Source organism: Cuculus canorus, chromosome 23, assembly GCF_017976375.1.
Source record: "Cuculus canorus isolate bCucCan1 chromosome 23, bCucCan1.pri, whole genome shotgun sequence".
Taxonomy (NCBI): Eukaryota; Metazoa; Chordata; class Aves; order Cuculiformes; family Cuculidae; genus Cuculus; species Cuculus canorus.
Window position 1 is genome coordinate 3,579,090 of NC_071423.1, and position 283,844 is coordinate 3,862,933.

At 47.0% G+C, this 283,844-nt stretch overlaps 7 protein-coding genes and 3 long non-coding RNA genes across 27 annotated transcripts; 5 read left to right on the forward strand and 5 right to left on the reverse strand.

The window, feature by feature from the left end:
* Positions 1-647: 647 nt before the first annotated feature.
* LOC128854381 (uncharacterized) lies at positions 648-26,654 on the reverse strand. 4 transcript variants are annotated; one of them, XR_008453437.1, is made up of 4 exons: positions 17,767-22,373; positions 11,641-14,090; positions 2,592-2,690; positions 648-773 (listed from the first exon to the last, which is right to left on the reverse strand). It is a non-coding gene; the product is annotated as an uncharacterized LOC128854381 (long non-coding RNA). The 4 variants fall into 4 exon arrangements; XR_008453439.1 differs by lacking the exon at positions 648-773 and adding an exon at positions 24,844-26,654 and having other exon boundaries at positions 1,626-2,690; positions 17,767-21,260; XR_008453440.1 differs by lacking the exon at positions 648-773 and having other exon boundaries at positions 1,626-2,690; positions 11,641-13,644; positions 13,919-14,090.
* On the forward strand, positions 8,997-44,106 carry JAM3 (junctional adhesion molecule 3). The gene is made up of 9 exons (XM_054087149.1): positions 8,997-9,088; positions 36,292-36,357; positions 37,216-37,329; positions 38,177-38,329; positions 38,554-38,756; positions 39,086-39,185; positions 39,541-39,670; positions 40,892-40,946; positions 41,586-44,106. The coding sequence occupies exons 1-9, from the start codon at positions 9,040-9,042 to the stop codon at positions 41,619-41,621; spliced, it is 906 nt and encodes a 301-aa protein (XP_053943124.1). The 5' UTR covers positions 8,997-9,039; the 3' UTR covers positions 41,622-44,106.
* A 1,042-nt stretch (positions 44,107-45,148) lies between these two features.
* On the reverse strand, positions 45,149-77,268 carry NCAPD3 (non-SMC condensin II complex subunit D3). Of its 5 annotated transcripts, none has more exons than XM_054087146.1 (35): positions 77,222-77,239; positions 76,994-77,148; positions 75,093-75,255; positions 74,109-74,287; positions 73,067-73,243; positions 72,628-72,689; positions 72,275-72,362; positions 70,813-70,946; positions 70,022-70,094; positions 69,305-69,430; positions 68,575-68,827; positions 67,988-68,050; positions 67,733-67,816; positions 64,178-64,251; positions 63,109-63,243; positions 61,806-62,026; positions 60,208-60,363; positions 59,767-59,864; positions 59,526-59,641; positions 58,050-58,157; positions 56,700-56,814; positions 56,499-56,606; positions 55,246-55,484; positions 54,422-54,501; positions 52,989-53,126; positions 52,517-52,650; positions 52,154-52,353; positions 51,448-51,558; positions 50,850-51,026; positions 49,916-50,085; positions 49,536-49,675; positions 49,335-49,412; positions 46,082-46,156; positions 45,935-45,995; positions 45,149-45,842 (listed from the first exon to the last, which is right to left on the reverse strand). In XM_054087146.1, exons 4-35 carry the CDS (start codon positions 74,253-74,255, stop codon positions 45,731-45,733), a joined length of 4,053 nt encoding a protein of 1,350 aa, XP_053943121.1. In that variant the 5' UTR covers positions 74,256-74,287; positions 75,093-75,255; positions 76,994-77,148; positions 77,222-77,239; the 3' UTR covers positions 45,149-45,730. The 5 variants fall into 5 exon arrangements, with proteins under 5 accessions (XP_053943121.1, XP_053943122.1, XP_053943120.1 ...); XM_054087147.1 differs by having other exon boundaries at positions 50,892-51,026; positions 60,208-60,399; XM_054087145.1 differs by having other exon boundaries at positions 45,150-45,842; positions 50,871-51,026; positions 60,208-60,399.
* Positions 77,269-78,312: 1,044 nt separating this feature from the next.
* VPS26B (VPS26 retromer complex component B) lies at positions 78,313-88,165 on the forward strand. The gene is made up of 6 exons (XM_009568626.2): positions 78,313-78,711; positions 84,007-84,163; positions 85,034-85,198; positions 85,978-86,153; positions 86,804-86,946; positions 87,579-88,165. Exons 1-6 carry the CDS (start codon positions 78,489-78,491, stop codon positions 87,723-87,725), a joined length of 1,011 nt encoding a protein of 336 aa, XP_009566921.1. The 5' UTR covers positions 78,313-78,488; the 3' UTR covers positions 87,726-88,165.
* A 3,651-nt stretch (positions 88,166-91,816) lies between these two features.
* Positions 91,817-97,339, reverse strand: THYN1 (thymocyte nuclear protein 1). Of its 2 annotated transcripts, none has more exons than XM_009568628.2 (8): positions 97,200-97,339; positions 96,517-96,602; positions 95,309-95,538; positions 94,785-94,853; positions 94,077-94,169; positions 93,336-93,431; positions 92,261-92,411; positions 91,817-92,152 (listed from the first exon to the last, which is right to left on the reverse strand). In XM_009568628.2, the coding sequence occupies exons 2-8, from the start codon at positions 96,557-96,559 to the stop codon at positions 92,106-92,108; spliced, it is 729 nt and encodes a 242-aa protein (XP_009566923.1). In that variant the 5' UTR covers positions 96,560-96,602; positions 97,200-97,339; the 3' UTR covers positions 91,817-92,105. The 2 variants fall into 2 exon arrangements, with proteins under 2 accessions (XP_009566923.1, XP_053943147.1); XM_054087172.1 differs by having other exon boundaries at positions 96,517-96,599; positions 97,200-97,338.
* A 37-nt stretch (positions 97,340-97,376) lies between these two features.
* Positions 97,377-105,144, forward strand: ACAD8 (acyl-CoA dehydrogenase family member 8). The gene is made up of 11 exons (XM_054087171.1): positions 97,377-97,509; positions 99,151-99,251; positions 99,654-99,823; positions 100,575-100,684; positions 100,965-101,041; positions 101,322-101,459; positions 101,904-102,039; positions 102,139-102,236; positions 102,438-102,590; positions 103,460-103,562; positions 104,339-105,144. Exons 1-11 carry the CDS (start codon positions 97,419-97,421, stop codon positions 104,389-104,391), a joined length of 1,230 nt encoding a protein of 409 aa, XP_053943146.1. The 5' UTR covers positions 97,377-97,418; the 3' UTR covers positions 104,392-105,144.
* A 1,132-nt stretch (positions 105,145-106,276) lies between these two features.
* On the forward strand, positions 106,277-135,431 carry LOC104066072 (beta-galactosidase-1-like protein 2). Of its 2 annotated transcripts, XM_009568630.2 has the most exons (20): positions 106,280-106,406; positions 111,224-111,283; positions 112,485-112,682; positions 113,450-113,518; positions 114,067-114,162; positions 115,666-115,774; positions 116,077-116,169; positions 119,509-119,590; positions 121,676-121,740; positions 124,119-124,203; positions 125,594-125,731; positions 126,383-126,463; positions 126,678-126,784; positions 127,194-127,340; positions 128,136-128,207; positions 129,111-129,189; positions 130,656-130,743; positions 133,654-133,768; positions 134,697-134,813; positions 135,293-135,431. In XM_009568630.2, exons 1-20 carry the CDS (start codon positions 106,324-106,326, stop codon positions 135,377-135,379), a joined length of 1,971 nt encoding a protein of 656 aa, XP_009566925.2. In that variant the 5' UTR covers positions 106,280-106,323; the 3' UTR covers positions 135,380-135,431. The 2 variants fall into 2 exon arrangements, with proteins under 2 accessions (XP_053942815.1, XP_009566925.2); XM_054086840.1 differs by lacking the exon at positions 111,224-111,283 and having other exon boundaries at positions 106,277-106,406.
* A 3,266-nt stretch (positions 135,432-138,697) lies between these two features.
* Positions 138,698-177,749, reverse strand: B3GAT1 (beta-1,3-glucuronyltransferase 1). 9 transcript variants are annotated; one of them, XM_054086845.1, is made up of 7 exons: positions 177,274-177,749; positions 154,578-154,696; positions 154,276-154,422; positions 150,914-151,386; positions 148,036-148,332; positions 140,443-140,560; positions 138,698-138,835 (listed from the first exon to the last, which is right to left on the reverse strand). In XM_054086845.1, exons 2-6 carry the CDS (start codon positions 154,579-154,581, stop codon positions 140,474-140,476), a joined length of 1,008 nt encoding a protein of 335 aa, XP_053942820.1. In that variant the 5' UTR covers positions 154,582-154,696; positions 177,274-177,749; the 3' UTR covers positions 138,698-138,835; positions 140,443-140,473. The 9 variants fall into 9 exon arrangements, with proteins under 9 accessions (XP_053942820.1, XP_053942817.1, XP_009566927.1 ...); XM_054086842.1 differs by having other exon boundaries at positions 150,914-151,422; XM_009568632.2 differs by having other exon boundaries at positions 150,914-151,422; positions 154,561-154,696.
* A 32,743-nt stretch (positions 177,750-210,492) lies between these two features.
* Positions 210,493-263,251, reverse strand: LOC128854353 (uncharacterized). The gene is made up of 3 exons (XR_008453390.1): positions 262,791-263,251; positions 215,308-215,449; positions 210,493-211,462 (listed from the first exon to the last, which is right to left on the reverse strand). It is a non-coding gene; the product is annotated as an uncharacterized LOC128854353 (long non-coding RNA).
* On the forward strand, positions 236,869-265,482 carry LOC128854352 (uncharacterized). Its single transcript, XR_008453389.1, has 5 exons — positions 236,869-237,083; positions 254,517-254,796; positions 258,189-258,385; positions 263,243-263,417; positions 264,007-265,482. It is a non-coding gene; the product is annotated as an uncharacterized LOC128854352 (long non-coding RNA).
* The last annotated feature ends 18,362 nt before the right edge of the window (positions 265,483-283,844 follow it).

Genomic DNA, 283,844 nt, shown 5'->3' on the forward strand with positions numbered 1-283,844 from the left:
CAGCCCTCTGATCATCTTTGTAGCCTCCTCTGGATGTGGTCCAACAGTTCCATATCCTTCTTATGTTGAGGATTCCAGAACTGGACACAATAATCCAGCATCCCCCATCGCTCCAAACTCAGCCTGTTCCACAGGAGCCGTAGCCCCATGGATGCAGGACCCAACCCAGTCCTTGGTTCATGGGACTCATGTCTCTGCCCTTCTTACCCCAGGTGGTGGGATCTGAGGGATGAGGGTCAGGCAGGACACACGAGTCTCGCCGGGGATGCGGGGGAGCTCTCAGACACAGGAAGGAGCGTAGCAGGGCGAGGATTCTGAGGCATCTGATAGCACACAAGAAAAAGCCACATATTCTGCGTGGGTGGATCAGTCAAGCAGGGACAGCTGGGACACTCGGATCATCATGGTGAAGGAAAGCCAACAGGATTTCCAGGAAAATGTGGCTGGCCTGGCTCCGGTTGCCATCCTGTAGCACTCACACAGTGAGCAGGCTTTGCATCCCGGCAGGAATTGCAGCACTCCAGAGGGAGCCCTGGGGTCCTGTGGCAGCGATAAGAGCCACTGGAGCTGAGCACCTATCTCCGGTCCTGCCATTCAGCTTTATATCCCCAACAGCTCTTGGAAGAGAGGTCAGCCTTTGCACCCATCACCCATGGACGTGCATCTTTCACCTCCTGGAAGGCTCCAACCCCGCTGCAGAAAAGCTCGGTGTTCAGGTTGGCCACACGGCTCTTCAAACAACGTGGTGGTTCCAGGCTAAGTCCTCTGTGATGCTGTAAGCACAAAAACACATGGGAGACAGGACACCAAGCACACCTGGAAGGTACCCGAGCAATGCTTCATCACCAAGGGGAGCTAACAGGTAAAAGAGGGGACAACAACTACAATAGGGTTGGAAAGTTGTCTGTCCAAAGCCCTGGGATGATAAGATTTCCCTGGATGCTTTCTGGAGAAGAAAAAACACTCCTTGGAAGGCAAACTAGCACTAATGTACTGGGAGAAGGGTGGAGGATGCTGGGGAATTTGTCTGCCCCGCAAAGCCAGAGAAGCCAGGAGCAGGAGAGAGGGAGAGAGAGGCAAAGCAGAGAAAGGGGAAGAAAGATGCCAGGGGAGGATAGGGAGGAGAGGCATGGACCAGCAGGATTAGCAATGCTAAACTCAAAGCTAAACTGGGTTTATGTCAGCATGTATTACCCGAGAGTGACAGGAATGATGGGCTCGCTCATCTGTCATTTCTAAGTGGCAAATTCTCCCTCCATCCTGTTTAGGATGAATTAGCTGGCATATGTCTAATCGTCTTTGCAAGCGTAACTCAACTGGCAGAGATTAAGGCCCTGCTCCTCCTCCAGACCAAGCCCTGCACTTCCCTGCAAGGCAGGACAGTGCTTGTACCTGGCTGCTCAAGGGCAGCGGGCAGGGACGGTACGGAGGATGGCATTCAGCTACACAAAGCAAGTCACCCCTGTCCTCACAGCCTTCCAGAAACCCAAAGCCCTAATGCAGCAGACCAAGAAATCCACGTTCCTATTAGCAGCCAAGGGAGCCTGGGCAGCTCACATCAGGAGATGAGCTCTCTGACTGCTTCTCTGACCTCAAGGAGTGGGATGCCCATTATCCGGTCAACTCCTCAGGTAGGTGGAGGTAAGGAAATAGCACCATTTTCTACCTGAGAGATCAAGAAGAACCAAATTCCCGACTCCTTTTCAAACAACCTACTGTGTTTGAGCACAATTGCCAATCCAGAGCCCGACACGGAACTGATTTCCATGGGAGTCATCAAGAGCTATTAAAACCAGCTTTAGCTGGGGAGCCTAGCACTGTCTGCTGGAGACATGCAGAGAGCTGGGATGGCGAAACCCAAAGCACTTATTAAACAATAAAGCAGTGCAATAGGTGTGTGCATGCATGTGGGGGTGTTTGCATGGCTAACTGCTCGCCCCAGGGCATGTGTTGTTTGGCCAGCAAGGTGCTGCTTGGGTGGTGGGAGACCCTTGGCTGACACAGCAACTGCTAGTCAAGCATGTCAAAACAATCTTGGAGAGTCTGGAAAATTCAGCTCGCTGACAAGACTGCTCCACCACATCAGCATGAGCCCTCAGAGCCAGAATAAACAGCGATTCAGGAAGGGAACGAGGTGATTGCAGGGGGATAAGTCTGCTGGGAGGCAGCAAGAGGCACTGCAATAGCAGGTTGTTCTTATCTGCATAGCAAGGATTTGAAGACCTGGCTGATCTCTTGCTGTGATGCTGAGGAACCAGAGCAGCTCCTTCTGGCCCAGAGTGTCAGCAGCCTGAGCGTACGACCAGGACCGTGGGAGTCCAAAGCTTTGCAGGACATCCTCATTCTCCTTAAGCAAATATTTTCCCTCTCTATCCCTTGGCTTCTTTCAAAAACAGAGAAAAATTCAATAGAGCGTCAGCTCTAACAGTTATCAACATGTTTGTGAACCAACGCCTAGGTAGGATCAGGAAGGAGAGGGAGCATCCCCTTCCCGATGACCATCAAATCTTGCTTCCACACCCCTGGCAGAGGAAAAGGGAGTAGTGTCCGTCTCCTCCACACAGCCCTGGCCTTGGGAAAGCCGTACTCACTGTTGTCAGCGTGTCCGGTAGCATTAAGACCTGAGCTGGGTCACCAGGCTGAGCGTCCAACCTGCCGCTCTGTGAGTTGGTGCCATCTCCCGGGTTCGCCTTGGCAAGAGGAGAGAGAGCAGTGTAACGTGATAATGACCAGCTGGCCTTATAATCTGCAGCTCCAGTTTGCAGGGGGATGGGGCAGGAGAGCGAGGACTTGGCTGTGAACAGAGCTAAAGGAAAGCTGCAGCAGGATGCGGCAGCCAGAGGGGTGCTCGCTGCCTCCTGGGTCAGCCAGATGCTGTTTGTCCATTGAGGGGAGAAAAGGGCTGCACGCACCAAGAGCACCGGAGGCTGCTGGGGGGATGGCAGCATCCTTGCTGGCTGTGGCTTAGGAGGATGCTGAGAGCCACGCAGACAGAGAGGTTTGGGCAGCGCGGTGCTGGGAAGCCAGGGAACCCAGGCTGGGAGATCTGGTTCAAGGCCGTGTGTAATTAGTATCGCTCTCTTCTCCATCCCTGGACCAGCACAGGGTAAATGAGCTCAGCTCAGGGATCCCCAGGGATGCAGGCTCCTCCAGGCCATGAGTGCTCACTGCTCAGCTTGGAGACAGCTGCAGGGAGCTCCGAGCAGCAGGGGCCGCAGGAGGAGAAGGCAGCTGTGGCCATCTCTCGGAGGGCTTAGCTGGCTCCTCTACAGAGCTGTTATCTCACTACCCTGCTGCAGACAAACCCCTGAGGAATGCAAGCCTTCCCCGCTATCCCAATATCTCTGGAAAGGGGCTGCTGGGAGGTGAGCGTATTTATTTAGCAGGGAGGTTTCTATGCACAGCCAGTCCCCAGCACTTACTGCCTGCCCTGCCGACCACAGACGTGAGAGCCCTTGTGCGGAAAATATCCGGAGAAAACTACCTCTAATTAGAGGGTGGCATTAAAAATATCCATAGTCTATAAACAGAGGGAGGCAGACAGGGAAAAGGCACATGCCAGTGTGAGTGACGCCTCGGGAGGGAAACGAGATTAGGAGAGACTCAGCCTCACACATACAAATGATTCAAAATAGACGAGCATATGCCTGAGCGATGAACTAGGGAGAAATGATGGAACTGGTGTAGGAGTGGGGTCATGGTCCGAGACACCACGGAATCAACAACTTGTCTAGATTCCAGCAGACAAAAAAAAAAAGAGATGCTGTCTTAAGCTAGGAGTGAGAGGCACTGCAGCTCAAGCGCATCCATGGAATGCTGCCCAAGCAGCAGAAGCAGCGCCAAAGAGATACGAACGCAAGCCAGATACCTGTGTCTATTCCCAGCGTTGCTGAGAATGATCTTGAGTAAATGGTACATCTACAAAGAGCTTTGGGATCCTCAGATCAAAAGTAATGTGTATAAATACGAATGTCTTTTAACCTGCAGAGCCTACAGTCACTCTAGAAACTCTCCCAGATGAGCACAACTTTGCTTCCAAACGCCCTGCCCGGTCAGACAGGGAGGTCCTGCCCAGCCCCTACTCAGGGGCTGGAGCTGAGACACAGCTCCACAAGTGCCGCAGCCTCCAGCTCACCCAAGTGCTGCTTCTGGAGAGACTTTCCATCCCTGATGGCCGATTCTGTCACCTATTACCAACATCATCTGTGACCTGTCCCCTGTCACACACAGAAGATGGCTCTGGAGATGCTTCAGATGGCCTCACAAGCTCCTCTCTGTTTGCACACACAGAGGCCCACAGCTCTCCTTGTACGTGTAGAGGGGTCTTCCTTTAACCTGACCGAAGCAGGTGACCTGCAGAGCTGCTGTCCTCCCACCAGGGCAGCACAATCAGCTCCTGCCTCCAAGAGCAGCCAAACTCTTGCGCTGTCAAGACCTGGCAAGGTCTGCCAGGACCTCCTTCTTCACAGGACGGCAGACTGGCCTGCCGCAATCCCAGCTTCCAAGTTAATGAGGTCTGGAGTGAACCTAATGGTGAGGACAGGTCCAGATGGACAGCCTCAAGGACTCAGGCTGCTCCTCTGCACCAAGGTGTGTCACAGCTCATTGGCAGAGTCCTCGGAGCCCCAGGGCCCCGGATAATAACATTCCTGCCTGCCATGTGCATGTATGGCTGTTGGAGACTCATCGTGACAGGCACAGCCTGTTCCTGCAGGTTTGAGCAGCTTCTTCCCAGCAGGGCTTGAACCTTGGTTTGGGCCTTCAGGCATTGCAATCATCAAAAGGACATACATTTCCTCCGAGCTGCCTTCAGCCGCTTTCACATCCCAAGCACCTCATGTACAACATGCTCCACGCAACCTTTAGAAACCCCTAAGGAGGATTTTTTTCCAGTGTAGTCCTTGGTCACTGTCCCTCTGTTCTGACGAGTGCCGGGAGCGAGGTCCCACCGCCCTGCCCTGCGCCTCTCCACTGCCTGGGGCTGGGTCGTGCAGCTTTTTCTTCTCCATCACTCCTCTCCACAGGCCTGTGCTGGAGCACCGAAGGGCTCTTTGACACATGCTCCCTCCCTCTCATCCTGAGGATTCCTTTTCTTGTTTTGGGCATGGATAGGAAGCTCTTCAGAGCACAAAGAAATCATAGAATCATAGAACACTTCAGGTTGGAAGGGACCTTCACAGGTCATCCAGTCCAACCCTCCTGCAGGAGCAGGGACATTTTTAACCAGATCAGGTTGCTCAGAGCCCCTTCCAACCTGACCTTGAATGTTCCCAGGGATGGAGCCTCCATTACTTCCCTGAGCAATCCGTGCCCGGGCTTCACCACCCTCATTGTAAAATATATCTTCCTTATATCCAGTCTAAATCTTCCCTCTCTTAGTTTAAAACCATTGCTCCTTGACCTGTCACAACAGGTCTGGCTAAAAGTCACAGGAGGAGGCAGGCTTAGAGGCTCCTCATCACGCATGACTACATCCCCACTCTATACAGGGCTGCTCTCAGCGCGGATTTTTTTTCTAGTTGCTTGTTTCAACATTAAATAATGAAATGGGAGCTCCGTTTGTGTGTGAAAATCAATGTTTTACACTGCAGCGCTGTGCTGTCCTGGTTTGACGGGCGCTACGGTTCTTGCATCATATTTACTGTGACTCCTTTTGCTTGTTGAGCTTCACGTTTCAAATGGGTCCTCAGTGGCAAGGTCAGATTAAAAAGCAGAACCTTGCTGCAATAAAACCATGAAGGCAGCATAAAGAGAAGAGCCTAGAGTTGTATCTGCTTGAGATAGGCAGTCGGCACCTGTGTCACAGAATCAGAGACTGTCCTGAGTTGGAAGGGACCCATAAGGATCACCAAGTCCATCCAGCTCCTGTCCCTGCACAGGACAACCCCAACGCTCACACTATGGGGCTGAGTGCGTTGGCCAAAGGCATCTGGAATAGTGTCACGCTTGGTGCCGTGACTGCTTCCCTGAGAGCTGTTCCAGTGCTCCACCACCCTCTGGGTGAAGAAACTTCTCCCAATGTCCAACCTGACCCTCCCCTGGCACATCTTCCTGCCATCCCCTCAGGCCCAGATAGACGAGATCAGTGCCTGCTCCTCTTCCTCCCCTTGTGAGGAAGCTGCAGAGCGCGATGAGGTCTCCCCTGATTCTCCTCTTCTCCAGGCTGAACAGACTAAGTGGCTTCAGCTGCTCCTCACGTGGCTTCCCCTCTAAATCTTTCACCAACTTTGTGGCCTCCTGTCCTGTGCAAGGGTCTGTGTACACAATGATGTTCACGGTTTCGTGTCCAAGTGTTATCCACTAAGGTCATTTCTGCTTTGCCAGGTGCCTTCAACCCCAGCCTCTGCCTACATGGATTACGCCCAGTGTGGACAGGTCAAGCCTGGGTTCCAGCAGGCTCCCTGGCCAGCAGCAGAGGAAAAGCCCACGGCGCATGGGTCCACCAGACCATGTGCAGGTCCGCTTTTCACCTGGCTGTGTAAACACAACCTAAAAGGCCAGAAGAAGGGCATAAGAAACCCTCCTGTCCTTTCTTGTTTCCTCTTTCCCAGCTGCACTCCTTCCTGATCAAACTGCTGCTGGAAGTTAGTGAGGAACTTGACACCTCGGTGATTACATTTTATCGCTGATTATACTCTATGTCATCATATTTTACATCTCCTGACATTTCAGTCCAAAAGAACGGTGTTAAAATGACTCCTTATTCAACAGGGACCCAACTCAAAGCCTGGTGGAGTCAGGCTTTAAGCCATAAAGTCTTATTAGGCGATTCCTTCCCCTTCATCCCCAGTGAAACATCACATCTGGCCATTAGAACTGACAAGAATCTCCGTATTAATTTCACCAGGCTCAGATCAGCCCTTTAAATCTACTCATTAGCATCTTGAGTTAGATCTCCTACGTTATTAAGTTAAATACATTTTTACATCCCTTAATTTCCACCAGCTCTGCCGAGCTGGTTTACAGAACAGAGAGGAGCTCGGCTTTCATTCCAGCTGCTTGATCCTCAACAGCATCTTAATTACATCCTCATTACACGCTACTGACAGTTAGTGACGCATGAACCCGCATTAACCCGGGCTGACTCACTGCATTCGGGGCCAGTGGCCAGCGCTGATGAGTTGCGTTTCGTAGAGCTATAGAATCGTTAAGGTTGGAAAAGACCTCTAAGATCATCCAGTCCAATCAAGGTTCTTTCTGTTCATCAGAGAAAAAGGTTCTGGGACACCTTGAGGACCATGCAGCAGCTCAGGATGCTCTCAGTGCCGAGGCACTTCCCAGGGCAGAATTGCTAAGGAAAACCCGTGGCAGTGTCAGAAGGAATTCAGCACAGTGCAATGACTTGAGGAAGCTCCTCCAGAGAAGCTCTTTGTCCTCAACTGGTTGTTAGTGTTTCTCGCTTCCTTTAGTTGGTCAAAAGTTCATCGTGAACCGTCAAAAGTTTATTGTGAACCATCAAAAGCTTATCATGAACCTCACAGTGCAACGTGAGAAAGTATTTTTGGGGAAAATACAGAGAAATCCCTTTTTTTTTTTTTTAGCAGCTCCTATTAAATAGAACTGCCAAACCGGGATGGGTCTGATCACCCAAACGTTGCGTTCAGGCTGACTTCCAGCTTTTGCTGGCTCAAAAGCATCTTTAAAACCTTCCTAGCACAGTTTTCCTGGTGCCTTTCCCTCTTGGGCACTTGACCAGGAAAAGATCATCAAGTCCAACTAAGGTTCTTTCTGTTCATCAAAGAAAAAGGTTCGGGAACACCTTGAGGACCACTCAGCAGCTTGGGATGCTCTCAGTGCCAAGGGAGAATCGCTAAGGGAAACCAGTGGCAGTGTCAGAGAGATACAGCACAGCACAAGGACTCGGGGAAGCTCCTCCAGAGAAGCTCTTTGTCCTCAGGTGGCTGTTGGCGCTTCTCGCTTCCTTTAGTTGGTCAAAAGTTTATTGTGAACCGTCCAAAGTTTATTGCGAACTGTCAAAATCTTATTGTGCATAAGTGCAACGTGAGAAAGTATTTTGGGAGGAAATCAATCGCAAACCCACTTTTTAGGGGTTCCTATTAAATAGAACTGCCAAACCGGGATGGGTTTGATCACTCAAACGTTGGGTTCAGGCTGATTTCCAGCTTTTGCTGCCTCAAAAGCATCTTTAAAGCCTTCCTGGTGCGGTATTCCCGATGCTTAGGGAGAAGAGGAGCCGCCGGGACCCTTTGGGATGCTGCGGGGGATGCGGGTGTGACCCCCATTCCCTCGGGATGCTGCGGGGGGGATGCAGGTGTGACTCCCATTCCCTCGGGATGCTGCGGGGGATGCGGGTGTGACCCCCCATTCCCTCGGGATGCTGCGAGGGGATGCGGGTGTGAGTCCCATTCCCTCGGGATGCTGCGGGGGATGCGGGTGTGACCCCCATTTCCTCGGGATGCTGCGGGGGATGCGGGTGTGACCCCCATTCCCTCGGGATGCTGCGGGGGATGCGGGTGTGACCCCCATTCCCTCGGGATGCTGCGGGGGGATGCGGGTGTGACCCCCATTCCCTCGGGATGCTGCGGGGGATGCGGGTGTGACCCCCATTCCCTCGGGATGCTGCGGGGGATGCGGGTGTGAGTCCCATTCCCTCGGGATGCTGCGGGGGGATGCGGGTGTGAGTCCCATTCCCTCGGGATGCTGCGGGGGGATGCGGGTGTGACCCCCATTCCCTCGGGATGCTGCGGGGGATGCGGGTGTGACCCCCATTCCCTCGGGATGCTGCGGGGGGATGCGGCTGTGACCCCCATTCCCTCGGGATGCTGCGGGGGATGCGGGTGTGAGTCCCATTCCCTCGGGATGCTGCGGGGGGATGCGGGTGTGACCCCCATTCCCTCGGGATGCTGCGGGGGGATGCGGTGGGACCCCGTTTCTCGGCTCCCCGCGGTGCCAGGCGCCGGGATGCGGTTCCCCCCCGCCCCTTCCCGGTCTCCGCGGAGACGGCAGCGCTGCTCCCCCCCCCCCCCGCCCCCGGCCGGGCAGTGCGCAGGCTCGGAGCGGGGATTCGCACACCCCATCATGGCGCTGCGGCGGGGCCAGCTCGGGATCCTGCTCCTCGCCCTGCTCGGTGAGTCCCGAACGCCGGGAAGAGGCCCCGGGAACGGGGGAGGAGGAGCCCAGGACCGAGGGATGCGCTGCGCCGGGAGGGAGCGGAGGATGCGCTGTCCCGGTTGGGATTCGGGGAGAACGGGGGAGATGCGCTGTCCCGATGGGGATTCCAGGAGTGGATGGGGATTCAGGGAAAAGGGGATGCGCTGTCCCGGCTGGAATTGGGGCAAAGGGGAGAATTTCCTGCCCCGATGGGGATTTGGGGAAAAGGGGGATGCTCTGTCCCGGCTGGGATTCGGGGATGCGCTGCCCCGATGGGGATCCAGGGAGTGGATCAGGATTCAGAGAAAGAGGGATGCACTGTCCCGGCTGGGAATGGGGGAAAGAGGGATGTGCTGTCCCGATCGGAATTCAGGGAAAGGGAGGGTGTGATGTCCCGGCTGGGGATGGGGGAAAGGGGGATGCGCTGCCTTGATGGGGATTGGGGGGGTGGATCGAGATTCAGGGAAAGGGGGATGCGCTGCTCCGATGGGGATTCGGGGAAAGGGGGGAAGTGCTGTCCCAATCGGGATTCAGGGAGTGGGTCGAGATTCTGGGAAAGGGGGATGCACTCTCCCGGCTGGGATTGGAGGAAAGAGGGATGGATGCACTGCCCCGATCGAGATTCAGGGATTGGATCAGAATTCAGGGAAAGGAGGATGCGCTGTCCTGGTTGGGATATGGGAAAGAGGGATGCGCTGTTCCGGCTGGGATTGGGGGAAAGGGGGGGATGCACTGTCCCGATTGGGATTTCATGAGTGGATCGGGATTCAGGGAAAGGGGGATGCGCTGTCCTGACTGGGATCGGGGGAAAGGAGGAATGTGCTGTCCCAGTTGGGATTCAGGGAGTGGATAAGGCTTCAGGGAAAGGGGCATGCACTGTCCTAATCGGGATTGGGGGGAAAGGGGGGATGTGCTGTCCTGATCGGGATTCAGGGAGTGGATTGGGATTTGGGAAATGGGAGTTGTGCTACTCTGGCCAGGATTCAGGAAGTGAGGGTGGTTACACTATACCGATCAGGATTCAGGGAAAGGGGGCTGCACTGTCCCAGTCAGGACTGAGGGAAAGAGGGGATGCGCTGCCCCAGTTGGGATTCAGGGAGTAGAGAGATGTGCTACCCTGACTGGGATTCAGGGAGTGAGGGGAGATGTGCTGTCCGGATCAGGATTTGGAGAATGGGGGAAGATGTTCTATCCCAATCAGGATTCAGGGAGTGAGAGAAATTCTATTCTGATCAGGATTCGGAGAATGGGGGAAGGTGTGCTACCCTGGCCAAGATTTTCAGAGGGATGTACTATCCTGATTGGGATTCGGGGAACGGATCGGGATTTGGAGAGTAGGGGAAGATATGCTACCCTGGTTGGGATTCAGGGAGTGGGAGGAGATGCAGTATCCCGAAGGGGATTCAGGGAGTGGGGGGAGATGTGCTACCCTGGCCAGGATTTGGGGAGTGGGAGATGCACTATCCCAATCAAGATTTGGGGAGTGGATTGGGATTCAGGGAATGGGGGAGATGCGCTGTCTCAGTCGGGACTTGGGGAGTGGATCAGGATTCGGGAAGTGTGGGAATTACGTCCTATCCCGACCAGGATTTGAGGAGTAGGGGTGCGCGCTATCCTGATGGTGATTCAGGGAGCAGGGGGAGATGCACTATCCTGGCCAGGGTTTGGGGATTGAGGGGAGATACACTATCCCGATCAGGATTTAGGGGATGCGGTGCCCTGAGCCTTGTCCCCAGGAGCAGAGGGTTGCCCTGCCCCAGCCCTTGTCCCGGGAGGATGCAGGACTGCACTGCCCCGATCCCTGGTGGGATGTGGGGACAAGCTTCATGCCACTGTGCCAGAGGATGGGACAGGATGAGACGGTACGGAACAGGACAGGATGGAGTCAGCCCTGATGCCCACAGCAAGGACCTGCTGGTTCCCTTGGTGGGACTGTGATACTGCAGGGAGGGGGGGAACCAACCCCAAAAACCCAGCTCAGCAAGGAGTGGGTCCAGGGATAAGGGTGCCAGGAATGTGCAGGCTCTGCAGGCAGGCTGGGTGGACACTAGTGCCTATTCAAGACCAGGCACAGGCGCCTATTGTTCTGGGGGGCCCGCATGAATGTTTGCAGTTTTAATTGCAAAAACATTTGCTAATTCCGCTCAGGAATGAATTTGGGCTCATTTGGTGTCTGGCTATTAATAGCTGGGGGGATGAGGAGGGGGACAGCAGCCGGTGGGTTTGCGTTGCCCTCCCCCAGTCTGCCCAGATGGCAGAAGGAGTAAATGGGATGGAGTGGGGTTAGGGTGACAACCAGCAGCTGATCACTAAAATACACCCATGCACATGTGTACAGACACATAACTGTTTTGGGTCAAGACCGAAGTGTATCAAAATACTTCAAACTGTTTATCTTGGGACAAAACAATTCTCCAATGACTCCAAATAACTTGCTGAGCCTCTTGGGCTTGAAATAAAGTGAGATTTGGGCACTGTTTACCGAAAAGAAAATGAGCGGAGGGGTGAGAAGATGACTCTGACACCCACCTGCGAGGAGATGGTTGTCACGCGCTCCTGGGTCTGTTGTTCACTTGCTTTGCTATGGTTTGTAGCAGGAACAGTTTCAGCAGGAGAAACTGGGAGCACCTAATCTTAGAGCATCGTGTAGTCTTCCAGATGCAAACTTTGGATTCAAGTGCTCCCTTTGAATGAGAAAAATAGCAGAATTAACACAACTTCTCCTTACGGTTGGGCTGCAGGGTAGAAAAGTGCCCCATTGCCTTTCTCTGCTGTGTGAGCAGTGCCTCAGCATCTTGCCAAGAGACAGCAGGGCTGGAAATGAACTACAACTATTCCTGCGTTTCTTTAGATAGACAAAAGTTGCTAAAACCAACCGAACACCACTGGTTTCACACCTCTGCCTGAAAACATTTATCTGGTGAGTAAACCAAGTGGCCACAGGATTTGCTCTCTGTTTCAATACAGCGGGTTCTGGCCAAATCAAAGTGCCTCAGCCTGCAACGATTTCCAGCTGGTTTAAAACTTGGGGTCATAAACCCAAAGGAATGGGCAGAAGTGAGGCTGAGGATAAAGTTTGTTCTGTAACACTTGAGTTTAAACACAGGGGGGATCTCACTACGTGAAGGTTATGCTGTCAGCAGTGTGTAAAATTAAACCTGTGCTGCGGTCTGCAGGGTTGGAGCTGGGCAGCGAGATAGGAGTGAGACCGTAAGGACGTGTTTGATGCCAACTGACTACTTGGAAAAAAACAGGCACAAAAGGAAGCTGACAAAGCTAACAAGATGCTGAGATCCCACACTGCAAAACTGACTCGCGTGCTTTAGGCTGTAAGATGCTTAGAGTGTAAGTGCTGTGGAGCAGGGGTTGCTTCCTTCTGCGATGTTATTGCCAGAACGGACCCTGCTCTTGATCACGGCCTTAAAACGTCGTCATGAAACAGGAGCCAGTGAAGCATGTAGTCAGTGCATACCCCGCTTTAGGCACTAAAAGCATCTAAATATTCCGCGCATCAGGGAAATGCCATGGTCATAATTATACCAGCAGCAGTTATTGGTGTCAGGAGAAAGTGGGGCTTACAACTGGCATCAGTGTTATCTCCTACCTGGAGGTCTCTGTCGCAAGCTTCCCCGTGGAAACAAACATTTGGGTTTTGAAGATTCCACATGCTGGACTGAGGGCAGAGCTGTAGACCCCTTCCCAAAACTCGCCCTTGTTGAAAATAAAACATGTTGATACCTTAGAGTCCTTGCTGGGGAGATCAAGCGAGTCCCTGGCACGTTTCAGCTTTAAAGCTCAAGGTGATCAAATCTCCCTTTGATTTAATTCTGAGGTTTTGGTAGCAGGCTGGATTTTGCAAAGGGCTTTTCAAAATCTACAGAGTAGTTCTCATTTCCCTTTTCGTTCTTTTTTTAATATGAAGTCCATCTGTCCCAGCCACCAACAACTGTTCCGAGTCAGCTGTCAGTGCCAAAAGCCACTCAGTGGAAATGTCGTTAGCTCTGTTACCATCATGATAAGTTGCTTGTTGGTATTTTCTGATGGGAAGTATTTGCAGTATTGCTTTCTTTTCAACAGGCAGTAAAAAACCGGGACAAACAGCTTTGAGGGCTGTGCCAAAAGCAGACAATAACATCTTCAAAAAAATTCTTAGGCAGGGCTTGGTGTTCCTATTTGGGTGAGCAATATCTGGCATCACCACCAAAGAGCTGTTGGATGCACATCTACCTTACAGCTGTTGACAAAGAACGTGACACCAGCACATTCCCTCTTGCTCCGAATACTTCTGAGAATTACTCTGTGACTGCAGCGCAAGTAAATTCAAAGAGTAAAATGTGTTTTCTTAGTGTGGAGAAAGGGCTGCGGATCGAGATGTTGCTCTGATTGTGAACTTGGGTTCCTTCACTGACCTGTTTATTTTCCTTGTACAAGTTGAATGCTGGGTCTCTTGGCTCGCTGCAAATGTTTTTCAGTCATCTGTCCACACCCTGAAGATTTGCACCAGGAACACGCGTTGAGTTGCCAAAAAATCACCTAAACAAGTAAATAAAGCGGAATGAGCTTCTGCATTAACTTCACAAATCAGGGCAGAAGCTGCTCTACAGAACAGTGGGGGGTGGGTTTTGAGCCGCCTGCCAGTTTGCCCCTGACTTTAACCACCTCCAAAGGGTAAAACATTGTTTAGCCCTGATTTTCTCCTGCTTTCCCTACAGCTCATTTGAATTATTATTTATGTTTCTCTTGCAAATTGCGTTTGCTGCTTTATCGTCCTTTGCGATGAGTGTTTGTGTGCTGAAGCAGAACTGACCTCCCAGTTGTATATTTAGCGCTAATGCTTCGCAGTTGATGGCATCAAGCCCTGATGATCCGGAGAAGGTTCGTGAACTCCTTAAAGAGCAGGCTTGAAGTGGTGGGAGGGAGTTAGCGAGGGGAAAGATTTCCGCAGCCCAACAGGATTCCGAGTCCTCAAGAGTCCTCTTCTGCAAAACAACAGCAAACGTTGCTAACGAGCCCCTCAACAAGATAAAACAACTGCTCTATGCGCAAGAGCTGGTGGCCTGCTTTGAAACTGCTGTTTATATTAAAAAAAGAGATGAATTCAAGAGATAAAATTAATTAGGATAATTACATTCTCAATCTAGCTTCTCTATCAACTAGAAAATGAACTGCACCGTCTATTTGCAATTGATAAGGGCTGTCTGTCTTCCCTCTGAACCCCGAGGGAGTATCATGTTTTTATGAGACCCAGGCTCAAACCCAAATTCAACCACTAAACATCGGTTCCATGTAGTGGAGGAGTAAGGGTGTGTGTGGTGCAACAAAACCTGTTCCTTCGCTGAGTCAGGACATGGCCTGAGTCAGTTAATGGCTTTAATTGCTCTAATGAATGTTCTGGACACAGTCTTTATTTTCACCCAAAGGGGCTGGATTGCTGTTTGGGTAGAGTTCTGTCAATAGCTGTGCTTGGGGCAGAGGAAATACCTGCTGGGATGAGTTCTCAAACTCCCATGCTGCAAATGAGAGTTTTCAGTTTCAGTAAATTAAACAATAACATAGAAAATGGACTTTTTTTTGGCTGGAAGGCTCAGGTCTCTGTATGCTTCTGACCCTTCAGAGTGCTAACACCCTCAGTATTAAGTTGAGATTAGAGGTATTGTTTGAAGCATTTAGTTCTTTTCCTAGAGACTCACCAACCAAAGAGTCCATCCCTGGAGAACAGGAGAGCTCCATGGACTTCACCAGAACGTTGGTCTCGAGGATAACCAACCCCTCACAAACTTCTGTTTTGGGAATAGACCTTTAGGGAGGTGTACATTAAAGGGGTTTCCTAAACAAGAATAGCAGGCTGAGGCTCTCTTATCATTTCATCCTCAGCAGTCACTCACTTTGATTGCCGTGCTGCATTTCTTAGTGTAAGAAAGCTTTGTGTGACTCCTGTGCAGCAGTTCAGCTGTCTAAGACACTGCTTGGAAGTGTAAAACCAAGACAGCTGCATAACTGATGGTGCCCAGTTCTTATCAGAACAGCATCCTAAGCCAAGGCTTCAAATTTCTTTGATAAAACACTAACATGCACAAAGAGAAGGTGTCCCTCTGTGTTTTTTAAGTGTATCGCCAAAGCTCCTTCTCGGCTGCTCTGGGTATTGAAGGAGATTGGAAACTGTTGGAACGGGTCCAGAGGAGGCCACGAAGATGATCCAAGGGTTGGAGCACCTCTGCTATGAGGACAGGCTGAGAGAGTTGGGGTTGTTCAGCCTGGAGAAGACTCTGGGGAGACCTTAGAGCAGCTTCCAGTACTGGAAGGAGCTCCAGGAATGCTGGGGAGGGACTTTTTACAAGGGCCTGAAGTGATGGGATGAGTGGGAATGGCTTTAAATTGGAAGGGGAAGATCTTGATTAGATGTTAGGAGGAAATTCTTCTTGATGAGGGTGGAGAGGCCCTGGCCTAGGTTGCCCCGTCCCTGGAGGTGTTCAAGGCCAGGTTGGATGGGGCTTGGAGCCCCTGATCCAGTGGGAGGTGACCCTGCCCATGGCAGAGGGGTGGAACTGGATGGGCTTTGACATCCCTTCCAACCCAAACCATTCCATGATTCTATGAAATTGCTTTTGGTGCGTGTTCCAAACCGCACAACTGGCAGAGAAAAGAGCAGAAGCAAAATGTATAAATGGGATTTTGGGAGGGAGAATCATCTCTGCAAACCCCCTGCTCCCAAGGGAAACAGCGAGTGGGAGTCCAGTCCCACTGGGCTGGCGTTCACTGATTAAAAAAGAACCCCAGCCCTGTGTATGCTGTAACCTGACAGCCCACAGGTACTTGAGATAAGCTCAGAAAATTAATGGGAATTGTTCTGCCATGCAAGAATCACCTGTCAGTATAAATAACAGAATGTATTGGGTTATGTAGTGCCCCTGGTCGGATGGAGCGCGGGGCTTAGCAGAGTCAGTTACAAGGGGAAATGAAGGTTTTGGCTCAGCCGTAGATGAAGTAGAGGAAATTAAATTGTGTTCAGATAATGCTCAAGGTTTTCTTTTTTTTTCCCTAAAGTCATAAATCCCAGGGATTTCAGAGATGAAGCCAGAACACGCTCTAACGTACTCCCATCAATGTACCTGATTAATACAACACAAATGTAAGATCAGCAGGTTTTTAAGAGTTCTCTTAATTCATTTGGGCATGGCCGGCTCATTTGAGCTTTAAAGCTGCCAGGGACTTACTATATCTTTGGCCTGTGGCTGGAAGGCAGCAGTGGACGCTGTTCAGCAGTATTTCAAGATTTTTAATCGTGCTATTAAATATCTATTCTGGTGGCCTAGGTAAGATTTTCTGCTGAGCTGGAGAAATCCACCGAAATCTAAGGGGATTTGTACCCATTACTAGGCTGTGTTCCTAATGCCCGTGGCCTCTTTGGAAAATCTTTGTCTTAATAAACTTTGGGGCAATTCCTTATGTAAGTGGCCAGCATTTTAGAGGTAAGATGTTAACTGGAAGACTTTGTTTTAGACTCTTAGAGAGCGGAAGTATAATACTTCTAAAAATCATAGAATAGTTTGGGTTGGAAGGGATGTTAAAGATCATCCAGTTCCAACCCCGCTGCCATGGGCAGGGACACCTCCCACTGGCTCAGGCTGCCTAAGGTCCATCCAACCTGGCCTTGAACACCTCTATGGATGGGGCAGCCACAACTTCCCTGGGCAACCTGGGCCAGTGTCTCACCACTCTCAAGCTGAAGAAATTTCTCCTTATGTCCAGTCTAAATCTGCCCCTCTCCAGTTTACACTCATTTCTGCTCATCCTATCACTACAAGCCTTTGCGAACAGTCCCTCCTCAGGACCAAAATTCGGGTCCATTGAAAGCATCCACCTTCCCTGCTTGCTCCCCACCGGTGACACCCGATTCACCTGCCATTTCTCCCAGCCTTGGCCAGTCTGTCTCCAGATGTAAACCACAAAGTCCTTCATGGTTGCCGAAGGAGCCCATGATAGTCTACGTACCCAAAGTAAGCCAGGACTTTTGTTTCATTAGCCATAAGGAACAAGACGGGCAAACATTGTCCTGAAAGAGAGCTGTTTTGAGAAACCCAGCCTACCTTTTGATGGTTGGACTCGGATGAACTTAAAGGTCTTTTCCAAATGAAACCATTCTCTGATTTTGTGATTTTAACTAATGCTCTGCACAGCAGTCCTGCTTTTTATTCCCAGTAGAAAGGTTCCTGCCACTTTACATCTCTCCGGGGTGGCTGTGTGCTCTCAGACCTGCTCGAGTCGAGTCAGTTGCACAGCGGAGGACTTAATGATTTTGTCTGCACCTAAAAGTACAAGGCTCTGCTTGATCTTTTAGGTCACAATCAGCCAAGGAGGCAATATTTTTGTTTTGTTGGGATGCTGTCGTAGAAAGGTTTGGCTTGGAAGGGACCGTAAAGCCCATCCAGTCCCACCCCCTGCCACGGGCAGGGATACCTCCCACTGGATCACTTTGCTCCAAACCCCATCCAACCTGGCCTTGAACAACCCCAGGGATGGGGCAGCCACTGCTTCTCTGGGGAACCTGGGTCTAGGTCTTTAAGATCCTTTCCAACCCAAACCATTCTATGATGCTACGACCTAGTCCAACCCCCCCTGGAAAACAAAGGCCTTGATAGATGTCACTGCTTCTACCTGCGTTACAGTAGCACGCACGGTTCTGCTCACAGCTCGGTGTCAGCCTCTGCTAGGTGCTGTCAAAAAAAAGAAAAGGAAAAACTCACTGTACCGAGTTGTGTCCTCACTCAATGAAAGCCACCCAAAAGACTAATTCATCACACTAGCAGGCTGCCGTGAAGATGAGGAGCGTTCCTTAGAGTACTGGATGATAATGGCTACACGAGCAGCTCTTGAATCACAGCAGTGGAAAGGAGCGAGTGTCCAGCTCCTACCACATACCCAGAGGATCCATTAAGGAGATTGCTGCCTGCTAATGGACTTCCTCCCGGGGCGCTCTGGCTGCTAACACTCTCTTCAATGATTTCCGGGAGCTTACACAGTTAACGGCAGGGAAGGTGTTGCAAAGTTCTTGCTGCTTCTGTAAAACAGCTTTTATCCCCTCAAAGGATCTTATCAACAGCTATTTTTAATACACACTTAAATCTTTGCTTTAATCTTTTTCTTCTGCATTGATCTCTGTAAAAGCCCAAAGATAAATATTTCTTTCTACCCACCATGTTGTTTGGAATTAGTTATTTTTAGAGCCTGGAAAACATCCGCTCTATAGTAGCAAGGTCCTGCGCATCAGTAACAAACCTCAGAAAGGGAAGCCCCAGCTGCGAGTTCAACGGAGACTCGTACCTCTGAACCAGCCCTGCCTTCCCTTCCTCGTCTTTGGAAGTTTGGGGTTGCTTTTGTTGAGGTGTTTGGGTACCAACAGTCAATGTGGAAGAAGTAAAACACAACGTGAATGATCTGTGCTGTGCTGACAGGTCTGGATGCACGTGCCAGGAATCATGGAATGGTTTGGAATGAACCTTAGAACCCATCCCTGGAGATGAAAAGCAGAGTGCATTGTAATTGCCTCCCAAGCCTCATGTGTTGTGTCTCAAGCAGAGCTGGCTGTTTGAGTTGGGAAGCATCCTTATGTATCTGATGTTTTACCTTCCAATTTGGCCAGCTTTCCACATCCCATAAATAACAGGGCAGCGCAGAGGTCTGCCTGCCAAAGCTGCCTTGCATGTGTGGGAGGGGAGGTTACACAGGTACTAACTTCTTTCTTCTTCCATCAGAAATCCTCTGGTGGGCCTGGCCTACACACAGCTGTCCTCACCCACGGGCTCTGCATGTTCTGCCACACCACAGGGCAAGAAAAGCCCTTTGAAGTCTGCGTTCGGGCTGGCAGCAGCTTCTAAGACACCCAATGCCCCCCTCTCCCAGCTGCCAACTGCGCCTCGAGTTCTCCAATTCAACAGCTGAGCTACGATCACGGGTGATAAGTCTGCAGTGCTGGATCGTGGGGGCTTTGCCAGGGGTCAGACGGGACTCGGTGTGGAGAAAAGGAGGCTCAGGGGAGACCTTATCACTGTCTACAACTACCTGAAGGCAGGTTGTAGCGAGGTGGGGGTTGGTCTCTTCTCCCTGGTAGCCAGCAACAGGACAAGGCGAAATGCCTTCAAGATGTGCTGGGGAGATTTAGATTGGGCATTAGGAGAAATTTCCTTACGGAAAGGGTTCTCAAGATTGGAGGAGGCTGTCCAAGGAGGTGGTTGAGTCCCTATCCTTGGAGGTGTTTAATAGACAAGTAGATGTCACACTTGGGGACATGGTCTTGTGGCAGATTTAGCAGGGCTGGATAGATGGTTGGACTTGATGATCTTAAAGATCTTTTGCCAACTGAAACCATTCTATGATTCTGTGAGTCTGGATTCCGGTTCATTCCTGGTGCTTGGGGGCTTTTTCCCTGACATCGCACTGAGGCTCACTCATCGCCCGCCAGCTGCCCGCTGTTGGTCAACAATAGCAATTGTTCTCCTGCCCAGGGAGGCTCCTGGTGTTCCGCTGCCAGCTCCTTCATCCTCCTCTTTCTGCAAATATTTGGAACAGATCTCATTTGGCTGTTTTGACAGTTTGACTCAGCTATTAAATGACAAAGGCAAGCTAGACCCAGGTTCACTGTGATGCCAAGAGGGGAGATGAGGGTCATGTTCCAAGATGAGGCAGCAGGCAGGTTCCGCGGTAGAACCACAGCGGATGCGTGGTGGCCTGGCCTCAACTGATAGAGCTGGAGCTGTGTTGCGTGCAGCAGTTCTGCCTGCAGCACGTAAGGGGATCCCTAACCTTCTTGGCTGTAACAAGGAGAGCGTGTTTGTGGAGCTTCTCGTGCTCTAGTGACAAACATGTCATAATACTGGCTGCTTAAATGTTTCCCAGGAGCTTTTCAATTCCTGGCTCATCCTTGGCCACTTCTGAGGCACACATGCCATACGGCTCACATCTGTCACTCGGCTTCATGTTCTGGACGTGAGGCAAAGTCTTTCTTTGCCACAAAGGCTTCCCTCTTTGCCTCCCTCCTTGGTTTCTTTTTCCTGTCCGCGTCCCTCATTGAGAAGCAGCAGCTCCTTCAGAGAAAAGCGAGGGAGCCCATTTGCAGAATTTACAGCTGCTTCCCCAGGCTTGAGTGTCCTCCTCTTTAAGAGCAAGCTGTTTAGCAGTTTTCTTAAGTGGGAAGATAAGTGGTGTTACGATCCTTTCATCTTCTGGCTCTGAGCAGCCTGGAGATAACTGATAAGGGGATGACAGTAAGGAAGATGCATAGGCACCTTTGGATTTAATTCCTACTTTGGAAGGCAGGCTTGTGGTGGGAACACAGGCTGGTAAAATAAAGCTGGTCCTTCCTTTCTCGGCATATGTCTTTTCCTCATGTCTCCGAGGCAGATCTTCTGTCTGTGCCAGCAGAGCTGGTGCAGAATGAGCTACGCTCTCCATTTCGAAGCCTTCCTTCTGGTGCTGCCATTCGAGAGACTTGGCTTGAGTTGTCTCTAGACATTGTTTCGGCTGGTGATTTCCTTTCCACGTTTCTTTTTTTACAGCGCTCCTTTGCAGATTTGAGCTGTACTTTAAACTGGGAGTAGCAGTCTTGCACACGACGAGCAGGGACACATTCCTCTGCCCTGAGGCTGTAAGAGGGCACCCATCGGCGACAGCTTCATGTGGGTGGGAGTCTTCAGTCCCCACTTTAACAGACTCTCCATTCAGCTCCAGAATTCCTGGTTTAGTCCCACGTCTGCTGGCTGAAACAGGTGGCAAGCACATGCCTGTGAGGGTCTTTATTGGGGGTGGTCATCAAGGTCAGCTGTACCCACCCCACATTCCAGCTGAGTCTTTGTACCTCATCCAACCCAGAGGTTCCTAACACACTCCTTGTCAGAAACAAACCACTTGAGAGTAGCATGTCTGTGGCCATGAGACTGTGCCAGCTTGCTGAGTTGTCCTCCAAGGAAATGGGAGAAGTGGTTTGGACAGAAAGTGTCAAAAACTCAATGATGCCTCCAGGGCACTCACTGCCTGGTGTGCGAAAGCTGCTCCTCCATCCACTCAGGCAAGAAGAGGCTGCGTCCGTGGGAGAACCTACCACGGTCTGTGTTGGTTGTGCAGATGGAGTCTGTGAGCTTCTGGGCACACCGGGCCTGGGAACATAGGTAAAAGTTGAGGTATTTGAATCAGAGTTAAAGCCTTTGGTGGGGTTTTAGCAAGCAGGCATGATTCAGAGGAGATAAAGCCTTCTGCACTGAGATCATCCAGGTGTTGCTGCTGAGGGGGGCTTCAGAGGAGCCCTAGTGAGAGCCAGGCTGTTTCCAAGCATCTCCTCCTCTCTCTGCTGTTGTGTTAAATAAACAGAGACTTCTGCTCCTAGCACTCTGCACACCCTGCATGGTGGAAAGTCTTTTACAGATGAGGCTACAGACCTTCCCATCACAAACTCCTGTTTATCTGCCTGGCAAGCCTCCCCCTGCTTTATCTGGAGCTGCTGCATAGTTGAGAGGTGCTGCTTTTTCCACCCTCGAGCTCTTACATCACAGCCCAAAGCGTGAACAGGGGCTGCAGCCTCCCTCTCAAATCAGCCCCCAGAGCCTCTGCACCTCGGTGTTACTCAGCACTTTTCACTGACAGGGAATTAAGTAGGATTTCTAGGTCATTGTGGGCCTGTCAGGAGGAATTGTCTCCTGTAGACCTCATTATCAAGGCTCTTTCTGCAATGCCAGACTTCAGAACAATTGCAGCCTGGTTCCCTAAACACTGACTAATGAGACAGAGCTGTTAACAGCAGTTTGCTAAATAAAGGCTGTTTCTGCCTGAGACGGAATAAAGCCAGACTGGATTTTCTTTGCTCCCTCTCTCTTGCACAGAAGGTATTTCAAAGGACCCTTATTAAAATAATGAGCTAGATGTTACTCTTGCGGTGGCTGCATGGGGTCGGTGCTCGATGCTGGTCCCTCCGCAAAGCACTGAGTTCGAGTCAGTTGTGTTCAAGTAACCTAAAAACCTCTCCAGCTCCCTTAGTTTTGAGCTATACTGAGCGTTTACCTGAGCTCTGGTGACTGTCCTGCTCTGATAGTCACTTGTTGCCTCGTGGTGGACAAGCTGCTTGTAGCTCTGTGACCTCCCTTTTCGGTTGATGCCATAGGGAGATATTCTTTGATCTCTGGGTAGTAGCAAAGCTTGTTCGGCATTCACATGCATGGATTTGGAAAGGTAGGAGATCAAGGATCTGAGCAGGTGGGACATTCGGCATTCACATGCATGGATTTGGAAAGGTAGGAGATCCAGGGTCATGGCTTTGGAAAGGTAGGAGATCCAGGATCTGAGCAGGTGGGATGTTCAGCATTCACATGTGTGGACTTGGAAAGGTAGGAGATCCAGGATCTGAGCAGGTGGGATGTTCAGCATTCACATGTGTGGACTGGAAAGGTAGGAGATCCAGGATCTGAGCAGGTGGGATGTTTGGCATTCACATGTGTGGACTTGGAAAGGTAGGAGATCCAGGATCATGGCTTTGGAAAGGTAGGAGATCCAGGATCTGAGCAGGTGGGACAAGCGGAACTGCAGAGAGGGATTGCCTTGTGTGGTCACTTTGGAAAGGAGCTGGATGTTTGCAGATCACCAAGAGGAAGTGGGTGAGATTTCTGCTGGTACCTGGATGCTGAGCAGAAAGGACGCAGCCCCTACTTGAATGGTCCGAGGCCAGGCAGCTTGTGTTGGTATTCCTGTAAGGGGATTTTTCATCCTACCTCTCTTCCTGTTGTCAGAAGGGCCTGGATAAAAGATGGGCACTGAAGCATGCCGGGATGGGTCTGGCTGCCTCTGGCTGGAGCAGGCACAGGAGAGCTGGCCATTATTGCTTGGTCATTTTGCAGGTTTAGCTTGAAACGGTGCTTTGATGAGGCGATGGGAATCCACGGAAGGTAAACGGTGTCTAAACGGTGTCTAGACGGGTTTTTCTCACTCTCTGTTGTTGTTTCTGAAGCAGCAGAACCGATGCCAAGCAGGCTGAGTGGCTCCAGGATGCGAGAAGCAGAGCTATTTCGAGAAAGAATGGTTCTTCAGGAGAATCCAAGCCGGCTTTTGCTGAACCTTTGTCAAACCTCCTGCAGGTGGAACTGCTCCTCAGTTAGTTACAGCTAGAAGCTCGTGAGGGTGAGCAAGGGGAAGTCCAAGGGGTGACCGATGTGTTTCCAGGTGAGCTGGCACAGCAGAGAGGTACAGGAGAGGTCCATTAACCAGTGCTCTGGCTGGTGGGTTGGGAATCCAGGAGGTCTGTTGGTTTTGGCAGCATTCCGAGAGGGATCAGGCTGGCTGTAGTATGCTGAGATAAGCCTTCCTCAGTTCGGCTAGCAGGATGCTGCCAGGACTGGCCCAGCAGAGCTGGCCTGCATGCCCAGTAACAACTGCAGCCAGTGGTTCAGCTACACTGGGAGGGACAGAAAAGGCGAGCTGCGGTCTAGAGAGACTTGTCGCTAGCTGGCAAGCTGTGCTTTACTGTCTTGGCTCTGATATGCCCTCTCCCCCGGGCTGTTTGGGAGGGGAAGCAGAGAATGCATTCAAATGCCTATTGTCTGTCCTTCAGCTGGGAGCAGAGCCAGGAGAGAGAGAGAGGCTCTGGCAGCATCCCATGCAGGGGGCAGATGTTAGGGGAAGCATACTCATCCGTAAAACGCTGTCGCTGGGATTTTCAAAGGAGCCTCAAAGGTTAAGTGCCCATGTCTTGGAATGTGCACATGAAGGTCAAGAGAGAAATCCTTGGGATTTCTGCTGGGCTTTTTGAAGGTAGCTTTTGCCTTTGGGACAAGTCTTTGTGCAGCATCTGTGGGTTGTCCCGGTGACTGCTGTTCTGGGCACTGTTTAAGCATAGCTGGGGAGAAGGGCAAAGCCTCACACTGCCAGATTTTCTCTCTCTTGGGGCCTTCAGAGGTGCACAGTTGAGTTCAATCTGGCTCCCCTCTCCCGTAGCCAGATGCCAACTGCTGCACGCACGAGCGGAGAGCAGAGTGTTTCCTGACTCTGCCCGTCCTCTCCCTTCACCTCTGCCAGAGTAGGGCTCGGCCACAGCTTTCAAATAGAGCTGGAAACTTGGCATTGAGGCAAGGAGCAGAAAAGAGCCCAGCTTGCTCTTCTGTGTCTGCGTTGGCTTCTATGCTGCTGTGGGGAGTACAAATATGTTCCCAATCTGCTTCACTGACGTGACTCCAAGACATACAGGCAACAGATACGCTGACCAAGAAGGGGCCATTGTTAGAGGGACCTTCTAGACTGTGGCTTTGCTGTAACCAACCGATGGTGGCTGCTCTCCAGCGCTGGACTGCAGCCTTACCCCCGCTTCACTCACCAGATCCAAAGCGCTTGATTCTCCTGGGTCCCCCAGCTTTAAGTGCATATTAGCACCGACAAGCCAGAGGTTCACTCCTGTTCTACTCAATTTGTTCGTCCGCGTGCCCTGATGCAGCCTTTTGATTTACATGCCCATCTCTGGCAGGCAGGTATTAAATCAAGCTGTGGATAAAAGAAGTTACGAGCTTTGCTTCCCTGTGAACTGCCCTAAACAGTCCCTGACCCACTGCTAATTGCACATAAGCAGACAGCGAGCTTGCTCCGTGCTGGAGGCTGAGCAGCGAGGAGCCAGGGAAAGGCAGCGATGGACTGATGGACAGGTTGGTGTTTTGGCTAAGGAGGAAGAAAGGCCCTAAGAGAAGCAGAGAAGAGGAAGGGAGTTACCTCATTTGTTTCAAGCAGCCAAAGCAGAGTTCTCCACCGAGAGGTATTTTCTTAAGCCTTATCCAGTCCAATTTTAGTTGCAACTTTTATGAACAATAAAGGCTTCCATGGTTTCCCTTGGAGGAACTGGAAGGAATCCAAATTGATTTTAGTGCTGAGAAGCAGATCCTGTTATTAATGTCAGCCTAATCATTTCTTTGTATCTCCTTTCCACTTTTTTTTTTTTTTCCCATTCATACTCCTAAAAAGCCTGCAGGCAGTTATCAAATCCAGCCAAACGCTCTTCCTTAGCTGCTTGGGAAACTGCAGACCGGATTGTAGCCTCCTCTGGCTTTTGGGGAGCATTTAATGTGCCTGCAGCAGGCGGGTGGGGGGATTGTCCCCTGTGCTTCAGGAGAGACCCGGCGTGTGACGTGTAAAGCCCAAAGCTGGCAGGACAATGCGACAGAGCTAAGCTGAACTGGGGACCAGCACACAGCCAGGAAGGATCTTCCAGGCAGAGCTGCAACCCTCCTGCTGCCCGGCCTGCGTCTCTCTGGGAAAAGGGCCTCTGACCGGGACTCAACTGGGAGCATTCGACTGAGAAATTTCTCTGCTAAAAATAGCAGCAGAAGACATTTAAGGAGAAAAACAAGTCAGGGCCTGGGAGAAGTTAGTTCCCAGATATGTGGCTAATTCAATTCCCTCAGGATAAGTAATCTTTTAACCCCTCCATGCCAAGGCTCATTTCTGCTCTATTACAAACCTTTCTTGGTCAGGAATCCAGGTTGCGATAATCAAGAATGGCATTCATCCTCAATTTTCGCTCTGATATGACATTACTTTCCTTCTCTTCCTCTGCTCGTTTATGCCAGCATCTTCCTAAGAGTGCTTTATGTCAAGCTTTGCATCTTTATCTGTCTGTGACTTCATGTGGGCTCCCTTTAATTCCCCGTGTACTCCCTAAGAAAATAATCTCTGTTGAACCCTGCAGCGCATCTCGCTCTGCAGGTTTGCAGCCTGTGCTCAGGCTGATGTTAACAAGGTAAGTCTTTTCAGATGTGTTCACCTGAGTCAGGGCAGCCCCTAGAACAACATTCCCCCCAGCTCACGCATCTTCAGGCCCGCGCGTGGCTCACACAGCTTTCTACCAAATGCCTTGTTCCTCTGTAGTTCTGCACCCTTTGTTCTGACAGATGCACTGCAGAGCTTCAAAGCTGCCTCACAGACGACGGCACCACCTCTCCAGCGTGGAATGACAGCAGTAGTTTCACAGGCTCTTGGGCGCACACTCATAGGCAGACGTGAATGTTCCCTCGGTGCCTGCAGTCAGTCTCTTGCAACGTTCGTTTGTAGATGTTTTGTGCAGCGCATTAGCTAGCCAATTGCGTTTTATACCCGAGGCTAGAATTATACACAGAAAAAAAGACAAAAATGATACTGTAAAATTGGAAAAAATGTTCTTAAAAAGAAAGCTGCTTTCAGTCTTGTCATAAGTGATTTCTGTGTGTGCTTGCTCACGCCCTCTCCTGTTCCCTTCTCAAGCCTGCTCTCAGCTCTTGGCTCTGATGACTACTACTCTCTTCCCAACTCCCATTTTCCACAGGAAGATGATGACATGGTTGGTCTCTGATAAGCAGAACTTCAGATCTGTGTTTTGTTGGTCAAGCTATAGGCTGGAGGAGAATGGAGGATCAAGAGATTAGAGTCACAGACAGGGGAATAGAGGATTATAGGCTAAAACCCTGCGAGTCTCTGTATTGATGGTTGGGACGCAGCCAGACACTAAAGAGCGTTGCAAAGCCCGGTGCTGATAGCATATCCGCTTATTTCCTCTCTTTGCATTTCAGGCAGCCTTTGATATATGTGTCCTCGTCAATGTGTGCCAGGGTCAGGCAGGTACCGAACATCCCAGCTCCTGTCGAAGTCAAATACCTGCTGAGATCAAGTCTGTGCGTTGGCTGGCTCTCAGCCTGGAAAATGTCACTTTGGCTTATGAGATTCTCAGCAATCCTTGAGTCAAATTCCCACACAAGACAAAAATAAAGGAACTTGCCCCTTTTCCCGTTACAGTTCATTCTGCCGCCCTGATCCTGGCCATAGATCCCTGCAATGTCTCAGTGTCCTGGCTCTGCCCTGGAGACTTCCCTTAGCATCTGTCTGGTGCAAACGAAGGCCTACAGGAGGAAGGGAGAGGACAGGAGATAGACCATTGCCCCTGGCTCTTATCGCAGTTATCTGCTGGTTCCCTCCCACTTTGCACTAATTTGGTATCAGCATCTGCTACTTTGGGGAGGAAGGGGACTTGTCGAAGTGAGAAATAACGTAGGATGTGCTTGCATGGCAATTCTTGGGGCTGGGTAGGGAAACAATGGGAGACAAGTGGGAATAGGCAGGAAGGGTTGGTTTCCAATCTGCTTTGTGTGAATATTCCCACTTGTCTTCAGCGCTCACCATTTTTGTTCCTGGCCTTTGCTTTAGCTATTGTAAGGCACTCTCATCCAGTAAGCAGATCACGGAGTGGTGTATCCACTGCCAGCTGAGATAGTGCGTCCCTTACTCGTCCTGTGCCTTCCCAATACTCAGTTCTTTCCTCCAGTGAACTGGAACCATACGTCCTTACTGAATTGTAGGGGACACTGAATTTGAAGGGACTGAAGCTGATGAACATGCAGATTCACTTCAACAGATGAAAATGGTCACGGGGATACACCGAGAGCCTCAGCAGATATCCAGGGCCCCAGCCAGTTCTATTCCTTGGGCTTCCATGCTCTCAAGCTGAAGTGGAGCTGAGCTGACCCTCCTGAGATCCCCTCATGTCCCATTTTCAGCGAATGTACCGATTTTCACGGTCCGTGTTGGCTGTGAGCTGGACAGTTTGAAGATGTAATTGTGCTGCCCATTTGTTAATGAAGATGGCAAGAGCAGCGCTCAGTACAATGGGACTGTTTTGATACATTCCTAGCCAGTTCATCTGCAATTGTTTCCTTGTTGCCTTATTCCTTTTCTGGTTTTTGCCAAAGACTCAGTGTGGACACAATTAGAAGCTCTCTTGCCTAATGGCACAGTGAGGACACCTGCCCCTGTTTTTCCCCTCTCGGAGAGAGCCAACATAACACCACAAGCCCAAAGCCTTTGCATAAGGGGCTTGACCCCAGAGGCCAGTAGCAAGACAAAATAAATGATCTGGGTAGGATTTAATCCCCTGGTTAGCGATATCTCATGCAACACAGAAGCTCCATGCCCTATTCCCTGTTGCTTACCCAAGGAAAATGAGACTTTCAGTTCAGCCTCACGTTTCTTTCTTGGCAAGGGAGAAGCAGTTCAGGAATCCAAGGGCTGGTAATAACAACATCTTCTATCCACAGCTTTCCCATTCCCATTTCCTTTCTCTCCTCTCTCCATTACCCTTTCTCCCAGATTTTGAGAGGCAAATTCTAACGCTTTCCATCTTTTCTCTGAGCTGAAGATGGCCCGAAATTATACTACAGAGAGTGATGCAATCGGACATGCTGGAAGCTGTCTAGCCCTTGCTGCTTGCGTTGTAATCTCTGTTCAGTATGAGGTATTAGTCATCCACCCAAGTATTGCTTCCTCCCCATCCTGCACGTACATTCAGCCCTTGCCAGGAGACGAGCCAGAAACCAGGGTACGAGTTTGGGAAAACAGGAGAGCTCGGACCAGATCATGCACAGATTAAGATGTTGGGCAATGCACGTACAGCCACATCTGCAAAGCATTAAATGCCCATCTTCCCCTTGATGTCAACAGTATTTAGATAGCTTTGCAGGGCTGGCCCTTGGTCTCTTGAGCCACATCTGTTCTGTCGGGTGAAAAGCTATTTCAATAAAATAAGCTAAGGTGTGCTAGGCCCTTCAACCTGGGAGCTTTCTGCCCAGGTCGCCAGCCGTCAGCTCAGCTCTGTCTCTCTCCTAAACACTCTGTGCTCCTTTAAGGAGAGCAGAGCATGAAAGCCTGCTTGCGGACTAGGTCCAAGCTCAACACGTCCAGCCAAGGGCTCGGAATTATGCTAAGACCATGAGTAAGCTTGAACTCTTCCTGTTCAGACAGCTCCGGAGCATGGCTCATGCTGCCTCCTCCTAGCACGGTCCTACGGGTTTGCAAAGTGGGTGGTGTGCAAATCTGATCTTGAGAACAGGCTGTCTCATTTCTGTGGAGGTGCAGATATGCAGGGCCTGAATCTCTCATCTCTGAGCACACTGCAATGCCATCAGCAAAACGGCGGCTGAAGATTGTGAAATTCTTACCTCCAGAAGCCCTTGTCAGAGGGATATTGGAGGTAGCGTGTCCGCAGCTGCATCCCAACGTGATGAAACCAAACTTTGGGGAAGCAGCAGAAAGCACTGTGTGGTCTTCACCGGGCAACACCTACACTTCCATCCCTGCATGAAAGAGAGGAGGAATGTTTGTCTGCAGAAGGAAGCTGCTTTGCAGAGGGCTTTTTGTCTTAAGAGGGCTCCATATCTCCTTGATAGCAACCTGCTTCATTGCTGAGTGCGACTGTGTAGGCTGCGCATATACCACTGGTTTTGCTGTCCGATTAGGAGCTAGAACAGTAAATCCTCCTGTCCAGAAGGGGTAAAAAAGAAATAGGAGGAAAAAAAAGACTGTGTGCGTGGCCTGGATGCTAATGGGCCTTCTCTGCAGCAAATACAAGTCAGGTCTTTAAGGTCTCAGTTTAAACCAGGAGATTTAAAACCAGGAGATTTAAAGAGGTTAAGATTCCATTCCAGAATTGTATGTACTCTGTTTGCAGACAGGCATCTCCGTGCCTTCTCTAGTGGTGAATAGGAAGAGAGCGAAGCAAGAGCAAAATCTGAAATTCTTACATCTTTGGTTGAACACAAATACTCCGATCTTCCACACAGCTTTGTCCTGCAGGGTCCCGGTCCTGCTGACACCACCAGAGACTCCTTTATTATCAGCATTTTGGAGTGCCATCAGCGAGCTACCTAAGAGAGGAGAAACGCAAAAGCCAGAACCACGCAGAACACCAACCACTGCTCTGTAATGTTGCATTTGCTGTCTGTAGGCTAATTATGCTTCATGTTCCCTGCCCAGGCAGGCACATCTCCTCTGGTTGTAGGTGTCTATCAGAGAGTTGGCACCCTTTTAACTGAGCGGTACAAGCAAAGCATCTAAAATAAGTCGTGCTGGTTTGTGATAGCTGGTAAAAATAAAGCCTTCCCAGCACAAGCAGCTATAACAGCACAGAGGATTTACGACTGAGTGGGTTTTTTCCAGGGTGGGCTGGCCACAGTCTGGTGATGGCCTTTTTATAACCGTTATCAGCTCCCACACAGACCAGGTCCATCTGTTACTTAATTTGAACGGAGACACTCCTAAGCCTTTGTTTGCTAATCTCTCGCTGCACATCTACATTGTTCTCTAGCAGGGCAGCCCACCAGTGAGTCAGGCTTGGCTTGCGGATCTCCGGGAGGCGCCATGGAAAAGCACATAGCTCACTCTGGTCTCTTGACCAACATGGTCCACCCACCTGCTCCCTCTTATCAGCCTGAAGGAGCCTTTAACCTGAACTTTGGATGGGAGAGCAAACATACAGCCAGCTCCTTGGGGTGGAGGCAAGGGCTGAAAGTTAAAGACTGAGTACCACAAAGCAAAACCCTATGGAATGCTTCTACTGGCACAGGCTGGGTTTTTCAAACAGACGGATGTGAACTGTCGCTTAGGAAGGTAATGAGACACCTAAAACTGTAAATGAGGATCGATAGGGTGCCTAATTCACGCTGAAATTCGTTAAGAATGAGGATATCATTCATTGCTTGCCCACACATTTAAGCACCTCTTAGAAATCCAGTCTTTATATATCACAAGTGCATTTAAGTCCCTTAAGCTATTCTGAAAACCCCAGGGGAGGGAAAGTTGGACAAGAAAACCCCACCCGACACTTACTAGAGCCAGAGCGGGTTAGGCATTTGTTGGTACCTCACTCCTATGCCATGCTGTGTTGCCTATCCTATACCTGCTTGTTTGCAGTGGCACGAGTCGCATCGTGAAATTGCAGTGAGATGCACTAGAGATCACAAGGAGGGAGGATTAAGAGCCTGAAGCGCTGAGACAAAACGGCAGATACTTCAAGATGGTCAGGTGTCTCTGAAAGTTTGTGCTTAGGATGGTTTCCTCAAAATAAGCTGAGGGCAGAAACCTAGCCTCCCTTTTCCTTGTCTTACCCAGTCCAGCACTGACTGGCTTGCTCTGCCCTTCCTCCGGAGGTTTCTCATATTTAACAGTTCTCTTCCTCCCTGCCGTGGGCTCAGAACACTTCTAAGGCAGAGACAATCCTGAGGTCAGCTCTGCTGCCCTTGACAACAACGCTTGTCTCCTGCCTGCTGCTCCGATCGTCTCTGCTGTAGTGTCCTTGTCACCGTTTCTTTCACTCCAGCTCACAGCATCGAGGACGGATGCTCTAGGGAGCATCTCCAAACTGGCAGTCATAAATGTGCTGACGCGCAGAGGGTTCGGCTAACATGTTTCTCACACCTAACGATATATCACTCGCTCTCACTTGGTAGCAGGCCTGCTGCACCGAGTAACCATCCAGAAAGCGAAGATGCCTGTGGTTTATAGCAGCATTCCCACATGGCTTTTGAATTGCAAATCAAGCAGCAGCTTAGTTATGATGGACACCTCGAGCGAGGCATATTTTTGTTGCTTTAGTGGGCAGGTGTTTAAATACAGCTGCGTGTTTTTGTACTGCTTGTGCCTGACAGCGCATTAACTAAAATTACCGTATCAGATAACTGCAATATAGGCAAAGAAGCATCAAACGATACTGCAGCATGGACTGCTGGCAGCAACGGAGTGGAACTGTTTCCTGGTCATGCTTTTTACTTTGCCTATAATACTTTAGGAAGACTTCACCTCCTCATCAGATAAGATATCGGGATGGAAGGAGATGGAAAGTCAGGCTTTACTTTAAACTGGGTACAGAGACAGGAGATCTAACACAGTCTCTTTGTCTATAAAGCTGCGAGGTTTGTCTCTGTAGCTTTACTGTAGCATTTTAAAATGATTCAGATAACATGAGTCACAGTAACAAGCATGGGCTGGATCTCTTTAGCTGAAAGAAGTGCCATAAGAATATGCTGTAGACTTTGCTGCCTTGTCCTGGATTCTATTTTGGAGAACTGATGGCATTTGCGATTGAACCATGTGTCTGGCTAAGTCTGTAGCACATACAGAGCTGGTCGGTATTCGGGGATGCAGCACATACAGAGCTGGTAGGTGCGTCTGCCGAGGCACGCATGCTGCTCTGGGAAGGAATGCACGTCTGCGCCCGGCTGTTCACCGCATCCTGGGTGCTGAGGTCTTTGAAGTGAGATTTACATAACACACCACCTTTGCTGCTTATTTGCACGAGGCTGAAAGAGGCCTGAAGGAACATCTTGGAGATACTCTTGTTCAAAGGTAGCAGTTGCCGCTAATGATGATATAACACACAAAGAAAGCAACCCATGAGCGCGGTCACCAAAGAGACAAGGCTTGCCAGCAGCTGGGAAATGTGACACAGCACAGATGCTCCTTGGATGGAGAGTGCTAACAGCTGGGAAGCACTGCCTTGGTGCAGATTCCTCCAGCCTCAGTGAACAAGGGATACCCCAAAGTAACGCTTAGAAGAGCTGTTGATGGTGTTCCGCGCCTGCTTTGCAATCTGCGCACTCCCTTGGGGTTTTGGTGTGTTCCCTGCATAGCTGTAGCTTTCTTGTTATTTAGAATATGCTCCTCACGGTGTTCTCGTGCCGCAGAGAGAACAACAAATCTGTCTTAGCTGTGATTAAGCAGCCACATTGATCTCTGCCCACAGTCAATCCATGTAATAATGTCAGCACCTCTCGCCCAGTCTCCAAGGACTCAGCTTGTACTGAAAATTTGTTGTCATCCTGCGTCGTGCCGCAGGGAGAGACCCAAGTGTCTTGTGTTTAGTGGGTGGGAAAAAGCCTGGTGTGAACCATTGCCAAGAAATGAGATAAGGCTGGAATTTGATGGAGTCCCACTGGCTTGGAGTAACTACTTCTAGAGTCATAACTCCTTTCAAAACACCACAATATTATGATCTCCATCTTCAACTGAACTTGCATTGTGGCTGCCAGAGATGGGTTCCAGTAGCACTATCCCTGTTCTGTCTACTGCAAAGGACACAATTTTCCTGAATAAAGATCCCATGTGAACAGGGGTGCGTACCAAAAGCAAAACAGGGCATCAAACTTCCTTTAAGGAACCTCTGCAACACGCCTTTCCCTCCCTGTCTTTCTCTAGCATTTCCAAAGGAAGATTTATGGGATGGTACAGACCAGATAGATGCCGTGCAAGCTGTCTTCTTCAGCTCTTCAGGCACAGTGGAGCTCTCCGTAGTCATCTGCTATTTCAGGTCTTGGAAGGAAGCTATCATTATTGAAGAGTTTATAACACAGTTCTCCAAGAAAGGAGGGTGCTGCCCCTAAAAAAGGGAGGGCCTATGGCTCACCCCTTTTTGAAAGCTGAGCCAAACACATTATCAGAGCCACCTGTTCCAAGGAGGAAGCCAACCAGGATCTCCAATTAAGCTAATTGCTCAGACCTGGGCTCTCAAGAGAAGCTTTCTTGGTTCCAGCAGTAGCTTTGTGCTATGCCTTGTTTCTATGAAGCGCCTTACGCTGTTGTTGAAGACTCGTCCAAAGAGTCTAAAAGGATTCTCTTAAGGTTCTTTCTTGTCTTCTGGTGACTAGGTTGGATGAGGCTTTTATCACCCTGCTCTAGTGGGAGATGTCCCTGTGCATGGTGGGGGGTGTGGAACTGGTTGGGCTTTAAGGTCCCTTCCAACCAAAACCATTCCATGATTCTGTGACTTCTACTCCTCTGGGGTTTTGCTGGGATCAGTGAAATCCTCATGGGGGGAGGAAAGCAGGGATTGCAGCCCCAGACAGAACACTCAAGAGGATCAAAGGATGAACAAAAGGAAAGGAATGATGATCATAAAGGTCTTTTCCAACCTAAATGGTTCTGTATCAGCGTCTTGTGGCATAATTGCCTTCTTTCAAAAGGCAGGTCTGGAAGATGAGGGACTTTGCTCATAGCAGACTTGATCAACTATTTGTGGTTGCTCAGACCACCTCCTGAGTGAAAGAAGCCGAGACGGCAGCACCTGCTGCAACCTGCTGAGAACCAGCTCTGAAACGGCATTCTCCAAAGTAAAGCACGAGCGGACTGAAGGCACCGTGCTCCCCACGCTGCCCTATTACTCACTTAGTTCCGATACGCAGGACTTCTCCCAAACAGCCACGTTATAGTCTGGAGCACTGTTCTCTTAGTTCAGTATTGTTGGTGCGTGAATGCCTCAAGTGCAGAAGGGTGGTGAGGTCCCGCTAAGAGCAGTTTTGGCTACGCCAACTGTTAGTTTGCATCAGCCGGTGGCTTTTTGTGTGAGTAACAATTATTTTGTACAAAAAAGGAGCGTCTAAATCTTGCCAAACTCCAGCTCTCCTCAGTGGCACTGGGGTTTAGGCACCGAGAGCCAAGGCATTGAGGAAAGTGTCAGCATTTAACAGGCAGTGAGGGATAAGGATTGGCAGGGAACATTTCAAAAGTGCTGAAAAGATTCTAGGTGTTCCAGGTCCTTGAGGTTTCAGTGGGAGGGTCTTTGCAGCTCTTGGGTGTTTTCAGCCTCTTGCCTGGCTTTGTTACGCTGTCCGATCCATTCCACCAGAGGAATTTTGCCCTTGTGTTGTCAGATTCTCTGTCTAAAAGCTTTCCACCCTGAAAGCCAGCACATAGGAGTTTCCACCTGTCTGTCGTGATGGTGTCAGACCTCATAGCAGCCTTCCAGTAGTGAAAGGGGCTCCAGGAAAGCTGGGGAAGGGCTCTGGATCAGGGAGTGCAGGGATAGGACAAGGGGGAATGGTTTTCAGCTGAAAGAGGGAAGACTGAGATGAGATCTTAGGGAGAAATGTTCTCCTGTGAGGGTGGGCCCTGGCCCAGGTTGCCCAGAGAAGCGGTGGTTGCCCCATCCCTGGAGGGGTTCCAGGCCAGGTTGGATGGGGTTTGGAGCCCCTGATCCAGTGGGAGGTGTTCCTGCCCATGGCAGGGGTGGAACTGCATGGGCTTTGAGTTCCCTTCCCATGCAAACCATTCTGTGATTCTATGCTGAGATCCTTTCTTTCTCTACATCTCCTTTTAGCTGCCTTTTCAGCTTTCTATTCATGTTTGTTATAACTTTTTTTACTCCAAGTAAGATAGCCGTACCCTTTAGATAGATCTTTTCTCATGTCGCTGAGGCCTGAGTTTCCATCACTTTTAAATTGCTGTTTGATCGAATGTCCAGTGAAGTCAGTGGGTGTCCACCCCTGGATTTCAACAAACTTCTGATTAGGTTTGTAACACCAACGTTGCATGCAGGGCCATGGCTTACCCTTGTAGCTGTTTATTTGGCACTGATTAAATACGTATCCTCCTGTAAGACTGAACTTTGGAGCAGCCTGTGTTTTGTGAATACCATAGTCCGAGAGATGGGCCTTGCAACAACCAGAACATCTGGTTCCAAAACATCCTTTGTGATGAAAGCATGGCTTGTGTCTACTGTTTGGTTCGCTTTCTTCCTTCCGCACCGTGCTGGAAAGTGCTCGTTTTCTTCTCGCTCAGGAGAGTCGTTGGTGAGTGTGGGTGTCCAGCAGCACATGAACGTTGTTGGTACCTGCTCCGGTGAAGTGCACAGCAGAAAATACATGGAAGGCAAGTTTTTCGAAGGGAAATAATATGCGAAAGAGGGAAAAGTGCTGCATTAATTGGAAACATTTTGGTGCTTAGAACAAGAAGTACAGTAAAGGGAAATAGCGTGTGGAATAAGGATGCCTTGCAGCGTTGCATGACTGAGCTTTTGTCCCAGCGTCGGTCGGTCTGGGACTTTTCCCACTAAACTGAACTCCTCTACTTTCTCCCAAACCGCAGTCCTTTCATGGTTTACTACTTCATGTTCCATTGCCACGCTGAGCCTCATAATACTTGAAGATATAATCAGTGAATGTGAGAGGCCTGACGCTTTCCATCTTCTGGGAACTGATGGAGCTCTTGAGGTCACTCTCCTTCCTGTCTGTTCCTGACCGTCACATGAATTTGCAAAATAGTACATTTGTTACTGCATTGCCGAAGTAAGAGTTTCTTTACCATCTAAATAAGCATAAGGCGTAAGGAAATGGCTTTTGCTGGCATTGGTTTTGCGCCGTCATGTTAATCGTCTTTAATTGCTACTTCTAACAATTACATTTTCCTGTGTTTACACCACAACTCCTAAATAAACTCAGGCCTGCTGGACTGGTTTTAGTAGCCAGGAATTGGTTTTATCGGGGAATTTGGTCCTGGCAGCTGGGTGAGAAGATTTCTCAGCAGGCACCGTGTTTCTAGCTGGGTGACTTATGAGCTGTGCTATTTCTTAGTACCTTCTGTTTGTTTTTCCAGGCTGCAGACTTTTGGCTGTAGAACTGACATCCAGCAACACCAAACCCGTGGTGCAGGAATTCCAGAGTGAGTGCTACGGGGCCCGCTGGCTGCCTGAGACGATAGCTGCCCAAACAATTGAGAAAGATCTTGCTTATTGCTCATGGTATCTGATTTCTTGGGGGAGGCAGGTCTGCCGAGAGCCCGAGATTCAGAAAAGTGCTTAAGAATATGCCTGTGTTTCTCCCTGGTTAGCAAAGCGCTGGATTGAAATGGTTTATGGAAGTCCCCTGCAAGCCATTGGCATCGCAAAGCGTCTGCCTTAAGTGCTTTTTTGAACTGGATCCCAAAAGGAGAGAAGGCGGTCGCCTTGCAATTAATATAGTGAAAAGGGGGTCAGGAAATGTATATTTTATCTTGGCTCTACTACTGATGTGCAGTGTAATTCTGGGTAAGCCACCTCTTAACCCAGCTGCGATTCCGCCTTCTGTAGAGGAGATGGACATGTCCGTGCCTGCTTCAAAGGGGAAAGGGTTTGCTTGATTTATCCCCAGGTATCGTGGTCCTCATCCCATTCCCAGCCAGTGCCCAGGGAGGTTCTGCATCCCTGGCTCACGCTGGAGGCTCTGATCAGCAGCAGGGCAGTGCTATGGACTCACCCTGTCATAAGGTCTTGTTTGCCATAACTTGGAGCCTGTGGAGAACAGCGTGTTCATTTCTCTCCATAGCTGATATCTGTTCGGCTATTATTTTTGCTGGCCAAAATCCATCTTCCCCAACAGCTCCTGGAACCCAGCAGTGTTTCTGTTTGTGAGGCAGATGAAAGAGAAGGCTTTGGTTTTGTGGGCAGCATCTCCTACTAAAACACTGTGCAAGACTTCTCAAAGCAGAGCAAAAGCACAGCTGCTTCCTATTAATCTGTATTTCCTTTATTTCTCCTGCTAGGTGTTGAGCTGTCCTGTATCATCAAGTCCACCGTAACACCGGTTCCCAGAATCGAATGGAAGAAAATCCGAAACGGCGAAACCTCTTACGTATTTTTTGACAATAAAATGCAGGGTATGAAGGTTCATTGTTTTTAGACTACCAAAACAGCCTTGGAAACAATACAACTGAGAACAAACAAGTCTGTAAAAGGCAGGGCCTCTGGCTGTCTTGCTGCATTCTTCTAGAACGAGAGCTCAGCAGTTGAAGTACGAGAAGGAGAGAGAGCAGAATGTTCTTTATTCTCTGCCCTCATTATTGACATTTCCCAGTAGGAAGCCACATGGAGCTGGAGTGAGAGCCTATGTAGGAGCCACTTCTTGGGTAGGAAAACAAATGCAACAGCTTCCTTTCTGCAGCTCCTGTGGGTCCTTGAGTGGTCACCGGGTGTCTGAGCCCTCAGGACCGGACGCTGACCCCTCCTGTCTTTCCATAGGACACCTGAGGGCTCCGCCTGCACTTCAGAAGGAACCTCAGTCTTGAGCTGTCAGCGCTTACTGCTTAGGCAGTGATTTGCAGCGCGTGATTAGAAACAGACTCTGCCTTGACCATGAATCTCAAACACAGGATTGCTAGTAGGGCTTGACTCCATCTGGAATTACACCAACACTCTAGATGGGATCAAAGGCCACGTCCAAATTAATCTTCCAATGAGACAAGACCCAGAAGTGTCTTGGAAGTCCAATTTTGCCACAGTTTTTGAGATATGGGGTAGTGCTTTCTAGTTCATCCTCTTACATGGTTAGCAGTGTTGGTTTCCTTTGTGGTCACTGGTGAGAGGAAGGCACTGTAAAGCACTGAGTTCCTTTCAGGTGGTTCTCTTGACTCCACAATGAGTCCAAGATCAAGCGCTTAATTCAGGAACCTAAAGTTAGTCTGCGTGACTACCCTGAAATTTCCCTCTCTCTTTCCTTTGCATCAGGAGACTTTGCGACTCGTGCGGAAATACTGAGCAGGACATCACTGATGATTAAAAACACCACTCGGATGGACACTGCCACGTACCGCTGCGAAGTGGCAGCACCGTCTGACACTAAAACCATAGACGAGATCAATATCCAGCTCACAGTCCAAGGTATGCTTTAAACCCAGCGACTTCTGCAAGATCTGCTAATTAACAGAGGAGGCTGTGGGGGTCTCCAGAGTCGAAACAGTGGCGCTCTGGAAGTTGTTTAAAACCACCTGGAAATAAGGGAAAGTTTTGATACCTTTGTAGCACAACCATCTTAGAGAGTATGTCAGAAATTATTTAGATCTACACAGCGGTGCCGTTCACGTGGTTTTGTGTCTTCCCCACAGTGAAGCCGATGATTCCTCGATGCACTGTGCCTAAAGCTGTACCTGTTGGCAAGTCAGCCTCTCTTCACTGCCACGAGAATGAAGGTTTCCCAAAGTCCACTTACAGCTGGTACCGCAACAGCGAACCTTTATCACCAGACACGAAATCAAATGCCAAATCCCATAATTCTTCCTACACCTTGAACCCCGCCACAGGCACTCTGGTAATGCCCTTACAGACATCATCGAGACTTGTTTCACTGGATGGGTTATTTTTAAGGTTGCTTGTAAAAGAAAAAAGTCATTGCATGGCTTTCAAGGAAGGTATCATTTGAAGGTTAGGTGTTCTAGGATCTGGGTGATTTGGGAAGGGGAAGATTAATGAGGGAAGATACTACCTTAGCTGTTTGATTTCGATCACTGCTGATACTGCTTGTCTCTTCAGAAGATGTCTCATAGCCCACCATGAAGCCTGTGCCGTAGAGAGTTGCTTAAACCCTCAACAGTATCTTTTGTTTCTCATGTCCTTCTCCTTATCTTTTCTCCTCACCAGTTTTTCCATGCTGTGCACAAAGGCGACACAGGCCGTTACTCCTGCATAGCAACAAATGATGCCGGCTTTGCCAAGTGTGAGGAGCAGGAGATGGAAGTCTGTGAGTAGCTCTACATACTTTTTGTCAATGCTGATTAATATATCACCATAAATCAATTATGCGTAGGGAAGGAAGGGGCGCATCGTAGAGCACAAAGTCTTTCCTGCTTTCTCCTATGAGAGAAAGCAAACCCAAACCCAGGAAGAAAACCACAACACCTAAAAATTCAGGGAAACAATAAAACCCTATTCAGATTCCTGAACAGTTTTAGTCTTGGAATCACAGAGTTGCCAGTTCCCTATGGATTATTGGGGTTTGCTTAAAATATTTAAGAGATGTCCTTTTAGCGTACGTGAAGCTAGAATATAGCTACTGCCTTAAAGAAATACTGGATGATGGCTCCTCTCTTTGACAGATGACCTCAACATTGGTGGGATAATTGGCGGAGTCCTGGTGGTCATAGCAGTTCTGGTGCTCATCTCTCTTGGTATCTGCTGCGCCTACAGGAGGGGTTACTTTGCAAACAGCAAAGAGAGTGGGGAAAGGTAAGCTGGGATCCAAAGTGTTCTTATACAAGTCCCTGTGCCCACAGCTAGCATGAAGTAGCCTAAAGAGCTCCAAAAATTGGTGGCTAAAATGGATTTCAGTGCCTGAATTGGACATATTTCTTCTTAGTTTCCCAGCGGTGACTATGGGCCAACACAGATTTTGAAGTATCCGATTCCCTGCTGTAAATCCTGCACCATGGCAAAGGTTTCTTTGCCTGAGGGAGAGTTTTAGCCTGGCTCCTCTTGTGCTTGCTGCCAAGACGAGACAGAAGCGTGCAGGCTCTGCTCTGATATCCTCATTCTTTGCATGGGAAGGGGGGACCAGCGCTATTAAATGCCTACAGGTGTTTGTCCAACAGGTTGTGTGCTGATGGCATAATAACATCTACCATTTAACGAACAGAGCGTGCTGCACAATTAGTTCAGAGCATCAGGACATGCATAGAAAATGTACGCAGAGGAGGAGGCTCTGCAGGAAATCTCACTGGTTGTGAGAACCTAAATTTGCGATTAAAACCAGTCACTTTAGAACGCACATTACGTTAAAAACAACAGCATTAGCATCAGAAACAAGCCTTGCTATCCTTACAGAATCTGTTGAAGAGATAATATATGTAAACTCAAGATTCTCACTAGAGAGATTTGTTCCATATTAAACACTGCTTTTCCGCAAAAGCCCTGTCTTTTTTTTGTTTTGGTTTGGTTTTCAGCAAAAGCTCCAAATACCCAATTTAAATGCAGCTGAGGGTTGGTGTACACTGGACTTGACAGTCCTATATAAATTCTGGATTCCTGTGGGATTGCAAACAAGCAGCGCTTCCTATAGCTAAGGGAATGCTAAAGGCATCTGGCAGCAAAGGTCTAAGATGAACTTTGTAATTGCCACAGGAACCAATGCAGGAGGCACCCAGAAAGGTAGTGCAGAGGGAGCAGAGCAGGAGGGCCCAGAAAAGCATCAGTTAATCTCTTTGCAGAATTAGTCTGGTGGAAACACACAGCAATCTTTTACCCTGTGCTGAAGGGGAATTTAGAAGAAAAATCCCAGTCACGAGGAATGAAGGAATAAGCACAAATCAATCTTTTGAGCAATGAGCTGGGTTTCTCTCTGCTTTCTTTTCATTCGGCTGCTTTTCCTCATTTTCATCTTTCTCAGCAGCATTTCCTCCAAAATCCTGCAGTCTCCCTGCCCTAGAAATGAGATCTTTTCCTTTATTTCAGCTACAAGACTCCAGGAAAACCTGATGGCGTTAACTATATCCGGACAGATGATGAGGTAACAAGTGATTTGCACGTAACATCTCTCTGTTAGGGAGAGGAAGAGGGTGGGCAGAGGACTACTAGATTTTTTATCAGACTTTCTTAGAGTGGGCACCGCTCAGAAGCAAGGATGTAGAACAGAGAGAAAACAGAAGGGTGAAGGCTGAGTCATTTCCTTAGAAATGATGATGAGTTTAAGTTGCCTTAAGTGACTGATGCCAAGAGCTATCAAACGCATATTGGCTCTGTCCCAGCTATCTTATTGCTTGACCCCCTTAGGATGAGTTTCATTGGATTAAGCGGGCAGGCCGGGATGCTTTTACAAGAGAATTTGCATTTTGGGATTTGAATAGATCACTAAGCTTAAGATCAGAAAAAGCCTCTCGCTATTAGCAGGGACACTAAAGAGGGAATGAGAAAGTCCCCTGTCATCATGCCTGGGTGTGTGAAGAGGACAGTAGGAGAAGGAGCACTGGGCCAGTGTGACTCGAGTTTCCCTCTCCTTACTAGTTGGGAGGAGATGCTATGTAGACTGGGTGATAGAAGTTACACAGATCGGATCTTTGACAGGCACAGTGCAGTTGGGGCAGCAGGAGCAAGGAGTTACTTGGAAAGCTGCTAGATCCTTCATCCATCCAGAACTGTTCTGTTGCAGGGTGACTTCAGACACAAGTCTTCATTTGTCATATAAGACGCCAAAAGAATACTGCAAACCAGCAAAAGCAAGTGTGAAAATACCTCCTCCAGGAACTCAAAGCAAGAGCAGAAGATGAATTAAGTGCGCTTGAAAGAGTTTGGAACACACAAGAACTTGATAGCTAGCTATCTGTATATCTTTGTTTTCTTTGCCAAAGTTTAAAGTAACTCCTCACTGCCCAACTTGCGTCTCCCCTGCCTCTGGAGATACCAACAGGATCACCTAAACCTGTCCTTGGACTAAGGAAGCATTTTAATACTTCCCAAGAGACTGACGGAGCTGTGGAAGTTTGTGGAATTGCCTTCTATTTGTGCTGCAGGGACACAGCCACAATGTACAAACCAACCAGGGGAACAGCGTTAGGTAAATGTGTAGTAGACATTACTAGTACAGATTACTAGTAGACAAAAATGGTGCTGATACAGCAATAGATGGACTTCAAAGAATAAGATTTACCCATGCAAGGGGGAATCTTCCTTTCGGGAGCTTCTTGTCCAGGCCTGGCTGGTGACTTCTACGCATTTGTGATTGTCTTGTGTTTTTGACTCTGATGGTTCAGGTGCAGAATGGGGTATCTGAACAGCCCATAGTGACAGATACCCCTGCGGTAAATGCAACTAACGTTCTCAGCCCTTCTGTGAACTTACCGACTCCTCGTTACTCCATTTAACGTGAAGCATGGGCAGCATCAGGCCAGGACTGCTTCTGTTCCCTGCTTTATAGAAAACTCATTGCGCGCAGGCAACCCCTCATTCTAATCCGCACAAGGCAGGCTCGCCTCTTGCGCCTTTTGGCATCTTGAAGAGGCTTCTAGTGGAGGCAGAGAACCTAGTGCTAAGGCATCCCTTTCAGGAAAATGAAAGCCAAATACTTTCATGGGCTACGATGGCCATAAAAGGTACGGAGATACCCTCAAGCTTTTTTACCTTCTCCATTTATTTTGTAAAAATCCCACATTCTAAATTTTTTGCAAAGATATATTTTGATTACTTCAGAAAAGGTAACATTTCTATTTAAAGTGTAAATACGCGATGCCAGCAGTCTGTAAGTAACGTAGCTATTTTTTTACTCTTTAAGCTACAGGGAGGAGCTCAGCTGTTGCTATAGGATGGCACTGCCAGAGCATATCAGTATTACTGCAAAGTGTAGTAAAAACTGCAGGTGGGACAGCATCTCTTTCGTCTTAAGCCAGCTTCAGCGATTTCCTTGTCACAAGAGGTCTTACAGACACAGAACAGAGTCACTCAGGGATAGTTTTTGTAAATTTATGGCAGGAGCTATCAACTTTTTTATATCTAAAACTTCCTTTTCTTGCCAGTGACCAACACTTTTGTTTTTGTTGTTGCAAGAAATATCCAAGGATGGCTTTTGGGTTCAGTTCCAACACGGTGACAGAGTGACTTCAATGTTTGCTACCCCTCTGCAAGTTCCCTAAAGCACTAACAGAGCACAACAGCTACAGCAACGTTACAGGTTTAAACTGCATGGCCAAGGCAACTGGTTCTGCAGTTGGGCAAGCAAAAGCTTCATACAAAAGCACTTTTGTAGTGTCAGTTGCAACTTTTCTCTAGATGGTAAAAGGAAAAAAAGAATAAAAAAAAAAGAAAAGAAATCTGTTTCTCTTGACTTTAGAGACAATTGGAAACACGTGTTTCGCAGAGTTGGTGTTGAGCAGCGTTGGGTAATATAAAACTGCAAGATGTGGATGCAACACTAGAACTGTGCTGTGGTTTAAGGATTTTTAATGTAGCATAATTTAGTGTTCTTGTATTTCTGATATGAATTGAGTTGTCTTAACTTTTCCTGTATACAGTATTTTGGATACTTGACGATTTGGACTGTCAGTGTTATTTTTTAGTGTTCTGCGTTAACCTGCTGTGTTTCCTAGGGGCCTCGCTGGACATGCCATTGCTGCATTTGTTTTGCCTAAACAAAGTGTTGTCACTTCTTCTTTTGGTAATTAAAGTAAAAATAAGGATGGGGCAGCAATAACCACATGTTCTCTGTTAAACTCGGACAGTACCAGTGCTACCTTGCAGCTACTTTATGGTTACCTTCTCCTGACCTGCTCTTTACTGGCTGCACGCTGCCTCTAATCATTACAACAGCAGTGAGGGTAACATTCCTTTGCACCTTCTGTATATCCACTACTCCTTTTCTATGCTGCTTTTAGGATACCTATAATAAAGGAGAGAAAAGGTTGGAATCAATGTAGGTCTGGGGACTATGGGAGCACAATCTACAGTCTCAGCATGAGCCAAAGGCAGCCTCCACGTGAAAAGCCAGCAAGCTAAGGATCCACTTATCTATCAGTTCTGAAATGTGACAGTGGCATCTCTAACGAGAGAAGGGGAGATGATCCCCCCCTGATACAGCTCACGAGATCTGATTGATGGAATTCATTGTATTATTGTGAATAATATTCAGGTTTGTACTAATGTATTACGTTTAACTTTGCCAAGAATGTTTTACATAAATACCAAGCTATAAAGCATTCTTGTAGGGTTTGTTTGGGTTTCATTCTGTTTTGTAAACAGCTGTACTATCGGAGGCTTCTGTTTCCAGTTCAATGAAATAAGGGCATGTCTCTTCCATCAGAGCACCCATTTACTTGTATGGGGCTGAAGGTTACAGAAAGTCCAAGGCACTGGACAGATGTCCTTTTCTTGGACATTTGTCTGTCCCAGGTTGTTCTAAGAAGACAGATTAATCTCAACACTGCTCAAGGACAGAACAAGAATTAGGAAAGCACAGATTAGGAAATCAACTGTTCGAATTTACCATTCAGACTGGTTAAATAATATTTAAAAAAAATAAATGGATGTGGCTATAATCGACCATCACTTAAGCCACATCCATTCTGTTCGTCCAACCTCATTCCATTTGTCCCGTTTCCAGGTTTTTGACTTTCAGGATAAATTTTAACCTCACTTGACGGCTTGTGGTCTTCAAAGCAGAAGAGGAAAAATGAAGGCAAATTGTGGGATGCTAGCGCAGGAGGTAGGTGCCTCTGGAAGGGCTGTGACAAAAGCTCACTGAGCTGCTATGTTTCCACTCGTGCAGAAAAGCCTACTTTACTTCTGTTGCTCATGCCCGAATAAGATAACCAGCATGAATAAACCAGATTCCCTTCTCAAGTTTGAATCAAACCTAGGGCAAGAGCTCTGTAATAGAAGTTAACAAAGGAAAAAAGCTTCAGTTTGGTTAACATGGCATCAGAGACACTCAGGAATGGTCGAATTCCGGCATTTACAATAAACAAGTTATCTACACAGAGCTCAAAGCTATGCTTTATGACTTACCAACCTTAATTTTAGTGAGTTACTCATATCCTGCTTGCAGTCAAATAAGAGTCTATATTTAAAAGCTGCTGGGTCCAACATTAATTGAACTGAGCGCCTAAGATACCAGCGACGTAGTAGAAGAGACTTTGAGGCTTTAGAAAGCTATAGAAGAAAATAATTCCTCCGTCAGATCAAGAAGAGGGGAGAAGCTGGGGGTGGAATTAATTCTGTAACCATTTATTTTCATAAAATGTTAATAGTTGGAAATAACATAGCTCAGGAATGGAAATATTCCATATAAAAGAACATTAAGACTGTTCATACACACAGGAGTTTGCACACCAAATAAGAGGTGATGTAGCGTGCAATTACCAGATTTAGGGGTGTGGCAGTGACAAGCTGTTCTACTTTTGTTCGAATTAAAGCAACTCTAGTATATAACCACGAGGGACAATGAGGGATCGAGTGAATAAGCTGAGCCACTCACTTCCCTGCAAGCTGTGATAAATACATTTATTACTAAGCTTGTGGCAACATTACGCTCTTACTTTTTCAAATGGACAAATTATACAAAGAGCAAGCCTTTCTTTACACTGCCACTTGCTAGCAGTCCAGTAAGTTGTCAAAAAGCAGCAACTTACAATATATACATGTTTGACTACAGGCTTTGTATGCCTGTATCCTAGACAGTTTCACCTTAAAAGCAAGTAGGAATAGATAAGGAAGGACATGTGCCCGCAACGATTTATAATTACAGAGGAAAAGAACAGGTAGGTATCAGGCAACATGATGATTCTGTAGAGAAGTTCAATGAAAGGATCAGTTGTCTGGTTTCAGTGGTGTTCTCCGCTGGGATCGCCTCAGAGGGACATTTTGGCTGGTTTTTTTCCTTGCTGGGGATTCTACTTTCCACTCCTGTGGCAGGGATGGGCTAGAAGAAGGAAGCAGAATGGCCATTTATTTTAAAGCACTTTACCAGTCTTTCTCACTGTGACTGTGGTTTCAGATATGCATTGAACTTACGGCTTCTCTGGCGATGTTAAACAGATAATATCTCTTGGCTTGTCCTCAGACTCTTCCTTTTCTGTAAATAATGCATATATTCCCATATTTAAAAAAATGCCACAGATTTGATCATTTTGGATTACCCCCCAAAGTTAGATAACTTGCCTGTAGCTGAACCAGGTGTGTGTGTCAAGCTGATGTAACTGACCCCAGCACCAAAAGTCACTTCATTAATGGTCTCTGAAAGCAAAAAAAAGTCACATCTCAGCAGTCAGCTCTTGACACAGCCAGAGGGCAAGGCATGCTGTAATAGAACACTCCAGTGTCACTGAGTAGGTATTTCCATTAATTGCAAGCACAAATTCATCTCTCTTTTCCAGCCCAGCAGATTGCAGCGTCTCCCATCCAGCCTCAAAACTATGCGCTGAATCTGATGGGCCATCTGTGCACATCAGCTTCCCACTCCAGACTTGCAGCCTTCATCATATGTGGAGGGAATCAACTTAAATACAGGACCTCAGTCATGCGCCTCCTTGTCCTACCATAGGTGGGAGAGTCACACCTTCCATTGAGACTCTGCCATCTTTCACAACACCACATTAGATTCAGACCAGTTGCTTTGCCTCATCAAGGCAGAATATGGGGCTGTTGAAGGCTGACAAATGCAGAAATGGTTTGGGTTGGAAGGAACCTTAAAGCGCATCTAGTTCCACACCCCCTGCCATGGGCAGGGACACATCCCACTGGATCAGGGGCTCCAAGCCCCATCCAACCTGGCCTTGAACACTTTCAAGGAGGGGCAGCCACCACTGCTCTGGGCAACCTGGGCCAGGGCTTCGCCCTCATTGTGAGGAATTTCTTCCTAATGTCTAATCTAACTCTTTCCCCTTCCAATGTAAAGCCCTTCCCCCTCGTCCTATCACTCCATGCCCTCATAAAAAAACCCTCCCCAGATTTCCTGTAGCCTCTCTTGGTACTGGGAGGCTGCTCTAAGTTCTCCCCAGAGCCTTGTCTTCTCTAGGCTGAATAATCCCAACTCTCCCAGCCTGTCCTTATAGCAGAGGTGCTCCAGCCCCTGGATCATCTTTGGGGCCTCCACTGGATGTTCAAAGGACCTGAACAGCCCTTCTGTGAGGAACTAGCTGTATCCAGACAAGAAGAATCACTTGACAAGGAAGCTAGGTAGAATTTAGCTTGACTGAACAGGCCATAGTTGTCAGCTGTCTCTTTCCTGTCATTCGTCTCGGGAGAGATGTCACAATATTCAGATTTTACTTTACTGAATGCTCTGTTTTATACTCATGTTTCCCAGAATCTTTCACAAGGAATTAAGGTAGAAAGTGCTTTATAGGACAGGAGTTGGAAATTCTGCTAAAAGGACTTCTTTCTGCAGACTATCTGCTTCCCTCTCCTGGAAGGGAATCTCTGAAGCTTATAACAGAAATCCGACTTGATCCATCTGCGGTAGCTGGCCTCTGCACCTCTCAAGACTGACCTGCAAGCGTTCTGACTTTGTGCAGTGTCTGCCTTAACTTGGTTAACGAGAAGATTACATGAAATGAAGGGAATAGTGAAGAATTGTCATCAAGCAGGGCTTCCTATACAATCAAAGGTGGTAACCGCACAACACGTGAAGCGATCCACACTTGCCCAGGCCCACTTAGCCATTCCCAAAGTAAGAAGCAGGAGTTGAGGACAACCAAAGACAACAGGAAGGAACAGCCAGAACAGTCGGATAAGATAAAGAGAGGAGGCAGCTGTTCTTAACTTCACAAGTACAAAATAGTTTACAAAGAACTGCATCTCCAATAGCTTGCGAGTGATGCACCAGAGAAATAGAAATGTTTTATTTTGATTGCCTGTCAGCCTGCGAGACCCAGCGTCACCACGCAGATGGCTCAACACACGCAAACCGAAGTGATGATACTGCTCTGTACAGTTTGTCTCCTCACTGAAGGACACATGCTGCCTCCAAGCAAAGAAGGAATTCAGCCTTAGTACCACTGCAGACTAACGTTCTTCCTCCTTTTTCACCATATGGTGCTTAAGAGAAACAGCCGTGCAGGCTTCCAGACAGAGATGTGGCGCTTAAAGATTTCTGCTCTCTAAAAACATGCCCCCAGTTTTTTTGCACAAAGATCATTGCTTGTTGCTCAGGCAGCAGAGAGAAACACAAGGCAGACAAATCTAGCCAAACAGCAGAGCACACAGGGAAGTGAAGGGTCAGATTTTCCAGTGGATGCGCATCACTGACGCTGGTTTGCTGCTGCCTGCTCGCGGATGTCAGGTATTTGCAGACTGCTGCACCACTGACTGCCTTATCGGCTATGTGCCATTTGCTCTCCTGTGTGCGTGCAGGTCAGGGTTTGCAGAGATCCAGGCAGAGCACAGTCAGATACCTGTGCTTCTGGAACATCTCTGCAACAATCCACAGCTGCCTAATGCAAGATGACCAGTCAGATGCTCACCTATACTCCCAACCTGAGGAGGGTGTTCATCACAATTCGCGGAGATGCTCTAATGGAGCTCTGCAGCGAATTGACAGAAAGGAAGGGAATCTACTGCTAGAACTCAGCTCCATTTGTGTTTTACTATAACTGCCTCGTGCGCTTGCAGAAAGCAGCGCTGCAGAATGCTGTGAGGCTGTCAGAAAGCATTCCAATAAAGCCTAACTTTTGAAGGTCAGATTTTGTGAGATGGCAGTTCAGCTGCAATGGACAAAAGCACAGCAAACTCTCACAATCTGTGTATTAAAGATTTCTCTCTGTGTATTTTTTACTTTAATTTCCACAGCAGAGTGAAAAAAAAAGAATAATTCCTTCAATGCTCGGTTCAGTTCTTTCTTAGGGTAGAACACACATATGCATGCTCAGAAATGACTGTGGAGGTTATTAATCCCACTTGAGCACATCTCTGTGTTCCCTCTTGCAGTTGGCACAGCTCATTCCCTTCTCTAGAAGGAGACTGTGGTTCACCGGAGATCCTTTGTTGGGACAACAGGAACCTCCTATCTTAGGGCTCAAAAAGACTAGACCTTGAGTATTTCTTGTACGCCTTGAGCAATGCAGGCTATCATGGAACCATGACAACATGCCTGCTCAGCACCCCCGAGGCGATGAAAGAAGAAGGGCAGCAGCAGCCCCGTTACTTCAGCAGCCCAAAATAAATGCTCTCCTGCACTGACTCAATACTACAACACCCTGTGACATGTAAGCTGCCCTTTCCTATGGACACCATTCATCTGAGGCCTTCAATTTCAAAACAGTTCTTATTTACTACAACCATGTAGATAAATATATAATCTCTAGCTATCAATGACTAATCTTCTGTGCTCATTAGGGCAGCCACGCATTGCTACTTCTCTCAGACAATGAGAGCTCAGCCCAATTTGGAAAGGGTTCCTTTGTGTTTTACTTACGTTCTGGTGTGCTGATTGCCCGGCCCATCACAAGACCATTTTCTCCAGTTGACGGTTGATTCAGGCTTTGAAAGGATACTAGAAATAACAAGGAAGTAATTAAGGATAGAGATGTATTCACTCAGAGACCTCAAGGGCTAACAATCAGGCTCTGTCAATAGATTAGTCCAATGCCAGATCAGTTAGCAGCAAATGCCCTACCTTGCTTGCTGCTGGTTGTGCTTGATGGAAGTGATTGAGCAGATAAAATTCCTCCGACGCTCTGGCTGCGTTTCTTGCTTCTGGCTTCTATCGCTTTCTTGGCAGAGTTCAGGATGGCAAGCGTGCTCAAGGATGCTGGCCTACAGGGTAGAAACCACACTAGAAACAGTGATAGAAACAGTGAAGTGATTTCCTTCTGCAAGCTTGGGTGAGATGCGTGTAATGAGGCGAGAGACCTGTGCCCTCCCAATCCCTTATGAGCCTAAACACCAAATGCAATGGAGATCATGCTGCACCAGTTTCAGACCACCAAGAAGTGGATAAGTAATGCAGGAACCCTACAGAATATGATAACTGGTAACATAAACAGAAACCCATACCTTTGACCGAGTAATGGCTGCCTCGGAACATTGGCACTAGGTGTAGCAAACTCAGGAGGCACAGATGAAGGACTTGATCCAGGTGGCAAGGACTTTCTCCCACTTACAGGAGACCGAGCATTATTATTCCAGCCACCAGAAGGTACAGCTGTCTCCAAAGATGGAGTTGGCTACAGAAAAGAGGAGAAAAGATCATATGTCTAACAATGGATGCAAACGGAGAAAACTCTGCATACAACAAGTTTAGACGTAAATGCTGTGCGACTAAGAACGGCCCTTTGTGTGACAGACATAAAGTGGTCCCAAGAAGAAAGAAGTTATTGGCCAAAATTTTGACAAGAAGCGAATGGGAAGTTTTGATGGGATACGCATGTCCTAGTTTAGATGTCTATATATAGGTACTCTTCTAAAGTCGGCAGAGAAAGGCACTTCCAGGGCAGAAGTCATCTCCTCTTAAGGTAGGTATCTAAAATAGTTCAGGACAATTGGCCCAAGCACCTACGTAGTTCTTTACTTTGGCTTTAAAAGAGGATCTGCATGACTAGGACAGATTTAAGTTTCCACTCTGTGTACACCTAAAGTCAGACAAAACGAATCCTTCTCTTTTTGACCCGTTTATCATCATTTTTATCCCTCCGGAAACAGAGAGCAAGACAACGCACAAGCACAGCCAGTGGCAGATTAGACTTAGTTTTCCCTTTCAATTGAATACATTTTCACATTAACTGTTGGCTGCTCCTCTTTACACACGTATTGTTTGTTGTCATGCTAAGCATATTAAATGATTCTGAAACCAAAGCTTCCGTCAGCAAATACAGAGATATGAGAATTTTACATAACCATTCTGTTAGAAGTGCTGTAACAAGGTCCACGGACACACAGAGTCTGGGTGTTACGTGTACACAAACTTTAGCAGAGAAGACAGTACACGTACAGAGCCAAAGGCACCAACAACCTCTGCCTGCATCACCGAGACCTGCTCTTCATCCGACTCCTTCTCCCTGGCCAGCTGCTCTTCGTATTTCTTCATATCGTATTCCAGCTCGGCCGCCAGCTGCTTGTCCACAGCAAAGAAGTCTTTGATTTCAGTTCGGTAGTCTTGCATCATTTCCTGGAGCAATATAAGGAACGTTTAAACGCTTTCAGAACTCTCTCCTGACTACTGATTCACGTCTCCATTCAGATCACAGCTGCTTAAGTGCAAAAGGAAATACCAGTTGGTACAGCAGAGGTGTTTTTAACAGACTAAGAGTTTCGATTCCAATTTGTACTTCAGAACATGAAAAAGCTTTCCAGCGTTGAAGATTTCTGCCCACATCCCACTGAAGGGGCTCACACGTAACACACTGTGAGATCCTTATCTAAAATCCCTCCACCTCCTACATTATTTAACACAGTGGCAATGTCACAACATCATATGTCTTCTAAATCTCCTTCTAAGAAGACTGTTTGTTCCATTACTGGTTGCACATCTAACACATTACCTCAAGAGAGGAAAAAAAATCCATCCAGTAAGAAAACAGTTCCCTTACCCGCAGATAGTTCATAAGGTCCCTAAGAGCTGGGATCCTCTTCTGCTCCATCAAAGCCTTCAGTGACGTGATTATTGGGATGACATTTTCTACAAAGTTCTTCTTTTGAACCTTTGTTTGAAGAAGGCATGAACAGTTACATGATGCAGTCAAGGAGAAGCCACTCTGTAGTTAGATGAATGGCCCAAGCAAGAGGAGTTATTGCTCCATAGCAAGGGAATTACCGCAATTAAGCCTGCTCTTATGCCACACAGTCTTTTAACCTAAGTGGAGTCTTTCAAGATACATCACTAAGTCAGTCAGTTCCCACACTGAAGGCAAATTGCCAAAAGATGCACCAAAACACATTGTTACACTCAAACATTTTACCAATAAGAGATCTGTGGCACAAATGTAGCCTAGCTCAGCTTCACTGACTTCAGGGGAAACACATTTCCCATCACTCCAACTGACTGGTCAAGTACAAACATCCTTCACAAACCTAGCCGTAATGTTTTGCCTTCACAACACACAGAGCTTCCACAAGTGCTCTCAGATCAGAGTGGACGTACAGGCAGAGCATGAATAACAGCCTAAAAGTGCAGTTCGTGACTAGCATCGCTGTCACTTGGATAATTTTTGCACAAGTTTCTCTGTCACAGAACAGCAAAATTCTTCCCAGTACGCTGGCCAGCCCTCTTCCCACGCCAGGTCAAGTGCCGTTCACCTGTGAGATGAGCTTCTTTTGTGCTGCCTGCATGACAGCATTGGCCATTGCCATTTCATCTTCCTCAGGCTGAATGTCTTCACTGGGTTTTGATCTCATCGTTGAAAGCTTGATTTCTTTGCAGCTAAGGACTGCAAACGTATCTGAGAGCAGCTCACTGGCTTCCATGTCCAGTGGAAGGGCATTGTCCACAAAGCATGCTGGAACACAGAGGGAAGAAAGAAGAGGTATTTCTTATATATATATATATATATATATGCAGTTCTGGTAAAGACAGGAAGATAACACGGCTGCATTGAGATCCTAAGGTTTAATACAGACAACAGTTCTTTGTATGCCAGATTTTTAAGGACAGACCCATACCTAGGATGCTGTGGCTGATCTTTGTTGTAATGTTGAATCGCTGCTCATCTGTAAAGTGCTCTAGCAGGAACGTGTAGATACGCATCCTTTTTTCTTTGTTATCTTTTCCCTTCAGGGAGAAGAGATTCTTTGACCTGTGGTAGAGGAAGACATTTTACAAGGGCCAAGTCACATTCTGCAAACTCACACCAATAACAAGACTTTAAATCAGCAAGGAATATTTGAATGTCACTTTCAAGACCCAAAAAAACCTGCTAGGATACTACACACTGCCAGAAGTCACATGCAGGCCTCCCAGAAGTGTCACAGGGAAGGCAGGACACTCTTAATTTAACACTGTTTCCTCTAGCTGCTTCCCCTCTACTGTATAGATAATTACAAAGCACCATGAGCTCTTCATTGCAATCAAAAAGCTGCGTGGCCAGACAGCCCATTGTTTAGCAATAAGGAGATAGAAACGCGCTCCACTGACCGCACGCTCTGGGGGAATCTGTTGTACTTCTCATGTTTCTCGTAGCTATTGAAATGGAAGATGCACTCAATGAAATGTTGGGAGAACATCACTGGATTCCTCTTCAGCAAGAGATGCACCAAGCAGAACTCTCCAAACCTGGAAGAGAGAGAAAAGGAAGAACTAATCATCCAGCAGCTTCTAAAAGCCACACCTGAAACAGCATAGGGTTCATAAGGCATAGCAGAGAATTATCCTCCCACTCTAAGTTTCCCTCAATAATACATTGAATTCTTGCCCAGCTCCATCTGGGCTTGAACAAGGATATTAGTTTATTGACTTGAAGCTTTTTTCATCCAGAAATAGAAAGAAGTTTTCAGCATCCAAATTATTACTTAACTTTTCTGCCATTAAAGTAAACAGAGGCAGTAATAAATTTGGACTTGAATTCAGGCACAACACTTTCATTATTTAAATAACTTAAGTTCTATTGTGGCTGAGATGCTTTGCGAAGAAAGCATCTCCTGCAAGAGCTGCAAGGCAATCCCAGACTTGAAGAATGTATTTTTTAACTGCATGGAGTCACTGAATGCAGACGCAAAGAAAAAGGCTCCCAAAGATATAGCATCAAAAGCTTTAAGAACGTTATGTTGCAATGTCACCATCTACTGGAAAGACATTTTTACATATTAAAACCTCACTGAAGAGAAATGAAAGCGTGAATATGCACTAGTAAGCAATGGTGGGTTGATGGCCCTGGAAACACCAGTCTTTAGATGGACTCTTTCAGGTAGAAGCAAGTAGGAAGCTGCCCAGGCCTCCTCTGTATCCAGCATCCCCAAATGATCGACCATCCCTAGAGGAACCTGTCCCGCTCTCATCTCTCACATAACAGAGCAGCTGGAGACTTTGAAGCCTACAAAAACTTCATAAACATGCACTCAAAGCCAGAGTGCATAATTCCTCTTACATTTCCAAGCATAACAAAATGTAGTATAAGGCTTAAAAAGACAAGACGCGCCATCTAAGAAAAAAACAGAATATTCAATCCTATTCCTAGAACAAAACCAGCACTCAAGACACAGCCTGTTAGAAAATCATGAGGAAGATTCCACAAAGGCTTGTTTCAAAAACTCCTTTTATCTGGATAAATGGGAGTTAAAAAATAGAGCAGAGCTGCATGTTTTGAAGACAACCAAGAACAAGTTTTGCTATCCTGGGACTTCCAAATGACTCTGAAAGAGTCTGTGTTCACCACTGACTTTGCTACCATTGCAGACACTAAAGCGTGAACAACTGTGTGAGTGAAAAGGTTAACGGGAGAGGTTAACGGGAGAATCATCTGCTCTCTCGCTGCAATTTTTCCTCCATATGCTGGTGGTGCAAGACTGAGACTTGCCTGACTACATCTCTGATCCTCAACTCCTTCATTGTTTTACGGATGATTATTTTACCTGGCAATATCTGGATTTGGGTCCACCAAGACACTAACGAAACGGAAGAAGAGACAGTCTTTCCATTTCACAAACTCCTCCTATAAGAAATCAGCAGACAACAAATTATTAACCTGAATCAGGAAAAACTTAGTATGAACCTTCAGACTTATAAGCAGAACAATACCTGATGGAGCCCAGCAGGATGTACCTCAGGCAAATGCACAAGCTATACAGCTTCAGCTGGACATACCCAACATGAACATCAAGATGACAGCATTTTGGAGGATGCTGTAAGCAGCATGTGCATCACAGCAGCAAGCATCGAATTTTACAACAGGTATCAATAAAGCAGAAACATGAAAAATCTGTTCTCCCATCTCAGCATGCTCTTCAACACTGTTCCCAGAGCCAAATGTGCTCCAGATCTGCTTTGGCTGGCTTCACTTGAACGCTGGGAGGGGAAACATCTTGAGATTCTCAACATTTACATCTTTAGAACAATAAGCAGAGACAGTAAGTGAAAAAAGTGCTGTGATGCTTGTTACATTCATTTATATAGGAGTGAAACAAGGGAATTAAAAGAAACAAAGAGAAGACAAGAAGAGAGGCAACTGTTGACTGAAAATAATCTCATTATCCAAGGGTGTCAAATGTCCTCAACATGATTTCTGCCTAGCTAGAAAAAAACCCAAAAAGTAGCAACAAAATAAATAGTTTAGAATCTTCTTGATTAGTGTAGATTGATCCAGGTATAAGCAATTACCCCGGACAGGCTGTCAGCCATCAGCCCAACAGAGGTACCTGAAGTGGGCTGCCAGATAATGCCAAGGACCTCTAGTTACCTGCAGAAGGTTGGTAAGCAGGATAAGCGTCTGCTTACGGATGAATGGATTCGGGTCCTTCAGACACAACGAAATGTTGGGAACGTATCTGTCCACCATGGATGTGTAGCGGATACACAGATCACACATAACAATGATAACATTATTGCGAACAGCCACGTCTTGTGACACCTCCAGTTCTCGAGCTAGAGCTGCAATGCATTTCTTTGCCAGATCTTCATGCTGTAAACACAATTTACCTGCGAAACAGGGATGAGACAGTCAGTACCATGAATATATTTTTCCCAACCACCACAGCCCAGCTTACTGCCCCTTCGAGCCCAATATGAGCCAAGAAATGAATCAGGAAGTAAACAGAGGAATAAACACGAAAAACATGCTGGAACTTGATGAGCAATCTGCACGATCTCTCAGAGAGATGATACTTCAAGTTCTTCCAAACTCCTCTTAGACCTATAGTGTGGGTCTCTATGCCAAATTCCCTCCTTCACAGAGAACTATTTCTGTGTGCAGGGTATTAATCAAAGCAGCTAAAAAGAACAGCCCCAGCTGTCACAGGCGTAGCAGGGAGACACCCACCACGAAAAGCATCACTAAACCAACTTAAAATAAAACAGCCTGCATTCTAATGACTTCTCCCTAACTTTTTCTAAGCTCCATACAAAAGTATTAGGCCTCCCAAAGCAGTTAAGGAAAGAATCGTACCATCTATCTGCGAGAGAAGAGACTTGTTCCCAGCTGCAGTGTTACTACAAGTCCAGAACGTTCCCTTGGTACTCTCCAGAATGCTGGAGATACAGGTTTGATCAGGCTTCTATCAAAGCAGTTCCTCATTTACACCGAGGACAGGTAACCACGCGCAGTCATTCTGCTTGAAAGCGCACCAAAAGCACCAAGATTTCTTCATCTCCTGTTGAGCTCCTTACTATTTTACAGGTAAAACGATCCTTCAGCCACACAGCACCCCGTTCCAGAATTGTGCTGTCCTTGTAGTTGAAGGACATTGCTAATTATTAATTACTATTAATGCATTCACCACCTCGTGAAGCAGTTGCGTAGATGGCAGTATTTATGTATTGGTGCAACTTGTTACCATGGATATTTGCATTGCTAAAAGCTATGAGCTGAGGCAATGCACATGTTGGGCCTGTGGCTTATCTGTACAACTGAAAGAGCTTTTGAGCAGAACTTGAACCAGAAAGGGCAGGAATTGGATACACAACAGCCCAATTCGGCAACAGGATGGCACTCACCTAGAGTAATGAACGCATGAGCTCTGACCACTGGAGGCATGGCTGATCCTCTGAACTGGGAGAGTGGCTGAGAAGCTGGAGTTTCCTCACTATCAGGAGAACTGGACACTAGGAAAAAACAGGTCAGGAATGAAAATATGCTTTTCTGGTAAACAGTGTTGCCTGTGAATGCAAAACTAAAGCGAGTAAATAGAGTCTCACATTGGTCCTTGTTGACAGAAGAAGCCAGAATGGACTGAATCAAAAGAAAGATGCGTTTCTCCACTTTGGCAGGACACAGCTGTGCAGCCTCACCCAAGATAAAGAGGTGCCTCACCTACAGAGAAAATGCAACACTGCAGTCCAAAGGCGATGGCTGAGCTGAAAATGGAGTCAGCAGGAGCTAGCATGGTACTGCTTGAAAAACAACTTAAAACTCCCTCAGCCCTTTCAAGAAGAGAGTAGCTAGAGAACAAGTGACGCTTTGAAACAAAAATGGGGTGTGTTTTTAATATCCTATAGCCCCCCGCATCTACTAACAACATTGAAATATCCCTCAAAATCTTCTATGCTTTTTACAAACTTATTTCCCAAACAGCTCATCTATGAAATAGGAGTGGAAAAGCAAAGAAAAAACATGTCATTTTGTCAGAAAAACAATGGATATTGTGTCCTTCTGCTGCTGTACAAAACTGTTGCACGCTCCCAGGCCCATAAATATCACATTGTATAGAAACATAAAATCACAGAATCACAGACTGGTTTAGGTTGGGAAGGCCCTCAAAGCCCATCCAGTTCCACCCCCCTGCCATGGGCAGGGACACCTCCCACTGGATCAGGGGCTCCAAGCCCCATTCAACCTGGCCTTGAACCCCTCCAGGGATGGGGCAGCCACCACTGCTCTGGGCACCCTGGGCCAGGGCCTCCCCACCCTCACAGCAAAACATTTCTGCCTAAGATCCCATCTCAATCTCCCCTCTTGCAGCTGAAAACCATTCCCCCTTGTCCTGTCCCTGCCCTACCTGATCAAGAGCCTCTCCCCAGCTTTCCTGGTGCCCCTTTTGGTACTGGAAATTGCTCTAAGGTCCCCCCAGAGCATTCTCCTCTCCAGGCTGAACAACCTCAACTCTCTGAGCCTGTCCTCATGTAGGAGGTGCTCCAGCCCTTGGATCATCTCTGTAGCCTCCTCTGGACTTGCTCCAACAGATCCATGTCCTTCCTGTGCTGAGGACTCCAGAAGTGGATGCCGGACTCCAGGTGGGATCTCCCAAGAGCGGAGCAGAGGGGTAGAATCCCCTCCCTTGCCCTGCTGCTCCCACTGCTTTGGATGCTGCCCAGGGTACGGTTTCATTACCAGCTCACAGACAAGGTGTGAGCATCAGCATTTTCCCACGTAACACAGTTGCTGGCATGACCATTGAGGAACACTGATTTTGAGTACATCTTATCCAGTTGAAGATGTCCCTGCTCACTGCAGGGGGCTGGACTGGATGACCTTCACTGTCCCTTCCAATCCAAACCATTCTATGATTCTACATCCTTTGATGAATCTGCGAGGGGAGCCAAACTTACCAAGAGATCTTCTTGCAGCTGCTCTACTCCATCTTCTTTGAGGATTACAGCTGAAATATAGCTTTCACAGGTGGATACTAAATCTCCACACACCTGGTTGAGCAGCTCCTGTTCCATAATTAAACAGAATTAATTTGGCAATTTATTAATTAAACAAAATGTAGCTGTTCTATCTGTCCACACATGAATTGCTAATCTGAAAGTCTTCATATGCTTTTAATAATCTAGGTCCTGTTGAAATCAATCAGACAGTGCCTTAGAGCTTTAAAATTCTTCCTGCACATCAAACTACGTGTGCAAGTGTCGAAACACTTTGGAGAACCTGGCTTTTAATTATCCACAGGCCTAAGTTTATTTCATCATAGAAACCACACAGCTTTAAACCAAAAGGATTTAAGCATCTGTTCTGTGGATATCCAACGCATTTGAGGTTGTTTGTATGAATTTTTAACCGTTGTTCAGAAAATGCAGTTCCATTCAAATGAAAAGACGATGCAAATTCCAAAGGGTGGAGAGGAAATAAAAAAAAAAAAAAAAGCATTAATTGACTGCCAGATTGCGATGAAAATAAAACATCGTTTCTATTTTTCTACCATCTAAATCTGGTAACATAGGAATCCGAATACACTTATATACGACAGCTAAACTGTTAGAAGCACTACAGAACACCTGCGTTTCGTTGTCGGATACTGTGATCAGTACACATACAAGGGAGGATTTTCTGACTGTCAGTTCAAAAAGAACAGAAACCATCAATCCATCTTGGATTGCAGTTTTGGATACTATTTACCAAACTTTATCAGGATACTATAAAATAGTTGGCACCAATATTGAAAGAGAAATAACACACACACAAAAAGAAGTCATTAGCAAGAGAGATGTGCATCAGTTTTAGCTTCTTTGTGACTGCACTCAGGCCAAGACCTTTATTTTACTAGCAAAAGATAGGCCACTTTCTCACTACAGAACTAGAACAAAGCTATGGCATAAGACAAATGGGAGCAACAGAGACAAATGTGCAATGACGTGTTATTAACTCCCTGTTCGGTCCCATGAAAGAGGTCTAGAAAATATGTGTATCTGCAGCAGCTCTGATATAAAATAATCAGAGCTTGTAGAATAAACTTATAGCTTCAAACCGTACCAAACCTGCAGAACAGCTGATACCATAAAGGCACAGCAGGTCTCCTTCAGGAATTTGACAGAAGGCAAATGCAAGGTGTGTGTATGGGGAAAGTCCTTCCTAGGAAAGAAGATTCTTTACAAGCCCACCCTTAGCTACAGGAGGTTCTCCGGCACAACTGCAGTAAAGCAAGTGAAAGAGCTGAGCAGAATAGACCAAAGTTGCTCTTGGAATCAGATCCTCTTTGTTCCGGGTGCTAATCAACCAACAGCCTGGAGACTGATGCTGCCTTCAAGAGACAGCCCTCCTAAGTGCGAAACAAGCTATTTTAAAAGATGTATTTTAAGTCACACCTGTGCCTCCTCCGGCACATCTGCATACGCGTGGCAGAGCTTCTGCAGAGTTTCTACAGCTGGGCTAATCACCTCCAGGGGACACTGAGACTCCCTCAGCCAGCACTTGATGTTATCTGAAAAGATCACACACATAAAATGAGCATTTTCTAAGCTTAGCAACTGCTTATGGGGAAGAAATAACTGTTAAGACAGAAGGTATGAACCTGCTTCCCTTCTGCAGTTTCTCAGGGCTACTCACCAATCAGCCTCTCACAGGCGCTTTTAGGAAGGTGCTTTGCAACATGACCAATGACACACAGTATATGTCCCACAGTGTCACTGCTTGTGTTCTGCTGCCTGAAAAACAGTAGAGCAGACAAACTAACATTAATGCTAAGGAACAACACGAAATCACTGTGGAAAAATCCCTTCATCTGGGATACGCATTATGAAGGCACACCTGTCAAACCAAATGAAAACTCAAAAAGCTTAAGGTAGGAGTTGGTTGCTGCAGAAATCTGTGGGCCATTGTTTGCCTCTAGGCTGCAGAGCCGATGGCCTGAATAAAGAACTGTGATCTAAGCAGTGAAGAGGAATCCGCCTGTGGAAAGATAGAAAGTGCTCACTTGTTTTCTTCATTCTCTTCACCCCCTGTCTCTTTCCTGCGGAATGGAGGATGGAGTTCAAAGCAAACATATACCTGCTGACACTGTCCCAGGAGTTAATGATCTTGGAATAATCCAGCTTGGGTGAGGAACCTGCCACCTTAGCAAGCAACATCCAGGCCGGTACAGTGTGCTCTGTTTCCACATGAGACACGACGTTACTGACGAAAGTGGAGGTGAACTTATTTTGCCTGGACCACATATGAAAAGCTTTGTTCAAGTAACGGCTACAGGGAAGAAAGAATAGAAAATGAAATTGAAGGAGGAGTAAATAAAACACTTGGTCTTAGACATTGCCAGCATTCCTGTCCAGGGTACACTGGGCATCACAACAAAGCTGCTATAACTTGGCATTCACACTACTCAGAATATGTAGGGATTTCTACTACGTGCTTTGTTAGCAATGCTTTCAGTCTTTCAGTTCAGAATCCTGATGCTCTACAGACCTGGCACACAAGCACAGATGTAGAGCTCTGTGTCAGGGAGACGGAAAGTCCAACTGTAACAAGCCAAGAAAATAGAATTCCAGCAACATGCACCAAAGGCTTTCTAGTAGTCATCATTTAATACCCATCATGGGACAGGATACAGTAACATTAGGCACCAAAACTTGCTCATTTTCCTATTTAACCTTAGGTATCTACTTCACCTTGAAAGAGTTCTGAGATTCACCAACTGCGAGCTACTCTAAGGTCATGAAAAAGAAGGTGTCATGAATCTGCAAACTGTTACAAAATGGCCCAAATTAGAACATTGACAGTATCACAGATTGGCAAGGCAGCACAACTCATTTTCTCCTTCTGAGCTATTATGCCCTGTTGACTAATAAACATACAGCTGTCTTTAATCAATGTTGTGTCCTTGTCATACTGTGTGTCATCCCATTTCTCCTGCTTCTTCCCACAGCATTCTGCAAAAGGCAGAATAATTCTATTTGTCATAAGACAAGTAACATATTGTACATCAGAATTATTAAAAGGCGATGCTCTCCTTGCTTTATATATCCCCTCTTCGCTCTGTCATCAGAACACATCCAACCTGACTTAAATATTCATGCTGCTATCACCTCATCGAGAACAGCATGTAAGACTCCCATATATGAACACTCAAGTTCAGGGAGAGAGCACAGGTAACGATACTTGACACAAAGGACAACTGCCCTCTTCTCACCAGCTGCCAGCTTGTCTATGCTCTGCAGCTCCTCCGTCCCTGGAACTGGCAGAGCAACACAAGCCCCTCAACATCTCTAGCAGTAACACACACTTATACCAACTATTTCAAGCAGGGTATTCAAATAGATTAAAAAAACCCAACCCAATAAATTTAGCTTCTAGCCCTTGCACAACAGACCGCACGTGCATTTAAAGCAATATGTAAACTGAAATCCAATGGTCTGTGGCCACACAGTGAATGAGGGTGCTGAGAGTAGAAACTCATTCTCTTATCCTAGCTCTTCAGTCAATAGGTCATTTCCTTCTGTAAAGGAAAAGGTATTCTGACGGGATTAAAAGTAAAAGAAATTTGGATTTTGTCCCTAAATGCTAACATAGCAAATGTAATAAAAACATTGGATGCATCGGATAAAGCACTGTTATGGAAAAGCCAGAGTCCACAAAGAGAAAAATGTACTTACTTCAGATCTTGGCTTTCTGAAGCCAAGAGCGTAAGGAGATCCCACGCTAGAGCTTGCTTTCCATCGTCACTCCTGAACTTACTATAATGTTTTATATGTTGCAACAGGAGTTGATCAAGGCAATCCAAGGCCTTTTCTTGGACAGAACTTTCTGTGTCCATCACAACAGGCACCACTCCATTTAACCAGGCCTTCTGCACTAGGACGTTATTGTGCTGAGACTGAATGGAACACAGGTTGTATTAGAAACATTTTAATCATTATAGGATCCTATAAGTACAGGTAAGGTCAGCAAAGACCCAGAAACCTCTGGATTCAACTACGAACTCTGAAAAGAAAATTAAATTAAGCCCAGCCTACTGCTCAACCAGCACAGCAATGTGGCAGCATTTCATAGAATCAAGACTGGTTTGGGTTGGAAAGGACCTTAAAGCCCATCCAGTTCCACCCCCTGCCATGGGCAGGGACACCTCCCACTGGCTCAGGGGCTCCAAGCCCCATCCAACCTGGCCTGGAACCCCTCCAGGGATGGGGCAGCCACCACTGCTCTGGGCACCCTGGGCCAGGGCCTCCCCACCCTCACAGCAAAACATTTCTTCCTAAGATCTCATCTCAATCTCCCACCTCTAAGCTTCAAACCATTCCCCCTTTTCCTATCCCTGCCCTCCCTGATCAAGAGCCCCTCCCCTCGTTACATGTCCCATATGGGAGCATGTATCTTCCTGGCACCAGGAGGTATTTGATCATATCTGTCATCAAGCTACCCAGTGCTTCTGCTAAAGTACAGTAATACTTTGTTCTGAAGCCCTATAAATAATTATAACAGTATCCCAATAAAGCTGTACAGCAGATGATTTAACACTTACGAAAAAGAAAGAGCTTTGCTTAATATAAACCCTGTGCTCCGAGGCTCAGTTACCAAGACTTTGTGAATAAACAGAAAAGAAGGAAAAATATTGCAGTGCTATCATCTACACATTACATCTGAGTAAAGTGATTCAGATTTTTTTTTAAACTTGAGAAGGCCAGCAACATAAACATTTTCTCCCTGACACATAACTCAACAGCCAGGAAAATAAATGTTTCTAACCGTTGGAAGCATCCTACATAAATCACAAGCGTGTATAGGAATGACTCATGGCTTACGAGTCAAAAGGTAATAAAAAAAAATTAAAGCGCAGTCATAAAATGAAATGTACTGAGTGAGCAAGTGACATGCACCAGATCTGTCTGTTTTCCCCTCGTTTTAACCCACAGTTCACTCCTCTCAGGCCTCCATAAGATTTTATGATATATTCCTCACCACAAGGAGCTCTGTTATGGACTGCAGGGCCTGCTTCCGCACAGAGACAGCGGGATCCCGGCAACGATCCTGGAGAGCGGACAGATCTTCTGCAGTACAAGGGATCACTCTGTGCTTCAGGATGTTCATAAAAACCTGGAAGTCAAAGACCAGGCACAACTTTGTTAGGAATAGAAGCCATGCACGTTGGGTAGCAAATCAAAAATACAATCTACCCCCTACCAACTTTAACGAGAGATTAATTTGCCTCACCGAGAGTGAACCATCACATTAAAAATTTATGAGCGCAGGGCGCAACCAGAGATGTAGAATGAAACAGAAAGCATCTTCACAGTCATTCCAATTTTATAATAGTGTTTGGATAGAGTCAATGTCACATTTTCCCCTTGAAAATAACGTGTCTCGTATATTAGCCATGTCTTTTACCTCATAATAAGGAAAAAGGGATTATTTTTTTCTTTTTAATCAAAAAGCATCACACCAAAATAATTGTAAAGCCTTAACTCGAGAAGCTCCAATCAGTGTGTGAACAGAGAGGGAAGAGTTGGGGTGAGGAGGGCGAACAGAAGGCAGTCAATAGCAGACGAGTACTTTTTAAAAAGACCAAATTTTCATTGAAGCAGCTCCAAAAGCTAATGACTGCTTTAAAAAATATCGAGCAACAAGCAAAGCAACACCTCCCTTAAAAAAAAAGGCTGCACATAACTCAGCCTCTTTGTTAACAAGGTCAAACCAAACTAAGCAGCTAATATGCTTCAGTTTATAAGGAAGTCACTTAATTGAAATGCCTATTGACATTTGAGAAGAGCCTCTCTTCCTAAATGACGGAACAAGAGAATGCCAGCAAGGGTACTAGAAAAATTTTCCATCATCATGCCTGCATTATTTACTTATCAGTAACTAGTAAATAAGGCCTCTTTAAGTCCTGCAGGCGCTCTGCAGGAACAGTAAGAAGCTACAGGTGGGCAAAGTTACATCCAGCTCATCGCAATACTATGGCCTATTTATTTATATTAACAGCATTCTGGGTAATTGCTGAGAACAAGGAAGCGTGCAGACCCCACCGTACCTGGAGAGCAGATTTCCTCACGTTGCTTTTCTCATCTCCAGCTCTCAGTCTCAGCATGGCCATGACTCCTTTTCCTATTCAAAACGGTGATAAAAAGAAATGACCCACACCACCGTTTAGCAGCAGCAAGGAGGAACACAGCTCTGAACTCAACCAAGCAACAATTTGTTAGCTCAGACTTTCAGAGAGAATGAACAAAGCCCCCAAAATAATTCAAAATGAGGTACATGCCTGAAGCAGAAAAAGAACCCAACCAATTTTCCAAGTTCTTTCATTTGAAAATACATCTTAGGACAGATCACAATAGAAACTGATCCACCAAATTATTTGATATGGGCAGTAAAAAGAAAAACAGCCCTGTAATTTCTGACCTATTTATTTTTCTGCACGGAAGTTGTTAGGCTGCCTTCTCAGTTTGAAAGCTCACCAGATGAATCGCGCACAGTTCTAACAAAAACCTGCAGCACAGGTAACCCTGCCGCCTGCGGGAAAAGCACATTGAGGGCAAACCAGAGACAAATGGATCCAGCATAGACCCAAGGCAGGATAACAGATTTGGAAGCAGAGAGCCCAGAATGTCTGCCACCTTCTGTGAGTATTTCCTCAGAGTAAAGCATCAATACATAAACTGCTGTGTTTAACAGAGGAGAAATTACTCCATTCATGAACTGACTGAATTCCTTGAGGCTGTGGAATGGCAGCTGCAAAGAAGAACCCACGAGGCTACAAGGAAACCAGAACACATCTCCCCTCCCTCAATGACAAGTTAGGCCCCAAGCTTTACTTTCTGTAGCCATTCATACTTACTTCTGTATGTTCTCGGGGAAATACGCATAATCAAAGTGATAGTTTATTAAATGACACACAACTAAATACCCAGAGCCGCAACAAATTATTCTTCACCTTTTGAATCATTCAAACGGACCACTGACAAGCTGGCAATACTGACTTCAAGCATTTTACCACTGCTTTTAAGGTTTGCGTTTATTGCTGTTGGATCGATTTCTTACAGCATCAATCAAGATTTACGAAATTCAGAGATGTGTTACTTAGAGAGACTCATGTGGAGATCCTCTCTGTTGCCATTAAGAGTAGGATTAGTCAGAGGGAACTAATCAAAAGGAGTTTGAAAATAAATTTTTACTAAAGGAAGCAGAAGGACTTTGATCTGTGCTCTCTTAATGGGTAGCTAACTGCAATCACATCTCACACCTGAGAACAGCTTGACAGAAAAAGCACAGACCCTTTTATTGCAAGATTTTGCCATTATAGTCCAGCTCCTGTGAAGTTGATCAGATCTGCTAAAATAATCACACTTTGCCAGATGACATTGATTTTACTCACAGTGACATAGAAAAGAGGAAAAAAAACCCAACCAAGCTACCAGCCAAACAGAGATCTACCAAGGGAACATAATCATACAATCATAGAATGATTTGGGTTAGAAGGGACCTTAAAGATCATCCAGTTCCAACCCCCCTGCCATGGGCAGGGACACCTCCCACGTCATTCATGGGGAAGAACTGCAGTCCCTGATCCCCACCATGAATGGGGTTCAGTGGGTTACCTACACCTGCTGGCAGAGGTTGGGCACAAGCTGAGCCAGACAGTCTGGTATGTGTGTGCCCCTGGACATTTAAGGGCATCACTGACCCGTTATAGAATTACAGAATGGTTTTAGTTGGAAGGGACCATTAAGATCTTCAAGTCTAACCATCGATCCAGCCCTGCTAAGTCTGCCACTAGACCGCGTCCCCAAGTATGACATCTACTTGTCTTTTAAACACGTCCAGGGATGGTGACTCAAGCAACTCCCTGGGCAGCCAGTTGACAACCTTTTCAGTAAAGAAATTACTCCTAATATCCAACCTTAATCTCCCCTGGTGCATCTTGAAGGCATTTTCCCTTGTCATGTCACTGGCTTCCAGGGAGAAGTGACCAATCTCCACCTCGCTACAACCCTTTTTAGGTTGTTGTAGAGAGCAATGAGGTCTCCCCTCAGCCTCCTTTTCTCAAATCATTATTGAGTTATTACTCAGTCTTGGGTGAGTGAATGCCACTTGTCCCTGTGAGAAGCTGGACATTGATCACTTGACTACTTAACATGCCAGAGTCTTCATTCGTTATCGGAATTAGCCAGACAAATTGCTCCACCAACTAAGAACAGCCACGCGCCACCACCCACAGAACCCAGAAAGAGCTCTCAATCTGTCAGTCCCGTTCATGGGAAACCTGGGTGAGGTCTCCCATATTGTTTATATACCGTTGGGCAGTGGTAATTCCACAGTGCACACTTCACCTTGCACATTATCCCTGCCCCCCTTTGCTTTGCCCTCACACGTTTCACATGTTCTGCCTATCCTTAGCTAAGATTTATTTAACTTCAAGAATTTGAGCTGTTAGGGCTTCACAGAAGTGCAAAATTAGCACAGGCGTAAGCCAAACACAAGCGTGCGCCAGACAGCTTTGCTAATGCCCCTTGACTGACTCAGAGAGCCCTGTATTTCAGCTATTCCTCTTGAGCTCCAGACAGTCCTTTTTAATCCAATCCTTTCCTTAATTTCCTTTGCCAAGTGCCAAGTATATGCTCAGCTGGGTATCAGATACAAAACCAGGCATCCTCGGCCACAAGGAGTCTGAATCTAAAGAGGGAATGTACAATACCTTAAGTGGCCTGGAGGACGTTTCTGTCTGAGAGAGCAGATTAACGAAATCTATCAGCGAAAGGTTTTAAAAGGAAGCTTTCAATGGAGAAGATTGGAGCCTGGCTCACGGAGATAGGGAGAGAGATCCCATGTGAAGAGCAGCATGAGGCACGTAACAAAGACACAAACGCAGGATGCAAACCAAGCGGCGAACTGAATTGTCAGCAGTTCAACAGAGGTGAACAGCAAGAACTGAGAGCAAAGATACTGGCAGAGGCCTAAAAGTTAGGAAGAAAAGCTTTTACACGGAAGGGGAACAGAAAGGAGGAGATTCAAAGTAGGAACATCATGGCCACAAAAGCCAACTTCCACAGTGGTTTCATGCTATCAACAAATTAGAAATAGCTGCTTGCCGTTCTGCAACAATTTAATCTCATGCTTTGCTTTCAACTCCAGATGCTGCACAGAAGTGAGTTCTTCCCTACCTGACAGAGCCAGTCAAAGGTACTGTGCTTTATGTAGCAAAAAATATATTAGTTCTTCATGCATCGGAGCAAGAGATTTAATTACACTTAAATTTATGGAGTTACAAGTATGATATCCCACATCAATTACCGTCCTTTTTGGAAAGAATAAATTACCTGCTTCTCAACAAGTGCTGCCACCACACTCATGTTAAAGAGCATCACTATTTCAAGATTAAATGTATTTTTCAGACCTGAGCAGAAGTAGTATTTCTGTATGGCTGGCACTTGCGCCTCCTTCATCATTTGTAATTGTTTTTTAACAGCTCTACAGAAAGCTCCCTCTGCTTTCTTTGAAAAATGGACAATGAATACACTTCAGAAAATCTCATTTCAATCAAGGTTTTGAAAAGTTATCAGAAAGAGCTAGGACAATTTTGACGTACCGTCAGACACTGCAGTATCGCTGCTGTCTGTCAGCTCAATAGTTTTGAAAGTTGGGAAGGTCTTCTGTGGATGGTTGGACAAAGCTGAAAGAAAAGTCAAGAGTTTAAGAATAAAAAAGGCCTATGTTCCTCCAGCAAGATGGTTCGGTGCTAAGCGAGAGCCTCAGACATGCCCTAGGCCTTACAGAAATACATATTTTTAGAGAATTGCATGCCAAGAAAAGCCTGAGACTTACTATAAGAGAATGACTCTACCTTCTGCACTGACTGTCAAACTCGCAGTGTTTGTGTTTGCTTCCAAGATCGTACGGTCAGAGGCTGCCAAGAAGAAAGAAAAAAAAAAGGAATTAAATGAAGTATTTTAAGACCAGAAATTCTGTCATCCCTAATTTTTTTCAGGCAAGTAATCTAACCGTAGGATGCTATGTGAATACTGCTGAATTCTGCCATCTGGCCTTTACCACACCTGAGGGAGTTCAGAATGCCAATCACGATCAAGGCAACTTCGCAGAAGCAAAAGACAACTCAAGATTTAATCAACTGTCAGGCAAGAATCAATTTTTTTTTCCTCCAATGAGCAATTTCAGTCATCTGTAAATATCCTTCAAAAGGTATCTCATGGAGGAATCTGTTCAGAGCCAATGTACGAGAATAAATCCTTTCCAAATATAAGGCTCTATGAGTAACAGGACTTATCCTTTACTTCTCGTTATGACACAACACACAAGGACCCTGTGTACCGGTTTTTAAGCTCCTGACAACTGGTTCTCTTATCTGCCAGTAATCATGGCCCAGAAAGTTCAAGAACTATGTTCACCATCTAATTTATCCACAGTACTTACAGCTTTGTAGTAAGTTCTGTACACTCTCCATGGTAGCCCCAGTTTTCATTTCAAGGCAGTGGGCAAAGCTGCTTAAAGCTTTGCTACGGACCATGGGTGCTTTGTCTGAACACCGGCCAAACACCATGACCTGCACTAAAAACTTGTGCTTTAGAAACTTCTGATGATCCAGGGACAAGGAGCCATCCAAGTTCCTCTCTGGCACATCCAACAAAGCCACCGCTACATCAAGAGCAAACACTCTGTAGGCGATCTGTTCGGAATAAAAAGCACACAAGGTGCTGTGTTAATGCAAGCAAAGGCAGAGGCATTGCCTACTCAATTTACCCACTTTTAGACATCAGCAATAACAGCAACGTTGTTCAGTACTGCTATCGAACCCTTCATCTTTGTCAGGGAGTGCAGGGATAGGATGAGGGGGAAGGAGTTTAAGCTGAAAGAGGGGAGACTGAGATGAGATCTTAGGAAGAAGTGTTTGCCTGTGAGGGTGGGGAGACCCTGGGCCAGGTTGCCCAGAGCAGAGGTGGCTGCCCCGTCCCTGGAGGGGTTCCAGGCCAGGTTGGATGGGGCTCGGAGCCCCTGATCCAGTGGGAGGTGTCCCTGCCTGTGGCAGGAGGGGTTGGAACTGGAGGGGTTTTAAGGTCCTTTCCAACCCAACTCATTCCGTAACTCTATGATCTCCAATTGACTGCCTTATCTGAACCCCGTAACATCAAGGAGATGTACTTACTCTGGTGTTGCACGAGTATTTATAAAGCCAAGCGATGAAGTCAGCGAACTCTGTACAAGGGAGTTTAGTCAGCAAATTCACCAAGGCCTGTGCAGCATATGTGCGATAATCAGCCTTATCTGGGACCTAAAAAATAAGGGCAATTGCATAGTATGATATTTTGAAGCTCTGTTCCAGCATTTCAGGGCTTAAGAGAAGTATTTTTTTATTTAATGAGGCAACGCGGTCACATTCAGCAAGGACTGGGAGTACAATCATAGGTTCCTTGGTCACTCCTTCAGCACATACCCACAGCCATGCAGCAAATTCCCTAAGGAAAAAGTGGAGCTTATATTAAATCCAGAGTCAGTATTTCTACATGGCAGGCAGTTAGCAAGGCAAAGAACTCTCACAAATCTCATTTTCCTCTACCTAAACAGTGGTAAAAGCAACTGCAAGTTTTGGAAAGGGCACAAGCAGGGTACAATCAGTTGTGACTGATGGAATAAGTGTTCACCCTCACTATTCTTCTGGGGTGCGACACTACTTTTAAGACATCTGAAAACTCTAATAAAGACCAAAAAAAACCACAACCAGGACGTTAACAAATTTGCAAACAATGAAAACCTTTTCATTTCTTAGAAAACCTTGAGAAAATGGTTTTCCAAATGATTACAGCTGCTGCAACCCGTCCACACGTATGTCCTTCAGCTCAAGATGCAACACAGCTTAGCGTACCTTGGTGCAGATATGTTGCAGTAATATCCGAAGAACAGGAAAGACAACTTCCTTCAGTTCATCTACTACAGAGCTGCAAAGGAAAGCAAGCAGGTTTTAATAAGGCTGGTTTTATAACAGAGGAAAAAAAAAATCAAGTCAAGGATGTTCCTTCAGGAATACACTTCAAAAGTTGGGACAAGAGTGCATTCTGTAATCACAAGAGCAATAGGATATGGTCACAGAGCAGACCTACTCATTTTCTATGTTAATTGGGCTTTACAGGCAGAAAACATTTCTTCCAGTACCTTTCTATAAGTAGAAGGGCAATATGAAAAACTCATTCTTCATCTGTTTAGTATGTGCTGTCTGGGGGCTCTGCACAGACCACACTTTCCAACAACAGGGATGGACCCCCACAGGGAGGGAATAATAAACACAGGTAAAACACAGGTTTAAGCAGGAAAAAGTCAATAACGAAGGAGAAGCAAAGTCCATATTAATCTTTTATCTTCTCTACAACACTTTGTAGTGAACGACAAACCTTGAAAAACTGACACAAAGCAAAATACAGAAGGTGGGATCCTTTCGCTTACTGCTGCTTCTCTGTCAAACAGCACCTCCTTTCCCTCTGCCAGCAAGTTCAGTAAATTCCCACTACAGACACTTTAATTAAAGTCATTTGCACAAACGACTTCAAAGTCAGTGCCAGTTTGTCTCAGCCCTTTATCAGCGAAACAGTAAAGTGAAAGCCTGCCAGAAGGAAGAGCAGACATACCCAGGAAGGGTAGTGCCAGAACTCTGTACTTCACCTGATGAATTTTATGGCCTGATTCCTGGCACTGACCACAGCCGATGTGATCGGAAGGACTGTGCATCTGGAACCCGTGCCACTTTCCAGCATAAGAATGACATTGAGGATTCGCTGGAAGATCCAACGAAGAATCTGGGGAAAACGAACAAACAAATTGTTATTTTCAGGTTGATTTCAGTAGCCACAGGAGCCCACAGATAAGTGTTCTGACCAGGTTTATGAGGTAATTCTGAACCAAACAAACCCAGGCCCAAACAACAGCACCTGTCAAATGATAACTGCTAGCAGAATGATTCAAAGAGGACTGTTAATACACTAAACATCTTTCCTAGCTGTGACGTCCTCGTACAAGTCCAGTAAGGCTCTAGAAAGGATTCCTGACAATATCAAGAGATCCCCTCCAAAGCAGTGCACTTCAACTCGCCAGAAACGTGTGGAATATAAGAAAGTTAATTGTTTTTTTTCACAGAAGACATCTTAAACTAAATGCATGTCTCTACTCACTTGAACTTTTGGAGCCTCTTCCCTGCCACACTTTTGGGTCCAAGGGTGCCTCATTACCTTGACACCAAGTAGTCACAAACAGGAGAGGCAAGGGACCTGAGATGGGTCTGCATCTTGCTGATGCCACAAATGCCAACGATTCTGAAAAGCCTGTGATGCGCTGAGAAACCAAGGAGCTGCAAACACACAGGTCTAAGGCTCCCAAAGCTGGGCAGACACTCAGTTGCATATCTGGTGAGTATGCACTAAGCTCTCGGCTTTCCTGACCAGACAGCTGCTAATACCCTGGCTTGCTAGCTCAGAACTAGTTCGGATGGGTTTACTCACAATCACAGCAGCACAGTCACACCCAAGGTTCAAAAGCCCTGTCTCTGGGGGTAGCACACAGGTAAGCAGGAGATGACTCAGCCTGCCTGATAATTTAATAAAACAAACATGTAAAGCTGCAGATGCGTTTCTGGTAGAACTGGATGTTCCATGATGACAGAATGTTCTCTGAACAAGCATCACCCCTGCTCACCATCCTCTGCGCATAGCGCTTCCCCATCATGCTCCATTGTCGCACATCCCAATACCACAGCAGCTGCCAAGCAGTGCTGGAGCTCCACCTAGCAGGAAATGAGACCACTCCAGGCAAAGGCAGTAACTTGGGATTCTCTGTTTTAAGATAGAGGGATCTAATGCCACTGTAGCTATCCTCTGTTTCTGATTCATTTGCCACAAGAGTCACTGGAGCACAGAATTCAATGCACACAAGATGCATCATCGTACAAATAAAAGGAAATAAGGAATGGGGTGGAAAAAAATCACCTTGCCTCTGACCCGGCAAACACACGCACAGAAAGTACAACTGATGTTAAAAATGTGCAAGCAAAAGCAATGCTCAGAGAAGGAAGAAACTACTACTCCTTTTCAATACTGCAGTGAGGATTGTAAAGATTTTGTCCTACTTTTACCTTATCCTCTGTACCATGTAGAGGGGTACACAGTAATCGCAGTCCATAATATGCCAGCTCAGGAATGTACTTGGCTTTGTTAATATTCCTAAGCAAGAGGAGGTAAAGACAGGTCTTAATCTCTCATCAGAGAAACATCACTACAACTATTACAACTAAATGTGCTCATTGACTGAAAAACGTTCAATATTCACTAAATGATGTTTACTGTAGCTAGGTGGAACACATTCTAATTATCTTCAGCAAAAGAAATCACTGCTTTCATTTTGGTATAAACAAGATAATAACAAGAAAAGCATTGAACGCTTTGCTTATTCAAAGCGCCATATAGACATTAAGAATTATTCGCTCACATTGCTGCTGAGAACTCGAACTCATGTACTGCTGGCTCAAAGCTTGTCATCTCCACAAAGATCTGTAAGGAAAGAAAGCCAAGCTTAGCCAATCCACATGAGAGCAGGTCTACTTGGATGCTGGGGAGTGCGCCCACAGGGAACATGAGTCTACTTTCAAACCAGCGTTACCTCCCTGGAAGCAGAATACAAGCAGACCCCAAAGCCCAGAGGCTCAATACCACGTTTTCCTTCTCAGTATGATAAGGCTTAAGCACTTCAGGACAGAACACGAACTACCTGGCTATAAGCACAAGAGACAGACAATGGACCATATATTCCACTCCAAGATTTGCAGCCCAATCAGGACCCCAGTTTTTCCCGGTGGCTATGAAACGCTCTGCATCCACTGAAAGTTTGTGTTAAGGGACATAAGTTTTCTTGAGTTGAATTCCATTACCTGCAGGCAGTTCTGCACACAGTGAGGTTTCTCTTTCAGAGGAAACTTAGGTAGAAGTCTTAAGAAGTTTTTCAGAAGAAGGAAGATTGAGTCGCGAACTTGAAGAAGATCGTCTGTTGAAAAGTAAACATTTTCACAATCCTCTTCCTCCTCGTCCCCTTCCAGTATGTCTTCCACCTATATTGGTAGAAAAGAGAAACAGCACCACCTTGTTCCACAGCACAGGCTCATTGTTTCTGCACATTTTGGTGCTGCAAAGAACTCTCAGGCTAGATCCTACATGATTTCACATCAAAAATCCTAAACCTTTGCATTTCAGATTAGTTAACACGGTGAGGGGAAAAATCAAACACAAACCAGACAGACAGAAAGATGAAAGCTGGATGTGATAAAAGAAAGCTTGAACACAGGCTACTCGCATTTTGAAGGAGAAAGTCCATCAGAACTAAAGACAATTATGTGAGTTCTAATCTGGATGGAGATCCATCTTAAGTAATTCCCATTGTGCCTATGACCTTCTCTCCCTGCTTGCTACAACCCTGCAGCACCGACGTTCTCTCCGGATTTCCGATGTGTAATCCTTGGTTCCATTAAAAAAACCAAATCATACAAATGTTAGAAGGTGCAGCTGAGTACGGCAAACCAGAGCATTTCGCCCCTCCCATCAATGAGCTGGCAAGGGAACTCAATGCCATTTGCAAACTGTTCACATACTTGAAGGTCTCTTGAAGAAACTGATATTAATTGGTTTCTCCCTCTGCTAGCAGGCTTTCTAACAACATGCCACAGGTGAATAAGCTGTGTTTTTTCTACTAGTCAATAGCCAGGAAACTGCAGCCAATATTTAATCATCAGACCACTGAAATTCCTAATAAAGAGGTAGAGAATCGAGAACACAGCTGAACTCTGAATAAAAGCTTAAGAACTACAAAAGGGGTGAAAAAGAGGAAGAGTATCACACCGACCTAGAAATGAAATAGTTTTCCAACAGTTTCCTTATTAATAGAGATTTATACCTGAAGAAATTACGCAAACAACTTACATTGCCATTCCTGCAGGGTTTTCCTTTCTTTCTGCTTCTTCTTCCATTGGTCTGAGAGCTCTGAGCATGCATCTTCTTTCTTTTCCTCATCAGATCTGGTTCTTGAGGCCAAGTTTTTGTCAGGGTGTGAAGACATTTATCAAACATCACTTGATGGAACAGCTGGTTAGCCACGCTGCCTGTCCAAAAAAGACAACATCAGCCACCCTCCAAGCAAAACACAGAGAGAGCATCAAACAATCTGGCCACCTTCCCATTTGCTTTGGCAACCAAATAGATGGCCAGGACAAAGGTGTTCTCCCTAGGAGCCAAAGACAGTCCAAGAGAAGTAAATAGAACTGTTTGAACAAAGCCAAACTGCATCAGGACAACAGCATCAGTGATGACATTCTCTGGTAGGATTGCCAGCTGAGCCTTCTAGCTGTTAATGTGCCACACAGCAGAGTTCAGCAAAGCTTTAGAGCACGCATTAGCCTTGAATACTAAAGGATACTGTTCTGAATCAATCCCCTAGAAAACTCTGCTGTAGTTATTTCAAATGCACACTTTTGTTTTCACAAACTACCCTGTGCAAAAGCATTGTAGAGTGATATCCTCTCTAGTTACAGGGCAGTAAGAGGAATAAGCTTCTGCCTTCACTGTGCATTATTGTCAAACCAGAAAGATCTGTGTGATTCCAGCTCTGTGCACCGTGCAGCCTCTGCTATCGACCTTGTCACAGAACAACCAGGAAGATGCATGGCAGTGCAGCACCAGACTGAGACCATCCGGCTGCTCTGTGACAGGAAATCAGGCTTCTATCAGACCATAACAGCTGCTCAGCACTCAACACCACGACTGAGCTCAATCCCCACAGGTCTCAAGGACATCAAGTGAACAGTTCAAAAGCCATCACTTGTTCCACCTGGAATTGTTATAAATGAAAGCTGATTTTGCCTGAATGATGTTTTATCCCACACTAAAGAGGCACATCCCTTCGCTCACCTGGGATTTCCAGCAGCAGGAAGTACAACCCAGCCGCGTGAAGAGCGTAAACCCTTTCCTGCGCATTTGCTCTTTTATGGTGGCCTGCGTCAACAAAGTGATGCAAGACAGCCACAAGCGTGTTAGGAGAGAAGTTGTTTTCAGCAAACAAGGTCCAGATATTCTGAGGGAAGAGTGAGAAAACCCATAACAACACAGCTCTTGACAAGTTTTAACAGCTGCCACACAACCAGCCACCTATATATAGCGTATATATTTTAAAATATGCTTTAATAGTTACATTATGGCGCTAGATGTTAAAATATACAGTAGTGTCTGCTACACTAACGCACTATTTCAGGGAATCATACAATAATTTGGTTGGAAAATACCTTTGAGATCATCGAGCCCAACTGTACCTGTCCACTGCAATACCGCCCCTGAGCATGTCATCTACCCATCTTCTAAATCCCTCCAGGGATAAGGACTTACCCATTGCCCTGGGCAGCCTCTGCCAGTGCCCAAGAACCCTTTCAGTGAAGAAATTTTTCCTGAAATCCAAACTAAACCTCCCCTAGCACAATTTTAGGCCATTTTCTCTCGTTCTATCACCTCACAGAACAGCTTGGATTAGAAGAGACCGTGAAGCCAGAGCACCTCTGCTATGAGGACAGGCAGAGAGAGTTGAGAATGTTCAGTCTGGAGAAGAGAAGACTCCAGGGAGACCTTAGAGCAGCTTTTGGTACTGAAAGGGGCTCCAGAAAAGCTGGGGGTGGGGGCTCTTGATCAAGATAGGATGAGGTAGAAAGGTTTTAAGCTGAAAGAAGAGAGGTTGAGATGTGATTGTAGGAAAAAATGTTCTCCTGTGAGGGTGGGGAGGCCCTGAGCCAGGCTGGCCAGAGCAGTGGTGGCTGCCCCATCCCTGGAGGGGTTCAAAGCCAGGATGAAAGGGGTTTGGAGCCTCTGATCCAGTGTGGAACTGGATTGGTCCCTTCCAACTGAAACCATTCTATGATTCTATGATACTTAATACAAGACATTATTAACGCCAAAGAATGAACAGCATCTGGAAAAACACAATTTGACAAAAAAAAAAATCTTTCTATCAATAGGGCATTCTGCGTAACTTCAAAAAAACAGTTACTGACATGAAACTTAACTCTACTTTATCTTAACCCAAACAAGATTCCACTTTTTGCAATAGTGACAAGGAGATAGGGAGGGGATGGGGAGTGACAGAGGGGAGAGGGAGGGAATGGGGGAAGGGGATGGGGGAGAATGGAGGAAAAAGGAGGTGACAAGGAGGTTGGGAGGGGAGAGGGGGTGACATGGGGGGGTGACATGAGGAGGGTGACATAGGAGAGAGGTAGGGAATAGGGGGGACAAGAGGCGACAAGGAGGTTGGGAGGGGACGGGATGACATAAGGGGTGACATAGGGGACAGGGAGGGAATAGGAGGAAGGGGACAGGGGGACAATGGGTGACACGGGGGATGACCTGGGGGGTGACAATGGGGGACAGGGAGAACAAAGGGGAACAGGACATGACAAGGAGGTTGGGAGGGGACAGAGGTGACACAAGTAGGAATGATACAAATGGACAGGGTGGGAATGGGTCAGAAAGGGCAAAAGGGGTACAGAAGGGAACAGGGGAGACAGGAAGGGATAGGGGATGACGTTGAGGGTGACATGGGTGGGTGACACGAAGGGGGAATGGGCACAAGGTGGGGGGAATGGGACAGGAGGGAGCAGGGAGTGACATTGGGGGTGACGCGGGTGGGTGACATCGGAAGGGGAAGGGGCATAAGAGGGGGATACAAGGGAGGCACAGGAGGGGGCAGGGGGTGACATGGGTGGGGGAGACAGAGTGGGAATAGGGACACGGGGGGAGAACGGGAGGACACGTCTCCACCCCAGCCTTGCCTCTCGGCTCTCGGGCCTCTCCTCGGCGAAGGGGCGCAGCGCCTGGTGGAGGCGCGCGAAGGCCCCGGTCCCATCCTCCACGATGGCCTCGCTGATGGCGGCGTCCAGCGGCTCCGCTTCAGTGAAATCCAGCTCCCAGACAGCGCTCGCCCACCCTGTGGAGAAAAAGAACCCGTAAGCCCCGCGCCGGGAACCCAAACCCAGCCCCAAACCCAGCAGGGAACGAACCTCCCCTCACGTCCCGCAGCCGCCACCCCACCAGGGTGCGGCACAGCTCGGCCGCCATCGCGCCGCCGAACTTCGAACCGCCCGCGCGCCCGCCAGAGCCAATCAGCATCCAGCCCCGCCCCAGACAGCCAATCAGCGCCAGGCCCCGCCCCAGACAGCCAATCAGCGCCCCGCCCCGCCCGCACCAGCCAATCATTGCAAGTCAGAGCCCGCCCCCGACCGCCAGCTTCAGCCAATCAGGGCCCGCTCCAGCCAATTTCCCGCCCTGTCGTCTCAGCCAATCACTGCTGGCTTCGTCAATTTCCCCCCCCCCCCGTCCCTCTCCCTTCCGCACCAGCCAATCCACGCCCACCTCAGCCAATCCCCTCCCACCTTCCTTCAGCTTCGGCCAATCACCACTCGCTTCAGCCAATCCCCGCCCTCCCTTCGCCCGTCCCAGCCAATCACCGCTAGTTCTGTCCAATCCTCCCCCCGCCCACCCGCAGCAGCCAATCAGAGCCATCCTCAGCCAATCCTCGCTCATCTCCCCTCCCTCTCCAGCCAATGCCCGCCCGCCCCACTCAATCCCCGCCCACCTCCGCCTTGTCTAGCCAATCACAGGCCTCCTTCCGCTCGTCCCAGCCAATCCCCGCCCTGCCCAGCCAATCCCCGCCTCCCAGCCTTCTCCAGCCAATCACAGGCCTCCTTCCGCTCGTCCCATCCAATCCCCGCCCCTCAGCCCTCTCCAGCCAATCACAAGCCTCCTTCCGCTCGTCCCAGCCAATCACCGCCCACCCCTGCCAATCCCCGCCCACTCCGGCCAATCGCCGCCCTCCTCCCTCCCTCCTCAGCCAATCACCGCCCTCCTCATCCAGTTCCCCGCCCACTTCACTCCCTCCCCAGCCAATCACCACGTACCTCATCCAATTCCCCTCCCACTTCACTCCTGCCCCAGCCAATCACCGCCCTCCTCAGCCAACCCCCGCCCTCCCGCAGCCCTCCTCAGCCAATCCCCGCCCGCTCTGCCCAATCCCCGCCCCCTTCCCTCCCGCCTCAGCCAATCCCCGTCCACTTCAGCCAGTTCCGCGCCCCCTCCTCCCTCCCGCCCCGCGCCTGCGCCCCATTGCCGGTTCCGCGGGGGCCGGCGCAGGCGCGGGGCGGCGGGGGCCGCGCTGGGGCTCCGCAGGGTCCCGTTCCGCCCTCCCTTCGCCCCCCTCCCCTGCCGCATTGCGGGACCCTCGCCCCGATCAGCCCCGGGCTCCGCGTCCCGGGCGCCGCTCCCGGTGCCATGAGCTTCTTCGGGTTCGGCGCCGCCCCGGAGCTGGAGCTGGTGCTGAGCGACGGCGAGAGCCGGCGGCGAGTGGAGCACAAGACGGAGGAGGGCAAGAAGGAGAAGTATTTCCTCTTCTACGACGGAGAGACCGTGTCCGGGCGGGTGGTGCTGACGCTCAAGCAGCCCAACCGGCGCCTGGAGCACCAGGGCATCAAGGTGGAGTTCATCGGGCAGATCGGTGAGCGAGCCCGGCCCTGCCCAGCGGCCCCCGGGCGGACCGCGCCTGCGAGCGCTCCCGGGGCTTCGGTTCATAGAGCGTTCCCGAGGCTTCCCTGCTCCGAGCGTTCCCGTTGCTTCGGTTCATGGAGCGTTCCCGAGGGTTCCCTGCTCCGAGCATTCCCATTGCTTCGGTTCATAGAGCATTCCCGGGGCTTCTCTGCTCCGAGCATTCCCATTGCTTCAGTTCATGGAGTGTTCCGAGGGGTTCCCTGCTCCGAGCATCCCCCTTGCTTCGGTTTATGGAGCGTTCCCGTTGCTTCGGTTCATGGAGCGTTCCCGAGGATTCCCTGCTCTGAGCATTCCCATTGCTTCGGTTCATAGAGCATTCCCGAGGGTTCCCTGCTCCGAGCATTCCCATTGCTTCAGTTCATGGAGCATTCCTGGGGCTTCCCTGCTCTGAGCATTCCCATTGCTTCGGTTCATAGAGCATTCCCAAGGGTTCCCTGCTCCGAGCATTCCCATTGCTTCAGTTCATGGAGCGTTCCCAGGGGTTCCCTGCTCCAAGCATTCTGGTTGCTTCAGTTCATAGAGCATTCCCAGTGCTTCAATTCATGGAGCATTCCCGGGGCTTCCCTGCTCCGAGCATTCCCGTTGCTTCAGTTCATGGAGCGTTCCCATTGCCTCAGTTCATGGAGCATTCCTGTGGCTTCCCTGCTTGGAGCGTTCCCCTTGCTTCCCTGCACACTGACTGGAGCATTCCCATGGCTTCCCACACAGAGTATTCCTATTGCTTCCCTGCATGGAGCATTCCCCTTGCTTCCCATACGGAGCATTCCCATTGCTTTACTGCATGGAGTGTTCCCATTGCTTCCCTGCACATTGACAGGAGCATTCCCATGGCTTCCCACATGGAGTATTCCTATTGCTTCAGTTCATGGAGCATTTCCATTGCTTGAGTTCATGGAGTGTTCCCATTGCTTCCCTGCTCAGAGCATTCCCATTGCTTCCCGCATGGACCGTTCACATTGCTTCAGTTCATGGAGCATTCCTGTTGCTTCTCTGCTCAGAGCATTCCCTCTGCTTCACATCATGGAGCGTTCCCATTGCTTTACTGCATGGAGCATTCCCATTGCTTCCCTGCACATTGAATGAAGCATTCCCATTGCTTCCCTGCTCAGAGCATTCCCATTGCCTCAGTTCATAGAGCATTCCCATGGCTTTCCTGCTCAAAGCAATCCCATTGCTTCAGATCATGGAGCATTCCCATTGCTTCCCTGCTCAAAGCATTCCCACTGCTTCCCTGCATGGAGCATTCCCTATTACTTTCCAGCACATTGAATGGAGAATTCCAGTGGCTTCCCTACTTGGAGTGTTCCCATTGCTTCCCGTATGGAGCATTCCCAATGCTTCCCTGCTCATAGTGTTCCCATTGCTTCAGTTCATGGAGCATTCCCATTGCTTCCCTGCACGGAGCGTTCCTATCGCTTCCCTACACATTGCATGGAGAATTCCCTTTGCTTCACTCCATGGAGCGTTCCAGTGGCTTCGCCTCACAGAGAATTCCTGTAGCTTCGTTGAATGGAGCATTCCCACTCCTTTGCTGTAGGGATCGTTCCCGTGGCTTCCCCACATGGATCGTTCCCATTGCTTTGCTTCGCGGAGCATGCCCGTGGCGTCACTGCACAGAGAATTCCCTCATTCCACCTGCCGTGCGAGCTGGGCCACCCGCTCTGTGCTCGGGAAAGGAGAGAATTCCAGTCCTTTTCCAGGTCATTGTTCCCTCGTCCTATTTTCTCGCTCTGCTCGCTCACTGGTTTGGGTTCGGGGCTGGTGGAAGATTGGATTTCCATCCTGCAGACGTCTGGCCAAGCGCGGACACTCCAATAACACTGGCTCTCCGTCGGGATTCTCCGAGCTGTCGCTTTACATTTCTCCTGTGCCCATCGATTCGCATTCCCGGGATACAACGGAAAACGATGCCTCTCCCGAGGACAGTGAATCGGGAGAGTTTTTCCCATAGGTCCCCAATCCCTACCTGCACCTTCTTATCCCGCACCGCCTTTTCCCTGAGTAGATCAGCTTTCCCAGGGCCTTCAGGCTGATTCCATCTCTTATTCCGGGAGTGAGTGACCACACATTCCTGCATGGCACGTTGGGAATGGCTTCGGCGTGCTCAGAACTTGTGGGTTTCTGTGCGTGTCGCTAATTTCGATTTACCTATTTCTTGCTTTCTTAGAGGAAGGGCAGCTGCCACACCCGCTCTTCAGTTGGAGCGGAGCTATCCGTGTTCCATGGATGTGCTCGAGAGCTACAGCCAACATGAGTTCAGGCTATTCCCAGGGATGCGACTGTGCCTTCTGTACCCGCGTTTAACCCCCCAAATCCCTGTGATGTTTGCATTGCAAATCAGGCGGTGCGGCCAAGTGAACCCGAGGTTTTCCCACCCAGCCCCAACACTGCTGTGGAAGCGTTTTGCTGCCTTGTTTGTGCATGGCACAACCCTTTGGAAAGAAAGGGAAGAGAGGCAGGGAGAGCCTGTAAACGATGGAGCGTTAGTGAACCCGTTCATCAGCAGCTGCCTCATGACCTATTTGATTATCACTGGAAATTAAGCATGAAATTCACTTGCAGCTCCGCTGTCTTCTCTCTGCTGCTTCGCCTGCTTCTGATCCCCCGGTTTGGGAAGACTTTTGAGCCATATATATTTTGAATAACTGCTTTGAATTCACAGTATTGCCCAAGCAGGGTGTGTTTGGAGCTGCTGGAGCTGCACAGTGTTCTTCTCCCTTTGCCCATCACACCATAAAGCACTGAGGTTTCTACCGCTGATGGACCTTCCCTAATGCTTTCCATCTTGGAACAGCTTCTCGCTTCTTGAGGGCAGTAGCTGTGAGAGACCATTTAACACGTAGGGAGGTTGGGGTGTCACGGAGTGGTGTCTCAGAGGGGAGACACCCTCAGAGGGGAGGTGGCTGTTCCAGCCTGGATACCAGAGTCACAGAATCACAGAATCACCAGGTTGGAAAGGACCCACTGGATCATCGAGTCCAACCATTCCTAACACTCCCTTAAACCATGTCCCTCAGCACTTCATCCACCCGTTCCTTAAACACCTCCAGGGAAGGCGACTCGACCCCCTCCCTGGGCAGCTGTTCCAGTGCCCGATGACTCCTTCTGTGAAGAATTTTTTTCTGATATCCAACCTGAACTTCCCCTGGCAGAGCTTCAGGCCATTCCCTCTTGTCCTGTCCCCTGTCACTTGGGAGAAGAACCCAGCTCCCTCCTCTCCACAACCTCCTTTCAGGCAGTTGTAGAGAGTAATAAGGTCTCCCCTCAGCCTCCTCTTCTCCAGGCTAAACACCCCCAGCTCTCTCAGCCGCTCCTCATAAGACTTGTTCTCCAGCCCCTCACCAGCTTCGTTGCTCTTCTCTGGATGTCGATGAAGTGTCGGATGCATCAACCCTTCCTGTTCCTCTGAGCACCAGTCTGTGCTCTTCCGAGGCAGCAGAGAGCTTGGTACACTGACATTTACCTCCCCTTGCTTCAAATTCGATCGTTGCCTTCTGCATCCCGTGAGCAGATGATGTATTCCTCTTTTGATGTGGCACGTGGCTTCTCCCCGTCACATCGACAAGCACTTTCCTCTCTATGAATGTGTATTCAGGGCAGAGTGATTTGGTTTATTGATGTCACCTGCCTGCCCGGCTCGATGGCACTCGCTGTTCCGCGTAAGTGAGGGGGGTTCTAGTGCCAATACTTCCATTATAGAGATAAGGTGAGCAAAAGGGTGTCAGAAACAGACGTCACTTAAAAGCTGAGATCTCATTGTGCATCCCAAGAAGCAGAGAACTGGAGAAGAAGCCTTACGAGAGGCATCTGAGAGATCTGAGGTTGTTTAGCCTGGAGAAGAGGAGGCTGAGGGGAGACCTCATGGCTGTCTACGACTCCCTGAAAGGAGGTTGTAGCGAGGTGGGTGTTGGTCTCTTATCACAAATAAGTGATAGGACAAAAGGAAATGGCCTCAAGTTTCACTGGGGCAGGTTCAGATTAGACATCAGGGAAAATTTCTTCACTGGAAGGATTCTCGGACACTGGCAGAGGCTGCCCAGGGAGGTGGTGGAGTCCCCATCCCTGGAAGGATTGAAAAGGCAGGTGGATGAGGTGCTCAGGGATCTGGTTTAATAGTGGACAGGTGCGGTTGGACTTGATCTCGAAGCTCTTTTCCAACCAAATGGTTCTAAGACTCTCCCTGCTGTTCCTATACTCTGCTGATGCCTCTCCAAAACCTCCTCTGCACAGTTTAGTGCTGACGGTGAACTTGTGTGTGTGGCATTGTCTGATGACTTAGGATTCCTCATCTGAACATATCAGATTGGCTGAGGCTTTACCTTTTAGGACTGTGTGGGCGTCACGTAGTCACCCAGTTCGGGCGCAGGGCTGGGAAGGGCAGATTGCATTGATAGTTACGTGTAACACAGAGCTGCGAATGCAAATCACAGAGTTTTAAGTTTGACTTAAGTGAGGAAGCTCTGTAGAAGCATGGAGAGGATAGCTTTAATTAAACGAGGCAACCTGTAGTTGTTTCCTGCTGACACAAGAAGGTGGTGGGGAAAACCGAAGCAATGTGACCATGCTGGTTTACTCGAACTGGTTTGAGCAGTGCTTCTGAAGGTCCTGCTCTTCCCTTGTTGGTGTTCGTGTTAATTTGTTATCCAGGGGCTGTTGGAACAGTTGGCTCAACTGCATCCCCTCACTCTTGGCAGTCACCTGCAGAGCGCTGGCTTCATTGCTTATTCCCGGTGCGGATTGAGACCACTCAAACTCTGTTGCCAAAGGACAATCAAGAACAGTCGGAAGCCTCTTTGTCCTTTGTTTTTGCTCTGTCACTGTCTGCTGTTCCAGAGAGGCAGTGGTGTTTTTTCCTCTCTTTACAGTGGCGATGTCTTTCGCCTGGAATGTTGTGTAGAATGTTATCAGAAAGGGTTGTGTGAGTCGCTTCTCTTCTCAAACAGTCTGGACATAATTAATATAGATAATAGGGGATCCCTGTCACTCTAAGGCAAGCTGAGTTCCTGAGTCCTTGTAGTAGGTGAGGCTGTGCAGAACTTTTCCTTCCTGTTTCGGGGAGGAAAGTTTTGGTCTGTGTCTGGCTGTGATGGAGAGCAGTGAACCAGTGCAGGACGTTGTGGCCATGGGCTGTCCTGGTAGGCTCTCTGGGCAAGAGAGTGCTCACAGCTGTGAAATATCCTGCTTTTCCTTACTGTGTCATGTGGGGTTAAGCATCACTGCTTGACCTGGACTTATGTCTTCGCAGAACTCTACTATGACCGAGGAAACCACCACGAGTTTGTGTCTCTGGTGAAAGACCTGGCCCGTCCTGGTGAATTCACTCAATCACAGACATTTGATTTTGAATTCACACATGTGGAAAAACCATACGAGTCCTACACGGGGCAGAACGTGAAGCTACGGTGAGTCTCCTCCCTCTGCTGACACCAGTTCTTGTCCCCTCCCTTTGCTGACCCCAGTTTTTGGCTCTGTGCAGCGTGTAGGTGCTGGTATTTACCCTGCTGATACTGGAGGGCAGCGTCCCTTTCCAGCCATCCCTGTAAGCTCATAGGGTCACTCTACATGAATTTTGGAGGGCTGAATCGTAAAAGGTTGTCTTTGAGAGCTTTACTTTCATAAGTGTGCATCAGGCTTTATGGAACTCATTTGCCTCATTTAAGTGTCAAGAGAAATCAGCCCTTCTGAATCAATTAAGTACTTTCTAATTTATTTGGTAAATCAAAAACCAGAAGAAATGGTTTGCTTTAGTCTCTGTTGGGGCCATTTTTGCTGTCTTGTAATCAGCCTTGTCAACTTTAATTGTGCTCTAATGCAAACAGATGCCTAGCTCGTATCCTCTTCATATGTCACAAACCATATTTCACATCTAGGCACTCCTGTTGAGTTGAAAATCAGTCACTGGCTTTGAGGGGAGGCTGGAAAATTCTGAGATCTGCAGTAAGAGGTGTGCCTGCGGAGACTGGTGTGATCTAATCTCTTGCAAAAGGGCAGTGGTTTTAACATGTGCAAGCTCTTACTCGGATCCTCAAACTGGTGCTTGGGTAACTCAGACTCGCAAATGCATGAAAGCTTGGAAAAGCCCTAGAAGAGCTTGCTTTTCCACTTGAAAATTCCTTTCTGTCTTTTCCCACATGGAATGTTGGCTGCTCTAGAAGCCAGGGTACCAGTAAGACTGCTTACATCGCCCAGTGCGGTGCTTTCAGCCCCAGTCCCTCCCTGCTTTGTCTCTGTTGCTGCCTGTGCAACTGTAATGCGGAGACCTCTCCTTGCAGGTATTTCCTCCGGGCGACTGTCAGCCGCAGACTGAACGATGTGGTGAAGGAGATGGACATAGTCGTGCACACCTTGAGCACGTATCCGGAGCTCAATTCCTCCATTAAGATGGAGGTGGGGATTGAGGATTGCCTGCACATTGAGTTCGAGTATAACAAGTCCAAGTAAGTGTCTCGGGAGCAGCCAGTGGTGGTGGGGAACCATCTGCTGCAGGATACAGCTTGGTTTGGAAGCCTAAGCATGTGTCTGGCGTGTGATCCTCAAAGGGATTCTTTGTTCATGTGCTCCACGGGGCTGGCACACCATCCAGATCCTTACTGAGGATCTGTGGGTTCCTCTCCTTGCCCATTTATGTGGTGTTTGGGCCAAGGAGTGGGAAGCGATGCCTGTGGCATTCTGAGCTTGCAGCACAGCGTGAGGCTGTAGCAGGAACGTTGCATTCCCTGTATCCTCAGCAAGATCAGTAAATCCAGGAGCAAGACCAGTATTTCCAAATGTCTTCAAAGTACAACGTCTGCTCTTTACCGGACAATACAGCTGGAGCAGGACCTTTACTCAGGCACAGAATTTTGAAGCAACTCTATAAAGTACTTTTAGTGCATCTTTCCCAGCTGATGCAAGCAAATCCCCCTGCAGTGTGATGTTCGTGTTACTCTTATTTGACCTAAAAAGTTGGTTTTGGAGGCTTTGCTGTCACAGGGGTTTCTTGCAGATCATCAGCCTGGAATTCTGTCTTGGGTTTATCTGATCATGCTAAATGTTCTTATTGATTTCCAAAAACCTGGAGGAGGAAAGATAACAGCAGCCTGGTGTGTGTGTGGGTTGATTGGGATCTGAAGTTTACAGCTGGGGCCACGGATAAGAGTGAAGCAAGTTCTGCTCTTCAGTCAGGGTCCTGGTCTGCCTCACACTGTTGACGGTGATTTCATCTTTTGTGTGCTAGGTATCATTTAAAGGACGTGATTGTTGGAAAGATCTACTTCCTGCTGGTGCGAATCAAGATCAAACACATGGAGATCGATATCATCAAGAGAGAAACCACGGGGACTGGACCCAACGTCTATCATGAGAATGACACAATAGCTAAATACGAGATCATGGATGGGGCACCTGTGAGAGGTAAGAAGGAAGATGAACCCTTCAGAATTCCTCTTCTGAAGTCTCTTGGGGTGGGGCTACAAGTCCTGCAGTATCTTCAGCCAAGTTTGTGTGCTCTGCGTCCTGTTTCACTGGTGGACTCTCAGCGGTGGTTAAATACGGTCCCCTTCCTTCTCTGATGTGATGAGGGGCAATTGAGGCATAATGAGTTGCGATGATGTAATTCTTCTCATGAAGCAGTGGCAGAACTAGGAATAGATGTAAATTCACTGCTGGCATGGGCCACCAGCTGGCATTGCCGCAGCTTGGAGCAGAGAGAGGTGGTGTTCTAACTCTGTGCCAATCTCCTGTGCCACTCGTTTTCCAGTTCCATTGCCCGGCAGAGTCATCTGCGAGAGAAAATGTCACCTGACTCATTTTTTCCTGCAGTTTTGTCTTGATGCGGGTCACAAATGAGTCCTGTGCTATTGAACTGGAGGTGGAACAGCTGGCAGCAGGGGCAGGATCTGGCTACAAACTGTGCATCCTGATTTTTGAAGGGAGTTGAGGTCTTCTAGCTCGTCTTACTCCACTTGTGGACATGGTCACAAAGCGAGATGCTGTTTTGCTGCTGCTCTCCTACTTGAAATTTTTGCGTTCTGTCTGTGCTGATGATTCTGTGCTCTTTGTAGGGGAGTCCATTCCCATCAGGCTGTTTCTTGCTGGCTACGAGCTGACTCCAACAATGAGGGACATCAATAAGAAGTTCTCGGTGCGTTATTACCTCAATCTGGTGCTGATCGATGAGGAAGAGAGACGCTACTTTAAACAGCAGGTGAGAAACAGAGCTGTTTTTTCTTCTTTGGGCCTGTAGAGTGTCACTTGGGATACTACGTTATAAGGACCTTCTGGGAATTTGGGATTCCCACGAGGGGAAATTGTGTTCTTGACTGAATATCTGTAAGGACACGATTAATTAGAGTGCAGAGAGGAGCAGTCCATGCAGGTCAGACTTGTTTTCCACTCTGTTGCCCTGTGGTGGAGGTTTTGAGCTTCACCTTATGAATTCCAACGTGGTAGCAAACGGCGTTAGGACAGGGCTGCCCTGGATCTGGTGAGGGACTTTTTGTAAGGGTCTGGAGTGATGGGATGAGTGGGAATGGCTATAAATTGGAAGGGGAAGATATAGATTAGACGTTAGGAGGAAATTCTTCTTGATGAGGGTGGGGAGGCCCTGGCCCAGGTTGCCCAGAGCAGTGGTGGCTGCCCCATCCCTGGAGGGGTTCAAGGCCAGGTTGGATGGAGCTTGGAGCAACCTGATCTTGTGGATGGAAGAAGCCAGCATGTGCTGGGATCTCCATGGATGCAAGCTGGTCTCGAGGGAGCTCGGTTCAGCCATTTGGTCTGGGTGGGGCTGGGAGAAGGTCTCACGAGCCCTGACAAGCCTTGCCGGCTGTCTCACTACAGGAGGTGGTGCTTTGGCGGAAAGGAGACATAGTGAGGAAGAGCATGTCCCACCAAGCAGCCATCGCATCCCAGCGGTTTGAGGGGACATCTTCGCACGCTGAGGCCAAGACTCCCAACCAGCCTGCAGAAAACAACGGCCGGCAGTGAGAGGCCACGCGGAGGAAGGCTGCTGTGGAGCCAGTGGGGACAGCAGCGAGGAGGAAGAAAAAAACCACTTCAGAGACTTCATGGAAATAAATATCCGTTTTTGACTTAATTCCTTTCTTCAAAGGACTTGTAAGGTGGGAAGGGGACAGGAGGGTAAGGCGAGCTGGAGCACTGGTGGTGCGGAGTTGAAGGTACCTCAGTGCTTCCCAATCAACTACATTCCTCGGGTTGGCTGCTTTGAGGCGCGTGTCCAGAGCCTGCGGAGCTCCCTGATTTCCTCTCCCTTTCAAGTGTGGCAGCAGGAAGGGAGAGAGCAAGTGAAGGCCAAATCTGCTGCTTCTTGCCAGCGCTGTGGAGGTTGCTTTGGGGCTGTGTAGGATGGATATTTTCTTGCCTTTCTGAAATCTTCAAAAAGGGACAATGACACAGCAATGAGGGAGTCAGAGACTGAGGTTCGGATGACTTGAAATGGCTTAGAGCTGTCTCCTTGCTGCCTCCGCTTCCTCTTCATGCTGGCGTTGGATTCCTTTATGGCATTGACTCGGTCAACGCGGGCGGCACGTGTTGGGCTCTGTCCTTGCTGTGGTCACGTTGAGTCGGAGAGAGCTGTATCTGGTAGGAAGGAGTGAGGCACGCGGATGCAGTAGGAGGTGGCAGAGCACTGATGGTCCCAGGCTGCTGGATGGGCAGGAAGGCTTCTGGCCGAGGGCACTGCCTTCCTTGTCTTGTCCTGGACTTGTAGCTGCGTGAGTGCCCCTGAGATACAGCTTCTCTGGTTGCTGCACTCATACAGGTGCTGTTGCTGCTGCAGAGCAGCCGTGAGAGGTCTATAGAATGAGTTTGGAACATCAGAAATAAATGGGGGCACTCTGGGGAGCGAGCTTACGCTGCGCACGCTGCCCTGCTCGCGTCTGTGTCCTCGTGACAGAGCAGGCTTTGTAGCAGGGACAGACGGCAGTGTAGAAACACGTGTGTATGGCTTTGTTTGCTCCCTCGTGCCTCCAGGATGTGGATTGGTAAGGACTGAAAGTGGATGCAGTTGTTTTAAGAAGCTCTTGGCCTGTATGTGCTGCTGGATGAAGCCAAGCAGGAACTGGAAGGATGGTAGAGCTCTCTTGATTCCAGAGCCGCATTCCCGAGGCCTGAGCTGGAGTCACCAGTGAGGTCTGAGGGTATGCCATGAACTGAGAACCTGGATGCGGATTTTTTCTTTTCTAAAATAAGCTTCTTTTAGTCTTCAGCTAAGTAGAATCACGAGAACCTTCGCAGAAGGGAGTTCCTCCTCCCTTAAAAATCAGATGTGGCTTTGTAAACTCCATTGACTGAGTCTGGAGAGAATATCCATCCTGTTCAGATGCCCTTTGGGGAAGCAGGTAGTTCAACCTCCTGCTGGACGGGGAGACAAGCTGCATAAAGGGTTGGGATATGAGCTCTAGCAAGTGGGATTTGTCTGGATTTCTCTGAGTTTGTGGCTCACTGGGGTTTTCTCCAGCGTCTTTTTGACTCTGGAATAAATCTCTGCCTCTGTCCTGCAGCCGAGTGTGGAACAGTTGTCTTGCAGCTGGGAAATGGAAGTGTCTTCTGCTTTGTGTAGTGGAACAGTGCTGGTGGAGGAAATGGGGCCTGGGAGGGAAGGGGACCTTTCTCTTTAATAAGACAGCTGCTGTATTTCAGTGGTTAATGTATGTTTCTGCTTGCCGAAGTAAGTTGTCTTTTACTCACCCCGTGTAAGGTTGTGGTTGTCAGTAGAGCTGGACAGTTTCGCTCCGTTGTAGAGGACACTAATGATCTCATCTCTGCTGAGTGCTCATGTCACACCATGTTCCTGTGCTGTGATAGTGAAGACGTGGCTTGCTTTTCTTCCCGTGAGAGGTCTGTGCCACGGGCTGGAGCCGTGTCTTCCTCAGGCTGAAGCCAACACCAACTTTAGCCGTCTGCCGTCTTATGCCAGGGCACGGGCTGGGAACCGGCCACACGTCTCGTGTGGCAGAGGGACCTGAATGTTGCTTCTGAGATCACTCTACCCCTTCTTTGTGGGGGAGCCACCCGTGCTGTGGCAACACACAACCTTTCCGAGACAAGCGGAGCTCCCGCGGGTGCCCCCGGGGGTAGCGGGCTGTCTTTCCACGTGGAGCTGAGCACAGCAGCACCTCCAGCTTTCCTTCATATCCCTGCCTAGTATTTTTTTTCCTTGCCTATTCCTCTCGATGGTAGCCATGTGGTGTTAAAGAAACCCCATGGATGGATATGTCTCTGCATTCCAGGAGTGTTTTCTTCACTGGCTGGACACTATGGGATGTAAGACAATTGTCTGACAAGACAAAGAGCTGTAAGATTTCTGTCCATCACTTCAGAGGGATGACTTGGAAAAGGTGCATGAGCGTATACATTGGGTTGGGTTTCTTCTCATACTTTGTGCCCCCTCTCCCCTGTGTCCTTACTTGTGGAACAAGAATTTAGCAACAATCCCTGTTTTTACTTAATCTAAACGGACCATTCACCCTGTTACCCACCAGGCCCTCTGGCTGGAGCAGACGTGCTGAGCATCTTTAGAGCGAAGTTGAAGCGTGAGGTCACTCCGGGACAAGGTACTTTAGAAAAGCATCTCATTCGCATGGTGAGGGGTAAACGCTGCTCCAGCAGCCGCGTCCCCCTGAGCTGGGGGGTTCTGTTCACTACTTGGGTCATTCCCCATCTCCCAGGCAGGCAGGGGAGACTCTGCAAGTACTCAACCGAGCAGTGCAAACCTGTAATTAAGCCTCTGCTGTGTTTACATGTTTCTTAATTCGTCGTCTTTTCAATGGCTGTATTTTAAATCTTGGTTTTTTTGTCTCTCCAATTAAAAAGAGCCAGCCCTGGCTGTCAAATGCTGTGCACAAGTGTGTCTGCTATGGTTTATATGGCCTGGGTTGGGGTTTTTAATGGTATTAAGACATTTTTCTTCAGTACTGTACTGTGTAGCCTTCCAAATGGGCACGAGGAGTCTGCCCTTTGTTATCTTTCTAAATTCTTGGTCTGTCTTCAAGCTGTGTGAAGCTATGAGGGATGTGGACAAGCTGGAGAGGTGGGGCTGTCGGAACCTCGTGAGGTTCAACAAGACCAAGTGCAAGGTCCTGCACCGGGCTCGGGGCGATCCATGGTTTCATTACAGGTTGGGGGACAATGTGATTGCGAGCAGCCCTGCAGAGAAGGACTTGGGGGTGGTCATCGATGAGAAGCTCAACGTGAGCAGGCAACGTGCACTCACAGCCCAGAAACCAATCGTGTCCTGGGCTGCCTCGAAAGGAGTGTAACCAGCAGGGTGAGCGAAGGGATTCTGCCCCTCTGCTCTGGTGAGACCCCATCTTGAGTCCTGTTCTGGAGTCTCCAACATAAGAAGGACGTGGATCTGTTGGAACAGGTCCAGAGGAGGCCATGAAGATGATCTGAGGGCTGGAGTACCTCCCATATGAGGACAGGCTGGGAGAGTTGGGGTTGTTCAGCTTGAAGGAGGCTCTGGGGAGATCTTAGAGCAGCCTCCCAGTACTGAAAGGGGCTCCAGGAAAGCTGAAGAGTGACTTTTTACAAGGGCACTGGGTGATAGGATGAGTGGGAAAGGCTTTAAATTGAAAGGGGGAAGATTTAGATTAGGATTCCCACACATTAGGAAGGAATGTTTTGCTGTGAGGGTGGGGAGGCCCTGGCCCAGGTTGCCCAGAGCAGTGGTGGCTGCCCCATCCCTGGAAGGGTTCAAGGCCAGGTTGGATGGGGCTTGGAGCCCCTGATCCAGTGGGAGGTGCCCCTGCTCACAGCACGGGGTTGGAACTGGATGAACTTTAGGGTCCCTTCTAACCCAAATCATTCTGTGATTCTATTCACTGCGTACAAGCTGTGCTGGTGGAGGACACAAGTAGCTTAAAGAATTTTTAAGCAAGTTTTATTTTCTTCTCCACTGTCAGTACAAAAATAACATGGGAAGTTTTATCCCTGCAGGAAGTTAAAGCTGTGATCTGCTTTGCAGCAATCGAGCTTGATGTGTATTTACATCTCAGTTATCTTGTTCTAGAGAGAAGCTGGGTGATACCTTTCTGCAGAAGAAGTTGCAGTACCTGGAACTGCGCTTGATCCCACAGCAAACTCCTTGAGAAGGGTGTGCCTGTTCCATCCTGCAAGGCACGACTGGAGGTTTTTCCACTATTAACAACTGAGAAGATGCAGTTGATTCTAAAAGGTTTTATTCAAAAATAAGCAAAAAATAACAGTGTGTGAGGGTAAGGGACGTGTAGCTGTGAATCGTGTGGGCACGTTCTTGTTGCTGTGATTGAGCAAGTACATTGGAGAGTTACGCTGGTTTAGGAGGCGGCATCAGCAGGCTGGGCAGAAGCTGTGCTGCTGTCATTCTTAACGTGGTTTTTCCTCTTCCAGGCTCAAGATAAAATCAAATTCCTCTGCATTGAAAAGGTAAGGAAGGAAAAGCCATCAGGGGAACTTCCAAGTCCTCTGGAAGGGCTGCCTCTCAGAGGGAATGGCACTAGGAGTTCAGAGGAGGTCCTTACCTTGTGTCAGTGGTTGGATGGAAAGGCGTTGCCTGGTGAAGAGCATCATGTTCTTCAGGGGGCCTCCATCCCCTTTATGTGCCAGGTGGTGAGCCTTGATCTCGGACAGCGGGATGAAACGCTTTGTCATCCGCACAAACTGGACATCCACCTGGGAAGGGATAGGCAGCAAAGGGATGTGGCTGAAGAAAGATATATCCAGAGGTCATGTAAGATCTTTGGGGGGATAAGAAAGCTGGAGAGGGACTTTTTACAACAGCATGCATTGATAAGACGGGAGATTAAATGGCTTTAAATTGGAAGGGGGAAGATTTATATTACATATTAAGAAGAAATTCATCATGATGAGGGTGAGGAGGCCCTGGCCCAGGTTGCCCAGAGCAGTGGTGGCGGCCCCATCCCTGGAGGGGTTCAAGGCCAGGTTGGATGGGGCTCGGAGGCCCTGATCCAGTGGGAGGTGTCCCTGCCCACAGCACGGGGTTGGAAGTGGATATGCTTTAAGGTCTCTTTCAACCCAAACCGTTCTATGATAAAGATTTTATAGAGAATCAAATGACTGTCTTATGATGGTACAGAAGTTTTTCCTTGCTGAAGGCTAAAATAACTTCCAGACACTTCATGCAGGTTCTCCTTTTACAGGAATCTTAGCACTGTGCACTAGCAACATGCATTAACGTTGTCACAGACAGTACAAAATCCTGGTGTGGGATGTAGCCAGCCTGCGGACAATCACTTCCCTGCACTTCAGTGTGCCTCAGATCTACAGCTTTGTTGTGGGCTGAGAGCAGCACATAAAGATGTTTGTTCTCTCCTAACTCAGAATTCTGCCATGCGCAGAGATCAGCTCTGCATCCAAGTAAGATTAGAAAGTATAAGGGGATATATTTTGGCAGCCTTCTGGAAGAGATGGGGAAAAAGGTAGGGAAAACAATCACGATTGGGTTTTCTGAGAGAAAAAGGTAACCAAGCCAGGACAGAAGCTTAAGAACATCTGCAATATGATGATAAGAGGCTTCTCGCTTTGCTCAGCTTGCACACAGAGCTTGAAACAGCTCTATTTAATTCACTAGTTTACCATAGACCATTTAGGGTTCTCCTTTCTGCTGGTTGAATCATAATGAGGATCCTTCTGATCGAACTGCGTGTGATCAGGGTAGGCCTCCTTTACAATCTGGAGAGAACAGGAGAAGAATGTGAGACAAGTTCCCACCCATCGTCAGCAAAGCGCACAGAATGCACTTGGAGAAAGCTGGGACTAGACATAAGGAATAATCCTGGTGCAAAAATCAGCCTTGTTTTCCCCTGGACCCCATTCTAACAGTGGGATCTGTTTCCCTCCTTTACATTCCTTGGGTTGAAGAACAGCAAGTCTGTCAAGGAAGCATCGTTCCCTCCTTGGAGAGTGGTGTGGAAACACACAACAGGGTAGACGGTGATAGTCTCTGTGATGAGTTCTCCTCTTAATATCTTTTCTGTGTCTCAGGTTTTCCACTGCTGCCTTGCAGGCTCAGCTGACTAGAATTTAGTGACTCAGATTTTAATCAGAGTGTGGAGCACCACTTGGCTGGAGGAGCTCCGAAATGTCAGCAGGAAACCAGCAGCGTGGTTCTGTTTCTCTGCGGAAGGATGCGCGAGTCAGCCTTGTCGTGGTACGTACCGGTGAGCATGGATGCTCCAAGCTCATTCCCTGCTCTGATTACATGGCTTTTGCCCTCCTTTGGTGCCGAGATAGAAGTAGGACTAATGAGCTGCTTGATAACCCACCGATTATGACCTTCCCCTCTCCCCAAAACAACAGAACAAGGAAGAGGCCCACCTTGACAATGCCAACAATGCCAGGCTCTTTACAGTTGCTGTGGTAGAAGAAGGCCTGCTGCCCAAGTTTCATGGATCTCAGGAAATTCCTTGCCTGTCGGGTGTAAATGAGAGACTTCGAGCTCTTTGATTCATGATCTCAGGGTTTCATTATAAGCAGCCAGGAACAAATAACAGGAGTGGGGTGTGTGCTTCAGAGCTACTCAGGTAAGGTTTCCTACAGTGGTTTATGCTGCTGTCCTACAGACATTTTATACTGCAATGCAATGAAGCAAAACCACATGGGAACTCAACAGCTCAGCCCACCCTTGTTCAGAGACAGCAGGAGGCTTAGGTTTGCTGTCAGCAAACAAGCAGCAGAGCAGATCCTATCTAGAGGGGAAGCACACGTGGCTTTCCTTTTTGGAGAGGCCTGGAACAAACCTGTATCTTGACAAGACACAGTATCTGAGTAAGTACAGACTTGCTAAAAGGTGTCCAGGGAAATAAAGGCTGGTCCGAGCTAAAGAAAAACCCATTGATTTGACAAATATTACCCAGCTGAATCTACCTTTGACCTAGAGGAGCACTAACTCCTGACAAAATGCTGCTGGAGAAGCATGCAGACTGCATCAGAAGGAAACGCTTGAGGCAAAGGGAACGAGTCACCTGTGCGCACAGCCACCTTTTCTCTAGTGGTGTTTCAGTGTCTTTGACACAGGCTCCTTACCTGGTAGTTTCTTACTCCATCCCAACAGGTCGTCTGATTGGGCTGAGCTTTCAAGTCATCAATGCTGAACTGCCAAATGGAATGAAAATACAGGTTCAGCTCAGGAGGGCAGTGTGATCTTTATCATCTCCTCATCTACTTTGTGCCTAAACATTTGTTCCTAGTGTTGCCTTCAATTACAAACTTGGCACAATCGTTTGGGTTTCCATAGGGGCTCTAGAAAAGCCTTCATAAAGGTGAAACACCGCAGCAGCGTAAGGGCTGAGTCGGAAATGGATGCTGCTAAGCATCCTAAGGACCCGATTGCCTCTTTTATCACAAGTATCAAACCCCAGAGCTGTCACCCTGGAAGAGAACAATGTTATGTCTTTCCAGGATGACAGATGGATTTTGAGCCTCAGTAGTGCTAATACTGCAAACAATCTGAATGGTTCGATCCTGTAATTTGGCATCCAGGCACTAAAGCTCTGGAAAGCAGTGAAATTGGTCCTGTATGCTGAGGAAGGATGGGTGTCAGTGCTTACTTTCACATCCACTCCCTTCTCGAGCCTGCTCTCTGGCTCTGATTTCAGAAGCCAGTGGCAATATGTTATCTTGCTTTCCTCGCCACCGGAGTCGGATTCTTTTGTCTTCTTCCAGTTCTTCCATCCTGACTTGGAACTCCCAGCTGGAGGTTTTGTGGACTTCTCCTCTTCTTCCTTATCTGAAGTCTCCTCCTCGGTTTTGGCAATTTTAGCATCAGGCTCCTTTTTATCTTAAAAGAAACAATAAACCATTCAGATAAAATGCATTTTATTTCTGATAAGGGCTTGTGCTGACACACTTCGAGTGGTCTCAGCTGGTTTCACAGACTGGTGTTTGACTGCCGCAGAAGTTTGACTGCCCCAGATGCTATGGGTAAGGTAGCAGCGTGAGGCATCAGTGTTTCTGAGTATTTCTACCTTGCATCTGGAATAAGGATGTATTTTCTGTGTGGGCTGTGCTCAAACATACCTTAATGGTCATAGTTAATCATAAAAAAAGCCAGGATGGACCGTGTTGCTCACAAGAAGTGTAGTTGAATTTTGTTTTAATTAATCGCTGAGACATCAACTGCAGGCATCAAAGTTGATTTAGGTGAATTCAGTGAATAACAGGAAAAATCAGCAGCAAAGCAAGCTATTTCAATTACTACATAGCTGGAAAACTTAGATTAACCCTCCCCTGTGCTACCAGGGTCTATATCCCTGTTTGCCCAGGACCCAGACAGCAAAAAGAAGTGAATAAAGAGTAAGAAGGTGGTTAGTCACTGGAGTCGATTAAGCAGATGAGTGGCACGGATGAGCCAACTGCACAAATTTTTCATCTCACACCTGAAACGCCACATAACATTGCCTCAAGTACAAGGTTTTTGCTTTTTTTTTTTTTGCAGATGGTAGCACATCACCTTCCTGCCACTACCCTGGGTATAAATTTGACCACTTAAAATGCATAGGGCTTGAAAGCTCTTCGTAAACAGGTATGATTTACATTTCTTAACCGCCTTGTGCTGCGCATACATCACTGTCTCTACTGTGTGTCTCCCAGACTTGCCTCAGTCACACATGGATGCTCAGCCCGTTTTACAGAGGAAATGCTGTCTGCAAGATAGACGGCTTTGAAAGACAGAAGGTTAAGATGACTGTCTGTAGTTTCACTATAGCTTAGAACCCCAAGTGAGAGATGCGACGTCAGTTAGGATGCCAGCACAGACCTGCTACTGCTCCTTTGTCCCTCTTTCTGCTCGGCCAAGGCATCTCCGCTCTCTTTGGATTGTCTGCTGTTCACGAGAAGCACCTGCTGGATGAGAGGAGAAGGATGATGAGAGGAGGAAGAGGTGATTCGAGGAAGAAGGATGAGAGAAGGAGGCAAGATGAAAAAGTAGAGAGATCCCAGATGGAGAACAGCAAGTAGGGAGTGAATAGCCGCCCTTCCTCATGCTCAGTGTTTCCTTGACCAGCTCAGCGCTGGCACGGGCTGCGGACCACACCCCGGGCAGGCAGGCAGCCCGCCACGGCCCCACTCCGATGGACAGCAGTGGTTTCCATAGCTGTTGGAGGAGGGTTTGGAGAGTGCTTGGATGAAGCAGAGCCCTGCTCTGCTGCTGGAAGAGGGGGCTCTGCTGCTGAAAGAGGGGAATAGTTTGCCTCCAGAGCTCCATCCAGCCTTGTAGCAGGCTGCTCCCAGCCTTCACACTCAGCTGGGTTGCTCCCACAGTTTATTCGTGCAGAATCCCTTCGGGGAAAGGGCACAAAGCCGGCGGGTCCAACCCCTGCCCCTCCTGCCCACTGGTACTTATTTGGCTCCGCGCTGTCCCGGAGCGAGTGGCATCAACTTTTCCACCTTCCATGCCAACAATTACCCGTTCTCTCCCTCCCAGTCCCCGCTCCCCCTCACCGCTCGGCCCGCAGATCCCCCTCGCTCGGCACCGGGAGAGGAAGAAGGATGCTCGGGGCTGAAGGATGCTCGGGGGTGGTGGAGGGAGCCCGGCAGCGCTCGGAAGCGGACTGACCGTTATGCAAAAGCTCAAGCACGGCCTCTCCTCTTCCTCCTCCTCCTCTCCGAGGGCAGGACTACAGGTCCCAGGCTGCCCCGGGGGCTGCCGCCCGCCCCGCCATGGCTGCGCGCTGCCTCCCGGCCGGGCTGCGGCGACTGCTGGTGCTGCGGGGGGCGGCGGGGCGGCGGGGCATCGCCTCCTGCATCGACCGTAAGGCTCACGGCGGTGGGGACAGGGACACCGGGGGCAGGGGACAACCCCCTCCTCCGCCATGGGGCTGCGGTGCCGCCGGGAAGGGGGCCCGAAGGGTGGGATGGTGGCTACAGGCATTCAGGTCTCTCCTCTTCTTCTGTCTCTGCTAAAGCTTCCCAAGGTGTCCAGCTTGGATGGGAGACACACGGGGTTGGCCATAGGCAGCTGGAAATGGGGGCTGCTCCGTGGTTGAAAGCAGTCTTCTGGTGGCTGGAGATGGTCTCTGGGTGCCAGAATGGGAGCTTTGTCTGAGCCGGGCTCCTATGGGATTCCTGAGTGCTTCCAGGATGGGTGGGGAAAGAATGGGAGCACCTCTGAGAAGGACTTGGAGTGCTCAACATGAGCCAGTAATGTGTGCTCACAGTCCAGAAACCAGCTGTGTCCTGGGCTGCATCCAAAGCAGTGGGACCAGCAGGGCAAGCAGGGGATCCAGCCCAGCTGCTCTGCTGTCCTGAGACTTCACCTGGAGTCTAGTTCTGGAGTCCTCAGCACAGGAAGGACATGGAGCTGTTGGGGCAAGTCTAGAGGAGGCCACGGAGATGATCCGAGCACTGGAGCACCTCCCGTACGAGGTCAGGCTGAGAGAGTTGGGGTTGTTCAGTCTGGAGAAGAGAAGGCTCCAGGGAGACCTTAGAGCAGCTTCCAGTACCAAAAGGTGCTCCATAAAAGCTGAGGAGGGGCTCTTTAACAGGGAGGGCAGGAAAAGGACAAAGGGAAGGGTTTTCATCTGAAAGAGGGGAGACTGAGATGAGATCTTAGGCAGAAATGTTTTGCTGTGAGGGTGAGGAGGCCCTGGCCCAGGTTGCCCAGAGCAGTAGTGGCTGCCCCACCCCTGGAGGGGTTCCAGGCCAGGTTGGATGGGGTTTGGAGCCCCTGATCCAGTGGGAGGTGTCCCTGCCTATGGCAGAGGGTGGGACTCGATGGGCTTTGAGGTCCCTTCCAACCCAAACCAGTCTGTGATTCTGTGATTCCCAGATGAATCGCACAATTGTTTAGGTTGGAAAAGACCTTTAAGACCATCAAATCTGTTTTGATGCATCCAAATGCAACCATGTTTAGGACGGAAATAACAGCATCCCTATTAATTTTAGGAGAGAAGCTAACAAAGCAATGTTGAATCCAAGTGCAAATGAAGCGGGAGTTTTCATTTGTGGGATATAACCAAAACTTCAGACCCTGTTTCCAAAAGGCTGCTTTATTCATCGCTCACTTTCTAGTGTCACTTCTTCGAAGGCCCAGGGCTGTTCCCTTGCATTCCTGCAGACCTGGTGAGATGGAATGACAGCTGTCTTGGAGTCCAGGCAGTCCTGGGAACCGTTCCAGGCCTGTTCTCTGTCCTAGTCTTGTAATGCAGTTAGTGTTGAGTAGGCAGGGGTAGCTGGGACTTCAGGTTTGTTTTGTCCTGAGAAAGCTCCATACCGAAGCCTGCTGCACAGTTTGTGACGGCCCTGAGGAACAGAGAAGTGGTCTCTCTAGCAGAGACCCTGAACTGTTTCTGTGAGTCAAGGGATGCTTTGGAATTGTTTGGGGCGTAGCAGAGCTGGTAGTGCTGGCCGTCCAGCAACAGACACATGTTCTGATCTCTTCCTGCTTTTCTAGCATCTGCTGGCCTGACTGAGGAGCAGAAGGAATTCCAGAAAGTTGCCCTTGATTTTGCTGCCAAGGAGATGGCTCCTCACATGGCTGAGTGGGATGAAAAGGTACGACACCCTCAAGAGGGTTGTACTGCTCACTTTTTCCTCCCTTAGGCTGTTAGGATCCTTGGGTCTTATCAGTGGGGTTCCTGCCATAGCTCCTCAGTGCTTTAATCCCATCTGTAGAGGTTTCCTTAGAAGCCGCTGCTGTATCTGGAGTGGCAAGCCATCAGAAATTCCTTGAAGCTTTCTTAGCCAGGCTGTCCAGTTATCTGAAAACCTGGATTTCCTCCTGAAGGTGGAATGTATCTGCCTGTATAGCCACCTCTTCTTGAACCCACCCCATTAACTTAAACTTAGCAGGCGTTTGGGACTGGACTTGGTAGCCCAGGTGTACCAGAAGGATTGAATATTGAGATTGAATTAAACATGAGTATTCATTTGCGATGTCTCTACCTGTCCCAATAGGAAATATTCCCTGTGGAAACAATGCGGAAGGCAGCCCAGCTAGGATTCGGTGGGATCTACGTGAAACCAGATGTCGGTGGCTCTGGATTGTCACGACTTGACACCTCCATAATCTTTGAAGCTTTATCAACTGGATGCACCAGCACCACTGCTTACATGAGCATCCACAAGTGAGTGTGTCAGCTAGGCTGAAAAACCCAGCGGTTGTGTGGGCTCTAAATCCAGCTGGAGACGGCTCTGGTGGTGCTCAGTTAGGACCCCAAGCAGACGCATCCCTGTGAGCAGCTCTTGACAGCAGTAAACAAACAGGCTACAAAAACTGAGATGCCACCAAGAAGTAATTTTAGCTTTGTGGCATGCAAGATGGGATTAAGTTCTGGATTTTGTTCCCTGCTCTTGCACTTTAAGCTGTCTATAGATAGTAACCTGCCTGGAAAAAAGCCTTTGTGCTTTGGTCACACCATGACAGAGGCGCCAGCTGATACTGAAGCCCTCTCCTGCTTGTACAGACATGTCCAGTGGTGATCTCGCTTTCCACAATGATGGAGCGATGATGCCTCCTTTTCCAGGTCTAGTTTTCCAAAGAGACAAAGGGTTTAGTGCTGAGGGGAATGGTGAGGCTGTTAAATGAGAACCTGATGTTCCACAAGGCAGCAGGTCAGTGGGGAATGGAAAGCATAGCCTTCTTCCCTGTGGCACCCAGTTTTGTTCCCTCTTGGTGTGCGTGGGGGCAAGTGGAAAGAGGGCTGCTGCCATGGCTACCTCAGATTAACTGCAGCAAGGGTGGAACAATGCGCTTCCAAGCCTTGGTGCTTCTGGCTGAACCCCATGGAGCTTTGTTCTTCTGTTCAGCCAGGGATGTTCTTGTACAAGTTGCTTGTGTTCACATACTGTAACACTACCCCTTCTCTCCTGCTCCAGCATGTGCGTTTGGATGATCGACACCTTTGGCAATGAGGAACAGAGGCGCAAGTTCTGCCCATCGCTCTGTAGCATGGAAAAATTTGCTTCTTACTGCTTGACTGAGCCAGGTGAGCATCCTCAGCCAAGAAATCTTCTCCCTTCCTTCGCTACTAATGTGGTTTAAGTGGACATGAACATTGCACGGACTTGGAGATGAAGAGTTTCTTTTCATGTTCATTTGGGCAATCACTGGAAAGTTTGGAAGGGGCAGGTGGTGGTTGCTGAGATGCTTGTGGTACAAACCCAAGTGTTGTTGGGTATGATCCCTGGGAGAATTCCGAGGCTCTGGTGGAGTTCCCAGGCTCTGGACCTGCTGCTTCACTGGCTGCTTCCTTCCCTTTCCTGCAGGAAGTGGAAGTGATGCAGCTTCCCTGCTGACTTCAGCTCAGAGGAGAGGGGACACCTACGTCCTCAATGGCTCCAAGGTACCTCCTTTGCTCCTCCTAAAGCTGCTGGATGGCACTGCATGCACAAGGGGGTTAGGTCTTACCTTACCTTACCATTCCCTGCTATCTCCTCATCTCTGCGTATTCCCCCATGGTAGGACCTGCTCTGCAGAGCATTCAGCAGAGCTTAGGACAGTTGGATCCCTAAACACCTCCTAGTCATGGGGTCTTTGTCCCTCTGTCATTGCACCCCAGCTGCTGCTGCAGGCTCAGAGTTAGCCTATGGAATCAAATCCTTCCTTCTTGTGCCCTTCCGCAGGCCTTCATCAGTGGAGGAGGTGACACTGATGTCTACGTGGTCATGTGTCGCACGGGAGGCCCAGGTCCCAAGGGCATCTCCTGTCTGGTGCTTGAGAAGGGGACACCAGGGCTCAGCTTTGGGAAGAAAGAGAAGAAGGTAAGAGGCTTGAGTTTTACTTCCTGTGTGCTTGAGGGAAGTGCAGGACAGACCGTTGCATCTGTGCAAAGCCTTAGGGATGTATTCTTGGATGTGAACCAGAATCCCAGCCTGCTGGGTTTTTTCCGAGCCAAGTTCAGCTTTGGTGAGGTTTGCACAATGTCCGTTTGCTAAACAAAGGATTTAGGGAAGGGATGCCATCCAGAGGGACCTTGACAGGCTGGAGAGGTCCTACACCTGCATCAGGGCATTTCCAAGCACAAATACAGGCTTGGAGGAGAATGGATGAGGAGCAGGCCTGAGGAGAAGGCCTTGGGCTGCTGGGGGATGAGAAGCTCCACGTGAACCGGCAACGTGCACTTGCAGCTCAGAAAGCCAACTGCATCCTTGGCTGCATCCAAAGCACTGGGACCAACAGGTCAAGGGTGCCCTGTTTTTTCCCAGGTGGGCTGGAATTCCCAGCCAACTCGGGCTGTGATCTTCGAGGACTGCATTGTTCCTGTTGGCAATCGGCTGGGAGCTGAAGGGCAGGGCTTCAACATCGCCATGAAGGGACTAAATGGAGGCAGGATAAATATTGGTAAGACAGGCAGCTGGGGGCAAAGGGAAGAGGGCAGGATCTTGTTGCCCTTCTGCTTTATCTTCATATTCATGCTGTGTCATTGGCTTCTCCCACCAGCTTCTTGTTCATTAGGAGCTGCTCATGCCTCTGTTCTTCTGGCTCAGGAACATCTCACTGTCCGCAAACAGTTTGGAGAACCTCTAGCAAACAATCAGGTAACCTATGATCTTGGGTTCGTTCTCATCTTGGTCTCCCCACTCACTTCACAGGGTCTTCCCTGGAGAAGTCAGGAACATGCTTTTTCCTTGCTAAAGAAACGTGTCAGGCCTGAGAGCTGCCTAAAAGCAGTGAGATGTGGTCCAGGATCCAGGCCTCTCCAGAGATGCTGACCCAGTTTTTCCTCTCCTGCCCGGCAGTACCTGCAGTTCAGGCTGGCAGAGATGGCGACACGCCTGGTGGCAGCGCGGCTCATGGTTCGCAATGCAGCGCGGGCACTGCAGGAGGGACGGGAGGATGCGGCCGTGCTCTGCTCCATGGCCAAGCTCTTTGCTACTGATGAATGCTTTGCGGTAGGTTACTCAAACCTCTGTCGGCATCGTAACTGGAAGCTTGGAGACCTCTCCTGGTGCCCAGAATGTCAGAAAGAAGTTGGACACTGTAGTTACCCAGACCCAAGCACATTTATTGAGCCAGAAGACCCATTTTTCATCATGTGGAGGATGCAGCATTAGCTTCTCCACAGTTCAGGCCTCCAGTGCTTTCTAGGGAATCACAGAAGGCTACAGGACAGGGAGGAGAATAATTTTATTTTCAAGTGATAATACGCATGTTACATGCTGATCACTCCTAGGTAACAAGTGATCTTTCCTAGACCACTGAGAAATAAAACATTATCACAAGATGTCTCTGAACAGAGAAGGAGAAAAAGAAAGGGAAAGAAAATCTGTGCCGTCACCCTTCCTGGATCAGGGTAATTTAGAAGCTACTATATTTTCTCAGCACTTTTTTTTGCTATCTATTATGTTTTATGCCCCAAGCTGTCAGAAAATGACACATGGAGTTGTGTTTTGATAGAAACTAGAGCCCTAACGAGACGCCTCGCCCGATGACCACTAGATGGTGATCTGGCGGTTTGGGTTTTACAGCGGCAACACCACAGAAATGCAGCAAAAATTTGCCTTAGTAAAGTCAAGTGTTACCTGGAAATTTCTGAGCTATCATGTTCACCTTAATGGTGCACTTAAGTAACGCGATAGCACTGAGAGCAGCACGCATGGGGACCAAGAGCGCCTTGCCATCAGACCAGACTTTGTTAAAGAGATGAGATTAGGTGATCAGAAAGGAATGAGCCCAGGTTCCTGGGTTCTTACCGAGTTTCTGTTGCTGATTTGCCTTTGACACCACACAAGTCACTTCAGCAGTGATGTTATCTTCTCAGATCTGTAACCAGGCTCTGCAGATGCACGGTGGCTACGGCTACCTGAAGGATTATGCTGTGCAGCAATTTGTGCGAGACATCAGAGTCCACCAGATCCTGGAAGGTAAAAGACGCTCTTACTAGCAGTGACTTGGAAGTGACGCCAGGAGGGAACAGTCCCTCCAGAGGCCCCCACCTTCCCACATGACTCTGATTCTTGGATTTCAGAATCCTGTTATGCTCTGAGCATGAGGTGTCCGTGGATGTAATGTTTGTGAATCCCCTGGCCCAGAGCTCTCAGTCTGATGAAGCAGTTCCTGTGTATTTTAGGAGTCTGACAGCAGGGGGGATATCCAGTTGCATGTCGACTTCCATCCAACAGACACATGCTGACACTCCCCAGCAATTCCTTTCCCATGATTCCAGTCTATTGTCACTCCTTGACATCTTGGAGTGGCCTTTTCTAATCTCACTTCGGCCTCCTAAATATGTTTCCCCCTTTGAAATCCCTTTACCTTCTCAGGGTACCTGAGAAGGGACATGCTCTTTCCAAGACTGATTGGGTCTTTCTTTCCCTGTGTTGTGTATGTGTTAAATAGTAAAGCAGAGAACTCGGATGTTGGTATATATCCAGTTCTTAATGCCTGGTGCTCTCATCCTCTCAATGCTCAAATGAACAGAAGCATCAGCACCTACCACTTTGAAACATTTCCCGAGCAATGTACTGGCACTTGGCAGTTGTATTTTGGCCCAACACCTCCAAAATATTCCCTCAGCTGGTGGCAAGATTTTTTCTGTGCTGTAAACTGCAGCTTAGGGAAGAATTTTCTTTGTCTTCATTGGGTGCAGAGTTGGACCATCTCCTAACTGTCTTTCTTTTGCACCCTTGTCCTGCTGCAGGTACCAACGAGGTGATGCGGATGATTGTTGCCAGGAATCTGTTACAGGGTTGAAGCCAGGAGTTAGACTCACGCCTTAAATTCCTTCATCTGTCACAGCTTGGTTTGTTTCACTCCCCTATTCACCAGCTCTCTCCCTGGGAGTGGAGAGGGGGATACTCTGATGGAAACAGTCTTTCTGTCTTACACTGACTGGGAGCACAGCTGGATGCGACCCACGTGCTGTCGCAGCTGCACCCCGTGCCTGGCAGAGCTGCTGTTCCCTGAAGATACAAATTACAGTTGTGAATATGAGTCTCTTTCTCCAAACCCTGATAACGGGCTGTTTGCCACCTGTCCTTCTCAGAAACACTAGACCTGTTGGACATCTCTGCTGAGCCACTGGCATGGGAATTTCAAGCAGAGGTGGAGGTGAGATCTTTAATTCTATAGAACTGGTTGCTCTGCTTAAAACCTGTCCTCCTGGGTGCTGGGAAGAAGTTTGCTGCCAGTCCTGCAGTTCTAACACTTGCGGAGGTTGAATTGAGGAGCAGGGTGCCTCTCCTTTATCCAGAAGCACTCTCTCTCTTTTTTTCGGCACACGTTTTCTAAGGTACTCAGCATTCTTTCTCCTTGTTCCCACCACAAATTGGTGCTTCATCACAAGGAAGCCTTTGCTGCGCAGGGGAATCAATCAAACCCCACAGTCCTGCCTAGAGACTCTTGTCTGAAATCAATACAATGTTGGGGGAGTAGAAACGTTAAATTAAACTGGGTTCCCCTCAGATTTGGAATCAATAAAGCAATGATGGCAACTCTACAGAGTTGTGACCACTTCCTCCTGTGGTATTCCAGGTGTTTAACTGGATCTCAGAGCAGCTTTTTGAAGCACGAGTTGCACAGAAGCTCAGCTTCTGAGATGTTCCTAGTTTCAGTGTCGCTGCTGGCTTCTCCAGAGGATCCAGCTCATCTTTTCATTCTTGAATGCCCAGTATGTGGCAGGGAATTATAGGTTGGTTTGGGTTGGAAGGGACTTTAATAATCATCCAGTTCCACCCCCTGCCATGGGCAGGGACACCTCCCACTGGATCAGGGGCTCCAAGCCCCATCCAACCTGGCCTGGAACCCCTCCAGGGATGGGGCAGCCCCCACTGCTCTGGGCAACCTGGGCCAGGGCCTCCTCATCCTCACAGGAAAACATTTCTTCCTAAGATCTCATTTCAATTTCCCCTCTTTCAGCTGAAAACCATTCCCCTTCATCCAATCTCTGCCCTCCCTGATCAAGACCCCCTCCCCAGCTTCCCTGCAGCCCCTTTCATTACTGGAAGCTGCTCTAAGGTCAGCCTGGAGAAGAGAAGGCTGCAGGGAGAACAACTCCAACTCCCAGCCTGTCCTCATACAGGAGGTGCTTCAGCCCTCACATCATCTCCGTGGCCTCCTCTGGACCTGTTCGAACAGTTCCATCTCCTTCTCTTGTTAAGGACTCCAGAACTGGACGCGGGGCTCCAGGTGGGGTCTCGCAGAGCGGAGCAGAGGGGCAGAATCCCCTCCCTCGCCCCCCGGTCCCTCTGCTCTGGATGTAGCCCAGGACTCGCTGGTTTCTGGGCTCTGAGCTCACACTGAGCCTCTCCTCTCCAGCACCTCAAGTTGTCAGGGCTGCTCTGACCCATTCTGTGCCGTGTTGTGCCGGCATTGCCCTGCCCCGGCTGCAGGACTTTGCCCTGGGCTCTGTGGAGCCTCCTGGCAGCGCCAGAGCAGGGGGACATCGCCCTCACTGCCCCCCTCACCGGGTTTCCCTCCCTAATGAATGAGGCAGCACCCCCCTTCCCCCCCGCTTTGACTGACATGGGCGCGCCCAAGCCGCACCGACCAATCAGAGGCGCCGCAGCGAGCGAGGGGCGGGGCGGGGAGGGCGGAGCGGCCCAAGGCGACGGCGGGGCGGGGGGGGTGGGGGGGGGGTCGGAGCGCGGCGGGGTCGGTGCCGGTAGCGGCGGGGCCGCGGCTGCCATGTGGCCGTGCGGGGGGCGGCGGCAGCGCCGGCTCGGGGGCTTCGCTCTCCTCCTCGGGGGGCTCTGGCTGCTGCTGCGCAGGTGAGAACCGGCACGGCCCCCAAGGGGCGTGGGGAACCACCCGGGGATGCTCGGGGTACCAAACCGGGGGGAGCAAACAGGGATAACGGGGGGGACCAAACCGGGGAGACCGACCCGGGGATGCTCGGGGCACTGCACCGGGGGGATCGACCCAGGAATGCCTGGGGCACCAGACCGGGAGGACCAAACCGGGGGGACCAAACCGGGGATGCTCGGGGCACTGCACCGGGGGTACCAAACCAGGGGGACCGACCCGGGGATGCTCGGGGCACCACACTGGGGTTACTGACCCGGGGATGCTCCGAGCACCAGACCGAGAGGACCGACCCAGGGATTCTCGGGGCACCGGGAGCATACCGGGGTATCAAACCAGGGGGATGCACCCAGGGATACTGGGGGAACCAAACCGGGGGTACCAAACCGGGGGACCGACCTGGAGATGCTTAGGGTACCGCACCGTGGGGGGGGACCGACGCGAGGATGCCAGTGGTACGAAACCGGGGATGCTCAGGGCACCAAACCGGAGGGGACCAAGCTGGGGATACGGGGAGTGTTGGGGATACCGAGGGCACCACACCGAGGACCGCACCAGGGGTACCTGGGACACCGCCCCGGGGACACTGTGCTAGGGATACTGGGAATACTGGGAGTACCGGACCGGGGACACTGCACTGGGGATGCTTGGGGTACCACACCAGGATTACCGGGAGCATCACACCTTGGATATTGGGGGCACCACACTGGATATGCTTGGGGTACCGCACAGGGATTACCGGGAGCATCGCACTGGGGGCACTGCACTGGGAATGCTTGGGGTAACGCACTGAGGGTACTGGGGATACTGGGGTCACCGTACCGGGATACTGAACTGGTGTCACTGCACTGGGGTTACCAGGGTATTGGGGCCACCGCACTGAGGGCACCGAACTGGGGATGCTCGGAGTACTGCACTGGATTAAAAGGGGTGCCTGGGGTATTGCACTGGGAGCACCGCACTGGGGATACTGGGAGTACTGGGGTCACTGCATCAGAGATGCTTGGGATACCTTAACGGAGGTAGTAGGGGCATCGCACTGGGGGTACTGAACCAGGAACACCACAGTGGGGATCCTGGGGGTACTGGATGCATGCTACTGGCAGCACCACACTGGGAATACCAGCGGTGCTGAGCTAGGGACATCTCATTGGTGTCACCGCACCAGGAGTACTGAACCGGGGGGTACTACGAGCAGCTGGGGCTGCCCCACAGCATGAACCTGCTCTCTGGTTGTGTTTGCTGTCGTTCCGGGCTTCCCATTAACCAGGAAAAGGGTCATTAACTTTGTGCTTCCCTCTGGCTGCCTGGGAAATTAATGGAGCCAGGCTGGATGCAATCCAACATGTTCATATCAGTCCCTGACGGAGAGCATCCTCCAGTGGGATGGAGCGTGGGAAGCACCAGGGAGAGCAATGCTGCCTCCACGCAGGAATGGTTTAAAAGCTGTAAATAAATGTTCCGAGTAGTACACACAACTTCTTGTCTATCATAAAAAGTAATGGATAAGGGAAGAGCAATTGCCAGCGCTGTAAATCAGGCTCTGCGTTAGGATAATGCCATCCCCACCGACCTTGGCTCTTGCCAGGCTTTGCATCATCGCAGCCCTGATGGATAATGTGGATCGATCGCTCACTCAGATGCAAGCCAGCGCTGAAGCTGCCCCACTTGCACCAGGCAGTTGTTTTTCTCTCTCTTTAGCCTGCTTCGGGTCTGGTTCTGACCCTGCTCTGGGTTCAATTCTGTCTCCGCTCTGGGTCCAGTTCTTCTTACTCCAGTTCTGATTCTTCCTGCTCCGTGTCTGGTCCTTTGCTGTTCCTCATCTGGTTCTTCTCAGTTCTGTGTCTGCTTTCCTGTTCTGGATCTACTTCTTTCCTCTTTTGTGTCCCTGCATCGTTGGTGGCAGTGAGGACTGGGCACCCTGGTGCCCAGCCAGCAGTGGTGACCACCTCTCTTTCACATGAAGGAGAGCATGAACGCTTTCCTCCAGGTCCCGTTTGTGCACTCCAGGCCAACAGCCATTCCCATGTAGCCCACCCTCAATACCAAGAAGCTATTCAAGGTTCTAGCTTCATTCCTGCGTGGGTTAGATCCTGTTCCTTTGGAGGGCAATGCTTCTCTCATCTCACGTTCTGGCCAGAGGTGTCCACACAGCACCTTCTTCCTGCCACGCAGCAGGAGATCTTCCGTCCCTGCAAAGTGCGAGAGATAATATTCAGGTGAGGGAAGATGTAGTTGGTTCTTACTGCTCAGATCCTTTTTATAACCTGGATATTTTATAACCGGTTCTTAAATTCATGGTAGGAAGTTACCTGATCCTCAAAGCTATAGGAAAGCCTTGATAAATCTTTGCTTAATTAGAAGCAAAATTCTTTTGTAGCTGGCATTGGGTCTGTGCCACGTACGTTCTTAGCAGAGGATTATTGCAAACCGATACCGGATAAAAGCATGGAAGTCTGTCTCCTGTACAAGTGTATCTATCCATATCTGTTGGTACCCGGTGATTTTCTCTGTGTCCCCTGAGAATAAACTGTGCTACAAAAGCAGGGATCATTATCCCAGCCGGGTTGGATGAGAGGACCTTGGCAAGTGGAGGCAGCTCAAGGCTTTCACTTTCCTCTGGCCAGAGGAAGCCTGGAATAGACAGCAAAGCCCCCCAGGGCAGGTCTGAGTAGGGCTTAGGGATTAACGGTCAAGTCCCTAACGCCCTCTGAAGCCGTCCTTCAGCATTTCTGAAGCAAGCTAGTGGTCTCCATGCTTTCCCCCCCGTTCTGGTGTTCTTCTGTTCCATTGGCTCTTTCTGCCAGCTGCTGTGTCCAGGGGGGAGGCCAACTCCAAAGCTCAGTCTCCTGGCTTATGCAGAGAGGACTTCAACAGGGCTTTTGTTTTAGAGGCACGGATGCCCTAGCGCAGCCGCCTGGTTTAGCAGTTGATGGCGACTTTCCTGTTCCACTTGGAGTGTTTTGCATTTCAACTTCTAGAATCATAGAGTCAAAGAATGGTTTGAGTTGGGAAGGTCCTCAAAGCCCATCCAGTTTCACCCCTGCCATGGGCAGGGACACCTCCCACTGGATCAGGGGCTCCGAGCCCCATCCAACCTGGCCTTGAACCCCTCCAGGGATGGGGCAGCCACCACTGCTCTGGGCAACCTGGGCCAGGGCCTCCCCACCCTCACAGCAAAACATTTCTGCCTAAGATCTCATCTCAATCTCCCTTCTTGCAGCTGAAAACCATTCCTCCTCATCCTATCCCTGCCCTCCCTGATCCAAAGCCCCTCCCCAGCTTTCCTGGAGCCCCTTTCAGCACTGGAAGCTGCTTTAAGAGCCTTCTCTTCTCCAGGATGAACAACCCCAACTCTCTCAACCTGGTCTTGGATGGGAGGTGCTCCGGTCTTCTCGAGATTGTTTTGTTAAGGACTAACTTTCCCAGCCCAGGTAGCCAGTAACCTTCAGCAAAGACACAAAAAGATTCTTTGCCACTTGTGCTGTCATTATAGAAGAGAGAAAAAATCCACCAGGAGCTGAATATTGTTCTCCTGGCTGGACTCAAAGCTGTGGAAATCCAGTGTGGAGTAACAGGTGGAAGCTCTGCTGAGTCACGGAAGTTTATTGCGGGAGAAGTCACTCAAACAGAAACCAGTGAGAAGTGTGGGTTTGAGATATCCAGGAGAACCTGTAGAAAACATTGGGAGCCTGGAGGCTTCCTACCAGTCCTCCTTGGTGAGAAAAAAACTCTGGAGCTGGGGAGTTTCAGTGTTGGAAACTTGATGGAACCTTGCCAACTAAGTTATGCCCGGGATTAAGACGATGAGCTTAAGTGATTTGTTTATTTTTATCTGGCTACGTGTGCTGCCCAAGCAGAGCCTTCATTGTGGCACCCGTGGCAGTAAGCAGGAGTGGTGTGTGCAGGGGTAATTTAGGGCTTTACCTGGCTCAGAGACAGATTGGAAACTAAGGTTTTTTTCCCGTCTTAATCTTTAAACTTGGTGCTTTGCATCTCCCAGCCCTGCTGAGCTCTCCACCTCAGGCTTCCCACCAAGCAGTAGAAGATGGAGCTGCAGTTTCAGGGTCTGATTTACAAACGCTGCAACGTGCGAGATGTTGTTGGGGCAAGGAGCCATAGGATGTCCTGCAAGTCGATTGAGAACAACTTCCTACCGCTCATGGCTGTTCCCTGGGAGCAGTATTGCCATTTCCCAGCCTCCTGTCATCATTCTTTGGCTGTACCTGTTTCTTGTGTAGATGAGCGTTTTTGATGCTGCTCCTACTCAGGCAGCCACCTTTTAAATACGTCAGTTCATAGAATCGTAGGATGGTTTGGGTTGGAAGGAACCTTAAAGCTCATTCAGTTCCACTTCAGGGACACCTCCCACTGGATCAGGGGCTCCAAACCCCATCCAACCTGGCCTGGAACCCCTCCAGGGATGGGGCAGCCACCACTGCTCTGGGCAACCTGGGCCAGGGCCTCCCCACCCTCACGGGAGAACATTTCTCCCTAAGATCTCATCTCAATCTCCCTTCTTGCAGCTGAAAACCACCCCCTGTCATCCTATCCCTGCCCTCCTTGATCAAGAGCCCCCCTTTTAGGTATTTTGTGTTTATATCTCTGACTCTGAGCTGTGCTACCTTCATGAAAGCTCTGCTGTTACTGCACCACATTCCGAATGGGTTACGTTATGATCTCCTTGCTCAGCACTATTCTTTGCCAAAGGTTTGATAGTAAAAGCTCGTGGGTCCTGGCTGGCTGAAGGCAGGGAATATCTAATCCAGACTTCCTTTTCCAGGTATTACCCATGCCTGCTGCCGGTTGTTTCCGAGCCCTGTGAGAACGCTGTGGTATACAGGTACCCCCTGTGCTTGTCAGCCACCCCGTTCAGTATCCTGGAAGCCTTAGATTTAGTTCCTTTGTAGTCTCCTTGTCTCGTGCCGAGGCCGGGTGATGCCGCAGGCTCCTGGTTAGCAACCCCTATCAGCCGTGAGCTCTGAGAGTCCTCTGCTAATGCCCGCTCTACGCTAGTATAGCAAACAGCTCAAGGCTGAGGCGTTTCCCTCTTCTCCGAATATGACATTTTGCTCAAACGTGTGGGTCGCTCTTGTTTTCATGCAATGGGAATTCAGTCCTCGCCTCTGGCTCTGAAAACATCTTGGAGGAACAAGCTGCTATTGTCTAACCCTGCTGTGCGCTCGGAGTGGTGGTTCTGGATGGTGGCAGGGTAACGCCTTTGGGTCTGGGCGAGTTCGGAAAACGTGTTCCCAGTTTGGTTGGAATGAACTGGGAAGCTGTGGGAGGCAATAGGAAGCAGTTTCTTGTGGGCAGGAACCAACCAGACTGGAGCTGTGGTGGTGTGAGTATTGATGCTGGTAAGCACGCTGGAACCCGGCGTCTCCTCTGCTCCAGTCCTTTTGGCAAATAACACATTAAGAGGTTAAACTGTGCACTAATGTTGGTAAGTTTGTGATGACAGCAGACCTCATCTTTCCTGAGGGATGAATGTAGCCCAGTTTTCTTTAAATTAAGGAAAATTTCCTGTTCACAGTGAGGATCCCTTGTTCTTTCCATGCATTGAGCTGGAAGGTTTTGGAGACCACAAGGTGGTTGGGGTCGCAATAGCGTGGTGCAGCCGCTGCTGGAGTGAGGAGCTGGAAATCAGCCGGCACATGTCATCCTGCTGCAGAACAGGGAGAACTTAAGTTTCCGAAGTTATGGAAGCGTTTGCTCGTATTGTGAGTGAAAACTTCCCCAACCTGTATTTTCAGCACGTTGGTTTCACGCCGGAGCAGTGCAGGGTACGGCAGAGTGGCTCAGGGTATTCAGGGTGGAGCTTTTAGGGAAGTGATTATTAAATACGTATCATGGGTAAATCTTCCGTCTGTTTTATCATCTTCTGACAAATCTATGTGCTCTGTACGACAGAGCATGGTTTCATTAAGAAGTAGGAAGGTCAGAACAGATCCTGCCAGGCAGGGTGAAATGAGCAGCCTGTCTTAGGGGACAGATTTCCGTCCTAGAGACTGAATGCTGATATGTCTTTCCTTCTCTTCTAGGTTTAACTGGAGTGAGCTGATCCCTCTGCAGCTATGGGGGAGGACCCTAGGCTTGCAGACAGAAAACTCGCAGTTCCTCCTGGAAGGCATGCCGTTCCGCATATTTGGAGGTTCAATGCACTATTTCCGAGTTCCCAGGCAATACTGGGAAGACCGCATGCTAAAAATGAAAGCGTGTGGCTTGAACACCCTCACCACGTAAGTGTCCTCACTCCTTGGGGTCCGTCACACGTACCTTCCCACCTCTCCCCTCTTCCACAGTAGTTGGTAAGACCTTGTAGTTAATTCCAGTGGGCCATAACGACATCTTTTTGTGTTTGTTATTGTGGGAAAAGGTGCAGGAAAGAGTAGTGGGGACTCGTGTTTTGTTTAACCATCACACGCTGCAGCGCCCCCAAGTACCGATTGGAAGAGATAACTGTCGGATGTACTGGAAAAACTGTCTGATGTACTGGGAAAGTGCTTTCTTGATGCTGGTGGAAGGGTCTGTCTCTGAAAGGGCCATTCAGCACGGTGGGATTTGGGAGTTCATAGAATCATAGAATGGTTTGGGTTGGAAAGGACCTTAAAGCCCATCTGGTTCCATCCCACTGCCATGGGCAGGGACACCTCCCACTGGATTCAGGCTGCTCAAGGTCCCATCCAGCCTGGCCTGGAACACCTCCAGGGAGTTGCTCTGGGTTGGAGAATGAAAGCTGTACTAGGAGAGAGACCGCATGTGATGGTCTTGAGAAACGCGGATATTGCAGAGTACAGAAAAAAGGTGCAACAAGATAAGGGCTTGTCAGGAAAATAAAAGAAAGGCACAAATAATGTCTAAGACACTTGGAGTGTGGACACACAGGAGTCTCTGGGTCTGTTACTGACTAGCAAAGGGAGTGCATTGGTATTTTTTTCTTCTGTGCTTCACAAACGCGGTGCTCTTTTCATTCCTTCCCTTCCACTGCCCTAACTCTGCCTTTCAGGTATGTGCCGTGGAACCTCCATGAGGAAGAAAGAGGGAAGTTTGACTTCAGCCAAAACCTGGATCTAGAGTATGTGGTACAGACAGCTTTCTTATGAAATATTCAGGTTTGGAGGGGAGGGTGTGCCTTTTGGTTCTGGGTGAAGATGTCATGTCCAGCTTCTGAAGCAAAGCGAATACTTTGATCAGGTGGTGGATCGTAGAATTTTAGAATAGTTTGGGTTGGAAGGGACCTTAAAATCATCCACTTCGACCCCCTGCCATGGGCAGGAACACCTCCCACTGGATCATGGAACCCCATCCAACCTGGATTTAAAACCTCCAGGGATAGAGTGTCCACGACTTCTCTGGGCAACCTGAGCCAGGGCCTTCCCACCCTCGCAGCAGAAAACTGTGCTTCAGCTCTTGAATTGTGGAGGTGATCAGATCAGATGGAGATTCATTCCTTCCCCTGCTTTCTGGAGTCCTACGAACTTACAGCTTTAGTACCAATCCAGTATAGTTGCTCTATTCTCTTCTGCTTTTGGTATCTAAATCTCACATTTAGATGTGTGTGTTAGGAGTGCATGGAGTGGGGATTCTGCAGTCCGATGATAATTGCACTTTGTGGATCTCTAGGGCCTTCCTTTCACTGGCAGCTAAAAATGGACTGTGGGTGATTCTGCGTCCTGGACCTTATATCTGCTCGGAGTGGGACCTTGGCGGGCTGCCCAGGTGAGTCTGTAAATAGTTCAGTTGAGGCAAGCGTTCGGGACTGGAAAAAGAAAACAACAAACCTCTTAATTCTACAGTTGAGTTTCCTTCAAAGATTTAGACTGGCTGGCTCTTAGTTAGGAATATTTATTTCCTCTGTCCCCAGTATTTATTTTCTGCATCCTCAAAGGAGGCAGATACTCATGGAGCTCTCTTAAGCAGTACAGATAGCAAGTCTGGCACAAGAACATTTTTTGAGTGGTTATTCTTTAACAATCGTGTTATGGCATAGCTAAATTCCATAGAATCATGGAACCCCGTCTTCTGTGGCTGATGCAGCTTGACTCTATTTAATATGAACAGTAGTATTTGCAGCTTGATGTAAGAATTTGCTTCTTCTTGGGTCCATTTAAGTCCTGCTAGAACTTAGATATTACACATCTAGCAATGATAAAGACCATAACTTTTCCAGGGTGCTGTTTATTTTCCTCTGAGGCACTCCACTTGCTGGTAAGAGGCTTTGAGAGCTGCGTTGAATACATCAGCCTTGAGACTTGCCTGGTTACTAGATCCCAGTGGAACCGGTACCAGGTTACATGCCACTTGTTTTCTGTACCTTCATGGAGCGTAAACCTCAGTGGGGATGTTTTACAGAGTCTGGGGGTTATTTCTTTTAGTCTTTTCATTTTTCAGGGAGTTTGGGTGCAGAACTGCGAGGGTGTCAGGGACCTGTGTGGCTCCTTGAGAGCAGAGGCAGTGGCTCCACATTAGGTTGTGAAGAGCACACGTCTGGTCAGTTGTTGCCTCATCGCCTGTGTGGTTTTTTTTCTTATCAGACAGATAAAAGATCCTGATAAAGAACAACAGATAAAGAGACAATGATTTTGTAAGGCCACCAAGCTGCCTATAGCAAACAGAAGCTGAGTCATTCAGAACCCTGGAATTAGTTAATGCCTCCTTTTGCAGAGACAAGGAAGGCACAAGCTCACTCTGCTTCTGGTGTTACAGCACTGCTTTGTTCTGCTCTTAAACAAATCACTCTTTTCTGTGTTAACCCCAAACCAGTGAGTGAAGTCTTGTAAATCTGCACTAGAAACCATGGGAACAATTCTTGGAAGCTTAGGTTTGAGCGATGTCTGGGGCTTTGTTGAGGGAGCACTTGGTTGCAGGTTGTCCTTCGGGATTCAGGAAACTCCAGAGTAACCTTTGGAGCAGTAAGTTTAGCCCTTGGAATCTTATTGGGAAAGCTATTGAAGGTAGCTTAGGCTCAAAATACAGAACACAAAGAAGGGAACAGCTTGGCAATTGCAGTCTGGGCTCCTTTAAAAGCGTGAGTGCTGAGCATCCTGGTACGGTGTCGTGCACTTGCTCTGGTGTTGTCCACACCTGCACCGTGGGCTTGGCCACAGAAAAGTCAGTGGTTCCTACCCAGATGTGATAGGATGCTGGTTGGGTGGTGATACCTCTGGCAGCCTGGACTGGGCAGGAGACTCCGACACATTCTCTTTGCTGCTTTTCTCGTAGCTGGCTGCTGCAGGACCCCGAGATGCAACTGAGGACAACATACAAGGGCTTCACAGAAGCTGTGGATGCCTACTTTGACCATCTAATGCCTATTGTTGTCCCTCTTCAGGCAAGTACAATCCATGTCCCTCTATGTCCGTGCATAGGGACTGTGAACGAGTGAGTGTGAGCTGTGTGTAATGGCAGCAAGCAGAAGCAGTAACAAATCTACCAGCTTCACTTTAGGAGCTGAGGTGAACTGTTATGCGTGTCAGCTATCCAGATGTAGTCATTCAGACTTTGGGAGGACGAGAGAGTGGAGCTGAGTCCGTCTGAGACTCGTGCATCTTTCCTGCAAACCAATATCACTGTGATTTTTGTCCCTCTGATTAGAAATCATGGTGAAGAACATCTCCCTTTTGTTCCCAACAGTACAAGAAAGGAGGCCCCATCATTGGAGTCCAAGTGGAGAATGAATATGGTTCCTACGCCAAAGACCCCAACTACATGACCTATGTTAAAATGGTAATGTTAGCATGTTTACTCGTTTCTGTGGTGAATCTTCCCCATAAAGCACCTTCCTTTTAGCATTTTATTTCTTCCGAAAAACTTTTGAGCATGACTTCAGAACCCCCTGAAAGCATCAGTGCGTAGTCCAGCTGTGTTTCCCTTGATGCTTCCTGGAATGAAATGCTGAGAGATGGGATGTGGCTCTCAATACTGATAAGCCTGTGTCCATTTGTCCTCCGGAGAGGAGAGTTGTAGGGAAGTGGGGGAGCATCTGTAATACACGGCTGGCCCTGAAGAAGCTGTCTCCTGCTGGTCCTGTTTTGCTTCTATTAGATGACTTTAGAGAAAGGTTTCTCTCTGGTGACTTTCCTGGGGGGAAGGTTTATGCGAACAAGCCTAAACTTGTGTGATCTGGAGCTCAGCATCGGGCAGGTTAATTTGCCGATGCCTCCTTTACACTTGCCAAACAGAGACTGGACTGTGCCCTGGCTCCTGGCTCTGAACTGAGCGATAAAGAGTTGGCCAGTGCCCGAGGAGGCCAGGTTATCCTGCTGGATCTGATGTGAGTCTGACTTGTTCCTTTGCCCCCGATACAACTGCAAGGCAGACGGTTAACAAGATCTGCAGTGCATCTTACAAGGTTCATTGTTCGGTTTCTTCTCACCTAACATAAGAGAGGTTATGCACCCAGTGCTGTGTACATGCTTTATGTTGTGTGTTCCCTCCTCGCTGCTACAGCATTATCGGATCCTTCTGAAACCCTTCGGGTACCTCAGCTTCACCCTGAGGTTCGCTCTGGCTCAGGTGGTCCTGTTGTTCAGGGTATACAGAGGCTCTTCAAGCAAATTAATGGTGTGGAAGGAGTCTGGATCTGCTTAGAGCTGCTCCTGCACTAACTCCATCTCGTGGAGTGATTTGGCATTGCTTGGAAGGTTAAATACGAAGTGTACATACTAACAAGTTAGAGTTAATTGCCAACCTGAGCTGATCATGTCAAAAATTGCCTGTTTAATCTATGTGCTCTCCCTCCCTGTGCCCCACCAGTGGCCAGCAGAAAAGCAAACGGCTTTCAGAGCCCTAAACAGTGGGACGCAGAGACTCTGTTGTGTCTGAATGACGTGCCAACTTGGTGCTAGCTTTTCCATATCTCGGTCGTGAGCGAGCTTGTGATGTTTCCTGGGCTTGTCTGAACAGATGAGGTTTCCCTGCCAGGCCCGTGGGTGGATTTTTGCAGTGCTGTTTTATCATGTTCTGGTATTGCGTACAACTTACCTCCGAGAAAGGATGTTCTAGTGGTTAAAGATGAAAATGTGGGAAAGCAGGATCTGCAGGGCTTCCTTTTTTGGTTGGAGCGAGATCTAATGTGAGGTGGAGCTCCTGGTCTTTGTTCTTGAGCTTTGAATGGGGCGAGTTGATTAATTCAGATCTGCACCCAGCGTATATGGTGATGGTGCAATTCTCCTGGAATTAAGACTCATTAAAGAATCCTCACAGCTCACACCAAACCTGAAATCCCTGTCCTTATCTCACTCTTTTGGTCCAGTGCCTTTGCCTTCTGAAACATCTAGGCCAGGAAAGGGTGTTTTCCCCCCTCCCCAGGCAGCGGGTGAGCTGGGATTAGCCAGACACACACCTGTGCCTGTCTCGGATGCTGTTTCTATTCCTGGTTTCTCTGATGCACCCTGAAATCCTGTGATGCATTTCAATGTGTGGCAGCTCTCTGCTGTTTCTCCGTCTTGCACTTAGATTCTAAAGGAGGGGAAAGGAACTTAGTACTAATGCAGTGCTCAAAGAATTATCCTAATAAAATTGGTTGGAAATTCTGTTTCCCTGAAATGCTGGATTTTGTCAGATAGCAGCATCTGTTCAGGTATCGGTTTAGTGATGATTGGTTGATAAACTAGCCAGGGTTTTGATGACATCTTAGGCAGAAATGTTTCTCTGTGAGGGTGGGGAGGCCCTGGCCCAGGGTGCCCAGAGCAGTGGTGGCTGCCCCATCCCTGGAGGGGTTCCAGGCCAGGTTGGATGGGGCTTGGAGCCCCTGATCCAGTGGAAAGTGTCCCTGCCCATAGCAGGGAGTGGAACTGGATGGGCTTTGAGGTCCCTTGCAACTCAAACCATTCCATGATTCTTTGAACTCTGAGTTGGGTTTGTTGTTGAACTCTGTTCTGGGCAACAGGCAAAGAGTTCTTTAAACACTCAGCAGACATTAACTACCCGGGTAACTCCTGTGCGAGCTGGTGTCCTTCTCACCATCTTTACAGTAAGTAATTTAGAATTGTGAGCTTGTTTCCAGAGCTCCTTGAAGCTGAAGGCACGAATTCCAATGCAGGTCCGGTGAAAAGAGGGGTTAATTTGTAACTAGGGTTTCCTAATCTCTCCTTCAAACATTAGCTACTGCTCCGTAAAAAAAAACACTCCAGGAGAATGATCCTGATGGGAGGAACCTTCTGTGTGCATATGCCTTTTCATAGACTCATAGAACCATGGAGTCATTAAGGTTGCAAAAGACCCCTAAGACCATCCAGTCCAACCATAAGCCCAACCCCACCATGCCTGCTAATCCACGTCCCAAAGTGCCATGTCTACATGTTTTTTGAACCCTTCCAGGGATGGAGACTCCACCACTGCCCTGGGCAGCCTCTGCCAGGGCTTGACCTCTCTTTCAGTAAAGGAATAATTCCTGATACCCAACCTAAACCTCCCCTGGCTCATCTTGAGGCCGTTTCCTCTTGTATAGGACCTCCTTTCAGGGAGCTGCAGAGAGTGATGAGGTCTCCTCTCAGCCTCCTCTTCTGCAGGCTAAACAACCCCAGGTCACAAACAAGGTTTTCAAAACCTTAGGATGCTATTCCATACAGTGCTGTGATACTGAAGAACCAGTAAATTCATTCAGGCTTGATTGTTTTGAGGACACAGGTATCTGAGTTGTCCCGTGTTGGCATTCCTTGCAAACCATCTATTTTCATCTTTCACCTTCTTTGGTTAGTCAGGAAGGGGGAGCTGCTTGTCTTTCTCTTCTTCCACCTGAAACCCTCTTTTGATAGAAAGCAGTGAAGTTATTGATTAAACTCAGAAGATAAAGATAAGAGCCTTAAGTTTGTTGCGTCAGTGAGAAACTGATCCAGCTTTCTAAAACAAAATAGGATTTTTCAGTTGTCTTTAAGTTGGAAAAAGCAGGCAGGGAAGCTTCAGGGAGGAATGGGAGATGTCACAGAAATAATATTTCTTACCAAGCCACTACCAGATTCAAGCTACCCCCAGAGAAGTGATAATGTACTTTAGTGCTTTAGTATCCTGACAAATGCTCACCTCAGCCTGGTATGACAATGTTTTTTCCTCTTTTTAATTCAGGCCCTGTTAAACAGAGGGATTGTGGAACTGTTGATGACCTCAGACAACAAGAACGGGCTGTCCTTTGGCTTAGTGGAAGGAGGTAAGCGCTTGTAGGAGAGCAAGGTAAGGCAGTGGTCTTTGTCTGGAGCAGCCGATGAGATGTAGTTTTTGAATGAGAGCAGTGCACTTCATTCCCTGAGCTACACCCGTTAACTGAGCCCAGAGGAGGCCATGGAGGTGATCTGAGGGCTGGAGCATCTCCTGTACGAGGACAGGCTTTGGGTTGGGTTTTTTCAGCCTGGAGAAGAGAAGGCTCCAAGGAGGCTGTATAGCGACCTTCCAGTACTGAAAGGGGCTCCAGGAAAGCTGGGAAGGGGCTCTTGATCAGGGAGGGCAGGGATAGGATGAGGGGGAATGGTTTTCAGTTGCAAGAGAGGAGATTGAGAAGACATCTTGGGAAGAAATATTTTGCTGTGAAGGTGGGGAGACCCTGGCCCAGGTTGCCCAGAGAAGTTGTGGCTGCCCCAACCCATCTCCTCTTGTTTTTATACGACAGTACCAAAGAGACAAATTCAGTTCCATGGCCTTTCACCAGCACGGTGTTCTCAATCATACTGTTTTGGAGCGCAGCAGTTTGCAGCCGTGACCACACAGAGTCACTCTCTCCCTACCAGCACGCTGACTCACAGAAGGGCTGGTGCGGAAATCCCTCCCTAACCCTCCTCATCATCTGTGGGAATGTTTACTGCCTCAGAGCTGCTCCTTGTTTGGAGTTGTCTTTTCCAGCATGTCGCATGCTGAGAGCTCTTTGATACCAATTTGCCTCTTAGATGTCATAACAATCTGCTCATTAGAGTCAACGTGTCAAGTCATCAGATGCGTGGCATAACTCAGAGCAGGGTAGCAGCAAGGTGGTTGTGAAGGCACTAAAGGAGAGAGAGAACAAAACCCAGTGTAGAAATGGGTTAAGAAAATAGTAGTCTCTGTAACAGAGATGAAAACTGATGCAATCATTTTTGTTCTGTCCATCAGTGCTGTGCTGATTTCTTCTCCAGAAGCATTTGTAGGTTCTTGTTGATGCCAGGAGCAGTCTGGTGCTCTGCAGGGGAAACTCTGTTGCGGCAGGACCTGAGGCTACAGTGTTGTAGAATCATAGAATACTTTGGGTTGGAAGGGACCTTAAAGATCCTCTAGTTCCTCCCCCTTGCCATGGGCAGGGACACCTCCCACTGGATCAGGGGCTCCAAACCCCATCCAACCTGGCCTGGAACCCCTCCAGGGATGGGGCAGCCACCACTGCTCTGGGCAACCTGGGTCAGGACCTCACCACCCTCACAGGAAAACATCTTTTTTCCAAGATATCATTTCTATCTCGCCTCTTGCAGGTTAAAACTCTTCCCACGCATCCTATCTTTGTACTCCCTGATAAAGAGCCCCTCCCCAGTGAGGGAGAGGTATGATCAGTGTGACTGAGGGCCAGAAAAGGATGAAAATGGTTCAAATATGAACCAGGGACTGGGACACTGATACCAGATGAGTGTCTTCTACTGCATCGGGTCCTGCAGACAGGTCTTCCCACTCCAGTGCTTGAAGATCCTGCAGTGATTTTTGCTGTACACGCAGCACACACAAACTGGTTGCCGGTTCCCCCATGGTGCGCAGGCCAGAAGCGCAGATAAGTCTTCCAATTACAGTTTCTATCTGGTTCATTTGTACTGTGGTTTCTGTCACCCACCCCTACAGACATGACAAGCTGCGAGATATTGCCTGGGTAGTGAGTCCTGCAGCTAAAGCCTGGGAGATCAGTGTGGAATCCAGATATGACTTTCTAATAATAAGTTTGCCTTTATGTGGTGCCTTTTATCTGAAGATCTCCAAGTGCTTTACAGCCTCTAATTAAAGCTTGTGACACCCCGTGAGCTGCTCTGAAGCTTTCTCTTTCTAGTATCTCTGAACGTTATTGCTAAAAAGATGGCCTGCAAGGATTCCACGGAGTGCTGGCGTCCGGTTAGATTCTGCATGTGAAGTGAAGACTTTGATGGGAAATTTCCAAGGAGGGTTTATTGGTGGTTCAGAAGATGTTCCAATTCCCTCTGAATGTGTGCTGGGCTGATGCCTAAGGAGACGATCCCCTGAGTATTTTGTACGTGTCTCAATTAATAAAACCTTTTTGTTTTCCCGACAGCACTGGCCACTGTTAACTTTCAGAAACTGGAACCTGGGATACTGAAATATCTGGACACAGTACAGGTAAGATTGATGCAGAAAAAGCTTTGTTGACCTAGATTTTCCAGGACGGTGTTAGAACTGAAGTGCTGATAGTCTTTGGCCTTCAAATGCTGGGTGCTGCTCTACTTCTGCTTCTTTCAATCATCTCCAGCACCTCATTTCCACATAGATATGTGAAGTTATATTAAAGGTGTGATGTGCAGCGGAAAGTATCGGCTCCGCTGGGTGTTTGGTCCTGTTTCTCAGGATGTGCAGCAGAACTGGGCAGAGGAACACTTGGATGGCAGATGCACTCCACAGTACTTTGACCATCCATCTTCCACAGGACACAATCCCAGGCTCTTCCTGCCTTCACTGCAGCCCAGCCTACCCGGCAATTAGCAGCCCTCACTGCTGAAAAGTGTGATGTTGCTTCAGCATTTTTAACCCCCTGTGCTGTCTGAGATGTGAATCAGGGACAAGGAACTGCCTGATGAACACTTGATGCGCAAAGTACCTTGATTGCGTGATGAGAGAGTAGTGAGGGAACAACAAATCTTGCTTTCTAGTGACAGGTTCTGTCTTTGCATCCTGTCCTTTTCTGTCCCGGTTGCTCTGCTTGCTCCAAATGTCAGCCTGGAAAGATGTGAACAACTGACATCTGCCCCTGGCCGTGATCGATTCTCTTTTGATCTCTTCCTTTGGCTTTTGCCTGGACCACGAGAGGAAACCTTGCTGCTGGCATGCCGAACCTTGAATCCTGCTGCTTTATTTTGTTTTCTTTTCCTGTACCGAGGCTCTGCTGCATGGAATTTCACCTTCTTTAGGTCTTAACAGAATTCCCCAACCCCTACAAATGCCCAGAAGGCTGCCCCTTCCCCACCAGCCGAATGCAACGCATCCCAATAAAAGCAGCTCCTCCTTTGCCACACTTTCTCATTACAAGATAGGAAGCCTGTCATTTGTCTTTGTAAGGATTATGAAGCTATGTTATCTTTTCATTGTTTAATGTCTTTTATTCCAGAGGGTGATAAAACTCCTTTCGTTAACTCGTTTACTGGAGGTGGATTAGTTAAACATATTTCCAAGAGCTGGTCTGAGCCTGGAACAATTAGATTATTACAGGCACCTGCAGTTGTTTTCTCCTAATGAAACATGAGTTTCTTTAATGCCACTTACCTTGGCTATTTCATGTGGCATCAGACAAAGCCTCAATCAAATAAAGGACAAAATTGCCTTGACTAGAAATAAATACCATGAGGAGGGAGTGCCAGGCAGGCTGAGCACACGCTGTCCTGTCCGGTGTGATGGGACCCGGTGGAATTCAAAGGGAGTTGGCAAGCGATGACAAATGGGAAGCAATTGCTCTCTGTGCAGAGCCTTTTTTAATGAAGACCTAATTCCTGCAAAGGCTAATTCTTTCCTGCCAACACCATATGCAGCATTAAAAAGGCATTAAGCCGCTAAGGTCTGCTGTTCCTACCTTGGCAAGCTCTGGCTGCAGTGCACCTGCAAACTCTCAGCTGGCAGTGGCGGCGCCGATAAGCAGACATTTATAAATGTGTATTTATGGCAGAAGCTAAACTGTGGCTGTTGGTTTGTCTTTTTGCTACATCTCTACCAAACAACAATGTCCAAACCTGTTTGGTATCACCCGATTGTGTGCCGTGGTTTTTTGCTTTCTGCCTAGCGGAGTTCTTCTCTGCTTTGCTCCCTGTTCTGGGCATTGCTGGCCCACAGCATCGTCTTCCTCACTTGGTCAGAGGTCCTCAGCTGCTTTTTTTTATGCTGACTTGGGAAGAAAACACTTGTATGGTGTGACCAGCGGGAGCAGGGAAGGGAGCATCCCCTGTACTCAGTGCTGGCGAGGCCACACCTGAAATCCTGGGTTCAGTTTGGGTCCCTCAGTCCAAGAAGGACATTGAGGGGCAGGAGCGTGTCCAGAGAAGGGAACAGAGCTGGGGAAGGGGCTGGAGAACAGAGGTTCCAGAAGCAGCTGAGGGACCTGGGGCTGTTTAGTCTGGAGAAGAGGAGGCTGAGGGGAGACCTCGTCATTCTCTACAACTGCCTGAGAGAAGGTTGTGGTGAGGTGGGTGCTGGGCTCTTCTCCCGAGTACCAAGTGATAGGATGAGAGGAAATGGCTTTGAGTTGTACCAGAGGAGGTTTAGATTGGATATTAGGAAAAATATTATCTTGGACATTAGGAAATATTAGGCAGTGGGGGAGTTGCCATCCCTGGAGGGGTTCAAATAGCGTGCAGACGTGGCACTTTGGGATGTGATTTAGTCGACACGGTGGGGTTGGACTGGATGAGCTTAGAGATCTTTTCCAACCCCAGCGATTCTGTAAAGCAGCCTGTAGGGATGAGCGTGGGACTGCTCTGTCTCTATATTAACTCTTCGTTTGTCTTTTGGTGCAGAGGGATCAGCCAAAGATGGTGATGGAGTATTGGACCGGTTGGTTTGATAACTGGGGAGGCCCTCACTACGTCTTTGACGCAGATGGTGAGGACCATACGCTGTTCTTATAGATAAGGGGGTTTACTGCTCAGCAAACAGTCGCGGAAAAACAACTCACAACTTCTTTAAGTTTTCTGTGCAACCTTTGCTTTGTGTGGGTCTTTGTAAATGAATGATCTCTCGGTGAGCCGATCACATTGCTGTGCCTTGGGTTTTCTTTAGTAGTGAGTAAACAGCAGGTCTTTTTAAAACAAAACCTATATTTTTTGTTTCATTCTCCAAAGGGGGGACTCTACGGGCTGCAGAGAGCCAGGCATCTTCAGATATCGGGGTCAATGTCCGCTATGGCCATGTGCCACTCTGTTGATTTAAAACAATACAGCCTGGTGATCTAAATCATCTCTTTCCTCTCCTGAGGCAATCGAAACCCTTGAAGAGTGTTTATATTTTGTAAAAATGTCACAAGTTTCACGAAACCTCCACCCTAACGATGTTGCTTGTCTAATGAATAAACACTCCTCATTAAGAGAGAGTTATTTTACATTTTTGGGCACGTGGTGAAATTAATGCTCTCACAACTGCTGAAAAATAGCTGTTTCTTTCTAGTTTAAAAGGTCATTGGGAAGGCAGATAAACTAAAAAAACAACAACCCCAGAATCTCCAGGGCATCAAAAATAGAGTGAAACAGAGTTACGTAGGACTATTTTACTGTCATCCTCCTGCAGCTGTCTTGGTAATCGGGTTGGTAGTGTGTTGAGTTTAGGAGAGACTGAGTAGTCCTTACAACTCTGCTGCTTAAAAGCACAATTCCTGCACAAGTACGTGAGCTTTACCCTTTTTCATCTATAGGACAGGTATTTTTGAGTGTATTATTGTGTCCCAATAGGTGCGCTGCCCTTACTGAGGGCAAAATACATATCACAATACAAATGGCTGTAATTACACAGGGGTGTCTGGCTGACAAGGACCAGAATGGTTGTGTCTCCTTTGAATTGACAGGCTGAGAGAGTTGGGCTGGAGAAGAGAAGGCTCCGAGGAGATCTTATAGTGACCTTCCAGTACCTGAAGGGGCTACAAGAAAGCTGGAGAGGGGCTGTTCATAAAGACTCGTGGTGATACGACGAGGGGGAACGGGTATAAACTGGAGAGGGGCAGAATTAGTCTAGACATTAGGAAGAATTTCTTCATGATGAGAGTGGTGAGACACTGGCCCAGGTTGCCCAGGGAAGCTGTGGCTGCCCCATCCCTGGAGGTGTTCAAGGCCAGGTTGGATGGGCCTTGGGCAACCTGAGCCAGTGGGATGTCCCTGCCCATGGCACGGGGGTGGAACTAGATGATCTTTAAGGTCCCTTCCTATCCAAACTATTCTACGATTCTAATTACTGGAAGATCTTCTTGGTCTGTGGCCTTCCTGGCACTGCCCTTCCTTTACAGAAATGGTGAATACTGTAGCAAGCGTCCTCAAAATGGGAGCATCCATCAATCTCTACATGTTTCATGGAGGTACCAACTTTGGCTTCATGAATGGTGCTTTGGAGGCTGATGAGTACAAGTCGGATGTCACCAGTTACGGTGAGTTTTCTTTTACTGCCTTGGCCGTGCACCGTGTGGCTCAGATTGCCCTTTGGGCTTGTTAGGGGTGACAGAAGTGTTGTAATGATCACTACAACGATTTTGTTATAGGGAGACAACTTGGAAAATAGCTCGGAAGCAAATGCGTCTTAAAAGAGGGCTTACATTAGCGTTTCTATTTCCAGACCCATTCCAGGACCCCCTCCTTCTGAACTGGGAGTAGAAGTCGCAGATGATGACTTTGTTTCACATCATCTCCATTGAAATTTCTTCACCATGAGAGTGGTGAGGCACTGGCACAGGTTACCCAGGGAAGTTGTGGCTGCCCCATCCCTGGAGGTGTTCAAGGCCAGGTTGGATGGGCTTTGGGCAGCCTGAACCAGTGGGATGACCCTGCCCATGGCAGGGGGGTTGGAACTGAATGATCTTTAAGGTCCCTTCCAACCCAAACTATTCTATGAATGATTCTATATTAAGCAGCTCTGTGCTTGTCTGGCTACATTCACACAGATAAAAGTGTACAGGTTTCCATAACATAGACAGTGCCAAGAAAATTGTGTCTTAGGCTTTTACTTCTTTGATGACAGCGTATATGAAGGCTCTCCCAGAGTGGCTGTATGTTATTTTAAAATATATGTGCTTCTTTTTCAGATTACGACGCTGTGCTGACAGAGGCTGGAGACTATACATCCAAATTTTTCAAGCTCCGACAACTCTTCAGCAAGATCATTGGTAATTATAAATCCAAGAACCAAACCAGTTTTCTGTCTACAGCGTTAAATCAATCTTTAAACCACCTCTGTGACTCTGGTTGGTTGGTTGGCTGGGTGCTTGTTTGAAAAGATGGGAGGGATAACTAGAGGACATCTGGAGGGGCCTTGAATCTGTGTTGGTTTTTAGCATCTGAAATAATTGTTCAATCTTTCCCTTTCTTTTTGCATCACAGGCCAGCCTCTTCCTCTCCCTCCCATGATCGAAAGCAAAGCGTCGTACGGTGCCATCCTGCTGCACCAGTATATCTCTCTCTGGGATGTGTTACCATCTCTTGTCCAGGTACCACTGCTGATTTTCATGTGTCTCAGTACTGAAAGGCGTCGCCTCTGGAAAAGGCGTTTAATGCACTGGCTCATTATCCATGAGGATAAACCTAGGGAATGTTTTGTCAAGGACATGCAAAGGAGGCAACTATTTTATCTCACCTATTTTATTGCTGCTTCTGTTCTCTTGGAGTTCCAGTTTTGCAAGCCCTTGGCTCCCTTTTCAGGTGCTTTGTCTTCATTGCTGTAGCTTTTACAGATTCCATAAGGTATTTTGGGTTGGAAGAAGCCTCTGGAGGGATGGACGCTTACAGGGGGAATGCAGCCTGCGGCGGAGCGGAACACCTACCTGAAATAACTGCCTCTGGGTGGCCTGTCGGTGCGGAGAGGCCACTTCTGCCATTAAATTTGTTTCTCTTTTGCAGCCCGTTAAGTCAGAGCTTCCCATTAACATGGAGAATCTACACCTAAATGACAGCAGCGGGCAGTCCTATGGATATGTGCTCTACGAGACTGTCATCTTTGGGGGTGGACATCTGCATTCAAGGGACCACGTCCGTGATCGAGCACAGGTGAGGAACAGAGAGCAGCTGTGACTGACTGCACTCGGGTGTAAATGCTTTGGTCTTGGCAGCTGGGCAGGAAATGAGTCAACTATGAGGGAATATATGAAGTTTTAGGGTAGAAGTGAGATTTGCTGGTTTTAGTTCTCAGCTAAGCCCCAGCAGCTGGGGTTGCTTGGCCTGGAGAAGACAAGGCTCCAGGGAGACCTTCAAGCAGCCAAAGGGTGCTTAGAGGGGCTCCAGGAAAGCTGGGGAGGGGCTCTTGATCTGGCAGGGCAGGGATAGGATGACAGAGGATGGTTTTCAGCTGAAAGAGGGGAGATTGAGATGAGATCTGAGGGAGAAATGTTCTCCTGTGAGGGTGGGGAGGCCCTGGCCCAGGATGCCCAGAGCAGTGGGGGCTGCCCCATCCCTGGAGGGGTTCCAGGCCAGGTTGGATGGGGCTTGGAGCCCCTGATCCGGTGGGAGGTGTCCCTGTTAATGGCAGGGGGTGGAACTGGATGGGCTTTGAGGTCCCTTCCAACCCAAACTATTCCATGAGTTTATGGTTGTAAAGCAGCTTGAGGTTCCATTCTACTGAAACTTGTAATATACTTAAACATCAGAATATTGGATGTTCTGAGAAATGTTATGAGTGGGTTTTTTTCCCCCACCTACACTGAATCAGTGACACAGTTACGGATGCTGAGTTGTAGATTCAAGTAGAGACAATTTCCTCTCCAAATACAACTTCAGTAACCTGTGCAACACGGGATTATAGTGTTCTTGAGAAGCTTCTCTCCTCTCTCGTGCTCTCTTCTGCAGGTGTTTATTAACACCATGTATGTTGGTGAGCTGGATTACAACACAGTGGAGCTCTCTCTTCCTGAAGGACAGGTAACTGCTTGGGGATTGCTCACAGCAATGGTAGGTGGGTAATGGTGCTGAGACCACTGGAGAGGCATAGTTCTCAACAAGGCATCTCCTGCCTAATGTATTTAACTCCTGGTGTGGTAACTTGACACAGGGGATGGTTGTTATACCCTAATTAGACATTATTTCACTAATGAAATACAGTGTTGTTTCTCTGCTGAGATACTGGTTGTGATTGGGTAGTGGCTTTTGAATACTTTTCCATAGAGATAATCCAAGTCATTATAGTCTTTGCTGCACCCACAGCTGTAGACATTGAGTACAGGTACCCTGTTCATGCAGAGAAATCCATGCAGGCATCATCTTGCTGAGCGCAAAGTAGGTTTTAAGGGAGTTTGGGGGCTTTTGCACCTTTTGGTTCTCGAATGAAATGAGAGGGAATGTCACCTTGGCTCTGCGAGCAGCCTTGCCCTGGCAAAGGTGAGCAATAAGAACAGGTTTTTGATTGCGTGGGTGTCAGCAGAGCTGTGCACAGCTCCTAGGAGCAGGCGAGGGGGTGGATGTACTGGTTGTTCTTATGACTTGTGGGAGAGCTCTGTGCCATGAGCCCGTGTGGTGTCAAACTTCATTTCTGGCTCTGTGGACGGCAGCAAAATAGTGCTTAAAAATTCAACAGAAAAAAAAGAAAACTTCTATGAGATGGCTGGGAGTTCCTTAGGGGCAGAACTGTTTGCAGGATATGAAGGGGGGAGGACAATTTTTTGTCATGTAATCCAGAATTTTAAACAGATAAATTGCAGCGGCCGAAGGTGTTGGTGCTTCCTCCCTTCATAAACACCTCTGCTGCCCTCTGCTAACCCAGCGTTACGGCTGATACAGCATGTGTTGTGCACTGGTCCAGCTGATGCTCTTTGTGTTTTTTAACAGGGATTCAGGCAGCTGAGACTCTTGGTAGAGAATCGCGGACGCGTCAATTATGGCCCGGCTTTGAATGAACAGAGGAAAGGTAAGCAAAGGTTTTTGTTCTCCGACTGTCCTAGATAATTCATCTGAGTTCAGACACTGCAGACCTGTCTTCCTTGTGTGCTTTACGCAGAATCAGAGTGAAGACCCAGTGTGGCTGTTGTAGCTGTAGCGCAGCCTGTCATTGGGGAGGCGGTGGGGAAGGGTCTGACGGAGAGAGCTTGTTGAAAACCTCAGTTCCTCACCTTCTATCTGGAGTGGTCATAGATGAAAAGTAGTGGCTGTCTGATGGTTTGCATTAAGGCTTCTTAGTGCCTTTGTACCACTTCTTATTCAGTGGTACAAACTAAATCCAGGTCTATCAATGAATCTGATTGTGGAGTCGTAGAGGCTGGGAAAGACCTCTAAGCTCATTCAGTCCATCAGCCCAACCGCACTGTGCCGACTAAACCATGTCCCCAAGTGCCACATCTACATGGTTTTTGAACCCATCCAGGGGTGGAGACTCCCCAACTACCCTGGGCAGCCTCTGCCAGGGCTTCACCACTCTGTCAGTAAAGACATTTTTCCTGATATCCAATCTAAACCTTCCATGGCGTGACTTGAGGCTGTTCTGATTCTGCTCTAGATGATGTTAGGGTACCCTTTTTCTTGCTCTGTGAGCATGTTTCCTCACAGGAAGAGAAGGAAAATACCTTATTTAATCTGTGTTTACCGCTGCAAGTTTGGTATAGGAGGATCCCAACATTTAAAAACTCACGCAGGATCAGGAGGAATGAACTACATCCTGTTGAGCAGAACTTAGTAACATGCCCAAGTCTGTCACACACAGTTGTGGAGCTGTGCAAGAGGTTGAAACCCCAGGGATCTGTTTTTATGCAGAAACTACACTAACGGAGTTAGGTTGGTGACTGTAGTAGTTTTATTTTACTGCAGAAGAGGTGTTTAAAGCCTCTGCGCTGCTTAGGCAGCCTCAGCTGCCATCCTGTAATTAGGAGGCTGGTTAGGACAAAGGCTTTGCCTGCTGCATGGAGAATAACTTTATCTAGGAAGAGAATGTTAGAGGTAAATTGCTTATTAAGGTGCCTTAGGATTCTTAGATAAAAAGCACTGGATCAGCACTGGCCATCAGTGCTTCCTCGAGTTCTGTTTTGCTGTGCCTGTTACAGAAGTAGCTGATCTACTGCTTTAAAAAAAAATCTATACATGGACAGATAACTAAAAAAACAACAATAACAACAAAACCCCATCTGCTGCGTGTGCCAACGATGTTTTTCTGCTTGGAGGGTGTTTAACGGCTTGGTGAGTTGAAGCAAAGAAAAGAGTGGAAAGGCCAAAGTATAGTAATGTTCCCCACTCAATCTGGATGAGCAATGGGACCATATGGACTCTTAATTCCATTGCAGAATGTGGCTGCTTTCCATCTCCTGCTGCTCCTCGCATTCAAATAGGAAAATCTATCAGCTTTAGCTGTTTTTCAACTCTTCATTACCCCCATTGCTCTTGCAGGCCTAATTGGTGATGTCTTTTTGAACAAAACCCCCTTGAGGAACTTCAAGATTTACAGTCTGGAGATGAAACCTGGCTTCATGAAAAGGTGTGTGGGATTGAAACATTTTTTCTTCCTCATTTGAAACCAACTGTTTACCAGCAGTACAAAATCTAACAGTTAGCAGTTAAATGTGTCAGAAGGGCAACGCAAGGTAAAAGCAAGCAGGTCTGTTTGTGTTCTGTTACTTCCTTGCTGATCTGTTTTGTCCAAAATAGTGTGGAAAATTGTGCCACTTCATCTGTTATTTAGGAGTGAAATGTATCTTTCCCGTGGAGGATTTGAGAGTAGCACTGAAGAGAAGAACTTTGGGTGCTGGTGGATGAGAAGCTCAGCATGAGCCGGCAAAGTGCATTGGCAGCTCAGAAACCACCCGTGTCCTGGGCTGCATCCAGAGCAGTGGGATCAGCAGGGCCAGGAAGGGATTCTGTCCCTCTGAGACCCCACCTGGAGCCCCGAGTCCAGTTCTGGAGTCCTCAGCACAGGGAGGACATGGAGCTGTTGGAGCGAGTCCAGAGGAGGCCACAGAGATGATCCGAGGGCTGGAGAACCTCCTGTATGAGACAGGCTGAGAGTGTTGGGGTGGTTCAGCCTGGAGAAGAGAAGGCTCCAGGGAGACCTTAGAGCAGCTTCCAGTGCTGAAAGGGCCTCCAGGAAAGCTGGGGAGGGGCTCTGGATCAGGGAGTGCAGGGACAGGGTGGGGGGGGGTTGGTTTTCAGCTGAAAGAGGGGAGATTGAGATGAGATTTTAGGAAGAAGTGTTCTGCTGTGAGGGTGGGGAGGCCCTGGCCCAGGTTGCCCAGAGCAGTGGTGGCTGCCCCATCCCTGGAGGTATTCAAGGCCAGGTTGGATGGGGCTTGGAGCCCCTGATCCAGTGGGAGGTGTCCCTACCCATGGCAGGGCATTGGAACTGGGTGGGCTTTAAGGTCCCTTCCAACCCAAACCATTCCCCTGTTCTGTGGTTTAAAGACTTCCTCACAGCCTGCGCGGCAGGGTGAGTTGGGGTAGGTAGAGCGTGGGTTACCCACAGGTGTGGATCCCATTGCACCCACACACTGGAGAAGTTCATCTCGCTCTTGAAATTAGCAATATGCCTGATATATTTAGTAATTCAAACACGCAAGGGAGGGATTAATTCTAGGAAGCTACTAATAGTACATTAACAAGTCCAGATGGCTTCCTCTCTTTTAAGGCCACAATCCGGAGAGACTATTTTCAGTTACGTGGTTAATACCAGCAAGTAACACATGTGCATCCCCCGAGACACCACAGCTCCGCATTTTGTGTAGGAAGGAGAAATGGCTTTTAAAGAACATAAAAAAACCTCTACAGTTTGAAATTTCTAAGGATGATCTTACCAGGTTCTGGGGGGGCTCCATGAAGGGTTTTTATGGATGGGGTAACTCGTACAACCTTTGACTGAAGAGTTTTAGAAGGGTTTTAGAAGCACATTTCCAGTGAGGAACATTAAAGCAAGCGAACTGCCGTGCCCAAACAAAAGCACGATTAGTCAACCCTGCCGTTACTGGCAACGGACCAGCAGCAATGAAACACAATCAGCTTACAGTCACTGCGTAGGAGGATGGAGCGCATGGCATTGTGAAAGGAATTGTCGTAGGCTTCCAGTTGAATAATTCAGTAGCAGTCAAGCTGCACTGGATCAATAACTCCCCAGAATCCAAGAGATGCAGTTCCTAAGGGTGGGAAGGAGCATGTTCTGACAGAAGCTCAAGGCTTCTGTTGGATCTCTGCAGTCCTTGTTTTCTCTTCTGTTTGTCACCTGCTCCCAAGTTGCTGCCACAGGTAAGAAGTAAAGCCAGATTGCCCTTAATTCCTGCAAACATGTGGGGATGCCCACAGCAGGGTGGTTGGAACTGGATGATCTTTAAGGTCCCTTCTGACCCAAAAATTCTATGATTCTATGGAGCTGCTGGAACGGGTCCAGAGGAGGCTACAAAGATGATCAGAGGGCTGGAGCACCTTCCATATGGGGACAGGCTGAGAGAGTTGGGGTTGTTCAGCCTGGAGGAGGCTTCAAGGAGATCTTATAGCGACTTCCAGTACCTGAAGGGGCTACAGGAAAGCTGGAGAGGGGCTGTTCGTAAAGGCTTGTGGGGATAGGATGAGGGGAATGGGTGTAAACTGGAGAGAGGCAGACTTAGACTGGACATTAGGAAGAATTTCTTCAGCATGAGAGTGGTGAGACACTGGCCCAGGTTGCCCAGGGAGGTTGTGGCTGCCCCATCCCTGGAGGGGTTCAAGGCCAGTTTGGATGGGCCTTGGGCAGCCTGAGCCAGTGGGACACGGGGGGTTTGAACTAGATCATCTTTAAGGTCCTTTTCCAACCCAAACCATTCTATGATTCTATAATACGTGTTCACGTTCCTCAGGGGACGCACGGGTCGCAACGTCTGTCTTGAATCCTCTCAGTTCTGTGGGTTCCTTTAGCCCGTGCGAGCCACGTGCATTTCAAGCTTGCACCGTGGCCCTGTCCGATCTGCAGGAGGACGGACACTTCAGCAACCAGTACGAAGCAGTGATTTTTACGTTGCTGTAAAGTATTAGAGATGGTGACAGCCCCGCAGATCCCTTCCTTGTACCAGAAACTAATGTAAAAGGGATGTGGCAGGCGTAAGGCAATGAAGGCTGAGACGCGTACCACCAGCACACTTGTCTTAAGTGAGGGGAGAGATAAGCCAGATGCTTTCTTTGAACGTTCACAGGAATTTTAACACTTCATCCCTTTGCAGCACGAATATTACCTTTAGGCCCTGCCACTAGGAAGCGACTGCTTCACATTTTGGGCTTCACATTATTTCCTTCACAAGGAAATAGCAGCCTTGTTGTAACACCATCCATCTGCCATCGTTAGCACTGGTTTGTGATGATCTTAAGACCAGGGTTGTGTGTCTCAGTGATGCCTGGTGCTTCTCTGCCGTGATCAATCCTTCCCTTGCAGCTTGCGACACACTGCTGGGTGGAGCGCAGTCCCGGATTATTTTGTTGGTCCGGCTTTTTTTCGTGGGAGACTGTGGATAGAGCATCAGCCACAGGACACTTTCTTGAAGCTACAGGCAAGTCTGCTTTTAATTTCCCCCCACCCCCAATTTTTTTCCTGACCGAGCTTTTTTTAAAGCTGATTAGAGAAATACTTGAGTAATAGCTCTGACTGAGCCATGTGTTGTAATCTGTAGTTTTGTAGCCTTCCTCTAAGCTTGGAGAAGGAGAATTATTTGAGGGTGTAGAAGTCTTCTCAAGCTGGCAGGTGATTCTGCTCTGTAATGGTGCTGGGGAGAAAACATGTGCAATGACCCTGCCGAGCTGCTAACGAGCGGTCTTTTTTATGGACATACAAATGCTATTTCTTTTCTAGCTGCAGAGGAGTGATAGGCACAAAAAATAAAGGAGACGCTAGTTTTATCCCTACCTCCTCAATGGGATATGGAAAAAGTCCCTTCTTTATGGGCATGGCGTGAGACTTAGCGTTCACATCTTCCTTCTGCGGGAGATTGCTGCTCCTGCATACAACTTAGGAGGAGATATTAAGTATTTTTTAACTTCCTCCTCCGAATTCTCTCCCTTAGAGCCAAGGTTTGTGCCAATCATTATTGTACCGCTCACGTTTCCATTTGTACTTTGTTATAAGTCAGTAGCAATACAGTATTTCTGTCACCTGGGAAATAGGTGAGGGGAGATGTTCTGTGCTGGAGAAGAACTAAAGATACTGTTCAAAAGGATGAAGTTTCCCCTACAAGCATGAATCGTGAATTGCACATTTTTGAAAGCTTTATCTTTTTAATTAGTACATTAAGGGTAACTCCTGTTCGACAGCGCTTACTTAAATGTTCATGGCTTCAGGGAGTTGCACAGGGAAAGCAAGTAGAAAACCTGCAGAAAGGGACCTGAAAGAATGCAAATGTGAAAGCAGGTTGAGTTTCCCTTGGGGATGCTAACTAGGCAATACGGCTGCATCGGTAATTCCCTGTACTGTCTTGTTTCTAGGGCTGGGAAAAAGGAGTTGTGTTTGTCAACGGGCAGAACCTGGGCCGCTACTGGAAGATTGGACCTCAGGAAACACTCTACCTTCCTGGCCCCTGGTTATGGAAAGGGAGCAACGAGGTGAGAGGCTTTGGTGGGATTTCTCTGTGCTTGTTTGTGTTATTAAAGATCCTGTTCTGTGTCCTGTCCCGAAGAGCTAGAGACTTACAGTGTATTAATTACCCATCTTTAGCTGAAAACCAGCACAACAGAGAGGAAGGGGACTGTTTTCTCCAAAGAGCTGTGAAAATTAGGGCAGGTGCTGCTCTGAAGCTGACAATATTGCTCTGACAACCATTAAGACATGATGAGGATGGCAGCTAGACTTCAAAGCACTGCATCAAGTCCAAAATCAAGACAAACCTGATTTGATGCTGGTTCATTTTCTGCATCGTGTGGTGCTGAAGAAGAATCACATTTACTGTTCAGACTAAGATTGATTGATCTCTTTAAATGACGCTTCCTTCCCCTGCTGTGATCGTATGCCTTCTCCTCCTAAAAATATTTAAAGGAACTCAGCCTTTGTGTGAAGGAACTTTATATATCCCTCTCTTCTGCAGATTGTCATCTTTGAAGAACGCACTGCGGGACGGATAATCCAATCTGTCGACATCCCTTATTTGGGAAGAACCCAGTATGTGGACTGAGGAGAGCTTCTTTCCCATGTTTGGTTCATCTTGAATATTCCTGGTTGCATGTCTGGGGACCCAGGCGCTTGGGCATGATAATTTCCACTAGACCCAGGTAAAGGATTTGCTCTTTGGCAGTAAATTCAGAAGAGAAAACGGGCCCCGGAGGAACCAGAGGTGTTTGTTTCATAGATGGATGTGGAAGTTCATCTCCCTGCACTACTGAGTACCCACAGCTTGGATGGCAGCGCATGATGTTATGGACCGTCTGGTGAATGTGGGGGAGTAAAGAGGTGCTGGAGGCAGGAGAGAGAGAGAGAGAGCACTCAGCTCCCCGGTGACTTTAAAAACATGATATTACTGGCCTCCTCATTTTTATAATTAGTTAGGGAGAAAATAGTTGGTGAACATATGAGTAACCAGGTGTGGAAAACCATTTTGTTGTGCTTCCAGGCAGAATTTAGCAACTCACTCTGCAAAGAGGCCATTACTCGTTCACTTGTTGGAAGCTGAGTTGGTTGACTTTAATTGGAGCTGTTTTCCTCACTAAGTTTTACTGTGGAAGTTGCTTCTCTCTCAACAAGGAAAAGAAAGTTTTAAAAAATGAAATGTGTTTTTGTCCTCTGTCAGATATCTCGTTCTGCGTTAGGCCAGGCAGGAATGAGAAATTCCAAGGAGGAGAAAAGGATAAGTTAGTCTTCCAGTCATCCCTTCACAGGTGCTCTGACCATGAAGCACCCAAAGATGAAATTCCCCCTCGTGAAATGGGCAGGGATCAGATTTTGGTTGGGGAAGAAGTGAAGGGGTTGCAGCCATAGTTTGGAGAGCACATCCCTACTTTCTAGTTAAACCTGATGGGAAATCTTGGGATCCTGGCTCCTGTTTTCTTTTTTGGCCCTCAAAACAGAAGCGTGGGGTTTAGGGAAATACACCCTGTTTTCTTTTAACTCACCAGCTTCGCAGTCACTGAGGAGCTGCCATCTCTTTAGGGAGAGGAAGGGATCGAACTCAAGCTGCCAAACTGTTCAGGATCTCTGAGGAGTCCCTCAGCCCCTGCTTTCTGTTCCGGTACCTGGAGGATTCAGGCTATGAGAGAAACGCCAACCATGTACGCTGTCTCTGATAATGGAGTTGCAGGGTATTCTGGCTCTTAGAAACCATAATTTTATTTAACAAATTTAAATACAGTTTGTTTAAAACTGAGAACAGACAGTGCAGCTGTGATACACTCCATCCTGGCCAGAGCTGGTCTTACTGAGCATCCGTATCCCTGCTCCCCAGGACCACAGTAGCCTCTCTGCAAGCTGGAATGGCTCAGGTTCTCATGACCAACTTTGAGGAGAGTGGAGCGTAGTTGCAGGGTTGTGTTCAGGACTCGATCCTTTCCATAATTCTGGAAGTTATTTCCTTCCACGGAGGGGAAGGTTGCAACCCAGCAGGGACCGGAATTCAGATTAGTGAAACAAAACATGCAGCTTAGGAGAGGACAGCAGTTGGGAACGGTTTAAATGGTATGAAAACGTTGTAGTCCTTTCAAAATGTCTCTTTCCACTCTAGGGTTTGCAGACTGAGGTGACCTGGGGAGGCTAGGACAGTAACGGAATAAATCTGCTGGAGTGCAGAGAGCTACTGGTTTAATACACGATAACAACACTCGTTCCCATCGAGCAGCCGGCAGCTGCGACCATCAAATCCTTTCTATCCAAATAGCGCTTCAGCCAACGCAGCTAAAGGAATGCTTTTGTAAAAGCTATGTAGCAAGGCTTCTGGGACTGGGAACTAAAGAATGCAGCTTTTCCCCAGTGGGTTTGATACACGGTGGGAGAAAATAACTTTAAAAAAAATTATCTTTTTCTTAAATATTAAAGAACACAATGCCATGAGTCCAAGGGGAGGCTTCTGCACCGCGAAGCAAACCATCAAATCTTATAGCATTTTAATAGTTCTGTGTGTTAGGGCGAAAAATAGCCAAGTCTATTTCCAGGATTACATTTTTTTTTTTTTTCCCCTCAATTCAAAGGTAAAATTGTGCTTCAGAGCTTTTTGAAAGAATTGGGGCAGTGGGGGTTGATCAAAGGTTTGGCAACAACTGTGAGGGGGGAGGCAAATTTTTATTTCCTATCACGGGGCTGGAGGCGGGGAGGAGGGGGATGTTGTACCTCTAATTTCTTCCTCAGCGAGTTTGTCAATCTCAAATACAGACTCAGCCAAGGGTAGGAGCACCCAGGTTCCTCTTCTGCATTGCTCAGTCCTGTGTCTCGCTGAGAAGCAAAACTTTCTGGCGGAGAACACCGTCGCATCGGTGCTACCCTCGTCCTTTGATGCTACAGAACAGGGAAGAGGCAACTAAAGAGGTTTTTCACCCTACTTCAAGGCAGTTGCTGAACCAGAGCACTGAGCACAGGATTCCCTCGCAAGGGTGCTGCTCTATCCATCAGAATTTCATTCTCAAACTGCTTTTCACGCCAGTAGCTCTGCAGTCGTGTGGCATGGCCTTGAAAAAGGGGCTAGGGCTGAAGGATACATTCAGTAGAACGATAAATGCTCTAAAATCAGCTTTTATCATTCAATCCCTAGTTTTAAGCAGCTAACTTTGTTTTTTTTAAAACGTGGGATTTTGTCTTTATGGAGGAGCACCCTTCAGAGAATCCACGTAGTGCTCACGTGAGCCAAACGAGATCTAAACAGAACCAAGACCTGAGCCTGGATGGAGTATTATGGTGTAGGGCTACAGCGATGTCATTAAAACCCACTTACAGTTATTTTAGCATGAACGAATAAAGAACCACATGCTGTAAACATAACTGCATCCAGAGGTATCTCAGCACCCTCTCAACCATGAAACCAATGAAGGGAAGGAGAGGGAATACAAAGAGAAGAGATACCTAATGGGTTGGTTCTAACCTGCCTCGCTTTTCATCCTCCCCCAAACCCCTCCTGTCTCGTGCAGCGTAAGAAACACTGATTAAAGTAGGTTTGAAATTAAGGGCTAAGGTGCCATCTCGGAAGGCAGCTGTCCCCTCCAGGGACAGAGCTGCGTAGGCTGTTGCACACACAGCCCCAAGGTATGTGTGTCTCCAGAAAAACAAGTCCTTGGGGCCAACACTCTCCTGTGGGCATTCTCACCCTTGCTTCCAGGTCCTGCAAAACAGCCCTCGGTCTGGACTGCCGTTCCAGCTGTGTCTTCAGTGCATCGTGCCCTGCATGCTCTTCTCCCAAATGCAGCAACTCGCGAGGCAGCTGGACTTGTACCAAAATTGATGTCAGTCCTGTATATATCTGTGCTTTTTCTCCACCTCCAGAGCGTCTGGTTCTGCTCAGAGTCCAGGAGGAAGGGCAGGGGAATCCGGGTAGTTTATGTATGCAGTGTTGCTTGTTTTCAGTACACTAAAACTCTTGGAAGTCAGCAGAGATCCTGGCTGCTGCACGTCTGGCGTGGAGAGGAACCTTGCAGGCTGTGCATGAAGAAATCTTCTGCAAGAGAGACACAACCAGCATGTATATTACCCTTTTGCCTCGCTGCAGTTAGCTGCCACCCCTTTGGAAAGATCCCAAAACCCATTTCAGCTTGCAGATCTGTGAGTAGTGCTGCTAGGCAACCGGGTGCTGGTGAAAAGCAGTTGTGACAGCGACGAAGAGCTATGGCCTCGCTGCAAAGCCGCTAAATATAGAGCAAATAATGTGCAGCGCAGGCTTTCCTCTGCTGTCCTGCCAAGGGGCCGCAAAGGCAGGTCACTGCAGCAGGCAGGGCTCCGTCCACTTCGCCCAGGGCAATGTGCTGTAGGAGAGCTCGTTACTGTTCAAAATACACTGCTGCTGAGCAAATCTACCCCTTTCCTTTGCTCTTCTTACTTCTTTCTATTCAAGAGGGAAAGAGAAGCAACCTTCTCTCCCCTCCAGGCCTGGTTCTACATTCCACTTCAAGGGAATTGTGGGTTTATTTTTTTTCCCCCATTATAATGAAGAGCAGCGACATAGTCTGGATACAGACAGAAGCAAACAGCCCATCCTTCATTCCAACAAACCAATTGCAGAGCACGCCCCTGAAGTGCGGAAGATGAAACGCATGGCGATGTGCAGGTAATTAAAGGTGAGAAGCCAGGGTGTAGGCAAACGGGCAGGGAATCAGCCATCAACGTGCGTGTTCTTTCCTCTCCACTGCAGAAGACTCTGCCTGCTCGCCTTCAGTAAACGAATACCTTGTGTAGGGTTTAATCCACAACCTACCTTGCTCAGCACTGACTTTATGTGGCTTTGATGTGGATAGAAATTAAACTCTTCCCTAGGTGAAAGCTTCTGCCTGACTTAAAAATGCCTTTACTGACATTGCTGTAGCTTTCCTCAAGTGTTTGCAGGGGGATGAATCCACATCATTCACCCTCACACTTCGGCTATATTTGTACATTAATAAGGCCACCTTCTTCTTTAGACAGGAGTTTGGGGGTTTTAGCAATGTAACTTCTGCCTAAACTCTCACTCCCTGGATTTCTCCTCTTCCTCCCAGCCTTTTCACCACGCCTGGAGAAGAGAAGGCTCCAGGGAGACCTTAGAGCAGCTTCCAGTACTGAAAAGGGCTCCAGGAAAGCTGGAGAGGGGCTCTGGATCAGGGAGTGCGGGGGTAAGATGAGGGGAAATGGTTTTCAGCTATAAGAGGGGAGATTGAGATGAGATTTTAGGGAGAAATGTGTTCCCATGAGTGAGGAGAGGTCCTGGCCCAGGGTGCCCAGAAGAGTCGTGGACATCCCTTCCCTGGAGGGGTTCCAGGCCAGGTTGGATGGGGCTTGGAGCCCCTGATCCAGTGGGAGGTGTCCCTGTCCGTGGCAGGAGGATGATCGTTAAAAGTCCCTTCCAACCCAAACCAACCTATGATCGTATTATTTCCCCTTTAGCAGCTTGTCTTAAAGAGCAGAGATGAACTAATGGTCTCAAGAGGTTCTGCAGTAAAGGAAGGTCAGAGATGTGGAAAATGGAAATTAAAAAGCAGATCTAAAAGAGCTCTTATTTTTTTTTCCTGTCATTAGGTAGTATTTACCTTTTTTTACCACTGATTCTCATTACTGTTCCCAAACGTGGGCCCTTACCTGGTGTTGGTCTCCGCTCAGCCGTGCACAGTCAGATTTCCACGTTGGGATCTGTGAATCCTTTCTTCCCCTCGTTCACCAGCACCGGCTTTTCTGTCCTCGTGTGCCAGACTAAAATCTGAAAAAGCCAACAGAAGTCATTAGCTGCATCTCTTCGCTGCACTAACAAATATTCTTGCACATTAAATCAATAGTGCAATTTAACCATCTTCCCTGGAGCCTAATGGCGCATTCACAGCCCAAAGGAGGTTTGCATAAAACTTCATTTAGGCAGGACTGCTGCTATCCAAAATGCACAGTGCACAGAAATTACCCATTATACAGTGTACTGTCGTGGGACATTAACCTGCTCCTTCCATGTAGTTATCAACCATCTTCCTCTAAAGGTTTGTCAGCCTTTTCAGTGATGTAAGGCATAACTGGAGAACCACAGCCACGTGTTTTCCCACAGACCAAATTCCTTCCTCTGATTCCTGGTTATCACATTACTACATCCTTAGCCGGTGTGGAGTTCTTTGCTAGACTAGGTGTGGAAATGCAAATTCTTGCCCCTTCAGGTCCTGTTGTGACTCGTGCGTTAGAGGGAAGAGGCAGTGATGCTGAGCCCCACCAGCTGCTCCGGCCGTCACCATTGCCTTTGGTCGTGTGAAATATTAAAGTGGATTTTTCAGCGCGTCTCTGAAAATCCGTTACTGGAGGGAAGACATCAGGCTGCACTCTAACCTCACTATCACTTCTTTTTGACTTTTAAAAGAAAGATGTGAGAGTGACAGTGATCTGAGAAGCATTTACTGCTGCTCCAGGTCTCTCTCTGCCCTCTCAGAGCTGCAAGACACAGTTGGTTACAGAACTCCCTTCCTTCCCCGTGCTCTGAGCTGGACACAGCGCTCTTGCAACCCAGCAAGCATTAGTCTACTAGATCACCTCGAAAAGCCCCTACACATTTCCTCTGAAATCATAGAATCATAGGATGGTTTGGGTTGGAAGGGACCTTAAAGCCCATCCAGTTCCACCCATTGCCATGGGCAGGGACACCTCCCACTGGATCAGGGGCTCCAAACCCCATCCAACCTGGCCTGGAACCCCTCCAGGGATGGGGCAGCCACCACTTCCCTGGACAACCTGTTCCAGTGTCTCACCAGTCTCATCGTGAAGAAATTCTTCCTAATGTCCAGTCTAAATCTGCCCCTCTCCAGTTAATTTTTTTTGGTTCTGTGTTGCCAGCTGCTGTTCCATACCAGGTACGATGCATCCCATCACTCTAAAGCCCCTCTCCAACTTGATTATAACAGACCTGAAGCTCCTACTAAAAGCTTCCCTCGGTCTTAGCAGCAAAGTTTAATGTAAATCAACATCTGTGGAGGAGTAATGGGAAAAAATACAAATTGAACAGGTTGTCTAACATTTTTGGAGGGAAGGGGGAGTATTATAGGTAAGGGGTTTCTCCTAGCTGTGCACAGACCCTTCTGGAAGCTGTTTAACATATTTCCCCTGCACTAGGCTCAATTATACTTATTGCTTTGCTCCTAGAACCTGGATTGCTGGGAGCAGCTTTATCCCTTCAGAGCTATGGTTTCCTGCGTCTCTTCACCTGTTCCCGTTGATATTTCCTACCTTGCAGGGGTTTCCCTCTTGTTGCTATGACAATACTGCACTTTTAATCCATGTGTCTGTAAAGCATTTCATCCCCGGTCCCTGCTTTTCTGAAAAACGAGGGCATGTTCTGGTTTTAAAAGATGAACAAAGCACTTTTCAAACCCTTCTGGTTAAATAGGAGCAACCTCCACCTTCCTTCCCAAGACCGAATTTGTCTCTGGGGTGAGCAGTCACCTATGCAGGGTTTAAACCTCGCCTGTTAATACTAAGGCAGTAGAGACCAACCGCTGTCTGGACTGGGTCCAAAAAGCCATTTCATCGATCCCCACAACCACTTCAAAGCCCACTCATCAAAGTTAGCTTTTATTAGAGTCCTACTCACCCACCGCAGCAACGCTGCTGTGATTACGGCGTTACCTTCTTATGAAGAGGCAAAACCCAAACAGGTTTGTACGAGTGGCTCTCAGCGCTATGCAAGCACCAGTTGTGAGCTCCTCATCCAATGAATGCAATGTATAAACCTCACTAGGGCTCAGGTGCTAGAAAAATCTTGTGGCCAATTCTCCTTTCCAGCAGGAGCAGGTAAGAGCTCTTTCTGCCTCCGATGCATAAACACTCAACCCTGCTGATGGCCAAGGGCCGCACTCTTTAGCAGCTCTAACCACACACTCCAGAAACAGTAGACCACCACTACACCTTATTCGCTTTTCTTTAAACTTTTGCATCGTTAAAGGCAAGAGCCAAAACCCAAGACAGTTACATTAACCAAAATGGACTGATTTTCAGAGTCTGCGTCTTGATACAGCAGCTCCTACCCTTTTTCATGCTGTGTTCATGCTTCAACGTGGGAGAGAGATCGCCATTTAGTAGAGAAAAAACCTGCTTTTCCTCTCAGCCAATTGCTTGATGTTTTTTCCCCACAAGCAGGGTGTTTGTTTTATGCCTCAGGGAAGCTCTGGCTCGTGCAAAAGGTCCTGCTTGCCACGGATCAAACCACGAGGGGGACCAAGTACTTGACTTCCCCTGAGCAGTAGTTTTCGTATGAGGCACCTGAGGGAGTCCCCGTTAAAATATTCTCTGCTACTGCAAAACACTTCCAGTCATTTATAGCCTCGCTGTGGAGAAGAGGAGGCTGAGGGGAGACCTCATCGCGCTCTGCACCTTCCTCACAAGGGGAGGAGAAGAAGGAGGCGCTGAGCTCGCCTCTCTGGACCTGAGGGAATGGCAGGAAGATGCCATGGGAGGGTTGGGTTGGACATTAGGAGAAGGTTCTTCCCCCAGAGGGTGGTGGAGCACTGGAACAGCTCCCAGAGAAGCAGTCACAGCCTGACAATATTCCAGAAGCCTTTGGCCATTACCCTCAGCCCCACAGTGGGAATGTTGAGGTTGTCCTGTGCAGGGACAGGAGTTGGGCTCGATGATCCTTGTGGGTCCCTTCCAACTCAGGGCATTCTCTGATTCTATAACTCAAAACTGATCTAGGAGGTTACGAGGATTCCAATCCACAGCAGACTTCTTCATTGTCTCCTAACAGGGAAGTAAAAATCCAACAGGCAAGTTGACCTACAGCTGGAGATGGGCGACAAGATCTCCAGCACAGACCCTCTGCGGAGGGTTCCAATAACTTATTTGGAGTGGAGACTACACAACGCAAAGAGACACCAAGCTGTGGCGACAGATTGGCTTCCTCTCAGCTTGCGCTAAAGCAGATTTCTGCAGGCTCTGTTGGGCATCGTGGAGGCCCTCTTCTCCTAGAAACACATGCAGTGGTATGAAAACTAAAGAGTGCTTCTCCTCGTCACTCTTGCTTTTCTCATACGTTGAGAGAATCGTGGCCACTGCTATTAAACGAGACAGGGCTCCAACAGTAACCTTCAACTGTGCAATTACACAATGGTACTTTGTGATGGGTATTATATGCAAACTATACCGGACCACAAGGGAAGGAAGGGTGAGAGCTGTCAAATCTGAGCTGCTGCAGCTGCAGCACAGATCTGAAGGTCCGCTGTGCAGGCAGCCAGTGCTGCAAAACCCAAAGTGCTTTGACATAAATTAGAGCTCTCAGCTGTGGTAGAGGCGATGGCATTGGCACAGCAGTTCTGGTGACGAATCAGGACAGGACAAGGCCAAAAGAACCCTCCAAGTGCTGCACATCCATCGTCAAAATCAACAGCTGGTGTCTTCATTGAGGTGAAGCTGAACCAGAGGAGTGTAGCCGGGGGACTGACCGCTCGCTGCAAACCCCTGGTCACAAGCCCACGTGAAAAAAAGAGCCCGGTCTCAGGAGCAGTCTGACCCCAAAAGAGGACAGATCCACTCCATCCATACGCTGCTGCTCAGCCCCTGTGAGGCAAAGAACACAAACAGCTCGTGACGCCGATTCCCCCGCCTGCCATATGTAGCACCAGGATAAAATCAGGAGGAAGCAAAGCACTGCTTTATCAAGCCTTCTTGCCTTAGGCTGACGTTTTCCCCCTCTCCTGCCCGTTCCGAGCCAGTTTTAGATCTGTGACATCACGAAGCAGCCAGTTTTGCTCTCCTTTTGCTGTGCAACTTCCTGGCTGCTGCTGTGCACAAAGGCTCGGTCCCCTCTGTATGTACGAGGATTTATTCCCCTCCCAGAGCCACGGCGGTGTTGGGGTGTGGTTCAGACACTGCTGGGAGAGCTTTCTTTGCTCCCTGCTCCCGGTCCAGCTCAAAGCTGCCAGCCGATTCCTTCGCACGGCATCCACCTGAACACCCAGCTACTAACCCACAGATTCAACCTCAGAACTGACTCGGCCAAGAGATAAGGAGAGAAGAGAAATGTCTCCTTTTAGACACCACTTCAATCCCAGACTATTGCTACCGAGACCTCCCGAGAGCACAAAAGCCCACCTCACCCAACGCAACGGACCTACGTCTGTCTCCCTGGAGAAGGAAACGGCTCCAGGGACAGCTGGAATGAGAGATGCCTCACTTGCAATGACCTTGTATTTTGTGGTCTGTCTTCTTGCGTCAGCCCAAGCCAAGGCTTTTGCCATAGCTGGGGCCGCTCAAGGTCTCTCTCCTTTAAGGGCTCAGTGGCTGAGCACACTGCAGCTTGTTTCCTTAGATCTTAATAGAAAATTAGGAGCTGAATATGTCCTAGTTACATCTGTATTACAGGAATGTAGGATCTGAGACCTCTATCCTCTTCCAGTGGATTGAAGAGAGTATGTTTTGCTTTAGCAGCGCAGAGGGGGAATGCAGAAGCTCAGAACACAGAAGCACACAGCACGCTTGCAAAGCCGCGTTTCATTACAACGCCAGTATAAACCAACCCTTCCCTCCTGAGAGGAGGGATAACTCTCTCCTTACTCTTCAGCAATTAATACTGACTTCCTTAATTTTTTCCTTCCTTTTAGGCAGTTCCCAAATCAAAGAAAACATGCAGGATCTGTCTTTGGCCAAAGCTTAAGCTTTTTGCAGGAGTGTGCATTTGTGGGCTGGGTTCTGATAAATACTATAAATACCAGCACTGTGCGCACAGAAGGCAGTATTTTCGGAGAATAGATGCCTATGCTTATCTCGTGTACTTCCCTGATCCTTCCTTAGTGACTGTATCTGAGCACATCATAATTATTGATGTAAATCTCACTGTAAAACAGGAGTACGGTGATGGATAACGGAAGCAAACCAGAACAACTGCTGGGAGCACAGCAGCACCCTGAGAAAGAAGCCTGTGATTTGTCCTCAGGGCAATAGGACCCCAGTCCACAGCCTACTTCTGTCCTCCTCTGCTGCTCATCCGGACTCTCCTCCTCGTTAACCGGGTGAGCAAAACAGCAATTGGGAAATGGAGGCTGCTGGCATCAGCTAAAAGCAGCAAGGCAGAGCTGCACTCGGAGTTTGCCAGGAGCAGACAGCATTCACTTCGTAACAAGGACCCTTGTAAAATCCCCACAGCCGAGCCAAAAAAAGAAATGCAGTCTGTTTCGAATCCTGGCCAGCAATTCCTGCTTCTTCTCCATCTCTGACCTGCGGCTCCTGCGTGACAGCACTGATGCTGCAGCACCATTTTTTTTTCCCTGTGCCTGGAAACAACATTTTCTTTCCTCTCCTTCCTCCACAACCCCGATTTCCTATTCCCAGCCTTTTAACACAGCTTCTTTCCTACAGTTATTTACAGCAGGGACAATAGACCAAAGATTTCGTAACTGGCCACTGAGTAAACACCTCTAATCCCCTGTACAACAGACCGAAAGCAACCAAAAGCATCTCCCTTGTTCTGCTGCAAACACACTTATTTCCAGGCAGTGCTTCCTTGTTAGCTAGAAGGGCACGCAGTGCCCAAGAACAGAGATCTAATTTGAATCCAATCTCTTTTTCCACCCTTGGGACACCATCTGCGTTATTTATCCCAGTGCTGGGCAACCGTAACCACAGCCATGCAGATTTAAAAACCGAGGCACAGTAGGTATCAGATAATAAACAAATTGTTCCTCCCTCTCAGCTCCTTTTCCTTATGGAGAACATGGAGATCCTTGTTTTTAACGTGGCTGGGAGCCGGTGAGTGGTGCAGAAGGAAAGTAGAGGTGTAGGGCGTTGTTCAAAATGTTTTCTTATTCCAAAAAGGGATGGAGACCTGGATCCAACACTGGGTCTGTTGGTAGTTACAAAATAAGTATAGGATGAGGGAAAACAGTTTTAAGCTGAAAGAGGGGAGATTGAGATGAGATCTTGGAAAGAAACGTTTTGTTGTGAGGGTGGGGAGACCCTGGCCCAGGTTGCCCAGAGCAGTGGTGGCTGCCCCATCCCTGGAGGGGTTCAAGGTCAGGTTGGATGGGGCTTGGAGCCCCTGATCCAGCAGGAGGTGTCCCTGCCCATGGAAGGAGGTGGAACTGGATGGGCTTTGAGGTTCCTTCCAACTCAAAACCATTCTATGATAATTAAGCAATAAAGACTCCCTAAATCAGACTGACTGATGCCTATTCGAGACAAAGGCATGACAGTGGCACAGAGGGCTCTGTGATCTCAGAGGAACCCTCTCCATAGCGGTGGTGCCCAGAGTATCCGCTCACAAAGCTCTCAAAAGCACTTGACAGCACCTCTGTTGCTGATGCGCTGTGATTGATGCCTGTCAGTCTAACCAACATTGTCTCATTGTATCTCGCACGTTCTCCTGTCATTCCAGATAGATATCCATCTGTTGTCTCTCATCTTAGACCAGGAAATCTTTAAGGCAAGAACCATCATTGCATTCTGAGTTTCTATGTTATTTAGCACATCGGGGTCCTGCTCCGTGATGTGGTGGCTCCTGGGCAATATGCACAGTCAAATAATTAGCAGTCATTTGACAGCAGTAAAATCCACCCGCCGCAAAATGAAGCTTCCTGGAAGCCTCCTAGAGCTCAGAGCAATATCCCAGGCATTAAAATATTTCTGCATTATCTCTGACACAGAAAGAGCCACGTTATTGTAGGCAAATACAGCGATATCGCATAGATGCCAAGAGGGAGAAGGTAACTTTGCCATAAGGCAATGATTTTGTGAACAGTCTTTCCCTGCAGCCAGGAATGCCGTGGCTGGTACTCCTGGTTACAGTTCAGATGGGTTCCAGAGGGCCAAACCTCATTATGATGCTGGCTTATCACAGGAGAATCACCCAGGAATTCACTAAAGCAACTGATCCACGTTTCACCTATGGAGTTCCCTGCGCCAGGGATTGGCAAGAGCACAGAGAAGCCCATCTTTAAAACAATACGGATATTTTCCAGAGGTAATAGAAGAACGTGGGACAGTTACAGGGGAGAAAGAACTCCATATTTCAAGGCTAATGGCAACTGCTAGCAGCCTGCAACCAGAAAAGATAACTGCCCTCCGCGCATTTCAATACTTAGTCGCCCTTTCCCAGCTCCCTTGCAACGAGGCTGTGCCCTCTCCAAACGCGGAGGTCAAGCGACTGAATGACAAGGCAGAATGAGCTTTCTCCTACCTCCGGATCCCCACACCCCATGTATGATGAAAAGACCGTACCTTAGTGCAATTGGCAGCTTTCGGCTCAAGGTCATTCAAGGTGACGAGTTCCCGGAGCAGGCTGCTTTCCTGGTAGCCTCCCTTCACTCCTCGTAATTTGAAGTAAGCCTGAGATCGCTGGAGAATCAGCCTGAGGTTCACAGCAAACCCCGCCATGTCTATAGCAAAGGGGCGATGGGGGTCGAACACAGTTTTCCAGCCGTAGACCTTCCCTGCAGCGTTCACTTTGGGCGACTCATAGCGCAAGCCACCAACGAAGGCCACCGGCCACACCGACACCTTCCTGGTGCTGCGCATCTGGAGGCAAGGAAAGAGAGAAAGGGATGGTGGGTGCGCACAGAAGGATTGGCTGCATGAAACTAGAATGGTTTCACCTTGCTCGCTGCCTTGCACGAGCTATGCATCCTCGAGCTTCAGCGCAAATCCTAGAGCTGAGAGCATGGGTTATGCTCCCAGCACCTGCTGTGGCTCGGACCGAGCTGCAGAACTCAGTACTCACCTGAACAAGGATGTACATCCTGGAGCTGGAGGAGAAAAGTGCTTTAGAAAGTGGCAACGATAGCAACAATAATGGACAGTCATGGAACCAAGCATGAGTTCAGCACTAAAAACAAAGCTGCCCATAATCAACATAACTGAGATTTAAGAGTGTATTTTTATCCAAAGATCTTCAGAGTTGTGGGGCGTCAGTCCTCCGCAAGGACAGCTGGGGAAATCAGGGCATAGAGAAGGGAAGCGCCTTGCCCAAGGCCACCTGGAAACACAGAAATGGCATATGTGGGAAGAAAGGTGCTTTCTCTGAAAGCTAAGGAGTTTGAGCTGCCGTCTCAGCCTGTGAGACGCAGTAAGGTTAAAAGCATCTTTAGAGAGGGGCACGGCAGCTGTAGCCCCCAGCCTCGGGGACAGAGAAGCACAGCCCCTCTGAAGCTCCCAACATGCAGGACGGTGCTTTGTAGCCGCTCCTGCTGCCCAGCAGAACAACACTGGATGCCCCGTAGAGCCGACAGAAATAGAGAGGAGCCATCGGGGGACACTTCAGATGGCTGCACTTGCCAAGGCAGATGCTTTGAATGCCAGTCTGCGTGCTCACCCCCCAGCGCCCTGTCCTGCTTTGCTGGCAGGCTCAGCCTTGCTTCTGCTCTCAGCCCAGTCTCTTAGATCAGGGATCTCCCAGAGCTAATCTCATCACTGCTAATTACTGTAAACGAGACCAGAAGAGCTCTGGCACTTGCCCTTCTGCATTATACACATGCTAACGGCAGCCCCTGTCCACAGGGGAAAAATAGTGCATGTCTTCTGCATTTCACAGCACATTTCATTGGCTCCGGGTGACCTTAACTGCAGCTTCATCTCAGAGAGGAAAAGCCTCTACGAGCAAAGCACACAGGGGAAGGAAGGAACCCTCTCTGCTTTACTAAAGTGCGGTGTCTGTCTCAGGATGCTGCCAGTGCCAGCCTCAAAGGGGACTGGGGAAGAAAGAGATTCAGTCTGAATTTGCTTTCAGCTTTAAAAACGTTTATATTGCTGTTGCTATCCAAGCTCAAGCAAAAGCCATCAGGGAAGGGAAAGGGGGTGTGTATGGAGCAAAGAAATAGGTGATCCTTGGTATGAAAACTGGCAGCTGGTGGGGAAAGAGGCAATCCTCCTTTTCTTGTCCCCTGCTGCAAGAGCTTGGCCTTGAGGAGAGCAAGGGAACAAGTAATCTCAGAGCTGGAAGGCAGGTGAGGTACAGCGTGCCGGGCACTGGAAGAGCACTGCACAGCTGCAGACAGGGAAAGGCACAGGAGCTCAATTAGAGTAGTATAATTCCACAGCAGGAGTGGAACAAGCAGCAAAGGTGGGAAAGCACATGGGAACCTTCCCCTGCTCAAGCCTGACAAGACTGTCAGGACACGCTGAGGTCCAGCCTGCCATCACAGCTCCCAGAGCCACAAACTTCCAGGCTGAAGCCTCAGTCCCGTTGCTTACCCACAACAGCACGAGAGACCATCCATCCCCTGCTGGTGCGAGAGAAAGAGCTCTGGAAAGGAGCACTGCACACCTCTTGGCAGAGGCAGTGCACGAGAAGCTCTACTTTTATGGTAGCAGAAACAAGTCCTGACAGACACAATCTCTTTGTGTGTGCGGCAAACCAGAGACAACCGCCCAGAGCATCCCCTGAACAAGATGTCCTGCAGGTGCTAGGACTGTGCTGACACTGTTCAGGCGTAACTCTGAAAGGGCACTGCTACCTCAGCTGGGGATCCGTGTAGAGCAGGCGCCAGGCTCTTGACAGCTACAGAATTTAACCAGTGGATACTCCGGGATGAGAGGAAACAAATGCAAACAGCAAGCAAGGAAGAGAAACCCCAGGAACTCCTCAAACAAGAACGAACATGAATTAATAGGCAGCCAAGTGCAAGACATAGGGGTGACGGAGAAGAAAAGTGGATAACATCAGATCAGGAATCAGCCAGAAATCTCCTCCAGGGTGGGGCATGAAGGAGGATGGCTCAGTTTTCTTCTCCTAGGCATGTCAGACAGCAGGCGATATTCCAGTCCTAACAAGGCTCCCCACAGGGCAAGGCAGCTCCTCATTAGCTCCCTTTACAGTAAGAGCTATCTGCCTCCTAATCACATGCCAGAGGGAAAACTGGGGATCCCAGTTCTTTGCACAGGATGCCTTTGACTTTGGGAAATACACACTTTGCAGTGCAGTAACGGAGCCCCTGAGAAAAACTCAGGACAGCTGCAGTGGGACCACTGTGCAGCCAAGACCGAGCCAGATGTCAGGCGAGGACGTACACAGCATCCTGACAGCTTGGTACACAGCATCTTTTGCACTCCACGTGCTAATCTGCTGTGTTGGCCAGGCGAGGCCCCCCCAGCAGGTTCTTACCTCCTCAAAGAGCTCCAGGCTGTAGGTGTTATCGTCATCGGCAAAATAAACAATCCCAGGTTGGCTGTTATTTTTGTTAAAGGTCTCTCTCAGCCATCTGAGGGCAAGGTTCCTCTGCATGGTGCCCCGGGGGATGCGGGGGTCCCTCATGTCTCCCCGCAGCTTGTAATTGCGGGGTGTCTCCACGTTGAGGTGGGTGTAGTTAAGCCCCGTGTCCCGCAGCAGTCGGGTGATGAGAGGCGTGCGCCGCTGCGAGTCCTCCACTAGGATCCAGTGCAGGTTTGGCACGTGCAGGAGGGTGTTGGCCAAGCGCGTCAGCTCTGCCTTCTGTACGGGCCGGCTGTAGGTGGGCGTAATGACGTGGATGGTGGGAAGGGTGTCTGACCACGGGGGTGGACGGGTATAAACATATTCTGTCCTCACCACCTCCACAATGTCCCGGTCCGACAAGCAGTATTCCTTGGAGTCCAAGCCTGCAGCGAGATCACGTCGGGAGTCACCACCATCATCTGAGCAAGGGTACGGGAGAGAAGAAAAAGCCGCATGGACTCAGTCCTCCAACACCCCCCGACTGAGCCAGCAGGCTGCTTGCTAAGAGCAGGTGACCCTCGTGGTTTCAGAGGAAAGGAAACAAGCTCGGATGGAGGCTTTGACAAATAAATACACAAATAAATAAAGGAATCGGGGAAAAACACACTCATGAGAAAAGAAGTTCCTGCTGTTAGAAAAGCAGCAGCGAACAAATTCTGGGAGTCCGGGACAATGGTGCAGCTGAGTGCTCAGAATAAGCAACTTCAAAAAGCACCCAGAAGAGATGGGCGTGTGGAGCAATTAGATCTAGATAAAGCAAATAGCAGCATGGATTGATGATCTGTCATTCCTGAAGAGCTCCAGTGGGACATGACTTACAGCTCTGGGCATCGCACTCGGTGGGACAGGACTTATGGCTCTGCACTCTGGCACTGGAGCCCCTGGACTGGGAGGCAGGGAACATACAGAATACATACATTTTGTAGCAAATAGAAAGTCAGAGAAGATCCCCCAGCAGCAGCATCTCACCAGGACACTGCAGTAGCCTCTGCTGTCCTGACCGGCCTGGGATGGGGCACAGAGAAGTGAAGAAAGACATGCTTCAAATCCAGAAATGGAGAGTAGAAATTTAAGCCTGTAATTGTAGGCTTTTCCTGCAGAGGCTTCCACCTGCCTCTGAGCAACCCCTCCTCAAAAAGAACCTACGGATCTCCGAACAGAACAGCCCATTCAGCGCTGTGGATGTGAACAATGAACAGCTCAGATACAGACACACTGATCCAAACATATAAAACCATTGCCAAGAGAGGCTCGTTCATCAGCTCAAGGCAAAAAAAAAGGTCCGTGCACCTGTCCCTTTTCCAGGGTGTGACTTTCACACCTCTGCAGAGCAGCACAGCCTGCAGTCAGGATCCGGCAGAGATGAAGGGGCACCTCCGTTCGGGATAGAAGCCATCTGCTCTCTAGTGGGATCACAATGCTTTGAGTCAGAGGTTTTGCAAAACCAGTTACTACCAGGAACTTCAGATGAGAGAGGACAGGAAGAGACAGACATTAGATCTGACCCACTAGGGTACTACCTATGGGGTTTGTTTTTCATAGCGTGTAACTCTTCCAGCAGCACAGACTTTGATACCAGCCCTGAACTGAATGAAAGCTTCATGCTCCATGGCACTGCAGGAAGGAGGGGGCGTATCTGATGGAGGGGACAGGGTCAAGGTGTCTGCACGTGGTCCTATCAGGCCTTACAGAAGGCAAAGCACATCAGCAACGCTCTCCGAAAGCAGAGAACGCTGGAACCAGTTCAAAAATAGACCTGCAAAATGCATTGGACACAGATCCAAATGTAATTAGCCAGGACGGTGCTCGGGACAGTTTGCAGACCCCTGCAGGTCAACATCTCAGCTGTAAATCCTGGCATGTGGAAGCCCTGCTGTTCCGTGCTCTCTAGGGTATAGATGCACATCTCTTTTTTCAGCACCTGCTACCAAAGGACGTCAGAAACATTTCACAAGAACAAGATTTCTCCTAGGAGCCTCCTCGTTTTGCTCTAGGGGTTCAGGGAAGCAGAGGAACTGTCTTACCAAGGTCATTGGTAAGACCACGACTGAGTCCGAGCAGAGCGGTCTCTGTGCTGTAACCTCAGTGTCCATGGCCATTCACAAGAAACAGCTCCTACTTTTTAGGGCACTGAATCAAACTCGTGTACAAACAGCATATTCTTAGTATTCTTTCAGGTCCTGCTTGATCCTGCCCAGTAGATCCCTCATCCTCTGAAAAACTGTCCACCTTCCAGAGTGGATCACAGTCATTTTTCTCTTAACAACTGCCCAAAGCCTCATGGGTGGCTGTCAGTCCTCCAGAGGGAGAGGTAAAGCTGCTCAGAACAGATGCTGAACTTCTGACAACACAAACTGCACATCAGACTGTTCTGCAAAAGCATAAGCAACGGCGGAGAATGGGTACAAACATCAAAAAGACAAGGGGAGAGGATCTCCCAGAGAAAGGGACCAGAGAAGGACAACGGGCTGGCCTTCATCCCCACAGACAAGTGTCTCCAACCTGACCTGCCTGCCCCAGTGCTCAGCAGAAGGGCAGAACCAAGAATGAAGACTGCAGTTGTCAATGTGGCTTCTTCCAACCCCTAAGAGCTCTCATAGGCCTTGGACATCGCTGCTATGCCAAGAACAGGATAAAAGCTAGGACCCTTCTGGCCAGAGAGGATCACTCAGAACATCCTGCGTTCACCTGACTTGGGCCAGGGCTCTATCTAATACTTCGCGTGACAGTGTGGAAGCCGACTCTCGCAGCATTGTACCACCACCAGGTGAGATGCTGGCTCTTGCCTTCTCCTTCAAGTGCAAGAAAACCAGTTTCCTGCTTTCCTGAGGACACTTAAAAAACACTCTTTGTCTCACATCACACAGAGCAGCTGTCTCAAGTGGCAGCTTTGTTTCCTCTGCACTCTTTTTTTCCAGGTTTCCCGCTGGACTAACTCGTGTGCAGAATGCTGCAAAGACCAGCAGGAAGGGACTCCTTTCTTAGAGATCACCAGGGAACAAAGAACAGCATCTTCCTTCAGTACTCTGGATTTAGGCTGTAAAGATCTCTCCAAGTGCAGTACGTGCATCCCACGGCTTGGAGTTTGATGTCTCAGAAGAACCCCTACGAGCACTGAGCTGTTCCTCGAGCAGAAGTGGGGAGGCTTCTGCGTGAGCATGGACTGGGAGCTGAGATGAGAATGGCTGCCATGGAGAAATGAAATGAGAGAGGATATGAGGACGAGGGAGGGATGGCACAGCCTTGGCATGGGCTGGTTTGATTTCTCTCACCCTTATGCACTGCAAGCAGTGGAGCAATGGTGCTCTGGTGCCAGACGGTGATTAGTAGTGTCCAGGGCAGAACTATCAGCACGATAGCCAGGATGTCTCGTCTCTTCGGCATCTCCAAGACTGACTGGACCCACAGCTCCTCATTACCTGACAGCGAAAACCCCAGAGACAGAACAGCAGAGCACATGGAGAACAGAAATAAATGGGCAAGAAGGAACAAGGACAGAGAGAGAGAACGCGAGAGAGGGAGAGAGCAGCGAAGGCGACACGACTCATAGGTCTTACCAGTGCTTACAACCCACCCATTGCAGAAGCAGGTTTGGAGGGGCCTTGGCTGCTGGCACCAGGAGCAGGAGGGCACTTCTACAGGAGACCACTGGAGCTGCCAGCAGGAACCTCAGGGCCTCGTTTGGAAGGAAACCTGCAACGCAGAGCAGAGGTGAGTAGGCAAAGTACTAGGGAGCTCCAGAGAGATCACAAATCTTCCTCAAGAGAGCAAACCAAACTGGGTCGGTGAGAAACAGAACTGTGTCCCTCTCCTCTAGGGAGAATTCCTCCTGGGTGTCCAGAGTCTTGCTTTCCTTTACATCCACTTGTCAAGGGAGCCCCTTGCTTCCACCGCGCAGTGGTTGCTCAGTGCTGCAGTGTCTGAACCATCCACCAGCGGAAAAGGACCATTCAGCCACAAACCAGCTAAGCCTCAAACCCCGAGTGCTTTGCCCAGGCCCCAAGGAGGAAGCCGAGACCACAATGACCACATTATTTAGTTGACACACCAGCAAGTGCTCTGACCCACCAGACCCTTCCCCTTGACTGTGTTCTTGGGAACACAGCTCCAGCAAAGCCAACAACTTGCTTTTTGCCCGTCACTGCCATCCTCTCCGCTCAGACCATCCCACTGGCATCTTTGCCGCAGCCGCTTTTAACTCGGGCTTCCAATAGCCTGTTCAGGTTCATTTCTTTCATCTCGGAGGTGTTGCGACTGGAGTATATTAAACTGCCACAATGGCTTAGCCTGATTCAGTACAAGCACATACAAGATTTAGGCAGACTGTGTTTTACCCAAGTATCTTGGCAAGCAAAGTACATCACTTAGCAGGGACACACACAGTGGACAGTTTGCAAACACGGGTAACAGTTTAGTACGACGGTTCCCACGTGAGGGGACGCCTCAGCCCACTGCTAAAAAAGCTGCATTGCAGATAAAGGAGAGCCCAGAGGATGTCGCAGTCGAAGGTAGGGAGCAACTTGCTCTGGGGAAGAGCATTCATCTCCCACTGCACAGCCGCTGGCTGGTCAGTCTCCACCACCACAGCACCCTGGATACAACCAGATCCCCTCCTTACATCAGAAGGACCTGCAGATATGATGCTACTTTGCAAATGTTTTTCCCAAGGCCCTTGGAACTTGTTTTTTCTTGGCTGCATGGGGCAATCATGGAGAGATCCAGGTTCAAACCTCTGATTAACCCAATTTGGATTGATCTGAATTTCCCTTGGCCGTGCCTCGACCACCGAGCTGTACAGTCAGCCTCTGGCACTGCACCCAGTGGAAGACTTGAAGAGAAAAGGCTCCAAGAACCAATGTGTTGTCCTTTTAAAGTGCAAGCAAGCAATATGCAAGTTGCTGGACAGAACCCGGTTCTTCCAAATTAGCACTTCAATCACAGTGGTCTTAATTTACCAGGGAAAACAAAGGGTAGGGAAAATACAGGTTGGCCTGTGTCCATGTAAATGTCCCACAATAAAAGTGTGAGCTAATCCATCTTTTTCCACACATGAAACCCCTGACTTTTCAAATAACTTCCAGCCAACTCTAGCAAAGAGCCAGTTCCCCACCCAGAAGTCTCTCATCAGGAGAGCCTTGCCACCTCCCATCCAAAAACCTCTGCCAGATATTACGGCGCTGAGGACCATTCGGCTCTCTTACACCCACCCTGCTCCAGCACCACACACAGAGGCAAAGCCTCAATCAGGAGACCCTCGTTAGAGGACGCGATCAACAGATGTGCTGGCAAACTGCACTTAGGAAAAACAAGAAGCCGGTGGTATGGAAGGAAGTTGTGGAAGAACCATGCAAGTTGTCACTAGTGAGGGTGGTAAGAGGGAGAGGAAACAACAAACCTCAAAACCAACGACCAAACACATCTAGTTCTATGGAAAGCGGCAAGTACAGGGAACCAGCAGGAAAAAGCTTTTCACAGCCCAAGGATATGCTCTGCGCAGCCAGACACCCTGCGGACTTTCAAAGAAACGTCTCTCAGTAACACAGATTTGTCCCTATTTTTTTCAGAACCAGAGAAATCAGCCCCATCCAGACAAAACAAACCAGGAAGGAAGAGGAGAAATTATCCCAGCAAACATCAGCCTTCTGCTGTGCCCCTGTCCAGCTCTGAGAGCCAGAGAAATCCCACTGGCGTAGCTCTGCCAAAGCACACAGTGCCCTCAGGAAAGAGCATCTGGCCTCATCCTTTGTGTCCTTGCAGTTGCCATCGCTGCCTGAACAGAGGGCACTGAGTACTGGCATCCTTTGAATCCTCCGATAAAGCCAGAACATGTCCTTTGAGCATCCCTGTAGGGCAAAGCAATATAAGGGGCAGCTCTGCAAAGACTGACCACCTCGCCTGGTTTAGCGCCTTCGCTACAAGTGCTCCAAGGAAAGAGATCTGCCACTGGAGAGGGGTGAGAGGAAACGACATGCTAAAAGAGCCACTCAGAGGCCATTCACAGCACCTGGCAAGCTGCCACAGCGGGCTGGCATGCATCAAATGCCCCGTTTGTCAAGGACGGCTTCCTCCGAATACAGTGTTCTTACCTTACCGATGCCTTTTCCTTGCCTCCTGCCCGGCCAGACTCGAATAGTTATCATCCTCCCATAGGACAGGCTGACCCTCAGCTTCATACGATGGAAAACGGGCATCTTTGGGCTCTGATTTCCATCCCCTCAACACAGGAGAGAATGAACAGGCCCAACGATTTGTGCATTGGTCTCTTTGGGATCGATTCCTTTTAATTTGCTACAGAGCATTTAGCAGCTCCCTGGTCAATCATCCGTCACTTTGGAGCTCCAGCTGCCAAGGGCCAACCCAGCCCGCTTGTGCCCCAGCTCTGCTCCGACTGGAAGCAGAATGCTCCCAGGGACAGTGGAATGCTTTCTGCCCACGTCCTCCTGGAGCTGTTTGAGCGCTGAGCTCCTTCTGCACCATCGGCAACCGCGGGCCTCAGATGTGAGTCAGATAACCCGGCAGATAACCCCTTGCTCAGTGGCTGTAATTAATGTTCCCTTCCCTAGCCATCACGCTTCACATGCTCAAAGGGACACAACCCCAGTATGGATTTGATCACGGAGGGCGATGCTCAGCTGGGAGAGAACGTGGAGCCACAGAGCTGATCCACATTTCTGCTCCCTGACCTGTCTGCACCTACAGCTCTGCGAAATCTGCCCTGCAGCAAAGATTTTCTCACTATTCATTCCCAAAGCGATTTGATTTTATTGATGACCCCGAGATGCACGATTGAAGGACAAGGTAAGAATTCACTTGGGGCTGCTGTGAGGACTAGGAAATCTGGATCCGAAGTAGCACCATGAAATGTGGATGCAGACAGAGTAGCACTATGAAACCTGGATTCAGACAAAGTTGCACCATGAAACCTGGATCCAGACGGTGCAACACCAGGAAATCTGGATCCAGATGATGCAGCACCATGAAATCTGGATCCAGACGATGCAACACCATGAAACCTGGATTCAGACAAAGTTGCACCATGAAACCTGGATCCAGACGATGCAGCATCATGAAACCTGGATTCAGACAAAGTTGTACCATGAAACCTGGATTCAGACAAAGTTGCACCATGACACCTGGATTCAGATGATGCAGCACCAGGAAATCTGGATCTAGACAAAGTAACACCATGAAATCTGGATCCAGATGATGCAATACCATGAAATCTGGATCCAGATGGTGCAACACCAGGAAATCTGGATCCAGATGATGCAGCACCATGAAATCTGGATCCAGACGATGCAACACCATGAAACCTGGATTCAGACAAAGTTGCACCATGAAACCTGGATCCAGACGATGCAGCACCAGAAAATCTGGATCTAGACAAAGTAACACCATGAAATCTGGATCCAGACGAAGCAGCACCAGCAAATCTGCATCCAAACAAAGCATTTAAAGCACGCTCCCTCCTAACACTAATGGAATTGAGGGTCTCAGTGCTGGGTGACGCCAATTCTCAGTGTAACAAAGCCACGCTTCCACCTCACCATCGCACGTTAAAGCTGCAGAAGGTGAAATCCATTTTCTCCCATGAACAACATCGGAAATACATGGTTGCCTGCAATTTTACACTGCTGGTGAGAGAAGTCACAGCTTTACAGCCCAAGACACGGGGCTTGCCCCACATCCAAGAAACCCCTTGCTACCAAGGCCAGATTATGCTTTTTGTTGCTGTTTATGGTACAAACGAGCCTAGAAAATCGTGCTTCTGCAGGCATTGACTCAGCTCCTGCCCCATCATAACACCACTCTCCTTTTCCCACTGTAATGTCCAACCCCAAACCTGGCTTTTTGCACATTGCCAGTTTTAGGCTTCTACTGTCTCCTCCTCCACAGGCGAAAGAAAGACGAGGAACAAATTTAAACATGAATTAATTAAAAGGAACAAACTCTATTATCCACTAGAGTTTCCCTTTATGATAATATCAGATGAAAGACGCAAACCACCAGCTCAGATGTAAGGGATTTTGGGGTTAAAATACTTCTAAAACAGAGGCGTTTTGCATAGTTTGGAAAGCTGTTCCTTGGCAGAAATCCTTTTTGCCATGCTGGAAGCAGAAGGGTTCTGCCACACGGTGAAAGAGATTTCACGTCTTCCAGCAGAGGGCAATGGTGTCAAGGCATGACAATATTGAAAGGACACTCATCTAATAAAAAAGCTTTAATAAATCCTGGAGCCATGTGTTAGTAATGTGCTGGATTATTAAATGCTGAAGGTTCTTTTTTTTTTTTAAATCAAGTTAATTGGCGTCAGCTCTGACACTTATCGTAGGAAACACCGATTTGATCTGCAATCTGGTTTATGCTTGGTTCTACCTTCTTTCTTCCTTTGGGGCTGATCAGCCCCAGCGTCATCATTCCTTGGTTCTCACACACTGAGCAGAAGCGGTTTAGAATATGTTGAACTAAAGAATTGCTTGAGTTGAATTTGTGTATATACATAAGTCACTGGAGTAAAAATAGTGTCTGGATATAAGAAAAGCACACACCAAAACCCCAAACAAAGAAACCAAACGCTTGTGTTACAAACCAGCCAGGAAATAAGGATACACAGCCAAATCCTACAGCAAAAGCTTTACAAAGAGAATAAACAGTCATACTTCAAGATATAAAGCATATTCTCACTACCAGCTTTTTCCCCAGGGCAAAGACTTCCCTAAACCTTGAAGACAGGGGTTCTTCCACCTTTGCAATAGGAATTGGTTCTGATCCTCGCTGAAAAATGATGCAGGAGCGGCGGAAGCCGGAGCTGCTCCCTCCGTTCAGCTCACTCCAATCACCGAGCAGACGGATCACAACCCCTGCGACCCACCAAACCCTTCTGAATTTACATCCAAGTCTCCACGCCTGAGCCAACCACCCTGGCATGGAAAACAGCGAGTGTGTGAGCGCAGCACTGTCGCATCCGTTTCACAGATGGGGAAACTGAGGCACGGGGCAGTTCTGGCTCTCCTCTGCAATCCCACTCCCCAGCAGACACTGGGAAGAAGGGCTCTGCCACTGCCCAGCTCCAGGTGCTCAGCACCAGCCCTGCTCCTCCCCACGCCGGTGGCAGGGAATGGGCACCACCAGCCTCTGTCTTATTTTGGTATTTGGCAGAAAAGGTTTGTAAAACACAGGCTAAAAATAAAGGTAGTAATAAAAGCCTCATGCTTGTTAATTACTCCGCAAGCCATTACTGACTAAAAACCCCATAACTTTAATGGGGGCTATTATAAGTATAGTAGCAAAACTATGGAGCTAATTACTGTTTAGTTATTAAGCAGAACATAGCCTGAACTGAGTAATGAGCACACAGAATTGCTTGTTCTTCGAGGGTTTAACCAGGGGCACCAACCTCAACCTTAGGTTCTCCTGACTCACAGGAGGGAAGGACAGAGGAGGCTGTAGGCTTCTACAAGGGGCAAAGCACCATCCTTGAGCAAAAGCTGATTTGCACAGCACGAAGCCAGAATTCCAAGTCAAGAGACAGAGTGAGAGCAATGCAGAAAAGTTTCAGATCACTGTTACCAGTCTGCCTGAGAGAGGAGAAAAGGATTAATCCACAGGAATCAAAACTGTTGAGCCAGTGCAGCCTGGGTCTGTGACGGAGGGTGAGCGTTTGCATCATCTCTTCATCCTGCATTTGTTTCTTTCTTTTAAAGAATTAAAATAATTCCTGTAGCCAAACCCAGAGAGATTATGTGTCCTTTCCCTTTTCCTTTCCCTTCTTGCTTCCCTCCATCTCCTTTTCCCTTCCCTTTCTTTCTTTTTTTAAAGACACACAATATAGAAAATTCAGAAATATTGAAAAGCCTCGAAAGGAAGTTTTAGGAGGTTGTTTTTCCACGTAATATTTCCGTCCAGCTTCACCAGCAAACCCTAGCTCTGTTACTTCTCTCGCCTTGGCTACAAAGGGGCCACTCTTTGTGCCTTCCAAGCTGTTAGAGAAACCGAGGCACAGAGACTGCAGAATCACCCCGACCTTGCAACAGCCGAAACAAAACCTGACCTACCATCCCCTTCCAATCCGGAGCCCCTGATCCCAGTTGCAACAAATGGGATGAAGAACACAGATTATCTAGCAGGAAAAAAATAATATTAACCAAGCTTCTCAGAACAACACTTAAAATTCAAAGCAAGCATGAGAAAAGTGGATCAAGGGAGCTCAACACAAGCACAATTAGCTTCTGTAATTTATTGCCACAGGATACTAAGAACAAGAACTTAACAGGATTCGGAAAAGGATTAGTTGTGTATGTGAATAAACTGCATATCCAGAATTAGAATGAACCACCCACCGGTTTGGAAAACATATAAACCCTTGAGTTTCAGAGCTTCAGCCAAATTTTAACAAGCATCAGAAACTTTCTCTTCTCAGATTAATCTTCCCCCTGTGCCGCTCCACCTCTGCAGACAGCACAATTATTTTTTTTTGTTTGTTTTTTTTTGGCTTAGAAAAGACCTTAAAGATCATTGAGTCCAACTTTAAACCTAACGCTACCAAATCCACCACTAAACCACACCCCTAAAGCACCACATCTGTGCATCTTTTAAATACCTCCAGGTATAACCCCTTCCCTGGGCAGCCTCTTGCAGTGCTTGACAATCCTTTCAGTGAAGCAACGTTCTTCAACACCCAATCTAAACCTCCCCTGCTGCAACTTGAGGCCATTTCCTCTCACCCTACCACTTGTTACTTCAGGGAAGAGACCAGCACCCACCTCACTACAACTCTTTTTCGGGTAGTAGAAGTGGCCAGAGCTAGAAACAGGGTAGGAGATGCGTCGGCACCGATCTTACGTTGACTATGCTGCCTAATCCCAAGATTTCACTGCTTCCAACAGGAAGGCAGACCTTCTGTTAAACACCTAAAGCTTCTATCCGTTGTCCTAAATGCGTTTGCTTTCTTGTGTGGGTTCTTACACTGAATCATCACCATAATGCTCAAGCATTCAGGATTTCCTGAACTTCCTTAGCTGCAGTCATTGCATTTCCTTTCCTTCTGGCTCTAAAGACACGAGGGAATACCTCGGAAGAGGCAGGTATCCTTTTATGACGGTGCTTTGGAAGAGAGTTGAAACTGGGCATTGCAATCTTCTTGTGATAAGCCAGGCAGAAACAAAATATGTGTCAGGCAGCCGGCAACAGAAGGTGGAAAGGCTGAAAAGCCTCATCAGCCTTGGAAAATGCTGTCCGTGCAGAGCAGCGTTACCCTTGCTGCCTTCCGAGGATGCTCTGATCTGTCGGTCAGGATTGGCAGCGCGTTGGTCCAGGCTCTCTTAAGCCAGGAAAGCTGTGGGTTGACTCAGGTCTTGGATGAGAAAGCACTTACAGTACCCAATATCACTTGACAAAGGCCTGCATTTCACAGATGTTGTTTATAAAGCGTCTCTATCAAGATGAAAAGCTGTTTGACTTAAAGCCCGCTTCCAAAATAGAAAGACAACCAGGAGTTTTCTTCTCTGGGGGAAAGGCTAATAACACCTATGAAAAGTTCTTCAACCTTCTTGAAGCTCGCTTGTGGGTGAAAGCTGAGCGAGTTCTGGGAAAGAGTGCTCCAACAATTAGCCCAGTCAAGGGGCTAATTGAATTTAAGTGGCATCAAGGCTTTTTGAACTGGTGACACAATGATATCTCGAGTTATCCGCTTTCCTCAGCAAAGACTTCCCCAGCATTGTCAGAAACAGACATTTCCAGACTATTTCCACCTCTGTGGTCTGCATTGCTTTGGGTATTTTGTGCACCGCTGACTTCCATAGACTTAAAAAAGTGACATTAACAAAGGGTGACCCAATTTCAACGTGATTGGACTAAATTCCACAGCTCTATAATAGGCTTTGCATATGCTTTGTCCAAAGGGTTTGAAGACGCGCTTCTGCGTGATGCCTCATGTAAGAGAGGCGGCAGCCTGTAACGACCAAGCCTCGTCTTTCCAACCAGCAGGCCAGGCAAGACCAGCATTTCAGAAGCTGCAAGGCTGAATCGTTGAGCCAAACATGTCAAGCTGACACCAGGCTCCCTGTGGACCTGCCTTTCTCCCTCTACCCGAGGAAGCCGAACAAGTTAAACGCGCGTAAGAGAGCTGAGTGATAAAAGAACGGCCATGGCTCTCAGAAGAAAGGCTGCCGCGCTTTCTAACTCTGAGTAAAAGTTGCCTCACCACCATGTGGATCACAATTCCGTTGTTCGTGGTTGAGAGAAGCCCCAGGCTTTTATATCCTGTCTGACTTCAGGGTGTGGGTGCACCTAGAACCCCATGCCGGTGGGATGCACTGGGGGTGCCTCCCTTTATGCTGGCAACTGGGAAAGTTCACAAACATGACCATTAAATATGAAGAGCTGTGCCCAGCAAGACACAAACCTTAATTTTACCTTCCAGCTGGCTCTGCAGTGTGTTCCTGATTTCAGACCTGGATACGAGACTTCTCACCTCCCACACACTGTTGCCTTCCTGGAGAGATGAGGCTGGGGAAGCACAGCAGGACCCACCACCCTGCTCGGCTGCGGTCAGGACACACACCACAGGGCACACACCTTCCACAGCAGCTCGCCAGCTCCGTGCCTAAGACCTGGCTTCATAGCCATCAGCACTTTTAATTACCAAGTTCTTCCCTAACCCTGAAAAAAAAAAAAAATCCTGCTCTAGTTAAAAAGAGTTATTAATAACCTGATTTTAATGCATTAAAAAAAGGGGAAAAAAGAAGTCTTGCAGAGCTAGCGAGCAAGCCAGCCCTCTCCCAATGCAGCGAGCCACCACTGTGTACCCTGAGCACCTTAAAAAGGGATTTAGTTTTCAAAAGTCTATTTTTTCTTTTTTCAATAGGGAACATCAAGTATCTTAAGGGTGATTTCTTTTTGAAGGCTGGGGAAAAAGGTATGCAGGCATCCAAATTCTCCATGACTTTTGAGAACACCAGCTGCTCTAAGCTTAAGTTCCTGAAGATGCCACTGAATTAAAAACTGCTTTGCAGGTGCTCTTGTCAGACTTTCTTGATGGTGTGCACATGTCCAGGCTGCAAGGTGCTCTGGACAGGCAGCGAAGAGCATCCCTTGCTGTGGGAGCACGACGTTCCTGCTTAGGGAAAGCACAGTGCTCCTAGCATGCTGTAAATTCACTCACGGCATCTCCTCCGTGCTCCTTCCCACAACACCACTCCCAACACATGCTGCTCACGAGGCAGACACGGATGCTTGGAATTAGTTGCCTTGTATTTCAGGGGCACTAAGAGCAGCCAGGCAGGTGATTTGAGCTGAAGAGCTCCTGGGCTATACATTGACATATAAATTTCTGCCTTACTGCAAACTCTTTTGCCCTGCGGACAAGCCTGCAAGGGGGCCAGGGCTCCCAGGGTAGCTGCTGCACGCTACCCAAGCAGCGTGTTTAAGAGTCCTTGTTGGCTACTGCCCAAGCAACAAACCCTCCAGCATCCCAGCATTCCCTAACGCTGCAGAATATATTTATACCATAGCAGCAATGCTTGGAGGGACAGGGCCATGGACTGGGACACAGACATATTTCCTGCAGATTTACTCTCCTATGGCTTTGCAGGATGGATCTAGCGAAGATGCAGAGCTCTCGCAGCTCCCTGGTTAGCAGTCAGGGAAGAAAGCACAGCCAAAACCATTGCACCAACCTACAGAGCAAATCCCCATCTTTCTTCCCCGTTAGGTGGCTTCTTTATAAAGCTGAAACTCGGATCCTAAGCCCTGCTCAGCGCTGCGTGGTCAAACAGGGCACGGAGAGCCCAACAGCCTGCGACCTTTCCAAAAGTCACTAATGGGACTGAGGGATTAACATTGATTCTTTCATGCTACAGCGTGGAAAGGGAAGGGGGTGTGGGGGGGTTGAATCCGGGATGATAAAGCAAACGCCCAACTATAATTCAGCAGCTTGCAAGCCAATCAATCGCAGCTTGCAGTCCTGCAGTCCATTAGTCCAGCCGCAAACCTCCACAACCTTCTCCTTGGAAACAGGAAGGTCATTTGAAAATTATCTCCCTTCAGTTTCTCATCCCTGCTGAAATTCAGCAGGGTCTCCTAACGCTGCTGTGCCTGCTGAAAGGAAGCGCGCAGGGCTTCCCGTGATGCACTCGTCCTTCTTTCCTCACCTCCTTTCTCCACAGTGAACACGGAGTCTTTTGTCTCCCTGGGAACCTTTGACATGTCAGAATAACAGTGCCTGTCTCTCATTTGAGAGGCATTTGGAAGGAAATTATTTCCTTTCTCCTCCTAGCATAACACCTCCCATATGCCAATCCAATAAACCCAGAGCTATTCCGGCATTGCCCAAGGAGGTGGGATTTGGCTCTTAATTTGTCTCGTAGGGGGAAAGGCATGGGCTACACCTACCAGTCTATCCAGGTTCCAAACTAAGCCTGGCTCTGGCTCTGACTTCCCCCATGGCTTCGTTATTTTGGCTCACCTGCACCTCAACTTGCTCTAGAGGTGAGATGAAAATAGCTGCCTACTTTTGGACAGGAATCACAAGGCTCAAGTAGCTCACAGGCTAAATACAGAAATGGCACAAGTACCGATGCCTGAGGTGTTGGCACACTGCAGCTAACACCGATCTTATGGCCCAGTGTGCCTGGGGAAGGTCATTTCTCCTAATTTTAGAATCACCCGATGGCCAAACCCAGCCCAGATCTTCTCCATATGAATGAGAAATGGAGAAGCCAAGCAAAGCCTGATTTAAGCCAACAGCTTCACAGCCTAACTAAAAAGCAGTGAAGAAGCAGCCCTCATGCATACAGGCACCTACGAGTGCCTCTCCCTGCTGCCCACCTCCCCAGCACCACTCACCATCCCTCGCCATCTCCAAGAGCATCCTCATCACTTGCAAAAACGTGACCTGCTCTGCCAAGCATCATCCTGTCATGAAAATAGTTGGGACACGGGGCAATATTCCCTGTGGTCCACAGAGCATCCCGGCACCAGGGAACCCCAGCCCACACGTGGCTGAAAGCGTGCGAGTGTAATTTGATGCAGAGAGAGATGCAGACACGGCTGATGGACAGACAGACTCTCTTGCAGGGATTTACTTGCAAGGTGAGGAGCGAGAGAAACCCTTGGGGAGCTCTGGAGGGGTTTGTAACGGCTGCTCTAAGAATACTGTAATCATGGAGTAATTATGGTGCATCTCAAATCAACCAGGCAAACTACATCGTTATCAGTATGACTGTCACCAGCCTTGCATGGCAGGGACAGCGCAGCGGGGCATCCCTCGCTCAGGGAGGGAACAGGATTAGGAGGGCATCAACAGAGCCACAGAACAGACCCTCTGCACCCCCTTTGGCTCTGTCCCAGCCACGTGACAGCAGCTTCTTCAAGCAGCTAGAACCACGCCTGTGCCTTCCTAGGCTGTATCTCAAGGTACAACCCTTAATTAGGCAGGCTGATTTTACCTTTTTATAATTAAACAAATACCTTCACCACAACAGCAGCCCTTGGCATCTGCTTGGAACTGTCAGTCTTTCAAATGTCATTCCTACAGATGACTAATCTTTAAAAACCAAGGATTACTCAACTCCTTGACTCAGTTGGTAACGAGCCAGAGAAGTAACGATGGTTGAGACAGAGGGAGAAATCAGCGCTCTTGGACTCAGAAGGGCTCAGTGCTTCGCGTGGCCCTAAAGCCTTTTTGCAGCTCGAGGCACTGGGACTCCCTGACAAACGCGGAACACAGGCTATGAAAAGGGATGCAGTACGTCTGTGAGGACCTCTCAGCACACTTGCTCCTCTGAGTCGCTGTCTTGTTGATGAAAAAAGGAGAATATCCTCTTTCGGTCTCTCTGAATGTGTTGGTTTTCTCATTTCATGAAGATCTCATTTCATTCTGCCTCCTCCACAGGCTCCCTTCTGAACAGGTTTTCCTGATCCCCCATTTCCCCACATCTATCCAATGTAATATTGTTTTGGGAAGCAACCCAAGGTTTACAAGCCAAAAGTGCACCAGAGCATCAGCAGCACGGGAGTGCCTGTGTTGATCCCAACCTGAATGCAAACACTCATCTGCTCCACAGCCCCTTCCCCTCCCTGGACAGGAGCCCCGGATTGCTGCACGGTTCACAATTTGCTCTGCAAGAGGAATGACTCAGGCTGTAGGATAAGTTATTAACTTCAGCAGTCAGAGTCTCTTCCCATTAGAGCGCCCTGGTACAAGATGCCTGGGCGAGAGAAAAAGGACTGCCAGGCAGAGCAGAGAGCACACGAGACAGCCATGAGAAATAACGTTGGCAGCATTATTAAAAGATAATTTGGAGGAAGAAAGGAGAGGTGCGTGGGGGGTGACAGCTTCAGAGGATTGTAACAAATCCTTCACCACCAAGGGCTTCACAGCGGTCAAATTTCCCAAAGCCAGGGCATAGGGCAGTGGCAGGAGGACAGCTTAGGTTCCCCTGCTCCACAGGTCAAAGCACTGCTTCCATACCCACATCCTGCTGGTGCAAAGCCCCCAAAGTATTCAGCAGCAACAGGTTTACAGCATGTGATGTTCTCCTGACCCCAGCACCTCTTCACATGATTATGGTGACAATAATCTCAGTATCCTTGCAATGCCATGGACTCCCCTACAAAGAGCAGAAATTGGCAGCTCCCCTTCATAATGTCCCCTTTGGGCTTTATTTAGAGAAAGGCACCCTTTATGGCCAGTTTTGCTTCTTCCTGAGGTTCATGTGCCAGGCTGGTGGCAGAGATAGTATCTCCACCTCCAGGATCCAGACAGCTCCACCTTGCTGCCAAGGGATTCATCGTAGAGTAATTCTCTTCACAGTTATGCCTGCCAGGCCCTCTTCTCAATACTCTTGGCTGAACGCTGGCTGCTCGCACTTGGAGAATTTCAGAGCTAAAGTAACTAATAACTTAGAGTTAACTATCTCAAAGGTAGATACGACTTCAAACTCAGCCACCCGAAGATGAGTCGAACTCTCATCACATTGCTTCACAGTCTCTTCTAACAAATGTTTTCCTCTGGGGAGGCCCTGGCCCAGGTTGCCCAGAGAAGTTGTAGCTGCCCCATCCCTGGAAGTGTTCAAGGCCAGGTTGGATGGGGTTTGGAGCCCCTGATCCAGTGGGAGGTGCTCCTGCCCATGGCAGGATGGTTGGAACCAGATTATTTTTAAGGTCCCCTCCAAACCAAATCATTCCATGGTTCTATGAACCTCCTGTCATGCCTGAATCTCACTGTGCAGGCCAAACTAGCACAAACAAATCCCATCATCTTTCCCACTGCCCAAAGAACCCAACACCAAACAGATGCCTCACATGCAGCAAACAGCTTCCTGTGCAGGTAGAGTTGTCCCTGCCCTCAGATTTCACACAATCTTTTCAATGCACCGAATTTTAGCATTTGCATTTTTTTCCTGCCAAAAATCACGCTAGAAATGATGCTCATCGAACTGACAAACAGAAACAAATACATCCAAATCCTCGCAGAAGGTCATTCCAGGAGCCACACACTCTGAAAATGAATATGTTAGAGTTACGCCTTGCGGAAATGCCACTATTAAAAGAAAGACACTGGAAGAATAATTCATTAGTGATGACTTCTGTAGCTTTAATCTCCATAACCAGCTGTCATTCATCCAAGTGGATCACAGCCCATCTGAATAAACGTTTGAATGTCCATATAACCCCCCAGCCTCCAGCCAAAGTCAGCCTCTCCTGGGGCTCTGCATCCCTGCAGCTACAGCAAGAGCTGAGGGAGGAAAGACAGAATATTCCTGTCTCACCAAGGCTGTAGGGAACATGTAGAGAAAGAGAGTGCCATAAACTGGCTGGCAGCCTTTCAAGGGTGGCAGGCTTGTGCCAGATTAGACATCTCTTTCCCAAATTAGAAGCAAAACGTGCCACTAGAAAGTCAGGTGAAAGCTGTCTCTCAAGGAAGCAAGAGGCTGCCTCCCAGTACCACTGCGTGAGGCAGCATCTCAAAGCATCCTGCTAACTGGAGCACAGCTGTTGCCTCCCCAAAAAAGCCACAGCTCCCAGGGTCCAGTCTTGTTTCTGTCCTCCCAATCCTACCTACTCGTCCTTGCAGACGTCATGCTTACTGACCCCCAGCGTAAACTCTGCTAGGGTTTAATCACAGCACCACTCTCCTCCCATTCACATCAAGCTCCTCGTGGAGGCAGATGAATGGCATCATTACAAATATTTGTCTTCCCCAGCCCCTGAGCTGGGCAGTGGTCTATACTGACCAAAGGAGACAAGAAAAGACCAAAGAAGAAAAGAAAAGACCAAAGAGACACCCTCTCCGCCTCAGTCATAGGGTTTACCAGCCAAGTGTCATCCCTGCACGGTCCTGCCAGGCTCCCAGCATCCAGCAAGCTCCCAGTCCGGACCAGGACTGCAGCTTACTCTGTAAATCTCACTCCCAGTTTCAGAGGCTCAGCCCACTCACTGATCTGCCTCTCAGCAACCACCACGTGCATCTATTATTCAGAAGAAATATCAACATATTCATAAGCCAAAATAGGTCCCAGGTATCACCTCCAGTCTCTAACAAAATCCCTCCTGCAAAGCTGTTCTTTCCTCAACATAGACCTACCGGAGAAGAGTGCAGTGATCTTGCTTTCATCCCTCCGGAGGGTTTTACAGCTTTGTTACGGTGAAGGACAGGAATTAACAACCCTGTCAGGCCGCTCCCTCATCATCTGGTTAATGTTCCTCGTTAACGGCTACGGTGCAGTATCGCTCACCTTCTGTACACTCCACAAACCCCATCCTTTCCCTTGGGCTTGCACTTACAGCTCCCCATAGGGAGGGAGGGAAGGATGGCAGGGCAAGAAGGGCATGGGGAGTGAAGTGGTGCCCACAGGAGGACAGTGACTTATCCAACACAACGTTCCAGGCCCCTGCAGAGTTCTTCACACATGAAGGAGGCACCAGCTACAGCTGGCACGGGAGGGCTCCCTCAAAACATCAGCGATGCTTCCCTTCCATCACATCTGAGTCTGAATGTGGCCATGCTGGGCTGCTCAGGGCAGTGTAACAGCTGCCCTGGTTTGGACCAAAGCTCCTACACCCAATGAATAACTTCTTTTAGTATTGTCCCTCATCTCTACGTACAGAAAATGCTTCCAGAAGTGCCGCTCCTTTGCTGGTGGCAGGCAGGGCACAAGGAGAAGGAGGCAGGAGGAAACATGCAAGCTCAGTGCATCTCTTGTTGCACTGTGAGTACCCAGAGCCGTTCAAAAATGAGCAGAAAGCATCAGTGCAGACACAAGAAAAGGCCCCAAATCCTGCCTTGGAGCACCCTGAGGTAGTACAGCACTCTGATGTGCTCCCCCTGCGCAGGGATGGGCTGAACGCTTTGGTATAGCAATTCCCACAGCATTAATTCCTGCCACAAGACTGTTGCATCAGTACAAGGGGGGCACTATGTCACAGTCTATCATAGAAGATGGTCTAACCTGGTCCTGTTCCCTGAACAATGTCACTCCCCAGCGCTTGCTGAGGGGCTTCTCATACCCTGAGAAGCTGGACTTCCCCATGCAGCCTCTGGTCAGTACAGTCCCAGCCTTCACGGGTCCACCTGCATTAAGAGAAGTGCCTTGGTACGCAGTTCTTTAGCTTTAGAAGCTTCCAAGCAGATGGAAAAACAGAGGCTGAAATCCACAGAGTTTAGGCAGTATGCTTCAGCGATGAGGTGATATTTATAGCCAAGCCCAGGGGAGGTGGCCCAGGCACCCGTTCTGCTGCCGCACTGTGTGTCTCTGCGAGGCCAAGGTGGGATGCTCCAAGGCAGCTTTACTCTTGCAGCTTGCCGAGCACCCACACGCGTGTGCAACCAGACCCGCTCAGCACAGCAGCACACAAAAGCACCTTAAACCACCGCTTTGTGCCACCAGGACAAGAGAAGAGGCTATGAGAAACTATGACTTATCAAAAGTGGACTCCCTCTCCTACTGATGGCGATAGGAGTGATGGGTTTTATTCGCTGGGAGCTGCAGTGGGCTCCGAATCACACTGGCATTATGTTATGATAATGCTGGAAGTATTATAAATGCTTTGTGTGCCAGACAAATCCTGGAGCAGGCTTCGAAATCCCTTCAAAATCCCCACTTGCGTCTCTGCATTCATCCATTCATGAAATCCAGAGCAGAGCCTCAGCATCCATCCTTTTGCTGCTGGTCTCTTTCCAGCTGAATGGAAGGCGAGGCAGAGTCAAAGTATTTCTCCTGGATTAGCCGCCTTTTGTCTTTCAGGTGCTGAATCTGAGGAAGAAACCGTGCTAGAGCGTTTAAGAATGATATCCAGCAAAGCAACTGAGACAAATGCCATGCCCCGTTCTCCTGCCAGAAAGTGAAGACTGGCTCATTGTCCATGAGCTCTGTCCCCCATAACCACAATGAGCCACGGCACTGGGGAAACTGGGGCTCTGCCACCCACACGATGTGATGCACGGTGTTCACGAGGCTGGAGGAGTGAGAGCTTGGAGCCAGGCAGGAGGAGATCTTTGTGCTGCAGTTGTGGACGTGTGGTTCCAGATGAATTCCCACGCACAAAAGGTCAGATAAGAGCTGCACTGGCCTTGCAGCACCCATCCGCAGGGGTCGAGAGTGGGAGACACCATCTCCTGCTTCCTGCAGTGCCGTAAGTTTAGATGTTTACAACAGAATTCACCAAGTTCTTTTTGCAATCAACAGGAAGAATTAATTCAGCCTGGTTTAGACAAATGCTTTCAGATGAGCTGCACCCTGGAGATGCCCATTTCTCTACTACACAGCTGAACCCACATAAGCCAACATCCACGTCTTCAGCACACTTGAGGAACAAATTTTCCACCTTTCTGTGGGGTAAGCAGACTTCGTTCTCCGAGCTACAGCTTTCCATTCCCTATCCATTGGGCTCTGACAAGGTTCCCAGATGGCAGACAGTGCAGAAGAGCAAATTTTTCTGACCACCCAGCCCACCGGCCTAGAGAGCACAAGGCAGGAATGGAAGGAGAGAGTTTGAACTGTGCTTTCCGCGTTGCATCAGCAGAGCGACAGCTGCTGTTATTTCAGAGAGGAAAACCAGTCTCCAGCAGACACTGTGGAAGGAACCTGGGGGTCAGCAGGCATCTGATCATTCCACATGGTATTGCAACAGCCCAGAGCCGAAGAGAATTCTCAATCATGATGTGAAGGTGTAAATCCCCTCCCCAGAGGTTTCAGGGATGAGTTTGGGTTGGTTTTTTTTAATGACTTTAGAATCATAGAATCGTTGGGTTGGAAAAGATCTTTGAGATCGCTGAGTTCAACCATACCTATCCACCAGTAAACCAAATCTTTGAGCACCTCATCCATCCGTCTTTTAAACACCTCCAGGGATGGCGACTCAACCACCTCCCTGGGCAGCCTCTGCTGGTGCCTGAGAAGCCCTTTGGTGAAGAAACGTTTACTGATATCCAATCTAAACCTCACCTGGTGCAACCTGAGGCCTTTCCCTCTCATCCTATTGCCTGTTACTTGGGAGAAGAGACCAGCACCCACCTCACTTTAACCTCCTTTCAGGTGGTTGTAGGCAGTGATGACTTTCTGAAGGCTATCCCATTCTAACCAGCAGAATTTCTTCTCTATATTCCTGTATCTTTGCCAGGGGATACCTTACATGATCACAGGCCAATTACCTTTCCCTTGTCAGTGTTTGGATCTCCTTCCATGAAACCCAAGCATGCAGTAATTTCTCTGCCCATCCTCTTCACTTACATGCCACGCTCCAGTGCAGAGTCGAGATGTTCACAGCACCAAGGACTCCAGAGTATTGAACCACGTCTCAGGAACTAACAAATAGCATTTCAGGGCAGTACACACACACTGGAATGAGGCAAGCAGTGACCAGTGCATTAAGACACACTTTGAGAGCCAATAGATCACCTGCTCTTAAAGAACAGCAGAAGCAGTGCAGGAAGCCTTGTACAGAAGCTTAGCTCTGGTCTTGTCTTTAGGAAAATAGCTCATATCCAAGCAGGAGGGGATCTGGAGCGTTTCCTATTTATTCTCCTGTCACTGCCAGGCATATCATGTTGTGTTCCTCATGGCTTATATGGATAGGATAGCTGGAGGGATTTCTGAGCTACTACTGCAGCTGGCAAATTGCTTAAAGGCTCCGTGGTACTCGGGAAGGACAGGGCATTTCTCAGACAGAAATTCTGAGTATATGTGCATCTGCCCCCAGCTGTACCCGACAAAGAACACACACTTCCATACACAGACTGAGACAGAGTATATAGGTGTGCAAAGCAGCCTGTGCAATGCTCTCCAGGCCCAGTGGATAGGGCATCCGTCTGCGCAGGAGTCATTTTAAGAGCCTGCAAACAAAGTGCCTTGGAAAGTACCACTAGCGTACCCGCAGATGGAGAGGGTCAAGACCAGGAGGAAGACTAAACTGGCTAAATATGTGGGACAAAGCCATTACCACTGCAAGAGACCGAGATCTGCTCCCTAGCACAGTGCATTGTTCTCATTTCCTCAGTCTTCCCATGCCTCAGTTTCCTGAGGGCGTGGAGTTCCCATTAAAAGATGTAGGAGGCTATATTCAATAGTGATTAATACACCGTATTACTTAGAGCATTTTGGGGTGGGTCCACGTATCCAGATCAAGATATGGAGATTAATTATGGGCCACACCCTGTGATCTTTACTCAGAAAAGCCCTCATTAGCCTCTGAAGGTGAATCCAGCCCTAATGTCATCTTGCCAACACAAACAGCTGGGGCTCACAAGGGAAAAAGGGAGAAACTATCCTCACTATGTAGACCTTGTGCTTGGCGAAGATCACTTCTCTTGCCACTAGTGAAGCAAAACACGGGTAGGTAAGCAGTTCAGGATCTCCACAAGCAAAGTATAGAACACGACATGTTACAGAGAACAAGGAAAAGACACTGCTGAGGGCCCTTCCGATGCTTCCAAAAGATGTTTTGTGGCTGAAGACACACTAAATTCATCTTCAGGATGTCCCCTGACAAGACTTAGAGCTACAGCCCACCTAACTTTTAAAGGCTACTGCATGCAATGGAGGGCTGCAGAAAAAAGACAGGGTGTGGAAGCTACAGAAGGCATCATCTGCAGAGAAAGATGTTGACCATGGTCTGCTGTGTCCGCAGACTTCAGAGACCTTGCTGGTAAGCCCACATGGAAAGCAGTCCTGGGATCCAGGCAGATGCTAGCACTGCTCATCCCTGCAAGGCAAAATGCACAGCGATGCAAGAAAGGACCATATCCTGTCTTCCTATGGATTCCAACCTGCCCACTGAGTTTTGTCTGGAGAAGAAAGAATTGGTTTTGCACATCTAGAAGAAATAAAACGAGGGCAAGAGGGAGCAAAGGCATGGCAAAAGGTGAGTCTCCAAGAAACACTAGAAGATGAATCGTGACATTTGCCCTGGTATCCCTCAAAAGACAGTTTTTACTTCCTTCTGCTGTGGCAACGTGAGGGTGCTGGAAAACATTAAAAAGGCAGATGCACTCTTTTCCTTTCAGAAAGCATTATTTTGATGCTGAGCAGCCAGCTTTGCACGCAGGGAAAGCATGTGCTCACACTGTTGCTGGAAGATCTCTTGGTCAACTTATGCCAGATCTCCTGGCTACAGCAGTTGTTTGCCAGAAAGACACAGCACTTGTGAGCGTGCTTAACACCAACAATGCCCTGCACGTTGGAGGCACTCGCTGCTCTTCTGGCCTCAGAAGGTGCACAATCGTAGAGCAAAAACCAGAAATAAACAGAACCACACTGCAGGTCAAGGGAGGGGAGCAAATCCAGGTGCCGTAGGGAGGGGAGCAAATCCAGGTGCCGTAGGTGGCTGGAGCTTAGATGAGGACAAAGCCACAGGAGAACAGAACCACTGGTCTCAGTGACACCGTATCAGGCCTGGGATGTGCACGAGGTGACAGTCCCTGCCCAGGGTTGGGGAACTAGCCCCTCTTTCCATTCATTCTCCACTATAAGCCACCTCGGTGGGTCAGGAAGCTTTGGGATGCCGACTAACAAGCAGGTAAGCTCTCCCAACATTTTTTATGGATGCCCCCTCACTTTGCTGTCCTAGAGAATCAAAATGACATGAGAGTTGTGTTCTCTCTTCTGCACCTTCCTTGGGTCAGCCCAGCTCTGAGGGAACCAGCTCTCATTAAAGCTGTTACCGAGTTGTTAACGACTCTAAGTTCACAGTGCTCCGCTGGAGGAGCTGATGATGTTTCACCAGGAACATCTATCGGGGGGTACAGGAAGGGATTTATAACTCAGCTGCCTGAAATGCTCAGGCATTCAGAGCCAACATCACCAATTTATTTTTCCTCCTCTGTCTTCCATACATATTCAAACAGGAAAATGAAACCACAGGTCAGCTACCTTCCCTTTCTAGTAACATGCACTCTCCTGCTGGCTTTGGCCGTTTCCAAAGCTCTTGGCTCCTGTCACAGAATTAACTCTCACGAGAGAAATATCCTTCTTTTTCACTGTCTAATTTTTCAATTCCTTCACCAGAACATCTTCCATATTCCTCAATGCTTTGAAGGCGACAGAGAAAACAGAGTTGGGTGCTACATACAGAAAGAAGATATTTGACCCTCTTTTACCAAGTCCCTCCATTTCCCCACACCTTTTCTACCCCAAGTCTGTCAGCTAACCCAAGGAATCCCAACCACTGTAACCTTCTAGTCAAATCCTGGTCAATCATTCACATCGGAGATCTGTGTACAGAGAAGGATTCATAAACAAGGCAAATAAGATGCGTGTGGGTGAGTTAGGAGAATTTCCTTGTATGACCAAGGATTACTAGCAAAATGAAGGAACGATTTGAAGTACATTCACTGTACATTTATACAGCCTTTCTTCTGTATTTACATGCATGCACAAACAGACCCAACCTCCCTCATTTACACAAGTTGGTGATACCTCACTGTAGGTGTTCAGGGACACTAGAAATTAAACAAGTACATATGAACCAAAGCAACAGACCATATAGCCTCTTCGAGTCCCTAAAAAACACTGGACCCTAAGCTCCTGAGATGCGTATCCAAGCTCTTATGTCGACTGTCATCATGCTGTGGCTCAGGACTTTCTACACTGAGTGCACGTAAGCGAGGACTTCTGTAACACATCATTATCAAAGTAACCAAAGCAAATACCAATCCCATGCCAAGGTGCATCAAGAAGCCCCTGAAGGTAAAGGGAAGAGAGGCATCTGATGGACAGCACAGAACAAATAGATATTGCAGCAAGATCCTGCCAAAGCTAGTGACACCCAGCCAAGACATTTACTTGCTGAGATTAACTGGCTATGGGCTCCACAGCTGTAAAGATCAGGTTCTCCTCAGCACTTGCCCAAACAACCGGGCTAAGCCACCTCCCAGTATTATTTGAAGTTGTGCTTTCTTATCTAACTGAGAGAAATTAGGACTTTTGGGGTCAGAGACGCAGAAATTGAGTCAGATAGAGGCCCAGCAGGGAAAAAAGAAAGCATCATTCGTGAACAGCTTCATTGATCATCATGGACTTTCTCCCCCATAGTCACTATTTTTCATCCCCACCCACTCCCGCAACATAACACGATACAGAGATGACTCCTCAGATGGCAAAGCAACGCTCTGCCACCTCTTATTCCTCCAAAACATAGCACTCGGAAAGCTTTTCCCTTTAAGTAGCCTCGAAGTTGGCTCTCATCACTGCTGACACAAATGAAAGGGATTTCAGTCCCCATCCTCCTAAATCCCATCCCTTTCTGTTGTGAAGAAAAGGCAGACGATGACCAAGGGAAGATAAAATCAACTCTCTCGGTCGCCTCTTACCTCCCTCCCAGCTTTCTGCAAGGATGCACTGGCAGGCTGGAGGGGCGCGGGGCCATTGTAGTCCCCATGCAGCTTCCCCGAGAGCTGCACGCAAGCCTGGGAGGGGAGCCCCGGAGCAGGTGCAGGTCTGGGAGGGCAAGGCTGGGAGCCCAGTGCTCCTGGAGACGAGGCACCGGCATATTTCCCATAAAGCAGGCAGCCTTCCCCAGGCAAAGCAGCTTGGCATCCTTAGGTATCCAGCCTGAGAACCGGGGGCAAAGTGATCTCCATCACTGCAGCCCCCAGGACTCATTCTGCATTCTTTAAATACACTGAAAGGGGTAGAAAAATCGCTTTGAGTCTTTCCTGCTTCCTCCCGCTCCCTGCCCGCTGCACGTACACATACACCCATGGAGCCCTGTGCATAAAGAATCTCTGTCCTGCTCAGCTCAGCCATGCAATGCCTGCAAGAGGCAAGAGTTACCTTATTCCCATAGCCTGAGCCGCCTTCTGTCTCCATCGTGGCTGGGAAGCTGCTCCCATTCATGCTTTAATCCCTGGGAACAGAGGCACGATTCACAGCGGCTGTTCACCCACCGGAGTGGGCTCCCCCCAGCAACCTCCTCCTTTTCCTCTCCTCCTTTTTAGCTCGTTTGTTGGGTCCAGATATATATATATATTATGTATTCTTTCTTAATCCAGCCAGCAACCAAGACACTCCTTCATTTCTTCTCTGCCCCCGCGTTTCACTCGCAAAGAAACAGCATTGGAGAGCTCCTTCCTCCTCCGTGGACCTCCAGTTCCCCAGGTCTGCCTTGCTGCAGCGTGGCGTTAAGGGAAAGAAAGAGAGTGGAAGAGGGAGGGAGCGCGCAAACAGGGAGGAGGAGGAGGAGGAGGCCAGTGGGGTTTGGGAGGAAGAAGCCAGAGCGTGGCTGGCTGCTTTGTATCCAGAGCGGTGCCGACAACCCCTTCCCCCCGCCTCGCCAGAGGAGGACCTGTGCTGCTAATGGTCTGTACCAATTTATTCCACTTAGGCAGGGGCACTTCTCCCTGTGACGGGAGGAAAAACCAGGGAAGGCTCAGAGATGGCCCCTTAAGGAATTGGTTCCTGCTCTGGCATCACCCGCTGAGTTTGCGGCCACAGCTTAGGGGAGATGTTCTCCCAGCTCAGAAAGCAAACAGAAAGTGTGAGGCTAGGAAGGGCTGGGCAAGAGGGAAGGGTCTTGCTGGTGAAGAGGCTCAGTACCTCTGTGAGAGAAAGCAGTGAGCATATGCTTGGTGGAAGGTGAGGTTCCCCTCTAGCCTCTCCAGGAGGCTGGAGGAGCTCTGCTCCACTTTCTGCACCCTCCACTCCCTGTCGTGCATGCCTCTGTGCCCAGACTGATGGCTCTCCGTCCAAGTCCACTTGGGCTTTGCAAGCAGCGGCTAACTCTCGTTAGTCCTCACGCAACTCCCCCTCTGCCTAGCACCAAGCCTTTCCGTGGCCCCACTCAACCATCCCCACCCAAACAGCAAGATACCCCTACATCCCCCTGCCAGATGACTGAGAACCCTGGCACGGGGCAGAGGACAGCAGGAACACACTTCTCCCATGGGAAGAAGGCTCTGGATGTGAATTGTACCCTAGCCTGGGTACAATTGCACCAAGCCCCGCGGGCAAAGAGGACCTCTAACAACGCAGCAGAACCCTAGTGATGCTCCATTCCTTCATAGGAGCCACCTGAAGGACGCAGGGCTTGAAGGAGCCGGAGAGCAGAGCTTCTCCTCTCCTGATACTGACCTTTAATAGTTAACCCAGGCAGGGCTGACTCATGCTCAGCAGCAGATTTCTCCGAGATGGCTGAACACCACAGTGCATTTGTCTCTGAATGCCACGCTCTCAGCTGGACAGTTTCACATGAGCCAAAAGTCAGTCCTGAGGTTGGGGCCAAGTTACCTTTTGCCTGTCCTGCCTCTGCTGCTTGCTCACCTGCCTCCAAGCAGATAACGCCCTCCAGGCACTAATTCTTCCCGGCTATGTTCCACAGAGGACAAGCACAGATCCACAGCTACAGCTTCTCCTTTGTGACTCCTTTTCTTCCAGATCTGGTAAGGTTACAGTGTCATGGTAACCTGGAAGTAGAAGGAGATTTACTTGTGCTGTACCAAAAAAAAGAACAACAAAAGAACCCTACAATCTTCCAGGTACTGTGAAAAGTTTTCAGTACTCAGGGAGCCGAGATCTATATTGTGGAACAACTTCAGTGATCTTCACCAGTGACTCTAACTTTTTCCAACAGGCTTTTTGTTTTCAACCTGTAGCGTTCAGAACCGAGTTATGGATCACAAGAGTTACCTGGGAGCAGGTCTGCTTTGTAGCATGGAAGCCAAAGTATTACCCACAAATTAGGAAGCTTCAAGATGCACTGACAAACCCTATTTGCACCTTCACAGGGCTGTGGACAGCAGCTCCTATGCTCTTCCCCCCAACATGAAGCAAGCTGGAGGAGTCCATACATGGCCCCAAGGTGCTGCTGAGGTGGAAGCAAGCCTTGCTGAGACTGGCAGGGGCTGCACTGGATGAACCAGGGAGATGATGGTCACAGAGAGGGATGCTTGAAGGAAGGCACTTTGTAACATCCTCACCCTGCACTTACTCTGTGGATGAACAAGCGTGAAGGAGGACTGCCAATCCAGTAAGTGCTCCTTCCTGCAGAGCTAAAGGGGCGGCACAGCCGGGCTAGCTTCTACTCAGCCACCTCCTCTGCAAAACAAGGCAGTTCTTGCAATCAAAGGGAACATGCCTTTTTTTTGTCCTTGGTCTCATTTTCTGCAAGGTACCTAGGGAGAGATCAGCTCCAAAGACTACTTGCCGGGGAATTTTGTGCCAATTCAGCTAGTACTAAGGGTTTCACTGAACTCTACGTCTATTAAAAATGCATAATGTCCACTTATATCAAAAGGGCGGATTCAGACCCAGCTCTTTTCCAGCTTGTCCCAGGCTACCTGCTGTTGTGACATTCAGGAGATGGATTGGAAGGAGCCATCCCTTGAGGCCTATTGCAACAGATAAGAAAGGGCACGTTCATTGACTATTTCAGGGCTGGGGGAGAGAGGGGAAAACAAGGGAGAAGAGACATAAAAATACTTCTGCCACAAAACCTAAACACATAAAAACTCAGGGAGGAGAGAAAAGAGATGTGCTACACCTGAGATTTATAAAAATTATGGGTGAGCGGTAGCATTTCAGGCTGAGCTCTGCAGCACTGTCTCCAAAGACTCACAAAGGTGAAAGGCATTAAGAAAAGAGTCAAAGAAGCTCAGGAGGGACATAGAGAAATAAAGAGAGGCATTGCCGCATACCTTTCCCACCCATCCCCTATTGAAAACAACAGCCTGGCTCACTCAGAGCTGTTTTTTGGGACCAGAGCAGCAGCAGAGATGCTGCTCTGATGTTTTCCAAGGTTGTCCCTTGAACCTTAGGCTATCAACTCGTTTATGTGTTGGGTATGGAATGTGCCACATTCGCCAGAGTCAAATTCCAGGAGAATGCGAGCCTGCCAGCAAGAGGGGTATGGAAGGAGAGGCTCAGGCAATCCTCCCAAAGGATCTTGGGATAAAGGGGGTAGGGTGTTGTTTGCCTGGAATCCAGAGTGCCTCACAGAGGATGCGAATCTGAAACACGCAGCATCGCTGTTGACAGCAGCGTATATAAACAGAGCAGTCCTTTCCTGCTCCCACCTCCTTCTTATTATAGCACAAACCACCCCGAGTTAAATACATACACACCACAATAAAAGGGAAACAGAGCCCCAAGCGCGCATACGCACGCACACGGAGATATTCTTGAGAACACAGCATATATTCAATACCTTAAATGTCATTTTTTAAATATTAATGCCGTGCTTCTGGCTAGGTTTATGTAAGGTTTATTACCACGGGATTGGAGGCACAAGAAAACCTAAACTAAATGCTCACAGGAGACATGCTCTGCCCTCCCAGCCGTCCAGAGGAACAGTTCTTCCCTGTGCTCCATCTCCCCTCTCCAGACTCCAAAGCCAGGTAGCAGCAGAGCCAGGGGAGACACTCTCCCACCAGGCTTTTTCCCGGGAGGGGACAGAGCTGCAGCTCCCTTTCCCCGTCTTCCCCATGCTTGCGGCTCACCATCTGGCACTGTCAGGAAGATCTCCGCTTGGAACCATGCTGCAGCCAGGCACAAACACAAGCGGATGCCTCTCTCCGGCTAAAAAATAACCTCATTAGCCGAGGCAACGCAGGGGAAAGGGAAGAGCGTGAGGGCAAATATGCAGCAAATAGCAGGGTACGTTTTGGCAGTGCACAAGCACAGTGCTGGGAGGGAGCAGCAGACCAGCAGGAGCAACCCAAGGGCTGAGGCAGTCCATATTTCCCCGTCGTAGCCATCCCTCCTGCTTCAATCACAGCTTCACTCCCTCCAGAAGCACTGTCTTGCTTTCAGGCCTCAGGTAGCCCGAGCATGGCAACCACCTTGCCTCAGACTTTCTGAGACTTTCCCAGGCTGGGCTTCAGATTATTACCACCTCATGGTGCCAGGCTAGAGAAACAACCACCTAGAGAAACAACCACCTAGAGAAACAACCACCTAGAGAAACAACCACCTAGAGAAACAACCACCTAGAGAAACAACCACCTAGAGAAACAACCACCTAGAGAAACAACCACCTAGAGAAACAACCACCTAGAGAAACAACCACCTAGAGAAACAACCACCTAGAGAAACAACCACCTAGAGAAACAGGATGAGGAAAGAGACCATCCAGTTTTTGAAGTGACATCCCTGAGCTCTTGACATCAAGAAGGAAGAACCTCCTTTGATAGTCCCACTACCTCGTCATGCAGGTGAGACAGACCCTAGTTTCTGGGAGGTGCCATGGACTATAAAACCTCCAAGTCTGGCCTCTCTGCCAACCTTAGACAATTCCTCTTCTTCTCGCAGGAGGGCTGAGCAGTAGCTACTCACAACCACTTATCAAACTCCTCAATCATGTTAACTCTCCATGCTACAACAACCCTCACCCTATTTATGGTGCTCCCTTTTAGCACTACTGTCCATCCCACTCTCCAGAATGGATCTTTGATCCTATTTGGGTTGATGTGCATACTTGGTGAAGATTCTCAAACAAGCACTCGCTAGCCCAGTTATTGCTCTCAAAGGGCCAAACAGAGGCCAACATCTTCCAAAGCAGAGCATAAACATTTTATGGAACGGAGGAACACGTTCTGCTGTTTGCATAGGCCATTTGCAGTGCACACGGTTGTTGCCCCCGTTGCTGTGCCACAGAGAGAATTACCAGCCTCGTAGTCTGTTGGGCTTCGGTGAGGGGAAAACTAGTGGCTAATTCTCTGACACATCTATGCTGACAGCAAGATGTCTTTTTCTTCTGGTAAAGGTACATAAAGCAACAATAAAAGCTGTTCTCCTGTCCAAAATCTTGTGTTCTGCTATCTCATGGACTTCACTCACACAAGCTATCATAGATCCTTCTTCCTTACCCAGCTTGACTTCTGCAACCAGCTTTTGTGTGAGCGGTGAGCAGGCACAGACTGGGCACCTCCCAGCTGGGCAGTGCTCTCAGGCAAACACAAGAAGCAGACACCAACAATAGCCTTTGGAAGATGGGCAGAGCGCTGATCTACCTGACACCATCAATGTCCTAAAGGACCTTTGGAGGAAAAGCCATTTTCTGAGTACGGCCCATCCTCACCTTGAGGGCAAGGCAGGGAGATGCTCTCTTCCCTGGCAGCACAGCCCATGAGGAGCTGTCTCACCCCATCGAGGCTCTGCAAGTGGATGGATGGTGTTCATACACCCTGACGTGTGGATGCTTCATGTCTAGGAGCGGGTCAGAGCAAGCACTGGGGAGACCAAAAGAAAAGCCATGGTGATGTATCAGCAGGTGGTGCTCTCCCCTTCAAATCGGCAAACAAGTTAAGCCCTAGCCTGGCATTTTACCAGTGGGATTTCCTCCAGTAAAGCTACCTCAGTTAACGCAAGACCTCTCTTCTCTGCTCTGCCGAGAAGGACAGAGCCTGCATTAGTTCAGAGCCCAGGAAAGCAGAGCCATGCTTTGCACAGAGCTCCCCTTGGACCGTGATGCTTTTTAACATCTTGGAAGAAACTCCTCATGGGCTAAAGACCGATTGTGGGTAAACCTAACTCAGGGGAACATCTAAAAGGAAATGGTTTAGCACTTTGCTGCGAGTTGGCAGGAGTGATTCAATAACCCCTAGGCTCCTTGTCCAGCTACAGCCTTTCTCCGATCGTTACCTTGGCCAGAATCCAAGGCAGAGATTGTTCAGAGACTAGCGCAACCCAGACGGTGCTAAATCACATACATCCAAACTGTTCTCCGAGGAGTTTTTATTTATTGGGAAGCACCCTCTTAGCAAGCAAGCAAACAAACAAACAAACAGCGATCCAGCTCTCTCCATACGGCTTTGTAATCCACCTTGGTTTCCAAACCACTCCTCCACACACCGGTCATGCAGGGCAGAAACTCTCTTGCCTTTATTCTGGGTGTTACAGCTTGAGACCAGGAGAGAGGAAAAGAAGCAAGAACATTCGTGAACCATTAGGATTATTGCCGGGCCTCTTGGTGTGTTAAATCACATAACACTAAACAGGGACTTCCAGATGACAGAAGTCACAGGGGATTTTTGGTTTTAGGGCTCAGGAGACTGGCAAGGAAGTCCAAACCAAAGGCCTGTATTTCTCTTTGCCTTAATACTTCAGTTGAAACATGCTCTGTCCCCTCTCCTGCTCTGTCGTCTCCACATTTTCTACCACTGCATGGATTTACTGAGAGAGAATCTCCTTCACGAGCATCTTGTGACACTCTGGGATTGCAACACAATGAACTGATAAAGCAAGACACAGAAGCGCATAAATAATCATATCTCACACGTCCCAAGATCACACAAGCAATTTAGACTCTTTTTTTTTTTTTACGTCCCGTTTATAAATATTCATTTCAGAGATGTTTTAAACTGATGCAGAATTGCTCCAAAAGCCCAAAGAGCTTGTGATTCCCATGCAGCATACAGGGAATCTGCACCTCTTGCAGCCTCATCGCATCCTGCCAGGGTGGACACGGTCCTGCTGCCGCTTGCCTACAGATTTGGCCAGAGTGTGATAGCACGGGGCAAAAGAACCAGCAGCAAACATCCCAGCATCTCCTACCACTCCTGTGGCAGTCATGTCCTTGCTATGTGCCCGTTCCCTGCCTCCAACTCAAAACTATTACGTGTCAACATAGGAAGTGCATCACCTTCTCCAGGTTTACCCAGTGGTCACTAAACAGAATCATTCTATAAATCATAAATTCTAGAAATCATAGAATCACGGAATGGTTCAGGTTGAAAGGGAATTCAAAGCCCATCCAGTCCCACCCCCTGCCATGGGCAGGGACACCTCCCACTGGATCAGGGGCTCCAAGCCCCATCCAACCTGGCCTGGAACCCCTCCAGGGATGGGGCAGCCACCACTGCTCTGGGCAACCTGGGCCAGGGCCTCCCCACCCTCACAGCAAAACATTTCTTCCTGAGATCCCAATCTCGCCTCTTTCAGTTTAAAACTGTTCCCCTCATCCTATCCCTGCCCTCCTTGATCCAGAGCCCCTCCCCAGCTTTCCTGTAGCCCCTTTCAGCACTGGAAGCTGCTCTAAGGTCTCCCCGGAGCCTTCTCTTCTCCAGGCTGAACAACCCCAACTCTCTCAGCCTGTCCTCATACAGGAGGTGCTCCATCTTCATGGCTTCCCCATGACTCCCTCTGACAGATCCATGTCCTTCCAGTGCTGAGGACTCCAGATAAAAAGCTGTTGTGTTCATGCTTGGAGAGAAAAATTGGTATGCAAGCAGTGATAAATCCTCTGATGTGCACATTTATGTTTTTATCATGTAGTTAATCAGGAAAGAGTGTGTTCAGTTTAGATACAGCTCCACACTTTGCCTCTATAATCCGAATCCCAGAAGGGCCTTATAAAGCCATAATCTGCAATGCAAAAACGCAAAGCATATGGGAGTGTCTATAGATTTTCCAAATCACCTGTGCCCTAATTTAATATGAATAACAATTAGTTTACTCTTATCAGTTAATTGTGCCCCTCGTGGATTCAGCAACACTGCATCTCGTCACCAAACGCCTTTGTCTGAGCAAACTTTAATTACACTTCCTCGCTCGGCCCATCCCTCCTCGCAGCTTTGGCAACAAAGGCAAAATTGCTGTTGAATAAAACCCCCACCACCAGTGACAACAAAAAGGGAGTGAAGCATGCCGCTTCCCGACAGAATGAGAGACCTAAACAAAGGCAGCCTGGGGTTAATAGCGGGGAGTATCGCCGCGGTCCCTCCAACTCAGCCAGAGCATCCCCGATGAGCAGCACAAGGAGGCTCTGCCCCAGACGGGGCTGAAGCCCTCCATCCGTGGCTTCAAGAGGGAGAAAATACACCTCCCAGCCTGGGGCACTAACGGAAGATGGAAGAAGTCTTTCATTTCACCTCCAGTGCTGTGATGAGCAGAAGAAAGACAGCCAAGGCACCAGGGTCCTATTTCCAGCCCTGCCACTGACTCCAAATGTTCAAGGCACGTAACCCTGAGCCTGCTTCCTCACCCCTTTCAACAGCAGAACCACTGTCATCGAGGAAGCTAATGGGATGTGCTTACACACTCACCCACAGCTTTGGTGTCAAACCGGAGCTAAAACACTGCTAAAGCACCAGTAGGCATCGCAACATTTACCTCTTGGCATGGGATAAGCCTTTATTCTTTTCGAGGCCCAGAAGTCCCCTTGTGAATCATACAAAAAATAAAAGATCGAGGATGACTGTGTTTCTATTTCCATTTCAAAAACTGCAGGGTTTTTGCACACACACAGGCCCTTAAATCTCAGTTACACCATCACCTTGGCAGCAAACTGTTGCCTTCGCATAGTAGAGGATGCAGGCTTACAAACCCTTTGGCAGAGACGATGGAGCAAGCCTGCAGCGTGGCAGATAAAGCCTCTGGTGTTAGGAATGTTCCCAATCCGCTAGATTCAGCCTCAGAATGGAGAGGCATCACAGCAGTAGATGTCGAAGCCACAGAGGATGTGCATCTTCACACTAAGGATGCTGAAAGCTTCAGCACGCCGCTGCTGCAGCTCCATCTCCCTTGAGGACTGGTGCCACCACGGGGATTTGACGCAGGTGCTCGCTTCCCCTCCACAGTACCAGCAAGTCTTGCAGCTTGCTGCCTCACAGCCTTCAGAGAAGGTGTAATGAAAGGTTCTTCATCCTCTGTGGTGACCCCTGCTCCTGCTTCCCTCGAGCCAGGGAATCATCACCTGCCACAAATATGCTCATCATCTTCCCATAGCGTGACCTCTGCTCCTCTCTAAAATGAGATATCTCCACCTTCACAAAGGAATAAGAGGCTATGAATGTTTAATTGCATTTATTATTCTCCTGCAATTGTTATCACAACCTCTGCATGCACTATTTTGGTGTGCCTCTCTCACCAGGTCACTATTTCTAAGCCATAGGCTCCAGCGGAATGAAACCTTAATCTCCTACAGGCAGTAGATGCAGAGCTCATGGTGTTTGATCTCTCCTGGTGAAAAATGACGCCACAAGCTCACCCAGGCTGAGCTCTGGCATTCTGGCAATACCAAGAAAGATCTCTGACTTTCCCCAGCGGATCCTCCCACCTCTCTCTTTGATCACCTCATTAGCTTAGAGAGCAGGGAAGAAAACACAACTCCAATTACAAATTTTAAATAAGGCCAAGTGTCACTCGCTTGAGTGACTGGAATGATGCGAGTGAGGAGTCCAAGCCGCAGCGGCCAGGATAATCCTGTGGGCAGCATTTGCTACTTGGACTGCAGAATGAGTCACTCCTCGAACTAATTCTCAGCTAAAGAGAGAAAGCAGGCTTTTACTCTCCACAGAGGTTGAAGCACCAACACCTTTGCAGTGCTCATTTCTGCTCCGAGCCATCCCCCGCAGCCCACTGCCAAGCACCGGCGGCAGCCGTCAGGGCTAGCTGGCAGGCGAGAACAGAGCCTGTCTTTTGACCGTCTAATACTTCTCAGAACAAAGCCTGTGGCTCAAGCAGGGCCGCTTTGGCTGAAGGAAGAAGCTAGAAATATAAACCAAACAAAAGCTTACTCTGCAGACCTGCCAGGTTTGGCAGGGTTCGTGCAGGGCTGACAGCATCACCCTGTAAATAAATTGTTTCTCCTGAAAGCAGAGGAGAGATCTCATCCATCTGAGATACTGCAAATCCATGTACGGCTCAGGATTGAAGGAGCCTTTCTGAGAGACTGTATTTTATTAAGAGCGCTGTTTAAATGGTTACCATCAAAAAGACTTTTTATAAACAAGAATTTAAGCATTTATTCATTATTCATATTCCTTTCCTCTTTCCTTCCTTGTCTCCCAGCTACGCATTCCCATCTTGAAAGAGAGAAACAAGCTCCTAAAGCAGACCTGCCAAAAGCGAGCTAAAGTCTTGCTCCATCTGTGAGCAGACCACGATCCAGGTGAGGGACTGCTCAAGTCCTTTCGGGAAGGGAACAGCCCCAGCCCTAAGCGAAACCTAAAGGACTCCAGAGTCTGCAGGAGCCCACAGACTTGCAGCAATCTTATTCACAGCATACGCTGATGACATAGCTCAGGCAGGAAAAAAAACCCAGAATTTGGACTCAAGCACAGACGTACAAAAGCGCACTCTTTCTGCAGGAATACAGATTGGACCCTTGCAAGCTGGGCTGTTTCCAGCGCATAGAGCGTTTACCGCAGGCTGTGCGTGGCACTCACGTCCAGCAGCATCTTCTGCCAAGGAGCTGAACCCATCATCTCAAAGGAATGCACTATCATAAAAACAACAAACATCTCACTTCTAAATAACCACTTTGTTGCTGAATCTCAAAGCCCTTTGGCACAGCTGCTGCAATGCTTTTCTCGCGGAGGCGCGATGGCAGAGACAGGAACGGGATCTGGACTCTTCCTTGGGCCACAGGGCTCCTTTTGCACAGAGGATGTTTTCAAACCGGCCCAAAGTGTCCCTAGAACTAAATAAACTTGGGTCTGCAAATATCCAGTTTAATGTTGTGTTAGATGCTGACACTGTTTCTCCTTCCATCTCTGTTCCAACAAACGCAGCTGTGCAACACCAGCATGAGACAAAGAACCAGAGCAGAGGGCTCAGAGGCTTGGTTGGTCCTGGTGCTTCACTTCACGCCTGCAAGCCCCAGCAGCGAGACATCACGCTATGGTTTTGCTGCTTGCAGCAGTTCAGCAGCTCGTGTCTGTGCAGGTAAATATTGCCCTGATTAGTTCTGATAGCTGCAAACATTCTCCACTAGCAGCCGAGAAACAAACAGACAGGACAGGAAAAACAGTTTTCCTTTGCAATGAAAGGAGCAAATGCAGTGCTTTGCTGAGAAACAGCCCTGCAAAAGACAATCATTTCTGACCTGTATGATGTACAGTGCCATTCCCACTGGAGAAACTACTGCTGTAAATATATCGGGATTAACGGAAGGGGACTTCTGGCCACAGTCAGTCCTAGGAAAGCTGCTCTTCAGTAGCTATCCTTCATGAGATCAAGCTCAGGATTGCTCACCAAGCTGCACACGCAAGCCAGACTGCTCACGGTGCTGCCCGTGTAGACAATGCTTTGCTCACCCATATACTCCAGCCTCAGGTAGGAAGCCGGGCACATTCCCGCAGGTACCGGCTGACGGAGGGTGCAGCCACTGCCTGTCAGAAAGCATCAGGCTCAGAGGCTGTGCCCGCATTCAGCTTCATCCCTCCTGCCACCCTCTTGCTCTGAACAGACACTTTTCCCTTCCCCTTTCAAGGGCGTGCCTGCCCTTGGGCGGTACCCATGGGTTTCATATTCTAAATGGTATGATTATTATTTTATAATGAGCTGGATAGATGCAAAGCTTTATGAAGTGGGTCTACTTTCTAGATGACCTCTCACTTGAAGGGTGCCATGATAAACCCGTGAGGGAAGGAAAATGTTTGGAAACATTGAAATGCCTGGGATAGAGGATGCTTTTGCTCCTCTCCTCCTTGCCTTTCTGTTCCCTCATCCGAGGAGATATAATTTTCTATTGAGAAAGGGTCTGTCCAAACGCTGTTTTGCAAAAAAAATGAATTCCATTGCCCAGACCTTCCTCCGCAAAGCAAAGTGAGAAGCGCAAGCTTTAGATTTCTGTATTGCTGAAGTTCCCAGAGCAGGTTAGTAATGAAACCCAAGCCTCCCGGTTGCCGGGCAGTGCTCTAACCTGCTCTTCTGAGACACAGCTCTGGACGAATGAACATGCACATACAGCAGTCTTAGAGCTCAAAAAGCCTTTCCATGCACCTTCTCTAAACCAAGAGGGGTAACCTCATCCCTCCTCCAAGACATGCAGATAAAGGAGAGGCTGAGTTCTGGAGATACCTAGTCCATCCTAGTCCACCTAGTCCAAGACCTACTAATATATGAATAATGGAAAAAATCTGTAGCAGCTCCATGTTTAAGTTTGCAGAGACATTTTCACTTAAAGAAGACTAAAATCCCTCTGGTTTCACAATTCTCTGGTTGAACCCAGCATCCGAACTCAGTACAATAACTCCAAGGGCAGTGAAACGTCCCCAACAACTGAAACAAAATGTTGACTTACATTTGCAGATGATTTCCTTTTAACTGTTCATGAAACACTACTCTGTTGTCCTGTATCTTTTAGCTCTCCCCTGGCTAAAACACCACTGACGCATGCTATCTCAGCCCAGGCTGTATCCGAAACAGCAGAAGTCAGCACAAAAGAAGTTTTCCCCCACATTCTTCCTCTCTTAGGCAATAACAGCTCAGGACATCACTAAAAGTCTGCATGCCCAACTCGTCAGCTCACGAAGAAAGAGGAATGACCAAACTTTACATTATATATCCCTAATTGCTACTATTTGCCCATCACAGTCTTTTCAAGCACCTTAAAGTCCAGTTGCTGTTTCAAATGGATCTCTTTCTTTCCTCCTCAGCTGATTTGCCGGTCCAGGGCATCTTTATTTACAGGACCTGGATTGTACCCTGGTGTCAGAGCTGTCAGTCGCTGGCAGCAGTTGACAGGCAGCCGTTCCGTTCGGCACAGTTGGGTGAACAGCCCCTTCCAGCACATTTTGTTATTCACATGCTCCGCCTGCTAATTGCTTTCTGAAATGGGGAAGAAACAGATGACGAGCAGAATGCAGCTCCTGACAATTTCCCTGGCACTGTAAATATGACTCACCTTGCTGTAAACAAGGAAATGCAAAGTGATGGGGCTGGTCTGGGCTTCAATTAAAAAAAAGAAGGAAAGAAAAGAAAAAGGAAAATACAGAGTAAAGCAAAACCAATCTCAAACTCGTATGCTGCAAGACAGCCTGCACAAGGGTGAGAACCCCAATCCGGTGTGTGTGTTTCACTCAGTAAACACCAACACAACTGCAAGCCACTCGCCAGCCCTGATTAGTGCTCAGCACCTGAAGGTACTCAGAATCAATCACCCAGAGGAAGGCTTTCTGCTGTCACAACAGCATCCACCAAAGTGTGAGAGCAAGGGAAGGTTTAAAACAAAAGGACTTCATTTCATTCAGACTCTAAGCACCTCGGTATCCCTTCTGCTCCGCATTTTACAGTGCACAGCTCCACCCCGGAAGCAAGAATGTGCTATTTGCAGGTGTTACGTCTGCTACTTTAAGGGAAATATAATTTGCTTTTAAAATTAATGAGATTTCAAATTAATAAGCTTGCGGCTTTCAGGTTTCTGGATGGTGAATCTGTAGGCTAAACTGTTAACACCCTTCCAGAGTTCTTCTCTATAGCCACAAAGCCTAGAAGTCTATTTAAACACAAAAGCTCAAGGTTCCTATGTTTCCAGCAACAGAGGCTCTACAGAGAAACATCAAATACCATTAGATCCACAATCCTACTGCAAAAATTGACAACGCTAGTTTATAAGCACAAAGCATTAGTGCTTACTCCGTGATCTAAACTGTTGTGCATGGATACGGTTTGACAGTATGAGTCTTTCAACCCCAGAGGCAACGGCCTCTCAACAGTTAATGGAGAAGCCACACAAAACCCAGATGCACGCTCAACACTTGTTTTTTGGAGATGGAAAGTGCTGGAAACACTAAGATTATACAGGGCTGCAAACAATGGAAAATTCCCAGAGCAACAGGTAAGTAAACACTTTCTACAGATGCCTTGCAACTCCTTGTAGAAAGTCATAAGTAGATAAAAAACTTTCATATGTGGAAAAATGAACTCTTGTCACTGTTTGGGGCACAAGGACATCGGCCCTGGTAGAAGATATCAAATCAAGTGAAGAAGATTAAGGGAAATGACCATGGAAATTTTAATTCACAGGATCCTTTTTTTTTTCTGCAGACAGATGGTCATTTCAGCTTTCTATTCTCTAATCCCTTGTTCTGCAAAGCAAACATCCTAAATCCCAGATAATGTAGGTTTTACCATCTCATGCATTTCCCACAGCATTAAGGCTGGCCCCAGCGATAAGATACATATGCTTAAGCATCTGCACGCCTAAGGAACTTATAGCCCCGAGAATCTCCTACCTGCATTCAGCACAGAGGGGATCTCTGCATCCTCACCTCCAGCCCCAGGAGCCTCTGTGGGCCCTGGCTAAAGCAGACACTTTTCCCAGTAGGCATGATGGGAATTAAAGGGAACCTGTTCCTAGGAACAGCCTTTCCCTGGCACAGCTGAAATTCCTCACCTGTGTGATTAAAGAGGAGGAAGGTTGGGCACAATTTACAAGCTGCCACGTTACCAACACGCCAGAAAAAAACCACTATATTCCCAGCAGCATGGTAGGAAGTTTGCATGGTAACTGCCTGGGACTTCTGGGAGATGCTGAGACCTCAGAACTGTTGGGTTTTTTTCCCCCCGTCATTTGACTTAAAGAAAAAACAACCTGCCAAAATGCCCTTTGGAAACAACAGCAAAAATCCAGGCTGCAATTCAGTACATTATATGAAGGAGGTTTTACATGACCTACCTATCCTCCTAACTCTGCAGAAATGGTGAGGAAATATCAGACAGAAAGGAGGGGGTTAGAAACCACCCGAAGCCAAAAATCAGACCTAAAACTATGCTAGAAATAAATCAGGTGGTCTGGCTGCCAGCCTTTTGCTGCTGGACCCAGGCAAAAGAGCTGGTTTCTAAGAGGAGAGGGAGAGCAGGAGACTGAAGAAGGCTTAGTGGTCAGAAATTCATTATCAGTGCCTCAGTTTCCCTGTTTGTTATCTCAGATCATTCACAGTGAGCATCTTCTATCCAAGAGCATTCACAGATATTGAAACGAATTTAATGAAATATGCATATTGGTTGCTTCCTAGAAAGCTATCTAGATCAGACTACAAGAACAGCAGAAATTAAGGTTTAGAACAAGAGTAACTCCCTATTTACCCTCTAACGAGCCCTGGATAGGTGTGAAACAAAGGGATTGTCTGTATGATCTCTGAAAGAGGTAGGAGCACCAGACACACTGTCTGCTGCTGTATTAATAAGTCAACAAACTGAGAAATAATCCGTACCTCTTTGAGCAAGATGAAGATCCAATCTGTCTTCCACAACGGCAAAATCTCAAAAAAATGTGTTATCGCAACAGAGAAACCACACCTACACTATTAACAACAGTTGCATCAGCAAAGTCCCAAGTGGGACTTCAGAAGATGTTGCACAGTGGAGCTCTCTACAAGCTCCAGAGGCAGAGCATGGCTTTGGGGAGCACGGGAGATGCCGAGAAACCACTGCAAGCAGAGCTCAGGGGCAGGGCTAGGAGATGATCCAGCAGTGCTACCCAGAACCCAGAGAATCATAGAAGAGTTTGGGTTGGAAGGGACCTTAAAGATCATCCAGTTCCACCCCCGCTGCCATGGACAGGGACATCCCACTGGCTCAGGCTGCCCAAGGCCCATCCAACCCAGCCTTGAACACCTCCAGGGATGGGGCAGCCACAACTTCCCCAGGGAATCTGTTCCAGTGTCTCACCACTCTCATGGTGAAGAAATTCTTCCTAATGTCCAGTCTAAATCTGCCCCTCTCCAGTTCATACCCATTTACCCCCTCATCCTATCCCCACAAGCCTTTATGAACAGCCCCTCTCCAGCTTTCCTGGAGCCCCTTCAGGTACTGGAAGGTCTCTATAAGGTCTCCTCGGAGCCTTCTCTTCTCCAGGCTGAACAACCCCAACCCTCTCAGCCTGTCCTCGTATGGAAGGTGCTCCAGCCCTCCGATCATCTTTGTAGCCTCCTCTGGACCTGTTCCAACAGCTCCATCTCCTTCTTACGTTGAGGATTCCAGAATACTGAACACACTATTCCAGATGAGGTCTCACAAGAGAGGAACCCATCATTGGATTCTCTTCCCCTGCAGTAGCAGACGGATGATCAAGAGCCTTCCTTTTAGTCTGCTCCCACATCATTTTGGACAGGGGAGTAGATTTCCATCCCTGAACTAGGAGGGCTCCTCGAACACCCAGTGCTCCAAACCCACAGGCTCTGCACGTGGTGGGTTTTGCTACACAGAAACCTAGAGCAGAGCGCTGGGCATACCCTCACCGATGTTCAGCTGTAGCACATCGCAGCTTGGGATTGCTGTTTCTGACAGGCGCTCTCATCTCGCACAGCTAATAGCTCATTGTTTGTATTCATGCACGAGGAGTAAATTCTTCATTATTGGAGAGATCTGACATGTACAAACAATTGGAGTAGATTGATTGTATTTTCCAAATCATCACACAGGCTCTAATTCTATCTGCAAGGCGCTCTAATTTGCACTAGAATTACCTCCTAAATTAGGAATTAGAGCTTTTGACAGAGAAGAGCAACGCTTGTCCTTGTGTCACAAGGCTAGCGGGGGTGGGAAGAAGGGCGCAGGTCCCTTCCCACTCCACCCCACAAGAGACCTTTTGTTTGCCTTCAGTGTTTGCTGCCGAAGGAGACAGCTGGTTAAACGAGATTGCAGCATTTTCCAGAGGCGTACCTCATTGGTTTGGATGCACGTTTAAAATGAATATTTAATTGTGATGGTTTTATACTTTTAACTCATGTGGCAAACTCGGACTCTCTGGATCCCTTGAAAACTGGGTGGTATAAGGCTCTGCACATCTTTTTGTTAGATGAGGATGCTCAGTATGGAGCACCACTGAAACTCAGATCTCAAAATATCCAGAAAGGGCATTTGTTCGTGCCGGAAGCAGACGAACAGGGTGTGCTGGGCTCTTCCAGACATGAGGTCATCTGTGCTAATCCCAGAGAGTATGCTGTACCAGCTCTCCTAGATGTAAAAGAGACTGCATCATTAAGTTAACTTAAGTTATGTGCCCAAGGAGTACCTCTGTGTCCAGGAAGGGAAGGAATGAGTGTGTTCAGCACTTTCAAGGTGTGTTTCTCTGACATTGCCTTCTCTATCTGAAACACAGCAAAATCTTTAGCACTTCTGGTCCTCAGATGCTCCTTCCTCAAGATAGAGGAAACCATAGGCAGCAATAGTTGTCATTTACATTGCTTAAACGGTGAAAGGAACACCATATAGAGAGATAAGATATATATCTAAGCTTATTAACACCCAGGTCACTCTGTGAGCAACAGAACTAGGAAACTCTACATGTCCTATGGAAATGGATGGAGGTTTAGGCACTGCTTTTTAGTGAGACGCATCCCACAAAGCAGTTTTCCCTGTTCTTGGGGCATTTGCAATGCCTCCCACACAGATTCCAGTTTCTAATAAGGGTGACTTTACAGTGCAGCCCCTGCACTGGGATTAACAGCCTTTTCTCTGGCCACCTCTGTTTATGAAGCCTATAGAAATATAGGATTCCACCAGCCCCTTTGGGTAATAAAAATAACATTCTCTTTGAGTTCTCTTTGACACTCTGGAGAAATTCATTTCAGATCTGCAAATGGCTCAAAAGCAATCGGAGGGCCAAAGACAGGAGGATCCCAGAGGTGCTGCCTTGTTTGCAAACCCAATGAAAATTGTCTCTGAGGAATAAATATAATTATCACCCCAGCCCAGAGAATGCTCACAACTTAAACTGGACCTGACACAAAGGAATAGACAAATAATGGAGAGGGAAAGGGGAAGGCAACACCGCCTCTCTCAGATATGCAAAAATATCCAGCTAAACCCCAGGGAGTCACAAAACTGACTTTGTAATAGCATGATTAAAGACAAAACAAACACTAGGAGTTCTTTTCCTTTGCCTTTCAACTCCAGCAATTATAGAAACTTAACCCGAAGCACACTCCATCTGCAACCAGATGATCTACATAACTATTTATGTTCTTAATTTGAACAGAAAGCAGAGATATTCACACACTCTTCTCGTGCGGTGCTAGAAACGGAATATTTGTGAGGAGGGAAGAAAAAAAAAGATACTTCATGACTCTTGCAGTGTTTGATGAAACAATAAGACAGGAGAGACGTACCAGTGCTATGACTGCAGCAGCAACACACAGCTGCGTAGGTCAGGAGAGATCATGTATGCGCAGTAGTTATTTCCTTGGGCACCTGAATGTCCTTTCTTTCCTGCACTCCTCGACAGGGAGTTGTCAGACGTGGGTTTTCTGGAGGGTTCAGTTCCAGCTGATGGTGTTGTCGTAGACACATGTACAGTGTTTAGGGGATGTGTTTCACACTGCCCTGGCAGATGTTGCCGGGCTCGTGGCAGACAAGGTGCTTTCTGACAGCCTGAGCCCCTCACGCACGCTGACTGCGGCGGCATTGGCTGCTGGAAACGGAGATGATTAGAGCCCCAGTTCCCACGTGGAGTGTATTGTTGGATGACGATGTGACGGGACAGATGGTTTCTTTCTCTGCTTAGTAACACAGATTTCCTGACATGAATAACAGAGCCATGGAAGTATTAAAGACACCTGAGGTCAGTCATGCCTGGTAAAGCGTTACCTCTCCGGCTGCATCTCTCTAGGATATACACCTAGTCACTACATACCCTGAGATGTGCCGAGGTGGTACATATGGAATTTCACCCCTGAAAACAGAGTTTAAATCTGTCCTTGGTCCTGTGCCACCCACAGTCTGTCTTCAAGATCATTCTGCGTAAGCATGGATCTGCGTCACAGCTCCCTATGACAGCTACATACTTATTTCTACGCTCTCAACTTCAGACACCAAAGTGCACTTAAAAAAAATTGTTTTTCCTGTCATTTTTATTTTGGGGATCTTTGGAGTACACGTTCCCAAGGTTTTTCCCTCTCCCCACAACCCTGAAGGTGTGATGCTCTTGATGGGGGACAAGATGGTAGAGAGAAAGAAGCACACTCAGATTCTGGGAAAATAACTTAATTCCAGCAACAAAAGCTTTTCATGAGAACACAAACCACATAGGTGATGCAAATGAGAACCCAGTATAACGTCTCAAATGAGAACCCAGTATAATGTCTCAAATGTCTCAGTAATGTAGCTGAGAACAGTGGAGTGCTCTTAGGAGATGGAAGAGAAGTAGTAAACATTCCCCTAACTTTTGTTTGAACAGATCCAGCCCCACTGCTCAGAGAGTGCACAAATGCGTTATACTTCAACTAACCCATATTAGAAGTGGTGCACTAGTGTAAACGTAAATTCTCACCCAAAGAAGTGGTGGCTGCCCCATCCCTGGAGGTGTCCAAGGCCAGATTGGATGGGGCTCGGAGCCCCTGATCCAGTGGGAGGTGTCCCTGCCCATGGCAGGAGGTGGAACTGGATGGGCTTTGAGGTCCCTTTCAATCCAAACCATTCCATGATTCTATGATAAAGGTCACCGATAAGGCACTTTATAGGGTGAGGGTATTAGTGTCCTGGCTTTATTGCCTGTTAGCAATTCAGCTTGGTTAGGAACCTGAATTCTTCTGATTATGCAGATACAATCTATAGTATTGTTCGGGAAACTTGCTTAGAGCAGTGCTCGGAGAGATGGCTGCAGCTGCAGCACGCTGGGAGAGACACACATCATTGCTCTCTTTTATGAGAAGGAAAATTGGCTGTTGCTGCTCCTACAAAAAGCAGCTGTTATTTGTTGTTTTCAGGGTAGTTGTTGGTTTTGGGTTTCTTATTTTGAGCTATTATGATGAGTTTGCCTTCTCTTCCCACTTAACCGAATTACCCAGTGTTTATGTTTCCAGTCCTCTTGTGGAGATGTAAGCTGACACGCTTGCTGAAGGCCAAGTGACAGTGATGCTCTCCTCTCCTCAAGCAGAAGCAAACCTTTGGCAGGAAGGGTGGCCCTGTGGCTGAGGCTGGGAGCCTTCGCCAACCACCTTAACTGTACCAACAACCTGCTGTGTGGCTTTCTCCTTCAGGGCAATAGCAGGAATAGAAAATTACCATGCGGGAATTAAAAGCACTGAACTCATGGCTCTTCTAGGAGGAATGCAGTGCTGGCTTCATCACCAAATAGCTATCAGGAATGATCATAGAATCATGGAATGGTTTGGGTTGGAAGGGACCTCAAAGCCCAATCAATTCCAACCCCCTGCGATGGGCAGGGACACCTCCCACTGGATCAGGGGCTCCAAGCCCCATCCAACCTGGCCTTGAAGCCCTCCAGGGATGGGGCAGCCACCCCTGCTCTGGGCGCCCTGGGCCAGTGAGAAATGGAACAAATGACCAGAGCCTCACCCCCGTTTTTCAAAAAAAGGAGTGGGTGAGAAATACAGATTTGCCTTATAGCGTAGGACAGAAATACAGCCACAGTTTTCCCTCCTGAATGGTCTTTTTTTAATAAAACCACCTCATCCATTTCATAAAAGAAACTCATTTTAAAATAGCACTACTTTTGCATTAAAAATGTTTCCCCTTCATAAAACACCACTGCTACATTTTTAATATAATAGCTCTTCATATGTCTAGAAATATGCTGTAGTTTACATTTAAAGAGGTCTTAAAAATGTTTCCAAGACGCAGTTGCTACTGAAAGGCATCCTTCCCCTTTTACTCCCCACATATGAGATAAAAAAGGTTTTGAAAACCCCACAAAAGCTAACAAAGGGTGTTTTCTATTTAAATCACACCTGGTACCCAGTTTGCCATCAGGAGAACACAAGTCATCTGTGTGCAGCCCACAGAAGGCAGAGGTGAGCAGTCCAACCTACAGAAAGTTTGATTTCCTCTCTGTGTTCCTCAGTTCCTGGATTGCTGATGGTAACAGCATTTTTGCCTATCTTGATAAAAAGCCAACAAGCAAGTCCTAAATTCAAACTCCAGATCAGGCACACACAAAGGATCAACAAGAGAAAAGTCTCAGGTCCTGATCCTGCAATCAGCTTCCTACACTCACATCCCGGCACAAACTTTAATGGGGTATTTTATGCTGGAAGGCGCTGGCAAACACATACGCATTTGGCTAGAAATCACGGTCTATTCTTTTCTTTCTTAAGAAGCAGGATGTCTCATTAACTAAAAGCAAGTCATTAAGGGGAAAAAAAAATATAAGAAATTGGAAATCCAAAATAATTCAGTTCATTTTCGAATAGTGCTGCAATCACTCAGATGCGCTGCAAAACACTGGCACAAAATAAACGGTAAAATAAGAGACTTACCCTCTGCTGCCAGCTGGCTGCAAACCTCAAGTCTGCTGAGAGCAATGTCAGAAGCTGGTTGTATCTTTGCACTTGATGATGGTCAACCCACGTGTCCAAGACAATTCGAGCTATTGTCGCATAACTGCGGTTCCCTGTGAGCCTCAAGTTTCTTAATATAAGATTTCTCATTCGTATATTAGATGCTTCAGCAACTCCAGCCTTCCAAGCAGTAGCCCCTTTATATTCATCTTCCTTGAAGGTACTTTCTGCTTGTGAAACCTTCTTTCCCTGGAGCTAAATCCTTTGTTATTGTCCCCAGCCCACACGCCTCCACAGGCATACTGGGCTTTGACTCACATTTCTGCACAACTTGCACCAAACCTGAAACTCTATTTCCATTAGTACCCTTTTAGCCACCCTTCAGCATTTTAGCTCAGTATTTTCCCCTATGCAAAGTCCATGGTTGTGATGGAACACTCTTCTAAAGCCACTGCAGAACTGAGTCCTCTGTGCCCAATGAATGGTTGAATCATAGAATCGTAGAATGGTTTGGGTTGGAAGAGACCTTAAAGCCCATTCAGTTCTTCCCAATGAATCAGGTTGCTCCAAGCCCCATCCAACCTGGTCTGAAACCCCTCCAGGGATGGAAAAAGCCACCACTGCTCTGGGCAACCTGGGCCAGAGTCTCCCCACCCTCACAACAAAACATTTCTCCCTGAGATCTCATCTCAATCTCCCCTCTTTCAGCTGAAAACCATTTCCCCTCATCCTATCCCTGCACTCCCTGATCCAGAGCCCCTCCCCAGCTTTCCTGGAGACCCTTTCAGTACTGGAAGCTGCTCTAAGGTCTTCTTGGAACCTCCTCTTGTGTAGGCTGAACAACCACAACTCTTTATGAAGTTCTGGGATGCTAGGAAATGGAAGCAGCACGTGTTATCCACAGAGCCAATTTGCCACATATTTGTAGGTGGAAGGGTTGTAAACAGACAGCAGTAAGGTAAATCTGGCCTATTTGCACCTCTAACAGTTACAAGAAATATCATACGGAAAAAAATGTACTGTCAGCAAACTGGCACTTCTTTCCAACATAAATCTTCTTGCCCAGAAGCTTACTGATCTTGCTCTTTTTCTGGGACTTCCACAACTGACTCCCATCTCGTGGCTCCCTCGCTGGGCTGTCTCTCTGCAAAACCAAGGAATGAACAGTTTGGCTTTCCTTAATCTCGCCATGGACAACAGGGCAGATACAGATAATGGCCACACAACTAAATGCCAAACTCACAGAATCACAGAATCATTTAGGTTGGAAAATACCTTTAAGACCGTGGAGTCCAACCATAAAGTTAACACTGTCAACTCCACCACTAAACTATGTTCCAAAGAGTCACATCTACACCTCTTTTAAATACCTCCAGGACTGGTGACTCTACCACTTCCCTGGGCAGCCTGTTCCAATGCTTGACAACCTTTCAGTGACGTAATATTCCCTAATATCCAGTCTAAACCTCCACCGGACATTTCCTCTTATCCTATCCCTTGTTACTTGGGAAAAGACACCAACACCCACCTCACTACAATCTCCTTTCAGGGAGTTGTAGAGAGCGATAAAGTCTCTCCTCATCCTCCTCTTCTTCAAACTAAACAACCCCAGTTCTCAGATCTATTCTTCTTTTCTGTTTTTAAAAGGAGTGTGGCAAATCTGGATACAGATATTTGTTTTCTCTATGGGTATAACATGAAGCAGAAAGAGGTGAAGTGGTTTGCCTAAGGCAGCAGATCAAGTCAGCAGCAAAATGAAGAGCTGAGTGTGCGACCCTTGACGGTCTAATGATGAGCCCATCTGACTATGCCACCTCTTGCCTGGTCTGCAACACATTTATATCCCAGCATCATTAGTTTGTTGTTTTAACACAGGCTGAATTTATAGAGCAGTGAAAAAAAGGAAAACATTTAGAGAAAGGCACATAGCATTTGCTACTTGGGGATTCTGTATTAAGTAGGTAGGGAGATGGAATTTATCAGACACAGATAAGCTTTCGAGGAACTAGGGAAGAAGAGTTCATTAGCTGGCGATATGTATTCCCATGCAGCAGAAATTTTTTCCTTCCGATCAGCAAAATCACACCTTTTGCAGCAGGATTAGTCGATGCCTTTAGTGGTAATATAAGAAGATTATATTTTCCCCTTCTCTTCACAATTCAAAGCTCTTAAATACAGAGAACCATCTTTCTTGAAATATCGCTACGGAATTACCACTCTCCTCATATAAAAAAGCCGGAGAGGCCATCAGAATGGAGCGAGGGTATTTGCCTTAAACATATTCGCACAACAGCTCAGTGAGAGAAAATAGCAGGAGCAGATGAACGCTTCTGATCGCATCTCCGCTGAGGGCCCGTCGTTGCCATATGTCCTGATCCAATGACAGTGCTCAAGAGATTAACAGATGCTCTTGGCTTTCTCATGGAGACTAAGATGTGACCCCATCCAACTACCGAGCAACACTGCCCTTCTGGATGCTTAGGGGTCATCTGAGGTGTAGCCAAGGCTGAGGGAAACGGCCACTGATCATGGGAATTGACAAGCAGGGGAAAACAATTCTGCATTGCACAAGAGTTGTTCCTAGCAGCTTCTTGCGAAAGGGTTTGTAGCTTTGAGCACTGGTATCCAGGAGGTATTTATATCGGAAGAAGCAAATTAACAAACATTTCTCTAACACAGCAAACTCTAGTTAGCAAGTAGTCCATCCCAACCCTGTTAACTGCCTAGATTAATTAACAGAGCTGTGCAGGTCTTAGCAACTCAAATGCAGCTTTTAATAGCAGGAGTGCCACCCTTTTAAAGTGTAGATACACAGGGGTTGAAAGTAAGCTGAAGTGAGGAAAGATGAAACCAAAATCTAACAGAAACTTGGCAGGGGATGGGAGCTTTCTTTGAATTAAATGATTCAACTCAGCTACTCCAGCGCTAAGTTAAATTTCCTCTTTCCTGCTACTGAGTAACAGAAAAGCATGCACTTTGATCAGTTTGGGCACCCACGATTAGGGATGCCTAATCCAACCCCATTCCCAATTTATCACCCACCTTGCCAGGGAAAGGCTGGCTGGCACAAAGAGCAAGGGTTCTTTTTAGGCTGGCGTCTTTAATGAAAACCCTTCTGGCATGAGAAAGGGCTGATTCAAGAAAGTTTTCACAGGACTTCTTTTGTAGGTAGAGCCTCAAATGCAAAGTAGTGCTGAGACTGTTTATAGCTCATGAAGCTTGCAGCCCTTTTCCAGGATGATAAGTATATCAGAAATACCAAGAAAACAGCTGTTTATGGGAAACTTAATAGAGAGGGAGAGACTATTTTTCTCTGCATCTGAACCTACTTTTACAATCCCTTATACGAGACATTATTCTCTGTTAAAGTCTAGTGAATGAGTTACAGGTGTAGAAAGGACCTAATCTCTACAGAACGACACTGGTGTTGAGTTATTGCTAAAGGACCCTCTTAAATTGTATTTTGGTTTCAACCTTCTGAAATTCCATAGACGTCTCTCAAGACTTTAGCAGGGATTGGTGAGGCAGACAAACGGCATTTTTTAAAAGCAGCAGGACAGATACAGAGCTGAGTACTGGTGTGGTGGTTGTGGTCCTTTCCCTACAGAGCAACAGTGATCCTGTTTGCTCCATTGCACGACAGCCCCTGAGCCTAGGAGAAGGTGCTGAGCTCTGTTGGTGCTTTTGGTTTAGGGGAATCCAGTAAAGTGAACTTGAGAATAGGTCTTCATAGAATCATAGAATGGTTTGGGTTGGAAGGGACCTTGAAGCCCATCCAGTTCCACCCCCTGCCATGGGCAGGGACACCTCCCACTGGATCAGGGGCTCCAAGCCCCATCCAACCTGGCCTGGAACCCCTCCAGGGATGGGGCAGCCACAACTTCTGTGGGTGATCTGTGCCAGCGCCTCCCCACCTTCACACTCTTACCACACATTCCTTGGGTAGAAAGTACACAGACACACTGGAAAACAGAAGGACGGCTGAAGAGGTTTTGATGCTTACTGTTTGCATACTGCCCGCAGTGTCCAAAGTACTTCGCAGGCATGCACGAAGACGCTGCTGCAGGCCTAAAGGACTGTGACAAATCCGAATGTAAAGGAACAAAAGGCTATGGTTCTTCTTTCAGCCACACATGTGTCATCCTGAGGGCTTTGATTTCATTGCCTCCCTGGCTACTGGGATTTCAGAGGTGTGACTGTCTCTTCCCACTGATGAGTGTAAGAAGCTGGTGAGTCTCAGAATCTTCTTGGAGCACAGGCTAGCGGAGCAAAGTGGCAGTGGGCTGTGTATGCATTGAAAAGAGGGCTACAGGTGAAAAAAATAGAATTGTTTCTACCACAGCATCTGGAATAAACTCAAGCTCAACAAAGAGAGATGATTTCTAGGAAGCCAGACTGCTTTATTTGTCTTCATATCATTCATCTACCTTGTTGCTGTACCTCCATCCATGTACTTCTGCTGCTCCCTGAGCCAAGAGAATGAATAAAAATTCCAGGTTGAGCCTTTATTAGCGTGTGTAATGCAAGTGAAGCTGCTTTGAACGTCCTCTTGTTGGGTATTAATGCAGCATGCCATTTGTTACACAAGTATTTTGCTGTGGCAGACAGAAAGTGACATTTATAGGTCTATCATGAGAATGAATTTCACCATCCATTAAAATGATGTACAGGTAAACACTCCATTCATTTTAAATCTACGAGCTTTGGTTCTTTCTCTGCTCTGGTAGATGGGTCCATCAATACAGCTACTATTAGCCAAACTATTTGCTAGGAAGTGAGAACTCCTGAAAAATGTTACAGCCCTGTAATTAAAGGGATTGTAGCTTGAAGGGAGAGTACAGGAATTAAAATAATTAGCGAACTCTCCTCTTATAGATGTGCATGTGTGCAGCAGCTGCGATGCATCTCTAGAGCTCTGCTGCTGCTGGAAAGGTATTGTCCCGTTCAATCACACTCCTGGCTCAATTGTCTGCTAGAACCAAACCCAGGACCAGGAGATCTACAAAATATATATTTACCATTCAAAGTAAAAGGAAACTACAGAGCCTAGAAAACTATAAATCTGATGGCACAATGGATTTATAAACCTCCCTGTGGTGTACAGCCACTAAAAAAAAGACAAGAGCGTGTAAGCTGTTGATGCTGGCTCCTTAGCTGCTAGCTGGAGTTGTTGTGTGGTAGGGTAGGTTGGTGTTAATCAGTCACCATGACCCAGGGTGAGTTATTCACACAACGTATTACAGCTCTTCAGAATCCTCTGCTAGGGAGGATTTACGTAATGTGAGTTTTCTAGAGAATTGCTATGAGAAATGAACAAGGTAGAAAGAAAATATGCTGGAAATGTAAGCCACATCACTTGGAAAACGAAGTACAGTTGTTTATCCACTGTAATTGTAGAAATTAAGGTAATAACAATTACAATTAAGTGACTCATATATACTACTGTGCAATTAATTTAGGCTTAGAGGCAATTTTATTGTGTATTAAATAAAAGCCAAATGATGATATATCAAGTTGTCTGTGTGATTCAGATAGCTGCATTGCTCATCTGGACTCAGAACCAGGCCATCTGCAGTGCAACACGATGCTCAAGGAACCTGCACTTATCAAAGGGGTCATGCTTCCTTTGATGCAACATTAAACCATGTCTCTGGCAACCTTCAATGCCTTTTGCAAAGTCAAGTTGTTCATCCAGCTTTCTTGGGCAAATGCCAGCCTAAAAGAGCTGTGTTTGATCTATTTGAGCTTTGGTTATATTCGTTTGCCATTTCTGTTCTTTTGGAGAGTGTTCCTAATCTCAGTTTTAACAGTTTCAAGAAAAAATATTAGTACTATGTTGGATATTAGTACTCATACTATGTATGAGACAAATCTGGAGGTCTTTTGTCTGGTCTATTAGATGTTATTAGTTAGACAGACTCATAGGTTCATAGAATTAGACTGGTTTGTGTTGGAAGAGACCTTAAAATGCATCTGGTTCTATGAGCAGGGACACCTCCCGCTGGATCAGGGGCTCCAAGCCCCATCCAACCTGGCCTGGAACCCCTCCAGGGATGGGGCAGCCACCACTGCTCTGGGCAACCTGGGCCAGGGCCTCCCCACCCTCACAGCAAAACGTTTCCTCCTAAGGTCTCATCTCAATCTCCCCTCTTTCAGCTTTAATATGTTCCCCACACCCTCAGATCAAGAGTCCCTTAGAGTTTTAAATAAGGATCTCCAATGCTGGTCCAGCACAAACAGTGTCACTAATTCAGCTCTACGCAAAGCCAGGAGCCTGCTGTAAGATTACAGTTGTGCAAAAGAAGCCCCTCTACCCCCAGACAGACAGAAAGTATGCAGAGGCTTCAAAAGAAGAGCTACTTATTTCAGCTGTTTACTGACAGTGAAGCATCACAGTGACAATCACACGAGCCATATTCTTAAGAGAAATCACCAGACTTCTGCACTCGGTTGTTGTGTTTCTGTGAATGCTTTTCCCGCAGGGATGCCACAAAGAGGTTTCGCAAATATTTTGTGCCACTGAATCCTCTCTGCCAGCTTTTAACTGTTCACTCTCTGACACAGCAAAATATGGTTGTTCGTAGCAAAATGTGTGCCACAAATCAAAAGAGAAGATGATGCTCGTGTCTCTCTTTTAATTGAAATTTCCCCAGTCTAAGTATTTCTAACTTGAGTTTATAATTTATTGCCTGTGGTCTCCTGCTCACCCACTAAGAAACAGAGAATTTAGAAGTTATGACAGGAAAACTTTAAAGAAAGAACCATCTTTCTTTTCATTATGATATTCTTAAAATAAGTGAAAAAAAAAAACAGTACAGAAAAATCAATGCAAAAAAATTATTTCTAAGTAGGATGTGTTATAAAATACTCCTAGAGGCATCAGCAGGTCTCGTATCCCCATAAATATGTTTTCCATAATCAGTCAGCATTTAATTAACACCCAGGAACTGCCTGACGGAATCTAAATGGAATCTTTAAGACACTTAATTTAGAAAGCAGGGCTGAAATGTACTGGAAGTGGTTCTCCTGGTCTGGCCATCCAGTTGTTTCTCTCCCACAGATGCAAAAGCTTTATCTCCTGGGGAGCTTGTCTGAGTTTGGGAAATCTGAATGGCTACAATCCCCTTTCAAAGCGGATCTGTTTAATTCATTCTCCTTTTCCTTTCAATTACAGCCCCTTCCCTGAGGAAAGGAAACTGAAGAGAACCTGAGAGCTGTGGCTGAAACAAGGCATCGGAAAGCAAGCAGGTAAAAAATATATATATCTCCTAAAAACTGCTTTAGGAATAATTACTAACACAGCACAGCTCTTGTCGGGGACATGAATTATTTTCAGAGCAATCCTCATTCTCCTTCATAATTTCTGGTCATATTCATTTTGCCACATGTGTCTTCAACCGCCTTTGTATCAGCTAAGCTTTTTCTTTGATCTCTTTAGTAGCAGGGGTCCTTGAAATGTATTTTTATTAAAAAACATGCCCTGGAAAATGTTCTGCTGTAAGATCGGTCCTGCTGTGGCAATCACTGCCTCGCAGTTTTCTGTGCAAGGGTTAAAGCGTGATGCTTGTGCTGAAGACTGAGAGAGATTTGCTGGAATTTTCAGTGGAAGAAGGAGAAAGGTTCAAGTTGTCTGCAGAGTCTTGCCAAATCCCACAAAAAAATCCACCTTCCCAATGATGTTTTCACTTAGAGTGGGTAAAACCAAGCCTGAAGGTAAAAGTGTCACTGGAAGGCAAGCACAACTCTCCTGAACACAATTCCACAGCCTCTAGGATGGGCGTTTCAAAGGCACCGTGATTCATAGGTGGCATCTTTGTCTTTCACAGGGCATGAAGGTTTTTTCTTGTTTTGCCATTAACTTGTGCTGGCGTACCTGTGTGGTTTGTAATTCTCAAGCAGGTACAAATGACCCAGAAAAATCATAGAATCATAGACTGGTTTGGGTCAGAAGGGATCTCAAAGCCCATCCAGTCCCACCCTGCCATGGGCAGGGACACCTCCCACTGGATCAGGGGCTCCAAACCCCATCCAACCTGGCCTGGAACCCCTCCAGGGATGGGGCAGCCACCACTGCTCTGGGCAACCTGGGCCAGAGCCTCCCCACACTCACAGGAAAACGTTTCTTCCTAAGATCTCATCTCAATCTCCCCTCTTTCAGCATAAAACTGTTCCCCCCCTCCCGATCCTGCCTCTGCACCCCCTGATCAAGAACCCGTTCCCAGCTTTCCTGCAGCCCCTTTCGGTACTGGAATGCTGCTCCAAGGAAATGTTGCATTTCTTCCTGGATTCTCACTGCTTCTTCCAAGTTTTGACCTGAATGAGACACTTTAGGCAACTCAGACTTCTCCAGCACTTTGTGACGTTGGCTGCTGCAGAAAGCCCTCATTTCGACTGAGTAGGGAAGGGAGGAGGGAGTGGCTGCTGCAGAAATTAGGAACAGCGGAGAAACACAGCTCCTGTTTTCATGTGGAGGGCCCCTGCAGCACGGTTAGCGAGGGGAACAGAAATGCCAGCTGACGTGCGTGCAGAATGGTCCCTAAATAGAAGACTTTTCAGAGCTCTCCTCTAGGCTGCAACAGCTCTTTGCTAAAAGTCACTGCAAAATGTTGGTGGGTGGAAGAATCTCTGCAGTCCAGGAGAGTGAGCTTGACTCCTTGAGACACTGTAGTTACCCTTATGTGTGCTCCAACAGAGGGGTTGACACAAGTCGAAAGAGAATCAGGGCCAGCCTCTTCCAAGCCCCATTTCTCTGCGCTGTTTTACCCCCGTGTCAGCACACATTCTTGGCACTTGAGAAAACCCTGCTCTGGTGGGCATTTGAAATGCCAGGTGCTTTTCATATCGAAACTTTGGCTCATCTTCAATTTCCATTGCATACAACCTGTGTATTCCTAGAATCATAGAATAGTTTGGGTTGGAAGGGACCTTAAAGATCACCTTGTTCCAACCCCCCTGCCACGGGCAGGGACATCCCACTGGATCAGGCTGCCCAAAGCCCATCCAACCTGGCCTTGAACACCTCCAGGGATGGGGCATCCACAGCTTCCCTGGACAACCTGGGCCAGTGTCTCACCACTCTCATGGTGAAGAAATTCTTCCTAACGTCCAGTCTAAATCTGCCCCTCTCCAGTTTATACCCATTCCCCCTTGTCCTATCACCACAAGCCTTTGTTAACAGCCCCTCTCCAGCTTTCCTGTAGCCCCTTCAAGTGCTGGAAGGTCACTATGAGATCTCCTCTGAGTTTCTCTTCTCCAGGCTGAACAACCCCAACTCTCTCAGCCTGTCCTCATAGGGAAGATGCTCCAGCCCTCCAATCATCCTTGTATTAAAGTGCTTCTGTAGCTCCAAAAGAAATCAGCCACCAAGATCACGTAAGAAGGAACCACGCTGCCCCAACAGATCTGCAGAACATATCAGAGTCTTTGGTTAAGGTCCAGAATAGCTCCTAAAGTTGTTTTGGTGTAGAGGATATTCTCCTTACATAAGATCTGCCCGGCCGTGGTACCTTCACAGATGTCATCTCGCACAAAAGCAGGCATCACAAAGGCTGCAGCTGTTTGCTGGTGGCTGAGATGTTTCCTGGCAGCTGTGTTCAGCCCATTGTTCCTGCTGCAGACAAGGGAGGTTTGCAAATCTGTTTGAATTTCCCCAGCCACAGTGGACATATCTGTGCTAGATTTTTAACTGATTGTAATGGACACAAGATAATTTACACATTATAAAGGTTGGGCTATAATGAAGAATGATTGTTTCTAGCCTCTGGAGTAAGGGCTTGAGAAACAGCCATTGCTTTTTTGTGAAAGAGAGGCATGCGATCCCATTCACACAATGGCTACAAATAAGAAGAAGCTGGTGTCAGCTGAAAGAAAATTGTCTTGGGAAAACTCATACTTGCCACAGGTGCTTTTTCACTTCATCAGGATATGCGAAACACCACTCCAAGCTCAGAGCATCTCCCTGCCACTGGAAGCAAAGTCAAGCCTAATCCCAGCCTAAGGGCTCGGTTTGTCTGCGGATCCTTTTCACGTACTTAGTAAAGCATAATGTAACACAGGTTAAATGTCCAACTCAAAATTTCATATACAGCAGAGTTCAGATCAAGGATGCGGAGGTGATATGGCAATTCTGAATGCTGGGATTTACTATTACTCTGGGAGCTAGGACTTTTCCAATCCAGTTTCTCAGCAGTGTCGCATCACTTGAACACGTAGGGACATTGGCGGAGACCATACCTCAGTGTGGTCAAGCTGTTTGCAAAAGAAGCCATTTCTAGACAGTGAAAGAACTTGGAAAAATGGCTCAGCAAGGGTGCCTAGAAAGATTCTGTGAGACAAGGGTCAGTACGCTTACTCTTTGATGAAAACAGGATGTGCCCGAGACCATGGAAGTGTCAATGCCTTCCTGTGACACTCAGTGAGGAAGGGACTCAGCATCTGCTGGGGATGGATCCAAATATCCTGGACAAACAAAATATATAAGGACAAATATAAGGAAAAAAATATAAGGACAAACAAAAAGGTGCAGTCCCAAAGGTGCCAAGATCTCATTTGTATGATAGAAAATGCAACTTCAGCATTAATTAATTCAGTTCTGCAGAGCACTCCAAGATCCTTACATAAAAGGTACGAAATAAATCCAAAGCGTTATTAACAAAATGTTCAGTCTTTTTACAAATTAATTAATTTGTGATATTTCCTTAATGAGAAATATTATCTAATGAAACGAACACACTACATCAAAAAGACGCACACTATTCAACCGTTAATCCAACAAGAGAGAGCGATAGGAAAATGTCTTTAGGGTTTAACAGGGGAATAATAAACAAACAAGCAATCACATATGTTTCATTTCATTTAATATCTGGTGTCTGTGTGTGAATAAACATTTCATATCGCACCTTTTGATGGCTGCCACAACAATATTTCAAAGATATAGCTCCTTCTTCACAAGAAAGTGGAAGTTGCTCTTCTGTGAGAACAGATAGATGAAAGACAGCTTTGCAATGTAGGATCCAGCACAGCCCCAGACCTTTTGAACCATTAGGATTTATATGTCATTGAATAATTAACTCAACGATGCATGAGAGAAAGTAATGTGACTCTCTGTAAAAGACCTCAATTAATTGCTTTCATTGCAGCAGACACCGAGTCTTCATGATGAGATATAAGCGAGGTGAACTTTATTTCAGATATTGTCTGATAAATGCAGTCATGAAAAAAAGTGAAAAATGACTTGTTCAGATAAGACTTTTGTTTGCTGGACTGGTTTTTGTGTTGCGGCATCTTTGGCTTAAATTAACTGACATAATCAGATGCCAAAAACCCTCTAGGAGTCTTGCCCTTGTGCTACTCCATTCGCTTTGTACTGTTCTCTCTCCTCATGAATTCCAAAGACAGTAAGAGCCATATCAAAGCATGTCTGAACCATGGGTTTTTAATTAATTTATCTGCAGCCTTTTATGTTTCAATATTCACAAGCTGGTATAAGCAATTTGGTTTTAACTGTGTGCCGCATTCTGTCACCTCTCTTGGGATTATCCTGTAGTCTTATAGTATATAATTACTGATAGTGTAAACCTTTCTGTGCTTTGTTGAACCCAACCAGTTTTGGTTAGACTTTACTGCATCAGCCTTAAGCCCTTTCCTAGCTTGGTACCCACAGCCTTTCACAGGCTGGTCCTGCAGAGACTGGAAGGAGAAGCTGGAAGGCTCAGATTCAGTCCCCAGAGCATCTCAAGACAATAAATTACAACAGTTGGACAAACCTTTGAGTAGAAACAGAGAACAATCCACAAACCTACTCTCTAACCTGATATTTTACAAGCCTAGGGGCAGCTCCGAGGTTGGGCAAATGTGATTTGCTGTGAAGGTGGGGAGGCCCTGGCTCACGTTGCCCAGAGAAGTCTTGGCTGCCCCATCCCTGGAGGGGTTCAAGGCCGGGTTGGATGGCGCTTTGAGCTCCTGTTCCCGTGTGAGGTGTCCCTGCCCGTGGCAGGGGGTGGAACTGGATGATATTTAAGGTCCCTTTCAACTCCAACCATTCCACAGTTCCAGCTGTGGAATCCACAGATTTCAGCTAAATTGAGAATAACGGTCTTGTTTTTCCAGCCTGTTGCAGATTTGGCGAGTGAGGGGAGACACACTAATGGTAAAAAAAGGCAGCATTGGAATATCCACTAGTTTAGGTTTCTGGTCAAAGCTCTTCAGCTAGAAGCAAGCATTTCTAGTCCCAAATTTAACATGGGTGGAGAGGAAGTCATTTAAGAGAATGGATTTCCAGCCATGCAATTTGTGTGCCAGTGACCATGCTCTCTGCCATACTCAGCCCTCGGTGAGACAACCTGCACTTAACCCTGAGGAAGATTAGGATCATATGATCCAGATGGGGCTGCTTTAGGCGGGTTGTCGCTTCATTATTTAAATGGTTACAAAAAATAAAAAAAAGGCTATTTTGGTGCCATCTGCTCAGGACAAGGTGCGAAGAATTCTGCCAGCGTCTTATGTTCACCCCTGTCCCCTGGGCTCACGTGGGTATCCATTCCCACTTAATTATATGCTGTCATATTCACTGTTGTTGCCTTTGAACTGGCAACCAAAGGCTGGAGAGGGGCTAGAGGGAAATGCTCTCCTCTCTTCAGCAGATGGTGCAGCCCTGGCCAGCAGGAGACAACTTGTAGTGAGCGTTGAAAGGATGTTCTCTGCCCCGTTTCCAGCAGTTCCCTGCTGAGGGGACCATGTGGTCCGGGAAGATGGAGCTCTCCCCACTGGGAAGACTGTTCTCCGGTATGATTTCGAAACAAATAGCTTCCCAATTTGTGTGAGGAAGCACAGCAGGCCACTACCAGGTCTGCGCTGTTTCTGCTGGGGATACTGCAGTAGGATGAGAGGCGGAGAAGAGCTGATCCTGCAAGATTTTTGCACACAGTCAGGAAGGAGACACCAGTGGCAGCCTACTGCTCCCAAACTGGAGGCAGGTGTCTTCAGCCATGGTCAGGAGGAGAAGCCACACACTCAGATCAGGATGACAATGTCGGAGCTGGATGTCACCGTGTATCATTCACCTGAGGTAGGAGAATACACATGGATGCATGAAAAGATGAACTCTGTTTGTTCGTTAGAACTCAGATTTTTTTCTTCTGTCCCCAACTCCACAAAACGAGGCAGGTCCTGACCTTCTAGGAAGCGTGTACTGCTGAGCAGAGTTTATTCTCTCACCTTGCACACTTTACATCTGCTCAGCTAGTGGGGCAGTACTGTCAGGTCAAGAAGAATAAAGCCATACTGTGACAACTAGATAGTCATTACTCTCTTTCCACAGTCTCCCTTTCTGCAGTAAAACAAGCTACTTCCAAAGACAAAAATCACCTTGATCGTGACAGTGAAAGAAAAGGGTGTATCTAATGGGCTCTTAATTGGGTGGGATTAACAAGCAGTTGAGGTTCGCCTTGCTTGAGGCTTTGGAAACCAAAAAGAATGGACTTCCCATGCAGCCAGTGACATCAGCTGTGGGCTTCACATGGACTGCCTGGAATGAGCTTCATTAATGTTTTCCTTGGTATAATCCATCAACCCTTCAACAATGCATTTCTGACAGTTAATTAGACTCCACAGAGTGGAATAAGTAGTGTCGTGTTTGGAATTATAATCCATTACTGAAAAACAGATCGTACAAGGCATATTACCAGCCGGAGCTCTTGGACATCTTAAGTAGGTTTTTTTTTTTCCAAAAGCATGGCAAACTGTGTTTAGTAAACAATTCTGCAGCGTATTTGTAAATGGCCTCATTACAAAGAGGAGTCAGGAATCAGAGGCCACCTGTTCATTAGCAAACTCCCAAATAAATAAACAAATAGATAAATAAATTCAGCCCCTGTGAAGGAAGATGGAACCCAAGTGTCATTAACCGCCCTGGATCACACTCAGTACGTTAGAGATGAAATCCCTGTCCAGCTGATGCCTGTGGCAAATTTCCTGCTGATTTCAGGGGGGCCAAGACTTGACATGAGGAGTCAGTAACACGGAGCAGGCTATGAGAAAGACGCAAAATGCTGCAGTGGTGACCTGCTTCATCCAGGCTACCTGGCACATTTAGGTTTTGGAAATGTGCTGTTATTTACTGGGTGTGCGGAACAAAACCAGAAATTGGAGAGTGGCTTCTAAGCACAACTGCGATAGAAATGATGGCGCTGAAAACCACTAATAATAATGAGGTTGGCTTCATAACATTAGTGACTTGGCTAGCGTAGGAAATCCTAAGCCAGGAGAGCTTCTGTGGATGCAGAGCTAGGAGAGTAATGTTAAAGGGGAGGACAGAACTGGCTCTGTGATGAGTGGAATGAGGCAGGAGAGATGTTCTTCCAGTTCTTCCAGCATTTTGCCTGCAAGTGCTCAGGTGCCCGCTCGTTTTAGACATGCAACAGTGCTGCTACCTTGAGGCCCCTGAGCACAAGCACACTGCTTTAACAGCCAGCAATCAGATGAACATCGAGTTCAAACAGACCTAGACCACTGCTTCACACACTTGGCATCATTTCCCTCTGTCTTCTCATTCTTAACTGGTTTTTAACGTACTGCTTGAAAGATGGCTCAGATCTCTCTGCGTGCAAACCATTAGTCGAACATGATTGTGAATCTTCTGTATAGAAAGCTCTTAAAGTCATGGGAGTTTTACACCTGGAAGTATCCTCATCTCTTATGTTAAAAGGACAGCCAGTGCCTTCAACTTCTTATCCTGCTGATCTCTTACGGCTCTGCTCTGCTGAGCAGAAAACCCAGAGGAGGGCTAGTTGAGAAGCACAGCTTAGCATCTTTGGTTTTACTGACCCACAGACCTGCCTGGTAGCTACGAGCAGCTGTCACAGACACATAGCTTCTACTTCCAGTGTTGAATTTTAGTTGTTAGCAGTCTTTGGGCAAGTCACTTAGAAGAACAAAGTCTCCCAAAGATCAGCTGCGTGAAGATCAGATGAGTGATCCCTACGTCTTTTTGTGGGCCAGGCCTAAAATGGTTTAAAATTATGGTCATCAACTTCTTTAGAGATATCCCTTCCCCGACGCTGAGATGCTCCACCTGTGAATGCAGGATGTATATCACAGAGAGACAATTTTCTGGGCAACAAGCCTGCTTCTGATGTCCCTCTTTCTAAACAGTCCCTCAGGTGTCAGAGTAAATGGACTGTCATGGTGAACTGCAATCTCCTCTCCTGCTGCATAACGAGCGTGTGTTTGTTTAGATGAGAGAGCAGCAGCAGCCACCACCAGCAGCTGCTTCTTTTTTTTTTCCGCAAAGTGCTCCTTGAATCCAAACTGGGAGCAGGATGAAGGCTTTTTGACTGCACGTGGATAGTTTAGCTGATCTGCGCGCACACAGAGAACCTGGCACCGCTGGGATACATCAAATCCTCCCTGCGTGCACGTATCATGTATGTTGCTTATTCATTTACGGAGAGCTTTGGTGTACACTCCTCTCCCACTGTTAGAAGATGATCTGAGAGCTGACCAGCCAGTTGCCCACTGAGCAATTCGCTGAGAAACTCTGGAGCGTTGGCAGAAGGCTAAAAAGCACAGCTTGGTAAAGGAAAACTAGCGAAGCAAAAAAAAAAAAGACATTTTCATTCTCGTATTATAATTTGTTTGCTGCAACAGGTTCAGTGGCTAATTCTCATTTCTCCTTAATCTGAATTGTTATCACCAGGAAGTCACAAAGAACCTGGGCTCTGCATTTATAATTATCTAATGTTTTATGTATTAAAAAATCCATTATAAAACATTTTTGTGCTGAAGGCATGGGCCACAGATGCTGGAACCGAGTGTCTGTATAAGCTGAGCTATTCTAGAAACCTTAAATGAGACTGCAACTTTAACTTTAAATCTGATTTATTTTTTTCTTGCATTTCATAGTGCTCGGCTTCTAGGTTTTTTAATAACAATGCAAGCTGTAGCACAAGCAGTAGAGCAAAAAGTGATCAGAATTGGAGCAGATATTAGACACACAGCTCTCAGGGCTCCTGGTTATTCATTGATTATTTGGGGTGTAAATTGTATTGATTACGGTAACAACAAAGCCCAGTGACAGGCAAGCATCCCAGGCCAGCATTTGTGTGTCTGAATGCTATTTGCAAAGCACTGCTGGAATTCACACAATTATGAAGTAATGTGGTTTCCATCCCTGAATACCCCAGTGCATCTGGACCTCTAATGAGAGCGCTTAATCAGATAGAGCTGCGCGTTTCACACATGGAAAAACCGAGGCAAAGGAAGACTCGCTTTGTCCAAGGACATACACTAAGGAAGATCCAAAACCGAATTCAGATTTTACGACAGCTTTTCCAAACTGGGCTCGGATTTAACGACTCGCTAGGCAAGGCCTGTTACAAAAAGAGACTCTTCCATCAAAACTGAATGTCTCCAATCGCATTGTTTTCGTGCTGAGGGGGAAACCAATTTTCCAGTGTAATCTTTGTCAACAGCGAGTTGATGAGGGGCTGATATTGGAGAAGTTATGAACTCCTTTTGCCAATCTCTATTGTGACTCCTGGGAAAATAGGTCAGCAATTTTTCACAGGGATGTGCTGAGGACAGATACACGAAAGATTATAAGATGCTCAGACACAAATGTATAAGATAGCAAATGAAAACCAACATGCAATTGGAATTCCACAGCAGATATTACCAGGATTGTATTTCTTGCGTATTTTTCTTCTGCAACCAAGCATACCTGATATTCCTCTCGAAGCCTTAGCTCTTACATTCATGTCAGTAAGAGTGAATTTCAGCTTTAAACTTCTAACCATCTTAGAAAGAAAGGGAGTTTAGCATCTGCTATCGTATTTTAAGGACAAGAAAAGAAAGACCTGTAGCTTTGTCTTTAGGATGCTGGTAAATACTTTGTGTCTGTTTTACTTACCAGGAGGTTACACAACATTAGTACAGAATGAAAATGTCATGCTAGGCAGGGAGACAACTGTGGCTTCTGTACAAATTCTTTCCACGCTGTAAATATAGATCTTCCCCCTTAATTGCAACACAATCTCGATCCGCCTGTGGTGCTAAAGTAAAAAAAAAAAAAAATAAAAAAGGCTGTTTAATTTAATTAGGGTCCATCTGAAAACCTAGTAGCATGAAATAATTTGATATACAGAAATAACCCTCACCAGCTACAGACACCATTTCATTGTGTCTTATCTTGGGATAACAGTAACACTTACATTTCAGACCTTAAACTGTATAAACAGCGTGACTAGAGATAGCCCTAAGAACATTTAAAATGACGTCAGAATATTACCAGCTATTCAGCTCCCTGTTCTCTGTCAGGCAAAGATACTAAAAATGCTGCTGGAGTAACATTGACCCCGGAGGAAATTTATAGCCAATTCATGTCCATCCACTCGGCAGCCGTTATCTTCCCTCCCCATTTAAGCATCTCCCACTAAAGGCTCCTTTTCCTGTGGGTAAGACTGTCGCTGCTATAAGGGGGCAATGCTACACGAAGAACATGTGAATAGAACACTAAAAACCCTTTTGATTTATACTGCAGCAACTCATCACTGGAGGTACAAAAATGCAGGACTGAGTCAAAAGCCAAAGGACAAGCTGGCAAAAAAATGCTCATTATTTTTGACAGAAATCTTGAGGGGAAAATACTCCCCTCCCCAGATTTCCTTTGAATACTTTTTTTTTTGCTTGCTTGCTCACTGCTTTGCTTGTTTTGGTCTAATGAAAACTGAAAACCCTGAAGAAAACAAAGTTGATGGAAATCAAAATATTATCTGCTATTCAACAATGAGCTTTTCTTTGTTTTCTCTAGCTGATTTGCCTTCCAGTACCCTTTTCTAGTTGTGGAGAGCAGAGAAACAAATACTGCAACTCTACATTATTCTATTACTTTGGCATTTTTTCTTCCAGAGGTAAACAGGACAGAAGAGCACACAACCTCTCTGTGAAGGTAAGAGAGAGCCGGCTGTTTATCTAGGATGATCTCTTGCATATCACAGATATCAGATTTACCAGGATATACATGACGTTTACCTCTACTAAGTCCAGGAATTTCAGCTACATTAAAGCAGCTCTGTCTCCTATGGCTAAACTGTGGTTTGCCACAGCAAAGAGATCTGCAGAGCTTTTAATCTGACTTCTAGTAACGTAAAGCCAGGCACCCTGCCTCCCACGCTTCTTAGCTTTCAAAAGGAGCAAAACCTGCTTCTGTTTGACACCAGGACTAAAGGCATAGGAGCATCCTTTTATGCATGTGAGAGAATATTTATATATACGCAAGCTAAAGCCACAGGAACCTTCTCAACTAGAAGGCAGATCTAAATCTGTAAAAGCAGCTTGTGTGTGCATTTCTGCACAGGTATCTGCCCATGCGAGAAAGATATAGGAGTAAACTATAAAACATTGCTGTGTGTGAGGCAAAGAGATGGAAAGAGGGAGTTAAATCTGTTAAAAAAAAAAAAACCTCCTGTGAGTAAGAGACAGAGGGATGGAGAGATTCAGAAGTAAAAACACAGAACCTTTTTTTCTGTATGTCATGGGAGAGCTCTGGTAATCTTCAGCCTCTGAGACAGAATCACAGAATCACCAGGTTGGAAAAGACCCATTGGATCATCGAGTCCAACCATTCCTATCACTCCCTAAACCATGTCCCTCAGCACTTCATCCACCCGTTCCTTAAACACCTCCAGACAGGTGGGTTGTCCCTCCTCCACATCCTCCGTTCTCATCTTTTCAGTGTGTAGATCACCTCAGTGGAATTTAAGATGGTTTTCCTTTTAGGGCTATTTTCCCCTCACACCTTTATAGTGTTAGAAATTCACTGGTTTCCAAACGTGGTCTAATCCGCAGGGCACATGGGAGCACGGGATCAAGAGCCCCGCGTGGCAAACACACCTCGTCAAGCTCAGTGGCACAGGACTGAGATTGTCCTGCAAAGGTCTCATATGATCTAAGCCCATGATCTAAGGGCTGTTCTCACCTTACCCCGTAACTGCCTTTCTAAATGGGCTCTGAATAACCACACGGACTCCCTTCCCCCAAACAGCAGGACTTTCCCAGTGTATTCGCCAACAGTGAATAAAAAGGGGCACAAACACGGCTGAACCGAACATCTGTACTCAGCCTGAACAAAAGCCTGGAAATGCTGTTTATGAAATCCTCAGCCATCTCCTGCCACTGACTGCCAACTGCATGGCACTGAGCAAGGGAGAGTTTCAGATAGCTACTCAGACATTATTATTAATTATTAGTATTTACCCTGTGATTAGCATCCGGCAGTCTTAGCCAAGGAACAGAGATTCCACTCTGCCATCTCCTGCTACAGGTGTTTTTACACCAGTCGCAACGCACCTGGGGGAAGGCTCTGGAATGCTAAAGTAGATCCACTGTCTTGCTGGATGTTGCTGATTCTTGGTCCAAAAAGAAAGAAAAAATCCAAACCATCAGAGTCATACAGTGTTTTCCCATAAGGGGGAAAATAGCCAAGCCCAGAAATGCTATTAATATATGCAAACCAGACTAGGGGTGACAGGACTGGGTGATCATACTCTTTTTTTTCTGCTCTTAATTTGCAGCAATTCAAACCCTCTCCCAAAGATATTACAGAATCACAGAATCATTAGATTGGAAAAGACCTCCAGGATCATCGAGTCCAACCATTCCTATCAACCACTAAACCATGCTCCTGAATATCTCATCCACCTGTCTTTTAAACACCTCCAGGGATGGGGACTCCCCCCCTCCCCGGGCAGCCTCTGCCAGCGCCCAATGACCCTTTCTATGAATTTTTTTTTCCTGATGTTCAGCCTGAACCTCCCCTGGTGGAGCTTGAGGCCATTCCCCCTTGTTCATAAGAAGGTTCAGGTCAAGTACCCAGAGAAGGATGCAGCATAGAACAGACTGATGTTGTTTATTATTTCTGTTTCGGAACATCCCAGGCCACGATCAGCATCAAGACAATCCAATCTTGACCTAGGGGAGTGAAAACGCTTAACAGCAGTGATGTGGCATGGTTGGCATCAGGCGTGGCCCAAAGGCTGAAACTGGGCACCAGGTCCAACTAACTGACAGTGCTTATCCCACCTCTCCTCTCTCCTTCCTCAGACTTCTCAGGCAGCTTCCCAGACCCCTCGGACCACAGGCTTCATTGCAATCGTGATGCCTCCACACACAGTGGGCAAACGTGACTTATCCCTCCCCATCTCCTGTCAAGTTGCATCTACATAAACCTGCATTTGTCTCTGACAATAGCCCAGTTTTCTCTCTTTATTTATCTACCTGTCGACTCATTTTACAATCTCTCTCTGGACAGCTACAGAGCAAGAGACAGAACCAGATGCTACGGCATGCACTGAATGCCAACTAGCTTGGTGGAGTGTGCAAGCAACCTCATTCAGTGGAAAGGTCCTTTTGTAAACATGCCTTGTGATCAAAGGGCTGATGCTTGCTGATATTTTCAATAATAATAATCTCCCAGCTGCCTCACTCCATTCTCTGGCTCCCTATTTACCTGTCCTTCATAGTTCATAGAAAGGCAGAGCTTAAAACAATAAGCTGGTTGAAGGAACGGAACGTTGTTTAAAATCAGAAGAATAAACCATACTGACGTTGCATAGAAATACATCGAATATGTATAAAATCTTTGTATGGTCATATGCTGTGCCTGGCGCAGGCTGAGAGGCATCTGAAGATATAAATAATGAGCATTCACATCTACACTCCTTCAAAATCCATGTGCTGCATGTTCATGTGCCACACCTCCTTTCCTATCCACCATGCAGATAAATGTGGAATCAGGGAATCAAAACATGAGTGTGTTTCATCAGTCAAACAGAAAAATTATTGCCAAAAATAAATGCACAGGCGAGGTGCTCCCAGAAGAAGACACGCAAAGCCGAGGATGGTGAGAGAGAAGCTATACAGAGGCAGAAAGAGCAGCAGCAGCACAGCTCTGAAAGACAATGAAGAGAGAGTATTTGGGCCAAGTGCTGGCTGAAAGAGACCCCAAGACGCGAGCAAAGGAGAGATTTTCTGTTGTTTGACTCCTGCTCTGCTCTGAGAAGCAGGACGTGGTCCGCTCTTTGCCAATCAACAGGGCAGCATCCAAGACTACGATTCCATTCTCCTCCTAATAGATGTCCTTTTGCTCAAGGAGAAAGCTTTAATAAAAGCTGGTTATAAACTATGCATACACAAGGAAAATGTCATCTGTCACTGAAATACAGCCAGCACGGGCAGGGCAAGCAGCAGACACTGCCAGACAAGCACGCAGTTCGGCAGCGACTGTAAAACATGCCACATCTGTTTGAAACTGCGGGACTGATTTAAAGTGAGCGGAAGAAATCGGGGCAGACGACAGTAAATGCGTTGAGGTGAGCCACGTCTCAGCAGAGAGTTTGCTGGGCTCTTTGCTGTCTACAGGCTGCAGCCAAGCCAATTCTTCAACTCACATGCAGCAGGAACCTTCCAGCAAGCGCTCAAAATCCATGGCGCCAGCTCGGGTGTCCTTCCACATGGACTTGTCTGCTGAGTCACTGGGTTTTCAGAGTCCAAGGGCGCACGCTTAGGCTGTCCCAGCTGCCACTCTGCAGGGCTGCATGGCTGGGAGCTGTTTAGACACACAAAATCCTGCAGCAAGGCTCTCCGAATGCTGTACAGGCTATTTACAGGTACTCTAATTTAGGATGCTGCAGGTAATTTGGTGCAGTTTTGCAACAGCACCATGTTTTGAGTCTGTCATTTGAAATGCAGAAAATAAAGCACATAAAAAAAACCCAAACCCCCATGTAATGTCTAGTAGATGTTATATAATTTTATTACATTCTGGAGACAAAGTGTGGTCTTCTGCACAGGAACCTGCTTGCGGAGTCAAAGCATTGGAAACAAGGTCCATTTTTGATTCATTAGAGCCTGACAGTGTCACAAAAATAGGACTAATACTGAGTTGCCAGCAAGGGTGAAAATTTATCACTACAAATATTTTGCTTTCCTTCTTTCTGGTACTTAAGGGCTTTGTAAACTCAAAGGTCAGGGAGAAACTGCTGAGAGGAATCACAATCAGAGAGAACGTTTCTAAAGTGGCAGAATCTTTCTGTAGGAAGCACACGCCCAGAGTGACACTAAGTCACGCCTATGGCTTTATATCATCCCAGGACTGTCCTATGTGCTAGCTGGAAAACACACTCCTTTTTCAGACCCCATTTTAGTATCTGCATCTCCTACCATAACCCACTGAGATTTTTTTGGCTATCTAAATGCCTGGTTTATCACCACATCCCTCATATATGCAAAGCACAGTGATTTTATCTATCGCTAGAATTGCACTTTAGAAGTCTGCTTATATAGGTTAGGATTTCACTTCCTTCCCTGTACAAATAAATATCACCATTTAAATGCAATAGGTGTCATGTCAGGATGTCAGGACCAGGATTTTAATTCCTGATGTATAAGGATGTGGGTATTTCAGAAAGGAAACCAAAAGCGTCTTCCTCTTGACCTCTTAGATACAAGAACATCGCAGACAATGAGGCACCAGTGCTTCACCCCATCAGTCCTTCAACAGCCTGACAGTCATGTCAAGTTTCACAGAGCCAGCAAAGTCCTGGTGTGCGGTCCTTGATCTACGCCCTCTGCTAAAGACAAGGTTGGAAGAACTCAGAATTGTCCTGCCCTGGCAAGAAGTCCCCGTAGCTCCCAGCATCCCATCCTGGACACCAGCACGCATCCATCAGCTGCCCCCAGTATTCATAGGACATCAGTTCTGGCTTAGCAGAGGCTGTTCATTAAGAATCCCCATTGCACTTGTCGGTGAAAATTCTCCTTCCAGGACTAGCAGATGGGGAGGGAGGAGAGGTGCACTGTGAAATCCAAACATCTGCTCGCTGTTCTTCTTCCCTCTTGCGCTGCTCACAAGGCAGACCCCATGGAGGGAGGGGTGGAGAGGATGCATTGACAGCAGTTTACTCAAAGACGTTTAAAGCTCAAAAAGCGGAGGAGCTTGCTTGCAAACGAACGTACTGGGATTTCTTTCTCTTCAGATGAGTTTAGTCTGGGTGAAAGGCTTCTGACTAACAACGCGGGGTCCAAAATGCGATAAATGCTCAGAATTGTGCAGAAAAGGCAGGGCTGCATCTCCCTGTCCTCCCAGAGCTCCCTCTGCAGGCAACAAGCAGCCAAACTCTTGCTGTAATATGTTTATCATACATGGAAAACATCGCATAAATCCGCACTGACCAAGTGCACGGAAACACATTTTTTTTTCCTGGAAAGGAATAAAGGAAGCCGCAGCCCTGCGCATACTCATCTTTCACCGTGGCATGTGTTCGCTGAGCCGTACACCGCAGGCACCAAAGAAAACCCTTCTAACACATCCACCTTGCGACAGCATCTTGCGATGAAGACGTGCGAACTTGCGAATGCATAAAATAAAGTAGTGGGGGAGGGGAGTAAGGAAAGAGCATCACATTTTCTGTGGATGCAGGTGAATTACTATGTTTTCCAAATGCATGATTAAGTTTGTGGAATTCGCTACCAGATAAAATAGAGACTGAGAGGATTTTAAAAAGAGCTAATACAAATACTGAGTTTGGCCACAGCTGCTATAAAAGATAAAGAAAAGCATTAGAGAAAAGATCCCTCTTTGCAGCCGGGTGCATGCCAGCCATTTAGACAGGACAGAGGATTAGTGGGACCCTTCCAATGGACTCGGGTAGCACTCCTTATGCTGCTATTTTTTTCTATATCCGCCTCTGCTGGGTGATGCTAATAAGGAATCTGATTAACATTCAAGGACCAGTTGTGCCAATTAGGCCCCGGCTCACAGTGGGGCTGTGTCCAAGCCCTCACACTGCTTCTCCGGCTGCCAAGTGCCTCGTGGTCATGCTATGGAGCACAGCCACGGCGTCACCTTCCATTAGCAGGGAGCAGAGGACGTGTTCCCGCAGCCAGCCAGGGCAGCAAGCTGGTGCAGAAGGGCTCGGGGTCACAGCTCTGCCGTGTTTGATGTGGGCTGGATCCCTGGTTAGCTCTTGGGGTTTGACCTGTGTGTCGGAGCATGAGTGACACTATGTGCATCTTTAGAGAACAGCAGAGGTGCTGGTAGATGTGCCTGTGCTGCTTTGTGGCACCTCTGGGGCATTGCTGGATGGTGCCAAGTCCCAGTCAGGCTCCGAGAAACACAACCCTGCAGGAAGTTGAAATCCCTTTGCCGTTCACAGTGCAGGAGCATAGCAGGAGTTAGCAAGGCAGCTTGGTAACCATAGATTTTAGCCTGCCAGGCTGCTTGTAGCAGAGGCATAGATGATTCCTGACAAAGAGGCAGCCACCGTCTTCTTAGGACCTGGACCAAACTGTGATGCTTGCGGCCAGCTAGAGATGAAAGCCTTCCTGCCTTGCCAGATGGTGCTGGCAGGACCAGGGCATGAAGGGAGGAGAGACAGAAGATGGAGAGTTCTCTAAATTAGCTACATATTGTAACAGACACAAACCTTAGGTGACATGGAAGAGAATTTATCGTTTTTGAAGGAAAGAAAGGAGACCCACCTTCCTGAATGACTGGAGGGTGGGCAAGGACAGGCATGGCTGCTGGCAGAAACGCTCTTTTCTTCTCTGTCTTGGCATGCTGCAGTCACAGGGATGTGTCAGGGAGTGGAATAGGAGAAATGGAGACTTCAATGGGAAGGTGAGGATATCTTTACATGTCCCAAGACCAGGAGACCATGTTGGATGAAAACATAGCCATTTCACAGAATCACAGAATCACAGAATCACCAGGTTGGAAAGGACCCATTGGATCATCGAGTCCAACCATTCCTAACACTCCCTAAACCATGTCCCTAAGCACTTCATCCACCCCTTCCTTAAACACCTCCAGGGAAGGCGACTCGACCCCCTCCCTGGGCAGCTGTTCCAGTGCCCAATGACTCTTTCCGTGAAGAATTTTTTTCTGATATCCAACCTGACCCTCCCCTGACGGAGCTTCAGGCCATTCCCTCTTGTCCTGTCCTCTGTCACTTGGGAGAAGAGCCCAGCTCCCTCCTCTCCACAACCTCCTCTCAGGTAGTTGTAGAGAGCAATAAGGTCTCCCCTCAGCCTCCTCTTCTCCAGGCTAAACACCCCCAGCTCTCTCAGCCGCTCCTCGTCAGACGTTCTCCAGCCCCTCACGAGCTCTTGACTCACTCTTGACTATGAAACGGAGTGACTATCAGAGTGACCATACCACAAAGCGGCAGAGAAGTTCTGTGATGGAGCAGAGAAACAGAATAAACAGCAGGTGTTATATACTTCCTTGCTATTTCATTTTGCAGAAAATGAATAGAAAAAAAAAAGGTGTATTATGATCATCTTTCTTTTCAAATCTCCTTTCAGCCAGCAAGCAAACAATTAGGTTTTTGCACAGAGCTAGTATCAAAAAATGATAAAGACCTGTCCTGCTTGGGTGAATAAAATATGTCCTGAAATAGCTACAGTCTCATAGCTATGGCTCATAGCTATCACAAATGCCGGTCAGGGTTAAACCTCTCTTTCTTTTCAATTATTTTTTCATAAATTAAAATCCAAATGACAATAAATCACACTATAAAAATTAAGATGTCATTTGCTTTTATCAGAACTAAAATTAAGCCATATACACACTGAAGATATAACAAAGAAGGAGAGGGAAAGAGCAAGAAAAGGACGATAACTAATTTTTCTTATATTTTGGTAGAGATGAGATGAGTCATGAGGTCTCTATCTGGAACTTGCTCACAGGACTTTTTCAGACTTAAGGTTCTGGTCTAGACAATTAAAAAAGGCCCAAACTGAGACTCCTTAGAAGACACCAAGTCTGACTGAGAGCAATTCTCTGACTTTCTCTGAACCACTGTAGCTCCCTGGTAGAAAGGCACTACAAAGCCACCTCTGAAGTCTCTGTTTCTCCTGTAAGGCTCTGGGAACTTTGCATATTTTTTTTTTTCAGAATCTGCTTGCACTTGGGCAGTGGATAACATTTATTGCAACAATGAAAACTGAAATAAGAAGACAACCTTTTACTCCTTCCTTCTCCTCTTCCAGCTGAAGAGTGATGCCTGTCTCTGACCTCTTCATGCTGTTCCCATTCTACCTTCAAGCAAAGCTGAGGCTGACTGCATGCATTTGGGACATAGGTATGCGAAACACTGACAACCAAACCACACAGCTTCTTCTCCATGAAAGTGAGAAGAGACAGACCATAAAGACCATGAACTTCTGGGCTCACCTCAGCACTAAGACGAACCCATGAAAGTGTTGTCAAACCTAAAAGAAAGTCTGTGGTTTAATCCAGGGCTGCAGCATTATAAGAACAGCAAGCTTGGCATGGCAGATTTTCTCTTTGCAGTGTAAATATTGAATGATGCTCCTTTCCAAGATCAGAAAAAAACACAACGCCAGACAATGGTAAGCCAGCTTTAGAACGGTCAGCACTCCCCTTTAATTGTTTTATTCAGTAATCTTCCCTCCTCCCTCATTCTAAACTCTACAGGAGAAAGAGCTATTTCAACTTTAAAGAGAGCATGAAATAGTATTTGTGTTTTCACAAGGCATTAACCCTGAATCACGGGACATCCCATTGCCTGAAGGAGGCGGTGTATTCGGTGGGAGGAAAGGGGGAAAACAAATTGCATCAGCTTGCTCGAAGGCCAAAAGTGGCCAGAGATACGGCTGCTCATTAACTCCAAGAGCTAAGGCACTGAAACAGACCTGAGCTGCTTGAATTTCTTGCCCTGTTCTGCTCTGTATGGCAGTATTGGGAGAAAGAATTATGAAAACATAATGGGAAAGTAATGAAATATGACCAAAGTCTTGTAATGATGAAATATAATGACTCGTAATGGAGAAGAGGCAGAAGGAAAAAAAAAAACTTAATTCTTATGAAACAAAAATAAGGGACAGCAAGAGGAAGAGAAGGGGGGGAGGGTGGTGAAGGAGAAGAGAAGGAAGCAGCCACTGGAAATTACTTTTAACTTTTGCACTTAGCGTTTTAAAACCAAAAAGCAATTACTGCCAGGCTGATGTTACCTTTCTGCACATTAATTCCCTATTATGAATAAAATTAATGAGTTTAACAAACTCCTTGTCCTCGTAAAGTTGTGCTCTTCATTATTGGTGTTAACAATCCAGCGGGGACTCTGACTCCAAAGCTCAGTATCACGTCCTGATTTTTTAAAGATCAAAAAAAGAAAACAGAGATAAAGTGTGGAAGGAGATTTCAAGAAGCAGCCCTGAAAAGGAGGACTTGAGGGTGTTGGTGGATGGGCAGCTGGAAAGGTGTGCTTGCAGCCCATAGTGCCAACTGTATCCTGGGCTGCATCCAGAGCAGTGGGACCAGCAGGGCAAGGGAAGGGGTTCTGCCCCTCTGCTCCGCTCTGAGGAGTCCAAACCTGGAGCCCTGCGTCCAGTTCTGGAGCCCCCAGCGCAGGGAGGACACAGAGCTGGCAGGGATAGGATGAGGGGGAGTGGTTTTAAGCTGAAAGGGGGGAGATTGAGATGAGATTTTAGGAATAAATATTTTCCTGTGAGAATAGTGAGGCTCAGGTCGCCTGGAGAAGCTGCGGCTTCCCCATCCCTGGAGGTGTTCAAGGCCAGGTTGTATGGGACTTGGAGCAACTTGATCCAGTGGGAGGTATCCCAGCTTGGAAGTCAGGCAGAGCAGCAATACTTTGCTGTCTCATCTCTGCCTTTCATTTGGAAACAAAAATATCAGGGAGGAGACGCATACCTTATTTAAATGGCATACTGGTGGCAGTGGAGAGAAATCTCCGCCAGCTACAGGAAAGCCTACAAGGCTTTTCGCAGTGGCAGATGGTGTCGATTACTCACTACTGCCCTGAGAGATCTCTGTCCTGCAATAAGAGATTCAGAGCTACTTGATTATACAGCCTGAGACCAGCGGCTCACCAGGCAGAGTACAGGTCCCGTGTCCCAGCACTGGGACTGTGAGCAGCCACAGAGGAAAGAGTGCCGGTTGCTGAGGATCTTGAACTAGGGCTCTGCCACTTTAAAGCTGTGGGATTTCTTCCCAGAAGGCCAGATGGCTGGAATATGGAAATATCTGCAATGGCAAGTGAAAAACCCTCACTTACCTACCTGAATCCACTGGGGAAACCCAGCTGAGATGGCAGCAATTCACCAAACAAGAGCTGCAAATCTTGCTATGAGATTTATACTAATATCACAATGGAAGGGCTCTGCATCTGCTGAGGAACCTCAGCTAGGTGGCTGGCATCTGTGCCAGAAAGCCTTTTCCAGAAGATGGCCCTTCTACAGTCCAGCTGGGGAAGTTGAAGTTGTTGTTTCACAGCCTCATGGCACTATTACTGCCCTTTCTGTTATTGTCAGGCTGGATGGGGCTTTGAGCATCTGATCCAGTTGGAGATGTCCCTACCCATGGCAGGGGGTTTGGAATTGGATGGGCTTTAAGGTCCCTCCCAACTCAAACTGTTCCACGGGTCTGTCAGATGTTAACATCCCTGCAGCTCAGCAGACAGATTGCTTCTTGAGAGCATTCTTTGAGCCACTTCAGTCTTAATCGGTCAGTTTAGCTCAGACGGCATAAATGCTACATTTACACTAACCTGACTGAGTCTGATGGAAGCAGCTTACAGAGCACTTGTGAAACATTCCTCCCACAAACATACAGACAGTAATCTTTGGTGGAGATATGGGTTACAAATAGCTGAGGGAGGGCTGCAGCATTCAAACCTGCAGAGCTCTGCAAAATGAACAAGCCTATAGGCTTATCAGCATGAGTTGTTTTTGCATCCAACACTTGAGGAACAGCTCTAGAGTCCTACATTACATAAGTTTAACTCACAGACTCCTGTCCAAACCTTAAGCAGGATGCAGATCCGAACAGTCCAAACTGGTATAGCGGTGCACACTGAATATTGACTTGGTCTTCTAAGCATCCTCAGTCAAATACACAAGAGTTTTAAGCCAGTTTTAATGTTACCAGCATGGCATTGTCCTTAAATTTCCCGTCTGCAACAAGTAGGTGTTTACTGTGAAGTGAGCAAACGTAGCACAGATCCTTCACGCATCAGAGCACAGAAACACATTTTCTTTTCAAAGCCTTCCGGGCAGAGGACTCCCTATATAAAAAGGCAGAGTTCACCAGGCAGTGGCAGGTTTAAGCCACCTACTTTGTCCTCTCTGCACATTAGAATTTAAAACCTGCAATAAAAAGGCTGAAAGGGGAACTTTAATAAAAACATTTTTAAATCTGTTTGAGATTTCAATTGATTCAGCCTCCTGCGCACCAGCTAATGTTTATACTGCCCTTTCTGCACGGAGTTAAGCACCACCGATGCCCTCACACGCTTTTTTTCTTTAGACAAATTGTCTTCTTTCCTCGGCTCTGTTATTTCCTAATGTATGAAAATTTCACAGCCTCTATTTCTTTACTGAATGACCAGGGCAGGACTTGGATCTCCTGAAGCTAACGGTCTTTGCCAGAGGCTGAGTGCAAAAGAGGTTAGAACTCAATTCAGATGCCAGACTCCCAGCTGTCACCTCCTCCAAGTTAGAGGTAACCAGGTCCTAGTCCTGTATACATTCTGATAGGTACTGACTGGTGGTGGTTGGATGATGGCATGAGCTGAGTTTGGCTAAGTTTAATCCCAGTGGGAACAGACAGGTCTCTATACCAAGAAATCCCCACTTCAGGTGGCACTAACGCCACTCAGATGGTTTCTGCTGACCAGAAATGGGAGCCGTTTCTCAGCTGCGGAGGATAGAGGTTTGAGGCATCGTGATGGTACAAGGTGTGGAGTGAGAATTTGCTCATTTTTTTCCCCTCTTGCAGACAATTCCAACCACTACAGCTGCTGTACTAACAACTTTCATCAGCTCTGATCTGTTTATGAAAGTGTTTAAAGTCCACAAAGACTAAATTTCCACTCAGCGCAGACATGTCTTTGCTGGAAAATGTCCTTTCTTTCTCTCTTGGGTAAGGAGAGATCGCAAGGAGCTATCAAAGAAGAAGCAAGATGAGAGGTGGGTCTCATCCATAGAAAATCACTCATCAAAATACAGGGATGCATTGCTATACCCAGGTAAACATATTCAAGGCAGAGGGAATCACGTATCAGCTGCTGCAGAAGGCGACTTAAACCAGTGGTTATAGCACCCTTTTGTGTTCCTTGCTCTCATTTATAGTCCCTCTCTACAAGTAACAAAGAGACAGCAAGTATTATTGATCAAAATCTGCCAAGTACCTAAGTATCCATCTAGAGGTTTGACCGCAGAGGAGAGAAAACATAAATGTGGTGTAATCCCACAAGCAAAGCACGCAGGAAGAGGAACGAGGAAGACTCACATAGCAGGATTCCAAAAGTCAAATGCTACTTTTATTCTTGATAAAAGCCATAAACCACCAACCACTAGGAGACAATGAGCTTTTAGTAAACCCTGGGTTTCAGACAGGATGCCCAAAGCCGTTTGCTTCTACGAGATAGAGATCATCAGTGGTAAAATTAAAACAACCTACTAGAATGAGAGAGGAGAAAAAAAATCAACCTTAAATTCCACCTTTAATGGTCAAGCTCCAAGTTCTTGCATGAAAACGTAGGGCAATTTCCAAACCAAGCTTTCCCAGCCCTTTTAGTTCTGCTCTCCCTGCACGATCGCTCTGCCACTAGAGTGTCCTGCCATACTTTACCCCTCTGGCCCCATCCTCATCCAAAGCTGATTCTATCCTTACGGTGCCCCACAACTGAGCAGCTACTCAAGGTTTTCTCCTTCAAATCTCTAAGCCTTATTTGCAGCTTGCTTTTCAAGCCCTGCTATGCATGCAGAACCGATCACTTCCCCCTTATCTCTTCTAAAGTGCTTATCTACACACATCTGCACAAACATGAGTGAATTTATATTTATAGATCTGAGATGGGAGTTTACGTGGAAGGTCACCGTCCCTGTTTTACATTGTGTTCAAAGGGAAAGGGAGGGCAAAGTTGAAATACGAACAATCTGATGTTTAAATCCTCCTTTCATTTTGTAGTCGGCTTTGAGATACTCAGCACTTAGTCCTATGCAGCAAAAGCTTGCCTTAAATGTGCTTGTGCCCCACGATCCTGAAATGAATCAAATGGAAATATGAAACGCAATGAAATCTGCATGCTTTTCTTCCTTAGGTTCAACTCAAAATCTCTAATGATGATAAATAAATACGTAAGATTCTGCTGCGCTCATCAGGAGAGTTTTGAAACATTGCAAACCAAAGCAAAATGTAACCCTCTCTCCTTGAAACCATCTCCATCCCTGATAGCTCTCATTTTACCCAGTTTAAGATAGTGAAAGTCAAGAGAAGGAAACTCCTGTACTTCCAAGAAGAACGGGAGTTTGGAAAACAGAAACTTCAATTAAAATGGGAATATTGAAGGCGGTGTAGTCCACAGGTGCTGGTGAACAGACCTAGTGCCTTGTCCTGGTTTTTTTGTGTGACGTGGCCACCCCATCACCAAAGGCTGCTGTAGCTGTCGGTGCCCGGCTGTGTGCAGGACCAAGGGAGCTGGGAACAGCAGGACAAGCTCCTGCACAGCCTCTAACCTGGTATCAGAAATGTGGGAACATGACCTGGGTGCCTCCCATCCTGCTCATGACTGCCAGACAGCTCCTCTGGAGCTGGGCGGTAAAGCACCCTGCGATGCCTGCGTCTTACGCTGCTTGGATTTCAACCTTGCCATACAGAACTGTAATCTAGATAGCTTTCTCCAAAATTCCTTTGGAGGCCTGATTCTCTTTTCCTCTGTAGCTTCTTTACACTTAAGGGGGCTGAGATCTGGTCTCACTGTAATTTACTGCAATTTTAAACCCTATTACCCTCTCAGCGTGGTGCTGCTTAAATGTAATGCAGGGCCTTTAATTTTCTAGACAAAGGTATTATTTGAGTTCTTTTCACAGCCTAATTATTACTTAGCAAATATCATGTTGTGGTGAGTATTTATGGATAATTCTCAGATAATACCTAATTATATGGTTAATACTTATAATAATGGGAAAGTCTCGAATATTCAGAGTCCAGATTTTTTAGACTGTCCCGGAACCAAAAATATTTCCAAGCACTTGTAAATTGAGCAAGGATTTATGGGGTTTTTACTATTTCCAGCATGTAGAACAGCTCTACAATATCTCAGAGCTCTACAAGATCTCTACAGTATCTCAGCCTCCTGACTGTATTTGGATTCACGTGTAGGTATGGAATGCTTTGAACTTCAGCGTGACCTGACACAGTTCTAAACCTGATTAACTCACCAGATAGCCTGAATCCGTGAATGATTTATAGGATTGAACGAGCAGAACTTTCAGGGAATACATTTTTAAGAGAAAATGGTCTGAGCTAAATGGAGAAAAAGGTTTGACTCAACTGAAATTTCTAATTTTCAAAAACATGTGATGGGACAGATAGGGAATGGAGAAGTGAAAGCATTGTGGGGAAGAAGTTATATTTCTCTCAGTCTTTGTGAATTCATAACTATTCTTTACTGCAAGTGCTCCCCTGCACTGCTGGGATCTGCAGCATCCCAAATTGTTGCACAAAGGCTGGGACAGACCAGACACCCAAAACAGCAGCAGCACAGAGCTAAACTCCAACCCTCACAGCACACAAAGTTAGTTCTTGAAACCACCTGTGTCATCTTGGGCAGCCCCAAATGAAGTTTAGTCTTATGAGGTAACAAACTAGCTCTTGGCCTCCTGGACTTGAATCTATGAGTCAATACCTCTCCCCACTTAGAGTGAAGACATAATGATTAATTCACTGCTGACTGCCTGGGTAAACGGCTATATAAAATACAGAAGAAATGGTGCCTAAATAGTCAGATGCTGCAATCTGGAAAGACGTGGAAGTGCAGAGATGTGTGAAAGGGGAGGCAGGTGGGTATGAGGTTGTACAAACTGTTTGGAATGGGTCAGAGCTAAAGCCTTGCTGGATCACAGCCCTGACAAAGCCCAGCAGCAAGTGCTTAAGGAAGAACAGAACAGGTTCAGAGCAGTCCCATATCTCCCTTCGCATTCTTGTAGGCAGACTGCAGTTAGATCATCGTATTTTATTGTTATTACTGAACCATCTCGTGAAGACAAAGAAGCAGACAAGGCCAAAGCTTTCATGGCTGTTTTTATCACCTCCTGGTGTAGTCTTGTGTAAGCGTCAGGGAATGCCGTTGTCCAGCTAGGGCATCGTGAGGAAAGTGGGAGAGATTTACATTCGATATTAGTAGGAATTTCTTCCCTGAAAAGGTTTTCAAGCACTGGAATAGGCTGCCCAGGTTGAGTCATTGTCCCTGGAGGTGTTTAAAAGATGAATAGATGTCGTACTTGGTGACATGGACTTAGCAGGGCTGGATCGATGGTTGGACTTGAGGATCCTAAAGGTCTTTTCCAACTGAAATCATTCCATGAAAGCTTGAGAACCTTACTTGTGGGGTGCTTGCAACATGGGATTTGTAGCTGGGAAGCCTGTGCTCCACTGTCAGCACCACCTTTGACTCAAGCAATTCACTTCATATCTCTTAGCCTTGATTTACCCCTGTAAAATGAGCTTAACAGACTACTTCATGAAGTAGTCTCAATTAATTAGCATTTGTAAAACTGCTCTGAGATTCCCAGATGAAAGGCTGGCCTGGAATGGCAAATTGCTAACGATAATTAATAGTTATTCATGATCTCTTTACAGAATCCCAAATTATTTTCGGAGGGGAAGAAATCAGGGATAGAGGCTCTCAAGACAGAGATCACCACTACCCCCGCCCCCCCAATAGCCGTACCTTCCTGCCCACCCCACCTCTATCTCCAGCATTAATGGGAAGCACTGGCACTTCCTATGAACAGAAGAAAGAGAAGGAAATAAAGACTCCAAGTGCTCCTGTATTCACTATACATTTTCCCTCTGGATAACAACGTAGCTGGGGAAGGAGAGGAAGGGTGAGCGAGGTAGCAGGGGCGGATGAACAGGGGTGTTACATTTCTCTCTCAAATGGATGCAAAGGCAGCTCTAATTAAACAGATGTTCTTAATAATACTCTGACAACTGTCCCTGCTTTAATTTGCTTCAGAGTAAAGATTAATATAACAATGCAACAATACTTTACAAGGGGAGAAAAGGGAGCTGAGCTAATAAAAGGCAGTAGCTTACATGGTATATTATTGCTTTTCTTTCTGCTTGTCTAGCGAATATTTACCTCCTCTGGGAGCGGTTTTCATATTTATTTGATCGCTCCTCCAAGCTAAAGCTGACTTTGTGGTACATTGCAAAAGGATTAATGCCAGGGCCAAGAGGTGTGCTGGGTGCAGACACATCAGAGTCTCCATGGTGATTCTCCAGCTGGAGGAAACATCCCACTGGTGCTGAAGTTAGAGGTGAAATTAACCACAAACCATGTTAACAGGCAATGAATTTCAGGCTCATGTAAAGGAGACTTCTGAAGCAGTGGTAGGCAAGCCATGGGAGATAGGAGGTTGCTTTTGGGTTGATCCTTGGACCATAGAAGGATTTTCTCTATGCTGCAAAGTCTTGGTGTCATAGGCTGACACAGAAAGAGCAGAAACAGAGAACCCCAGGCAAGCAGACCACACAGAAGACTGCTCCTGAACCCTTGGGAAGGAGTCAGGGCTTCTGTGCAGCTGCTCTCATCTCACATATTTGCACTGGATTACTTTCCTTTATGCAGGAGGCCAATAGCTACAAGATAAGACTGTCACATCACCTCGTCTCATCGTCCTGAGTATGAACTCCTGCCTCGGTGGATACGGAGTAACCGAACCTTCTGCCCTTAAGACACAGCGTGCCATAATCCTGAGGCAGGATATTAAACATAGCACCCCTGGATGAATTGTCTTCCATATCCAGGTGCTCCTCAGCATGACAGGTTATTGTGAGGGACCGTGAATTCATTACCCTGTGCCTGAACTAAAATAGCCTGCAGAAACGATTTGGCACCTCTGCAAATGATGTCTGCTACTGCTGCATGCGCTCTTCGATGTCAGCTGCTTTCTCGAGCTGTTTTCCTGTGTCTGCAGGGCACTCTGCTTGCAGATCTCTTCCTGGCAGCTTTATGCCGGGCATAGCCTTGGGTGGGGTTTAGCTTGGGTGTAGCTGTGTCCCTGGGCTACAGCTCTGCGTCTCCCACACTGCACGTGGGCAAAGGCATGTGAAAGTCTGCCTGTGTCAGAGCTCGACTCTGTCACTTTGCCCCTCACTTTGCCAAGCGGATGTACAAATTATCTCGTTCCAGCAAGAAACAAACACAAATGGAAAACAGCAGGCCTATGGATCACCTCATTAAATTTTCCACCCCAAATCTCTTCCTAACAGCTAGGAGAGGAGCTGTGCTAAACACTGAAGGCACTGGGAACACACGTGTGCTGTCTGGCAGGCTGAGAAGCTGAGAGAAAATGAGAGAGACGGAGAGAGGGGCAGGAGCAGAGAGCAAGGAAGATGTCAAGAGAGCAGAGACACAAGGTGAAGTGGGAGAAAGAGAAGAGGAAGGATCTAAGGCAATGGAAAGGAAGAAGGGAGAAAAAGCCTCACTCCGCAGTATCAGAGTTACCTACCATTTTCAATCCTTTAAATATTTTAAAGCCTTGTTTTGTAATTTGTGAACCTGTGTCCAATAAGGAAGCCCTTAAACAAGGGAGAAAGCTAAATGAAAGAGCAGAAGCTGGCAGCTCCCTATATTGGCTTTTGTTGGAATTAATGAGGCTTGATTACTTTCTGGCTTTTTACAGCCTTCTGAAATGTCAGGTGCCAATCCGGCTACCTTGGCAGAAGCACATCCTCAGCCTTCCCCCCACATTCACTCCCTGTACCTGGGCATTTTCGTACCTCTCCTGACTTTTCACTCCAGCCCCGTATATGCTGATGGACCTTTGAATGTAGTCTGAAAACATATTTCACATCAGGGACTGCAATTCTCATTCATGGATTCATTATGAGGGGTAATACATCATTACAGCTGTTGCATTATGGCTGTTGTTATATTTACTGGTTATAGCAGCACACAAACCATCACCAAAGCTGAAATGACTGTGTACAGGAGAAAGCTCTTCAGACTTTTGCAGCTAAGAGGCTCCCTTGGTCTCTGCTCTCAAGCAGGGACAGTCAAGCATGTCTGCTGGAATTACCATGGCTAAATTGATGGATGCTCCAGGCTTGGACTGACCTGGTCTTAGCAATTATCTTGCATTGCTCTCGGCTCATCCAGGAACTATTCCCAACACTCCCCACCAGCGGCATCTTTCTGCTGCTACTCCAGTTGCCCTTTTCTTTTTTACTCTTCTATCTCAGCTCGACTCTAGTGTTCTGGGTACAGCGAGGAAGAGTACCTTATCGAGCAACCATCCTAAGCCCATATGCCCCAGGCGTACCTCAGCATGGTGACAGAACGAGAATTAATACAGCATTGCAAGGACAGGCTGAATTATTTACTTGTCCCATAAATCAGTTGGCTGGAGTGTTCTCTGCACAGCAACAACACTGGCCATTGCTCATTATTCTCCTTGCTAGGGCTGCCAAAGCTGGTTGCAAAGGTTAATGTCAGAAAGTCCATGCCTTCCCATTCACAGATGCTTTGTTTTCTGCTTCCAATCATTCCTCTCTGCTGCTGATTCAAAGCACGGAAACGCAGGCCTGAGGGGCTTGTGGCTGAATCACAGCCTCCCACTCTCACCACCAGCTCAGTCCTCTCAGTCAACACTGGGAATAGATCTCTGCTCCCTGCGCTGGGCACAGCCTTTCCACCCTCGGTGCTTCCCGTAGCCTCAGTGGGTGGGGAAGCCTGAACCAGCTTCTCATCCCTTTTTTTAGCAAACATTTTTACAGTCTTAACTCCTATTTGCCTCCAGATATTTGTCCTATTTCCCTATGTGGGTTGACTGATTTAATACATCTCCTGCTTGTGTTCATCAGAGGTAGGAGGGCCCTCCGTACAGATGCACTCAGCTCCATGAGCACCACATCCCACCAGCATTCCCTGTCCCTGTGAGCAGTGATGCTCAGAGCGCCCTGCAGCATCCCAGGCCCATGCAGCGCTGCGGCATGTTATATATGAAATCAGGTTTCACATTAACAGCCTGGATGAGTATCCTAGCAGAGCAAAAAGCATGTACAAACCTGCTGTGTCTCTCCTTTTCAGGACACAGGTAAGCCTCATAAAGTCATGGAAAGCCCTAAAAACGCTCAGCCATGGTGCACTGACTCCACTAATGGATACGGAAGATCTGTCCCTGAAAATAACTGTTGGCTGCTAATTAGTAGTCACTTCTCTGAGTCATTCAAGAGCCTTAAAGAGTTTTATGGGGATAGATAAATTCAATTATTTTAATTCCAGAAAGATCTCCCCAGATAGACACAGTCACACTGGGCTATTTCTCTCATATTGTCTGTGCTGCCCACGTGCAAACCCCTTCCAGCATCCCCAGATGGGGGACCACAACGGAGAAGGTGAAATTCACTCAACATCTTTAAATTACGTTGAGTTACTGCAGGATCTGACAGAGTTCTGCAAATCTAACTCAACATTATTCAATTAGTCCATTTGGCTGATTACCATCTGGGTCACTGTTGTCAGGGATACAGCTGGCACCGTGTTCACCCATAGATCGCATTGGAAAATACACCTGGGTATACAGAGGTGTTAAAAATAACAGACCTTCAATGTAACATGATTTCAAAACATTCCCACAGCTGCTTCATGGATCCTAGAGTGAAGTTCAGCTCATTAAATTTGCCCATCTTAAATAAATTAAAAATAAAACCAGACTTCTGTGGGATCTCTGCGCTGATGGTGGATGTGTGACGCAGAGGAGGATGTTCTGGGTGACTTTACCTGTCATATAGTGTGTGTTATGCACTGGTCTTCACATGAATCTCTAGAGATTGTGTCTGCTTGTGCAAGACAGACAATATCTGAGGGCGTGTGAGACTTCGATTGTGGAAATATGAGACCCAGAGCACATAGGGATGAAATCACTGCGTTTGTGCTATGGTTGCGTGTGAGCATGCACGAGAAAGAAAGGAAAGCCTGAATACTTGTATTCTGACTGTTCCTACTTGGGATTGTGTGTCTGCCTGCACCTATGAGCAGGAAAGCAGATGCCCACAACAGCTTTGTGTGTTTGAGGGATTTAACCTGCATGATTCTGGTTGTGAGATCGTAAAATGTATGTAAGGGCAAAGAGACAAAGGATGAGAGAGAGAGGGAATTGGCTCATAAGGATTTGGAATTGTGTGCCTGCATGCCCAGTGTGGGTGTGACTGTGTGTTTGCTAAGCAGCCACTAACAGAGGTCAGTCCGGGACAGGTCACTTACAAACATAGAATCATCAGGAGGCCAAAGCTTCAGGTGACAACAGCGCTGACATCACTTGCAGTTCATGCCCAGATAAGCCTGTGTCACAGGAGTGCAAAGGGTTTGCAGCTGAGCCTTGGCTTGGCTTCCTCTCCAGCCTGTGGTCACAGGCAGCGCGTGACACAGTGATGGGAGCACTGACTGCGTTATACTCCAGAGAGCTAGTGAACTCGCAGACAAGTCATTTGTTTTCTAAAAAAAGGTTAAATCCTTATTTTGGCTGAAATGTACCACTGGCCTGAAGCTCCCAAGGTCTAAGCAAAGCCATCTGTCACAGTCAGCTGGGCTGGACTGCAGGAAAGTGGCCTTCCATATCTTTTAGAGACAGGTAAGTACATTGCGATGAACTGCTGACCTGTTAGAAAGGCAATTGCTCTAAACAGATGCATAATGGAGAGGTGTGAATTGGCCCCTATTTAATTTTCAAGGAGAGGACAAACTATTTACTGTCCTGAGAGAACCTCCTTCTTCACTGTCCATAGATACATGAGGCGAAGACCATAACAGGAGACACAAGAGCAATAATAAATGCAGATTAGGTGGCATTTCCCCAAGCATTCGGTGCTGCCTGACTGTGTTTTGGGACTGATTTACCATACAGCACAACTGGATGAGCACTGAGAATGTGTGAACTACCCCATCAATTCATTGCCTTCATACACTTCTTCACTGGCTGTTCAGGGCAGCTCACACCCCAGATGAAATTGGTCCCATGCCTTTAATGTACAGAGTTAAGAAAGAGTCCCAACTGATTTGAAAGTGCAACATTTGCATTGTTACAAGTACCAGCGCGTGCCAGCCCATGGCATGAAGAAGAATGATCCAAATGCACTCCAGCAGTCAGTAATACTTTGAGGTGGAATCTCAAGCATGTGCCCCTGCAGGGACATGGATAGGGTGATACAGAGAGCTATGCCAGCTTCAGGTGCTTCTGGGAACCTGTCTGAAGATGGATAATCCTGTTTCCCAACTGCTTTGTGCCCCAGAAGTAGCATAAATTGCTATGCTAGGTCATTGCTCAGAACTCAGCCCGGTTTCCGTGTGATCTCTCTCCCATACAAAAACTGAAATCACTTTATCCACCACAGAAATACAGCAAATTCCACCTTGGGTGGAATATGACAGCTATTTAAGGTTGATGCTACGCAGGCTGAGATAGGAAGTGAAAGCAACTGTAAGTCGTGCAAATCCAAGGGGAATACAGATAGGAAGAATATTAGTCTGCAAATGGGAAGGCGTCCCAGATCACTGGTACTCAGACATTCTGTTTTGTATCCAACCAAATGGCAGTGACTGATACTGCTCTCTGTGACCATCCTCCCTTGCCAAGGACCTGATTAGAGGTACTTAACACGCTTTGTTCTTGCTGAACAATAACCTTTCTAGCACTGCATTTTTCTTTTGAGAAGTCCCACCCTAAATACTGATCAAACTCAACCTGTTTAGCTCGATAACAGCAGCTCTATTAAAAGTCTGTCTCATGCACCCATTTTGCCTTTTTCTATCCCCTGTCACGAGCTCATCAGTAAACAGCTAAGCAGAAACTTGATTAAAAATGTGAAAAAAAAGAAGTTTTTCTCCTCTACAGGAAGATTTAAAGCCCAGCTGTTTTAAGCTCCTTCCCACAACAGGTTTCCACAACTTGTTGCCTGAAATCACTCACACAGAACTGTCTGTCACAGTGTGAGCTGTGCTGCCCAGTCCAATTGCTGTTCCTCCCACTAATACATCAACTCATCCCAGCATTCCAGCATCTTTTCAATGGTTTTAATACTGGAACGGAATTATGTAGAAGTGACTCATGGTCAAATATCAACAAGCAACTTGGAAGCAATCTTTCAAAGAGATTCTTGAAGGACGCCAAGATCTCAGCTTATGGCACAAGTGTCTGATTTCTACCCTCTCACCGGAGACCCTTCAAGCCAAAGGACAATTACCAGATGTAGAATCGAAAGCGGAACAGCTCAAGAGTGGTTGTTATCAGCAAAAATTTACTGGTCATGAAAATCCAGACTAAAACAGAGTGAGAGAGCTAATTACTCACTCTATGTGCACAAACATACTTTGAGGAGAGCACTTAATGCATTTAATTTGGGGGTTTTGGTCTTTTTTCAATACTGCTGCCAAAGCCTCTTGCTGTTCTGACCACGTATGACTAACTCACAGCATCTTTGGGAGCCTTCAGGACTCTTTCTCAGATCCCTGTACCAAACATGCTCTATCTGACCATCAAATTGAATGAAACTCGTTGGAATGAAATATTTTTGAGCCCAACATTCCAAGGGTTGATGTTGCCTTGATAATGATAAAAGAAATCATGTACATGTTGGGTTTTCTCTTCCGCTTTGAAATGTAATCCCGGGGCAGTGTGTAAAGAAGTAATTGCATCTGAAAAAAAAAAAGAGAGAGAGAAACAGAACCGTGTAAAGTCAAGATTTGAGAAGCTCTCAGCACAGGCAGCAGAGAAGATTTGAATTAGAGTCTGAGGCACAGAGGAGGATTGGCAGTGGGAAACGGAAGACAAAAGGTGAACCGGAGAAAGTCATATAGGTCACTGGAATAGTACAGTAGATAGAGGGGTGAAGGATACAGTGAGATAAAGAAACATATTAGAGATGCATGCATCCATCTAGGTATATATTTCTGCATTCTTACCTACCCACAACTTGTTTTTCTCTGCCCATCTGTCTCTATGACCAAACTGCTTCCCTATTCTTTCTCTTTCAGTCTCCTGCTTCTTCTCGTTCTAAACTTGCTTTTCCAGTACATCTCTGCTTCCACTGAAAAGTGGTCCTACCTCCTCCCATCCATTCAATCCACCACAAGCCACACTTACAGCTCTCTGGACACAATGAAATTGTAGTTCCTCAATACATAAATAATCGTTTCTTTTCTTGTAAACAGAGGATTATTCATTTCTAAGAGAAGGGAGTAAATTTAACAACTTTTTGTAAATGCTGATAATTTAAAATTAAATGAATGGAGGAGGGTATGTGTGCAACAGGACTTTATTAAAATAAAAAGAGATTAACAAGGTCTCATTCCCTTCAATTATTAACAATGTACTTGTTCTCCAGAAAAGTACCCATGAAAATTTAAAACAGATGAAAATGGTTGTTCACTTAAAACTGTTCAGTTAATCTGTGAGAAATGTTTTATTCAAAAGCATTAAATGAATACGGCAAGGTTTGATATGCGATAATCCATCATTCACGTGGCTCAAACGTGGAGATCGATAAAATGTTGTGTAAAGAGACGAGGTGAACATGGCATCTTTGGAAGATTTCTGCACAGAAGGCTTGTTTCAATTCATGGGATGTCCAAAATCAATATGAAGTCATAGATTTTACAAAGTGGATGCCTTTTTGTTTTTTTTTCATTTATAACCTTGCAGTCTCAGCTCACATTTGGAGGCTGAAGTGATATGAGTTGAGAGGAGGGATCTACGTCTCAAAAGCTTTGGTCTAAATGACCACATCACCGGTGTTTCAGGATAACCACTACAAAGTCATTTGGGAAGGAAATTTGGATGTGGATCATAGGTCATATTGGACTTCAAAAGTTCAAAGTAAGATTAAAAGGCCGTGTCTCAGCCATAATAAGAGTGGAAAACCACCTAGGAACCGTGCATGTGGACCTGTCCGCTGGGGCTGAATGCAGACCTTTGGGCCAGGCATTTCCTTGCAAGCTACAAGTAGAGTTAGCAGGACCGTGCATTGCTTGAACCTGGTTGGTTTCGAGCTTAAACTCCAATTCGAACAACCTTGTTTTCATTGCTCTCACTGTTTGCAGTAGGGTCAAAAGACAGCTGTCCGAATGGATGTTACTTTTGTTCTGAGAAAAACACAAAAGCAGGCCAAAACAGGGCAAAGAGAGGAAATCCAGTACAAAAGGGAAGTGTTTTGCACATGGTGCCCATTGTACCAGTTAAGCTTTGAGTACAAGGAGCTCTTTTACCCGGCATGATTATTTTGAGGCTGTGCATAAGGTTTATTTCTGGTTTTATTTGAACAAAAGTGTTCTTGTAAAAGACTGTTTCTTTCTATGCACGATGTAAATGCACTGTTATAACCCCCTAATTTCCCTTATTTGGGTCATAACATGCACAATACTGAGAAAAGATGGGGCTGGGAACCTGTGCGAGCCCACAGGCTTAGAGGTAGAATTAGAGGGATCCATTTCACCGGGTTTCTTCCTCCCATCTCTTTACTTCCTTTCTATGTTTCTGCAATTACTGCGCTTTCCAAGGTGAGATTAGGCAAGAACAAGGCTGCTGATCTAAGCACAAAGATTAGTTTTATCTCTTAAGGATAAGGCTGCTCAGCTCATGATAGTCTGTTATCTGTATTCATAATGAGCAGAGATGTAATGGAGAACCACCAGACTGCAGTGAGTAGCCAAAGTGAATCGTAAGCAGCATCTGTGTCTCCTTGTTTAGCCTGCTCTATAGTCTGATAATACCAGACTGGGCAAAGAGACGCCAAATAACTCCCATTATCGTACGGACGCAAAGCCACGTGTCTGAACCACTGCAGCCTGGGCAGGTGCAGTTGGCCCCAGCTAGTCTAAGCCTAGGAAAGGAAGAGAGAAACGGTGAGGAGGCAGTAATTCCTCATTTAAATAACTAAACTGGTAACAAAGAGTACTGAAATATAGACAAGGTAAGACAGGAGATGTCTATTCATATTGTTATACTGAGCAAATGGTGGAGACAGTAGCTGTTACATCAAACTGGCTTGATGACGGAGAGAATGAAGAAAGAAGATGATAATAAAAGTTGTTTTGTTTTTCTCTAGGTTGGCCTAAACAGAGCTGTGTTGTGGTTGTTTGCTGGGTGAAACAAGGCTCTTGATGATCTGACCTTCCTCACCCTGTTTAAGCACTACACAGCTCTCTATACCTCAGTTAATGGAATAATTCCTTCCTGATGCATAACAGATACATGATTTAAGTGCAAAAGCTAGGGAATTATTTGTAGAGATGAAGCGGTTTCTTTTGCAGTTTCTCTGATTCAGTAATAAAACTGCTACCGTGGCTCCAAACTGCTCTATGCTGGCACGTAGTGACTGTGAACTGTGCTCTCCTACAAACCTGGGCAGAGCAGCGATGTGGAGAAAGGAACGGCTTTAAGTGCACAGGGCTTTTAAGTGTCTGTAGCAGCATCTTTGGTTGATTAAAGAAGTGCTCATGTTAATCATATCTTGTGCTTAATGAACTAACACAAATTGCATCAAGCAGTGACTTTTTTATATAATATGCTTATGTATGGAAAAAACCTCTGCAAGAAAAATACGCCAAAATGACCATTGGAGGCATTCCCTTCCTCCACTTGAATGGCAGATCTTGGATGATTAAAATTAACAGCGTTTCAAAGCTATCAGTAAAATGCTTTGCACCCTTCTTCTGATGAGAAAGACAAACATCTAGAGTAGGAAACTAGAGAAAAGTATAGACAAGAAGAGTGTAGTTATGTAACAGTACCCATTTTATCAGCTTTTCTTCACGCTCTACTGAGTGTTTCACCTTACTTGTCTAACTAGTGAGTCCTGGGTTTTGTCTTGACCTTTCATCATTTCTGGTATGTTCGTTGCCAGTCTATTCCTGGCTCTGTTTCTGACTCACAGCATGAATTTGGATACGTTTAATTCATTTTCTCCATGCCTCAGCTTCCTTTTCGGTAATATTTAACAAGCTGAAGTCACTGATACGCGTGGAGCACTTTGAAATTCCTGGCTAAAAGTAAGAGACTATCTTCTGCTATAAAAGATGATCAAATTTGTGAATGAACAAACCTAGGGTCAGATAACATATCAGAAAGATGTTTGTAAGAGATAATGGAGCATTTATTTATAGAGCCATCAGAAGGCCAGACCGGGTCTTCTTGTAAATGGAATCAACAGTCCATTTCTTTGGGCTCTGGTCCAGTTCATACAAAGGCTGACACTTTATTAAAACCAGAAAAGGTCTATTTTCCATTTCTCAAGGCAGGCTTTTTTTTCATTGCCATATGCTTTTACTTCTCTATCTATCTTTTTCCCCAATGATCTGATATGGTTCTGCAATCTATTACTGTATTCGTCAGCAAAAAAACCCAAACCTGATCTTAAAAGGAGTGGGAAAAATTTCTCATGCTTCTTTTTGCCTCTACACTGGTTTTTCTTGTCAGTTTTTACCCTAGCAGCTTGGACACTGGTGTAACACCAGGTTTTTTCTTGTTTGTTTCTCCTGTGGCAAGGAACCATCCAATTTTCTGAGACCTGAACAACTACTCCCCTTTTAGAGGCAGTTCGGTGAAATGTAAGGATCTGTGACCTGCAAGGTCTGAGCAGTTGACCTGATTATCCTAAATGAATGCTCAGTGTTCAGAGTAGCTAAGAATCCTTATTCCTCAGTGCACCTCGGTGGATCTGCCTAAAAGCAATTGCCTAAGGACATTCAGGCTCTCACGTTTCCCTCAGGATCAGAAGTATCCAGTGGGCAAGGATTATCAATAAACACCAAGAAGCAGTGCACTGTTAGCTATATCTTTATCAATTTTTGCTTACTTTTGCAATGAAATTGCATTGGTAAGTAGAATTAAGTCCACTAGACAAACATGACACGATTATCCCTCACATCTTCTCTGTGTGGGGAGGAGAAGAGGCAGGAAGTTGCGAGATTTTGCTCTTCTTTGCACATCAATAGTTTTCACCTCCCTAGAAAAGAAGGGCCATCGCATACTCATGGGCGCACAACAGTCCCTCTGCATCAGTTTGGTGACATCAATGACACGAAAATGCATAGAGCTGTTGATTTTATCTAGGGTCTAAGACCCCTACGAAGGACCTTTTCTAACAGAGAACCTAAGCATTCAGCCTCACAGCCAGAAGACCCGAACTGCCAAGTAAAAGTGGGCAAGGGGACGATGAGTGTTTCCATATTGCATAGTTGCAGCGTGGAGCTGAAAGCACATTCTGGGCTGAGCTGCAAATAAGAAAGGTGCATGAATCCTTTCGGATGGGAATGGAGCAGTCACTCACAACCAACTTGCTCCTATAGCTTTTGCAGTTTGGCTGAAGTCCTCATAATTTTTCCAGGCATTTCTGCTGCAGTGCAGCTATTTCAGCCTGGTCAATGGCTGAAAAACAGCATGATGGCAACATATCGAGGTGCCTTTATTTGTTTCGGGGAGGAATTTTTCCTCGTTATATTCTTGCTGAAATAGAACGATACTGCACATTATTCCCAGATTTAAGGAATCTGTCTGCCAATTCAGTTCAGCCTAAGCCAATCCAATCTATCCATCTATCCATGTACAGATATTCAGGCACCCACTTGAGAGCTGGAAAGTGAGAAAGTAATAATTTTCTGACCTGCGTAGATGTTGCTTTGAACAAGGTTAACTGAAAGAATTAATCTTCACTAAGCAATGTTTTACTCATGGGGTTTTCAAGGCTGAGGACCAGGCTGCCTGGACACTGTATCATTTTTATCATGGCACTTCTTCATTTTTTTTTGTTTTACTGTTAGCCCTTGCCTCTTTCCCCTCCTCTCTCTTTTAATTTTCAACCTTTTTGTAAATGGTGCTGATTTATTTGGCCCCTCCATACCTCTCTCCCTCCCCTCCTCTCCATTTAACTCTCTGCAGGAAGAATCAATTTAAAGTAGCAGAACTGCTTCTACCCTGGACAGGAGGGTTGTGCAGTCAAAATTGGTTAGCGATTCTGAAGAGCTCAGATGCTATGGTAACAGAGGCCACAGAGGGATTCAGACAGGTATGATAGTTGTCATTTCCTTTACAGTCCCCACTCCCTGCACCTTCTTTGGCAACGGCTGCCTTTGAATTCTGATTTCAGGAGCCCCCAGTTTGAATTGTGCGTGGTTTCACCTTACAGAGGGGTGAGAGCGTGTTGGTTTCTATAACATATGTCCAAATTACCGGGCATTGCAAACATCATAAGGTTTAATTTTCTTCTAAAGAAGCAAAACTGACAACATGATAAATTCCAGTGATTTCCATATAAGCTGATGTTCTTCAAAATGAAGTCTAATGGGTAAACTCCATATAGTCTGGGATTCCATGGGGAGCTGACTGCACAGCTACTGTACGCACAAACACCTTTCATCCTGCATAAAAAACACTCACAGACTTAAAATGCTTTTACTACTTTTTACGTGCACAGGAAGATTCTAAGAGTGACTGTAAAGAAACTAAAACTTGACTAAAAAAGAAGAGTAGATCATATATCAAACTATTTACTCTGAACCCTTTGCCGGAAAGGGTTAGAAAGTTTGAACATTTGAACGTTTAACCCCTTCCAGTTTCATTACTTCCTCAACTAAAAGAGATTGAGGGATGTAATGCCTTATAGCATTGCCAACACTATTTTTCATTCCTAGTCCCTATGCCTCACAGAACTGTTGGCTGGTTGACTGCCCCAAGTGCTCAAAGAGTATTTTGTTGAACCGTCTAATAACAAACTGGGTTTTTAAAATTCAGTTATAATTCAAAGTGGTTTGCAAGTAGAAAAATACCTTTTTTTGAAATATCTTGCCTTGAATTTCCCAACTTTTACCTTCAATTTCCAAAACTTTACCTTCAATTTCTCAACTTTTACCTTCAATTTCTCAAACTAATCCCTACAAATTAATTAAGGAATTAATATGCCCTCTCACCAAAATTTGCTGGGCATCCTCCCTCAGTTTCCCTCAGCCTTTCCCTTTGTAAATCCTTTTCATATCGGCTGTGACAATGTTCTCATCCTAGGTGTTACCTGAATCCTTCTGGAAGCTGGATAGCTTTAGGAACTCCATAGCACCTGAGCTGAAGTCAAATCCCAGTCTCAAAATTCTCCCCAGCCTCCACAGCGGATTAGCCAAGCTCAGTATAAATCCCTATCACCCTGCGCTAAGCTTTCTCCAATGTATTTTGGACAAGAGTGAGTTAAAGAAACAGAGCTGAAATTCCAGTCTTGCATGTCTGCCATTGGAGCAGATTCACTGCTTGGGATAATTCCTTTGAATTGAACAGCACTAACCCAGGGATGAACTCAGCCTACAAGCCATATGATGCTAGGCACCGTAAATCCCCCGTCTCACTTCTTGCTCTCACTCCACAATATTTATTGTCTGGGCTAGTGAAGCAAGGAGCAGTGTCACATGTTCACGACACAAAAACGCTGTCAGGGAGCCTTATGCCCGATGGTCTGGTTGGCTGGGGTGGGGACTCAACTATTAGCAGCTTTTAGCTAAAAGGGGAGGGAAAACTCCATTTCCAGGATAAAAGGTATAATATCGAAATGATCCATCACAGGTGATGTACCCGGATGGCTTTATGAATGAGAGAGACAAGAAATAGATTGCCCAGTTCACTGCTTTTAAAGCAACAAAGCCAAGAGATAAATCTTTATGCTATGGATACTGTTTCCTGAACAGGAGAAGCACTCTATCTGCTGCTTAGAAACAGAGAAGTCAAATGGAAATAAGAATTGAGGGTTGTGCAAAAGACTTCCTCATATTGCTCTAATCATAGTACAGTACTCCGCCAATGAGCAACGTGAAGACCAAGGCGATAGATGGGCAAAGGAAGAAAGTGTTAATCTTAAGTACCTGCACTAAACCAGAAACTGAACTGACCTCAACATTGGTCAAGCACACTGACATCCAAGTTATATTTTAATGCATTCTTATTTTCATGAAGTGGATCTAGGCAGCTGATGAAATGCTTTGGAATTCCCCCAGAAGAAAGCTGCTATGGAACCCTGGTAAAATTTTCATTACTGCCTTATTGTGCTTTATAAGGTAATTTCCTGCTAAGACTCTGGTATTAAATAAAATTATAGCAAGCACCATCACAAGGTCACTCTATATATTTAATTCTTCACATTGACATTCCTCTTCTGTCATGCCTGTTGATTGTTTTGTGTGTTTAATTAGTTACTATGGCTGTATGAATCAGGATTCTCATGTCTGTCAGCATGACAAACCAGCATATCCATAATGCAAATGACAACCTCTCTTTAAGGACACCCATCACGTATAAATGCTAAGTGACAGACCTTGTGATAACACGGCAGGTTCCTGCTCTACACCCTTCTGTCCTGAACCATGTCAAAGCCATGTCTACAAATTGATTTCAGGTTTAAACCTACTCTGGCTGATACAACTATAGAGAATTTTCAACCACCTATCAGACTTCATTAGGTTCAGTGCCTCACGAGTCCCAAGCACGTTATGAGAGCAGGCAGTGTCGTACTAACTGCAACCTCTCTATCTGCCTCCAATCTTCTTGCTGGCAGCGGGCAGGATTCAGAGCAAATACGAGAGAATAATAACAGGAAATTACTGAATAATCAGACCATCGGATAAGCATCTTTCTCAGCGCTGCCATTTGGATGCTGGATGATAACCTGAGGCGCAGCACTGATTCGGTGACAATAGCCTCTGAAAGAAGCCCTATTCTCTCCACAGGGAGCAATGAGCCGTCTGCCAGGACTCTGGGGTGATACGGCTGCAACTGTAGGCTATGTCGATAATATCTGAAAACCACTATTGGCTAACTCTCAGAAAGAGATGCTCTCTAGCGTAACTGGGAATTGTTAAGCTCGGTATTATTGTCATTATTTATCTAGCAAAGGGAAAAGAATTACTCAGTTGTATGAGGGAGACCTACCACAGCGTTCCCTTCTGGCTTTAAATCACACATATTTCATAGCTATGCCTCCTTTTGGTCTGGCACCTCACGGTTAGGGCTTCAGATGGTGTCGAGTTGGGAACCTTGAGATCTAGTAAAGGAATCGTGCTTTTCCTCTGCATCTCTGTGTAAAAAAGAGGGCAATGCTTATCTTAGTCACGGGATGTTGATGAGGATCCTTTTCTTAGCTAAATAATTAGGACTATGTCTTGTCCTCTTGTAGCACAGAGTTACACAGTCTTAGGCTATTTTCTTCACTCGAGATCATAATCTGGGACAAAACCTCTCGCACTAACTGTGGTCGGGTCAGTGGAGTTACGATGCTGAAGGTCTGGGTCTGCGTTCAGCTTTGATGCTGAGCAGTCCCAGGTCACCACGTGCCGTGCCTGCAAACCACCTTGTGGTGAGGTCCTTTGTTCCCCCCTTGCATCCACCTTCAGTGCCCTATTTCTGCTCATTCTGCACGCCCTCCTGCCTGGCTGCTCCCTGAGCCTTTTCTACTTTCCTTTAACGCTTGCTCTGTGGTTAAGAAAGAGGTGTTTGCAAATCTTCCATGCTTTCCGAGTTGCCTGAATTCCCCCAGCACTAAGGTGTATGTGTGCAGATGCCGATGTTTCCCCAGCGTTCCCTTCAGTGCCTGCGCTCAGCGCTTTTCTAGCACAGAGCCAAGGATTATTCTAGTGGAATTACAAGAGAGGAGGCAACTCCTTCTCTGCAGAGAAAACAATTTCACAGAAGACTACACTAGGTTAGGATGGGAAGCAGGGACACAAAGGCAGTGAAAAAGAAGCTGATCTCTTTTTGGCTTGCCAGAATGAAGAGCCAATTAGGGTAAACTGGCATCCAGGGTATTTTTTTTTTAAAGGACAGAAAAGCATGGAAGCGTGAGGTGATTTGATTCCACCTAACTTTCTTTGCCAGCTTAATTACTGTTGTATCTCCATCCATCCCCTTCCTGGGCACTTTATTCTTAATGCTGCTTTTCACTGGTCCCACAGAAAGCTTATTCTGCTTAGGAGATAAAGGAATGGGATGCGATTCAAAGAGCGTGGTACCCAGGTACGTGGGGAAGCAGGAATGGGGAAGCCTGTGCACCTGAGCTACTAATCCCACAGCTGATTTTGGACAAAATACACATTCTTTGTACTTAAGAAGCCTAATGATAGAAGGAATGGGCCCTGTTGTGCGTTTGGAGAATTGAGATCAGCAAAAAAACAGATTAACACAGGTGGGAAACAAACAGTTGGATAAGAAGAGCCAAATACTTGACCACTGCACAAAAAAAAAAAGCCTGATTAAATACCTTACTTTGTAATTGCGCACAGGACCACCCAAAGCATGAGACAGATAAACCCTTTTTTAGTGGATTTCCAGCTCAAGACGTGTGGTACATGCAGGTTAAATATAGAGGAAGATGTGCAAACAATTTATTTTGACCTAATGTATCATTTGTGCTTCAGAGGGACAAAGACAGAAGCCTAAATCTCTATATCATCCTCCAAATCCTGTACTCTAGATCTGAGTTTTCTATCATTTATGCTTTGCAAATACCAGCAGCTGGTTAGCTGCAGGCTTCGTTTGCTCTCCAGAAAGTTCCTGAAGCAAAATTCCAATCCTAGCGCAACATCCAGTATAACTCCATGCAATCAGGTTGCATCAGCCTGGCCAGGGACGCTTACAGACCGCCGCATGGCGATGCTGCAGATGGTAAATTCGTGCTTCACAATTCTCAACCTCCTTCAACCTGACAAGGAGCCACATTTCAACTGGTTGTGCAGCCTTAGCCTGATTTCTTCAAGTAGTTAATGCAGACAAGTAGAAGCACTCACAAATTAAATTCTCAGCATCTAAAAATGGCTTAAAGAAACCTCAAGCGAATGAACTCCCTCAGGGCTGGAAGAGGAATCAATAGTGTTACAGGGCGTAAGAGAAGAAACACATCCTGTTCCCCATCTCCCTTGCAGACGTTACAGGCATGATTTACAGACATACGGTTTGTATGAATGGGTGGAAAACCAGACCCAGGAGGTTAAGCCTTACCTTTCCTGTAAATTAGGAAGAATTCAAACAAAATCAATGCAGTATGAAACATACATATAAAATAAATCAGCATTTTTGTATCTTTTTTTCTCTAACTTCTTCCTTTGATCTGACAAAGTGAAATGCATTTGAAGAAGAACCTCGCTTCTTTGAGATTCCCACTGGTTCACACTGCAGCGATGTGTGGCTGGAACACATTTCTCATATACAAAGCACAAAATAAAGCTTTGGGATGGAAAACCACAAGGCAACTGATGACCTACAACGACAGAGTGAGCTCAGGAAATGGAAAGAATTCAGGGACCCTTGGGAAATCTGTTTTCTTCCTGTATTGCTTGTATCGTATTCTGTCCAGCAAGACCCTGATCTCAGGTTCATCCTCTCCTGTAAAGGGAAGGCAATGCAATCTGGAGGATAGAGTGCTGTTGTACATCTCAACAACACCGATCTCTTTTTCTCCTCAACCATGTCTGAGTCTGGCTCGCCTTGTGCTAGCAAAACCTTCCTCAGTTTCTCTATTTGGGAGAGGAAGATAACAATCCTGACCTTTATAAAGGTGTTCACAGTAAGCGGAAAGAACATGCAATCTAAGAGCTTGGTGTAGTGCTATAATACAAATAATGGTAGTAACAACAAGACGTTTTATTTTCCTCCCTTCCTGACCTTCCTCCCACTCACCATTCATGCCAGACTCCCTCTGTGCTCTCAGCTCCTGCAGCTTAGCAGTTTTTAGCCAGAGACACCGACAACAAAAATAAAACACTTTAACACATTCCATCTCTCTCACTTCTCCCCTCCCACCACCCTTTCACTGCAGGAGAGAATGATCGATATTGCAAACGCACATCTCCAGCTCTCTCTCCGAGCTGTGACGCTTGCTAGCGAAGGAAAGGTGGTGATGAGGCCCAGGTGCCATTGCTCACCGGTGTGATTGATGATGACTGTGCTGGAAGCTGGGAGAAGATTGGTTCCTGGGGCTGATTGATAAAGTCTATCATGCAGCGTGAAGCAGTTGGGAAGAAAAATAATGGGCTGTCTGATTCTTTCTAACAGCGAATATTTAGCGAGAAAAGCTTACCGGGGGGTTTTCCTGATTAAATTGTAATTATAGAAACCTGGGTTTAGGTACAAATATTGCTAGATCTTACCTTTGTTAAGCAAAGTTTTCTGATCAGTTAATTAAGGCAAAGGTACGTTTAATGGATAGCACAGGAAGCCACAAATATTTCTTTCTTCTGAAGGGATGAGTTGGACTGTTCAGGCAGCCTTGCTCAGCAAAGGGAAGACCCAGTCAAAGAACCCATTTAAGGAGTTCACTTTCCCTGCTAGGAAAAAAACCATGAATTAATGATCTGATGGGAGACAGATAATGCTGTGATTGAGGTTTTAGTGTGTTTGCATGTATATTTCATAGACCTGTTTGCTTTTTGAAGTTTAAAGCTTTCTGATTATTCTTTTTGATCCTTTTATCTAGATTTTCTTAAGCGCCAATTGCAGCCCTGATTTTGACTGCTAGGCTGGAGCAAGCGAGCTTTCTTCAGCAGCTAACAAAGACACGCTATGTAGGGGAGAAGAGGTGATTTTTAGGCATGGTTTAAATTTGTGACAAGAGCACATAAAGGTCTTTGATCTGATAGTGGGACCACCTTGACGGTGTCATGAAAAGGACCGGTCACTTTAGGTAGCTGCGGTACTGTCACAGAGGAAAACTGCAAATGTAACGTCTTTAAAATTTACTTTCATATAGTAAAATTCTAACTGTACCCACAAACATACAATTAATAGCCTGTGTGTAGCGGTACAAGCAATTGGTCACCTAACACCACCACCTAAAAGGTCTTCAATTGCTTTTCTAATCCCAGTTTGCGGGAGCCGCTTACCACTCAAACGTGAACTTGGCAATCACAAATGGAAGAGGATAAGGTGAACTCTGAGCAAATAGGAACTCAGTAGCTGTGTTGTACTCAGCCTCAGAGATGCAAAAGCAGGAGGAATTACCAAAATCAACAGGAAAATAATCTCTTTAATCCTGAAAATTTTTTAAACAAGTTTAAATAATTGATACACTGTCAAAAGAAGCCTGAATCCACGGAGGCGAGATTAATATTAAATGAGAACGCTTCTCCCTCTCTTTATGGGAAAGGATGGAGAAGTAAGTAATTAAACGAGTCCTTCGCACACTACAAAAGGCATAAGGTAGGTAAAGCGCTGATGAAACTGCTCCAGTTGCTTCTTCACTCCAGATGTCAGACACAATCTGACCAGTGGCATAGTGAAGAGAGAGGAGGCTTCTCAGCTCTGCCAACTTTGTTCTTACAAGATAAAAACCAGCAAATATTGGAAACAAAAGGAAAGAGAAAGGAAACAATCTGAAAACCTACATTAATTATGTCCCCCTTTATGACCCTGAGCTTTACGAGTATCAAGGCTTGGCAGCACCCCTCTTGCCCTATCTCCTGCACTGCCCCCCTTCCAGCTGACAGCTTTTGGCTTCTCTGCTCTCCTCAGCGTTTGACCGTGAGCTGCGCTGAGAAGCGACTGAGACACCCACCACACTGGCATCACTGCCTCGCCAATCTGTTGACCATGGCGTGTGGCCAACTGCTCAGAGGCAATCAAAGCCGATGGCTCCAGATTGCCTTGCGACACTTCCCCAGTGATGATCCTTCAAAAAGATGCCGTGCAGCTCTCTGAAGCCAGGCAGATCACAGGGAACGCAATTCATTAACCTTGCCTGGGGCAAGGCTGGAAACGTGTGCAGCCCATAATACAAAATGGCAGGTACGGTGGAAAGTGGAGACACAACTGCAGACAGAGCATGTTCCACTGTGCTAATGCTTCACTTTTTCAGTCATGTTAGTTCAGATTAAATAAGGCATTTATGCCCATATCTTCAAAAGTACTTAGATGTTGAAATTCTGCTGAATTCAGCATCACTTTGGCACCTTTGTGAGCCCGGGTCTTAAGCCTTGTTCCTGCAATGTAGTGCACTATGCTTTATGCTAGGAAGGTCACTGTTCCTATCAAAGCTTCTACATTGCTCAGTCTCTTACCAGTCATGACACTACTCTGTTATGGTCCTCATCGCAGTAGTACACAAAGATTTTCATGCAAGCTGAAAGCCAGCAGCTCTGTCTTTGTCTCACTCTTATCTCCCATTCAGAAGCCAAATCATTACCTTCAACATACCTATAAAAATAAGTACTGTGAGATTACTCGGGGGGGAAAAAAAAGCAGGCTCTCTCTATGATAGGTAGCAATGCCAGGTCAGGTTAGCAGTTACAAAATGCAGAAGAAGAAGAAAGGAAACATATATCACTGCAGAATCCCAGCCTGATGTGCTGGAACGGTGCCTTGGAGCCTTGTGCCAACCGGATGGGTTTTGCTAGGATAGTGAGTGGGGTTGTGCCGAGGATAATGCTTCCCTTAGTGTTTAATGTAAATAGACAGAGTTTTATTAACCTGCCCCTTGAGATGCCTAATATGGATCATGTCAGAGAAGAGAAGCAATAAGGAAATAAACAACAAGTTACTGCATTATACATGCATGATTATAAAATGGTGCTTGGCATCCAAAAAATCTCAAAAAAAAATAAAATAAATTCAATAAGAATTAATTCATTTACAGGCAAGTGTTTAGAGGCACTCCAATATCATTACATGCTTTGTTCAGCTGGGGGTCTTTATGCCACTTGCGAAAGACAAGGCTTGCCCAAAACCCCATAGCTCACAGTTAGCAGGGTTGTGAAAAATAGCCCAAGTCCCTGCGTTCAAAGCCTCACAGTGATTAATGCCAAGTGGAGGCCACTGTGTTCATACCACTTAAGGTCCATCAGCTTCAAGCCTGCAATTCCTAGATCAAGCCCCGTAATTGCGCTTTCTTTAGCGCTGGTCTCTTGAAGAACTAAAGATTAATTAGATGGCAGAACAAGCCATGTTGTAGGTCTACTGGCTGTGACCAATCACTCTTAAAAATGGGATTTCTCTTGGGGTAGGTGGCAATATCATACATTGTCTTTATATCCACAAAGGCCCCCAGCACAAACAGCCCTCCCAGCAGTATGGAGCAAGGCTGTTAGTGAGCGATCTGGCAAATGGTAATTGATACCCGGAGGCAATCTACAAGCATGGGCAGCCACTCCGGTGCATTTGATTTAACGTAACACTGATGCTGCTGATTGACAGCCTCTTCCATCACACATGGCAATTGCTGGGAGACTCTGCAACCATGTGGTTCATTGCTGCCCGCAGGAGGCTCACTGCACACGCACAAGATCCTTGTGCCAATGAAGAAATCAGCTCCCAGACCAGGCAGGAAATGATACAGGACCTGCTGTAGGTAACAGAGACCGACGTCATTGGGAAAGTCACCAAACTGGCACCGAAATACTGGAAAGAGTCTTAAATTCTCTACTAACAGCTGAGCAACTGGGCTTTCAGTGTAGCTCTGTGGTTCCCTGAGGGTTCCTGGGAGAGGAGACCATCTCTCACACATCCATTAAGCATGCTATTATTACAGATGGCAGAGAGATGGAGGATACTTGGCCCTGAGTTGAGAATGTTATTATTTCCTGATCATTAATACATTGAGTGGCTTCTTGCAAGCTGAAATATTGCAGAAAAATGTGAAATGCATAAGGAACAGGGCACGAGTTCACTGTAAAAAATTTGTCACCCAGGGGCTGATTCCAGACCCTGTGGTTTATGGGATATCTTAAAGAAACAAAGGCCTGTTCTGTAGGCAAGTTATCTGCCAAAGTCCCTCTCCCGTACACCTACACCAGTGCATGATTCATACTGGAAATCAGCTGGAGCGCTGAAATTGCTTTTCTGGAATGCACTTTCCAACCGTGGAGTTTCCAGTCCTTACAGATGTAATGTTTCTATAATATTTGGTGCTTTTTCTACAAAACCTTAGCTCCCAGAGGCATTAGAAAGTTCAACTTTCAGACAGAATAGCTTACAGGCAGAACTCCAGAGATTTAAACCTCTGCAGGTAAATACCAAAGCCTTGGGTGCTTCCTCATTATCTTTTTTTTTTAATTTTAGGATCAGCGAGATCAGATAAAAAGCCTGACTCATGATTTTCTAGCACTCCAGATTAGCCGCTGCAAAGGTCCTGCTCACATAGGCTGCCATGTGCCTATTAAATGCATCAATTAATTGCAGCTCATGGTTGTCACGCAAGGAAAGACATGGGTTCTGAAGCAGCCACGGCTCTACTCATTTGCAGCCAAAACCGGATGCCCAGCTGTCCTGAAGTAGCACTGAAGTCGCACGCAGTGAAAATTCTGCAACTCTGATAGAAGAATAATTGCCTGCTCTCTCGGTACTAATATATTTTTGGTTTCTGGTTGGCTGCGTTTGCATCTGGCTTTGCAGACTGCCTGCCCCTGAAGCGTCTTTATCGGATTTTCTTGGTTTCGTAACTTACTGCATTCTTTAAACCAAGTTCTAAGTAACTAAAATAAGCCCCCGAGTGGCTCAGTTTGCTGAAGGAAACCAAAGTATAGACAGGAGTATGGGGTAGATCCAAGCAGCTCAGGTGTGACATGAAGAACCTGGAATACACTCCAGGCTGGAAGCTATGTCACTGCAAGTGTTGGAGCTGCTCTTCCTTCCCTCGCAGACCAGCAACAGAGCCTTGAGCACAACCAAAGCTCACAGCACAAACACTATAAATAACATTAATGGGGCCACTGCTGGTGATGTCAGAGTAGAAATTGGTGAGGCTGGTAACTGCAAAGCAGCAGCAAACTAAAATATTTTCACCCTGAGTGCTTTCTGGAAATGGAGTTTTATCTCAGAGGCTGGGTCAGGGGCAAGTAAGGGCGTAGGTGACTCGCCCCCACTCAGCTGGCTACCGCTGGACTGTCACTTCTGTTTCACTGCAGGACAAAAGAAATTTGAGAGCCAATTCTGACCCCCCCCCCCCCCCTCAGACTATAGCAATTTTCATTGTAGGACAATGTAGATATTCAGACAGCACAGGAAAAGTGGCTTCTGCAGGTATTTTTTGCTACACTATGATTCACACTGTGGGGTGTGTGGGAAGGAAACGGTGCCAGGACTTAAATAAACGCAGTGTCATGACACTCTCTGCAGGGGCTTCTCCTTGATATGGTAGGAACCGCAGTGCTGCCACCAGAGCCCCATTTCTCAATTTCCCACAGCATCTCCTGGGAAGGGACTAGCCTCATTGTTGCTCTGTGCTGCTCTAAAATTAGAAGACCCTATCCTGCATCTTCTTGTGTCAAGCAGAACCAGAGTAGCCCGTTGAGGACTTCTCTCCCTTTCTCAGCAAACACCTCCAACAAAATCTTAGTAGCAAAACTGTTTTACTGCCAAGGTGTCATTTTGCTGGGATTAAAACTGCTGCTAGCCTTTGGATGGGTCCTCCAGAATAATAAAGCCTGTGTAGTAAAACAGTCTGTTACTTTTACAGCTAGAGTAAGAATTGCGTAAGAAAGCTGTTGGAAGCAAAACAGACTTTGCAGAAGTGGCCATGAGCACCTTCAGCATAGCCATGACATAGCCAGAATGCAAAGAAAGTGCAAATTGGGCAAGGAATGCGCCAATACAGAGCGTGTGCTTTAGCAGTGCCACAAGAAGGCAGCGACACAGCTTTGCTTGGTCCAGGTAGACTGAAGAGCACAGGAGCCAAGGACAACATCACTTCAGTTAGTTGTTAGTTTTCCAGCGTCTCAGGCAGGCTTTTGCTGACTGGACTGAGGGCTGTGCTGCTGCAGTTTGGATTTTTTTGGTGCCTAAGCTCTCTAGCATAAAGATAGCTCAAGTACATCCAGATGTGCCGCATATACACCCCCAGCTGCAATATCAGCATGGCTTTTAATAGCCCTCTGTGGAAGACAGAAGTGCTGACGTGTAACACCATCAATCATCTGAGCTCCTCTAGGTGAGGGTGTCTTGCACCTCCAGAGCCTGATACCGATTCCTATGTCAGGCTACCAGTACAGTCCAAAAAGCTCTGCTCCCGGACATCCCATGCTAGGGTCAAGCAGACACTGAAACTCCTTAGTACCAGTCATGAACTGGATGTACGAAAAGGACAGAGTGCCAGGCCTGAAGACATAGCAATCAAACCACCAAGAAGGCGGCAGAACCTGCATTGATGTACCATGTTCTTCAGGCAAAGCTGTCCTGTAATGCCTCCAAAAGAAGCAGGAAAAGAAGTGGCAATACTGCAAAGCACTGATTCTAACAACCAAAGAGATCCCAAGGCACTTTGTAAAAATAAATGACAAAGGAATAATCAGCAACTTGGCCATTTATTGAAACAGCCATCAACCCTTTATATGGAAAGGGTTTTCTTTGTTTTGAGAGACGGCCTCAGCCTTCTGCTAAGTCTGATCACAGTTTCAAAATCCAAATCTCTCCTTTTTGGAGCAAAGAAATGTTATTTGTGTTGCTTGTTCCTGACTTTTCTCTCCCCTGGCCCTTTCTGCTGCATTTCACCTTGCTTGGCCAAACTTTGGCAGGGCAGGAGAGGAAACATTCATCAGTGGCAGAGGAGGGCGGGCTCTGACCTTTCCTCTCGGCTGTTTACAGCAGCTGTCGAGCTGTTTGTTGAAGTCCCTGACAAGCCGTCTTGCCCTTTTCTACAGTCTGAGAGTGGGTCATCAGGGATGAAGCTCCTGTCTGTGGATGAAATCTTGTTATATTATGTTCAGAGACAGAAGGCGACAGCATGCGGTGCAAGAGATAGCATCAGCAGAGTCTGATATACTCCCTACTCAAGGGCTGTAAGGTGTCAGGTTACACTTGAGGGCAAAGAAACCAAGGTCCAAGGCTTGATATCACTGGGACATCGCAATAAGATAAGGAGAGAAAACTGTGAGGTTAGTGTCTTAGCAGTAATAAATTAGGAAGCACCAATTAAAAGTTATCAGGTTGCCACCTTATGCTTTAAATATACTGTCTAGAATATTTGGATTTACACTTGCACTCTGACCAGGGCTCTGCCTTGAGTGTTGCTCCAGCCTATATTTGTAATCATAATTTCTGTCTTGGAGAAACTCTCATCCCATAAAACTAGGTAGATGATGTTGGAAAAGGAGAGAGAGAGGCACAGGAAAGTAAGCAATTTCCCATTAGGTCAAGAATAAAAACCTGTTTGTCTGTCCCCTAGGTCACTACGGTCTTGATACTGCTTTGGTGCATGACTCATGACACCAGGAAGAACAAGAGGTTATGCTGCTTTCAGATGGATTTTAATACTTTTTTTTGCAGATTAAAGTAGAGATAAAACACACAGATAAATTCTCATTTCAAGTTCAAGACAGGGATTTGAGTTCAAAGTCTACCTAACAAATTCATTTTATCCAATGCACTCCTCAAGTTAGATGGCACACGTTCTGCAACAAGTACATGGTCTCTGTTCACAAGTTAAACAGACTTGCTCTATTTTTTTTGCTTAGTTTTATCTGCCTGTGGCTCTCCTTAATGCAGGACTAATGGATGCGATGCTTTATGTAAATTACTGCCAGCAAACAACAGTCATAATACACTTTGTTGCAATGAAATGCAGTTTGTAGTGAAATCTATTATAGTTCAAATATGAATTAATTATAATCCCTTCTGCTGTGGTGAACCTTCATGTATAATTAACATTTACTGTAGGGGGAAAAGGAAAGGAAAAAAATCCCTATCTGACTGTTTCTATGTCGGTAATGATTTCCACTTCCCTAATGTCTCTCGTAGGAAGGTGTATTACAGTTTACCTGTCCCCCTACACAACACAAGTCACAGCTGTCTTCAACTGGAGCCAAAAGATGTTGCTGCAGTGTGAAGAAAACATGAGCAATTTCAGACCACACTGTGTTCTGGTCTCCAGGAATACAGACAGCAGCTTGTTCCACGTCCGCTACATCCATCGCTGGACTTAGGAGAAAAGAGTGGTAAGCAAAGGCCGTCTCGTGGGTATCAGTAACTACATCACTTTTGGCAAAGAAATTAGACTCGGGAATGAGTTTCCAGACCCAGGCTCCTGGAGTCCGTGTAGCACTAAAAGGCTGACGTTGCCTGTGTCCCGTAGGCATAATCAGACACTCACAGTCCAAGTCATCGTCCCAGCAAGGAGCTCTGCATATAACTGCACTCGAGCACATAATTCTACTGGAGTGGAGTTTACTCAACGTGCCAAAATTCACTGCTCAGGTACTGTAATACCGACTGCTTAAGGGCTTCTAAAACCAGGCTGGAGGAAGGCGAGAAGAGCTCTTATGAGAATAAGAAAGAAACGTTGATGGCTCTGAGTCTGAATTCGCTCAGGGCACAGGTCAGAGCAAGCACTGGGAAACTAAGGCTGGTATATGAAAATCTGGAGGATCCTTCCCCCTTACGACAAAGCCTCCTGCTCCCAATCTCTAATGAGAGTCAATTGCTGCTGATAAATTTTACATAATAGCTTTTTGCTTGTTCTGCAAATTAAGCAGAAAAATTGCCTATTAAAAGGAAAACTGGGGCGATTCTTAAAACTTGGTGTAACCTATTTAGCTGCTTAGGTCAGATGCAGGGTGGAATCCAAAGTTTCCTTATTAATTTTCTGCAGGGAGCAGCAGTTTGCACTACTGAAGCAACGTCTTGCTTCAGAGACCCGGTGAGAGTGGATTTCAGAACCACATCAAAGCTGGTTGGTACCAGAGGGGCTGCATTAGTTCCTCTGCTGATGCTTAGCTCACTGCCCTTCAGTGCAGCACACTGTTCTCTTCTAATCATTTTCCTGCTGGCTCACTGGTCACCCACACAAGATGCATTCGTGCAAACAAGCAACAAAGATGGGAAATGCCAGGCTTGAGGCTCAGACCCTCTTTTTAGCCAGGACTTGCCACAGCAGCTCTTTGCTTTGCAAGTGCCTTTCTGACCCAGGCCTGTCCTTCAGCAGCCATCTCCATGGTGACATAAACTGCATCTATTTATTTGGCTATTTAACCCTGCAGCTGGAACCCACAATGCCTAGTGGAACTAATGTTTTGGGGACATGAACAACGCCTCCAGACTCATTTCAATCTGGGCTATAGGATGACACCTACTTTTACTTACTGCTGGGCTTGGCTGAAAGCAATAGAACGCAGACTCAGCCCCAACACATGCTGATATTCAGGCGTTCTTAAAGTATCCCTCCAAAGCTTTCTTACTGATCACAGTTGTATATTCTCTTTCCATATCACTCTCTCCCTGAATGTTTATCTTCATTCTCTGTACCACTCCCCCAGCTGCATTTGCCTCCCTATGCTCATCCTTCCGTCCTATCGCTCCCCTGTAAAGCGCATTCACCATACCCCTACCTGTATAGCTAAAGCCACTAGCAAAGCAGCAGCGAGAAACATAACCAGTTTGTTGGTTGAGCTGGACAGGAGAGCACCTGGCTATAGGTTAGCAACAGCTAAGAAGCTGCTGGTCACTCTTTAGTTGTCCTTTTTGTTTGGAGTTAAAGATGACACCTTTTTTTTTTGGTTTTGCTTTTAAATAACCTACCTTCACATCCACTCCCTTCCCAGCAGACAAGACGGTAGCAAATTTACAGAAAACCCCGAATTACAAACTTGGTTTCGAGCCCTTATTTTCTCCTCACTATCTCATTTTTCTTTCTCTACCCAGAACATCACAAGACAGTCTCAGCTACCCACATATTTAAGAAGCCATAAAACATTAGCATGCCCTGACAAAGCTGCAGTCTCTTCCAACTCGAGACACTGACCAGTGAACAGTCGGCATTACCCATCAGTCAGGACAACAGCTCGTACCTCCTTACACATCCTTCACTGGTTTTGTCAACAATTGCATCTTATGTGCTGCCTCGCTGCTGGGTTTCATGCAGAGAACACGGACACGCACGTTGTTCCGTTAATACTGTATTTGCATCCATCCTGCCTGCAGTCTGCTGTCTTCATCATCCCCCTGCTCCATCTCATCCATATAAATCAGCAAATACGCAGAGACACAACTGAATTTAGTGCAGTTGATTCTGTCTACTACTCTACCTGACCACAGGACTTAACAGCTCATTTATCTGCTTCTGATACGGATCCCTTGCATTTCATTACCTGCATTGGATCCCCACTTGAACTCGGGGTGTGCTTTTCTTCCTGCTCCCTCCCTGGGTGTCTGAGTGCTCCTGAAAACAATTCCAAATGTCTTAGCTAATCAACGGCATCTCCCAGCCAGCCTCATGCTCCTGACACACACCTTCTTCTTCCTTACCCTTCCCCATCTGAGAAAGAATTACCCAGAGATTTGCTCAACCCACAATGTGCTTCAATATGGAACCAATGGAAAAAAAAGGAAAAGGGGGCAAAAAAGGGGGAAAAAAAAAACCTCAGTAAAGGTCACAAGGCATAACCTTGATCTGCTTCAAAACTTGCCTGTCCTTCAAGAGCAGCATTTACAGAGCACAAAAAATAAGTGTTATCTGGACCTGCATAACAACATAACAGAATCCCCTTCAGCATTAATAATGATATAGCCATTGTCAGCTCCAGAAACTATCAGGTCTCACAGGGATAAACACAGTGGAGACAGATATTGTTTATATCTTTTGATTCTGGCTGAGTCTGCGCCAGTGCTGTGTAACACTGGAGCCTCTTCACTGAGCAAACACGCAGAAATCAACTACATAACCTCTGCTGGTACTAAATAACCACTGCTGCTTGGACAAGATGGTTTTAATTGACAAAGGGAGGTGGTTCTATTAAAGGATTTATCGATAGACACGTGCAGAGGGACTAACACATGTGACAAATTTAAAAATACTTTCAACCAAAGAAAAGAAATTAGAAAAAAAAATAAGCATATTTTCAGCATTTCATTTCTTTTTTAAAGTAACTCTTTTTTTTTTCCTCTTCACCAATATCTTTTACTTTAGAAGTGCAACAAATTATAATAGAGTGGATAACCTCCCACCCCTTTCCTCCTAACAAATCTATGTTTCATTCAACCTGAAACACACATTTCCATCTTTGTTTTCCCTGCACCAGCTGGGAAAGCAAAAAAAAATGCTTCTTTCCCCCAAAGTATGCTTTCTGCTTTTCAGCACATTGCTGAATAGAAACACCGATTATTTACCCAGCTCCTTTTATTGCTTTTTCTGCTAGGGAAACCAATGCACGGCAAAGCAAACCGGTTGCACAGTTAGAAAGATGCTGCATAGCAATCCCCTCTCTAGTGACAGAGCTCTCTCTTACCAGGCTCACCAGATTCCTGGCCTATACCTCTCCCACACGCCCTATATCCACTTGCCACAAACAGCACTCCAGTCTTGAAGCTTATTTGTGGCTCATTTGCAGAGCCCTTGGAGCATGGGGAGAAAATACTCAGTGTTCTCAGGACACGATAAGCTAAGCTTTCACAAAGAATGATGGGTATCTATGTTTTTACAAGCTTAGAGCTAAAACCAGAGGTTTTTTATTCTGATATTTCTGCCTCTGGTTAAACACAAAAGGAAGAGTCACTTGCGGTCATTTTCTCCTGCTCCATTCCTGTTTTTCTACCTACTGAGCTGTACCAGTAGATCGATGCCCTCCTGAACCTACAGCAGAGAGCTGGCAAGGCATTTCCAACACTCTTCTAGCTCCACGCTACCTGAGCACATTCCTGTACAATCAGGTAAATGGAATCCCACAATTCTTGTTGTATTTATGACTGCCCCACGTGTTAGCACTAATTGGCGAGGGCAGCAGCATAATTCCTGGCAGCAGTTCTGCTGATAACATAGTTTGTTACCAGAAGTAGCCTCATATTTGAATCTGTCTATGGATTAACTTTATCTGCATCAGATCCACAGACACACAACCTCAACATGAAGTGGGAAGCAGAGCTTTGGAATTATGTACAAGAATGAGATAACTACATCATCCTGAGTTTTAATTAAAAAGGGCTTAGCCATTTCATACTATTTATTTTTTTTTTGACAGCCATCCTCCGTTTTCCTCCTAAATACAATCTACTCCCATTTTTCAGTGCCACTGTAGGGTCATTGACCTAAGGAGAGAAATAAAAATCACATGACTGAATTACTGCATCTTCCAAACACTTAGCATTTTATTGCTAGCAGCTAACTGCCTTCAGAGAACATCTGCTTGCAGTTCCTAGTGCAATCTCCATCTCAAACTAGAGCTATAACTGTTCCTAAGGAGACCAGAGAGACAGGCCATAGCATTAAAGACTGACCTACTTCCATCAAAGAGTCGTTATCGCCTCTTTTTCCTTTTCTCTCCTTCCATTCACTTTACCACTCGCACATTTCCCATCCCAAACTGGCTTCTGTTCCCAGAAAAAATTGCCACCCTATGGCCCTACGCTTACCTGTGACCAGCAAAGGAGAATAAAGAGGCTGAAAGGAATGACAGGCTTGCAGTAAACCTCAAAAGTTCAAACCTATGTGTAATTTATCCCCTCTTTTTTCTGAACTGGCTGAAATTAGAAGCAAGACTCCTTGGAGGTTACAGGGAAGCCCTTAAGAAGAGAGGGCTGGCTCTCTCCCTGTCTTCACGCTGCAGTTAGACTCCTGAAACCCTCATGGATTTCACTGGAAAGAAATAAAATGCCCAATAAATCCTAATGTCTTTAGCCAAAACTGTCCCAGACAGTTTTCTGAATGGACTGAATATCTGTGCGATGAAAGCAAAATACCTCCCGGCGCTGGAAAAACAGTCCAGCTATTCCCTTTTTCCATCGTGTATTATAAACACAAAGACAAGCAAGCCAACTGGCAGGCACCTTCACAAAGGAAAGCAAAGCTTTTTCTTTATTTAAAGGTTGTGAATGCAGCAAACAGAATGGTGTATGCAGAAAACGGAACAGCGTTTCAGTATAGGATCCCTGACATAATGAGAGAGCTGGCAGTAAATAAAAGACAAGATGAGAATCAATAGCTTGTGGAAGAGAAAAAGAACATCAAAGAAAATACAAGAAAATACAAAGAGGAAAAAGGTAACAATAGCCACTTTTTTTTCTCACAGAAACTAGATTTGTAAGGGTTTAGGCTTAATCCAAAGGTGAAAGAACACTATAGCAGAGCCATCACTGATTTCGCCTCCCTTCGGACCAGGTCATCTGTTGTTTTGGTTTTGGTTTTTTTTTTCATTTCAATTCAGATTTTCTGCCCATACCTGTAGAATAACACGTTTGGTATCTCTGGAAAGGAAAACAGTAAATTCCACCTTTCCTCCAGAGCTACCAGCATAGCAAAACCAGGCTGAACAGGCTCAGCTGTAGCACTGGGGCAATCCCTTAAGCAGCACTTCACACATCTCAGCTCTGGGTTTTCTCTCGATACCAACGACCTGTAGTGCGAAGCAGGGTCCCTTCTTTGCAGTTCAGTAGTAATTACAATTAAATGGAAGGTTTGCAATGAAAGCAAACACGATAATGGAGTTAATTTTAGTAAACCACTAATGAGCAATACACCAGCCTCCTTTTTTACCCTTATGGCCAACCTCCTAATGTGCCTTCTCTTGCTTTATTGAAATCATTAACGACTAACCTGCTGTCCTCCTTTTGGAAAACACATTTCTTCCAGATTCTGCTCTACGGGGATCTGAAAGAGCTTTTCCGATCAACAATTCATTGAATGAAGTCTCCAGAAATCTGCTGTTGTCCTTTCCATCCTGAGCTGACCTTGAGCTATTTAAGCCTAGATGGATTTCAACTCCATAGTCCCACCAGCCTACAGATTCTCCTCCCTGCACCCCACCTGGGATAAGAGAGGCTTTTCAGAACACGTTAGAGGAGGTCTGCTAAATGATGCATTGAAAAGAGCTGGAGGGAAAAACAACTTTATCATCTTGCGGCTTGAGCAGAAGAGGATGGGGTTCCTCAGTGCTTTAAAAGATAATGAAAAAAAAAAAAATCCAGGCAGAGAGCAATGCAAAAGGGAGAATTAATACTTTTTGATGGATGAATAAAATGTGTTCAACACAGAGCAAAGTCCCAAGAGAGCCCTAGGCACTGCATGTTCAGATTAATGCAAATTCCATTCTAGTATGACTTTTCCTCGGAAGACAAAAGAGTAAAGGAGTTTGGGAGAAAAGATCTGTCCACCTGCCAAGGAGATATGTTATGAAGGAGCATGGGAGTGAGACACCGGAGAAGTTCCTGTTCAGAATTTAGATTCAGCAAGTCAGACAATAGAATTTCTTGTGATGACTGAGGCTGTTTCATTCAGTGGTTCCTGATCCGAAGTTTAGCACTTCTGATCTGGATTCTGGTGCCAATGTTTGTAGTAGATGCAAGAAACAAATGCAATAGCTCATGAAAGTGGTAGAACTTTGAGAGCTGTTCACAGGCTTCATGCACCAGCAGGAACTTCAGTGATGGGTCTGGGTATGCTGGCAGAGCTCCAAGGCAAGGGGCTGTATAGATCTTCATTGTTTGACCTGAACACCAGTGATCAACCTTCACAAATGTCACTCTAAAACTACTGCCTCTGCCAAAACACTGCTAGAAGAGCAATCTATCCACAAATGATTGACATCCTAAAACTTGCCAAGTGCCCCATGCAATGCCTCAATGCCAGCCTGACTCTATCACTGCGATACAAGAGATCACAGAGAGCAGAAGCTGGAAAAACCCTTCCACTTGCTTGCGTTGAGGATCATGATTTGCCTAACCCTGTGTGAAGGATCACAGCAGGAGACACTATGGAAAGGAAAGGAAAGGAGTGAAAAGGGGCAAAACAGGACAAACTTTCCCAGCAGCATTCTCCTCCCCTACTGAGCAGTTATCCCCTCCGCCCTTGGAAACATGCAGCAGCATTTCTTAAAGAGTCAGGTCAGCATCTCTCAGTAGGACAAGCCTCCATAGTTCAGACATTTCTCAAGTGCTCATTTATTCAGATCTTAGCCCCGCTGAAATAAAAAACTAGCAGAAGAGCAGATTCTGCTCCTCTACCACCCTCTGTTTGAAGCTATTCAGTTGCTTCAGAAATCTCAGGAACCGAATGCAAATATTCAAGGAAATCCCAATATAACGTGGCATCACTACCTCCAGTCCTCCTTCAGGAGATGCTGACTTCCATTTCTCTGGGTTGGTGTGCTTTTGTATTTGATGAATATTTATATAATAAAATACTAAAAGCCAAAAGTAATAACTGCAAGACGTGATCAAAGTACAGTGCTGGATACAGTAAACCAAGCCAGCAATGCCATTATACACCTGCTTCTTTATTCTCTTCCTAAAAACATTAAGTACTTTAAATCTATCTTAGTGGGTGTGAGAAATAAGGAAATAACAAACTTCCAGAGATCACTCAGGCAGGAGCAGAGTAAACTCCCATCATACAATTCAACACTATTATAGTTCAGTAGTATAAAAGGGTATAAATCTCTCCACAGCTCTGCCAGTGCCTCTGAACCATACATTGCCACAGCATGGTTATTCCAACAAAGCTTTGCCTGCGTACTACAACTTTTGCCTGCAAGTAGCCTGCTGGCTCTGAAGTGCTTTCAGCCCATACCTTTGTACTAACGTCATATTTGGCTCCCATTTCTTGCCAAATGCCATCTCACCTTGCTAATGGAGTCGCTCTCCACACCTCTTTCCTGCCTCCTTTGTGCTTCTGGAGCACCAGCCTTATTCTAGCACCTCAGCGTAAGAAGGATGTGGAGCTGTTGGAACAAAGACAGTCAGAGGCTGGAGCACCTTCCGTACAAGGACAGGCTGAGAGTTGGGCTTGTTCAGCCTTGAGAAGAGAAGGCTCCAAAGAGGCCTTATAGCGACTTTCCAGTACCTCAGGGGGGAACAAGAAAGCTGAGGAGGGGCTGTCTACAAAGCCTTGTGGTGATAGGGCATGGGGCAATGTGTGTAAACGGGAGAGGGGCAGATTTAGACTGGACATAAGGAAGAATTTCTTCACAGTGAAGGTGGTGAGGCCCTGGCCCAGGTTGCCCAGGGAAGCTGTGGCTGCCCCATCCCTGGAGGTGTTCAAGGCCAGGTTGGATGGGCCTTGGGCAGCCTGAGCCAGTGGGGTTGGAACCAGATGATCTTTAAGGTCCCTTCCAACCCAAACGATTCCATGATTCTACAATTCTATCCAGAGAATGTCAACGAGTGTTTTCTAGGTTTCCACGATGTTTCCCCACGCTGTGCATTTACATAGGTTTATAGGGCTTTCCTTCTACCGTAGTCTTTAAAAAACACACACAAATCGCCACCTAAAGGGCCAATCCTCACACAATTTTGGCCAGTTGTGTAGACAATCGTCCTTCAAACACACATTTCACACGACGTCAGGCAATATATTCATGAAAACAATGACTTTAAGACCGTGGTTTTGCTCAGCAGCAGTGAAAGACCAGCAAACCCTGCTCAGTCCTCCTGCAGCAAACACCCCTGAGGAACCAGCAGTAAATTTCAGCCACAAGGCCTTCTGCTCACAGTCTTGTATATATCAAACAGCACCCATCGGATGGTGCCTGGCAATTTAATAAGCAATAATATCTCCAGAAACAAATAGCCGCAGCTGCCAAGGGCAGGGGAAGCCACAGGTTCAGCTCGCGCCGCCTCAGAACTCTTCACTCCACTGCCCCTCAGAGCTCAGCAGCTCCTCAGCAGAAAATGGTACTTGGTGAAAGAAACACCCTAAAACTCAAGGGTCTCCACATATTCCATCTGTCTTCCCACCATGGTGGGAGTGGAAAATTGGCACCAGTGAAAGAAACACCCCAAATTTTAAGGATCTTTGCATTCTTCTGCTCCCTTCCTGCCACAATCAGAGCAGAAAATGGTACTTGGTGAAAGAAACACCCCAAAACTCAAGGGTCTCCACATATTCCATCTGTCTTCCCACCATGGTGGGAGTGGAAAATTGGCACCAGTGAAAGAAACACCCCAAATTTTAAGGATCTTTGCATTCTTCTGCTCCCTTCCTGCCACAATCAGAGCAGAAAATGGTACTTGGTGAAAGAAACACCCCAAAACTCAAGGGTCTCCACATATTTCATCTGCCTTCCCACCATGGTCAGAGTGGAAAGTGGGCACCAGTGAAAGAAACACCCCAAATTTTAAGGATCTTTGCATTCTTCTGCTCCCTTCCTGCCACAATCAGAGCAGAAAATGGTACTTGGTGAAAGAAACACCCCAAAACTCAAGGGTCTCCACATATTCCATCTGTCTTCCCACCATGGTGGGAGTGGAAAATGGGCCCCAGTGAAAGAAACACCCCAAATTTTAAGGATCTTTGCATTCTTCTGCTCCCTTCCTGCCACAATTAGAGCAGAAAATGGTACTCGGTGAAACAAACACCCCAAAACTCAAGGGTCTCCACATATTCCCACTGCCTTCCCACCATGTTCAGAGTGGAAAATGGTACCCAGTGGAAAAAACACCCCAAAGCTCCAGGGTCTCCACACACTCCCACTGCCTGCCCATTATGTTCAGAGAGAGAACGGTGCCCAGCAAGGGCTGACAGTGCCAGTTAGTGTGTGGTCTGGGTAAAAGTGGGGAAAAAACAGAAAAAACAGTCACCCACAGTGGAAAGGGCACTTGTGCCTTCCCAGGAGGACACAGATATGCGAGCATTGTCTTTTTACCTCACCTGTGTGCTCCCATTCCCACTTAGCCCACACCTTCATCTGCTCCCAGAGCATGCCATCTCTTTCCTCACACCTACAAGAAAGCTGGGGAAGGGGCTATTTATCATGAATTGCAGCGATAGGATGAGGGGGAATGGTTTTCAGCTGCAAAAGGGGAGATTGAGATGAGCTCTTAGGAAGAAATGTTCTCCTGTGAGGGTGGGGAGGCCCTGGCCCAGGTTGCCCAGAGCAGTGGTGGCTGCCCCATCCCTGGAGGTGTTCAAGGCCAGGTTGGATGGGGCTTGGAGCCCCTGATCCAGTGGGAGGTGTCCCTGCCCATGGCAGGGGGTGGAACTGGAGGAGCTTTGATGTCCCTTCCAACCCAAACCATCTTATCATTCTCCTGGCTTGGGGTGCCTCTTCCCTGATGGGCTGTGCCTCTGAGATGCACAGCAGGCACTTCAGAAGTAAAGGTGCTGTGGGGACGCCCCTTGGAAGTGGCACACCAGAAGCAGGGATGGATGGAGCTATCAGTCATGGTGCTATTTCTAATCAGCTGCACCCCGGCTGGTGAAGAAATGGCATCTCATTTGCAAAGCTTTTGCTCTCTTAACTCATTAGCATAAGTATTGTTTTCCATTATCCATGGTGATTCACTTTAAACTAATGGAAATTCATCTGTCATCTGAATATATCTGAGTAAAGGGCGACTGTGAATTCAATTAGTTACTATTTGACCCTCTCTTACTTAGCACCTAAAGGCTCACTTTTTTCCTGTGGAAGTTGCCTGTTGGTGTGGTTTGAATCTCCCCTGACCTTACCACAGTGAAAGCAGATTTATATCTATTTGCAGCTTCAAATTTCAACCTGTAGGTATCAATACTGATAGCATTATTAACTCTGGCTTCGAAGGCAACTTGGGCTTTTACTGTGACTCTTTGGCTTATTGTAAGTGGTGTCTTTCATCCTTACCCTGACTCTGTCATTTTAAGATCTGCAGTTTGTCCACTAGCGTGAAATCCGTTGCTATTTGTAGTTCGCTTGGATGATTAAGAGGGAAGATAATAGTCCTGGGCCTACACTGAGTGCAAGAAATAAGTAGCTGTGAGCTCACCGCTGTCTTTCACGCACTGTACAGACAGACGGTTTCATGCAATGTTTTTGTAACTGCAGGAATCTAGTTCTGGAAAAAAATCTCTTTGTTTTTTTTTGGGTCACTTTATAGCACAAAATTCCACTCAGTTTTACACTATAATCCTTTGTGCATTGCCCAGAACAGTTATATTCACTGGTAAGTTCTTACCATGGTCCTCTCAGTAGTGTTGTGAAATACTCCTCTTCTTCCTCCCAAAAGAGGGATTTAAGTGCCGTATTTTGTCGAATATGAAGGGACCTTCCCAGATGATAATTGCTGCTGAAATGCATTATCAGGTCATACTGCGCTGCAGGGAGATGGTGACAACAGTGGAGATGCCGGATGATTCCCATCCTGGATGTTCTGTGTTGGATAGCATGCTGTAAGGATAAACAAAGAGTCCACAAAATACTTTCCTTCACTACAACCACCCAGGCTACTATTCTCCAGGGTGCACACTCTATAAATTCCCTTTCACTGCTGGCATGTTAATGGCACTCGGGGAGATGTCACTTCAAAACTAAAATGAGCAATGACACACCAAGCAGCAGAAGGTAAATGGCTTTTAACTGGATAACGTGTCAGTTAAAGGCTAAATTATTTCCCTGCTGTCACTTCCCTTTACTTTGCCGGCTTGTGTTATTGGTCATTACTGACAACGGTCTGGAGAAGTGATACCCTTGGCCCTGGGACATGCTGATTGCCTTCGTAGCTATCTGTTTACGTTGGAAGAACAGGCGGATGGAGCTGAAATCAACTTCCCTTCTTTTCTCTAGGATACAGAGAAATGACTTGTACAGCAAGACATTCACCACTTACTTCGTGATATCTTTCAGTAGCAATTAGATATCTCCGGGATGGATTTGACAGGAAATGAACCTTTCCTGAGCATGGTGTTCCTGGTCCAGGGTCATTGTTTGGGCTGCCTAACCCAAGCAGAAACATAAAGCTGTAAATATAGGTCTGTATAGGTCTGCTGCTCCTGCAGGAATAGTAATTCAGGGGCAAGATACAACCTCAGATGTTCCTGTAGGGAATCAGAATGGGAAAGAGACCCTTAACTTCTTAAGACTGGATGTTGGGGCTCATAGATGATAGTAATTGGAATCTGCTGTGTTAGGTGCTGTATTGAGATGTTTGGTGCTAAGGTAAGTACTTCTGCTTTAGAATTTTAGTGGGAGGTTGAAGGGGAATTTATGTATGCAAGCCTCAATGAATTATACGGGTGAGTCATTACATGAAGGTAAGTGGTAAAAGCAGCATTAGGTGCTATAAAACTGATCGAAACCAGAATGTTAAAGAAATGCTGAAAATTAATATATTATTTATACAGTGGCCTTAAGTATTGGAAAAGCTATACATTCTCAGCAGACTAATTGTTGTTAAGCAGCAGCAGAGTGGGAGAATTGATCTCTGAGTTACGAAGCTGCAAAACCAGAACTTTCTGCTTTTTCTTTTGTAGGACTAGTTTGAAAGCTGCTCCTGCAGAAACAGCCCTCTGGTTCTGATGCCATCATTAACACCAGGTGGACACAGTTGATAGGAGACTATTTTCTCACTTCCAGGTGTTTTGAGATCTGCAAATCAAACCAGGCCTTCTCTGTATTGTTATCTGTAATAGCAAAGGTTCTGCAAGGCAAATTAGGGGTTTTAACCTACAGTTGCAAAGTTTTGCTGAGATTTAGGAGATTTCTTACTGCTATCCTACATTGGAGCAAACTCTAAAGTGGCAGTAAGTTAAAGGTACTAAAAATTGGTTAGTATTTCCTTCAAGATTTAGTGGATCTTACTTGGAGTTAGAGTAGATGAAAGATGACTCTGTTCTTACCCCGTTCAGTGCCGGAGTCTTTCATGCTTTCTTTTAAATGCCCTTGTGGGAGGCGGGTGAGGAAAAGCCCAATGAATGAGTATTGTTTTGTAGCAAAGCCACTTAAATTGCTTTGACTTTGTTTCTCGTGCCCATTGAGAACCAAAGGTCCCCAAGCATCTCTGTCCAGTTTAGGAACCTGAATCAAACAGAAGGTATTCAGAGTTATTTCAAACACTTGGAACATGGCAGAAATCTTTTAAGTTCAGTAGCAAACACATGGAAAACCAGATGGTTTCTGTGTGACAGAACCCCGAACATAATAGGAAAATAGAGTATGTTTCCTTTCCTCTTTTAGCTAGGGAAAAGAATCTTAAAAATGCTTTGCATGTGTGCTAAATAAATAAATTTAAAAATGAACCTTCTGGCCAATCACAGTTTAGCTACCCTGCAATTAAACAAATCCACAAACTGGCAACGCATTTACATCTCATTAAGGGGAGGCAAATGCAGCAACTGCATGAAAATTTAGAAATTAGACACAATTACCATGTTGGCTGGAGGCAGGAGGGGAAAGCATTATTGAGGGAGGTTTTTAAGAGAAGTTTGATGGCTCCTTAATTGGCTGCTGCCTCCCCGGTCCCACCCAGCTCTGCAGTTCAAATGAATTTTTCAAAAAAAAAAGATGGTTGATGCTCTGCCTATCTCTGCAGTGCAGCAGCCCTGAGGAGTTAATGAAGCAAGACCTGTGGAGGTGTGCCAGGGAGCAGCAAACCTCCAGGCACTGTGCTAGGCAGACCTTCCAGGCACCAAGGGATGAACCTCCCCTGGCTCTTCCACAGGGTTTGCAGAGACGTGGCTCGGAGGCACTGACCCTTCTGCTCTTGCTGTGCTCTGCAGCTGCATCCATTCACATCATCAGTTGTTTTGAAGGGCTGATACACTTAGAATTGTGGTGCAGCACTTGCTGAAGGTAGAGAGTGTCTTTCCTTTCACGTTGATGGCTGGAGTATTTGGCTGACACCAATGGTGATGTCTGCTAGCACAGAGGTATTTATTGTCTTTGTACAGCAGCTTTCCTTGTCTCTAGCCGTTGTTTAGTTCTGCTCTATATTTGCTAAGAGGTGCCAAGGTCCTTCCTCCAGAGGTGGCTGGATTTCTTAGAAACTGATGTAATGTGTCTGGGTAGTTTCCCGAATAGGTGCAAATATCAATGGAATAAATAACAAATGCAGTTGTAATTATGCACAGTGACTGGGGTTAAGGACAATCTCAGGCATCGCTTCTGGGAGTAGGACCTAACCTTTTCTGCAGAGTGTCTAGAGCACTAGAGCCTTTAAAAAATAATTCTAATTAGCCACAGGACGGGAAGTAGGAATGCTCATCAAAAGTAGAAAGTTTTAGAAGACAGAACTGCACGGATTCTCTTGAGGAACAGTGAGACAGAAGGGCAGCTCATTTCTTTGGGTTTTATTTTTCCTTTCTTGAACTAAGGCAGAAGCAGGACTGTCCACAGGTGCTACTCCACCCTGTGGTTGTGTCTCTGCAAAGCTCCAAAGGCACCTGTGGTGATGTTCCTATCAGCACAAATGAAAGGCTGCTGTAAATAACTTCAGCCCCCTCAAGGGAATCTCAAAGAGGTAAAGAATGAAAAAGTCTGCTTTTGCCAGTCACCAACTCCCCTTGTCCATGTGTTTAATAGCCCTATTAAATACAGTGAGCGTAAATCTCACAAATTGCCTTGAAAAGGATTCAGCTTCCAAAATGGACCCATATTTTGGTTATATGACTTGTGCTTCAGATCCATATATATAAAGTTAATGTGTCTTTTACACAGGAGTTACAGGTAAATGCTACTTAGGTGTTTCTTTGTATGTTTGGAAGGTTTGAGGTCTACGCCTTTCCTTTCCGAAATGCACAGTCACTTAGCATAGGTTTCTACATACTTTCATCAGCAAAATCCAAGTTAATTGGGAAATGAATAGAAAGTCTTACAGGCTAGCTTACACCCCACATATCAGTCTATACAGTTTGTCCGGTGCAGGGGAAGACAAAGAAAGAAAGGTTTTTCTTCATGTCCTCAGTTGATTCCTTGATAAAAATGGGAGAAGTTCAAGTGTAAAAATAATAACTAAAAAAACCTTTGTGACATTGTTTAAACTGGAAGCTTTTAAAACATGGCCTGTGAAGTTCAGTTGACTTTAAGCAGCTTAAAGTTTTTGTTATTGACATTAATATGCAGCCTGCACCATGCCTGAGATTTTTTTTTTCCCTTCAGTATTTCTTTGGGCATATTGTTGGGGTTTTTTTCCCTCGCCCTTAAAGATGCTTTGAAATGTGCAAGCCCTGTGATAGCTCAGGTATCTCTGATCCACCGGATCTGTCATTTTGCTGGACGCTGCGGCGCTGAGGAGAAGCTTTACCGTTAATGTAAGAATTGGTGAAGAGTGTTAACTGGTGAATTGACAAGGAATTAATGACGTTGTGTGGAGGGACTACTGATGAAGGGTGTAGGGGTCTGTGGGGAGTTTAAACGTTCTGCTGTAGAGGAGAGACTGCGTTGTCAGTAATTGAGGGGACTGTGTGTGCAGCAGTGAACAAGTTCAGAGTTGCAGACAGTTCTCATGGCATTAATCATCAAACTGTCACCGAGTTCAGTAGTATTTTACTCCTGAAGTATGTATAGCCTTGATATGAATAACTAATGTAGGAGAGGTTCACAGTTAAAACTGTGCTTTGGCTGAAATGCAAGTGTCATTTAGAGGGCTATAAAAGCTCTCCGAAACGCAGCTTTTACTACCCTTGACATATTGCTGTGTAGCTGTTTTTCACGCAGCACACAGCAGTGGCACGGACAGCAAGGGCGTACGACTGACCAGAAAACCACCCTGGCCAGGCGCCACTGCAGTCTGCATCGCAGCCAGCTGCTCTAGTGCCTTTCGGCCTTCCATGTGAAAATGGCGCGTTGCTTATTCATATAGTAGCTATCTAGAAAGGGTTTCCTACAGGTGATGCTTCAGAATGTGGCTTCTGCTTTTGGCTGATGATGGGCCTTGTTTGGTCTTAATTTTTATTGTGGAGATGTCTTGCTCAGCCGATGAGAAGTGGTCTCCAGCTGTTCCCATCTTGCCAATTCATACCTCTCTTCCCTGAACATGGATCATAGGGATCTCGGGAATAATCCATACAAATGTCTCCTATCTTAGCCAAGAGAAGCAATTTCAGCTGGAACAAAATATAATCCATTTCACTCTGGCATTGAATAAAGGAAATGGTACCTGCTGTTACTTGGATTTTTTTTTTTGCAAATACCCAGACACTACAGTGATGTGTGGAAAGAGGAGGTCTAAAAATAGATGTGAAGGGTGTAAATCAAAACCTCAGGTGTAGTCACATGCAGACTCCATGGAAACTGTGCCTGCAGCCATTACTTCCTAACGGGGCAAACCAAGAGCTTCACATAAGGAAATTCAGGCAACTTTAAGAATGACATCAGGTTTTGATCTTTTGTTTCAGATGTCACAGTACAACTGGTTTAGGGAGTGTTAGGAATGGTTGGACTCGATGATCCAATGGGTCCTTTCCAACCTTGTGATTCTGTGATTATAAACCCTGAGCTTTTGGCAGTGAGGGATATTGATGGAGATGTATCCTGTATCTAAATAAGTTGGAGTGGGAGAGTTTTCTTGGTCTTTCCTACACACTCCACTGCTTTGCTCTTTGGAAGAAAGCAGCAATTGTTTTCTTGCCACCTTATCTTTGCTGTAGTGAAACAAATGTTATAAAGTAGATGTAGCAGGTGTACTTTTCTCATGTATTCCATCTTTAACTTGTTTGTAATAATTGCCTGACTATGCCAGCATTAGATCTGAAAGGCTCGGGTTAAGATAAATTCCTGCTGTGCAGGGTGCAGTTTTATGAAGAGTGGGGGAGGTATTGTGAGAAGAACAAATTAAAACTAATCTCATCTCCTAAAATATTTGATTACACAAACTCAATTTATTATGCAGAGCCGCCCTTTGAAACACGTGCAAGCTGGTAAGGCGAGCAGGGCTGTACAGAGAAAAGAACAAAACTACAGCCCAAGATTTGCTCTACAAGAAAAGAGCCGCCTTCTGTAATCTACTGAGGTAATAGCTCAGAAGACTGCCCTAACCTTGCTGTCAGTCAGTATGCTTAGCACACTCAGGAGAAAGGATTCGCTTCTAAATTGGAGTCCTGGCAGTGCACTCTGTGGTGTCTTCTAAGCCAGGACTTTCTGAATTTACCCGTTTCCCATGCCTCAGATAGAATAGGGAGCTGCCAAGGTGTTTGGACTGGAATTTGGATACCTTTCAACAGGGAGTAACGAAGAATCTGTAGTTCTGGAGTAGACAAGTGTCTTTTTTGCTTGTTTGTGGAATTTCTTCATGAAGACGTAAGACAATTTGTACACACAAAGTTTATCTGGTGCTTGTTCACCCAACCCCCCGATTTGTGCAACTCGGGATGAAAGATCTATTTTGAAGTGTTTCTGTTGTAAAACTACTCATTGGTGTACTCCTTGTTATTTTAATTCATCTTGGAGTTTTGTTGCCTTGAGTAACCCCAAAGCAAAGATACATTAAAGACTGTAATCCCTTTCCCTTCCAAACAACTGTTTATTCTGTGAGGAAACCAGGTTTCTCCAAAGATGATTTCAAATGAGTAGAGTGATAGGATGAGTGGTAATTGTTTTAAGCTGAAAGAAGGGAGATTTTGATGAGGTCTTAGGAAGAAATGCTTTCCTGTGAGGGTGGCGAGGCCCTGACTCAAGTTGCCTAGAGAAGCCGTGGCTGCCCCATCCCTGGAGGGGTTCCAGGCCAGGTTGGATGGGGCTTGGAGCCCCTGATCCAGTGGGAGGTGTCCCTGCCCATAGCGGAGAGTTGGAACTGGATGACCTTTAAGGTTCCTTCCAACCCATACAACTCTATGATTCTATGATTCTATTTGTGCTTCCTTTTATCTCCCTCCCAGTTTGAGCAGAGGTGAGAGGTTCTGTTTGATAAGAGATTTGGGAGCTGCTGTGGAACAATGCCGAAATAAATTCCATGCTGGAATTCAGCAGCCCCTCCAATCAATGTACTTTCCAATTAATTTCTCTGTGTAAGCAGGACTTCTGAAAACAGTGTTCTGCTGTTAGCTCTGGCTTTAATTTATTTTGAAAAATGCGTAATTATCAAGCTGTGAGCAAATTGCCATTCCTTTCACCTGGCTCCTTTCAGAACTCATTTGTATTCAGAGGAGCCGTTGATTAATGAACAGAGCAATAGAGGACAGGGATGATCCAATGCACCCACAGGCTATGAGCTGCATATAACAGCAGGAAGGCATATTAGGCCCTGTGTTGCAAATCACGAGATGAGGCAATGCTGCCCCTCGTTGTGGTGAAAGACAAGAATCAGATCTTAGATGAACTTCCTTTCCATTCTCATTCTTAGGCAGTGAGTGAGGAAAAGTGAGGCGTGTTTCTTAGACCCTCCCCATTCTGTGTTAAGCTTTCCCAGCACATGATCAAGTGCAGATGACAAGCCCAAGTTAAAGTCTTCTTTTTTTAAGAGAGACAAAAATGTTAGAAGTCAACAGTTTTTGTGAGCAAGGACATTCTGTGTTTTGTACAATGCAGCAATGAGTGGGATAGTTGTAGCTCCTCCTGTGTTCAGAAGGGCAAAAGGTTTCTTCCTTGGGCATGCTCCTGTAGATCCCTTTTTAGTGTCCCCTTCTTTCTTGGCCATGCCTTTTTTGCACTTGTGGGACAGAAAGGAGCTGCCTGGTAGCCTTCTCTATTGTTAAATACAATGATGTTTTGCGCCTTTCTAGGGGACACAGATGTACCTGTGAGACTCATTCTGTATTCCCACTTCTAGAGGTTTATATGTGGCTGTAGTGCAACTTCTCTTGCTCTCAAAGCTAAATTCAGAGGCAGCTGTGTAAGAGACACAAGGCTGATGGATTTTCTTCCTCCTCAATATGAAAATTATGCATCTTTCATTTCCACTAAGTTTTCAGTGACTCAATCTTTTCTTCTAGCTTCCATCCCTGGCCTTATTGAGTGACAATCAGAATGCTGTTGAGTGCCATCTGCACATCAGCTGGCGGATATGAGTTTGTGGGAGTTCAGGTGAACAAAAACATCTTCTGGAGTGCAGGTCAGTATCACTTAGACATCGATAGAAGGTACTAATCATCTACAAGCAGCAGCGATGTTGTGCCCCTTCTGCCTTGTCTTCTTCACCTGTGATCATCTCAGGTGTCACTGGCTGTGTGCTTGCACAGATCCTCTCCTAGCCAATAGAAGTTTAGATCTGTGTGTTTATTTGCTGCTATGTGTCCTTCCCGAAGGTGTGGTAGTTGTGGTGGGCATTTGATGTGATATTAAAAAAAAACCCCTCACTTCTGACAGTCCTCAGAATATTACTTTTATTGCTCACTGAAAAGCTCTCTGCTACTAGTAAGTTCAGAGCATTTTTAAGCCAGGCTGGGCTGAAATTGTTTAATGTGGGGGGCAAAAAAAGTCATATGTGCATCTTTACTCTCCTATGCCATATTTTTCCTTTATTTCAGGTCTGTTCACACTGTTGATTTGTTTAGGCGCAGAGCAGATGTTTTTTGGTAAATTTTTTTTATCTTCTTTGGACTAAACTGCAGAAGCACCGAGAATGCAAAGCTCTTAGTAAGCCTTAGCCATCACTCAGGGCTTTGCAGGACTGGACTGTCATCTCTCTTATTTGTTAGAGACTTTATGGGTTCCTGTTTCTGCAAGAGTTAAGAACTATGTGTTAACATAATCAGGTTCTGACTTAATAGCCCTCTAGCCTGAGCAAGATGTAAGCCAATACCAACAAGAAGCCGATATTATCTCTAAAAAGAGGAGGAATACTTTATTCTATTGAGTTTGCAGTGAAGAAGAAAAAAGAAAAGCCTAGCATCTGAGACCAGCGGTTTCTTTGAACCCAGCTACAATCCATTTAACAAATTTTCTCCTCTATCCTCACCCTAGTTGTTCTTATTATAATGCCTGTTATCTGATGGTTATTTAATCTGTATTTTGTAATTACTACCCTTCTGTCTTTCCCTCCAACATACATTCATTTTCTTGTTGCACTAATGCAGTGACCTACATTATCCAAGCTGTAAAAGTCAATTATACTGCCTGTGATTTTTCAAGTGGTGTTTAGAAAATGGGTTTGTGTATTATCCACCCGTTACCTGGTTCCTGTCAGGAGCCGGTTTTTCTCAGACACCTCTTAAAAGCATCTCTGGAAATACGACTGCTCTTCCAGATTTGGATGCAAATTGCACTGTTACAGTGCCGAGAATGGATATAGAATGTCCTGCCCACTCGTATGGACAATAATGAACATGCATTATACTTTAGAAATGAAGCATTGCATCAGCTGTCTGTTTCTCACAGTGAATTGGGAATGTATTGTTCCAACCTACCATATCATGTTCTGTGCAGGTATAACGCTGCATATCAGTGTGTGGATTTTGCATCTCTAACATTTAATATCAAGCGTTAACTTACACCACATTCACAGTCTTGATAGGTAAGCGGTATCACTGTTACTAAACAGATCGCAAAATCATTTGTACCCAACAGACGAACGGTTCCCAAGGGGCGGGTGGGTGGGGAGGGTTGTTTGTTTTTTAATCAAGCCTCACTCATTAATGCCTGAAGCTTCTCTGCATATAGATCGTCACCTCTCATGCATTTCCTTGCCTTCCTATTACAATATTGAGATGTGAGCACATTACAGACGAAGTTTAGAGCCCATGCTAATGAGCTCTCCAGGTCCATGCTAATTTTGTAGTAGAAGAAAAGCAGGTATCGGAGGGAATTTGTTAGATAGTGGTGCAATCATTCTAAAAACTCCTGGCTTTTTCCTAGTGTGAAGGCTGATTGCTTTATTACTTCAGATCACGAGACAGCTTACAGCAGTTGCCCTGGATCCTCGTTTTTCAAAAGACCCACCAGCCGTTTGACATATTCATGCACACACGTATCCTGATTGTGGTGATGTGTATGCCTGTCACATACGCACTGAGACATGGAAGTCTGTGCACATGTTCCCATAGAGACATTCTTTCACAGGGGTGACGTGTGCGAAGATGAGGGTTTAACTTGTGCACAAATGCTCACTCAAATAGGTATGTTGTACTTTCAAACAAGTATGCATCAGACAGACATTGATGTATATGTTCGTTGACAGACATACTCAAGAGATGTATGTTGGCCTTCGAGCATTTGCTGACAGGAGATACACACGTGTATAGTTCACTAAACACTGATATGCGTGGATATATACTTTCCAGAAGACATGAAAGCAGGCAAAAGGCTAACATACGGTCTCCTTGCCTGTGCTTACCAGAAGAAAAACGGCATTTAGCAACCATTTTTGAGATTGATTGCAGGAAGGTGGGCAAATATAGTTGCTATCTTTGCAATACGATGTTAATGTTTCATCTCAGTTGATGACAGTTGGATTACCCTGGTATGAACCTCCTCCACAACACAGGGCTGCCTGTGTTCTCTTTACATTGTTTTGGACTTCTCACTAAACTTCATTAGACTCTTCGTTGTAGCATTCTCAACTCTTCCACTGCAGTTGCTGTATTTGCTATGACACCTTTACCATGATATATATGTATATATATGTACACTTTACTCCACCTCTCAATAATAAGCTCCAGGCTGCAGAAACTGTAGTTGTTGTGATGATGCTTACGAAGGATTTCCCTTTTATAGTTAAATGTGGAAAATTTCTTGGGGGAATTTGCCCTCCTCCCATTGCTTTTTTTCAGCCTATCTCCATACACATTATCTATACACAGCCTATACAAAAAAAATTAATATTGATGGAGTGGTTGCCTGAATGCAGTAACTCCTGTGCTGCTCCACAGGTACTCATAGCAAAGTTTTCCTTTTTAAAACGAGGGGAATGTGTGGCATTTTTTTCCTCAGGCATTTGGTTATGGATCTCGTTGTCAGGGTGCCACTGTAATCTCCAATACCGTGCTTGAGCACAGCCTAAGTACCAACTGATTTAGCTTCTCTTTCCCCCCACCCTTACAATTCCTTCTGTTAATAGCAGCTGTTATTCCTTCATTTAAGATAGAGAATTAAGGCAGAGAAAAATGAAATTACTTGCCCGAGGTCACTGGTAGAACTAGGAACAGAATGGAAGTCTTGCAAGCCTAAGCTCAGTGCTTTAATCACAAGCTCAGATCTAAAGGTTAACATTTGCATGTGATTATTTGGGGAGGGAAGGTCACATCCAAAGTTCCCAAGGGAGCGTTCCAGGTGGTGGATTGTGAGCTAGCTTGCATCTGGTTCTGTTTTGATACCTGGCTTTTTCATTATAGCAGTTTCTAGAGTGGTTTGGAAACATAATTATTTTAGGAAGTAACTAATGAATATAGGATTAACTAGAAGGCCCCCATGAAATCATGAGAATAGCTGGGGAGTAAAAATAAATAAGCACACTTCAGCATCGTTTTTTGAGCTCGTGTTCTCCCTTGTAACCCTGTCAGCGCATGACTGTGTGCCTGGGGCTGGCTAGCTGCACACAACAAGGAAGAAGGTTTAATAGCCGGGCTGTAAATGTGAGAGCATCTTGTCACCGGATTTCCACAGATTGGTTTGGATGACTGTAAATGTCAGAATTCTAATACGCCCTCATCGAGAGGTGTTCAGCAATCAGTATCCTCGGTGCTGTAAGCCCAGCTGGGAAGACAGACCTGTGCAGGAGCTAATGCTACGGAAAAAAAATCTCAATTTCAAGAACCATAACAGTAAATTTGATTTCTACCAGCCTAGTGTTTATAGGCTGGTGTTCTCTCCTCTACAGGAAGCCAATCTGAGCTTTCACAGGGCTCCTGCTGGAAGAAATCAAATAGTAAGTTCATGCAAGGTTTGCAGTAGCGAAAGGGCAGGTAAGGATGGAAGTCGTGCTAGTGGGAGGTGAGAGAAATAAGAGATATGGGCGAATGGCTCAGCAGGGGAGGAGGAACAAGTTGCTGTCAGCCTCACTGCACTTTTAAGAATTCATGGAAAATGGTGTGGTCTGCTCTGAGTCACCTTCCCTAAACCAGGAGGTCTTTGATGGAGAGTGGGCTTTTTTGCCTGCTGCCTAGGGAAGATAAGGAAATACAACACCAGAATGCTTGAAGTTACACTCATGAAGCCATTGTTTCCGTGTTTCCCAGTACAGAGATGAGCTAATTCCATCCAAAGTAAAACTTAGTACTAAATTATTTTCATGCATGTACTTATTTTTATTGATTTTAGAAGGAGGAACTGTTGATTCTTAGTGAAAAATCTGTAGGTTTCATATTTAGTGGTGAGGTTGGCAGTGTGCCCTAAAGCCCTGGTCCCATGGGCACTGTCTGGCTACACTTTGCTTGCAGAACCGATGTTCTCCACAACATGCCTCGTGTTCCTTTTCTCCCTTCTCATTCATCGGAGTTAGCTGCCGAAGGAAGCCAGGATGTACAGAAGGATGATAGGCAGCCAAGTCTTATCTCAGCAGTGGCAGCCAGGTTGCTTGCAGAGTGTCTTCTGGAAAAGCAGGACATGTGCCCATCATCCCTGCTGTGGACAAAGCAAGTATTCCCACCCCTGTGTAGATTCCCAGGAAGGCAAGCCTTTTTTTTTATGTAGAGCGAAGTCCCTTGACGCCCTTTAACAGATGCAGGGACTTTTCTTATAACAGGACCCGAGTGTGGCCAGAGGCACGTGTTCAATTATGAATCTCTTTGAAATGCTGCAAGCTGATTTTTGAGTCGTAGTTAAATGGAAATTTTCAAACCAAACCTGAGGGAAGCGTACTTACCTCAAGATATTGGGTACTTTAGACCAAGACTCTTTCTTTTTACCCAAGATTAATTTTTCAGGGATGAGATGCCCACTGGCCGGACAGAATAATTACCTATTTCCTCCAAATCCTCCCATATAAAAAGAAGGGGAAAGCGGTTGTGTTGTACCAGGAAAGAGATGCATGCTTGTAGCAGATGAGAGTTGTACTTTACAGAAAATGGCCCTTTGACAATACAGCTTCGTGAAAATGAAGGCTTTAACGGCAAATCATTGTGCTTTTTTGTTCTGAAATTGTAACCTTGAAAAGATTTAATCAAAACCTGCTTATTGGGTAAAAGGCATTCAGTGAAGGGTAGGAAAAAAAAAGAAAGAAAAGTAAATCAAGGAAAAAATTAAGTACTTTAGAGCTGAGAGAGGGCAGAAAGGTGAATGGATTGCTGTTCCTGTAGGAGTTACAGAATAAATAAATCATTAGGAGCACTAAGATGGTTTCCTGAGAGCTACCACAGCCTTTATGAGTGGATCTCAGTCCCGTTGCTGTTACTGATACCAGAGGGAGATGTCTGGCTTGGTGCAAAGCTGTTTGCCTACAGGATAACAGAACACTTGGCGTTTTCACTCTTCTACTGCTGGATAAGCCCGCATTTATTCTTTTAGGTGTATGGCTAACGCTGGTGTTCTATGTATAATAGTTCTTTATAACTGATATATTGTAATAAGCACTACACAGAAAATGTAGTAAATGTGGGACCAAAGCCCAGGAAACTTATAGACAATGCCTCTTTTTATATCATTACTTGAAAAATCCAACATTTTACCCATCTGTCCTGAGACTAGCGCAGATGCTTAACTACAAGACCACGTTCTTCATGTAGTCTTATATTAATACTGTGTTATTATTGCATTATTTATCTTTGGCGAGCTGTAAATTAACACTGGCTGTTTTCTCTCTGCTCAGAGGCTGGTGTTCCCTCTTTCCTCATCTATTAACCCTACCAATGTGGAAAGCAGCATCCTCAGCTGGCACAAGTGGAACTGAAAGCTGAAAAGAAACCTCATGGTATTCTGCAGCATTCTGGGTATTATGATGATACTCATATTTCTGTCTCTCAAAAATTGAACCAGGATTCTTTGGCCAGTTAATGTAGTGTTGGGAAACTCTTTCCTAGTTTGAAAGGTAGTGACGTGATTCCAAATATCCAGAATTAGTATTAATGCTACTCCTACGTTTTCTGGTGGTAAAGGTTAGCTCCTCCAGGGCACAATCCGCTTTTTTATAAGCAGCCGCTCTTCTACAAGCTCTCACGAGTCTGGCTGGTAAAGAAAAGTTGATATAAGACACGATAGATTTGGCTCTTAATTCATGTAATGTTCTGAAGTACCTCATGGATCTTTGCACGGGAAGGAGAAGGAATTTCAGGTTGCTAAAGGGGATTTTTTTCTTTTGTAGCCTGTAATAAAACAACAGCCTCGCTTCTGATTATTGAGATTCTGTTTGGCAAGACTCAGTATATTTATACAAAAGGTGCCATCAAGACGTTTTTACCGTTTGAAATCAATACAGTTTGGGGCTTTTTTTTTTTTTTTTTAGTAATAATAAAAAAAGAATTATTACACGCACCTCCGTATTTTAAAAAAGAAAAACCTCAAAAAAACTTCCATTACAAAAGCTAAATGAGATAAATAACCTCTGACAGAGCAAGAAGGCGATCTCACTAAATTGAATCCAGTCAATTTTAACATTCACAGTGCTAGAGGCAATTTTAGACGGAGTGTAAACGTAATGGAAAAAGCATATTCCTGAAGCTGACTTACAGAACTCTGTATTTGGGTTCTTAATGATGATAAATCAATGATCTAGAAAATAAAATCCCTTTCCTATTAACCAGATGGGCACACAAATTCTTCTCTGACTTTGAGATGTAAGCACCCAAATTTTTCAATTAGCGTTTCACAACCCACTACCTTATAATTATAAGTAATTAAATTGGAACACAGTGCAGATATACACATATAAACTGTCTTTCTCTTGCTTTCTCTCTTTATAAAATAATGTCTGTCTGCTGAT

Coding starts and splice junctions, on each gene's coding strand:
- JAM3 (XM_054087149.1), top strand. CDS start 9,040: ATGGCGCTGCGGCGGGGCCAGCTCGGGATCCTGCTCCTCGCCCTGCTC. Junction 36,358..37,215: donor CGTGGTGCAGGAATTCCAGA/GTGAGTGCTACG, acceptor TTCTCCTGCTAG/GTGTTGAGCTGTCCTGTATC. Junction 39,671..40,891: donor AGCAAAGAGAGTGGGGAAAG/GTAAGCTGGGAT, acceptor CCTTTATTTCAG/CTACAAGACTCCAGGAAAAC.
- NCAPD3 (XM_054087148.1), bottom strand. CDS start 74,255: ATGTTTGATAAATGTCTTCACACCCTGACAAAAACTTGGCCTCAAGAA. Junction 64,252..67,732: donor CGATACTGCAGTGTCTGACG/GTACGTCAAAAT, acceptor CGTTTTGAATAG/GAAAAGGAGTCATGGCCATG. Junction 59,865..60,207: donor TCCTGGGACAGTGTCAGCAG/GTATATGTTTGC, acceptor ACTGTTTTTCAG/GCAGCAGAACACAAGCAGTG.
- VPS26B (XM_009568626.2), top strand. CDS start 78,489: ATGAGCTTCTTCGGGTTCGGCGCCGCCCCGGAGCTGGAGCTGGTGCTG. Junction 78,712..84,006: donor GGAGTTCATCGGGCAGATCG/GTGAGCGAGCCC, acceptor ATGTCTTCGCAG/AACTCTACTATGACCGAGGA. Junction 86,947..87,578: donor GACGCTACTTTAAACAGCAG/GTGAGAAACAGA, acceptor GTCTCACTACAG/GAGGTGGTGCTTTGGCGGAA.
- THYN1 (XM_009568628.2), bottom strand. CDS start 96,559: ATGCCTTGGCCGAGCAGAAAGAGGGACAAAGGAGCAGTAGCAG. Junction 94,170..94,784: donor ATGGAGTAAGAAACTACCAG/GTAAGGAGCCTG, acceptor TACACCCGACAG/GCAAGGAATTTCCTGAGATC. Junction 92,412..93,335: donor AGAACCCTAAATGGTCTATG/GTAAACTAGTGA, acceptor ATCCCTTCCCAG/GTGGATGTCCAGTTTGTGCG.
- ACAD8 (XM_054087171.1), top strand. CDS start 97,419: ATGGCTGCGCGCTGCCTCCCGGCCGGGCTGCGGCGACTGCTGGTGCTG. Junction 97,510..99,150: donor CATCGCCTCCTGCATCGACC/GTAAGGCTCACG, acceptor CTGCTTTTCTAG/CATCTGCTGGCCTGACTGAG. Junction 101,042..101,321: donor ACGTCCTCAATGGCTCCAAG/GTACCTCCTTTG, acceptor GCCCTTCCGCAG/GCCTTCATCAGTGGAGGAGG.
- LOC104066072 (XM_009568630.2), top strand. CDS start 106,324: ATGTGGCCGTGCGGGGGGCGGCGGCAGCGCCGGCTCGGGGGCTTCGCT. Junction 119,591..121,675: donor CTTTGGCTTAGTGGAAGGAG/GTAAGCGCTTGT, acceptor TTTTCCCGACAG/CACTGGCCACTGTTAACTTT. Junction 125,732..126,382: donor GTCGGATGTCACCAGTTACG/GTGAGTTTTCTT, acceptor CTTCTTTTTCAG/ATTACGACGCTGTGCTGACA.
- B3GAT1 (XM_054086842.1), bottom strand. Junction 148,333..150,913: donor GCCTGGAGCTCTTTGAGGAG/GTAAGAACCTGC, acceptor CCTTGCCTCCAG/ATGCGCAGCACCAGGAAGGT. Junction 140,561..148,035: donor AAGCTGCCAATTGCACTAAG/GTACGGTCTTTT, acceptor TGGCTTTTTCAG/ATTTTAGTCTGGCACACGAG.